Source organism: Chelonia mydas, chromosome 5 (genome assembly GCF_015237465.2).
Source record: "Chelonia mydas isolate rCheMyd1 chromosome 5, rCheMyd1.pri.v2, whole genome shotgun sequence".
Lineage (NCBI taxonomy): Eukaryota > Metazoa > Chordata > Testudines > Cheloniidae > Chelonia > Chelonia mydas.
Window position 1 is genome coordinate 91,384,744 of NC_051245.2, and position 288,358 is coordinate 91,673,101.

Consider the following 288,358-nt stretch of genomic DNA (forward strand, 5'->3'; position numbering starts at 1 on the left):
ACAGACTGGACTTCTACATAGAGTGCTTCCGCCGATGTGCATTGGCTGAAATTGTAGAAAAGCAGCATCACTTGCCCCATAACCTCAGCCGTGCAGAACACAATGCCATCCACAGCCGCAGAAACAACTCTGACATCATAATCAAAAAGGCTGACAAAGGAGGTGCTGTCGTCATCATGAATAGGTCGGAATAGGAACAAGAGGCTGCTAGGCAGCTCTCCAACACCACTTTCTACAAGCCATTACCCTCTGATCCGATTGAGGGTTATCAAAAGAAACTACACCATTTGCTCAAGAAACTCCCTGAAAAAGCACAAGAACAAATCTGCACAGACACACCCCTGGAACCCCGACCTGGGATATTCTATCTACTACCCAAGATCCATAAACCTGGAAATCCTGGACGCCCCATCATCTCAGGCATTGGCACCCTGACAGCAGGATTGTCTGGCTATGTAGACTCCCTCCTCAGGCCCTATGCTACCAGCACTCCCAGCTATCTTCGAGACACCACTGGCTTCCTGAGGAAACTACAATCCAAGATCCAGGTGATCTTCCTGAAAACACCATCCTGGCCACTATGGATGTAGAAGCCCTCTACACCAACATTCCACACAAAGATGGACTACAAGCCGTCAAGAACAGTATCCCCGATAATGTCACAGCAAACCTGGTGGCTGAACTTTGTGACTTTGTCCTCACCCATAACTATTTCACATTTGGGGACAATGTATACCTTCAAATCAGCGGCACTGCTATGGGTACCCGCATCGCCCTACAGTATGCCAACATTTTTATGGCTGACTTAGAACAACGCTTCCTCAACTCTCATTCCCTAATGCCCCCACTCTACTTGCGCTACATTGATGACATCTTCATCATCTGGACCCATGGAAAAGAAGCCCTTGAGGAATTCCACCATGATTTCAACAATTTCCATCCCACCATCAACCTCAGCCTGGACCAGTCCACACAAGAGATCCACTTCCTGGACACTACGGTGCTAATAAGCGATGGTCACATAAACACCACCCTATACCAGAAACCTACGGACTGCTATTCCTACCTACATGCCTCCAGCTTTCATCCAGATCACACCACATGATCCATTGTCTACAGTCTACAAGTGTACAATACAACCGCATTTGCTCCAACCCCTCAGACAGAGACAAACACCTACAAGATCTCTATCAAGCATTCTTACAACTACAAAACCACCTGCTGAAGTGAAGAAACAGATTGACAGAGCCAGAAGAGTACCCAGAAGTTACCTACTACAGGACAGGCCCAACAAAGAAAATAACAGAACGCCACTAGCCATCACCTTCAGCCCCCAACTAAAACCTCTCCAATGCATCATCAAGGATCTACAACCTATCCTGAAGGACGACCCATCACTCTCACAGATCTTGGGAGACAGGCCAGTCCTTGCTTACAGACAGCCTCCCAACCTGAAGTGAATACTCACCAGCAACCACACACCACACAACAGAACCACTAACCCAGGAACCTATCCTTGCAACAAAGCCCATTGCCAACTGTGTCCACATATCTATTCAGGGGACACCATCATAGGGCCTAATCACATCAGTCTCAATATCAGAGGCTCGTTCACCTGCACATCTACCAATGTGATATATGCCATCATGTGCCAGCAATGCCCCTCTGCCATGTGCATTGGTCAAACTGGACAGTCTCTACGTAAAAGAATAAATGGACACAAATCAGACGTCAAGAATTATAACATTAAAAAACCAGTTGGAGAACCCCGCAATCTCTTTGGTCACTTGATTTCAGACCTAAAAGTGGCAATACTTCAACAAAAAAACTTCAAAAACAGACTCCAATGAGAGACTGCTGAATTGGAATTAATTAGCAAACTGGATACAATTAACTTAGGCTTGAATAGAGACTGGGAGTGGATGGGTCATTACACAAAGCAAAACTATTTCCTCATGTTTATCCTCCCCCCCACACACACACTTTTCCTCAGACGTTCTTGTCAACTGCTGGAAATGGCCCACCTTGATTATCACTACAAAAGGTCCCCCCCTCCACCCTGCTCTCCTGCTGGTAATAGCTCACCCATTGTTTCATGTTCTCTATGTATATAAATCTCCCCACTGTATTTTCCACTCAATGCATCCGATGAATTGAGCTATAACTCACAAAAGCTTATGCTCAAATAAATTTGAGTCTCTAAGGTGCCACAAGTACTCCTTTCCTTTCTGTCTGTACAAAGATCCTGTACCCTCTTGAGTGTCTCTGAGAGGAGACATTAGGGCTTTCTGCCTCTTCATGTGAGAGGGTGAAGCTGGGCTCCTGGTCGGTTCTGCCTTGGCAGGGGAGCCTGAGGGAGAGGGTTTACTGCCCTTCTCCATAGGTGGCTGCAGAGCTTCTTGGCTCTTTGCCTGAGAGGGTGAAGCTGGGCTCCCAATTGATTCGGACCTGGTCGGGGAGTGTGAGAGAGGGGGTTTGCCATTGCCCATCTCCAGAGGCAGCTGCAGGGATTTCTGCATGAGAAGCATTTTCAGCTGTCACGACGAGCCCCGGTTTTGAGGCTCGTGCTGTGGACATACTTGGCAGGGACGCGTGTCTTGTCGAGGCACTTCACACAACGCGAGTGTCCATCGGACCTTGGCATAAAGTCCTGATAGGAAGCACATTTCATGAATCCTGAAGCCCCTGGCATTGTTGAAGGAAAAAGTTTGTTTTTTTTTAACTAAGTAACTATTCTAAAGGAAGGGAAACAACTGGGATGTTACTAACTATTTCTATGTTCTTTGTAATTGTTTCCTTCAGAAACCAGGGAAGAGGATCAGCGCTGCCCCAAGTCCTGTCTCCAGCCGAAGATGGTTGAGAAGGAACTGAGGGGAGTGTGGGACATGCACGCTTCGGTAGACCCTAATGCCTCCGCGAGACAGCAGCTGAGCGTGTGCGTCCCGACTAGGCACTGCTACCAAAGATCTCCGATCAACGGTGCCAGGACGCACCGTCACCTAGAGTGGAGCACCCACAGGGACAGCACTCGAAGAAGAACAAGGAGTAATGGTCTCAAGTTGCAGTGGGGGAGGTTTAGGTTGGATATTTTGAAAAACTTTTTCACTAGGAGGGTGGTGAAGCACTGGAATGGGTTACCGAGGGAGGTGGTGGAATAACCTTCCTTAGAGGTTTTTAAGGTCAGACTTGACAAAGCCCTGGCTGGGATGATTTAGTTGGGGATTGGTCCTGCTTTGAGCAGGAGGTTGGACTAGATGACCTCCTGAGGTCCCTTCCAACCCTGATATTCTATGATTCTATGACTAGATAGAGACCCTATACTTGGGGAAAGGATCACCTTGTTCTGGCCCTGTATCTGCCTAATCCTGAGAACTCCCAAGTTATTGGTTTTTCTGAGGTGGAGCACTTGGTTTCCATTGCTATTAGTCATTAGACATCTTAAGTTCATCTACTGCTGCTTATCTACCACCTATCACCACTGCTTACGACATTAGAAACAACTTGCTACGGAAGTTATGAGATCACAGAAAAGGGAAGATTATGGTACGCAAACGTCCTTAGCAAGAAAATGAGGCAAGAAACATAGAACAAGTGGGGCCAAATGGTGCCACCTCTCATCAAAGCTCTAAAATCTGGCTTTGGGTGGAATATTTTGCCTCTTAGCCTGCTGGGTTGGCATGGAATAGCTGCACTGGTGCTCTAGTGGCAGAGAGAAATGGGGTTCCTATACACCTTATACATTGGCTGTCACCTACTGCAGCACAGACCTGTCTAGTGGCTACACCCGCAGCCCTCCATTCTGTTGCAAAGAAAGGCATGAAAAGGGGTATAGAGACTTCCCAGCACACACCCTGCTCTCAGCACAGTACAGCTATTCTGCTTGTATTGTGGTTTGGTATATAAACAGAGGGTAGGGCAGCATGTGTGACTTAATATAGTGGTTGATTCATTTCTAAAATGTTTGGGAGGTTTTCTACTCTAGGAGGTGCCGGCTTTCATTCTTTTACACAGCAAAACTGAGCAAAATTGAAAGACATGTCATCTGATCTTATGAGGTCTTGCCCAAGAAAAGCAAGTACGTCTTAGACCACTTCACCTATTTTCTTGTAGAGACAGTCTCCCTTTGTACAGCTTATAGCCGGTCTAGAGTATCTTATACCCTGAGACGCAGGACTGAAGAAGATAGGCCTGGGAAATGCTTCAGTAACCACAACACATTTTCAGTGTGTAATTTTCCTCACATAATGTGTTTGAACTGTTTTAAGCATTTTGCTCAATTTTACATAACGTGGTTACATGTGTACTAAAGAAAATATGATTTCATAGTCACAATGTAGCATGTACAATATAAAGTGATGCAATGTTATAACAAATACATACATGTGGGACTCAGTCATGGCTCTAAGAGTGGGAGGGGGCGCTGCACTGCCTGAGTGCGGAGGTACAGAACATCACACCATGAAAATGTTACATTTCTTCCGGGAGGATTAGACCCTCAATAGCTGAACACATCTTTATGAAACTGTCGGCCAGAGTCAGCTGAGGCCCTGGCCCAGTGGCCAGAGTTGGCTCCGGCACAATGAAAGTCCATGAAAATGTTAAATTTCTTCTGGGAGGATTAGATCCTCAATAGCTGAACGCATCTTTAGGAAACTTGCGGCCAAGCAAGTCAGTATGTACAGCTTTCCTCTGGGTGTCTTCTTAGGGAAAGGACCCAGAATATCCACAGCTACATGCTGAAATGGAACCTCAATTATGGGGAGTGGCTGGAGAGGGGCCTTGACCCGGTCATATTGCACCTGGGAGACATACAAACTTTCCCTCAAAGTCTAACTTCTTCATTACCCCTATAGTGCAGAAGAGAACCTCCTGACAATCATTCCATCACATTGTTTTTAAACTGTGCTACGTGGAAGAATCTTTTAATCTACTTAAGTGCCATTTGATGTTATCCATTATCTATGACTTTATGTCTTCCTGTGGAAAAGCCAACCACAGGTGGATAAAAAGGGAAGAAAACACCACTAATAGATCCCACTTAAGCTCACCCTTATCATCCCACTAGCAGACAGGAGGAAATAGTTTGCCCGCTTTCACCATAGAAATAGATGACCCAATGGCTTCTGCAGAGAACACAACATACATGGGTGCCTGGTCCAAGCCAGGAGACCCCCACCCTATGCCCAGGGGTGGTGATCTTGAGGGTGTGTGGGTAGCGGGGCGGTCACCCTGCTCTGGCTTAGAAGGGGTTGAAAGCCAGCCCTTGGAAAGGGCTGGGGCTGAGGGAAAAGGCTAGGCTGACTGGGGATGTTAGAGAGCTTATTCCTTCACTCTCCCACTTCCCTGGTCCTTCTCGCATGAACAGAGAGCAACAATACCCGAAGTCCAAAGGTGCAAACAATTTGATGTTTATTGGGGTGAACTTCCAGCAAGCATGATTCCAGTTTCCTTCCTTAGTATCCTCCTTCCCAGCTCTGACACCACAGAGCCTTACACCTGTGTCCCTGTTCCCATTCCTGCCCTTAGCCAAACATTATTCCAATTTCCTTACTCCCATTCCCTGTTCCGATTTCCCCCTTTAGCAAAACATGGTTCCAATTTCCTTACCCCCATTCCCTGTTCCCATCTACCCCACCCCCACCCACTCACTTCCTCATTGACTACAGATTATATAGTAAAACTTGAGTTCTGCTTAGCTATACCTTAACCAATCATTTTCCTGAAATTTAACTAACCAATCCTAACATATTGTAACATGATTATGTAACCAATTATATCCCACCACCTTGATTAGTTTACACCCAGCAAAATTAATTATACAGCAGACAGGAACAATCACAGAACCAGACAGAGATTATACAGACAAACAATAACAAAGTGGGAACTATAATGACAAAACAATACAGAAGTGAGGATTTCACATCCCAGTATTGATAAGTGAGTTCTTGCCAGACAGGATGCTGTTTCCTTTTACATTTTCTAGGCACTTCCCTTTCTCTGGAGGTGATAGGAATACAATCCTGTCCTGATAGTGCCTGACAGCCCAATAGCACCTTATTTCAATGTGACTAGTTTGGAATGTGAGGATGTGACCGGTCGCTTCCTAGCTTATGGCTGCCTCTGCTGCTTAGCCAAAGGCCTTAGCCTAAGCACAGGGCCTCAGACTGTCACAGTAAGAAAAGGCCCTTACACCGGCAGACTGTGATTTTGATTCTCTTTTGTACCTCTATAACTATCCAAGTGATAAGAATACACCTAAATTCTTAGAGTATAGGCCTTTACAGACAGGCCTGAATATCTATATCCTAACAGGGGAATTAGGATTAGGCCACAGCTGGCCCTATAAAAGAGCTGTGAGCCAGGAGCTGAGGCAGGCTCTCTCTAGCTCTTGAGAGAGAAGGACCGGGCTGAGAAGGGTATTTGGGACAGAGCAGTACTGGGGAAAGGGAGGAGGAGCTGGGGAGCTCTAGCCTGGCAAATCCCCAGGCTGTGGGCCTGGTCAAAGGCCAAAATAGGTACTGGGTGTGCAAAGGTGCAGCCTGGGGTTAGGCAGAGGCAGCAGGTCCAACCCCTTGCCAGTGATGAGTGTTTTACAGACTACAGTCTGCTCCAGTGAGCAGGGGTTGGATGATGACTGGCAGTAGCCACTGAGGCAAGGTGGAGATAGAGGGTTGGGGGATCCCTGGGAAGGGAGACCCAGAGTCTGGGGGCACTGCCAAGGGGCAGCACCCCAAGGTAAAGGGACACTGGTGTCTGGGAGGGACATGGGGGGCCAGCGGCAGGTGAGTCACCAGCCTGCAGAGGGTGCTCTGAACTGGAAGAGCTAATTCCCGAGACGACCAGCAGGAGGCACCATGCTGGTGAGTCATCGCATCATTACAATGCCCCCCAAATCACAGACAGTGCTGGACAGCCTGCTCCACACTGGCTGTGATTTCTTCCTGGAGTTCTAGGAGAAAAGCGTTAATAAGACACATGCACCTCTAGATATACTACTGATTATATAAAAAATAACTATTTCCCACATTTCAAGGATGATTTTATCCCATTGATTCTAGGAAACTTTCACGGGAGAGTTCATCAGCCACTGTTAGAAGCTCCTGAAATGTGTTGTATTTCAAAATCTTGGAGAGCTAAACTCCACCAAAGAAGTTTTTTGTTGTCCTTGATGGTATGAAGCCACTTCAGTGCAGCATGGTCAGTTTGCAGGTGGAAACGCTGTCCCCAAATATATGGGTGTAGCTTTAACAGTTAGTCCTGCCTCCCTTATGTACTCGAAGACTTTTTGTAGATGCTCCAGGTGTTCTACCCAGGAATCCGAAAATATGGCCACATCGTCAAGGTAGGCAACTGCAGTTTCTCGCAGTCCTGCTAGGAGACTATCTACAAGTTTCTGGAAGGTGGAGGGTGCATTTCGCAGCCCAAAAGGGAGCATATTAAATTCATACAGCCCTACATGGGTGACAAAGGCTGACCTTTCCTTGGTGGATTCATCTAGTACCCCTTGGTTAAGTCTAAAGTACAGATGAACTGGCTACGTCCTAGTTTCTCCAATAGCTCATCTGTGTGTGGCATTAGATAGTTGTCTGGGCGAGTTACAGCATTTAGCTTACAGTAGTCCATGCAAAAGCGTATCTCCCAATCTGGTTTGGGAACTAGAATCACTGGAGATGCCCATGCACTTTTAGAGGGGCGGATTACCCCCATCTGTAGCATGTCCTGGATCTCCTGTCCTACAGCAGTTTTGGCTTGAGGAGCCACTCAGTAAGGTTGGTCTCTAATTGGGTGAGCATTACCTGTGTCAATGGAGTGGTATGTCCTGGGTGGCTGAGAACATCGGCACAAAGCTAGTGCACAGCTCCTTGATCTGCTGTCGCTGCATACGCCCAAGGGTCATGGAGATGTTCACTTCTTCCATGCCACCATCACTTTCCCTTCATAGTAGACACCTTAGGCCACTCAGCATCATATCCTCCCTGGGCTGTAAACTGACAAACCTTCAATTCTCTGGAATAAAAGGGCTTTAGAGAATTAACATGATACACCTTAGGCTTTATGTCTGAGGTGGGGGATGCTATGAGATAGTTAACAGTTCCCAGGTGCTCTAGGACCGTAAATGGCCCATCCCACGATGCTTCCATCTTATGGGCCTGGAGCGCCTTCAAGAGTATGACCTGGTCTCCTACCTTGAAGGAAGGCTCTCTGGCATGTTTATCGTACCAGGCCTTTTGCTCTTTCTGAGCATCTTTTAGGTTTTCTCTAGAAAAGGCTACAGAGTTTTGGAGGGTGTTTTGTAGGCTGTTTACAAAGTCCAGAATGTTAGGTCCTGGAGAAGGTGTAAACCCCTCCCATTACTGCTTCACCAACTGTAATGGCCCCTTCAGCTCACAGCCATTGTGACGTTATTGACATGAACTGGGACCATATAGATCATTGTTGCAACCAAGGTCCTGTAGTGGCACCAAATTTTGTATAAAGGGGGTCAAACAAGGTGTCTAAGACAAGATTATGGTTTGTTGGTTATGATTATTGTATCTGGGTGCATGTATCATTTTTGTATTTAAAGTTATAAGTATTGGCTCTATACTGTCTGTATTTCAAACTTACGCTGTGCTTCTGGGTGACACCTCAGACAAGTTGATGTCAGCTCTGCCTAGCCTGCTGGATGGTCCATTAAGGACCATCAGCTATACAACTGACCCACTGAGAGAAGGCAGTTACATCTTGTGACTCAGCAAGGTATGTAGGGACATGCCAATGGACAGAACTCTGAGGTTTTTCCATGCCTTCTGATGGACAACTTGTCTTTGGGACAAAGAAAGAAAGACCACATGGCAAGAGAATATAAAAAGCCTACTTAGTGCCTACGAAGGGGCACACCCTCACTCCAGTACAGAGGAGGCTAACAAGCTCTTCTGGGCTCATTCAGCACTCATCAGGTGCACCTGTAATGCTTGTTGGGGATCGGGGGCGGGGGAGGAGAACACTTTGGAAGGAAAAACTGCTGTAGAAAGAAGACTGCTGTACCTCAGAGACACAAATCAGCCAAGAGGGGGAGACTCTCTGGCCTCTGTCCCTGAAACTGCATAGAGCAGCTATAAAGCAATGTGCCCTGTAGGTTGACCAGATAAAATCAGGACTGTCTCTATAAAATCAGGATAGTCCTGATTTTGGGGGCTTTTTTCTTATATAGGCACCTATACCCCCCACCCCCAATTTTTCACACTTGCTGTCTGGTCACCATATGCCCTAAGAAGAGGGGCTGGAGGTAGAGCCCCAACTAAAGATGCTGTACCAGGTGACAAGCCAAGCCCCTACAGACTGTCTAAGACAGATCACCATTGCCTTTCTTTGCTTTTACTCCGACTCCCCTCTCTCTCAAGAGAGGGTGGGGGGAGAGGACTTTTTTCTTTGGAGAGCCCCCTGTGTGTTACAAATAGGGGAAGGACATTATAAAGAACTTGAATCAGGGTCTAGTGAGGACTCAGGGGAGTCCCAACTCCCCACACAGCCACTTCCAGAAGATTCCTTAGCGACTTTTCACTTGAAGGAAAGTACCTTATTTCCCATTTCTAAAGATGACTCATAGCATGTTTCAAGTTCCAGCTAGATAATGTATCAATCTCGCCCATTCAGCTGGACTGAGAATTTAACAGCAAATTTCAGTTTTCAATGTAAAGTGTAATAATTATGTGTGCAGTGGCGGCGGGGGGAGGGAAGGTGAGGGGGTGAAGAGGAGGATATTTTTGAAATGATTGTGCTTTGAGAGAGGAGGAGGAAGTCAGAGAGAGGAAACAGTGCTGTTATTATTAGAAAGTGGATGGAAGGCAATAGCAGCTCATGGAGAGTGTCCCGATAATCGTCTGAGTGCCATTTATCCAAAAGCAACATAAAGGAAAATATAAGAAGTGGATGGAAAGGAGGCAAAGCAACAATCTCTATTTACTTGAGATTGTACCTAAGAGCAAGAGGGGTGTGACAGCTAACAGTAATGAGTTTAGACAGAAGCATCAGAGAAGACTTTATGTGTAGATCTATTTTATTGTGGTTAGATACTATGGGTGAGGGTTATTTTGTTGTTGTTGAAACAAACCTAAGTAATTTATATAAACTTTGATTTTTTCAGTGCTCTGCTTAAGCTTGAAGTTGCAATATTTCTCTTGTCCGTGCTGTGGATGTTATAACTGGCATATGCAAATCCTGGTTTGGTCTGCAATCCCTGATTAGTAATTCAGTGATAACAATGACACTTGGAATAGGTAGAGGTTTGTACTGCATTTCCTCCGAGAACTATTAATAAGCTAAAAATCTTGAATAATGCAACTAAAACCTTCCTTAAAGGACCTTACAGCAGAAGGGCCAGTGAGAAATTCATTCATTTGGGCATTGAAGGCATGTTTCATAGAAACACGTACAGTTGCATAGACACTACTTTTTGGCTAACTAATTCCATAAATAATGAATTTAAATTACATATTAATGAATGAGGCCCCAGGTTTTCAGTATGAAATCAATAACAACCTTTCCTCTGCAATGCTTTAGGTTAAGGTCCCCAAATAAACCATTTAGATATTCATGGGTGTGTGTGTGTGTGTGTGTGTGTGTGTATATATATATACACACACACACACACACACACACACACACACAAAGGAGCATTATGCATTTCTACAGGGCAAGAGATTAACTACAGAAGATAATTAAAATATGTTTAATAGGGGTTTTAATGTCCATTTCCCTGTTTCTAATTCTAATATCCATTAAAAGGTATTAAACTTAACACACAGTAGCTATATTAATGGTTTTTTTGGTATATAATTCTGAATACCTATTTACTGTGTATTTAATAGCAGTGTTATGTGAATAGGGCTCCACTGTGACTTTTACCCACTTACCAGCTTTGGCAGCAGTGCAGAAACAATTTCTCTCCCCCCACCCTGAACTCCCAGAAATACACAGGAAGCCTGCATCCTGCACCATGCCTTACGGATGCAACATACTACCCTCTCGTCCCCGCATACACTAGCTTCACTGAATGGGATAGATGGGGAGCAAGACCATAGATATTCCTCAGTCCTGCCAACTTTAGCCTGTACCACTGGGCTTCCTAAAGGGGAGCAGGAGAACACAGGGATAGCAACTGAGGCTGAGCAGTATATGGGGTTGGAACATGATACTAATTAGGGAAGACTCCTTGTGACTCATCCATTTCCACTGTGTCTGTCCCACCTGCCCCCTATGCACATGCCAGTCATAATATGACTCACACACTGAATTTTTTCACATCCCTCAGAAATAGTGGGCTTGATCTTGCAAGGTATCGAACACCTTCTACAAGACATTGAGTGACCTCAATGTCCAAGCTAATAAAAGGTCAATATCCATCTACCTTAGATAATATACCAATTGAAGTTAAGGGTGCTAAGGACTATGCAAGAGGCATCTAGGATATTTCAGGGTCAGTACTACTGTTTGCAAAGAAAGAATCAGACAGGCAAAACTGGCAACTGTTCCCCATACCATTTAAATCATAACACCATTGTATTACTGTTGTCAGGCCAGTGGAATATAGTATATTAAGTCAGGCTGATGTTAGATGACTTAGCAACTGCAAGAGCTAGGAAATGTCAAAGTATGGAGAAAGGAATGACAAATCAGCTCCCAGACCTCTAATCAGAAAGGTGCTGATGCACTTTAAACAATGCAAGAATCAAGCTACAGATTTCCAGGATACATTTTTGCCTTCTGCTAAAATGATTAATAAAGACACAGAAGCAATTTGCGTCGAACAAAGGCATTTGGACATGGGTCAGGGGTCTGACTGGCCTAGCAAAATGGTTATTTTCATAATTGTTCACTGTGGGAATTTTTGTACTTCCTCTGAAGGATCTGGTCTTGTCATTGTCAGATACAGGATGCTGGGCTAGATGGAGCAAAGATTCTGGGCCGGTGCGCTTATTTAAACAGTTATTTTTCTGGGGTGAAGTCGTAGCTAAAGGACCAAAATCTTCCATTTCTAAGTCAGTGTTGCCTAGTGGTTAGAGCAGGGAGGAATCAGAAATCTATCTAGGTACTTAATAACATGGCTCCCACCACTATAAAGCCCCCTAAGGATTCATGGAATTATCTTCACCACACCACCACCATTTAGTAGAAAAATATTATCCCCATTTTATATATGGGGATTTGAGACCAAGAGTGAAATCCTGGCCCCACAGAAATTAATAGGAATTTTGTCTCTGACTTCAGTAAAGCCAGGATTTCACCAAGAAAAAACACTAAGTCACTTGCCCAAGATGACAGAGTCTGTGGCAAAGCCAGGAACTGGACAAAATTCTACAGCACAGGACTGGGCCTCAACCACAAGGGCATCCTTCCTAACTAGACTGTTCCCAGCTCAGCCACTGACTTGCTCTGTGACTTTCAACAAGGTCCCTGTTCTGCAGTTTCTCACTGGTAAAATGGGTATAGCAAAATGTACCCACCTGCCAGAGGTTAGGTGGATTAATTAATGTTTGTAAAGCACTTCGAGAACATTTAATGAAAGATACTAGAGAAGTGCAACACATTATTATTTCCTGTACGTAATGTAAATGAAAGTGCTTTTGTAGAGGCTGACATTTTCCCATACACACTGAATAGCTGCAAAAATCCTAGCTTCGTTGTGTTAAATATTTAGCTAGGGTTACAGCAATTCAGTACATATGTGAAATGTCAACAGCATTCATTTGTGGCAGAGATTTCTCTCACTGCAGAAGACAATGGGGAGGGCCTACCTGCAGACAAACTCCATTCCTCTGAACTAGATCCTGTGGGGTACTCTCCCCTTTACTAATAGGTGTTCCACTGCTCCGTGTTTCAAAGGTAGACAAAACAAATCACCTCAACCCTCCCCACCACACATGATTCATGCTAATATACAAGGGGGGGAAATTACAGCCTAGACCTAAATTTAGCAATTACCTAAATGAGGAGGAATCACCATTGTCAAGCATCTGTGATATTGGGTGATATACACATGCACTGTTGAACTAAGCAGATAAACAGACGCGTCCTAAAGCATGCATGCAGTTCACTGTTTGAATGTTTACATATACTTTGAAGATTTGGCTGTGGCTGAGAGATGCTGTTTCCCCATTTTTTTTTTTTTTCCTTAAATTCTCTTGAGGTGAATTCTGTCCGTACAGCCCAATGGAAAGAATTACTGAGAAAGAAAATTCCTGCCACTGTATGTTACCTAAACTTAATTCTATTTTTACCAGATGTGCCTATGTGCTTTCCTTTTCCTACTAGGTTCCAACACATCTACACACAAGTCTTTGTGATCTCAGTGTAGGTATGTGCTCCCTTCTCCAAAGGATATAGGCTGAACGTTCTTTGATTGTGTTAAAAAAAAATCTAGCTATTCTGACATCTAAAGTAGTAAAATGCCTGAAACCTGGTGCAGTATTCACCATGTACATCACCATAAAGGGGAGACAGTTCCATTATCTTCTTGCCACAGTAGATTACAGTATAAATACCAAACACTCCTAATAATGATAGGGGAGCACTTTCTGTGTAAAAGATTCTAGGTATTTTAAAATCTGTATGCTTACTTGGATTGTCTTTAATTTTGCTGTGCAACATTCATGGCCCTGACTTGGGATCATTTGATCAAGGGGTTCCTGGGATACAGACACTTTGGATGGTGATGGGGAAGCATTTAACAAAAATCAATACGTTCTTATAACCTCAGAACAGAACACTTCAAAGCATGACCGTTATCACAATTCCACTACAACAAGTTATACAGCCAGGAAGGGGAGGGGGAGAATTCCTAAGGAATCACATATCATTTAGCTAGCCACATCAGTGCCTTAATTGCAAACATGTATGATAACATAACTGCCTAAATAAACACTAACTCCAACAAAAAACAGTTCTCTTTCTGTTTAAAAAAGAAATTGTAAATTCACCTTAAAAAAAAAAAAAGACTTAGCACAGACATAAGAATACTCAGTGGTATCTCATGTATTTTCAGTTCAGCAAAACACAAACCAGGACATACAGAATTAAGGTACATGACAAAATCAACCTTAACTCTGTCCTTTTTGAGCAATACCCCCAGTAGGCTTGTAGTACAAATACTCACACTCTGCCTTTACAGATAGCACAGAACACTCAGGGAACAGGGCACATGACTGCCGTATAAGAGTTTAACACCTTCTTTTTGCTAAAGCAGAACTTGTGTTTAGAGGCGGTGTACTGAACAGGCGCTACTTTCACCTGTCATACAGTCAAACACGAAACCTACTCCACAAAGGCAGCCACCCCCTTACTACACTTCACAACCCCTTCAGCCAGGATTCCATTTAACACAACACTTTTACTTACCCATCATAACAACACTGTGCTCATCTCCCACCGCACTGCTGACAATCTCCAAGGCAAGAAGACCCGTAGGGACCACTACTGACACTCCACACACAATTCAAGCCTGAAAGGAGGTAAACTAAATCTCTCACGGTACGCAACCAGTTGTTTCCATTCATCACACACATGGGTGGAGGAGCAAGCAGAGATTTTTCAGACCCCAAGAGGGCTCCCCAGATCATCTTACATCACTATCACAGCTTTGTCAAGTTTCTTCCACTAATCCCTCCACTATTCAATACAGTTTGTCAGGAATGACAACTTGCAGCTGTGCCTCCCCGGGATCCTGGCAGCCAATGAGCACAGCTGAGCCACAGTAAGGCCACCTGATTGACCGCTCTCCCTGATTGGCCAAGGAAGTCAGCAAGCCTGCTCTTAAGCCCAACCAGTGATCTCAGGCTACCCAGTGTGCATGCTTATAGAGGAAGTCTTATCTATGTCTTCATTACCCAAGTACCAAGCCTGATCCTGCCTTTCTTCTACCCTTACACTTGTCCTCCTAACCTGCTCCAGCTCTGTTTTCCTACTGGCTTTGACGCTTTGGTGCTGGTTACTGGCTTCCTGATTCTAGCTCTGACCCATTGGCTCTAGTTACTGGCTCCTACTCTAACCACTAGGCCTGACTGCCTGTGTCCCCGTTAGTGACACCGCTACACCTAACACAGTGAATGCAGGAAGAGTGCATGCAGATAGTTCCCCGCACTTGCTAGCTGCTGTGGGGCAGAGTTCAAGTACATGTCCATGCAACCTTGATTCCATTTTTGTAGTTTTCAAATGTGAGAGTTTTTGCTGAACTTGACATTCTGGAAAGGTACAAGCTATCACCTGCAACCTTAACTCTGCATTAACAATATTTGGGAAGGGGGTTGTTTGTGAAAGAATATTCTATAAGCCCAAGTATTAACTAATTTAAATGCCAGGAAAGAAAACATAGATTAGCTAGTGTTAGGGTTATAATTTTAGCTCTAACAGTAGTTAAAGCAGTGGCTCAAGGGAGATTGTGGAGCAGCTTCTATTGGAGCTATATTCATGGCTGGACTAGATATTATTCTACCAGTGACATCTTACAAATGATTAATTCAATCTGTCCACAATGTATGTGGATAGACCAAGTGATCCTCCTCATCATCCAAATGATTCGATGGTGCTCTGTTAAATGTAGATGGCAGGGGGCTGGGATTTGAACTTATGCCTAAAAAGGCACGTGGTCAGAATATTTCTAATAACCTCGCCCATTTTTTGTGTTTAAAATTCATTTTTACCTGCTATCACCACTATATGCACGCACAAACAAATCCATGCAGTTCTTGGCACTGAATAGCTGTCTAGAGTCCTACATTATGTTGGACAGCCTGCATTTTGGCAATTGTCTTTGTATCATCCTGCCATGAAATCCTGCACTGAGGTACGCCGCAGCCTCTTGGCCTTTTTCTCACATCAGCCAGAGATGGGCTCTCAACAATAGCAGGTTCAATCCATTTCCTCTGACTGAATCCATTCCCTGTTCAACCTATGGTTTAAAGAAAGAATGGAGAGCAATAGGAGGAACCTGGGAGGAATGGTATAAATAGGCAAGAGGTAAATAACCCAAATTTTAGGGGCCAATGTCCCACATATCTTAGGGATATGTGTATTCATATATATGTTAGATCCCTAAAATATACGGACTATGTCCTTCATTATTGGGGGGAAGCAGAGAGAAATGCTAAAATGACAGGAATTATTATGTGATAGGTCTTAAAAGAATCTGAGAATTTTCTGCTGCATTTTAAAGTGCAGTATTCTTGATGGGCAAAATTCTGAGGTCTTTAACTAAGAAACTCCCACCACAAGGAGTTAAAGCCAGTGAGAGTTAGCCTCAGTCAGGACTGAGTAAAAAGTAAATAAGGAGAATTGTTACAGTTTTATGTGAAAGGGTTACAAACTGGTAGGTATCCTATATCCCTCATAGCTTTCTCCCTCATCAAAACACTTCAACACTCGTCGATCTTTTCTTGCTAAAATAACAACAATAACAATCATCTCCAGTGGCATTTCACACGACCCATCAGTTAAGCAGCCTGAAACAGGAAGCACCATTTTCCAAATTGAAAATGTTTGAATGTGCTGTCAAAAAGCCTCTCAGTAAATGCGTTCCATCCAACAGAAACAAACCCTGTGCAAACAAATCAAGTGGTGCAGAAATCCTTTGCACAAGATGATAGGCGAGTCTTCCATGCTGACACTGTATGCGAGCCAAGTTTTCATGTACTTTGATGGCTGACCTCCAACTCCTGACATATTCATTATATTCCAGCATGTTGGGCGCAGATTGCATGGAAGTGATGACAGCTACAAGACAGCCAACGAGAATATGGGCATTCTGGCAACAGGTGGCCTTTCACTTGTACTGGGAAAGTTAATCTAGTTTATCATCAAAGTGTATTATGTTCAAGGAGTGTCATGTTTTGAGAATTTTAGTGACAGATCAAATAGAGGAAGCATTCTTCCATGGAATGTGACATTTTTTGTAGACCAAACCTTTCAAACTGCTCTATTGCTTATGCTTGATTTAAGTCAGTTAAAAAGTTACTATTTCAGGGTTTACATTACTCATTCCAAATTACAGTTCATATCCTCTGTCAAAGGTGCAGGGAAGTGCACATACCATATAGTATGCAGCTCCAGCATCATCATCTACTAAACACTGGGAAATCAGCTACATCTCATATAAGGGCGTTTTCAACAAGTCCATAGCTCAACTCTCAGTGAAAACTAAAAGGTAAAATACCTCCAAGAAAGTGCATATCTTTGTAGCATGTACCCTACCTGCAAATCCAGTCTTGGAAAATCTTACCTAGCTGCCTCCTTTTTGTTTGTCTGTTTCAACAGACTGAGGGAAATGTTGTGTAAAACAAAATTATGGCAAACTCTTTGTATTTTATGAGTAAGGGATGTGAAGTAGTAGAGGAAGAGAACTCTTGGCCTGCTGTTAGAGTTAGGGCAGAGAAATACTCCACCCTCACTAGATTTGAAGAAATCATTATTGTTATTACAAAAAAGTTGTATTTCCATAGAAATCTTCAGTTTTTCATTGAAAAACTAACACCCCAAAACCAAAATATTTCAGCCCAAAACTGAAATAGCTCAGTTTGGAAATACTGGTGCATTGCAAAAGTAAATGTTAAGGAAGAAACTCCATAGGATACTAGCCTTTGTTTTCACATTAACTGCTCTTGTTAATTGAAAGATTCAAAAATCGATGAATAACCAGATGGGAGAGGATCATTTACCACCAATTTCTAGCTTTCCAAGGAACAATTTTACTGGCATATTTTTGAAACTAAAAGATATTACGGAACTAATTTCTCTACAGCCTTCCTGCTAAACCTAAGGTTGTGAGTTCAATCCTTGAGGGGGCCATTTAGGGATCTGGGGCAAAAATTGGGGATTGGTCCTGCTCTGAGCAGGGGTTTGGACTAGATGACCTCCTCAGGTCCCTTCCAACTCTGTGACTCTGTGAATTACTACTCTGTGAATTACATTTCAACAAACTCAAAAGACAAAGGTACACTTGAATAGGCCATTTCACATGAAGAATGGGAAGCCTGTAGCCTTGTAATCCTAGAACTTGACATTACTTCAGTCAGCCATTTTGTGTGTCCAGCTACTGCTAGCTGAAAACCACATACCAGAGCTAGAAATAATCTTATACTCTCAGGAAAGGCCAAAGAGCTGCATGTTTGCAGTTCTGCTAATCAGAATGGGAGGATGAGACAGAGAGTTAATGTACCATTAGAATGGAAGGAATATTTAGACAGTCAACCTTGGTTTTAAGTGCCCCTGACATATAAGTTTTATTGTTATGACTAGAGATACTAGGAATGCTTTGATGATAAGAGATGAGTAGTTTGCTGAAATTAGGAGAATTGGTGACCCATTAGGGGTTATTGTGGCAACCCTCTAGGAGTCACTATGAGTTATGTGCTTTGTTTAAGTTAGATATAAACAATTAGGCAAAAGGATATACTTTGGAGAAGACGGAGGAAGCTTTTCTTTGGGCAAGGAGCTGGCACCTAAGCCCCACAGAAGCTGGACAGAAGGAGGGCCCCGGAATTACTCAAAACCATTCCAGACTTTGGGTAAATAGAAATGTTTGGGATGCTCTGAACCTACTGCTACCAAATATATATAAGTGTGTGTGCACATGCTTGAGACCTAATAAAAAAGTAGTTTAGGTAAAAGCACTCTTGTTTGTACCAATCATTTATCAGGTGGAGGAGCTGTGTCCCCATTGATTTATTCCTGACACCACCTGGAGAAAAACAGTTAAGTTACTACTGCTTTGAGTTCTGAAAAGCATAGATATCAGCCTGTAGAGGTTGATTGACATTTATGATTTTATTTAGCTACGTTGCTTGTACATTTTCTGTTATCATTCAGGCTTCCCCATTCCTTCTAACTAGCTTTACACACATTTTTGTTAAGGGGAATAAAATACTTTAATTTGAATGTTGGGCACATATTAAGCTCTAATAGTTTGAGAAACAAGGAGACATGTTTCAGGTTTAAGAAAACAAAGAGCCCTAATGATATGAGAAGTGAAGCCAATGAACTACTTAGAAGAAGTACATTCTAAGCACAGATATAAAGTATCAGGTGAAATAAAGTTCATGACTCTCAGACTGGGTAAACAATATGTATGAAGCATGCCAATTTCTAAAGAGGAACACATCCTTATCTACACCCCTGCCTGTTATAAAGCCTACTTGCCCCCCTCAAAAGGGGATTCAGGGTCTGTGTGCTTTAGGGTTGCCAATTTTGGTTAGATGTATTCCTGGAGGTTTCATCACATGACATAATCTTTAAAGATTAATCTTTAATGCCTGGAGACTCTGGGACAATCATGGACAGTTGGCAAGTCTAGAGTGCTTACCTCCCAAAACTCATTCACGTAGGGGGGGTTCTCATTTTTCTTACATAAATCAGAATCTTTATCATGGTTTTCCAACTCTGCCCTCCTCTCACCTGGTGGAGTTAGAGAGCCTGATTCTGATCTCACAGTGTGCAATTTGTGTCACTATAAGGCTGCTTTCTATCTATTGTTCCTTTAAGAGTGAAAAGTGGGCTTCACTAGCCTTTCTGCAGGGGCAATGCCTTACAGGCAGTTTCAAGATGGATGCTGTTTCAGACTGAGTCATATAGGGCCCTACCAAATTCACAGTGCATTTTGGTCAATTTCAGAGTCCTAGGATTTTATAAATTCTAAATTTCATGACTGCAGCTATTTAAATCTCGAAATTTCACAGTGTTGTAATTGTAGGTAGGGGCCCTGACCCCAAAAGGAGTTGGGAGGGAGGTGCAAGGTTATTTTAGCCGGGACTGCAGCACTGCTACTCTTACTTCTGCACTGCTGCAGGCAGCGGTGCTGACTTCAGAGCTGAGCAGCTGGAGAGTAGTGACTGCTGGCTGGGATCCCATTTCTGAAGGCAGAGCCACCACCACCAGCACCGCAGAAGTAAGGATGGCCTAGTATGGTATTGTCACCCTTACTTCTGCACTGCTGCCTGCAGAGCTGGGCCCTCAGTCAGCAACTGCCACCGTCCGGCCACCCAGCTCTGAAGGCAGCAGCGCAGAAGTAAGGGTGGCATGGTATGGTTTTGCCACCCTTACTTCTGCGCTGTTGCTGGTGGGGTGCTGCCTTCAGAGCTGGGCGCCCGGCCAACAGCCACCATTCTTCTGCTGCCCAGCTCTGAAGTCAGCACAGATGTAAGGATAGCAATACCGTGAGCCCCCTAAAATAACCTTGAGATCCCCCTGTAGCTCCCTTTTGGGTCAGGACCCCCACTTTGAGAAATGCTCGTCTCTCCTGTGAAATCTGTATAGTATAGGATAAAAACATACAAATGACCAGATTTCATGGTCAGAGACCACATTTCACAGTCCGTGATGCATTTTTCATGGTCGAGAATGTTGTAGAGCCCTAGTCATACACATGGTAGAGAGCTTATATTTGTTAGTGTTTTCTTTATTTCCTTTAATCTAAAATAAGTCATCCAGACTGAAAATACATTTTCATTCTTGATCAATGCAAGCATATAAGAGAGGTTAACTCCACAGCTGTCAGAGGTGTCAGCTGGTGTTGCCAACTTTTGTAATTGTATCATAGGACTCGTGATATCTGGTGGGGTTTTTTTCTTAAAGACCTAGCTTCTGGAGTCATGTGATAACATAAGACTCTCAGCTTTCAATTAAATAAAAAAGTAATTTGGGAGGGGGGTTGCCTTTAAATTTTATTATTGAGTTCTTCCCTATTGCTATCTGTTACCCTCTTACTAACCACATATGGGCAGCCAGAAGCCAGATGTAACAATGCACTAAGCTACCAGGTAACTTCAGGGAGCAGCTTAACATCAATTAACACCTTGAAGAAACAAGCTATAGAACTACACACAGTTGTATGTGTCATGGCAGAACCAGAAGTCACCTGTAATGAGAATTTGGAACCAGATTTTGTCTAGTGTGACAAGGAGACTTCTGCTCTTGTGACTGGGGAGCTTAGAAGGCATTATATTAGCCTTGGTTTTGGCTTCCATCTCCACATTGATCAGACTAGGCTGGTCACGGAGAAGGCCATCAAGGAAGCCTTACCAGGCTCAGTCAAAGCCCTGAATGCTTTTCTTTAGAAATAAACTACACTGAATTAGGCCAGCACCAAATAAGCCCTATTGCAGTTATACACATTGCTCAGGATAAAGCATGTGTAAGTATGACAAGATTATGGCTATTCAGCCACTAACCACATGGGGATGGTGCAGAACCAAACTATCTCAGATAGAAATATGTAAGACATGGTGCCTTTGACAGACTTCGAAAAGGTACTCGTGCTTATGTGTCAGTTCCCGCAGGGGGCAAAATGAAGAGCTATGGCTCTTCCCTTTCTCCCTCCCCACTTATTCTGAGAGTCTAGGTCCACTGGCAGCACTAGACTTATACAGCCATTGTACTCGCTGAGGGCAAAGACTGTGAATGTGTAAGGTTTGTTCAAAGACAGAAATTCCTGTAGCTGTGCAGAGAGACAAGGTGGGTGAGGTAATATCTTTTATTAGACCTACTTCTGTTGGTGACAGAGACAAGCTTTCAAGCCACACAGAGCTCTTCTTCAGTACTGGGAAAGGTACCTGTCACAGCAAAATGCAAGGTGGAACAAATTGTTTAGCATAAGAAGTTAGCACATATGGTAAGGAACCATTCAAGATAGAGTGGCCCGTTAACTCTCTCACTAACAGAAGTTGGTCCAATAAAAGATATTACCTCACCCACCTTGTCTCTCTAATGTCTATTCACACATTCTACTTGTCCACTTGCATTTGAGTAATAAAGAGAGGTTATCTTATGGGTTACACCATTCATATTAAAGTAGTTCTCCAACTTCATGGAGGTCAGTAGTACTGTATTATCTGTTACCAGTGTTTAGACTACACAGTAGTTATGCAGGACAGATTTAATAGGATGCTATTACAAGCTACGTACAGAGATACACACAAGAAGCCATTTGCAGTGCACAACAACCAGAAGTTCTGTTCATCCCAGTAATAATGCTGCATATTCTTGAACACCATCTATTGGCACCTTAACTATTGACATCCCTCTTTTTAAAGGTTTCAGAGTAGCAGCCGTGTTAGTCTGTATCTGCAAAAAGAACGGGAGTACTTGTGGCACCTTAGAGACTAACAAATTTATTAGAGCATCAGCTTTCATGAGCTACAGCTCACTTCATTGGATGCATAGAATGGAACATAAAGTAAGATATAGATAGATATATATACACAGATAAGTTGGAAGTTACCATACAAACTGTGAGAGGCTAATTAGTTAAGATGACCTATTATCAGCAGGAGAAAAAAAACTTTTGTAATGATAATCAAGATGGCCCATTTAGACAGTTGACAAGAAGGTGTGAGTATACTTAACTTAAGGAAATAGATTCAATATGTGTAATGACCCAGCCACTCCCAGTCTCTATTCAAACCCAAGTTAATGGTATCTCGTTTGTATATTAATTCAAGATCAGCAGTCTGTTTTTGAAGCTTTTCTGTTGCAAAATTGCCACCCTTAAATCTTTTACAACCTATCCTGAAAAATGATCCCTCATTCTCACAGATCTTGGGAGACAGACCAGTCCTCGCTTACAGACAGCCCCCCAACCTGAAGCAAATACTCACCAGCAACCACACACCACACAACAAAAACACTAACCCAGGAACCTATCCTTGCAACAAAGCCCGATGCCAACTCTGTCCACATATTTATTCAAGTTTCAGAGTAGCAGCCGAGTTAGTCTGTATCCGCAAAAAGAAAAGGAGTACTTGTGGCACCTTAGAGACTAACACATTTATTTGAGCATAAGCTTTTGTGAGCTACAGCTCACTTCATCAGATGCATTCAGTGGAAAATACAGTGGGGAGATTTATATACACAGAGAAAATGAAACAATGGGTGTTACCATACACACTGTAACGAGAGTGATCAGGTAAGGTGAGCTATTACTAGCAGGAGAGCAGGGGCGAAAAAAACCTTTTGTAGTGATAATCAAGGTGGGCCATTTCCAGCAGTTGACAAGAATGTCTGAGGAACAGCCGGGGGGAATAAACATGGGGAAATAGTTTTACTTTGTGTAATGACCCATCCACTCCCAGTCTTTATTCAAGCCTAAGTTAATTGTATCCAGTTTGCAAATTAATTCCAATTAAGCAGTCTCTCATTGGAGTCTGTTTTTGAAGTTTTTTTTGTTGAAGTATTGCCACTTTTAGGTCTGTAATCGAGTGACCAAAGAGATTGAAGTGTTCTCCGACTGGTTTTTGAATGTTATAATTCTTGACGTCTGATTTGTGTCCATTTATTCTTTTACATAGAGACTGTCCAGTTTGACCAATGTACATGGCAGAGGGGCATTGCTGGCACATGATGGCATATATCACATAGGTAGATGTGCTAGTGAACAAGCCTCTGATAGTGTGGCTGATGTGATTAGGCCCTATGATGGTGTCCCCTGAGTAGATATGTGGACACAGTTGGCAACGGGCTTCGTTGCAAGGATAGGTTCCTGGGTTAGTGGTTCTGTTGTGTGGTGAGTATTTGCTTCAGGTTGGGGGGCTGTCTGTAAGCAAGGACTGGCCTGTCTCCCAAGATCTGTGAGAGTGATGGGTCATATTTCAGGATAGGTTGTAGATCCTTGATGATGCATTGGAGAGGTTTTAGTTGGGGGCTGAAGGTGATGGCTAGTGGCGTTCTGTTATTTTCTTTGTTGGGCCTGTCCTGTAGTAGGTAACTTCTGGGTACTCTTCTGACTCTGTCAATCTGTTTCTTCACTTCATCAGGTGGGTATTGTAGTTGTAAGAATGCTTGATAGAGATCTTGTAGGTGTTTGTCTCTGTCTGAAGGGTTGGAGCAAATGCGGTTGTATTGTAGAGCTTGGCTGTAGACAATAGATCGTGTGGTGTGGTCTGGATGAAAACTGGAGGCATGTAGGTAGGAATAGCGATCAGTAGGTTTCCGGTATAGGGTGGTGTTTATGTGACCATCGCTTATTAGCACCGTAGTGTCTATGTTGATGGTGGGAAGGAAATTGTTGAAATCATCGTGGAATTCCCCAAGGGTTTCTTTTCCATGGGTCCAGATGATGAAGATGTCATCAATGTAGTGCAAGTAGAGTAGGGACATTAGGGGACGAGAGCTGAGGAAGCGTTGTTCTAAGTCAGCCATAAAAATGTTGGCATGCTATGGGGCCATGCGGGTACCCATGGCAATGCCGCTGATTTGAAGGTATACATTGTCCCCAAACGTGAAATACTTATGGGTGAGGACAAAGTCACAAAGTTCAGGCACCAGGTTTGCTGTGACATTATCAGGGATACTGTTCCTGACGACTTGTAGTCCATCTTTGTGTGGAATGTTGGTGTAGAGAGCTTCTACATCCATAGTGGCCAGGATGGTGTTTTCAGGAAGATCACCGATGGATTGCAGTTTCCTCAGGAAGTCAGTGGTGTCTCGAAGATAGCTGGGAGTGCTGGTAGCGTAGGGCCTGAGGAGGGAGTCTACATAGCCAGACAATCCTGCTGTCAGGGTGCCAATGCCTGAGATGATGGGGCGTCCAGGATTTACAGGTTTATGGATTTTGGTTAGCAGATAGAATACCCCTGGTCGGGTTTCTAGGGGTGTGTCTGTGCGGATTTGTTCTTGTGCTGTTTCAGGGAGTTTCTTGAGCAAATGGTGTAGTTTCTTTTGGTAACCCTCAGTGGGATCAGAGGGTAATGGCTTGTAGAAAGTGGTGTTGGAGAGCTGCCTAGCAGCCTCTTGTTCCTATTCCGACCTAATCATGATAACAACAGCACCTTCTTTGTCAGTGACACCATCATAGGACCTAATCACATTAGCCACGCCATCAGGGGCTCGTTCACCTGCACATCTACCAATGTGATATATGCCATCATGTGCCAGCAATGCCCCTCTGCCATGTACGTTGGCCAAACCAGACAGTCTCTATGCAAAAGAATAAATGGACACAAATCTGACATCAGGAATCGTAACATTCAAAAACCGGTAGGAGAACACTTCAACCTCTCTGGCCACTCAGTAAAAGATTTAAGGGTGGCAATTTTGCAACAGAAAAGCTTCAAAAACAGACTCCAATGAGAAACTGCTGAGCTTGAATTAATATGCAAACTAGATACCATTAACTTGGGTTTGAATAGAGACTGGGAGTAGCTGGGTCGTTACACATATTGAATCTATTTCCTTAAGTTAAGTATCCTCACACCTTCTTGTCAACTGTCTAAATGGGCCATCTTGATTATCACTACAAAAGTTTTTTTTTCCTCCTGCTGATAATAGCTCTTCTTAATTAATTAGCTTTTCACAGTTTGTATGGTAACTTCTAACTTATCTGTAGGTATATATATACTGTATGTTCCATTCTATGCATCTGATGAAGTGGGCTGTAGCCCACGAAAGCTTATGCTCTAATTAATTTGTTAGTCTATCAGGTGCCACAAGTACTCCTGTTCCTCTTTTAAAAATCACTCTAGTAACAGAACTAAGCTGTGCTAAGAAAAGACATATACGATATGAGTACATTACTCAGTCTGTGTTTGTACAGCTTCTGGTACAATGGCAACCTGGTCCCTGATCAGAGCTCCTAGGCTCTAACGCAATATCAAAAAAATATACGGAGCAGAATTAAGCAAAGTCACAAATGGGTTATGCATGTTCATTCATAAAGAGTGAAAATCATTATTTTGATATCAACAGAGGAAACAGTTAGCTAATGAGTAACTATAGGTGTAGTATAACTGTTTGGGTTGTCAGTAGAGCTGTAGAACGGTTATTTATTGATCGTTTTTTTGTTCCTGCTGGTATAGACTAAATGTATACTGACACTGTGGAGGTGGCTTAAAACTTGATAACGGGATTTTCAATGTTACTGGCACACAGCTAATGCTTTGTAAATAAAGATTTCGACAGGATTCGGCAAAATATGCAAGTCTTCCCTGGAGGATTCTGCAGCAATTCTTTTTTTTAAAGCTCTTTTTCACTGTACACACACTAGAGCTGAGGAAATAATTCATAGTTCGTCATTTACTTGAAAATTTTAGCCTCTTTCTCTGCTCAGCTTATGATTTTCTTAAGTTTATTCAGCATTCAAAAGTATTTACTGAATTTACCAATTCTTTGAACAATGCAAACATTTTGGCCAGTAAATTCCTCTGACAGAACATTTGCAGAGGCAAATTCTTGGGCTTTGTCTTCACTGACACAAAGGTGGTATTTTTACAGCAAGATAATTAAAGCGGGATAGTTGTGTCTGCAAAATCCTAGATGCAGACCAGGCACTTGTCATGTTGCCCATGAGGTAGATCAGTAGTATGTCAAAGCACACAACAGAATTTTTAGTGTGTGACAACAGGGTCCACACAGCCAGTTAGCGTGCAACAGACTACTGCACTATAGATTTAACAGCTTGCCGCACATTAAGTCTCTGAGTAGAAAGGCCCTAATATAGGGATAGATCATGATTTTATCATTCACTCTGAGTAAAAGGAAGCATGTTCTCTTTGGAGTAGTCGGGGTGGGGAGGGAGATTGTGACTCAGGCAATTACCCTCCCTGTTTCCCTACTGCTCTGGGAAAGGAGTAAACTGCGACAGATCTGTACCCTGCCCAATGAATAAGCATAACTATATCACCAGGGCCATTGTAGGGGAGCCAAGGCATGGGGAGGGGACATAATGACTGCAAAGTTTGCTTCCTCTCCCATGCGGCTTTCTGTGATGTGGGTAGCTGGCATGGAGGCATAAAGGGACACAGTGCTCCCCCTTATGCCCCTGCACTGTGATGTTGGCTGGGGTGAATTTGGCCCACAGTGGATTTCTATGTTTCTTCCAAAGAGCAACCTTTGAAATATTTACCCTGCTCTAACACACATACACTAAAAAATGTGCCCCACAGCCTTCAACTGATATTGTGGCACACCTCACAGGGTGATCAGGCAGGAAGGAGGTTAACGAATCATGCACAGAAAAGCCAGAATTAATCATCATTTTCTCTTTTTCTCAATGTCACTTTTTATAGTAGAATCATGCCATAAAGTGGATAGAGACTTAATATAAGCTTCATCCCCTAAACAAAATTAAAAGTTATTTTTAAAAATCAATGCAGGTACATGAATGCTTGCTAATGTGTCAAATGACTACAGCAATTTCATGGTCTGAGTTTCCAATGGTTCTGTGACATTGCCACTAATTTTTCTTATTAAGAAAAATTACTTTTCCATTCCAGCACACCTATTTCTGGAGGTATGTGCTGAGGAACTGCTGTACAGTAACTCAGATTAGAGACGGCATGTCCCTGCTTAATTTACTTCATGCTGTTAATTACCCTTCTGGAGAGATTTTAATGAGGCCACATTTAATAATCTAGATCTGTCTCTGTATAGGCATGTATACACACAAACACACACAGACATACACCCCGGTGGAACTCAATGTTTTGGCACCTGACTGACTACAGTAAACTGAGAATTTCAGTTAATAAGCTATTGGTAAATTTATACTACACTTAGCACAAACATTGACTCGTTTTCCAGTCACCGACCGTAGAATATTGCTGAAGAGGTTCCCTGCTCAGTGCGCAGTCACAAATGCTGAGGGAAATACCTCAGGAATTATTTTATTTCAAAGTCAAGATTTTTACTGCTCGTTGCTTTTCCAAAAAAGGGGGCTCAGTCATGCAAAATTACCAAGCATATCCTTACTGTTGTGAGTCCTCTTATTGGCTTCAGTGGGGTTGCTCAGTGTGACCAGCACTTGGACTCTGATTCAGCATGGTACCTAAGTCTGTGAGTAGTTTTAGGTGGGCTTAAAATTACATGCTGAAAATTATATGAATGCTTAAGTACTATGCTGAATCTGGGCCTAGGTTGGTAATAAGTGTTACAGGTTGGGCCCCTAATTGGTATTAGTGTTGATTTCATTAAACCTTTTGGGTTGTTTTACTTATATAGTCTTCTACAGGCAGCCCTCTGGGTGTAATGTGGATTCTCATTCAAACAACTTCTGTAGCAGAAGTCTACATTCTCCACACTCTAGAAGTGGAGAACACTTGTCCTCAGCCATCCAGTCACATCCAATAATGTCTGTTTCCCTCCATATGCATGCTATAGAACAGACACATTGGTTGGGCAATAACTGTTGCTATTTTCTGTCAAAATACAAGACTTTATTCAGTAGGAATGCTGAAAATAATCTTAACAGTATGTATGTAAACACTCTCACATCACACCCTTTATATGGAGGTGATATGCATTCATGCCCTTAAAGACTCCAGTCTTATCAGGATTGGGATGGTTTTGGCCTTTTCTCTTTTAAGCATATTTCATCAATCATAAAGATGAGGAACAGTCTAAAAAACCGTTGCCAACTGTGTCCACATATCTATTCAGGGGACACCATCATAGGACCTAATCACATCAGCCACAATATCAGAGGCTCGTTCACCTGCACATCTACCAATGTGATATATGCCATCATATGCCAGCAATGCCCCTCTGCCATGTACATTGGTCAAACTGGACAGTCTCTATGTAAAAGAATAAATGGACACAAATCAGACGTCAAGAATTAGAACATTCAAAAACCAGTTGGAGAACACTTCAATCTCTCTGGTCACTCAATTACAGACCTAAAAGTGGCAATACTTCAACAAAAAAAACTTCAAAAACAGACTCCAACGAGAGACTGCTGAATTGGAATTAATTTGCAAACCGGATACAATTAACTTAGGCTTGAATAGAGACTGGGAGTGGATGGGTCATTACACAAAGTAAAACTATTTCCCCATGTTTATTCCCCGCCCCCCCCCCCCACTGTTCCTCAGACGTTCTTGTCAACTGCTGGAAATGGCCCACCTTGATTATCACTACAAAAGGTTTCTCCCCCCACCCCCCCCGCTCTCCTGCTGGTAATAGCTCACCTTAAGTGATCACTCTTGTTACAATGTGTATGGTAACACCCACTGTTTCATGTTCTCTGTGTATATAAATCTCCCCACTGTATTTTCCACTGAATGCATCCGATGAAGTGAGCTGTAGCTCACAAAAGCTTATGCTCAAATAAATTTGTTAATCTCTAAGGTGCCACAAGTACTCCTTTTCTTTTTGCGAATACAGACTAACACGGCTGCTACTCTGAAACCAGGCTAAAAAACAGTAGTATTGTAAAGTACTGAAGAGAAAAGTAAAAACTGAAGATGCAAATAGTAAGCAGTAAGGAGGATTGGAATGGATTCCTTTATTTTGCAAATATCACAGAATTCTAGTAGTGTTAGCCCATCTGATTTCCTTCTGAAAACACTCTGTTCCCGAGAGCTCTAACTAGTGTCTTAAATTATACACCGGCTTTAAATTACCTAACAAAAAATAAATGAATATTGCTTAAGTGCCAACAATGTGCCTGGTGCGAGGCAAAATACAGATAACCAGACAGACAGTCTCTTCCCCTGGAGAACTTACATTGTAGCAGTCATTCAATACAAAGTCAATACACCTTCAGAAAAATAAAAGCAATTTATCTAAAGCTTATTGTCAAATTCTAATTAAGAAAACATAATAAATTGATTACAGAATATGACATCAAGAAGAAATCCTAAATATAACCTGGTACAGCGCAGAGAGCTTGAATATCACAATACTTGAGTAAAATCTCAGTAAGTCAAACCACCATTTAATATTATGAGCGATCACATCTGTCTTCTGCTTTATATTATTACTTGCTATGGATTGTAGGAATCTTTAGCATCCTGATCAGAGTTAGCATGAAAAAGAGCTGTTGCTTTTTTATTACTAAATCATATCCAACAGCTTTGATTATTACACTTCTAGTCTGAAAGTTTGGCTTACCACAAATTCCATTTTCTCCCATATGTGGTGTGGCACAGTTCCTTTTTAGTTCCTTTATGATCACAGGTCTCTGGCATACATGAAATGAGATTTTTTTATTCAGATACTTCCTCCTCCTTTAAAGGAATGAGCTTTGGTTCCATTTTTGTTTATCTATATATTGTTTGTAACCTCTGTAGATTAAATTCAGTTCAGTTCCACATTTGATTATGGCCAATTGTACTGTTCTTGACTTTGACTGTTGAAGTGTACTAGCCCTTCTGCCCCTCATCAGCTCAAACAGAGTTTAACTGGTTGATTAGTGTGGTGGTGTTCTGTAGACAATCTGTCCAATATAGCTTTTTTCCCGGGTTTGAATTCAAGGCTAGCTACTTAGAGACTTTCTTTGATTGGTCTATTCACACATTCTACTTGTCCACTTGCGTTTGAGTAATAAGGAGTGGTTCTCTTATGGGCTACACCACTCATAGTCAAGTAGTTCTCCAACTCCATGGTGGTCAGTAGTACTTTATTATCTGTTACCAGTGTTTAGAGAATCCTTCTGACAGCATACACTGTCTATGCAGCACATTTTAAGACAATTTCTATGCTAGCAGAAGAGGAAACCATTGTCATGAGTATCTTAGAATACCAGTCCACCAAAATTAGCACATATCTTTTAGAGACTGACTGACCGATGGCCCCATTATGTCAAAAATCACCTTTTCACTCAAAATGGAAATCCTACCAGGTTAAATGATGCAGGTCCTTTAAAAAAAAAAAAAAGCTTTTATATCTAATGAAGAAGGTCATTTCAAATTGTATTATCTATTTGTTTGTCAATACACTGCCACTAGATTTTCTTTTGTAGGTGCAGCTTGAGGAGAGACATACTGATATGCACAGTGCTTTTGTACAATTTGAATGAAAGAAATTGCAGGGATTTGTGTGTGACATTTCCTCAGTAGTTCCACATACACCAAGGATAAAATCCTGGCCCCACTGAAGCCAAAGGCTAAACTACCTCTAATTACAGAACAGCCATGAGGCCAGAAGGTCCATCTAGCATGTCAAAGAGTGGCTTCAAATCTCTGGAGAAGTTTCCTTTGCAGCTGGGGGATGCTATGTCAGATAACTCAGGTAACTCTAAGATAGCCTACATGTACTCTATGAGCTGGGGATGTAATTCCCCTGCTCACGTACACATACTTGCACTCGCTGTCATTAAGCTAGCGTGAGTATATAGAGCAGCATAGCTATGGCATGGCCCCTACCTACCCTCCATTCCAGGAGCTGGGGACTGTGGCACTGATACTCTGGATGAGAATTCCCCTATGCCAGGGGACTTCTCCACTGGGCATCTGCAGCCACATTGTGGTCTCTGTGTAATAACCCATTTAGATAGCCTGGTTCACTGACTTTACAGCTTTCATACCCATTTCAGAAATGAATAGCCCTCATAAGTAGAAAGATACACTACCTTAACCTCCAAGGTTTATCATGCTTGGCTTTAACAACAGGTGTTTTCTGGAGAGTAAGGTCAAATTGAAAAAAATTCAGCAAACAGTATCTAAAGATTCTAAGCAGAATTGTACAAAACACTCACAAGGGAAACATCTGAAAATCATCTTTACAAATTAGTCACAAAGTTCAAAAAATGTACAAGAAAAGCTGAGCTGATTTATGACTTCATGTTGAAATCAGGCAAATGTGATAGTTTCCCAGGAGCTCAACAGGAAGCCAGGTGACACTCGGCACCAGCAGATCTAACACTCAAGTATGAGTATGAAGTGAAATTCATATGGATGCAAATCAAAGAAAATATTTGCACCAACTTTTCTGAGGTGAAGCTTCTAATTATGCCAACTCAATACTTTCATTTCAACACCATTCACATTTATTTTGCAATTATGGCCTTGATTTTCTATTGCTGTAATGCCCAGGAGTCAGGTGGGTGGAAGGACATCCCAGATCAGTGGTCAGAGTTCCAACAAGGAGTCTGATTGCCAGGAGATTCAATCCAAGGGGAAACAAGACAGCAGGGAAGTATCAGATGATGAAGAAAGGCAGGGTCAAGAGACACAGCTGGGCTCTGTTAGACAAGACAGCAAGGCAGGGTCAAGCATGTCAAAATACCAAGTAGCTGGCAGTGGCTTGTTGCTCAGACAAGGCCAGAAAGGAAGCTGGAAGTTTATATACAGCCACACCAGCCAATCAGGGTCAAGACCATGTGGCTAATCTGGAAGTTGGCCCACTCACATCTATGAATTCCCTAGTAATTCAATGCATCATCTTGGTGCAACAGCTAAGGCTGCTTTCTGAAAACCCGGTGGGCCTAGGTTTCAGACCAGGGCTCAAGACCAGGGTCCTGACAATTACTGTCACAGAGAATATGTAATTCACCTCTTTCCTTTTCAATTAGCCAGATATTGCATATAACAATAGTCTGCAAATACCCTTCTATTCAGGTGACCGTGGAAATAGAGTGTCAAATGATGCCAACAGAAAACCCAGGGCAGAGAGTTTATGGGAGGAAATCTCCAGAGGTGAAAGTAAGGAAGAGTGTTAGCTGTAAAAGAGAGTAGAGGGAGAGCACAGATCTCCCATCTCTCACTGCCTAATCAGCACTCCTTACAGCTCCCCCACTCTTTGGCTGATTCAGTAAGAGCTCCGTCTCCTGTTTCAATCTACTTTGACCACTGAGAATCCCATAAAGGACTTCATCCTTTAATCCTCCCTAAAGGTGCAAAGTCTGTCCCCCCCACACACACATACAGGGAACAGGCCACAGACACCCCAAACCCTGCAAATCCTAGGGAAGCCTCCAGAAGCCAGGGGAATCCCCAGCTGCTCTGGCCTCTGATTGGGCACCACCCTCTGTCCCCCCACAAAAAAATCCTCAGCTTCCTCATAGCATACCTCTAACGAACCCGTGCTACTAAAGACAACCATGGCCACAGCAACTTCAATATCTTTTAGTGTTGGAAGAGGGGGAGGCAGGGGCTACATAGAAAATATAATACAATCCTAGCACACCCACTCTTGTCCCAGCCCATTGTGTTTCCACTCCCTTTCCCCAAGCAGACCTTGGAAATGCAGAGCACCCTCTGGGGGATACAAAGGAAAGGGTATGGTGCCACGAAGGAGTCCCACCCTTTGCACAAATCTAGCCAAGGAGGAAATGACCCCATCCATAAAGAATAAAATACACAAAATATAGGTCTGAGTCAAAATATGATCAAACAACCCCAAATAAGCAATAGAATCATAGAAGTGGAAGGGACCTTGAGAGATCATCTAGTCCAGTCCCTTGCACTCAAGGCAGGACTAAGTACTATCTAGACCATCCCTGACAGGTGTTTGTGCAACCTGCTCTTAAAAATCCCCAATGATGGAGATTCCACAACCTCCCTAAGCAATTTATTCCAGTGCTTACCCACTCTGGCAGGTAGGAAGTTTTTCCTAACGTCCAACCTAAACCATCCTTGCTGCAATTTAAGCCCATTGCTTCTTGTCCTATCCTCAGAGCTTAAGAACAACAATTTTTCTCCCTCCTCCTTGTAACAACCTTTTATGTACATGAAAACTGTTATCATGTTCCCTCTCAGTCTTCTCTTCTCCAGACTAAACAAACCCAATTTTTTCAATCTTCCCTCAGAGGTCATGTTTTCTAGAACTTTAATCATGTTTGTTGCTCTTCTCTGGACTTTCTCCAGTTTGTCCACATCTTTCCTGAAATGTGGAGCCCAGAACTGGACACAATACTCCAGTTGAGGCCTAATCAGTGCAGAGTAGAGCAGAAGAATTACTTCTCGTGTCTTGCTTACAATACTCCTGCTAATACATCCCAGAATGATTTTTGCAACAGTGTTACACTGTTGACTCATATTTAGCCTATGGTCCATTATGACCCCCAGATCCCTTTCTGCAGTACTCCTTCCTAGGCAGTCATTTCCCATTTTGTATGTGTGCAACTGATTGTTCCTTCCTAAGTGGAGTACTTTGCATTTGTCCTTATTGAATTTCATCCTATTTACTTCAGACCATTTCTCCAGTTTGTCCAGATCATTTTGAATTTTAATCCTATCCTCCAAAGCACTTGCAACCCCTCCCAGCTTGGTATCATCAGCAAGCTTTATAAGTGTGCTGTCTGTCATTATCTAAATCATTGATGAAGATATTGAACAGAACCAGACCCAGAACCAATCCTTGTGGGACCCCACTCGTTATGCCCTTCCAGCTGACTGTGAACCACTGATAACTACTCTCTGGGAATGATTTTCCAACCAGTTATGCACCCACCTTATGGTAGCTCCATCTAGGTTGTATTTCCCTAGTTTGTTTATGAGAAGGTCATATGAGAAGTATCAAAAGCCTTACTAAAGTCAAGATATACCACATCTACTTCTTCCCCCCATCCACAAGTCTTGTTTCCCTGTCAAAGAAAGTGATCAGGTTGGTTTGACTCAATTTGTTCTTGACAAATCCATGCTGACTGTTATTTATCACCTTATTATCTTCTAGGTGTTTGCAAATTGATTGCTTAATTATTTGTTTCATTATCTTTCTGGGTACAGAAGTTAAGCTGACTGGTCTGTAATTCCCTGGGTTATCCTTAGTTCACTTTTTATAGATGGGCACTATATTTGCCCTTTTCCAGTCTTCTGGAATGTCTCCCGTCTTCCACGACTTTCAAAGATAATTGCTAATGGCTCAGATATCTCCTCAGTCAGCTCCTTAAGTATTCTAGGATGCATTTCATCAGACCTTGGTGATTTGAAGACATCTACCTTGTCTAAGTAATTTTTGACTTGGTCTTTCACTATTTTAGACTCTGATCCTACCTCATTTTCACTAACATTCACTATGTTAAATGTTCAATTGACACCAACCTTCTTGGTGAAAACTGAAACAAAGAAGTCATTAAGCACCTCTGCCATTTCCACATTTTCTGTTATCGTCTTTCCCCCTCAGTAACGGGCCTACTCTGTCCTTGGTCTTCCTCTTGCTTATAATATATTTGTAGAATGTTTTCTTGTTTCCTTTTATGTCCCTAGCTAGTTTGATCTCGTTTTGTGGCTTTTCTAATTTTGTCCCTACATACTTGTGTTATTTGTTTATATTCATTCTTTGTAATTTGACCGAGTTTCCATTTTTTGTAGTAAACTCAGCAGAACCAACTCCCAAGAACTCTACTCATGCTGAGATAACAGAGATTAATTAATTAATAATTCAGCTAATTTAGGTAAATTTAATTAATGATTAAGGTAGTTGTTTTACAAACTAACTCCCACAAAAAAATAAGGTGCCAAATCCTGCTCACTTGCCTCCTGTAGTGACTCAGATTAGCAAGACCGCCTCTCAATGTCAGGGCTGTCTGAATCCAGGTAACTAGATTGTCTGTTCTTTGGGAGACAAAAATCAATCAACTTATAGAGAAAGTTCTTTCAGTTCAGAGTAAAACTTGCATTGCTAATCATGGGTATCCAATCAACTTGCACCACCTGGGATGATTCTCTCATTCACAGGGATTCCCTTCCATCTGCCAATTAAAACAACAGACTCCATGGCATGACTAGAAAGGCTAATACAAGTGTTTATCAATTTCATTTTGCACAACCAACTAAAATACACAGGGAATGTTTTCTCTATTTGAAGAGGGAGCACTGGTGATGATGTTTTAATAACTGTGTTGAACATTTGGTACAGATGTTGAGAATGGCTTAAAGTATTTGTCTCATTTGTTTACTATCAAGCTGAAATAAAGAGATCTCAATATGTTAGACCCATTAACAGAGCGCAGGTGGTTCTTGTTAATTTACTGGAAGCATATCTTGAGATATGTTAGTAATACTTATATAATAGAATAATGTGCCCATCAGTGTAACATTCCAGTTACAGAGGAACAAAAGGCCAGGATTCCAGCTAAAAAACTATTTTGAATTATATCTAACAGTGAGCAATGACTCACAGATCATAATTTGGCCCTATATGACAGCTGTGAAGTCAACTTGACCTAAAAAACTGACTTAACTGCTTTAAACAGCTGTGCCCACTTTTTGTTAGAGAAATTTAAAATGCATCCTCTGGGATTATAATATTTTAATTTTGCATGCCCGTGTGAGTTTTCTAAGTATTTGGTTTACAGAACGAGACTCCTAAACTAGCTATAACTATTATTTTCAAGGGTTTTGATTTTGTTTGTTTTGTTAGGTTTTTACTGCACAGAAAAAAATATAAGATCACACTGATAGTGTAAAAATAAACTTTAGTTTTACATTAAATAATAATTCATTTGTTCATTTTCATTTAAGAAGCATATGCATTTAAAAATACCTCTTGAATGGGCATAAATGACTATATCAAATGGCATTCATTGAATACAAAAGCCAGCATATTTAGCTTTTTTTATTTCAGGTATTTGCAAACCATTTTCACACATCTGTTTGGTGTCTGAAAATATCAGATGAATAACACAACTGAAAAAATGATAGTTTGTCTATTATTCATGAAGTATCTGATGCTGGTTTTCAAGCCTTGACACTGATCACCCAAATCACCAGTCGGTCAAATACACACATTAGGTAACAGATGTGTGTAGTTAATGAAAGCCTTGCACTATATGAGAACACAAAAAGAAAAGGAGTACTTGTGGCACCTTAGAGACTAACAAATGTATTTGAGAATAAGCTTTCGTGAACTACAGCTCACTCTGATTTAACTAAATCAAAACTGATTCGGTTAAAATAAAAAAGTCTGTAAGGATTTGATTTAAGCTAAAACTGATGTAAGGCACTCAGATTGAATTAACAATGTCCACATAAGGAACCCCCACCATTTAACTAAATCAGTTTCCAAATATGGTTAGTTAAAATCAGTGCAACTTTCTCATGGAGGTAAAGCTTAAGTAAGTAATACAGACCAGACTTCACAAATATAAGACCAACCGGAAGTCCTAGTATTTGCAAAATATTCTCCAATCTTTTTTCCAGTATTCAACCTGCTCTATTCCAGAAAGAATAATAATAGAGGCTTTGTCCTACTCATACTGGATATAGCAAAAAAGGAATTATTAAATTATTCCTTTCTTTTTGGTATTACTCTGGTCTATGCTTGTTTGATTTCCTGAGAAGGGGCTATTTTAGTTGTTTCGTGGTGGAGAGTTGCACTCTACATTTTTTTCCATGCATTTTGGATAGGCAACTTTACAACTGGTATTGACACGACATCTGAAACAAATGTCTTTTGCAATGACGCTTCTATATACGTATAATGGGAAATTTGTCTTTTTTTGGTTTAAATGTATTTCTATTTCACTGTATTGACTCTGTGGTGTTGTCACTGAATTATATAATAGATCATGATTTCACATCCTTAATTTCTTCTCCACTTCTTTTACCTTTCTCAGTAATCTTCTTGAGGGTTAAATATTTCTCTTTTAGAAGCAGTTCTCAATTCTTAGAATTATTTGTCTTTTCCGCTGTTTGATCATGGCTCATTTAATCTGCTATGTTACCAAAATTACAGGTAGAGATTAATCCGCATAACAGGGTTACATACCTGTCAATCAGTTCTCTGGGGCTTTGCGGGCTCTGATGGAGATGGTAATGTTTTGCCACAACATTTATCATCAGATCGATGTATTCATCAAATGCAAAAATTTCTTGGTCTGTAGAATCAGAATCCACTTCTGACAGGTAAGTTATAAATATCTTTCCTCCTTTGGGTCCCAAGCAATGAAGAAGTGTTTTCTTTCATCCTGCAGAAAAATCAGCTCTGTCAATAGCATGGAAGTAATTCAGAAAGCATGATTTTCATTGGTGCAATGGTAGAGTTGGCACACCAGAAACGTAGCAGGAAAAATGACTGATGATAGCTAGGTCATATTTTAGTATAATGACTCCCAAAGTGACAAAGAAAGAGGGGATCCTCATTGCCAAATAAGTTGTATTTAAACTTAAATAAGAAAGTAGTAGGAAGCAGTGGAATGGATTCTTTATTCCAGCACATCCAGAGAATTTTTTTTTTTTTTTAAGTAGAGCTGGGCAAAGTTTTTTCCATGAAAAATGCAGGTTCAGTGATACTGAAACACTGAGCAAATTCATGTCAATTTTGCCAAATTGTTTAATTCAAAAAAACATCTAAATGTTTCACTTCGGCATTTTCTAAATGAAACTTTTCAATTTTTCAGTTGAAAACAACTTTTTGTTTTGAAATTTCCTTTAAATTTTATTTCAAAATTTTCAATGTTAGAAAGCTTGAAATCTAACGAAACATTTAATTCAACACAAAATGAATTTTATTACACTGTTGAATTAACCATACATTTCTAAAAAATTCTTTTTTGGCTCAAGCAGAAGCTAATTTTTGTTTCAGATTTTTTTTTAATTGCCAGTGAATCAAAAAAAACCAGTTATTCATCCAGCTCTAGTTTTCACTCTTCTGTACTCCAGAGCTGTGTCTAACATCCCAAATCTTATAATAATATTTGTTCATCATGCTACTAGATTTACTTGATATGAGATACAACTTCATATTAAATATTTCCATCAATCCTAGGCCCAAAGGGGTGGGCCAAGTTTCAGTCTGGAGAAAGTAATTTTTTTTAATATCAACACTTATACCCATGAAAATAGTAATAAATATAAATGGAAATACTGACCAATCCCTTAACTATGTTGTTGTTAACATGCACTGCTGCAATACAGTACTTAAAATCTCTAGCAATTAGCATTTCACCAGAAAAATTCATAATGGGGGCTTTTTCTAACCCATATTAGATTAACTCTAGTATTGATCTAGTATAAACAAGTATAAGTATAAACTAACTGTTAAAAATACTGCAGGGTATAGGACACGTATTAGAGAAGTACTCACTGGACTCACCCTATGGGTTAGTAAACATTTCTCATCGAAATCTGGTTTCCAGAAATTTATAACTCAGACACAGAAATGTATTTCAAATAGAAACTTAACATGCAAGGACTTAGTTTAATCATGATTTTTCCACACTGCTGAAAATAAAATTACTAGATAGATACCGAGTAAAAGATTAACTTTGTATATACTTCTCTCTCACACACACACACACAGCTTCAAGATTTTGTTTGCACCCATAACTCAAAATAGTTTTGTTGCTTAAACTGATAATTCTTATAGTAATGTTTATGAAATTTAAAACAAAGGATATAAGGGGACACTGTCTAGGCCTTAAATTTAGCTTGTTGAAAAAAAAATACTGTAAGTCCAAATAATTATTTATATGAACAGTAATTGTACGTGCATCTGTTTTAGAATTTTCAACAGCCTGATATTATATTATTGAGTTGTATTAATGTTTGTACTAAACCTATAGGCCAATCTTTTTCTCAACTGTTTATATAATTTCTATTCATATTTGTTAGTCTGGAAGAGACCACATAGTAACTTGCTAACAAAAGGCCTCTTTCAAAGACATGAAAGAACACTAGTGGGAGGTGGTAAGGCTTATTTAAAAGAACTGGATTCAAACAAGTTTTAATATTCTGATCTGGTATTTAACATAGAGCTGACTGAAATAATTGATTTTTTTTCACAACAATTTTAGTATTGGAAAATTTCAAAACTCTAAAATATTTGATCCATTCTGTTCAAAAGGTGGATTTACTGTGTAGCCTGTCACATCAGCTTTGAAGGCTGTGAGAGCTTTATGGATAACAATGGGAGGAGCTCTTTGTCAAAGAAAGAAACAGCACATATTTTCTTGGGGCATGTGATCGAATTATGAGTTAGCAGGCATTTTTAGGCTGTGGGAGAGCAAGGATTTGTCTATACTGGGGATTTTTGCACCAGGGTAGTTACACTGGTGATGCTGAAGTGCAAACCTCTAGTTGAGATGTCCTTCACAGACTTGCAGTAGTGCAACTTACACTAGTATCAAATTGGAGTTAGCCATCTCAGTGCAAATCACTTTTTATATACCAGTGCAGCATAGATACGCATTAACTTCTTTCTATTTTGATGATTTGCCAATGAAAACAGCTTTTATTTGAGCCAGCCTGAAATATTATTGGAAACATGACAACATTGGAAACATTCAGTGAGACCCAGAGAGAGAAAATGAACTCTGACGCTGGGATGGAGTCAGGACAGCAGTCATAAGATAATGGCCTAAGAACAAGGGTTCTCCTTCCCAAAACAATGCCTTAGGTATGAAGGTCAATGTGGTATAGGGACACGCAAAATACCTGAAAGATGTGAGAGGCACGGTTACATAAAGAAAGGGAAAACATATTACACAAGATGAAACATCAACTAAAAATACAAATGTATGTGCAACAGAACTCCAATTCCGCAAAGCATTTAAGCACGTTTAAATTTAAGCATTAACTTCAATGGGACTAAGCACATGCTTAGATGCTTTGCTCAACAGAGACGGGATTATTCTACTGCTTTAAGTTAAGCAATATTTAAAAGTTTTGCCAGTTCATGGCCTGTGCCATTGAAAAACAAGAATAGCTTACTATTGTTTTACCCTGAAATCTACTTCTCTTTCAAATCTCGTGGGTTCACTTCTGCAATTACGAAGAAAACATCCTTAGCGTTAGACAAAACATTGGGAGCTTGTATTTCTAAAAAGTAGCATGACCTACAGTTTAGAAAACTATTGAATGAGGATTGTAATATTAGCACTATAGAGATTGACAATGGTTAGTATGGCTAAACGGATTAACGCTAGTATTTATTTTACTTGGTACACACTGAACTTCTGGAAGTTCACATAGAGAAATCACTTACGCATAAACTGTGGAAAATTTTTGCAAAAGAAAGGTTTCTGCTAATAATATTTGTGATTTCAGAACATATTGCTGGTGACAAGCATTAAAAAATGACATCATCTTTGACCCCAGCAATATGGGTGACAAATGTAAGAGGATTATAAACCATTTTCCATCATGCTTTAATGCTAGTTCCTAGCTTGTTAGAAATGATTGCCTTAAAAGCAAAGTAGTAAATATTAAAAAGTCTTAGTTGTTGGCAGATTTAACTTGTTAACCATGAAGGGCAACATTTGAATAAGTATCTTTAAATAGTAGCGTCTCCTTTCTCTGTCCTTCACACCACCTGGAAGCTACTGGTGTGACAGCCAGCAACTGAATCCTGGAAAAAGCCTTCTTGCTTCTCTCTGACTCATCATCAACTCTGTTTATGCTCCTGTTTCTCTTTCCATTTCTTTCTCTCAGTGCTATTATTTCTCTTTAAAATGTATTTAACTGCATAGAAGATTTTTGTGATACAATTCATATTTGGTTTACGCATAAGGCCTTGATCCTTCATGCACGTGCTCAAATTGACTTCACTGTGGCTTCTCATGTGAGTAAAGTTAAGCACGTGTGTAAGTGTTTTTAGTATCAGATTTCAGAGTAGCAGTCGTGTTAGTCTGTATCCACAAAAAGAAAAGGAGGACTTGTGGCACCTTAGAGACTAACAAATTTATTTGAGCATAAGCTTTTGTGAGCTACAGCTCACTTCATCAGAGGCTCATGTTGTACTGCATCACATACATCACTTCTCTGCACACAGACACAGAGCTGTGCTTGGTGAAGGACTTACTCTGCATTGTAAGGTGCTCTAGGATGTACAGATGAAAACCCATAAATAAGAGCTAAATATCATCATCATCATCATCATCATCTATCTCTGAGCACTTCAAGTTTTTTCCATCCATCCAACATCCCCGACCTTTTTTTCCTCAGAGCTACTGGATGCAAACAGCAGCCTTGTTAAAGGGCTGCAGTTATCCATTGTATTTAGATATAATGGCTTATAGCATTAAAGTCATCCCTTAAACTACTACACCAAACTATCTAGTATATAAAAACATTAAGACCATGAATAAAGAACAGTGCATTTTATGCATTTTAAAATCCCTCTCATTTCCACTTTTATTGGGCGTTAGCAATAAAATCAAATAGATATTTTAAAAATTAAGCCAAAAATTTTTTTACATAAGAAACAGTTTCTCCAAAAGAAAAGCAATGCTAATACATTACTTCATTCCTACCTAACTCCCCCACCCCACCCTCATTCTTGCTTCTTCAGACATGCAAAAATAATCCACTGTCTGGCTGTGTTCCACAGTTGAGGCCTGAAAATATTCAATATATATAATTGTTTCACCAGAATATTTGCTGGTCTGACAATACAGTTGAGAAGATAAAGGGGTAATAGAATTAAATACATTTGTTTATTTCCTAAAGTCACAGTCACTTTGCTAACAAACTGTCACATTAGCTACATGACTAATTTTCAATTAAAAGGGTGCCATGTAGAGTGAATATGACTGAAGGGAAGTTACACCATTTACAAGTTCTACCTATGAGGACAGTCCTAGATATTCAGAGCCATCCCTTGGGTAGAGCAAATCCAGGCGATCACTCCAGGCCCTATGGATTGGGGGCCCCCCGCAGGCCAGTGCGATTGGCTGGCACAGTCGGTCCCTGAAGAGATGAATCCATCACTTCCACCCCGGGCCCTGCACCCCCCGGGACGGCCCTGTAGATACTCGTACTCCTATGAGCAGTTCTTTCACCTTTGAAAGGAATAAGACATCCCATGCATAAGGACCACTCATGAGAGTAAGAGTTTGAAGGATCAGGCCCCAGTACTGGGGCAAGCAAGATACTTAAGTAGGTTTCTAACTTTAAGCATGGGAGTAATCCCATTGAATTCTATGGGACTACTCACATGCTTAACACTAGGCACCTGTGTAAGTATCTTGCTGAATTGGGACCCAAAATATAGGGGCAGATTCTCAGCTAGTTAAGGTAATTTACACACTAAGGATATATCCCACAGTCTGATCCTTTACCCTTACTCATATAGCTAGTTTTAGTAGAGCTCATGAGACCACTCCTTTATTAAGGACAACTTGCGTGAGTAAGAGTTTCAGGGGTAAGCCCATTATAACATTGTTATAAAATTTGCAAAGAATACAAATAGGATAAATATGAAGAGCACAACAAGAAATGCAGAGAGTAGATATGCAACACTCATATTTCTACAGAGCCAGTGGAAACAGAGAATAAAGTGAAATTGGTATGGAACGAGCAAGAACAATGAAGATTCATTTTAAAAAGAAAATGTATTGTTCAGAGTTCAATTTCAGGTGATGGCAATTTGAAAATAATTAATTTTCTCACCGTTCCTGTTTGAAACTGATAAAGTATTGCAGTTTTTCATCTAATTATTTTAAATAATTGATGATTGTTTACCACTGTCAGCTTTCCTTTGATATTTGTCATTTTTTTCCTTTAGAAATCATTTATAGTTTTCTAACGATATTGCTTTGTCATCTAGATCTCAAAAAAGTCAATGGCAAAACTCACATCAACTACAATAGGACCAGAATGAGCAGTTTCAACCTTCTGAGACCTGTCAATCATGAAAGCATAGAGGCACTCAAGAGCACTACTGTGCATACGACCACAGGATAGTCAACACTACCTCATGATTGATGGACTTAGAGACAGCGAATGCATAGGGCTGGCCAGAAAACCAGAATTCAATTGCCTGAAAATTTGAGGTTTCACATTTTGGTTTCCTTCTGCCTTGCACTTAAATGGTTCAGAATTTCTCACAAAAAAACAGGGAGAAGGAACTTCAACCTGGTTCTCCTATGTCCCTGGTGAATGCACAAGCCATTTGACAATCAAGCAGGATGTGGGGGGGAATATTTCATATTATATATAAATGAGAATCATTTTGACCAGAAATTCCTTCCTGGACCTGAGAGCTATCCTGATGAAATTTGCACCAAAGTTTTGGTGCAAATCCTACCTCGACACCTCAATGTGGCACAGCGGTGACCCTGGCTGTTTGACAGGGATGGTAGCGGAGTGTATTGTCCAGCAGGTCTAACCATGCTATCAAGGTGTCGGACTGTCAGCCCAGTGAGGGGGCTGCTTTCTCTGTGAAGGGGCATATAATCCCTCTTTCTTAGGCTATAAACCAGCTAAGTTGAGGAGGTAAATGCACCACTGACAGCCCAGCCAGCAGGTGGCTGAAAACAATGGCTAAAACAACATGGAAAACCAAGTCTCAGTTCTCTGCACGTTCCTTGATCCCCACTCCGGAGGCAGTGAGGCATTCAAACAATGAGAGGCTGCAAAGAATTTCAGATGCCAGGTTGCCAAAAGGAAATCAGACAACTCTCTGTGTGTGCATTTATAACTGCAGAACACTGACGAGGGAGGAATCGATAAACCATCTCATGGAGGAAAAGGCAAGAACAGCCTGCGAGGTGCTGGGTGTTTGCGAAACACGACGAAAGAAGGAGATGAAGGTCAGCTGGAGGGATGGAAGCATAGTCATTCTAGGAAAAGGAGAAGGCTTGAGGACAGTTGGAGGAGTTGGATTCATCATAAACAAGGAATGGTCTTCGAAAATTGTCTCATGCCATTTGAAGTCATCGCGTATCGGGCTGCTTTACCTCCAATTGAACCAAAATAGTACCCTCAAAATCATCCAGATCTTGCTCCCACAAGTGCATGCGAAGATGATGATGTGGAAGGATTCTATCAGGAACTGGAGGAAACCTTCGCCCAGAGTTCCACATATAAGACTGTGATGGGAGATTTTAACGCCAAGGTTGGAAGAGGGAGAGAGGGCAAAAAGTTCATAGGAAGGTACAGTATCAGAGAACGAAAAGCACGAGGAGAACGACTAGCTATATTGGCAGAGATGAGGAGAATGTTCATTGGTAACACCTGGTTCCAAAAGAAGGCCAACAGAAGATTGACCTGGATCACACCAAACACGAAGACAAAAAATGAAATTGATTACTTTCTGATAGATCGATGACACATTGTGCAGGATATTTCAGTAGTGCCATAATTCAATATCAGTAGTGATCATCACCTACTGAGAGCCAGACTCAAGTTCACTGTGAAGGTGGGGGAAAAGGCGCTGTGTATGGCAAACAGAAGGCACCAACCAGTAGATTTTGATGAGGCAATCCTGAAGGAAAACATTTCTAGGGAAGATTGGAGCCTCCTGGACGACTGTGACGACAATTATGAGAACCTCAGTAAGAAACTGAAACGGTGTGTGAAATCAGCTGAGCGTGAAAGATCAAGAAGAGCTAGTGGAAGAATCTTAGAGAATACAAAAGACTTTATTGGAGAAGAGGAGGAAAATGAAAAGAAATGGCAGCAACAGGCTTGAATACTCCCTTCTCTACAAGCTCATACGAATGAAGTTGAAGGAAGACTTCAAGAAATTTTGAACCAAAAAGCTCCTAAAGGCTGCTGAAGATTGTAAAAGTCTCAAAAAATGCAAACGGGAACTGGCGTTGTACAGATCGTCATTATCGGCTTTGAAGAACAGGGATGGAAAATCAGTAACTGACTGAAAAGAGATGGAGGCAATCTGCAGGGATTTCTATACCCAGAAGTTTGCATCCTATATAGACGTCCCAATGCCATCACTTCAGTAAATCGATCAACACATAATCCTGGTTCTCATCAGCAAAGTCCATCCCGCAGTCCATCAAATGGAAGAGGGAAAGGCTCCAGGCAAGGATGATCTGACAGCAGAAGTGCTTAAGGAGGGAGGTCAGGAACTTTGAAAGCTCTCACCCAAAGGTTCAGCCACTACCTAGAAATCCAGAAGATACCATCCAGTTGGAAAGAGTCCAATACCATCTTGCTGCATAAGAAAGTTGATCGGGCGATAGTTCTTTAGATTTTCTTGATCTGCCTGCTGTTGCATATCTATAAGTTGTTCACTAAAATAATAACAAATCAACTGTCACAAAACCTGGATGAATAGCAACCTAGGGGGCAGGCCAGCTTTTGAAGGAATTACAGCATGATAGACCACATCTTCACTCTAAAGCAACTATTAGAACGTTCAAGGGAATACAAGTTCCCTTTGTGCATTGCCTTCATGGACTATGAGAAGGCGTTTGACAGTGTAGAGACTAATGCCATTCTTGAAGCTCTTTCAGAACAGGGCATCAGCATGAAGTATAGCACATTACTAAAGGAAGCGAACTCTGGCTGCAGCACTGTTTGATACTCCCCTCCGAATCCCCATCAAAGGTGTGAAACAAAGAGATACAGTTTCACCAAACTATTCACAGACTGTCTAGAACTGGTTTTTCAATGAGCAGACCTGAAAGGCAGGATTAATATCAATGGCGAATGGCTAAACCATCTCAGGTTCGCAGATGATGTAGTGCTGATAGCCGAAAATACAGCCCAGCTTGAGAGAATGCTTAAAGAACTGAACGCGAAAAGTAGTCAAGTCGGATTAAAAATGAACTGGTCGAAAATGAAATACATGAGATCAGATGTTCTGCCAAGAACCCAAATAACTCTTGGAGGAGAGCAGATCCAAGAGGTTGATAAATACATTTATTTGGGCCAGTAAGTCAACATGCACCATGATCAGAAAGGCAAACTGTCGTGCAGAAAAAAAGCTGGATGGTGCGCATTCAAGGACATCAAGGACATCCTCCAAGGAAAGATCAACAAAACAACTTGTGCAAATCTTTTTAACTCGACCGTGTCTGCAGCAATTTTATATGGCAGCGAAACATGGTCGCTGACAAAGACTGAAGAACATCAACTGTCTGTCACACAGAGAGTGGTGGAACGAATATTTCTGGGCATTTCGCTCCACGATCACATCCCCAATTAAATAATTAGGCTGCAGTCTGGAGTGCGAGACGTTGTTGTTGAAAGCAGGCTCAGCAAAATGCTGTGGGCGGGACATGTTGCCTGACTCAGCGACAACAGATGGACCGCAGCTATATCAGAGTGGTATCCGCGAGAACAGAAACGGCCACACGTTCGGCCTCCAAAGAGGTGGGATGACTTCCTAACGAGGAGATATGGACAAGCATGGCGAAGGATGGCCATAGCGAGAGAAGATTGGAAGACATGTTGTGATTGGCTCAGTCTCAACTGATGAAGGACCAACAATCTACACAGATCTGCATTTTCAGATGAAAACATGTTTACTTGATAAATACTTGACTAGCTCTACTCATAAATCTAATATCAACAAGGACACCTGCTCATTATCCATCATTAGGAAAAGATCATGGACCAAGGTAGCAACTGCCATTTCTATACCATATCCGTATCTGTACAGAGGTCCTAGAGAACTTAAATCGTCAAGATGCTGTGAGAGTTGTTTTGCCACCGTCTCAATTTTCCTATGCAATAGAATATCTAGCGATTTTATCCCAACTTTTGTGATATCTGTTTTCTTATAGCCCCAGCTCCTTCAGCTGTGTGATTTGGTGAGTATCTCAGCTTTCATTAAAATAAAAGTAAATTTCTGGCCTAAGAAAAGCTTGAACATATGACCTAAGTGCACCCTAAGGAAAGGAAAACAGAAGGCAAATACAAAGAACCTAACATCAATCATTTAACTGCAATTGCATGAGTTTTTGGGCCCTGACTCATGTTGTTGGGTTTTTTTGAATGCTTGAGAATACCAATATTGGACTGGTATCTTAAATCTTTATACAACTTTTAAAAAATGAAAAGTATAAAAGTATAAATATTTGTAGAAAGGACAAACACAATCCAGTAGTAAAGGAGTAAGGTGATAACTGTGTTCTTTTTTAGAAGAAATGTGATGAATGACAATGAAAGCCACAAGGAGACTGGTGTCCAGATAATCATTCATAATAGGTAAAATCAGTTTCTGAGTTGGATTTGTCAAATTCTGGCATACTGCACTGAATCCAGCCTCTCAGAAGTATGAAAGAGCAATCTGTTTCATGCTAGTGAAGTAAGTAACTTATTCTTTAAATAATCAGAGTAAGTAATGAAAAAAGAGACAACTCTGATTCATTTTATTTGGTGGGAATGATGTAACATTAATGAAGAAAATGACTTGCATCAGTTCATGGTGTTTTAGATTCTACTGTGAATCTGCATAGTATATGGTCTTCATGATCACTTCAGATGGCACATTAGAAGTAATGTAAGAAGTATGGCTTGGACTGGATCGGTGTTGATGTCTGCCATTCATGTCCTTTTGTGTGGGCACATCTCCATTGATTAGCTGCTGTGAAGTGGAGGTGCAAAATAATCTGGAATCAATTGGAATGAAGGTGAACAGTTAATGGACCTGAAGTTTGCATATGCCAAATCTTGTGAAAGGCTGGACATGTTCTAAAGCATGACAGATGATGTAAAAAATAGTGCAGGGTTGAAGCGCTTGCAAGAAAATGTTACCTCAAAAATAAGAAAAAGAGTGCATGTGCATATGTGCACGCAAATAAAGACGTGGATAATTTCACTTTGCTGGACAGCCAAAAATTGTAAAGGGAATACGTTAAGAATGAGATGACTGTCAAAAAAAGGCCAACAAACAAAATATGCATTGCAACAGGTGTGAAAGACCTGATGCTGCTGCATGATCAACCTAAAAATGAAATTGAAAATTGAACAGCAATGCCTTGTCAACACACACACAGAATATAGAGCAAAATGCATTCAGATAATTAGAGGTTTTTCAACCCCTCTTGCCTGCAGAAGATTCTCAGCTGGCAACATCAAAAAGATTCTACTGTGGCCGACCAAGTTTATGTTTCAAACACCATCTGCAATGCTAAGGCTGCTGGAAACTAGATTGTCTGAAGAAATCTCTAAACAGGTTGTTACATCATGACCTTGCTTGACCTCCCTAGGCACCAAGTGGGACTGTTACTGACCACAACTGTAGTGAACATCAAAGATTGCAGCAGTCTTAAAGAATAAGATTGCATGTAATATCAGCTAGTAAATGAGCTGGGCGGGGAGGGCTGGGAGAGGGAGAGACAAAAACATTGTTCAGATTCTAGATTCATAGATTCCAAGGTCAGAAGGAACTATTTTGTTAATCCAGTCAGACCTCCCATAAAACGTAAGCCATAGAATTTCCCCAAAAAAATTCCTAGAGCAGATCTTTTTAGAAAAAAAAGCCAATCTTTATTTAAAAATTGCCATTGATGGAGAATAAATTATTCCAGTGGTTAGTTACCCCCACCATTATAAATGCATGCCTTATTTCCAATCTCAATTTGTCCAGCTTCAACTTCCAGCCATTGGACAACCTCACTCAAACGAACATGAACTCTTTGTCTCTACTCCACCCTCCACATAAATGAAGTACTTTGCTGATCCAACCCACTCCGCAGTTCAGACTGAAGTTACAACAAAGAATTTAAATGACAATCACATGTAGACCATGAGATGAGCAGATCAGAATAAACGTCCTTTATGCTAACATTTTGTGAACACAGTATTGAAGGTCTTGGTCTTTCCCATGTCACCTTTGTCATTTCCTAACTTTTGAGCACTTAACCATGCCACCTTAAAATGTTCTTAAATCTTTTTTTTTTTTTAATAAAACTGCCTTTACTTTACAAAGAAAGTAGAAAGTTAGTAAGATTAAATTGAAAATGGTTTTTGAGCTAGGAAGTGGGATTTGCTGTTTCACTTCGGAATATAAAATCCTAGCATTTCTCTACATTCATACTGACATGACACTTTTATTTTGATTTGAGTGACAAATAACTTCTTATTACTTTAAAGCAGAAAATTATGTGTACGCTCTTGGATTATAAAATGTTCTGGGTAATCATTCGAGAATAAAAATTGTGCAACTCAGTTTCACGATCTTCTGTCTTCAAATCTAAAACCCACAGGAAAAAAAAAAGCATGCAGGGTAAGGAAAATTCAAACATGTCATAGTTGCAATGAATAAGGTTAAAAGTACCCCACAGGTCAATGTATAGGCCAATAAAGATAAACATTGCTATTTGTTTTTACAGTAGAAACTAGAGGCTTCTGTCAAGCGGAGATGTGCTGTACTGTACCTGCACTTAAAGAAAATCCTTGACCTGAAGAGCTTAGAGCATAAGTAAACAACGTAGACAAAAGGTGGGAGAAAATTAGCTTTATTTTTCCCATTTTACAGATGAGGAACTGTTCCACAAAGAGATTAATGCCTCAGTTCAGCAAAGCTTTTTAGTATGTACTTTGAAGTCAGTGGCACTTAAGCACATGCTTAAGTGCTTTGCTGAATCAGGGCCCAAGGTCACACATGAAGGCTGTGGCGAAGCTAGGAACTGAGCTCAGATTTCTAGTTCCAGTCCAGTGCTTTAACTAAAAGGCTAGTTTTTCTTTGAAGAATACCAGAATACTCTACAAATACCCGAACACATCTGGGGCTGCAAGATTCCTGTAATCACCTTAGTTATCTATATTCAAGTTTTCTTCAGCAACTAGCCATAGAAATTTTATACTTTACCCTCCTTGGAAACGCTTGTAAGCTGATACTTCCTTTGCATTTTTGCACTAAGGGCTTGTCAACATGGGGAAATAAGATATTCTTACTGTGGAATAAGATATTCTAGAATAGCTCCCCCTATGGTCCCGGACAAGGCAGTTTTTATTCCAGAATAAATTGTCCACAAAGGGAGTTAATCTGGATCGCTGTTGTGGAATTAGTCATATGGCATGAAATGACACTTTTGGTAAGGCAAGCAACAACTTTTTCGTTGACAGATGATGTTTTTTTCTAATTTATACATAAATTAATAAACCAAATAATATATAAAAAATACAATACATTCATAAACCATTAATAAAACAAAACACATTCGTTTTCATGCCACTAACTCTGTTCTATCATGGATGATTCAGTTCTACATTGCATGCCTTTTTACAAAAAGAAAAGGAGTACTTATGGCACTTTAGAGACTAACCAATTTATTTGAGCATAAGCTTTCATGAGCTACAGCTCACTTCATTGGATGCATCCGATGAAGTGAGCTGTAGCTCACAAAAGCTTATGCTCAAATAAATTGGTTAGTCTCTAAGGTGCCACAAGTACTCCTTTTCTTGTTGCGAATACAGACTAACACGGCTGTTACTCTGAAGCATGCCTTTTTAGTCCTCCATGCAGAAATGTACTAGATTAACACACCTCAAGAACTCACCAATATTTCCATGTTACTCTAATCTAATTGATCTTATCTTCATGTATGAAGATTTGGTAGATGCATGGTATCAGAATGAAAACCTCAACGAACTGTGCTAAACATCTGTAGTGCACTTAACGTAATCACCTACCAGAAATGGAAAAAGGCATGATGTCTCATTAATATTATTGAAGCTGAGTCGTGCAAAGACAGATATTCCCTCCTTTACTCACATAATGGCAAGTCCACAATAAAAACTTGTGTATTCAATTCTATACATCCATGCCTTTTTAGAGATGTTTCCAAAATGATGTCCTCCAGGCAGCAAGACCTTGCATATGTGGTGCACGAGAGATCACACTGTGCTAATGACACCATTTTGTCCTACAAAATGGCATCCTCCATGCACAGTTGGAGGCCATAGGGAATTGTTTGCCCACCGGCTGTCAGTTGGACCATGCTTTAATTCTGGAGCATGCAATGCATGTGTTGCATACATAGATAGCATGCCCCTGGCTGAATAGATTATTCCTCAATAGTTATTCCAATCAAATTTCCTCATGTGTATACCAGACTCCTAAATAAACTTTTAATCTTTCTTCACAAATTTGGCTCTTTGGTATTACAACTGTGTGGCATCCCACACCAACTCAACTGGTCTGTAATAAAACATGTATACAATTTTGTAGAATTCAAATAGATGAAGACTAAATAATAAAAAGGAAAACCATCTGAAGAAAAAGCTAATCTAAATCTATGTTATGAGTGATAAAAATACACCTATATATGAGAGTACCAAAAAAGCCATTTGTTCTCTTCCTCATAACAGTGTTCACATTCAGAACAGTGCACTATCTGTGGTGTGGTTGGAGTCAACAGCAAATTCTTAGACTGGCAGGAAAAAGTAACATCTGTTTAATGCCCATATTTTTCATTCTGACTTTAACAGTCAAACACTTTCTCAAGATGAAAAAGAACATGGCTGCAATTCAGATAAGTTAAGATCCTTGAACTCTGAAAACTACACTTAGATTTAACACACCAAATTAAAAGAAAAAGGAATGGCACATGCCGTGAGCACTAGACAAGGTGTGGACGGTTCTGCTCATTCACTTTGCTTTTGAGTGTTGTAGGCCTGAGAAGACTAGTTTAAGTGTTATAGGCTGGAATTCTCTACGGAGTGAGGCATCTAACCACCACTGAATATCAATGGCATTTGGGTCTGTAATGGGTTGTACTCACTGTTAGAGTGCCCCTTCCTTGCTGGATGAGGCATTGCAGGGACTCTTCTGCCTTATGTGTCATTCTGATGCAGTGGTCTACAACTTCCATGGCCTGGCTCTCCAGCCAGGTCACCATTCAATTCATTCCTCTTCTGAGGTAAGAGAAAAAGTACAAACATAAAATCTAGAGTCTAGTGGTCTTTATACTTTGGCCCCCCCAACGGGGACTTTTCTGCCTTTGGCTCCTTAAGTCCTGAGGCTTGCACTTCCGCTCTTGCTGGGGGGAGGGCCAGGGAAATCCAAGGCCACTCTTCCCTCTGGGTTGCAGCTCAGGGACCCTGTGTTAGCAGCTAAGGACAGCTCTGTACAATCCCTCACCGCGTCCATGGCTTATCAGTTCCATGCTTCCATGCTTATCAGTTTCTCTCACAGGCCTGCAGACTCCACTCTTCCCATGCTGGAGCTCAGTCTCCTTGTGCTACTTCTTCACAGATGGCTAATGGGGAGCTTCCTCATGGTCACTCCCAGCCTCTTTGGCAGCAGGAGCAGGGTCATACTTGAGACTGGTCATGTCTCTCTCTCTCTTTCCCTTAAGACAGGAGTTCCCCTCCTGGAGCTGAGGTTGTGGTTCAGGCAATTGCTAACTTCGTTCTTCCTCCTCACCCACCTCTCCTCATTGGCTTGGGGTTGTAATTTAAGCCATTTGTAGGGCCTTAGCCAGCTTCTCTCTCAGTTGGCCCCTTTCCCCCAATTAGTCCCAGGCTCAGAAAATTCATCAAGTCAGCCTTCTCCTACTTTGAGGGAGGAGGCAGCATATATGCTGGTCCCTTTCCTAAACTCATCCAACTTGGCTGTGAGAGAGGGAAACCTTGCACTACCCACTCTGCATGACTCCTGATCCAGAGCCCTTAAGGTGCAGTAATGGTTTTTTTCCTTAACAACTACTTATTCACAGGACTGCTCCCTCTACTAATATCTCCTATTTCCTGGGTCCTCGCATACATCAGACTTCCCAAAATCTTAAAAGGCAATGCTATGTGAGGGGTGGACTGACCCAAAGGCCCTACTACACTTAAAAGTACAGACTACCCCATGACAGGGCCCATATTTCTCTTCAGCTCCATTGAAAACCCCATCCATAGTAAATAAGGGAATACAAAACCAAGAAGTAATATCAGCTCTAAAGAATAAATATAGTTTCCATAGAAATATAGAAGTGCATAGAGGAAAAACCTCAAAAAATAAAGATTTTAAAAATTTAGAATATATCATACACAAGAACTGCATCTGTCCTGACCAGAGATGTACCTGCTTCGATAATTTCCTGAACTTGGGCCCTATATACACTGTGATTAAAAAAAAAAAGAAAAGAAAAAAGCTTTCATTCCTAAAAAGAAGTTAAATTCTAGAGCATTGTGGTTTTGTATTTGCCGTAATTAAACATACACAAGAAGCATGTTTACAATAATATTAAAAATGAGACTTCAAAAATGCTTCCACTCCCACAGACTCTCTCCCCTTCCCTTCCTTGACCCATCTCTCCAAACACACCTGCCCAGTAATTTCTAAGTATTTGTGTTGTGCTGGGCTTTTTTTAATAGTAGTAGTAGTCACTTCAGGCCCATCTGCACTTCAAATACAGCCGTGTCAGGGGACTCAATTACAACATTATTGTTCACTGATGTGCATGCTTACAGCAGGTTTCTATATAGCAAGGCACAAGACACCTTTATTAGGTCACACAACCATGCTAAAGCTTTGGACAATCCACATGTTCAGCTTCCACCTAACTTTAAAAAAAAAATGGACCATATTTTCAGTCCAACTCATTTGTAACTGGGTCTGGATGCCCTGATGTGGTTGAAGTTACAGGGATGGGTTAAAAGAAGACAAGAAACCTTAGTTTACTGTAAATGAAGTAATTGGATCACACCTAGTTCAGAAATGTGTTCTGTATTTCTTTCTGACAAATTAGCTTGAAATACTTAGTACATGAGCTCTCAGAAGCCTTACAAAATGGTGTCGGGGGGGCATGACAAACCCACTCCTCCCATATTGCCAAATGGGAGGAGGGTCCTGGTTGGATCCTAGCAAAATGGGAGGGGAATTTAGGTAAGGAAAAGCTTGAGAACCACTGGTACTAAACATAGAAAATCATTAACATAATATGAATCTTTCAAAACGTGACAACCTCTTAATTGCAGAAATGGCCTGGGTGCATGTTTACTAGCGGGTACTGATGAATATTACCAGACAACTGTTAATAACTCTAGTCACTAAGAGGAAGCCAGCTGGGATAGATAGGATGGAGTTCATGACCTCAAGCCTTAAGGTATTATATATCTACATGATGCAAGGAAAGCTGATCAAAGTAGGCTTACTGCCCCCTGGTCATTTCCTCGCAGCATCTGTTTCACTGCTTTCTTAAGAGGTTTTTCCCTCCTCTTATGAAATGTCTAACGTTAGCCTTTTAATTCCTCAATTCAGTACATATATTACAACGTTAATTGTAATGCAGAACAAAATTACTGTATCCCAATTTCTTGTCTCCTGGCTTAATAGTTTAGCCTAGATAGTTTCCCCAGTGAAAGTTGGATGGTCCTAGCCAGCTCCAGATTCACTCCTCAGCATGTCACATGGTCGAGAGTGGCTCACCACTGTGAATGGCAATCTCAAGTCAGACTTCCAGAAAACAGGGGTCAGACTTCCAGAAAACAGGGCACACACCCCAAACTGGTGGTATATTCTATAATTAGATTTCACCAAACCGGTAACAAATGTGCATTCTTGGATCACTATACCAGTTTTACCATGAAGTCAGACAGTCCCCTTAGCCTTTCCAGTCTATCTTGTCACCCAGACAAACTGAACCTTGTGATAAAAGGTTATTAAAAGCAAAAATCACACTACATCAAGTTTCTCCCAGTCCCAAGACACCAGTCACTTACCCCAGATCAATTGATACTACAGATCTCACACTAGTGACAACACGGGCAGCCAATTTTATAATAAACTCACTGTAGGTTTATTAGCTAGGAAAAAAGAATGAGAGTTATTGAGAGTTTGAAGCAGGTAAAATATAAAAACATGTGAGTCAAAGTTTGTAAGTCCAAAATGATAGTTGAGATATAATAATCTGCCCATTTCCCAAGTCTTTTCAGGGCTACCCAGAATAACACTGGGGATCTCCATCTTCTTTTTCAGTTATTCTACCCTGTTGGAATCCAAACAGTCCAGAGATAAAGGATCTTTCTTTGAATCCATATTTATGTATTCTTCTCACACAAGGCAAGCTGACAGTCTCTCTAATCTATGTGCCTTTCCTTTGATGACGGTGGGTGAGGAATGGATGTAGACTTTTGACCTCCGACTATAACATGATGGCCGCTTGCTTGAAATAAGCATTTTCTGTTAAAACCCTTAACTCCTTCATTAGCAATTCACAAGATTTCTTTGACGGGTAATTAAGTTAGAAGGATATACATAACATAACTGCCATTACATTATAATGAGAATAGATAAGTGAAAACAATACAAGTAACAGTGTTAGTTTAGTTGTCATGAAGTTCTAACACCTGAATACACTCTTACATTAACACACACTTTTGATCTAGGGTTTTTAATTACCAGGCACACATAATGTAAATTTAATGTAATAGTAAACAACAGGATATAGATAGGTAACAATACAACATCTCCTTTGATCTCTATTAACACACAAGTGAATTGGCGTGAATATATGCTAAATATATTTAAACTCCTTTGATATTCATACAGAAGCGAAATGACCTCTGACTTTAGCCTGAGCTGGTCCGTCAGCATCACACAAACATGCATTTAATATGTTGGAGGTAGCATTTGTCAGATGAAATAGAAAGAGGGATGGGAGGAAGTGTTTTAATGAAAGAAACCCCCTTCTCCACTTTTTCCATCTTCTTTTGCGGTGGATAAATGCACCAATGAACTTGTGCAACACAAACTAATACAAAAAGCCCAGACAGTTTTCATACGAGTACCTAACCTGTATTCTTAAAATTTTAATGTGTGGGTGCAAATGGCTAACAGAGTGCAAAATATAGTTGCTTGAGAAATTACCCCTTTTGCCTAGATGAGACACACTGTACACACAATTTCTTGTTTGTGACCGTGGAGGTATATTTCATGCATTTGAAAGTTTAAGGGTCAGAATTCACAATGAGCAGCACCGTTACTGTAGCCCCACTGCAGTTCACCTGGTACAGTTCCGATTTTGTGTTTTGTCTACTTTAGCTTTGCTTTTTGCTACTGATGAGGCGGGCATGCACCTGCTTCCTAGTCCACTTGATTGCAGATCCAGGACCAGGCTCAACAGGCTACTCTCGGGCTTATCCAGAGTTTCCATAACTATACACCGGTTTGGGCGGATTTCTTCCCCACACTGTCTGTGAGGCAGTGTTGCAGACCATTACTGACGTGGTGGAAGAGTGCACAACCCAACATCTGGAGGGCAGTTTACAATGCTTAGTTTCCCTTGTTATAGAGGCTAACTTCTGGTTACAGAATCTGGACACTGAGCTCTGACATCTGCATATGCGAGAAGATGCTAATCTGGTATAACGATGACATTTATTTTATTTACTTAGATTTTTACAGAAAAATAAAGGTGATCTGTAAATTACAAAAAAAAAATCAAAAAAGAAAATTAAAGATCCAGCAGAATACAAAAAACTCCTCCCTGCACAAATCTAGCCCCAGCCATATCCCACCCTCCTCAACAATCCCCAGGAATAGAAGCAATTTTGCAGTGTGCCCTGCAGGTCAACAAACCAGGACTATTTCATATTGGTGGGGCAGAATCCTCTACAGCCACCCCCACTTTTAAATCAAAAGGATCCAACTCAAGCACTTCCCCAATCACAACTGTGGCAGTATGGCCTGAGGAAAGGGGGTCTGGGAGGCTCACAAGTAGGAAGGCCCCAAGTCACTTTGGGCTTTATAGGTTAAAACCAACACATTAAATTCATTCCAGAATCCAACCGGTAGCCTGTGTAGATCATGGAACAACAAGAAGTGACATTACCGTAGGATGACATGAAGAGTCCATTCTGTTTTCATATGGCAGATAGAATGCATATCACTGCCACCTGCAAGCCATTCTCGCCACTTCGTTATGTATAGACATTCTGTATTTTTAATATATCTTATCTGACAGCCTACCCACTTACTTTTAACGGAAACGTGGCTCCCAATTGCACATTTGGCCTCAGGCACATGAAGCTCCCCAAAGGCAGGACTGGTGGGAGTACAACAGCATCTTTGGACATCAGGCACATTTATTTATTCTTTTGTCCTTTTTTTTTTTAAACTAAACTACAATAAAAGAGCCCCCATCCAACACTCTGGGTGCCCTTGACAATCTTTTAAAAACATTCTAATAACTAAAGAGACCTGTCAATTGCGTCAAGTAAAATCAATAGCCAAATCTTCACAGGAAAGGTGGAAAAGGCTAGCATTCAGGGCATGCTGCAAGACTCACATACCAGACTGTTACAGACGTCGGAGGAAGCAAGTTCCAAAGGTCCAGAGCTCTGACGGAGGATTCCCTGCCAGCCACCCCCACACCTCTGCCTTACAGTGATATACAGGGAGCTTTTCAAAGGTGCAAATGGGAGTTGGGTGCATACTTCCCATTGACTTACAATGGAAACTGAGCAACTAACTGTCTTGTGTGCCTTTGACAATTCCCCCTAATTGTTTGCTTTTAATTAAAATCCTAAACTGGTGAACATGGGTTATAAAAACTAATAAGAATTGATGTTGATCCATCAGATTGTGTTCTTTAGTTCTACTTTCAGAGTTTGTGAGGGTGTGTATATTTACCCCCGACATACACTCTGCCAAAAACATGACAATATTTCGCTTGGGACCAATGGTAAAATCAGTAGAATAGCATTCATTCACACTGGCAAAGATACATTTTTTTTCACTTGGAAATGTAAATGTAATTAATGCAAATAAAAAAAAGATCAACTATTGAGTTTAATTGGTTTTCCACAAAGCAGGATAGGTTTCCCATGGCAAGTGTTACTCTGTCTTGTGGTAACACAATTTCTTTTGTGGATGCTTTTTCAGAGCAGCCAAGAATGTTTGCCCCCTGGCAAGCAGCCAGCAGAGATATTAGGCCCATTTTAGGAGTTGCTCTCTAATGTGGTTGCCTTCACAGTGAAAGGAAAAATTGAAAGGAGCTTTCAATTTTTACAGCTGTGGTGGCTATTGCTACAGTCGAAACACACTTGAAAAAATGCTCCGGACAGCGATAAAATTAGGGATGGGGGATGCTGTAAGAAATAGCTTGAAACTTCACCCACCCATCTAGGCAAAACTTTTGAAGGTTTGAAAATGCTATTCAGCGACCCGCCCAGTCTGCCATGTGCCTGAAATTAAAGGTCTTCTTGAGGATGGGAGGAAATGGACTATTCACCTGTTTTCCAGCACTAGGTCAACATTTCACTTAATGAGTTTCTTCAAAGGGCACTCTGCTCCCCCAAGCCATCAACCAAGACTTCTTCAGTGCAATGTCTACTCCTTTTCCAAGTCCCAGCTCAGCTGATTCCCAGCTAAAATCTCCCTTGCTCAGCAATATCACCACTGAAAATCAATATGCAGTCAGCACAACATATGCACCCACAGTGGGCTAGTCAGAGGGATAGTAAAAGTAATACAGTAAAAAATAAGAGACAGGAAAGGAAAGAGCAGATGAGAACGCTCCACATTAAATCATTGCAGTTAGAGACAGAAAAACACCTTTTAAGTTTTCTAGTCTACCAGCACTGGATTGTTCCCTGCAGTATATTCTCCAGTGTTTTGTTAGCAGTTGGAGAGACCCTTGTATGCTCACAGCTTTTACTATTTTGATGTGCATTCCAGAGTGTCAGTTCTATGAACACCCCAAAGTGACTTTTAAATCAAGATGAGGAAATAAATTTACTAGAATGATTTAGTCTCTGCTTCTTGTTGTGGAATGCATAAAACCAGATCACAGTTTCCTTATATATATTATATATATTCACATTTACTTGACAAATATTTTTTGTAATATTTTTAAGCCTCTGGACGGATTGTGGACAGTTTGCTTTGGTCACTTCAATCTCTAACGTTTGTGATTCTACAGCACTATTCAAACTTCCAACCTTCTGAGGATTGCTCATCACTTCTCCATAATGCACCAAAGCTGATATCACCAGGTACTAAAGCTAGTCACTAAACGACAGGCTCCCCTCGACCAAGAAAAAGATGGGAATTTCAATTAAATACTTGTCTGTTAACAAGCATAGCTTTAGCCTTGTACTCAAATTCCATATTCCTGAGTACAATCCACTTCCACCACAAGTGTGGTTTTGCATGGCTTTCCTCTTAATCTTCTGCCATTTTAGCGCATCACTTTATTTGACCTAAAATCATTTCACGTTAAGTTTCTTGGTGAGCTTATGCTACAAAACACCAGAATGTAATCAATAAGTAAATGTCTGAATGTTGGAAAAACCTCAAACCAGCCCTCTTTAAGACCTTTGGTGGCACTTAGAATAAGAGCAGATAAGTGGCATTTTATCCTTTGCTTTTCTGCCTAAGAAAAAACACATCTGCTAAACCTGCTATAGAAAAGCTATTCATGGTTGCTTTGTTTCTCCGCTTTCTCCCATCAGCACAAAAAACAAACAAACAAAAGAAACTGTTTACAATACTGCAAGGGGCAAAACCAATTTCATCTGCAAACAATACCAAAGCCGCACTTATATGGGATTGGCTGCAATGTCTTTCTTTTTTTTTCCCCTCTCTTCAAAAAAATAACATTACATTCAAATGGAAACCGTATCCTGTACAGATAGTTTTCTTCAGACTATAAGAAGAGTGGAGAAGATAAAGTAACCATGCTCTATTCTGAGAAGCTCAAATAAGGATATCTGAGATGAAAAGTTGAGTTTCACTTTATATTCTCGAAAAGAAAAGGAGTACTTGTGGCACCTTAGAGACGAACAAATTTATTTGAGCATAAGCTTTCGTGAGCTACAGCTCACTTCATCGGATACATTCAGTGGAAAATACAGTGGGGAGATTTATATACATAGAGAAAATGAAACAATGGATGTTACCATACACACTGTAACGAGAGTGATCACTTAAGGTGAGCTATTACCAGCAGGAGAGTGGGGGGGAGTGAGGTGGGAACCTTTTGTAGTGATAATCAAGGTGGGCCATTTCCAGCAGTTGACAAGAACATCTGACAGGTTTCAGAGTAACAGCCGTGTTAGTCTGTATTCATAAAAAGAAAAGGAGTACTTGTGGCACCTTAGAGACTAACCAGTTTATTTGAGCATGAGCTTTCGTGAGCTACAGCTCACTTCATCGGATGCATACCAGCCTTTGGTATGCAGGTGCAATTTGCACACCAAATCAGTCTATGCGTTTTTGCACCTGTGGAATGAATTGCAGGAAATATCTCCAAAACATTTTTTCACCTGGTTGATATATAAAGTTTGATTCATTTTGGAGCAAATATACCATAGCTCAGTGTCAGTCTTCTAGCTTTTTTTTTTTTATGGGGAGGAGGTGACAATTTTTTGGAGTATTCATATCTGAATCCCAACAGAAAGCTTTTCAAAAGCCATTTATATACCACGTGTATTGATCGCATACTTGAAGCAAAAAAGTTGTTTACAGTTCTACAGTAAAACCTAATTAAATGCCTAATCATTGGGTCAAATCTTGGGACCCATTTTTCCCCCTTCAGGCAAAAATATAATGGAGGTCATTTGAATTTTGCCTGAGCAAGAACTTGGTAACGACCTCAGGATTTGGCCTGTCAAATAAAATAAAAATAAATAAATCAATATAGTTCAGAATGATGGTTTCCCAACACCGTTAACATCTGAAACACATTACTTCCCATAAGAAGTACAAAGTTAAATGGAATGGCACATCACAATATCACAAGAAGCGAATTATGGCATGATGGGTTGACGTGTCTTCTGCAATCTTTCTCAGGATAAATTATACATATAGCTACTATAAAAAGAACATAACTTGAGAGATCCAGTTTGTTGTTAATTTTAAAAAATGCTTTTCTTATAAAGAACATACACCATGACTACTATTCAAATAAGTTCATATGGCAAATTTTTTGAAGGGGCAAAAGTGAAGGAGGGTCAAACAGAGGTGAATACATCACCAATAGTCAGGAAAGCGTGGATGATGGTGTAGAAATAAAAGTATCTTAACACTTCTTTTTTTCCTGCAGAATATGGATATTCTCTGGCAGCACTTATCCAAACCACAAGCACCCAAAATGTGACACATTGAATGGAGGCTCCTCTCTATGTTGGAAAAAGCTTGACTACTGTGGTTCATTCTTGCAGAGGATTGCCTGCCTTGCTGGATATTTCCATTGAATAGGACTGAGTTCCTGTTGAAAAAACAAGAACAACTAAATTTGTCCTTCCAACAGGACAAGAGTAATTTTAAACAGCCAGGACTATATATAAAATGAAGCAGACTGCATCATAAAAGTGAGAAAGATTGCAGCCACAATCAATTTTAACATGGAAGTAATAGCCATGGAGTTTACAGGCCAACCATGGGCTACTTTGCAGAAGGCTCCCTTAAGCTTTAAGGTGCATTGTATAGGATCACCACATTGGATAAGCCTGGCTCATATTGACATGCCAGGATAAGAACAGTTCATACTTCACAGTATATCATGATCACTGGAACTGGAGTCAGAGGGCCCACGTTCCCTGAAAGGACTGTTATTGAGGGAACACCAGGGGAACAGGGAAAGCGGGGCTTTAGGATAGAAGCAACTCAGCCACATGGACAAAGCAGTGCAAAGGGTTTAATAAAGTTCCACTTGTTCAGCTTAATCTTCATTCAGCATATTTCTTTGTGAACTAAACATGGTGGCAGAATGAACCATGGAATCTGGTCTAAAGCCCCCACCGCAGAGCCCTGGATTTTGCAGACACAAACCTAACTCGACTGTCGACCTGGTGGAAGGAGGAGTGTAAGCTGTACACTGACCTGGCTGTGCAGGAGGGCAACAGCATCAGGGAAATAAAACTATTATTATTTTCCCTTATTGGGGAACAAGGCAGAGAGATCTTCACCACCACTCTGAAACTCACCACTGCTGCTAGCCTTACTGCAGTCCTAGGAGCCCTGGGGACCTATTTGCTCCCCCACAGCAAAACAAAACAAAACTCTGATGCACGTTTTTCACTAGAGACCAGTCTGACCCCTGTGATGCTGCCTTAGGCACACTAGCTGCTACGTGCAGTTTGGGGACTTAGACTCCCTGATTCAGGGCAGGATAGGCTGCAGCCCTGGGGATCACCATCTGCAGGAACGGCTGCTCTGGGAAGGTGATGTCACCTTAAATAGATGCTTAGACATGGGTCACGCAATGGAAGCCTCAAGAGAAAGGTGAAAGCCCAAGAAGGCCCAACAGAAGTACATGCAGTGAGACAACAGCAAAGGAGAGCAGGTGGCCAGGGTTCCATATCCATAGAGAGATGCATTTACCGTGGGAAACAGCATGATTGGGTAAAGGAGATGTGCCCCGCACAAGGAGAGCATTGCAAGGAATGTGGAAAGTTGAACTATTTTAGCAGCGCAGAGGAAGGTGTCAAAAATTCCATCTGATTTGTACAAGAGAGGGAGGGTTCATCAGACAGCAAGCGGTGATGATATCGTGACTTTCTCTTTGAGTTGGAGAACATATCCGGGTCCCGCCTTCAGGACAAGAAAGCAACAAGGCATAATACCAAACTCCATGCATGCAAAGTTAATATGGAAACCCCTTTGCAATTTCAGCTGGACTGGGGGGCCTCCTGCATTGCAATTCCTCAGGGTGAATTAGACACAAACACATGCATTACCAAGAACAGGCACCATCTAATAATGTACAATGAGAGTATAATGCAGCCCCTAAGAAAATATACCTCATAATAGTTAACCTGGAAAACAACAGATGGTACTAACTGATGTTTGAGTGGTAGATGGCAAACACCACAGACCCCATGGTGAATACAGCCGTACAAGCCACAGATCTGATCAGGGTGCAACATCAACATTTTATAACTGCAAAAGCAAAAGGGGGAATGGAGATAATTATAAAAGCATATGGGGATGTTTTGAAAGATGACAGATGCCTCCAAGGAAAGTTGTGATTGGAAGTAGACTCCACAGTGGATCCTGGGTGCTTACCATGAAGGAAAATTCCAGTGGCACTACATAATGCAGAACTCAAGGAGCTCAAAATTCTGCAGAGGAGGTGTATCATAGCACACGTACAGGCCAGTACAGCCTGGATAAGCAGTATGTTGGTGGTAAAGAAGCCATCAGGGAAGTAATATATCTGCACAGACTCAAAGCCACTGAACTGGGCATGGAAAAGACGCCACTATCCAATGCCCACAATTGATGACATCTTGCCAGAACTTTCTAAAGGCAGAATTTTTGTGGTCTGTGATGTGAGGAATAGGTTTTGGCACAGAAGCCAGGATAAAGGGTCCAGCATGCTAACAACCTTTGAAACACCATGTAATTGCTACAGATGGCTGCACATACTGATAGGCATAGGCCTAGCACCACAAATGTTCCAGAGAAGACTCACCCAAGCACTGGAAGGACTGTCTGAGTGAAAATTATTGCAGATGATATCTTCATTGTATGTGAAGGGAGCAATGAATGACCCCACAACAGAAAACTAAAAGCTTTTCTACAGTGATGCAGGAACAAAAACATAAAACTCGGCCCAGAAAAACTGTGACTCAAGCAGCATGAGGTGGCACACACTGGACATCTGCTCATAGCAGAGGTACTGAAAGCAGATCCCAACAAGATGGGAAAGGGATACTTCAGATGTGAAAGGGGTACAGCACTTCATGGGAATGATCAATTTTTTGTTCAAGTTCTGTCCACACGTGGCTGCAGTAATGGACCCATACACCAGCTCACGAGGCAGGATGTTGAGGGGGCCTGGGCAGGTCCCCAACAGTAAGCATTTGACTTCCTAAAGCAAATTATAACAGACACCCGTACCCCAAAGCACTACCAACCAGGAGAATCAATAATACTCCTGTGTGATGCATTGGAGAAAGAATTGGATGCAGCTTTTTTGCAGGAGCAGCCAGTCACTTATGCCAGCAGAGCTTTGGCAGAAACTGAACAGGAATACGCCCAAATAGAAAAAGATTTTGGCTGTGGTATTGGAGTGAAACTATTCCATCATTACACATGTGGCCACCCAGTAATAGTACAATCAGACCCCAAACCAGTAGAGAACATCAAGGCAACGTGCAGCACATGTTGATGGGACTCCAGCGCAACCAGGTAAAAATCATATATTGGCCAGGACAACTACTGGTGGTAGCTGACGCCTTGAGCAGGGCATATAAACCCAGTATCAGCAAGTTGGAGGAAGGGGACCAGGACATTGAATCCATTAGCACACTGCACTCACTTTCAGTGTCAACAGTGAAGCTGATGGAAAACAAAGGAGCTATGGAAAAGGACATCCAACTTCAGACATTCAAGAGAGTGATACTAGCAGGGTGATCAGAGGACAAAAACCAAGTACCAGTAGGAACAGAACCATATTGTCAAATTAAATGTGTGCTGAGTGTGCAGGATGGAATCATATTTTGAGGACAGAAAGCTGCTATCCCCACCTCATTACAAAAGAATTTGTGTATTTTTGGCATTGCCTCACACATAGACATTGACAGCTGTCTTTGGCTACATCTACACTATGAGCTAGGGGTGTGATTCTCCTGCTTGGGTATGCATACTTAATCTACTCTGAGTATAAATAGCCAGGTAGCCATGGTAGCACAGGTCACACCAATGGAGGCACGGCTGAGCCATGCCAAGTACAATCCCACCAGTTTCAGGGAGAGTGGCATGGCTCAGCTATCCCTCTGTTGCCACTACCAATGCTACTGTGGTTACACAGCTATTTATATTTGTACTATCTTGAGTATGTGCACACAAGCAGGGGAATCAAATGTCATATGACCACCAGATTTCTGGAACTAACAAAACCTGTTAGCTTGGGTGTTGAACACAGACCTAGTTGTACTCCTAGCTTGAAGTGTAGGCATAGCCCTAGAGGAGCTTGCAAGTGTATTTATTAGCTAGGAATGAATACACAGCTCTGCTGCTTGATGGAAGGGCGTCACACCTGCCATCTGAGTGTGCCACTGAGCCACTAGCAGAAAGGGACTCTTACTACATGATCTAAACATCCAACCACTGAAAATGGTGGAAACAGATTTATTTGCCTTCTGGAAAAAGCAGTATTTGGCTACTGTGGATTACTCTTCAAATATGGGGGTTGGGGTTGGGGAGGGGGACAAAATCAGTTCCCTGCCAGATACAAGAAGCTCGTCAGCGATTGGCAAACTGAAGACACATTTTGAGACATATGGCATTCTGGACACTGTATTCACCAACAATGGACCCCGATTTGCCTTGGAAGAATTCAAGAAATTTGCACTCAAATGGGAGTTTGACCACCAGACCTCATCCCTGGCACCCCCACAAGTAATGGTAAGGTGAAATCAGCTGTGAAAATGGAGAACAGGCTGTTATGGAAGGCTTTTTCTTCTGGTTCAAACCTCTAGGGAGCATTTTTGACATCCAGGAATACCCCATCACGAGGGTGCTAAAACAGTCCAGCACAGACACTGATGGGCAAAGGACCAAAACCCTGTTACAAGTTAGTGGAAATTTGTTGCAGCTACAAGGATGGGAATGCCACTGAGGGGAGATGGCTAACAATTAGAGAGAACATGCACTAGGATGTGACAGGTCGGCCAAGACTGGTCAGCCCTGGAATCGGGCACACCGGTGAGGATTCATCCATTAGAGAGACACTGGAAAGAGTGGACTAAAGAAGTCATGAAGAGTGCGGTGACACCCAGGAGCATGAGGTGATTACACAAGAGGAACAAGTGATCCAAAGGAGTAGGAGGCATGAGCCAGCAGACAGAGACCAACACAGATCAGAGGGACGGAGAACCATTCAGAGGCCAACCCCACAGGGAGGAGGAGATGCCACAGAGATAGTTTGCTATACTCAGACAGGGAGACAGAGAGAGGTCACTCCTGGTGTGGTCACCTGTTGAGCAGACCAAACTATCTCAAAGACTATGTAACCAGCTGAGTCTGTGATAAAGATGAGATGAAGGACTGTTATTGATGGGACACCAGGGAAACAGAGAACATATGGAGTTAGGGTAGAAGCAACTCAGCCACCTGGACAGAGAAATGCACATAGTTTAATAAAGTTCAGCTTGTTCAACTTAACCTGCATTCAGCATCTCTTTGCAAATTAAATACACAAGAAACTTGAAAGTTAATTTATCAGAATAAAGAATCCAACTACAAATACACCTTTGGCAAGGTTTAATGAGGACAGAAGTACTCCAGACAAAAGCTCTAGATTTTTCATTCAACGTCTGGTTTACAAATGCTATTCATTTTCTGTCTGTTTTCATGTGACTGAAGGAACTATTAGATAGGTAAAATCTAAAATATACCAAGGATTTTTATACTGTTGCTAGCAGTGCAAGTTTAACTACTGCAAGAAATATGGCTCTCTTTGGAGAGCCATAATCTAATCTACATGTATATGCACAAAAAAATGTATTTCAAGAAAATTATAAACGTTCCTTTTATTGTACCAATATAAAGAGATTTATTGTAAACATTAATGTACCTACTTGCCATACACAATTTATAGCAGATGAAGAGTTTGAAATGCTTTCATGTAAACAATCAGATTTTCTTGTGGTTGCTAAAAGGCTGTTTGACGCTCTTTGTAAATGGCAGAGAATCTCAGAGTGAGCACCGTTCCTGTTTAATATCAGAGCTTGCTTCCCCACTGGAAAACCTGTTCCATAATACATTGTTTTCATCTTTGAAGCCTTAACTTTTACATAATATTTACTTAATTGACACCACCAAGGATTGACTCAAGTTCTTATGTAAACAAAGTCTGTAATAAATCCTAATGTATTTTAACCAGCCTCATATAAAGCAGGGGTTAGAGTAGGAATGCAGTCCAGAATACCCGTGGATTAGGGTGACCAGATGTCCCAATTTTATAGGGACGGTCCGATTTTTAGGTCTTTCTTATATAGGCTCCTATTACCCCCCACCCCAGTCCTGATTTTTCACACTTGCTGTCTGGTCACCCTACCGTGGATTATATTAAGGGAAGTATCTAACTTCTATACCTCCTATCAGAGCAATAATGCATTTTAATTATCTCCCCCAACCAAAATGCTGCTTTTACATTAATGCACTGAACTGGAATTTTAATGGACTCCAAATGTCATATGACCACCAGATTTCTGGAACTAATGAAACTTATTAGCTTGGGTGTTGAACACAGACCTAGTTGTAGAGGACACAATTATAGATTTGCTTTGCATCCATTACCCATGTATTTATGGCAAATGTGAACTTCATCGAACCAGAGCAAAAATACATCAACAGAAAATCTTTGTAATGCACCAATTTAGTTCAAAACAAATGACAGTCCATCCAGGACTTAAATTTTATATTATCTTTTCAAATCAAAGAGGACCATTTTTACTTTGAAAATATTTTCTTTGACTATATTAACAATGCACCTAGACAAATTAAGTTTCCATTAACCATTTTCCCCTGACTGCGCATTCCAAGAAAGCAAATGATGATAAATAATTTGGGGGTTTGTATTGCTCTGCACTCCAGATCTTGTTCTTTTCCATTCAGTGTACAGATAAGAATTACTACTACAAAAACAATAGGAATACAAAAATATTTTTCTTGGCCATTTTTAACAAATCATGTAATACAAATGAAACTTTTTCTTAACAGAAAGAATCAAGTCACACACAATGAAAAATTCTCATCAAAGATTTATTCCATTGGATTCCAGGACCAGAGAACAGATCAGTAAATTCTGAGCAGGGTAAGATAGATTCCAGATGTAAACAGCTGTTTCTTGGAAGGATTTTTGGAGACCCACAGGCATGTTAGGCATCTTAAAGGTTTGGTCTGCTTGGGAAGCTTACTGCATGCTGCCATAGTGTATGAAGTCATTCCTAAAGTCATTCCTACTTCTGACCATAACATCATGGAGTTGGGCAAATGTCAACTGACAGACATTATGATATCCCTAAGGGAGGTACCTCCGTGTGGGAGGTACCTCCGTGTGGAAGTGATGCTTCATGATGTGACATAACATGCCCAGCATTCTGGCATATTTATAGGTGTATTAGGTTTTCATATTGGTCTGTCTTTTGGTCCGATAAGTTTCCTGAAGCAGAGAGGAGTTTCTGTTAAAAACTGTTTTCCTCATTCTTTACAAGCATCCACAGAAAATCTATTCTCTATTGTTTTGTGAAAGTCCAAATGAACTCTTATTAATAGACAGTAACAACACCTCGCACTTTTCATCCACAGGTCTCAATGCACCTTATAAAGGAGCATATTTATTATCCACATTTTACAGATGGGGAAATGTTAAGGGAAGTACCCAACACTGGAATAAGTCACTAATTTCTTCAGACATCCCTCCTTTCTAGTCCACAAAACTTAGCAAAATTCTCCAGAATAAATCTTCACATACAAGGTCATTAGAAAGCAAGACAGAATCTACAGTATTTCCTTGTGGCACTCAGAGCGTAATGTAAAATTTCTCTCTGTTCATGTTTTTAATTTATTCCACTTTGACCCCCTTTTGCAGCGCTTCCATTCTGCAAACATTTAAACAATCAAGTGTTACTAGCACAAGTGTTCACGGAAAGCTAATTTGAAAGTCACTAGCACAAGTATTGATGAAAATCGAATTTTAAATTCACATATGCTATCATGTGTTCTAGAAATGCTTGCATCCAGTCAGGGAACAGAAACAATCCCTTGTGACTTCTCTGACCAGTCATAACTCTGTAACTGGTATGAACGAAATGTGGAAGTAAGCATCTTGAAGGTCGAGGGCTGAGAACCAGTTTCCTTTTTCTAACACTGGAAGAAATGTTGCCAATGTGACCATCTCAAACTTCTGAGCCTTGACAAATTTGTTGAGTGCTTGGAGGTCTGATATGGGTCTCCAACCTCCCTTTTTCTTGGGTATCAGGAAATAGCAAGAGTAAAAGCCTTTGCCTCTTAGATATATGGGCACTGGGCCTAAGGCTCCTACACTGAGGTGACGTTCTACTCTTGTTGTAGCACACTGTTGTGAGAAGGGTCCCTGAAGAGGAATGGGGAAAGGCATTTGGTCGGGGGTGGGGAGGGAAGGTGAAGTGAATGGAATACCCATCTCGAATAATCTCCAGCACCCATTGGTCAGAGGGTATCCATTCCCAGGTGCTGCGGAACCGGATGAGATGGCACCCATAGGGATGAGAGAGGCTTTCCAGTGTCATATGGCATTGAGGAAAGTGGTCTGCAGGCACCTCGAACAACCCATCAAAACTGTCATTTTGAGGTGGATGTCTGTGAAGAAGTAGGTTGAGAGCCTGACAGTTTCTGTTTGGGGAACCTGGACATCTTTCTCTGGGGTTCATATGATCTTTGAGTTTAATATTGTGACGAATGGGGTCTGAATGAAGGCTGAGGACTATATTTTCTCTTCTGCCCAGGCATGTAGATTCCAAGTGTTTGAAAAGTAGCCCTGGAGTCTATTAAAGTGTGGAGGGAAACACCCGTCTTCCCAGCAAACAGTTTTGTACCTTCAAAAGGAAGGTCCTCCACAGTTTTTGCACCTCTTTGGGGAAACCGGATAAGTACAGCCAAGAGGCTCATCTCATCACAATGGCAATAGATATGAAGCACACCGCTGTGTCAGCTGTTTAGAGTGCCAACTGGAGTGTGTCTTTGCCACCAGTTGGCCTGCATTAACAATGGCTTTAAATTGTTCCTCATGTGAATCTGGGAGCTGCTTAATAAAGGAATAAATAGCTACCTCCTCCACTTCAGCCTCTTGTTCCTCTCTTTAATTGTTCGGGGGCTCGGATGCCCTAGATGCAGCAGCTGAAGGGGGATGCCTCCTTGGCTCTTGATAGGCCACGCTAGAGCTATGAGAGGCATGGTGTCTGTGTGTCTGCCAACAGTCCCAGTACGGCCACTGAGGGGTGGGAAGGGACCCAGTGACTGGTACCGCTGCTGCCCATACCAGGGAGGCTGGGGTCAGAGGGACAGTACGGTTGAGGCTCATACTGGAACTGGGCGCCATAGGGTGTGTGAGAAGAGTGGCAGGAGACCACATCCTCTTGCTCACTATCTGACTCAGTAGATGAAAATAGGGTTCACAGCATTATGTCGCCAGTGAGCCTGGAGCTCTGGGTGAACTCGGTACTGGGGCCTGGTTCTGACTAGAGGGAATCTGGTTCGTCAGACACCAAAAGGTCTGTCACTAGAAGTCTGGTGGTGCCGAAGACTTTGGTACTTGTTCTGGTCATCAGTGCAGAGATGTCTGCACTGAAGGAGTCGGTGCTGTGGACCTGATAGTACAGTCCATCGGTGCTGGCGTGCCAAAGACAGTACTGATGTCAGTTTCCATTCCGAAGGAGCCTTTCCCAGGGCAGAGTCTCTGGATTTCTCACGAATCAGCCAGTACTGATGATTCCTTGTCTGTTACCACTGGGTCCTTAGGCAGCCCAACATGCTCTGCAGGGCGATACTGCACAAGCCCTAAGTATTGGACTTAGACGGCGTTTGTGCTGTTGGTATTGAAGTTACCGAGTGAGCTGGAGATCGTTTTTGGCTTGGTTGGAGCTCGCTGTGGGGACTCACAGGGCTTATCTTAGAGGCCTTTCACAAGTGGCACGTGGACGTCTTCTTGGGCTCATCTCCCTTAGAAGTTGAGGGTTGTGGTGAGGCTTCCTGCTGTCTGGGGTCTTGGTGTGGCTCAGGAGGGTGGTTGAAGGGCTGCCTCCATTAGAAGAAGCTTAAGTCTCAGTTCTCTATCCTTGCTGGTTCTGGGCTTTCGTTGCTGGCATAAAACACACTTCTGTGGTACATGGTTCTCTCCCAGACAGCTGAGGCACTGAGAGTGTCAGTCAGTCACCGGGATAGATTCCTTGCAACTGGCACTTCTTGAAGCCTAGTGAACTGGACACACCTAGGTGTGTGTACTAGTCTAGGTGTACTTTTTTTTTTTTTTATAATAAGAGATAAAGGAGTAAAGAAAAGGGGAGCTCCAAAAAGGTAGCTAAAATTAACAATTCTGAAAAAGTTTATGATCCACTAAAAGTCTGTCTCTAGCCAGGGGTGGCTGAGCAGGAACTGAGGAGGATTTGCCCTGCAATGCTGGTTAGATTTGTGGCAGAGCACAGGGTGGGGGTCACAACGCATGTGCAGGCTGCACGGACACTGCTACTAACGTTCTCCGATCAGCAGCGCAGGGACACAGATACACCTATAGTGGAGCAGGAGACAACTTTGGAAATCACTGGAGAGGCTTCTCAAAGTAAGAATAGAGAAAAGAAGGTGAGCACAGAAAAAAACTCCATCAAGCAACTCTGAAGTGTGCCTGCGGGGATGCAGGATGGGAGGTACTAAAACATGATTATCATGAAGTAAGATTCCCTTGTCCCATGTCCTCCTTCTCCCATCCTACCCAGCAACAGACTTAACAATCCATAGATGTGGGAAACAGAGGAAGACTTACCTGTAGCAGTACTGGTTTGCTGAATGCAGTGTTGATGGCAGACAGAGTTAATAGTAGATGAATGTATGTGGAGGTGACCACTTGGAAGCAGATACCTCAGCCCTCCCATACCACTGGACTAGACATGTTCTGGGAGGAGTTGGAGCTGACAAACTGTGGTTGTGGTTTTCTGGCCAGATCATATGCTGTCAGAACGCAGTTTTAAGCCAACTGTGCTATCACAGCCTTGCAAGCTGCCTTGCCTTCATCACAACCCAAAATTCACAAACAAGTGCTTAGACTTCAGAAATGTTTGACAGAACTTCAGTGCCCATTTCAGCTGGAGGGAACAGAGCTTCCTTTGTGAGGCAGAGGATGGCTCTGAAACAAGATTTGGGAAACAATGGTGTCATTAATAAGAAATTCTGTGTTGACCTTTGGAATAAAGTCTGGCAAGAAGGGGAAGCACTACTCTGTCTGCAAAGATATGGAGAGAGAGAAAAGGGCACACAGAGCTAAACTTGTGACTGGAAAACTACACTGAGAGAAAGCAGCTTCCAGGGAAAGGCTCCTGTAGGTTTAAATGGAGGGGATCTGTAAGATATGTGGTCAGTTCCCACTGTGGAATAAGTGACAACGTTTTGGACATTGTGGAAGAAGAAAGCAGAATACCTGTTTTAGAGAGGGATTCAAATGTCCCTATCCTGACCACAACTGCAAACACACATACCTGAAGAGAGAGCTTACTTTAAGGATTCTTTTAAAACCTGCTAACTAGCATTCAAAGTTCATGCTGGCGTGAACAGCTGTGATACCAATTATCTGATCCTTAATATAATGAAAGATGGTATCTCAGACCCTACAGTATTTATGATGTGCAGATGATCAGTCAACAACACCATAGCTACTCAAACTCCAGATTACCGATGCTAGATGCTCTAGTTAGAGGCCTGAATTGGACCATGGACCAAGAGATCCTATTTGAGGAGCATCAGCCACATTGTTATTTCTTACTTGTTTGCTGGTAGTGCTTAAAGACCCAAAGCAGGGTTAGGACCCTGATGAGTTAAAAACTGTATGTGCAAGAGACAATCCCTGCCCCAAAGAGGTTACAAACAGAGAAAAACAGACAAACACAGAACCACAGTTACAAGACTGACATATTCATGACTTTATAAATTACCTCTGCCTAAGTCTGATTTTCCTCAACAACTGGCAAGTGCCATTATTCTTGCCCTTAGAAAAGAAGCAAGGTGGGTTTTCATTCTGAGGCAAAGGTTTTGACTTGTCCCCTTGTTGCTTACATATACTACCACTACCCAGCTGTTACATTAGCCTAGGGTGTGACTAAGGGCAGTTCTCAGGCAGGCAGGACCAGATACAGCTTGGAAATCAAGCATATTGATGCTGGAGTTCCTAAAATATGAAGAGGTGGGGAGGGGAGGGGACAGGGTTGGGGGAAGATAAGAGCAGAGTATTTGCACTGTTGTCCAGGTGAGAACTTCAGCCCAATAGGTTAGCATAAATGAAGACACAAAAGTTATTAGGGATAGGGCAAAAATTGAGTCCTACTCTGACTAGGGGAAGAATTATTGACTCAGAGTAGGAAAGAAGAGTGACCAGTCCACGGGAAAGCATGCCAGTGGTGGAGTGGCAAAGACGAGAGTGGGATTAAATGAAAGGAGGTTCACAAGATCAAGTCCACACGCACACACTGCAAAGTGGCATAGATGCTGAAAGATGTGTTTGGAATGAGAATTCAGGTCAGAATCTTGGAAAGAAGAGATAAAAGAGCTTGGATGCCTGTCCAGAGAAAACTGGTTACCCATTGCAGGAACTAGGCTAGTCTGGATGGATTATCAGGTGAGAGAATAAGTGGGAATTCTCTCAGTTTATATGGTTGCCATGCACCATAAGATGCTGTTAGGACTCTATCCCTAAATGGAAAATGGCAGTCATTCATGTATATGTGCAAGTGTATCCATCCCAGAGAGTGCTGAGTCCAAGAATGACCTGGATCTTGGTAAAGATAGTAAGTGGAGCGTGCAAAATTTTCCCAGTAAAAAGGGTAGATAACACTGTTGTGATGTATGAATGGTAATGGTAAGGTATGCATCATTCAAGCCCATCAGACAGAGGAAATCATGCTGCAGAATGTCCTGAAGAATATGCTGGGATGTTTCCCTATAAATTTTCTTCTGTGCCAGAAATTTGAGGCACCAAAATCCAGAATTGGTCTAGTGTTCCATATATATACTTGGGAATTAAAAATATTGAATGTAAAATGGCAGCCTTACGAAGGAAATTCTTGATCTGTGATGGCAGGAAGACTAACTGGTCATGCAAGAAATTCAAATGGCATACCTTATGGAGATCACCTCCCTTTCACCCAGATCTCCCAGGAGGTGGTGACCCAGGCATTTTCAAAGAACTGACGACAACTTCTAACTGAAGTAGATGGCAGAAAGAAAAGTGGGGGTAGGCCCATCTGAGAAATTGCCAAGAAGTTTTGAAGGGACATAAAAAAGGAGCCCTGTCTCTGGGAAGATCTGTGTAGGAGGAGCCCGTTGAATCTCTGAATGAAAAAGGATTGTCTGCTGGAGGCAAGGGAGGATGGGCAAAATCTCTCACTGAGAGACACAAAAGGAGGCTGGATTCTAGGAAAGGCCTGATATGGCTGGGGTGGGGGAAGTTGAGAAGGGGACCCCTTAAAAGAACTCAGAATACTCCCTAATCACTCTAAATCCACTGCAAACTAGGCTAGCTAGCTACCTTGCCCTTAGTGCTGACTTCAGTATTCCACCATTTCAGCCATGCACCTCTGGCTCCCATGGGGATAACGGTTTATCTAGCAGCCACTCCAATGTTATCAAAAGGTTGAATCATAGAAGTCAGAAATAATTTGGGGGGGAATAAGCTAAAATTTCCAGGGCTTTGTGACTGGGTCTATGGGAAGTGACGAAAAGGCTTGGACACCCCCCTATGTCTGCCCAGAGAGGAGAGCTTTTCAGTGGAAATGAACGCCACATAGGTGGCGACATGGAAGACCTTGCAGACAAGCCTTCATTTCAGTGAAGAGCTGTGTACATAAGAAAGGCTCCGTGGACTTTAGAGGGGGAAGATGCCCTCTCAATGTCATTAGCACAGTCAGGCCTGGTCAATATTTGAATAGGAGACCCTCAAAGAAAACACAGACGTGCACCCTGAAGTGATACTAGCAATTCAGAACCCTCTGGCGGGCACTCTTCCCTCTGCATCAGTTCGGAAGCAATGCCAAAGTTTGGAGTTAGGGACAGCTAGAGGTGTCATCTACCAAGACGACAAAAAAAGAAATCCCATTTCACAAGAGCAAGATTGCTATGCCTCACCTCACTGCTAAAATTCTCCTGTATTTTCAAATGGATATGATATTCTTTACTTTCCCTCCTGTAGGATTACCAAGTACTGTTAAATGGTTGCTTCCTTCCAACCCAGAGATGGCTGGAATTCAGCAATGAACAAAGTAATACCTGTACTGTGCCTGTAGTTTGTCAAGCTCTCTGGACAAAAGATGACATATAAATGTCAATAGTTATTTTAGGTGGTTCCCTGAGGGGAAGCTGCTGTAGACTAAGTGTTACTACATATCTATCAGTATTCACAGTACCCTTTTAGACATATCTTCAGTGGTCTCAGAAGCCACAACAGCAGAATGATGATTTAGGTTTTATTGCCAATTCTGGCCCTAGGTCAAACAGATATTAAAATGCTGGAAGGCCACTAGCATGCAGACAAAGTTACAAACCACACCTTCCTGAGTCACACAGGCGCTAGTAAGTATGAGCCTGTTTCTCTTGAGCTCACTTACAATGTAATAGAAGACTCAAAGGGAATGTATTTTACTGTACCTGCTGTAATCAGCATTACTCTTCTGCTTCCTCCAGAGGGAAACTGACACATCTGTACCTCCTCTCTGTCCCTCCAAGTGTCCATCAGCATAGTGAAGAATTTTTGACTTCACTTTCCAATCCCCTGAATGTGATCCCTTACCCAGCCATTCTATTTGAATATAAAACCATATGGGGTGCATGACTTGTACTGTCCACAGGAATGGTCTGGAACCATTTGAGATCTAGCAAATGACATTCTCCTGTTTTTTGTGTTTATTTACACATGCAAAATATTCTCTGGGGCGTACTAAGGGTCAACATTTCTCCCGAGAACAGATCAGCAGCTAAAAAACTGCACTATATTGGGAAAGAAGGAAATGTTAGAAATTATGAAACATCCCACAAGGTGAAGCATAAAGCCCATATAGGCAAGTTAATATTTAACCAAATCCAGTGAAAGCCCTGCCCATGACATGTAAATAGATCTGGAAGTGAGTCAGAAATCTTCCTTATACTATGCCTTTGGAAAACTCAGAGCCTAGGAGTGAGGCTGGCAAGACTTAACTTGGTTTAGGACGTAGCCTTTAGTACTGCTTGCCTGTGTTCCACACATAGGGATTTGGCTAGCAATACCATATTCCCCATTTCTCCTGAAACAGTAAGCGAAGAGAACCTCAGCAATCCCTGTCTTCAAGCCAAATCCGACAACAGGGCATGTTAGAAACCAATTCTAACCTCCCAAGGGCTATAACTATCTATCTTCCCCCTCTTCCTTTGCTCTTAGCTGCTTATTATCAGTTGGCAAAACTGTGGTCTGCTGGTACTCCTCTGAAGCCCAGGTTGTACATATATGGCTAATAACAGTCATGGGGTAGAAGAATTTGTGGAATCTCAGGGCACAAAATATCCTTGCAGTATAGCTTATAAAAGCAACCAGGTCACCAGTCTGGACTAATGGCATTTAAATTTAAATGCTAGAACAAGTTATATTAGTGCTTGGATAACACTTAGATCTCTTTTAGCTATAGTTTTTAAATAAGATCTATACATGAAAGTGTTAGATCTAAGCAGCACACCATTCAAGAAATCTCTTAGCTGTACAAGAAAATTTTTGGGGAAGTTTTCTTTCCTACTTCACCACCAACCCCCACCTCCACTTTGCCCCCAAACTTTTCCCCTTCATTTCATCACCATTAAAAAACGTTTTAGTTAAGCATCTCAAACATGTACAACTCAGTAAAGCAGAAGAATCAAATAGAATGAGAGTTGCTCATATCATATTTCTTTATTTAAGACTGCTCAGAGGAAGAAACAAATATAGTCTTGTCTGTAACAGCTGTCGCTACAATTGTTGTAGACATCCTGATCCTGTGAACATCTTCAACTCTGATTTGTGAGCAACTCATGAGATCAGGCCTGCAGTGCTTCAGCACCCCAGAGATGCTACACCTTAACATCTACTTAAATAAGTTCCTCAATAAGGGGCAGCAACACTGTCACAGAAAATCCTTTACATGTTGTAATATGCACAAACAGTTCTGCTCATTTATTAAAGATCTGTGGTAACAGGAAACATGGTCCCCCCCCCCCTTTTTTTTTTTTAATTAAAAGGGACAGTTGAGAGTGAAAGTGCAATTGAGTGTTACTTCAAATATAGCTTTGAAATAACTTTTTTCATTGTTCATCTGAATGTGCAACAAAACAGTGACTTAATATTTTATACCATGCAAGTTTACACAAAGTGTGCATGAACACTTCATTTACAGGGTGCCTGTCAAACTTCTGCACTGATTTCAACTTCACCAACTGCATAGCCACACCATAGTTAAAACTGCAGCAGCATTCCTGTTTGAATTATTACTGGCTTAAAACTAGCATATCATTTGCACCTCACATCCAGATCTAAAAACCACATTTAACACCCAAGGATTGTATTTTGAGACCAAGCTGTGGAAGAGATTTTTTCTATCAGCAGCATGTGGCCGATGGGTAGACCTGCTTTGGTAGTTTATATGGCAGTTTTGAAATGGTTTTATTCATACACTTAGGCTGTTTGATAAGGGGTTAAGATGCTTGATCCTCAAGAGATTTTTCCCCCTAAACACATTTCAATTTAGTTGTGACTAAGGCCTGGCTAAATGAAGAAGACCTGAGATTTGGAGACAACATTTCATCCAGAAGACTATAAGAACACTTTACACTGTCTAAATAAGGATCATTTCATAATCCACTAAATGCAGATGCCTCTGGGGTGGAAACGGGAGATTTTAAAATACCAGTTTGGCCAACAGACCTGTGCCTATGCCCTATACTAATTCTCCAGAAAGAGCCATGGGATCTTTAATAGCTCTATATCAGTGGTCAGATGTTTGAATTTATCCTTCCTCTAAAGGAGGGAAACTCCCCTACAGCATAGTGCCCCCTTCCCAATATCACAATGGTGTACTGATTCCCTATTGACAGACAAATTAATTGTATGACCAACAAGGTGCAAACTTAACGTATATTAAAAGACCATGGCCAGAACTGTACATATCTCTCTGTATTTGGTCACTTTCCTTATCTTGCTGGGTAAAGATCCTCATTTCTGGAACTGAGAATTAATGTAGCAGAGTTTCTAATTTTCATTAGAGGAATATCGAAAAGGATTAAGGCTTAACATCAGAAAATCTCAACTGCAGTTACTCAAGCCTTATGTCAACACCTGTGACTTTTGACTCACATTCATTTTCTCTGAGAATAGGACCCTGTGCTAAGCCCCTATTTTTCTCCACACAAACATAAGCCCTCACTTTTAAAATCATTATAGTCATTTTCTTTAGAAGCCACTGAGCCACAATGTATTGGTTACCAAAAATTCTTCTTGACTGATGATTGTACAATCAAAGCAACTAAGGGCACTCAAAATTCTATTTATTCTTTTTTTAAAAAAAACAAAGATTGTATTTTGATGGAAAGTTCCATTTTAAAAACTTTAAATTCCTCCACCTCTTCCTTTATTTGAATGTGGAAAGTAATATTATTAGTGCTTGGCTTGATCTGTCATTAAGAGACATTTGGGGTTAATATAATAAAGAAAGACTAAAAATCATCATCTATTCTGTATTTTTGTATGTGACTGAATTTACCCTTCACATGCATCTTCAGAAGTTAGGACAACAGGGTAATCCTTAACTACTGATATGCGGAGTAACTGCTAGAAGATTCCTCCTCAGATTTGTATATTATACATTACAATATCATAGGATTACAGAGAAACCAACAAAGCTGTATTTAACCAACATTTTAGAATAGATCCACGTGAATCCAAATGACCCATAGAAGTGCTTCTTGTACTTGATGGCAGGTTTATGGACATGTTGTAAATGTCAGACAACGCTTTTTTAATAATAATAATAATAAAAGACACTCTAATACTGTTTCCTTGTAACCAGGACAGAAAATCATTTGGTAAGAATAAGAACATTTATTGGTTTTGACATAAAAATTTCTTGCTGTAAGGTGGAAACGCTTCACTCCAAATACCGGGAGAAACATGAAATCTCAAGGGTTATGTTCAGTAACTCTTGATTCAAAAGCAGACACTGCAGGTGCATTATTTAAGAGTTTGTCAAAGATGATCTTCTACAGCACACTACTTCAGGCTTCATCTCTTGCCGTGCATGTGAAGGGGCGTCTCTTTTAAAGATGTGGAACTATCAGCTATGTCGCAGGTCAGTCCCCCTCACTCCATTCCAATACCATCTTGGCCACCAGAAACGCTCCTATTAGCAAATTTCTTAATTTTAAATGCAATCCCTTCTCCCATAAATCCTGTGTCAATGCAATTCTATTGCCAAGACTTTCAATGCACACAAATTGGAAAATTCACAGTGACTGTTTTCACAGCCTTCTTATATTTTGTATCATTGCATATAGCGTTAATTTTAATGGCTTAAATATATAATATATTCAATATGGATGAGAAATAGTAGCAGACCAAGCCATTACTTTGAATTTTCTGACTCCTGTGCATGTAAAATCTCAACCATGTTTCATTTCACAGTTTTTTGCATTTCACTTTTTGAAGCATCATAAATACTTGCATATGGGTTAGAAACTGCCATTTAAATAAACACATCAGAATATGTATCTGAATGAGAGATTAAGTCACGTAGTCAAATAAACAGTGGAGGCATGGGGTGGAGGACAGGGTTTGAAGAGGGCCCAGAGCTGCAAAGTGTAGGAGAGACTAGTTGGGTTGTCCGGCTTTTGTTGTGTGACATAGCACAATGTGCTTGATCCTCAGTTGGGATAAATTTGCATAACTTCATACACTTCAACAGCACTATACCATTTACATCAGCTGTGGATCTAGGTTGTGGTTATGTGTGATGCTCAACATATACGTGGCCGCATAGTTGTGGGTGGGCATTTATCTGGAGCATCACACCTTTCAAAATTTGAGAGACGAGGCGGAATCATGTGCTTTTTATGTGCCGTCTGCACTATCACAGTGGAAAAAATGCCTAGTAAAGAAAAAGGAAGTTTTCACCATCTGATTTCTCACTCTTCAATAGCTTAAAAACGGGGGGGGGGGGGGGGGGGGAAAGGGCAAAAAGAGTCACCTTAAGGCTGAGAACAAACAACAGAAATTGAATTTAAAATATAGTCATATTTTTAGAAATGTATAAGCCTTTGAAAGTAGGGGTTTAGACTTAACGTGACTCCTAAACTTCGCTAGCATGTTCATACACTATAATAAATGTTAAAGGCTTGTCTAACGTGTCACCGCATCAAATGACTGACAAGTTTTAGTAGAGGGGGAAATTAATAAGAGGAAACCAAAGGTTATTAATTATGAAAAAACAAAAGCATAAGTTCGTAACCTATGGTGCTACAGACAACTGGCAGCAACAGATTCTTACAGAAGAAAAGAAGCAACCAAGCAGTAACTTAAAGAATTAAAGGATGAAAAAGGAGTGTGAACCTAACGGATGCTTTACCTAAAAAAGTTTGATCCAGGTTACTTTTCATTTGCATTGAACACTGGGGTGGGGGAAGGGGGGGAAATCAGGATGACTGTACATTTAATTGCAATAATCCTGGCATTCAGGCATTTGATTCTGTAAAATATTCAAAGAGCATTAATACAAACAACAATATACAGAGCTATTGCATGCTGTTTTGAAGTATATCACAACACAGTTAAAACTACATTTTGAAATTCAGGAGGGTGCTCTGAAACAGTTATTTATTAAAGAATGAAAGGCTTGTGTTGGGGGTGGGGTGCAAGCAGCCTCTCATGATTCTAATAATATACAAAAATATGCTTTTGGGGTACTCTTGGGAACAGTAAGTCGAAGGTTTCCCTTCCTTAAGTAAAGGTAAAATACACAGCCTTTCAAATTACTGGATGGTTCTGAAAACAACAGGTCTCTCCTATTCCTATTATGTATGTTTAGATTACAGTAATAATAAACAGAAAACTTCTACATCATGTTTATCTCTTTGAAGCCCTGCTGTAATAAGTAGTTGAGAACTTCCTTTCGAAGATGTGATTGTACTTGAGCAACAAATTTACATCAGCTTGGAAGACATTTTGGAAATTCCTCTTCAACGCAGTCCTAAAGAAACAGATTGCTCTGGGGAGTAGGGGAGGGAAAAATGAGGCTGTTACTTACCTATAACCAGAGGTTCTTTGAGATACGTGGTCCCTGTCTGTATTCCACTGAGGGTTTATGCATGCATGGCATGTGTACAGAGCCAGATAATTTGAAAATAGTGGTATCCATTGGTCCATGTATGCACCCTTGCCTTGCCTAATGGTTTCCTCTGAGACGATAAAGGGTGGGGCAGACCCACCGTGTCTCCAGTTCCTTATCCACTGCAAATCAAACAGATCCACAGCAAAGGGAAAGGGGTGGGAAGTGGAATACAGACAGGGACCACACATCTCTAAGAGCCTCCAGCTACAGGTAAGTATCCTCCTCCTCTTCTTCAAGTCATGGTCTATTGTATTCCACTGAGGGTAATTAACAAGTGGTGCGAGGATGAGGATGGAATGGTTGAGTGGAGAACAACCCTGCCGAAGGAGGTATCCATTGCAGAGTTTTGTGATGACTGTGCTGTCTGGGGAGGATGGGAGAAAGGGGATTCCTACACAGACAGGTGTTAGGTCTGTCCCTCCCTGTAAGGAAGAGAGCTTGGGAGGGACTGTCAGCATAAGGTCCATGGCATGCTGTGTGGGTGAGTAAACTCTCTGGAGCCACACCTGTAGTCAACAAAGGTGGAGGTGAGCGAAGGTGGTGACATACATGCAGGCTGCCAGGGAAAAGGCAAGTCCTGGCCTGGACAGATGGTCTACTGATTATTCGGGTGACGAGTTCTTGCAGAGTCTGGAATCGTCCTTTGGTAGGTAAGCTCGTGCTGTGACTGAGTTGATGGAGGCCCCTATGAAACCTAGGGACTGTGTGGGAACCAAAGTTAATTTTTTGACATTGATGTGGACTCCTAGGGAGGAAAGAAGTCTCATCAACATGGAGGTCGAGATCTGAGCTTCGTCTCTGGATCATGCTGCTAGAAGCCAGTTGTCGAGATATGGGAATACATGGATCCCATAAAGCCTGGAGGTGGGCCATTATGACAAAGAAAACTTTGAAGACCCTGGGAGCAGTGGTGAGTCCAAATTGTAGGACACTGTATTGAAAACCCTGAGGGCCTACTGTGAACCAAAGGAATCATGTGTGCATTGGATAGAGGTCTATGTGAAAACAGGCATCCTGCATATTGAGAGCCGTAAACCACACGCCTTTTTCTAGTGACGGTACGATGGCTACTAAAGTGACCATAAAAAATTTGGGTTTGTGGATGAAGCGATTGAGGCAATGGAGATCCAGGTCTTCATTTTGGGTACCAGGAAGTAAGTTGAATAGAACCCTATCCCTTGATAGTTTGGAGGAACCTGCTCTATCGTTCTTCTTTCTAGTAAGGAGTCTACCTCTAGAGCAAGGATGCGGTCATGAGAGTGGTCCCTGAAAAGGGATCAGGGCATGGGTTGTGGATGAGGTAGCATCATGAACTCGATCGTATAGCCATAGAGGATGACATCTAGCACCCACTTGTCCGTTTTTATTGCACTCCAAGCTAGTAGAAAGAGTGCTAGATGACCCCTGAAGGAGGTGGACTGGTTGTAGGGCAGTAGGAATAGTGGTTGATGGCTCTCTAGTGGTACCTGTATCTCTTTTCTTAGAGGCCTGCATGTGTGATGATGAAAGCTGTGAAGGTGGGATTGTTGGGTCTTTTGGTGCTTGCATGGTAATTTGTATGGTCTTCGATTGAAGAACTGGGGATTTCTGAATCGTTGTTCCTGAATCGGTAGAAATTCTGCTTAGATACAGGTGTACAGATACCCAATGATCTAAGTGTGGCCGTAAATCATTTAGGGTGTAGAGGGAATCATTGGTTTTCTAGTTAAAAAGATGGGGTTGATCAAAAGAGGTCCTTGATGGTATTTTGCACCTCCCTGGGAAAATGAAGCCACATGAAGCCAGACAAATGAAGCCACAATTCCCTCCAAATGACAATGCCCATAGCCATCGAGGTATCTGCTGCATCTAGAGCAGATTGAAGCACTGTCCTCACCACCAGTTTCCCAGACTGGAACTGGACTCGATCTTGCTGAGGCAGCTTTTCAGTAAAGTCTTCTGGTTTGCCATAATTGAGGAAGTCAGAATTGGCCAACAAGGCTTGGTAACTCGAAATTAGGAATTGGAGGCTAGCTGACTAGAAGATTGTGTGTCCAAGAAGATTCAATCGTTTGCCCTCTTTATCAGCTGGAGTGGAGCATGAGTTTTGCTGTTTTGACTGTTCAGTTGCTGCTTGCACCACAAAGGAATTAGCTGGGGGAGGTGGGTGAGAAATTAAACTCCGACCTCTTAGCTGGTACTTAGTATAGGTGTGCATGTGACTGGGGAATGCCAAACTGTTCGAGCCGGTTGGAGAAAGGTCTCACTGATCGATAAAGAAACCCTACTTGGTACCAAGGAATGAAGGATGTCCTGGAGCTAATGCTGTTTGCCTTGTACTTCCTCCTATGAAGATGGTTTGCCATCCTTCGCAGGAGACCTTGAAATCGCCAAAAGTCTTCTGAAGGCAAAGGGGAAGCTGAAGTTACCACAGCATTTGGAAAGGATGATGGAAAGTGCTCTTGCTCTGGTGGTCTGAACTGGACTGAGTGATTCTTCCTCCAAACTGATTCGGAGCATCTGCTCAAGGGTGCCCTTGGCGGGGATAGAAGCGAAGCTTCCCTCACGGAATGAGGTGGGTTTCAAGGGGGGGTACTGGGGCCAGAATCTCCAATAGGGCCAGCAGGACGGATCTGGTGGGTGCTGTACAGGGCCCCATACTGGGGGAAACCAGTGAGTGGCTTCTCTGCTGTTGGAGGTACTGCCATGATGTCAGTGGTCTTTTGGGGAAAGTAGCGGTAGGGAATGGGTGGTCCTTGTGCTCCCTCTGAATCCTCTAAGGGCAAAAACTCAGATCCTGTTCCAATGGCAGTACCGTCAGAGCTGGCAGAAGCATGTAAACCATAGGAGGATGTATTGAAGCATGCCTTGACTGTGGTATGTCCTGGGTGGGAGATCTGGCCTCCCTAGATGTGGATGGTAGTGGAAGGCATGGAGAGCTCAGTTCTTCTAGGGCAAATAGTTCATGTGGCTCTGGTGTTTTCTCCAATCTCTCCAGGGTTAATGGTACTCGTTAACGGAACCAGGGCCAAAGAGGAGGACTTCAACGGAAATGATGGATCCCTTCTCTTAAGGGAAGCCAGTGTTGACTGTGTGTGGGGCTCGGTATTGGCAGATCCATCAGTTTGTGCAGGGGTTTTTTTTTTCACGCTTGTGCATCTTGGAGTGCACTGCCTCTCCATGGCTGGAACTCGTGGAAGGTCCATTGTCTGGGACCCAGCACATGATCCATAGAAGTAGTAACGCCAGAACCAATCTGCATCTCCAAAGTCAGAGGTGCACTCCTGCCTGTCTCAGGACGATGTAAGGGGTGGGGGTGGGGGGGGGCAGGGGATCAGGTTTCCTCCTGGGTATAATGGAGGCCTCGAGGTGACTTCCATGAGGTACTTCTTAAGGCAGAGAGCCTGACCTTCTTGGGTACGGCTTGGGAAGGACTGGCAGATACTGTACCAGGATGAAACTTGGGCTTCTCCCAAGCAGTACAGGCAGTGTTGATGTTTGTTGATGATTGAGAAGGAGTGCAAGCAGGAGGCACAGATTTTAAATCCTGGCACCTTCAGAATAGTCCAGCGCCTGCACGTGGGTACTGGGGTGGGGATGAGTAACCAGTAAACCGATTCCCCCAAAGTCTCAGTTCTATTAAAAATATTACTAAAAGCTAAAACTACGTTAAAGCAGTAAAAACAGCAAACGTTACAAGAAAAAATAACTATCTACAATTTGAAACTTTAAAAAGTGCATCAAACACAAGAGGACACTAGTAGCTCTGACTCAGACCATGTGGCAGTGAGAAGGAACTGGAGACGCAGTCAGTCCGCTCTGCTCTTTATCACCTCAGACGAAACCATGAGATGAGGCTAGTGCACATGTGCGGACCAACAGACACTGGTACTTTTAAATTCTCCGGCTCTGGATGCATTGTGCGCATGCGTAAACCCTCAGCAGAATATAATAGGGACCATCACTTGAAGAAGAAGTTAGTATATCACTCTCCATTCCTCCTCACCAATAAATATTACAAAGTCACTCACAATACTAGTAACTGATTTAAAAGAGTAGGTTTTTAAAAAAAAAAAACAAAAAAAAACCTAAAGGAATGGGCTCCCAAATCAGTACCCTTTATATCTGTGCCTGGTGGGCTAGATTTCCTTCCCTAGCTTAGGGCCCACTGAAATCAATGACAGTCTTTCTGTTGATTAAATGAAAATGAAAATGAAATGGTTTGAGATCTTAGGGCTTGATCCAAAGTCCAGTGAAGTCAATGGATTTTGAATCAGTTCCTCTGTAACGGAGCCCATGTGCTAAATTCCAGTGCACCATTCTTCCCACCTCCCATTCAGCTGTGCATGCTTTAGCAAGCTATGGAACATGGGCTGTTCCAAACTTAACTCTCACTGAGGTGTGGAGGAACCCAAACTCCATAACAGATTAGAAAATGCACAAAACAGGAGGTACTATACTCTGAGTCATATGGCTAAGCTCTTAGTATGGTATCAATCTCTAAAAACATTGCAATAGTATAAATAATGTGACAAAGTTCCTCCTCTACCTTGGTGGGTCTTGTGCTTATTGGCGGATCTGCTCGCCTTGGAGCTTCACAGCAGCCCTCAGTTTGGCCGTTTTTGTGAACCCACAGTCCAGGTCAACTCCTCCTGTGTCTGACCAGGAGTTGGGAGGTTTGGGGGGAACCCGGGCCTGACCTCTACTCTGGGTTCCAGCCCAGGGCCCTGTGGAATGCAGCTGTCTAGAGTGCCTCCTGGAACAGCTGTGTGACAGCTACAACTCCCTGGGCTACTTCCCCATGGCCTCCTCCCAACACCTTCTTTATCCTCACCATAGGACCTTCCTTCTGGTGTCTGATAATACTTGTACTCCTCTGTCCTCCAACAGTATGCTTTCTCACTCTCAGCTCCTAGTGCCTCTTGCTCCCAGCTCCTTGCACGCACACCACAAACTGAAGTGAGCTCCTTTTTAAAACCCAGGTGCCCTGATTAGCCTGCCTTAATTGATTCTAGCAGCTTCTTGATTGGCTGTAGGTGTTCTAATCAGCCAGTCTTAATTGTCTCCAGAAGATTCCTGATTGTTCTGGAACCTTCCCTGTTACCTTACCCAGGGGAAAGGGACCTACTTAACTTGAGGCTAATATACTGCCTTCTATTACCCTCCTGTAGCCATCTGGCCCGACCCTGTCACACCAACTATAGAAATTTTCAGTTAAGAAAGTTTGCTGTGAAACTAGACAATTGGCGGGAAGTGTCTTTTACAAAACACATTGTTCTTTTTCAAAAATCTATAGTGGTATGCTGTGCAATTTAGAACTTTTCATTCAGCTGCCTACTCTCCGTTGACCAAACTGAAATCTGCCCACAATACTGAGGTGTCCAAATCCACAAGGGGAAAAAAATTAGAAAAATAATACATCATAGAAGTTACTTATGTTTAATGCTTAAAAGTCTGAATGCACAAACAATAATCTACCATTATAGAAGTACTGGTGGTCAATACAATGCATTAGAACTATGTACAATGACACAGTTTAGTATCAAAATCTTTCTACACTGTAGAGTATTACGAAACTGTTAATGACATCAAACACTAAGCACTTAAGACACTATTTTTTGCTACCACATTTGGAACTTCAATGAACAGTCCATTTCAACTTGCAGCATCAATCCATTTCTAGTATGAAATTAAGTAACTTTCTACTTATACAATAAGATTTATCTACATCGTTCTTTTGATTTTGATCCATAGCAGCAAAGGCACTGTACATCAGCAGATCCACAGACTTAAAGATTTTTTTAAAGCATTCAAAAAAAAAAAAAAAGGTCACAGATCATAGTTTAACAGCAACAACAACATAAAAAGATAACACAATGTCTCTGGCACAATGGCACAGCCTGTGTCCATTTCAGGGACATCCAACTAAGACTTGGATAGAACCGGTGGCAAATAAAGCAAGTCCTTTTCCCAAGAGAGAATCCATTCTTTTCTGAACTTCAGAATGAGTGCTCTTGTAAATCCTACCTCTGAAGTCCTTGATTTTGTAGTCTGTACATTGGTAGGAATCCATTCTCATTTCAGTGCAGTTTCCAATGAATATAGCAAATATTTCTGTAATCTCTTGTAACTGCAAAATTGCTGAAAGACGCACATCTCCCTTCTCAAAGAAATGTGGCAAAAACATCCAGAAGAGATACAGGTGGCTCTTTGAGGCAAGTTACTGTACTTCTCTCTGCAATACAACAAAGAGATGTTATATTAAAAAGCCAGGATCAACAGAGAGGATTTTATCGTCCCCGGAAGCATTGAAAACAAATCTATTTACAAAACACTACATGACAGCAGATTGTTACATACATTAAAAAGAATCTTATTTTTGGCACATGTTTCCTTACAATTTATTTAATTCAGCTCTGAATTTAACTAGCGAAAAATTACAGGCATATATACACAACCTGTTATAGTTCGTAATTACTCTTCTAGATTTCCAAGCTGGTCTAAAATACATCAAATTACATCATCTTCCTCCCACAATAATTATTTATATTACAGTAGCACTGAGGAGGTCTCACCCAAGAGCAAGATAAATAGTCAAAAATTTAATATAAGCTATCATTCTATTTAGTGCACTTGTCACTTGTGACCTCCCACCCTTCCTCCTTTCCACCCACCAGCAAAAAACACAAAATATACAACGCACCTTTCAAACCAAGGCAGGGGCAGACAGCTTTATTTAGTCAGTTCATTGTTAGAAAGCCTTCTTTAAACAAAATAAATACATTACAGCTATAATACATAATTAGAGAATCAGTTCAGTGTTAAGTATGCTTATCCCCTCTTCTTCCAAGTAGATATCTTAAGTTTGGTATCACAAGTTCTTAATGAGCATTCACAATTCAATAGCAAGTTAGATGGGGGAAAAAATGAACTCCACAGCTGTGATGAGCATTGTAAGTCCTCAGTTTGGAAAAGAAAAAAAAAGGAATATACAGCAAAGTGCTAGGAGGAGGAGTCCTGTTTGCATTCAGCTTTGTCTCTAATAAATAACTTCATAGACTGTAGCCTTCTTGTCCCCAGAGCCAGTGACAATGTATTTGTCATCCACAGAGATATCACAGCTAAGCACAGATGAGGACTCTTTGGACTACGAGAAACAAAAGAAAAATACATAAGCATAAAGAAATTAACTATTTTTCTGTTTTAATAAAATCAGGTGAACACAAATGGCACCAGATTAGACGATTAAATCAGTAGAGAGGTTACTAAGGGGGAGTGCACGGGAGAGCTTATCTAAATACCAAAATATATTGACTCAAAGCAGAGAGGAAGGGCTGGCAGATGCAATTACAAAAATAATTCTGCAAACTTCCCTCACATAAAGTATTTAAGACAACACACAGAGCAACATAAAAGGAAAGGGAATGTTTTATTCAATATTACAGAACTGAAGACAACCTATAAAACAAACTAATCCCTCCAATCCTCCGTCCCCCCCCACACTTTACAAACAGTGAGTATTTATTAAACGTTTATATAACTCAATTAGTTTTCGCCTGCTTAAAAACAAGCCAAAAGCCATCTTGAAAAAATACATTCCCCTTATGGAGAAGTCCTATAGAGTTTAACTGGGATAAAACCAACAGGGTTCTAGAGAAATTTGAGAGGTTTCTATAGAAATCACTCTAAAAACCTACAGGATATAATAGAGAATGAGAATCATTACTGTTTTTAGTACCCCCTTCTAAGCACTTTCCAAATGGAAAAGAAAGACCATCCCTGCACCAAGGAACTTACAATCTCAGGAATAAACAAACAAACAGGTGAGAAGACACCAGAGTGACTGGCATAGTAGAAGCACTTCAATGGAACAGAATACAATAGACAAACAGACCACGCAATGGGTACAGCATAAAAATGAGAGAGAGAGAATTAATTTATATCTATATCTACCTAGATATAGTATATGATATATATTTATATTTAGTATCTGGAGCCCAAAAACGAAGCATCCAGGATTTTGGCAAAAGTTGTTGGAGGCTGGTTGGCACTACTTTCTCAATTATATTCTATAGGAATGAGAGTTTGGAGATGGGATTAGAGTGGGAAAGGTTTTCCTAATCAAGTGCTGATTTCTTGTAGATTAGCCAGACTATAAAGAGTTTGAACAGGTTCGCTTTTCTGAAGGAGGCATCGTTAAGTTCCATTAGAAAGGGGCACAGTTAATATTTATAGGATGTTTAAAGAAAAAAAACGTATAGAAAGGTTATCATTTCCTATTGCATTCCACAAGAACCTTCCATAAGTATCGGCTCTTAAGTTCAAGAGTTTTCCTGCTTAATGTAATGACTTTTAAATCTCAATACACATTATGACATCTTAATGGTGCTTATCTAGACCAAACCTGTTCAGCTATTTCATGAAATAAAGAGGAACATTTTTAAAAAATGCTACGTCACAGTTATAAATTAGGGGGAAAAGTGCTCACGAGGCTTTATTTCTCTTGTCTGCGAACTGAAAAAAATACACAAGTGTTGAGTCTGGTTTTCACTATTTTCAGCAGGATTCTGGATATTCAATGAATGGTAAATTAGCCACGTGGCACCTGCGCTATATTCCACTGCCCACAGCATGATATACAAAGGAGAGGAAATAGGCATAAGAAACTCGAGACAAAGAGGATTAAAAATGGGCATTAAAGCCCAACTTCAAGATAAGGGTCCATTTTATTGTAATGTTAAAATTATTAAAATATTATTGAGGACAAAATCTTGTACATCTCATTATAACAGACAAAGTCTTAAAAGAAACATAATTAGCCAAGAAAACCCATTTAAAAACTCCTTAAGCTAACGATGGACCCTGAAAAGTGCACCTCTATTGTACTATAATGTGGAAAACAGCTTTTAGGAGATTATTACCTGGAATATGCTGGCTCCATAAGGTGTTCTCCAGGCATTAAGAAGATTATCTTTTCCAGTGCTTACAAACCATTTTCCTGAAATCAGATTTTTAATTTTTTTTATAATTATGTTACATTTTCAATGAACTCATGCACAAAAACCCTAGATTACGAAGAAAAATGATCAATTTACACTTAATGAAAAAATTATCCAGAGAACGGTCAAAGTTACATGTGGCTAGATCAGTAGTTCTCAAACTTTTTTACTTGTGACCCTTTTCACGCAGCAAGCCTCTGACTGCGACCCCGCCCCCCCCCCTTATAAATTAAAAGCACTTTTTTATATATTTAACACCAATATAAATGCTGGAGGCAAAGCAGGGTTTGGGGTGGAGGTTGACAGCTCGTGACCCCCCCATGTAATAACCTCATGACCCCCTGAGGGGTCCTGACCCCCAGTTTGAGAACCTCTGGGCTAGATTAAGGTATTTCACTGTAAGTATTTTGTATTAAAAAGAATCATCCAGAAAAAAGTTTAATTTTAGTATTACATTGAACATCTGGTTTTACATTTCCTTGTTTTTATTCAAAAGAGATTTGTGAGGAGAGAAAATACTGGCATAGATGTTGTAGCTTACCACAGTGAGCAAATTTGAGTGACAACACACAGCTCTCGTGAAGATGCAGTTGATACTTGTCTGGTTTAGTAACATGCAACACCTCAACATTACTGTTCTCCATTCCTACTGCCAACCATTCACCAGTTGGACAATAACCCAGTGAGAAGATCTGGAATTAACAGAGCACATGCTTCAGTCAGTAAAGGAGGAGCTTGAAATAGTCAGAGCTAATTCCTGCTTCATTGTTATCACTGTTCACAAAATGTGAGCTACATTTTGGGCTGCTACACAGGTTATAAAAGATGCTAATCGTTTACTATAGTAATCAAGACAATTAGTTAATGTAAATGCAACTCATTTTGAGCTGCAATAGTAAAGCATTGAAACAAACTAACTATAAAAGTTACTTTCCTAGCCCATCCAACAGCATTAGAAATATTTCTGTAATATATCTTTTGAACTAAGATCTACAGAACTGAAAACTGGTTACATAGGAACACTTTAATCTGGCAATTCCCCTTTATAAATAGGGCTCTCTGCTGTTCTTGTGGGAAAAATACTGATCTGTCAAACTGAGAGCCATAATCTAGAAAAAATGTTTAGCTGCCATATTAAAAACAGTGCCAGAGACTAAGTGAAAAAATTCTAGGAGCTCTTCAAGTTCGCTTTTTTAAAAAGGTGCTAATTTTATAAAATCACTATGGATTTCTCTAACATGTCAAAGCTTCTGAGAGTGAACCTGTGATGTGAAATCATGTTGTTGTAGCTGTCTTCCTTCTCTGAGGTCCCAGGATCTGACTGTATTGTCCAAACCTCCCGTCCAGAGCTTGGTGCCATCATTAGAAATGTCAATACAGCTGGCTCCATCTGTGTGGCCCTGGAATTGTCTGAAAATTTCAAAAAGAAAACACATGCACACGCTAATGGTAAAAAGATTCGGTTTTGATCCGTGTTCATTTTTCCATGCAGATCATGCTAGTTCTGGTTTACTTCCTTTAATAACTCTAGCTATTAAAATGTAGCAAAAGCATATTTTAGTAGAGTGACTTGAATTCCGAATTTGTAGATCACCAAATGAACTGTGTGTGGAATGCCTCAAATAATCAGCCTAGCACATTTTTTTTGGAAGCACCCTATATACTTGTTCATAAGCCAAATTTTTTTGACTGTAAAAAATGTGAAGTATCGAAGAGCGGGGGTCAGCTTATCAATGGGTCTATACCAAAAGTTGACCATTTTAAGCTCTATTGAACTATTGAATATCTAATACATTGTCGTCGTAGATCGGGGTCGGCAAACTTTGGCTCCCGGCCCATCAGGGTAAAGCGGGCTAGGACGTTTTGTTTACCTGGAGCGTTTGCAGGCACGGAGCCCCTCAGCTCCCAGTGACCGTGGTTTGCCGTTCCCAGCCAATGGAAGCTGCGGGAAGTGGTGGCCAGCACGTTCCTCAGCCTGCACTGCTTCCTGCAGCTCCCATTGGCTGGGAATGACAAACCATGGCTACTTGGAGCTGAGGGGCTCCGTGCTTGCGGACGCTCCCGGTAAACAAAATGTTCTGGCCTGCCAGCAGCTTAGCCTGACGGGCTGGAAGCCAAAGTTTGCCAACCCCTGAAATATAGGGTCGGCTTAAGAAAGGGTCATATAGTTTTTGCCATGTTTACCTATCCATCTTGGGGGGGTCAGCTTATAAATGAATGGGCTGATGAATGTGTATACACGGTATGTTTTAAGGTTCAGACTGAGACTGTGACATCACATCAGGTACTGGGAATGTCACATCTTCCTGGGAGGAATTCAGCGTAACATTCTAAATTTACTGGCTCAAAAAAGCATCTGCAATCACTTACTTACACAGGCTTTAATACAGAATAGTCTTAATGGAATCATGAGATCAACTGATAAAAGCCCATCTTTTACATGTATTACTACAATACTGTATAATGTAGAGCTGTATTATTGGGTCCCACTTAAAATGCTTTACACTGGGGATGAGAAATACCCAAACATGTGCATCTGAAACCCCCCAAACTTTGTGCTTTCCAAAACCAGATCTGAATGTGGTGATTCAGGCCCATCCTTACTTAGAATACAAACACTAAGCACAGATCAAAGAGGTGTGGTTGTGTGCAACGTATTACACAAGACCAAACTACTCCATGTTTTAAAGGGATCTAGAAGAATCTTAGCAACATCAACACCAGCTGATTTTACTCTAAGCAGCCATCAGACCCCAATCTAGCAGAATTAGAACAAAACTTTAAAGTCTGCCATTATAAAACCCTCTAATCCTATAAATAAGGATGTAATTTTTATCAAGCTTTTATTATTCTTTCTCCTTAACAACAAAATACTGAAACAGTTATGCTGAAAATTAAGATAAGAGCACATAAAAAAAAAATAAGGGAGAAAGTAAATGCTATTGTTAATTCATTCTTCACAACCTGACAATCCAGTTCTGTTGACCTACCTGACTAATGTCTGGTTGTGCAGATCCCAAACGGCAATGTTCCCATCGCTACAGCAGGAGAAGCAGACCTTGGAATCGGGGCTGATAGCTAGAGCATAGCAAGCTGGAGCAGAAGATGTCAGCTCTGCTTTTATACGTGGGGTAGGAGCTGCCAGGTCCCAAATGGATAACGTGCTGGCTTCCCCACCGACAATCAGGGTGCGGCCGTCTGGAAGCAATCTGCAGGAACGGATGTAGTTATCTCTGTTCTGTGGAGACAGAAGCCATCACGAGATTACTCATGAGGAAAGGAAAACAGCATTAACATGAGAGCAGAAATCCATAAAAGTATTGTATTCCCTCCTGGTTTTAATGAGCCAGTTACACTTATGACAATGATAAAGTGTATTAATGCCAGAAAATTACACGACATCAGGGAAGTACTTAAACTTGATCTACAAAATTCAGTAGTGAGAGCTATTTAATCTTAATTAGCATCAAAATGCAAAGACCTGCACCCAACTCCAAACACTTCAATGTTCCTGCATTTGACAGCTTTTATACAAGGTTTCATTTTTATACTCTGCTCATTTCAGTACATTAACCCCTTGATAACTGGGTGTACCAATTTCTGACATACCTCCGCCTCCCATTTTAATGAGCCCTGCTGCCCCCACCAAGGAGATACTAGGGTCACACGTTCTGCACAGTTCTGATGAAGCAGCAATTACAACAAGAGGCAACATCTCATCAAGAACAGTAAATGACAAGAGAAAAGTTGCCAATAATGGTGCATCTTGTTAGCACATGCCAATAATTTGTTGTTCCCAGTAATAATTTAGGGAGATTTTTAAACTGTCAGAATACACACATACACGCACATGCATGGACCATATATTAGAATACGAGTCTACAAGTAATTTTTAGCACATGAGAGGATATAGGGCTTAAACACACACCCATAATGTCAAAAGTTTATAGACAGCATCTACAGCACTATTTCTGATCTTGCCTCTTGCCTATACAGTTTATGGGGATTTTGGTTTGTCAGGGGAAAAAGCATGTGTATTATAACACACACACATACCAGAAACTGAACAACTCAGCAATACACGGAATAATAAAAAGAACCTGAATTAAGCTCACCAATCAGCACCAGCTGAGGAGCTGGTTCTCAATGCTGATGGTACTAATTGATCATCATAACCCATACCTTAACACTATCATATCACTCTTCCACAATCTGAATATTTTCTAAACTGCTTTCTTCTATCCCCTCCCCATCTGATCAAGCTTCACTTTCATTCCTAGATGTTCACTTACCAGGCAGTCTAGCTGAGAGACAGGGCTCTTGTTCCCAGGGTGGCTGATGTCCCAGACTTTGACACATCCCTTTCCACCAGTATACACGTGTCTTGTGGGGTTGCTTATGGTAACTGCACACACTACTTCCCCGTGATTCAGAGTGTTGATCTGACGAGCATGGCGAGGGATTCCTGGTCCAATGAGGGCATCAGGAGGAAAAGGTACAGGTTGCATCTGACCATCTGCACTTACATGAAATGAATAAGCTCTGAGGAAAGGATAAGGGGAAAGTGATTTAATGAATTACCCCTTGCATCTATTTAAGAAAAGAGAACAAGATACATAAACCATTTTCAAACTTGGCTGCTTACATTTTGGCATCTAACAACATAGTAAGGTACCAAATGCAATGGCCAGATTTTCAGAGGTACTGCACACCCTCAACTTCCATTTACTTTAACAGTAGCCAGGGGAACTCAGTACTTCTGAAGACTTGAAGTTACTAGCTGTCTACATATGGATTTTGTCACCTATCTTTAGGCATCCAGTTTTGAAAATGTTGGCCTTAGTGGTCTCCACAAGGCAAGTTATCCAGACACAGACTAAATAGCTTTTTAGGACTCAAGCCATGTGCTTCTGATTTCTGGAGTGTGTAGGGATATGTGAAGCTATAGTTTCCAACCTTAAGTTTGCCCGTGACTGGATCCGAGATTTGATATGTGATTTGATATACATACATAGCAGAAGCAGGGAAGCCCACATCAGAGCCTCCCTGAAGACAGAAATAGTAGGGAGCATCTCTTCAAGCTTTAAGGAATGGTTGGGTCCAAGGGGATAGATAGGTGACTATTTCCCTTAGAGGCTTTCATTTATGAACATGAACGTTCAAGAGAGTATGAAGGGGATTATTTCATTGCCTGGCTTTCACTGAACGGAACAGTGGGGTGCACATATCTTAAGCTTATATTGTATTTTACAGCACTCTGTCAATAGAAGGATTGAAATCAATGACACCATGGAGTTAAGGTTTTTAGGCACAATTCCTGAAATGGCAGTCCAGCAAAAATGTGCAAGTAATTTGTTGTTGTTGCACTGATATGACAAGCACAAATCCCAATTCTTTTTGCTGGAATCAGGACTCTCACTGAGAAAGAATGTGTTGTGTGACTGCCAGTTATGCCACCTGTGAATAAGCTATCAACAACTTCATCTCCAAATATTTTCTAGGGAGAACAGTTAGGTTGTGAAATTGTTTTGTTTTAAGATGTGACATATTAAAGAGTATATATTACTGAACACAAACTTTATTAGACGACTCCTCTGTACACATAAATATATGGTTAATAGAGGGTTCTTAATTTCCACAGACTAGCTAATTCATGGTAGTACTGATGAAAAAACACACACGGTTGTAATAGTAGAGATATGAAAATAGCTCACAGAAACATCATTTTGGAGGAGACTACTGCTTTAATTGTTGCACTGAAATTGAGAGTTTAAAAAGGCAGCCTTTAAAAACCCAACCATCTTATTTGTTATTTAAGTTACACAATGTGCTAATAGAAAAGGAGTACTTGTGGCACTTTAGAGACTAACCAATTTATTTGAGCATAAGCTTTCGTGAGCTACAGCATCCGATGAAGTGAGCTGTAGCTCACGAAAGCTTATGCTCAAATAAACTGGTTAGTCTCTAAGGTGCCACAAGTACTCCTTTTCTTTTTGCAAATACAGACTAACACGGCTGCTACTCTGAAATGTGCTAATATTACAGCGTTTTTTTCAGCAGTATAAAAATGCAACTATATTTACATAATCTCCAGTTTCCCCCTTTTTTTATACTCATAGCCGCAGAAATTTCACTATTTCTGCACCCTATTTTCGCTCTTTTCTCGTTCCGGCAGGCCCGAGTGGCAAGTTGACACTTTGCTTTATGACACGAAACACATTCAAGCCAGGCTCAGGCAATTTTTTTTGGTTGTTGCAGTTAAAAGATACAAACTTCCTAATTTAAGTGGATTTGGTGTCCACTAGCAGATTTCTATAGGCACTAGCTAGAAGATCTTATTATTCATCATTTGTTGCATGCCAACAGTGTGTTTGCTGCTGCACAGTACCAAGAGGCAAGCACCTGCCCTGCTCTGAGAATTTACATTGATACCAAAAGTGAATCTTTATTATAGCTTTTTTTTCTTTTTTCTTTTTTTAAAGCAACATTTTAGTCAAAATGGCTTTGACGCTGTAGCTCAAGATGTTGTCAATGGAGCTATGCTGATTTACACCAGCTGAGAATCTGGCTCTTAAAGCAAATAGTAAGTGCTATGTATAATTATTCAAATACATTTAATCTTGAAAAAGATCGGGTGTCATATTACTTTTCCCCCCTCTCTCCATGTACCATTTATTACCAGTCCCCTTGTACCACTGTGCAGGTCATCAGTAATAGGAATATTTACCACTAACGTAGAATTTCGCATGTTTAAAGCACTATAAATATATTGCAAAACTCCTCAATTATAAAGATCTGTACAGATATTTTTAATGCAGCTCTTATTTTTGAGTCAGATGGTATTGTTCCCTAGGAAAATCAGGCAGTAGTTAAAAAACCAAAGGAGAAGTACAGGTAACAAGATAGCCAATGCAGCACATTCCATTTCAGAGAACGCTCAGTGAAAATAGTTGAATACAACTTAGGTCTCCATCTTTGCAGTCTTCAAATCTAGCTAATAATAATTAGCTATTATTGACCTTGTAAATAGTGACTATTATGCCAATGCATTAACAAACATTTGAGATGCAACAAAACCTTTCACCTTTTTAGTTATTATATTACAGTAGTGACTGTAAAGGAACTTGCTGGATGCTCTCCACACAGACAGGAAGAAGGTTCCTGCTCCACAGAGCTTACAGTCTAAGGCTCTGATCCTGTAAACTGCTTAGTGCCAACTCCTGAGCCTGCATAGATCCTCAATGAAGTTATCCTGGCTCTATGTAGGTGCAGGTTCATCAACACAGAGCAGCTGACAGAAGACAGCCTAAGATGACAAGTAACACTGGGGGAGAGGGATACAATCATAGTATGTACAACGTTTATATATTTAAAATCAAGTTACATCAACTATACCCAAATATCCCTCAACCTCTCCATTATTAGCTAGTCTATTTTTCTTTTAAGTGTTACAAAGGAAGTGGAACTTAAGGCCCTTCAAATAAAACCCAGATCAATATGATTTGCATTACTATTTTTTCCCCTCCCTCTAACTCAAGGGGGATCTGAGTGGAGAGTTTGTGAGCCTGGAAAAAGAATTACACAGCAAACAAAGCCTGTTAGAGTAGGTCACCTTTTCTGAAGAGTTCCATCAAGGATGAATTTGAACATTATGAAACCATAATTCTTCTCAGTATTTTCAATCAAACAAAACATTTCAGAGTTTCTTTCTCTGCACACTGCTATTTATAGCATCTAATAAGCTTGCAAGTGATTGCAAGGCTTTTATGCCCAATGGAATTATTTTTAAGCTGAGACACACAGTACAGCAGACATGTATACCAGAGATCCCTTTACAGTTTGTATTTCTATACAGAGATGGGTCCCCTACTTCACATTTAGAAAAGGAGATCTCTCTGCCCACCACAGACTCTCATTGCTCTATGCCATTTGATACCTCCTGGCTGGTAGTAGATTTTAAAAGAAATCTCCAAACAAGCTTTTAAAATAAAAACAAGGATTAAACCACCCTCCCTATCCCTTCAACCCTAAACTTACTTCTAGTCATGCAATAGTATTCAGTAGCCCAGGGGAAATCTAGCCAGCAAGGGAACACTACTTCAGTAAATGATTAACTTCATAAATTTAGTGTTTAAAACTCACGGTTTTCCTCCTGGGATGCCTGTCAGATTGGGAGGGATGCCTGGGACTCGCATGTGATGATGTGGATCAAAACCAACCTGCAGTTTTCCCCAAGCAGAACAAAAAGATGTATTAAGTGGGGAATTAAGCGAACATGAGCTTCATTTACCTCTTCCACAACATATTCTCCAAATTAGAGATAGGTTGAACTAGATTTAACCCTGAATGTCTTTAATTTAACAGACCCCCCCCCACCCCCAACTCCAAACATGTTCACATCCCCTGGGGCAAACACTTACCACTGGAGACCTCCCATAAGCTGCTGCAGCCGCTGCCGCTGCAGCAGCTGCACTCATTTGGGGGGAAATATTATGCAGCCCCGCATACGCAGCTCCTGGACTGGTCAGCTCTCCATTCATTCCAGCATGTGGCACAATTCCAAATGGAGCAGGATAGGGACATGGTACCGCCATCGGGGTCCTTAGACCGGAAGCTGTTGGGGGAATAGTGCTCAATTTAAACAGGTATAAGGGATGCTCAGCACTTCAAAGAAGAGAACAACAAACAGAAGACAGAGACACAGAATGCAGTGTTGTAAAGGACTGAAAAGTTAGATGTTTTTCTAGAGGCCTAATTGTTACTAACCTAAAGGGTCGACTCCTGGTGGCTTGCCAGGCACGGGCCTCAAACCAGGAGTAGAATTGCTGCCTGGAGTTGGAGCGTCAGTCCGTGGAGTTGGAGTATTTGATTTAGACACAGGAGTGGTAGATTTCTCATTCTAATATCAAGAGAGGCAATGAAAGACAGTTATTTTACTTTTTGGCTTCATATATAAGATATTGTAGATGACATTAAAATGTGGTTTGATTAGTGAAACCTAGTTTTCAATTTTTAATGCTCAGCACTGGCAATGGAAAGAAGCATGCAGAGTGACTTAAAAGGGAAGGGTGACCGTAGGAATTAACTCTAGGATTCACAGCTTTTTCTCCTTTAGGTCACTGATGTGATTCAGGATACAGTCAATGACTGAAAATCATTACCATCTGACAATCGTATTAGCAGTGTATGTGAAACCTGTTGGTGGTCTCAATCTGCTCCTGGTGGACATGTGTCCACATCACGATTAGCACCTTTGTTGGCAGTGTGAGGCCCAAAATCGGACAGACAAGCAGACTGAAATAATGGACTCACCCCTAGCCGTGATCCCTATAAAACAGGGTTGAGGCACAGTGATGGGGGTAGTGTGAGGAATCTTGCACTGGCACTGTTGTGGTATGCCTGTTTGGTGGACAAACAGCAAACTTCTGTGTTTAACCCTGTCACTCCAGCACCTCTCCTGAGCACTACATTCACTACAGAACTGATTTATAAAACAATGTGAGAAGTGAAAGTGTACTGAAATGTTGAGAATTGCAGGAAGAGTTACAGTGCAGCTTAGCAATGTGATGCATTGGCATCTACCGTCACCAAAAGGAAGGGAAAGAAGACCCCCCCCCCACACACTTGCAAGCAGCCTTTTTTTGCATTGTGATCTGTGATGCAAGTCAAGGAAGACTCTTGTAAATGACAGACAGAAAATTAAAACTACCTGGTCATTTAAACAAAACTAACAATCAAATCACATCCAAGTTGGAAGCTGAATTTACTATAGAACCATAGCACAAAAAATGTATCAAGGAACCTAGGTGTACTGCTTTTTTTTTTTTTTTTTTTTTATCCTCAGAAGGACATGATTCTCTCCTCCCCCACATGAAAAATTACCACAACACAGGCACATCCATCATCTTTTTACATTGGTAGTTTAATAAACGCTTCTCATCCCAAAAAGGCCTCTGGGCTTTTTAACCACCACTTTGCTGTATGTCTTTAAAGTAGAAATTAAGGGAACTTTATATTCAACGTGAAGTTGTATCATGTCTCGTAGCGTTTTACAGATCCCATTAGAAATTCAGATATGATCTGGTGGATGTGCACATCTGTGTACTCTCTCAGGTCAGGAATGTTCAAAATCACTTACAAGGCTAAGTTCTTTGGATTTTGAGGAAGGAGTACTGCTAGAAGATGCAATAGAGGCCGGGCTAATCGGTGCATCTTTCTTAAGCAGTCGGGTCTTGTCCAAGCCATTCTCTCTTGGAGAATGTGCTGGGCTCCCTCGAGGGGAAGAAGGATCCTATAAAAGAACAACATGCGTTAGTATAACATCTTCCTAGCAGCATAAACACCTATCTCCAGTAATTCAGACTTTTGGGGAAGATCTCTAAATAAAACATGAAGCATCACTTGACTTTATAACTGATTTGGTTAATATGATTTGGTTTAAAATCTAGATGTATAACAAAACAAACATAAGTATTAGTTAATATTGTATGTTGTTAACTAAGTGCCACATAAAAATAACGATAATGCTTAGAACAACAAAGTAAATAAGAATTACATTTCTCATGTTACAGGTGGGGAAACTGAAGGCACATAAAAGGCTAATTGTCTTGTGCAAGGTCACACAGAAAATCAGTGGCAGAGCAGGAACAGAACATAGGTACCATAAATATCAGTGCCCTATTTGCTTTAAGATGGGTGAGGTAAGATTTTATTTGTTTAACTATATAAACAGCTGAGAAAAGCTCTTCTGAAGAAGTGTTACTGCTATAAATAATATTTTAGAACTGAAAAGATAAAAAGATGAAGCTGGATTTCTTTAGCAATTACAAGCCCCTTTGTGAAGGCATACATCTGACCTACACTGAGATTTGAGAGACACCTTCAATTACTGTATGGTATAGGAAGCAGTATAACACATACCTCATTGGAAACATCAACCACCAAGTTATCATCACTCTTTTCACCATCACTATCCTGCAATGACAAATCAAATTCTTAAAAAATATCCAAAGATCTATTGTCTCTTTAAAAAGCAAAAATATCTATTACTATAAAGCATCACACTATTCTTCAATATTTCCTATTTCTTTGGTCTCATTTAAGCTGTTAATAATAAATACTACGTAGGTCTTACTTTATATATAAGAAGTGCTTTACATTTCATTATCCATGTTTTACAGATGGGGAAATTGAAGCATAGAGAGATGAAGTGACTTGCCCAAAGTCACCCAGAAGGAACCCAGATAGAGCTCAGGTCTTCTGATTCCCAGTCAATAGGCTACATTGCCTTGCAGATGCTCTGTATTTTTACAGGCCCAGATATTGTTAGGTGCTGGACTCCTACAACTCACATTTATGCTCAGGACCTGTTCCTATTTAGCCCACAGTTTAAAAAAAAAAAATTACTCATGATATAGTTGCTGCAACTGCAGAAAAAAACTCTTAGGTTGGCAATACACCATGTAAATGTTTCACTCACATAACGAGTTGCTATTTCTTTCTCTTCTGTTTTCTGCTTTTTGCTATCTGAAGAGTAATCCGTCGAGTTCCTATGCTTCTCTGCTGTTCTGAAACTAGCTGATGGAGACACAGAAGAGCTCTGAAATTAGAGGGGAGAGAGGGAAATGTGACCACACATTTGCACAATCTCATTTCTGATTACTTTCAACAGACAACCTGAAGGTGGTAGAGGAGGTGGTTTTGAGGTCTTCTAGTGGATAACAGCGCTTTAATTAATGATAGCTAACTAATAAGATTTATATTGACACTTTGAATGAAATAATTGGTAGATACTTCTGTACAAATATCAATTACTGGAGCACCAAATAGTTGAGGTCCAAAATGCCACAGAACTGCTATGTATTAATTTAAGAATACTATTTTTTACCATGGTTATTGGGATGTTTACTTTACAAATATACAGAAGGCTACCAGGAAAAACGAGGAAGGAAAAGAATGGTTCAAGATAAGCCACCCCTCAGCAAATATTTGAGAGTTAAGGAACAATGCAGAGCTATATTGACTTTGATGATTTTACCTCTAGCTCTAGCCAACATACAGGACTGGTTTTGACCAGAAGAGTCAAAACTCAGAAACACAGAAGAACAAAGGAACTATTGCAAAGTTTAAAAGGGACTCTTTCTCAAGAGAGAGGGGATAGTTGTTTGGGGAAACCAAGCTGAGACAGGTATCAGAGGGGTAGCTGTGTTAGTCTGGATCTGTAAAAGCAGCAAAGAGTCCTGTGGCACCTTATAGACTAACAGGGAAAGACTAGACGCGACAAATCATTCCCCACTGGATCGACTGCTGCCAGCTGTAGTCATTGTTAAAAGGGTTAAGTCTTCTTGCCATGCTTGACCAAAATCCCCCGTATTAGAGTTGGCCATAAATTTTCTGTCAGAATGGTTTTTCAATGGAAAATGCAAATTTGAAATTTTCCATGGAAAAATGTCTATGAAATATTTAATTTCAGGTTGGTCTGACCCAAATCTGAAAAAAATCATGTTGTTCAACTAACCCAAAATGTTTAGTGTTAAATCAGTTTAATAAAACATTAATAAGCTGCATTCCACCAGTCAGTGCATTGCCTTATTATTTCTTTTCTGCAGAGGTCCCTACAGGACTGCATTTTCCATAACACAACGTGGCTATCCCTGACCAACCTCTCAGTGGTGCATCACAGGAGTCATATGACTCTGGGTGCATCATGAAATATGTAGTCCAACCAGGGAGCTAACTTCATAAGGGAGAACAGGGGCATCAGGCTCCTGAACTAAGCTCCCATAAACCAATCCGCTGCTATGGAAAAACACAGTTTAATTTTTAACTGCCTCAAAGTGATGCGTTTCAGGTCATTTCAATAAACCAAAACGTAACACTTTGATTTCAGGAGTGTCAAAATGTTTCAATTCATTCTGCCTTTGAATTTTTCGTAATTTCTGTAGCATGCAAAGTTCTGAAATTTTGACATTTTGTCCCAATCTGAGAATAAAACAAATGCGGAAATGTCAAAATTTCTCATGGGATGGAATTTACAATATTTTGTTCAGCTCTTCCCCATACACTTCAGTAAGGGTTTTGAATGTACGAGTGAAGCAACATCAGGACAAACACATGTCCAGTGTAGACTTCAATGCATTCTGACACCACTGGCATGTTTCATATTTCAGTGTTCTTATTAAAACATTGAGGCTCTGATTCTGAACAGCACTTAAGCATGTGCTAAAGTTTCTCCCTACTCAGGAAAGCACGTTAGCAAATGCTGAAATCCCACTGACTTCAGTGGGACTTAAATCTATGCTAAAAGTTAAGCATGTGCTTAATTAAGTTATTTCCGGAATAAGAATGCCTTTTTGAATTGGAGCCTTAATTAGCAAATTATGTATAGACTGGTTGAAATTTTGCAAGTTTTTTTTTATGGGGTGTTAGCAAAAATTTTCCCTTTATTTTTGACCGATTCTAGTTATTTACACATTCACAATACTGGATGAAAATGGAAATTTGAAAACAAAGCTAGCATTGCTCATGACTACTGGTTTGAAACATTTAGGGAACGTTTAGTGAGCACCAGTAGGGTCTACATGGACCAAGTCACGCGCAAAATGTTAGTGCGCTTTAGAAATCACACCGCCGTAGTGTGCATTACTCCACTGTGTAGATAAATCTTAGTATTATTTACTACAGAGGATGCCCTTTGCAAAAGATTTTATATGAGCATTAAGAGTACTCCTTTACATTCATATTCATTTCACAAATTGGGAGGAGGCAGTTTATAATTTGAGTTCAATTCATTATAACTTAACTTCACTGTATAGAAAGCAATTTGTTTTAAAAGGAGACAATCATCATCCCTAAGCTGCAATTAGAATTATGTCTAAAGAATCAGAGTAAACTACTGCACTTATTTAAACAGAAATATTTATTTTCATGAATTAGAAACCACGTGGTTTCATTTTTCTCAGTATAGTTAACCTTGGCACTGCAGATATCATTTTAATCCTTGATTTTGCTGCTCAATAAAATTATAATTCAGAGCTCCCTATTAGAATGATAAAGTAGTTAATTATCACCAGCACTTAAAGGATGATCACCATATTGGGCACTGGGGCAATGCATACTGTTTAATGGCGTAATTGCTTTAAAGTCCAATCAGACTTGGTAATAAAGTGGAAAAATCCTAGGCAGCCCCATGCAATGGAACTTTTTTGGCTGGCAGCACGCAGAGAAGCACTAACAAGATGTAAGCAATAGTACTGATCGACACAAACTTATATGGTCAACAAGAGAAGGTTTAGTTTTGTTTCTTCGTGAAAAATCCAGCTGTATATCTAGATACTACTAGAGATCATACCATGCAAGTTTCATTATTGGATTATATGCTTAAAAATGTGAACACACATCCTCCCCCAGCCCACACACTTTCTTCACAAACCTGGTGATCAAAATTCTGTGAACAGGAATGCCTGTGCAGTTAGTGAATTTTCTGAATTAGTATAAGGCGACTTGTCTACAAACAGCAATTATTGTCCTTATGTTTTTATCCTAATTCAGGCTTTTCTGCATATTAAAACAAGATTATGAGTAGCCTATATGCCTTTTAAGCATTACAATACCCTTAGGTACCCTTGGTCTACACTTAAAAGTTATATCAGCATAGCTACTTCAATAGGGGCGTGGAAAAAAAAAAACCCTCAACTGTGACCGATGTAGCTATGCTGACAAACCCCCACATGTAGACAACTATGTCAGTGGAAGAGTGCTTCTGTCGAAGTAGCTTATGTCATCTGGGGATGTGGCACTCCTACAGAAGAACATCTTCTGTCAGCTTAGGCTGCATCTACACTAGGGAGCTATGCTGGCACAGGGTCCACAGTATAGACATAGCCTTACGTCTTAAAACTGCCACAAACATTTTCCAGCCAAGACACAGAGAGTTTCATCTGCCCTTCACATCACGACAAGAGAAGGGAAACAAGAAATTGAATATTTTACTTTCCCGTCAATCCCAAACAAAATCCCTGTAATTTGCCTGTGTGACTGGGTGAGTATAATTTTGTAAGGCTGCTTTAAGGCTAATTAACTGTTCCAGCTTTGGGTGTTGGGCTGAAGCTCAGGAGTATGAAGTTACAAGTTAAGGTTTCAATCACATTCTTGGGTCTAGCATGTAGCTTGACACTTTTTAGGAGAGAAAATGAAGAACTTTCCAACTGAAACTAAGAGGGACGAAAGGGATTAGGTAGGCAGAATGCAATTTCACAACTAGAATACACTGGGGCTAATATTACTTCTGCAGAAAGAGTAACTGGATCTTCAGTTACAACAAGCTGTTAGGACCTGGGCTGGATTTGAACTGACAACCTAGAGATAAAAAAGCTTCTGAGCTGGTACAGTTCACTTCCCCCCATCCCCCTAAACCTTCATTTTAATTCCTGCCCCTCAGGTTTTTGAGAGGAATGAAGGCTTGGCTTTGGGCCAGTTGCTGAGAGGACTACAAGGCTGGACTTCAAGAGTGAGATGCAAGAAATAGCAGCCTAACTCTGGTCTCCTGCATGAAGCCTCAGTTCAGATTTTTAAGCAGAGATTTTGTAATGGTCACATCTGGTCTATCCATTACAAACTGTATCTGCTATATAAAAAACTGCAATTCTGCAGGAACTCCATGACTGGTGTTGACAGACCTAAAATTGCCCCTTATACAAAATAGCACAACTGCCGTGGCCTGTTTAGCCAAAGCACTAAGTGACAACTATCTACATGTAACTGTGGTTGTGTATCAGATGCCTACAAGTGACACTGGCATCTGTACAAACCTTTTCCCTGAGTCTACACCTAGGGATCTGTGGGAGAACCCATGACTAAAGGGCTGAACACAAAAAACCTCCATCAAAGCACAGTTTAGCTGTCAGACTTTGCTCTGTTTTTCGATTAAAACATCAAGGCTCTTCTAACAGCTTCCTTTAAAGAAGATGGAACAGGGTTGCTGCTTAGAGAAATTAAGTGATTTAGCATTATGTCTTGGCAGGCTGTAACTTAATGGGCCAGAATCCTCCTTCTAATAACTATTAAAATTTATAGAGAAAGAAAATCTTTTCACACTGCAGTTTTCTTCAATAAACTTTTAATCTACTAGAAAACCAAGCATTTCCCTGCTAAGCAGTATTGAGTCTGTTCACATCTAATAATTGAACAAGACATGGGGAAATACATTCTTTGGTGATAGTGGCTGTTTTAATTTCTCTTTTAGCAAAAAGGCACTGTATTTTCATTTTCTGTTTGTGTAGAAAAGGTTAATTCCTGGTAAATACATGCAAAATGGTGACCCAAACTGACTGAACAGATATAAGAACAGCAAGGCTCAGCACTTTGACATGTACATTTAGTTCATTTAAGAAGCACTACATCAAATACAGCATTGGATCTTCAGTACAAGACTGTAAAATACTAGACACTACATATCCCACTATGTTTTGTACAGTGCTGAGCAACACTACACAACAAACGAGACCAACACTCTCCAAGAATTTCATGAGGTGGCATATTCCCTCTCTGATATTTATATGGTGACCGTCACAGTGGAATGCAGGTGCCAGACACAGCCTGAAATATCTCCCCTGACCATGCACAAATTAATTGATCATAAAGAATGCTATATAAACCTCTTATAAAGCCATAAATATCACACAAGTAGCAGTGCAAACATCAATGTGCTGTCTACTTGTAATAATTAATACTTCAAATTACTTGAAAAATCCAAGAATTACTATAACCTTTTAAACCTCAACTTCCACTGAAAATTACGTGCATTACCATAAATGGCTCACATAGCACAAAGGAAGAAAAACAATATAGTAAAATCAAGCACACGGGCTATACATCCTTTCTCAAGCCCTATAGCTTGGACTACCATCAGCTAGCTCTCTTGGACTGCTAATCTTGCTTGGATAAAAATTAAGTGATAATTAAATGAAACCAGTGTTAGAAATAATGACGAGATGATAAGACCCAAAAACACTCCCACACAAAGCTGGTAACTCTTGAAGCATTTGTGACTGTAACCATTACCTGGTGTAACTCTATAACACTAAAAAAAGGATGTATTTTAAGTGAAATAATTAAAACAATAATTCCAACAAAGTGGGAATTATGAGATAATTGATCATCCTGAAGTATTACACAAACTGCAGTAAAAGCCAAGGATGTTCATTGCTAAGGTCAATTATGATATAATTATCTGAATGACATTATTGCTGTTATAAAGTCCATTCAAAGTATACGAGAAACAATAAAAATGGATACAACACACATCACAGGAAAATGACTTCACAGGAATGCTCACTCATTGACTGACACTCACATTTAGGGCGGTGAAATACAAAAGCCAACGTTAGCATTCTGACTCACTCCAGCGTTTGGTATGGTCCTTTTAATTATTTAAGGGAGATGTGAAATCAGCAACATGGAGCAACTGAAGTATTATAACTCCTACATAAGTCTGAGTTAAGACTGTCCATACCTAGACTTGGCTGGTTACTGACTTGGGCCAAAAGGTGGACCAGCTTCCAGTCCACTTTACGGGTACGAAATGCAGTACAGCGCTGCACTAGTTCTAACCTTATGCCAGACAGAATGGAGTAACAATCACAAGAATATTCTCTCTACCTGAAAACTTAGCAGCTAAGCCTTTGAGCTCCTGGGCTTAACTTTCCTCAGAAGTCCCAAGGCCAAACTCTCTAACACCCCTCCTTGCCAATGAGAGGGATAGAAAAAAACAGTATTGTCCAACATGGCCCTTCACCTATTTTGCGTGGGGGGGGGGGGAGGAGGGGAAATAGCACACTATTTTGATCTATTTTTAGCACACTGACTTGATCAGAGTTAAGATGGGTATGTCTCCTAGGGCTGGAAATTTACACTTTCCAGCTCGAGTGCAGACATACCCAAAGATGTCTCATTTCACCCAAACTGCAGTGTCATATTCATCCCCTCCCCTCGGTTTCCTGTCTCAGTTATTAGCATAGAGCCACAACAATGTAAAGGAAAGAAATAGGGAATAAAACTGGGAGAAAAACAGCCACTGATAAAGATGTATATAAAGAAACACCAAGATACACAGCAGAAAAAGGAAAACAAAATTGAGGAAGGTAAAGAAGAAAAAACAGAAACAAAACGAATAGTCAGTTATCCTGATTATTAAGGAAAATTTCATCAAAATATTATTAGAGTTCTCCCACACAATACAGCTTCTGAGTGGTTCACAAAATTCCACAAGAATTCCTTTCAATTTACCAGAATGCATACGTATTCTCTCTCTCTCTCATACACACACACTTACACTTTTAGTAAACTGAGAGCAGTGGTTGTGAAATTTTGTGGGCTGCTCCAAGATACCGTGTAGCATGTTTACATCTACCAGTCACATCACCAAAGTAATCCACAGCTCAATCAAAACTCGCACCATATTGCCAAATGGTCTAACTAGTGGAAAGTCCAACCTTTTTCAGTTTATTCTTGATTCTTATATTGTGACATTCCCTGCTGTGGCACCTGAAAGGCAGCATTACACTTTGTTCTCTTTATCTAAGACAGATGCTTGGGGCCAGGTTCTGAACTATCAAGCTATCAGTCAAGATTACTTGCCTTTCTCTCTCCCTTTCAGAGCTCACATTTTGACCTCCCACGATCATTTCTCCATTGAGCCTTTTCAGGCCCGGTCTACACTACAAAGTTCAGTCAGCATAAGCTTGCATCAACCTAGTTGCACATGCTCTGCACTTAAATGTGTCTCCCACCTATGTAAATGCCCCATTACAGTGACACAGCAACACCACTGCCCTGAGCGGCGTTGAGCTATGGTCGATGTGCTGAGGGTGACGCAGCACAAGTGCAGACACTGAGTTACTTATGTTGACGCTAACAGTCCTCCAGCAGCTGTCCCACAATGCCCTACACTGACCGATGTAGTCACAATTGTGAACACCATTGCCCAGGGTTCCCGGAGAACAAGCCAGCTACACACTCCAGACGTGTTCCAGCTAGAAGTAGACTGGAGATTTTGGATCTCCTAGGCCTGTGAGAAGAGGCTGTGCAAGCACAGCTATGGACCAGCCATAGAGACATGGACATCTACAAGCAGGTTACACAGGAAATGCAGGAGAAGGTATTACAGGGACCAGCAGCAGTGCAACATGAAAGCAAAGGAACTGTGTCAGGCATACCAGAAGGCCAAGGTGATGAGCTGCAGACTTACTGCTTTTACAAAAAGAGCTGCATGCCATACTTGGTGGAAACCCCACCACCGACCTACAGACAACCATGACTACCTCCGAGGAGCCCAAGCCAAAGACTCCTGGCATGAACAGCCATGACGAGGAGGAGGATGGGGGACATGCAAGTGGTGGGGTCTTGCTATGCCACAAGCCAGGACCTGTCTGAGACTCCACCACAGTCCAGTCAGTCCCAGCAGTTGAGCACAGGTGAGTCTGATGCAGGGGAAGGAACTTTGGGTAGTTTATTTTTCCCATTACAGTGATGTACTGATGGCACTCCCAAGTTAACAGGATACAGCTATCGACTGTTTCATTAATTTAATTGTACTACAAGAGGTAGTGGTACCAAAAAAGAGAGAGATAGGGTTCTCTTTTTTTCATTCCCCTGTGGCAAGGGAGGGGCATGAGGAGCAGTTTATGTATACAAGGGCATCGCTTGAACCCTCCTGAGAAATCTCCATGAAACTTTCATGGAAGTACTCTGTAATCCTCTCCCAGAGTTTCTAGGAATGGCCGCCTTATTTCTTCTTCACGGTAGGACACCTTCCCACACGACTTGGTGATAACTCCAGTAGGCACTATTGGAGTAAACAGGCTAGCAGCATACGGGCTGGGCGGCTTTCGAAGGCCAGCAGCAGCTGTGCTCTCTGTGCCTCTGTTACCCTCAGGAGGAGATATCAGTTAAAATCACCCCGCCTGTGGAAAATGGTGCCAGTATTCAGTTCCATTGCCCTATCCTCAGTTTCATGCAACCAAGAAATTCCCTCACCATTTCCTTCATCTCTGGCAGGCCATACACCCCACGGCTGGTGCTGTGAATGGCACCATGCACTCTGCAGCAGAAGTGTCAAGAGGCACGTCTTGTTTAAAACCTCAGCGGAGCACAGGAAGAGAGTTTTGAGTCTTTACTTTCACTTTCTGTTGTGACTATACGGCCAATGATGCCTTTGTGTGTTTTACCTGCAGCTGCTGTTGTTATGGCCTTGTGGGGTTTCCGCTCTACATCTGTGGAATGCCCGACCAAGATAAGGAAGAGAAAGATGAGGACTCAGAATGACATGTTCAAGGAGATCCTGCAAGCCAGTGCTGCATCAGACTGTGAGCAAAGGGCCTGAAGGGTGAGCACTGCAGACAGCCTGGAGAAGGAAAGAATGGACAGGACGCAGGCCCAGGAGTCCCAGCAGAAAGAGGAGAGGGAGGTTCACTAAGACATAATGGGGCTTCTCTGGCAGCAAAAACAGATACTGCAGACTCTTGTGGACCTACTGGTTTAACAAACACAGTCTTGCCTTTCTTTTCAGTCTATGGAGAACTCTATTATAGCACCTCCCTACACTCTGTGGAACATTCCACGGGGCATCAGAGGCCGCATCCCTACCCCTGCCTCTCCACCCCGGGGGACATTAAGGACAATCACAGTTTCGCATATACTGACCTGAGAGAGCCACGGTTGTTGTATGTGTAGGTAAAATGGATATGAATGTAGCCCTTGCAGTTGATGTACTCTGTGGCAAGGTGCTCTGTTGCCAAAAAAGGGGTATGCGTGCTGTCTAAAACCCCACCCCAGTTCAGGAACCTCACTGCGGCAAATCCTTCCACTTTGTGCTGCACATTGCCAAGAGTCACAATCCTGCGTAAGAGGAGACAATTAATGGCCCTGCACACTTGCATGACAACAGCCCCCACAGTGGATTTACCAACTCCAAAATGATTTCCCATTGACCAGTAGCATTCCTGTGTTTGCAAGTTTCCACAGTGATATTACCACTCACTTCCCCACTGTCAGTGCAGCTCATATTTTGGTGAGTCTGCGCTGGAGGGCTGGGGCAAGCTTGACAGACAGATCCACGAATGTGGCCTTGTGCATCACAAGTTCTGCAGCCACGGCTCATCATCCCAAACATTACAGTGCAATCCCACCAGTCAATGCTTCATTCCTCGGCCCAGAAACAGTGCTCCACCATCTGCAGTTGCTTCATCAATGCCATCAACAACCATAAACTGGTTCTTGCTATGCTCCATTACTGTTGTATTCCTGCTGATTCAGTTCCTCTCACGGCTCTGCACATACTGGAGGATCGTGGATCCTGTGTTTGCAATGCCTAGGACAATAGTGCAAAGCTGTGCAGGCTCCAGGTTTCTGTCAGAGATGGCAGACCGTGAGGAGGGCTATGGGGGTTTGTGGTATGTATTAAAAAAAGGAATGAAAATTATGGGATAAAGATGACATTATGGGATGGATATATTTGCATGCTGGGAACTTGACTCCTTGCTCCCAGTCACCCCTGAGCAACTCATTTCTGCCCCACTGTGCATTGCCAAAACATACCAAAAGTGTGCTGAACAGTGGCAGGTAGCATGCTGGCTGGGATACCTACCGTGGTGCACCACACTTTGCATCGACACAAGCACTCCTGGTGAGTGCACACAGTGCTGATGCAAGGAGCAAAGTATGCACTCGCACAAGCAACATACCGTGGCAGTTTTATGCCACCGTAACTTGCATTGACCAAAGTTTGCTGTGTAGACATGGATGGAGTCTTGTTAAAAAGAGAGATCCCTTCAGTAGTATCTGAACATTTTTTCCTTCTGCCTTCCTGTTACTTCCAGTTCCCTCTGATGTAAAATTCTTTTATCCTCTCCACCATTAATACACCCCAGGTCTCAGTCCAGTGCATTTTCTACTCATTCTATTGAATCTTGCTTCAATGATTTCCCTCAAGGATTCAGTCTGATGTTTGATTTGAGTTGAGCCCTCCTACCTTCTTCAAAATTCAAACCAACCTGCCTTTCATGTATATGTTATCCTTATAGACTTTAGGCAGAACTGTTCCACATCAAACTGCCTTTATATTTTCAGTGGCCATTCTATAGTTTAGCTTGTGCTTCTTATATGAAAGAGGTCTCTTAATTCATCGAGGTCTATGGCCTTGTCTACACAAGAAAGTGTTTGCCAGTATAGCTATACCTGTATTCCTCCTAATTTAGACAGAGCTTATACCGCAGGAGAATTCTTTTGACAGGGTAGTTTATACTAGTTCCCTGAACGAATTAAGCCATACTGGCAAAGGACTGCGTTTGCTGGTATAACGGTATCTACACCAGGCTTTCACTAGCATAGTATGTTGGGTAGGAGTGGGGGGAAATCAAAATGTGTCTACACGAAGAGGATTTGCTGGAATTGCTATATCTATCCAGGTACTTTCTTTCTAGCACAGACAAGGCTTAAGTAAACTTATTGAGTATTTTCACCTTCCATTTCCCACAACTCTAGTCACTCGCTCTGTTTACACAGTCAGCACCTTAACTCCCACTCAGTCCCACCTGGACTGAATCAGCGTTTGCTGCCTTTTCGCTATGGCTAGATTCTCCGAACTCAGATGGACAGTCTCAGTAGTTTTTAGTGTAAAAAGCTAGGAAAGCCACAATACAAAGCTATTTCATATCACATGGCCTGTCTGAGCTACTTGGATTGGGTTAAGTAAGCCAAGATTGTGATGATTATTTTTTATACCATCTATAATTAAAAATGCAAACTTTGATGTTTTATATGGCATTTTTACCCACTAATTTACTTCACTAATTGCAAAATTAATGAAGTTAATTAGTGGATAAGACTGTCACATAAAACATCAAAGTCTAGATGTTTAGTGTCTCTGCCAGAACAACTAATCAGTCAAAGAAATCTGGAATAAAAAGAAAATGTGTACATGCAGCAGTTAACTTTCCAAACTCAAATAGTTTCAAAATTAAAAATATACAAAAGATGCTTTTTACATTGACGATCTAGTTGCTCTGGCAGCGCCACTATAACATTTCACGTAATCTAATTAAATGAGAAGGAATGATCTGAAGGCATCGAAGTCTAGATCTTTAATCATAGTTACAATAATGGTGATAAATTCAAAATTAACATATTAACTCCAGAGTCTGAATGCTGCATTCATAAACTGGCTGCGTGCTAACTCCAGTCAAATATTTGAAGACCTGTATCATCTCAGTTTTGCTATGAAACTAGGCTACACAGTGGAGGTTAGAGATACCAGGCAATTTTGAAGCATACTTCTATCAGCATGGGCTGTTGCTTCTCTGGCCTCTCCTGGTATGGAAGTGCAGAATGGCAAGGAAAACAGGTGTTTAAAGCAATAGCAGTGGCTGATAGCTAGGCTTCCACAGGTGGATCTTTAAAATAAATCCTTTAAAATACAGCTTCCTCTGTAATCACTGACTGAGAGATACTACACGGGTAAGGCCTAATCCCTTACTTACACTTTGAGGGTCAAAAGATAGACAGAAAGAACCAATGCACATAACTACAAGCAGTGAAGTAGTTAAGGAGCACAGCTGTGAAGCAAAGACAAAAGACAGGTTGGGGGAAAGGATATCTAAGCACAGATACAAGAAGGACTGTAGCAAGGATAACAGGCATCTTTTGGTAAACAAGGCAGTTTGAATAAAGAAACGGATGGGAGGCAGAATATTAGAAAAAAAGTTGTGGAAAATAAAAACCTCTTCTGATCAGTTTATAGGAGCTGCAAGGTTCAGCGATTACAGCTCAATAACGTATATTTTAAAATTGGTACAACACAGAAACTACAATGGCCCCTGTGCAAGGATGGCACACAAATTTGTGCAGCATTTCCATCAAGTCTGCTCTTGTCCACATCTGCCAGCTTGTAAAGATTGAAGTTAACTGATGGCAACAGCCAAGCCCTAGTCAAACAGCTTCCATTCTAATCCATAAAGCAATCCACAGGGTCCTTTCTATATCACCCAACCCGTTTCAATTCCTTCCATTTTTAAGAAAGCTTCAACACACCCTAGACTAGACCACATACTCCAAAATAAATCTGAATAGAATGAAGAGTTTCAAGGACACACAATTATAGGTAATATGTGCAACAGAGAACATGACACAGTGAGAGAGAGCCCAAGGGTGTACACGAGCTGCAAAGGATTTCTAGCCCTAACGATGTCTGAAACAATAAGCATTCTAGAGTAATAAAGGTGTGTGAGAGCAAAGGAAGACAGACAGAACTCAACCACAAATCACATTTTTCTGGTGTTTTAGAAAGAAAAAAAAAACAAAAACAAAAAACACATTCCAATATCAAGAATTAGTCTGTATGAGAGTAGCCCCAACATATAAAATATCAGCAGTTACTCTGACCTAAAACAGACAGGCCAAAGGTCACAAAGTTATATAGATTCAAAAAATTGAGGGTAAACATAACCATCTCTGGGAATCCGAAGAACAACACAAAAGCCAAGGAAACATCAGATCCTCTGTTCTGTTCTCAAACGTTTAGGGTTCCAGTTAATGAACTTTTAGGCAATTTCCTAAGGCAGAGTCCTGAGACATGTAGAGCAGCACCACCAAAATGAAAACTAAGAAAGGGGAGTAAGCTAGTAAGAGGGAGAGCAACCACAGGATAAGAGAAGCAGCTGAACTAGCCAGAGCATTCAATACAGCAATTTAATTGTGGACTCACCACCATGAAAGACAGAAAGAATGATAGCCATCAGCTTGTCTTACTGGCTCTGAATTCTGCAACTCAGGAGCAAAGCACTTACTATCTTTAGGCAGTCTTCAAAAAAAGTGAAGACTGACAAAATAATTCCAAAGCCCAGGATGGTTCAAGGACTCTAGTGATAAATGCATTTTTATGGCAACTGAATTTGGACAAAATAATACTTTTAGAATAGTAGGAAAATGCTAAAAAGAGTGTTTTATACTATCAAAAAGAATATAAGTAGTACTGAGGAATCCATTTGAAAAATAAATAATCTTTTGGTTATACCGCTCTTTAAAAAAAACCCTAAGCACAGTAAAATACTTACAATTTAATTTTGGATTGTATGTTATACAGCAAAAAAATAAGCGGAATGTGAATACTTTCCTGCATATAAGGTCTCAAACAACTATGGGTTGCAGAAATCACATCAGAACTAGGAATAGAGATTATTTGACAAAAAACAAAGTCTGTGCCAACGGTTTCAAAACAAAAATGACCAAGCTGTACACTCTCTCGGGGACAGTTAAGTGGATTCTCTTTTTCCTGTAGATTGGTATTAGCAATATCCTCCAGGGATGAGAACTCCCTATTTGACTCCTGGCTTTGATCAGGAGATAACCAAGTACTAATTAGCTTTCTTTTATTTCAAAACCACACAGCTCATTTCCGAAGGCAGACTCACGAGGCATTGCTTTTGATTTCTTTCAGCATGCATTCTGAACAATAAAACTTTGCTCCCCTCCCCTTTTCAGTTCCCTAATACTGACTTTTTCTTTTTAACTCAGGTTACATTCATGGGGGTGGGGGTGGGAAGGCATCTGGTCTCAGGTTTCAAATTTGTGGCTCTCATCCCTTACACCCCTGGTGCAGCTAAGCTGCTTGGGGGCAAAAACCTTGATTTTCTGTCTGTAAAGCATCTTTACTGTGACAGTAATAATAAAAAACAATAATTAATGTGACCTGCTGAAGAAATGATTTGGGACAATCAAAATTATATTAATAGTTTTACCAGCGCAGTTGTGCTGATGCAAATTTGTAGTACAGACCTGTCGTTACACTATTTGGGCAGCCATCTTCTAAAGCTGAACACTCAATGAATTCATTAACTAATTATTGCATTAACTGGGTGCTAAAAATATGAACATGGGGTACTGAGCAAGGCTGAAATCATAACATTCAAAAACCGATAGGAGAACACTTCAACCTCTCTGGCTACTCAGTAAAAGACTTAAGGGTGGCAATTTTGCAACAGAAAAACTTCAAAAACAGACTCCAGTGAGAAACTGCTGAGCTTGAATTAATATGCAAACTAGATACCATGAACTTGGGTTTGAATAGAGACGAAGTGGCAGGGTCATTACACATATTGAATCTATTTCCCCATGTTAAGTATCCTCACACCTTCTTGTCAACTGTCTAAACGGCCATCTTGATTATCACTACAAAAGTTTTTTTCTCCTGCTGATAATAGCTCACCTTAATTAATTAGCCTCTCACAGTGTGTATGGTAACTTCCAACTTATCTGTGTATATATACATATATCTTACTATATGTTCCATTCTATGCATCCGATGAAGTGGGCTGTAGCCCACGAAAGCTTATGCTCTAATACATTTGTTAGTCTCTAAGGTGCCACAAGTACTCCTGTTCTTTTTGCTGAAATTCATGTCTCTGTTATTTGTATGCAACATACTATATGAAATTCCAATGAAATATTGCCAAGAAACTAAAGCTTTGATCACTACTGCTCTGCTTTCCAGCCCAAACAACATTCAAGCACATTACCAGTGCCTGACTTCATCTATTTTGCATTTGCTTAGGAATATAAAACAGCTGTGTCAGAAGAGGCCCTAGTTCAAGAAACTATCCTTACTCAGTGAAGCCCTCAAGCATGTGTTAAACTTTAGGCATGTGTTTAACTTCACTTAAGTCAAAAAATAGCTAAAAAGTCTGTGGGATTTAAGCATGTGCTTAAGTGCTTTCCTGAATTGGGGCCTGAAAGCCCAACTTGTCACACAAAGACTTTTCCCAACAATAGCTCTTTAAGCCAAGGATTCTTGCAGATAGAGTTATGGGAGAAGAGCTCTTCCATCCGTCTTGAAGCATTACCATGCGAGTCAGAACCCAAAGTGAATCTACTATACATACCACACCTACTTCAAAACAGCAGGTAAATAATATATAAAACAGTGCTTGTGCCAACTTTTTGATGTGCAACAGACTCTTTAACATCTAAGACTTATGCAAGAGGCAGCAGTAGCTTATTTTGCTGTGCCTTTCATTTTTTATATTAGACAGGTCACTCAATTTTTTAAATGTTAAAAGCATGATCAATTACTCACTTTAGTCTAGCTAAAAATGTTCTGATGTCAGCAATGAGCAGCCAATAAAATTTTAATTTAGACTAGAACAACTGAAAAACAGAACTCCATGTCTCGTACTCCCCTGTACCCTGCCAAGTAGTTAAGTGTGATAACTGGCATTCATACACATGCCCTTCTGTTCTACTCAAATGAGTTATCTTTAGATGCTTTGAGAAGACTATTCTCTTATTTAAGTACTTCATAATATGATCCATCTTTCCTTTTGCTTTTGTTAAGAAAAAGACTGCCGTACTCTGCCTAAAACAGTGTTCTGGCAAACACTCCTAAATTATGTAAGTCACCAGGTTCAACTCTGCTGTTACAATCACTTGAAGGAAGACGGGTATAATATATTATCATTATAGTTATACAATTCTGAGTTGAATTTTCCTTGGCTGAATTTCTAACATTTTAATGCTGAAATTGATCTGTTTTAAAAACACCATGTGAAAGATTTTTTAAATACCATTCATACTCAAACTCTTTATTTTAAACGGTTTAGAAACAAGCTTGTATAAACAAAACAAAATAAAAAAAGCTTCTGTACTCTAATCTAGCATTAAGTACATTTTAAACAACAACAGGCATGTTTCCAAACAAACTATTGCAGTGTACAAATTACCCAGCAGGGATAAAGATAACAATGCCTCTGGTGTGGGTTTAGCTCCTATAGCAAAGCCAGATATTTCATCTGGGTTGTCTTGGAAACCATAATGTTTCATTTATTTATAAAAATGAAAGGTATTCATTCCAGTTTGGGATGAACCCTGAGAAGCTGGCTCTAATAAATTTACTTAAATGACAATTTCAGTGCGTTTCCTATTTACGAGGTAATACTGTACACTGGATTAAACAAACAGGTGGAGGTCAAAGGCCCAAGAAATATAATCAACCCAAGATACATTGATTACTGACTTACGAGAAAGCACCCAAAAGGTACCTTTATATTGCAATGTGCTCTCCATCTTCTCAACCCACCACTCTGACCAGCTAATTGGAAAGTCTATGGCCAACATGCTCAAAATTGGCTGCCTAAAGTTAGGTGTCTAAGCCCATATGCAGACATTTATGTAAGCGACTTGATTTTAAGAAATCCTGAGTGCCCAATAATTTAGGTGACCAAATATGCATTTTATTGTTTAACTTTAGGGTTTGGCTATGAGGGTTCAATCCAGACAAGACTGACATCGTGCTGCTAGTTGGGGTAAACAGGCAGAAGAACTGGTGAAGGTTATAATGGCTACAATGACAGTAAGGGAGAATGGCTATAATTTGTAACACAGGTTGACAGGTAAGGGGTCTTCTTAGATCATGTGCTGCTTTGGTAGCCGTTCATGTCAAATGCACTTTTTCCTCCTATGATTGGTAAGAGGAGTGTGCCCTTTACTTTTCAGAGATCTTGCTACAATTACCCATGTTTTTGTCACTTCCAGCCAAGACTGGTATATGTTCTCCACATATACCAACAGGACAGTGAAGTTAAGCAGGTAGCAACATTCTCTGCTATTAAGAGGGACTTTTATACTGAAAATACAAAACACTGCTGGGGGTTTCTAGGTGGAATTTCAGTGCTTGGTTTAAAGTTATAAAACCTTACAGCAATTTGGGACCTATTTACTTTAGAGACTGTCTCATGTCCCATGAAATATCACCTTGGTTATTCTCAGGGGTAGTTATCAAGCTACTGCCCAACGATATCAACAAGATGAGTCCTTCTTCTGTACAGGGGTCCTTAACTATAGAGTTTGATTCCTACTTGGTCTGCTAGTGCCCAGATATGTTATCTTCTGGCCATGCTACAAACCTACAGGTTAGTACCTTTGGCCCATGTTTTAGTTTGCCTACATTTAAATTAAGTAGAGAGTCTTGTGAACTGTAAAAGACCAAATATTTTTGCAATGGACACAAAGTTATCTTCAGCTGGACTTAAAGTAGCTGAAGCCACAATTCATCTAAAATTTGACTGCCATATAAGACTCCAAACAAAGTTTCATGAAAGAAACGTCCAGATTTTCTAGAAGTGGCAACTGAGTGCCAGACAGTCAGTTACGCAAGGCGGCGGTGGTTATTTATGCAAATCTCTTTGGAAATACTTATTTTTTAAACAAACCCTTCCTATCAGGCATGTGAACAAAACAAAACCCTGCAGTTGCCTAATAAATTCAAACCTGTATTCCATAATGCATGTGGCCACCTCAAAGATAGAACCAGATGTACAAATACGCTGATTTCACAGATACAGGGCTAGTCTTCCCACTGACATTCTTTTTACTACAGCCTTTAAAGTATATGTTGTTTTTCACTGTGTTTTGTGTAAAGCCCTGTTTGCACTTATAGCACTCTCTATATAAAAACAAATGTAGCATGTGCATTTTTCTGATTAAAATCCAATGTAAATCATATGCAAATTCGGAGCAGCCCACAGGCTCATGGCAAATTGCCAATGAGGGCCTTTTTTGCTATAAGGTTGTGTGCCAACCCTAATCACATTACTTTACACTTTTCCATGTTAAATTACTTAGAACACTTTCACACGTATGCTCTCATTTTTACTTGGTCACTTTAGGATTCTATTCCCCACCTAACTGACACCAGGACATCTTACACCTTGATGCATCCCTTTATGATGTGAAGGAGGCCAAGACCAAACTACATCTAAGCAGCATACCGCGTCTCTCTGTCTCTCCTGCTTGGTCCTGTGACCATTCACCAGTACTCCCACACAAACAAACACAACTTCCCCCTTGTTTCAGTTTCAGACTTTCCAAGCCTATTGTTCTTCCTAGTAGATGACTGCTTTGGGCGCAACCTACAGGTCTTTGGGGGAAAGCTGATTAATCTAAAAGTTTTTTCTAGTGCCACTCCCTTGACTCCGTGCAGCAGCCACAGGAGGAATGGATTTCATATGAAATAAGAGACTGATCCATCTGTGTTAAGAAACAGACACAGCCCTAGAATATTTACAAATTGTTTCCCTACCTTCTCTCATTACCTAGTTTATCCAAAAATGGATTTCCCAAATGCTCTCAAGAAAGAATTCTGGGTATGATATTTATTTTTGTTTGGTTTGAGTGTTCACCTTTCACAGATTTCTCCTCACTTTTTCCTCATTCAAGTTTTAAATTTGCTACGAGAACTTCTTAGGGCCACCTAGGACTTGTTCAGGATATTCCCTGGAGACCCAGACAAAATACTTTTGCAGAACAAGCTCTACTGGGATGCACTGTGCATAATCTATTTACAGTAACATCACCACCAATTCTTCTAAACCCTGAAGCACAGGAAATGGCTTGATATTTCTTCACTTTCTTTTTATATTAGTAGGATTAATCAGCAATTCAGCCCCTGATCCCGCAGTGTTTAGCTAGTGGGGCAGACTGCTGCACCCCTTGAAGTTAGAGAGGCTCTGTGGGGATGCAGCAGTCCCCAGGCATACTACATGTAGCAGAGCTGGAGTCTCAGCTGTGGCAGTTGTAAAAGGCAATTTTATTCCCATCCTCCCATATCTTCTCTTCCTTTGTAGCCACAAAAATATGGGCAGGAATAACATTACTATGGTGGCAATGAAAAAAAAGTGACTATCAAACAATCCAGGTGCCCTATAAGTGCATGCAATTTTCTCCCCACACTGGGATTTCGATACAGTTGTGTGAAGGCAGGAGACAAAAATACTTTTGACAGAAAACCTTGCAACGTTCAGCTCATGCTGGAACATCAGCTCACACTGGACATAGAGCAGTGGCAAGGAATGCCTTCAACCATCTTCAGACAGCCAGGAGACCCTGCTGCCCTTTCAACTCAGGTGATGCCCCTGCCACTGTGATGTACATCTTTGACACTCCCATGTTGAACTGTCTCTCACTCTGCGTGGGGTTGAGTCCTATGTGAAAGCTTCAGCTCAAGCAATATGTAGCAGCTCTCCGGCTTAGTGACAAAAGACCTTCAAGCTCATATACTATCAGTGCTGCAGCACATGCATGCCACTTAGGGTGACCAGATGTCCCAATTTTATAGGGACAGTTCTGATTTTTGGGTCTTTTTCTTATATAGGCTCCTATTACCCCCCACTCCGTCCCGATTTTTCACGCTTGCTGTCTGGTCTCCCTAATGCCACTGGCTCCCTGCATGTTTCAGGATCAAATTCGAAAGTCCCAGTCCTTCAAGACAGCTTCCTTCCGCCCATGACTTTCAAGACAGGGGGACAATGCATTAAGAGTCTCAGGTACAAGACAAAGTATGCTCAGACATGCTCCTAAACAAAGGAGATCAGAAAAACTGAGCCTGAGGCCGTGCCTAGGAGTGCAAGACATAGCTCTCTCTTCAGTAAAGTCTTCCCAAAGGACACTATCTTCCCCCACAGCGAGCTACAAGATAGAATTAACATGACAGAAAGAAGAGCAGGGACTGCTACACTGGTGGGGAAGGGATGAAATGGGCACAGCCAAGGCCACCCTCTCCCCAGCATCCCTGGTCCCAGAATTATGCAGGGAAACTCCCCATATACCCAAACTCTGGGGGTACCAGAAACCAGTGGGGTCTCCCATATGGCCCTTGTGGGAAAACTGCAGAGGAGCCAGCCAGAGACTCCAGCCAGGAGGGGGAAAAAAATCAGCCAAAGCCAGGACCCTTGGCAATAGAATGTTCTCCGACTTGCTCTGTCCTGCCACTGACTGGCTATTTGCTCCAGCCCCCTTCACCCCACTCCCGCCCCTCTTACATACCTTCTACCCCCCCCCCCCGACCTCCTTCCATTCCCATTTAGCGTATACTCTCCTAACTAATCGCCTCCTTCCCCCTCAAAAAAATTTGTGACACTTACATACTATTTTCTGCCATCACATTGCTTACTCTGCTTGTGTGTTATAACCATTCCCTCCACCCCGTGGCCTGATCTACACCTAAAACTGAGGTTGACCTAGCTTTGTTGCTCATGGGTGGGAAAAACCTCACACCCCCAGAGACAGACTTAAGCCATTTAAGCCCTGGCATAGACACCACTAGGTGGATAGAAGAATTCTTCTCTTGACCTAGCTACCACCTCCAGAGGGGGAAGATTTATTACAGCAACAGAAAACCCCTTCTGTCGCTGTAGCAAGTGTCTACATGACAGCCAGGGAACTGCAACATTGCAGCTGCGCCCCTGTAGCACTCGTGTAGGCACAGCCTGTGTCTGTCTTGTCTATTTAGATTCCAGGCAGGGAATGACTACTACTCTGTGCCAGTATAGTACCTACCACAATGGAGTCCCATTCTTGGTTGGTCCTTCGCCACTGTCAAAATAAAAATAATGAATGTCAAATGAGAGAGAGAGGGAAAAGAAGTAGTAGTAGTGAAAGTTCTGGGACAGGGAGAGGTAGAAAGATAAGACACCCCTTCTCCCCCCCCCTCCCCCCGCCATCAGGTACCACAATAGGCATCTTCAATGTTTAAAAATGCTTCCTTTCTGTCTCCTTGCTCCCTTCCTGAACGACTAAATGCAAAATGAAATCATCTTACAGAAGGACAGCCACTTCCCCCTGTGCTCAATCATTCTCAGTCACACCATGTTGTCCAGTAACCTGCATTGATAATTCCCCATGAATAAAATGCCCACATTATCATCCAAAGCTATGTTGTTGACATGCTTTTGGTATTTCTCTAAAAATACCACTAATTTCCTGGCTTCACAACAGCTGAGCTACTCTGTATTTGAATATACAAAAGAGTATTTTGTTTAAACCAAATTAAAAGCGTTCCAGTAAATGACTTCAATTTTGCTGGCTATACTATTTCAGTGTATACTGTTCTATTTATCTTCCAACCTCCCCAATTTCCCCCCCCCCCCATCCCCTTTTTACATTTAATCCTTTCATGCAAGGAACTGGATTTGCCCAGTAGAGCAACTCCAGCCAGAAATAGATGCTACAAAAATTACCTACTGCCAAAGAGTTAAGGCACTGGTGATAGTGCCTCCACTACGCTTTATTCACCTTTATTTGCCAAAACATGTCTGACAGAAATTGAAATTGGAATGGGGTGGGGGGGCCCACAAACACTAAATACACCTTCCATTTCCTATTCAGATAAGTGTCCACATTCCCCATTTAAGTCAGCATGAAAACCAACATTACTGCCAAGCCCTCCTGGCATCTCACCACTTTATTTGTTCCCATTTGTATCAAATGCTTTTGTCAACAGTTCAACAAAAGTCAAAGCAAACAACCCACTACAAACACTGAAGGTAACAGCAACAAGCATGAATCCTTCACAATTATCCAACCCAGCTGCTCAGTGCCTGTCCAGGCTGCTTTCATTTACAACAATGTCAACAAAAGGCTGAAACCCAATAAACTAGGTGGGTCAATACTACCACTGTAAACCCTCTGGAGAAGGAAATGCTGTTCTCCTGCTTTACTGCTTCAGCAAACATGCAGAATAATTCAGTCAGATAGACAAGTACTTGTCTAATCATTTGTTGTGTGAATTATTCAAGGCTTTCCCCATAAACTACTAAATGAGGTCTCTTCAAATATTTCTGAGGAACTACTGGCTGTCTCATTGTGGAGGAGGAAACAGATAAGCTCTGACATAGCAGAAGACATTGGTAACCTATGACCTTAAAAAGCTTAATGTTCAGTAGATTTTGGTGCTTCTGTGCCCAGTGCTCCTGGCACAATTACTGTACAGAGGGTGAGGGGCTTTGCACTGTGTAAAACAGAGTTCTGACTACTCATGCCTGTGAATTTATTAATCCCAATGTATTATTCATTTACACACAAACACACACATAATATTGAAGTTGTAACACAAGTGCAAATTGTAGACACTGATCTCCAGGGATTATTTAAAACTAGGTACAAGTCATTAAGAACATAAGCACAAAGCAGGCATACATGAGTTTACTCCCAGCTCTGCCTCTGACTTAGTGCGTTTTCTCTGGCAAGTCACCTGTGTGTTTCAGTTTCCTCATCTGTAAGATAGGTATTAATGTACTTGTCTCACGGGGTTTTAATGAAGATTAATGTTTGTACAGCTTTTTGAACATGTAAACCCTAGTCAAAAACTAGGTGATAGGTAAGTGCTAAATATTACATTTTCCATCACACTTCTCTCTCCACTTTGTGCACAGGAAGCAGCAGCCAGCTTCAAATGTTATTTTCCTTGTTTTCGTTGGCCGTGGCCACAACTTCACTATTATGTCAATACAATATTTTTTAAAAATACATTATTTTTTTGAACAGGATCAGGTACTTAACAAAAGTTTGTGCTTGTTTTGCTTTAATCACATTATTGGTAGGAGTAATACTATGCATATACAACAGTGTTTTTTTCTAAGAACAGTTTACACAGACATCTCAGTTTAGAGTTGGAAAGAGACATATTTTGAGCCAGAGCACAGTATCAAAAACACTTCTGAATATTTTATTTTTGACATCTACAGTAGTAGTGGTGCAAGCTAAGTAGCTAGTTTTCCCAAAGAGACTATCCGGTTGTTTGAAATTTTAGCAAAATGATAACAGCAATTCTGACCATATTTCACATAAAACTGCACATTTTTGTCTTTATAATTAAGGATCACATCACAATTTGCTTAGTGAGGTATTAATCTCACTGAATTGGCCAAATTCTAACGAACATATTTCTGTTCATAGATATATCATAGATTTTAAGACCCTACTGTGATCCAATCTGATCTTCTGTATAACACAGGCCATAGAATTGCCACACGCTAATTCCCAGAGCAGATCATTTAGAAAAACATCCAATCTTGATTTAAAAATTGTCTGTGGTGGAGAATCCACCACACCCCTTGGTAAACTTCCAGCCTGAATTTGTCTAGCTTCAACTTCCAGCCACCAAATCATGTTATACCTTTGTCTGCTTAGAAATGCCCATTATTAGATCTCTGTTTCCCACGTAGATACTTACAGACTGTAATCAAGTCACCACTTAACTTTCTCTTTTTAAGCTAACTAGATTGAGCTCTGAGTCTACCACTATAAGGCATGTTTTGTAATCCTTTAATCATTCTTGTGCTTCTTTTCTGAACCTTCTCCAATTTGTGAACATCCTTCTTCAATTGTGGGGACCAGAACAGAACACAGTATTTCAGCAGAAGTCACGCTTGTGCCAAATAACAGAGAGATAAAATAACCTCTCTACTGCTACTCGAGATTCACCTGTTTATGCATTCCCTTTTGGCTACAGTGTCACATTGGGATGACCCCCAATTTTTTTCAAAGTCACTGCTTCCCAGGATAAAGTCCCCCATTCTGTAGGTATGGCCTACATTCTTTGTTCCCAGATGTATACATTTACATTTAGCCCTATTAAAAAGTACATTATTTGCTTGCGTCCTATTCACAAAGAGATCCAGATTGCTCTGAATCAGTGACCTGTCCTCTTCACTATTTACCACGCCCCCCCAATTTTTGTGTCATCTGCAAATTTTATCAGTGATGATTTTATATTTTCTTCCAGAACATTGATACAAATGTTAAATAGCACAGGGCCGAGACAAATCTGTTGGGACCCCGCTGGAAACACATCCACTTGATGATGATTTCCCATTTACAATTACATTTTGACACCTGACAGTTATCAAATGGATTAAAAGCTGGCTATGTGTCATGTTAATTTTATATTGTTCTACGTTTTTTTTAAAAATCAAAATGTAGTGAAGTCTAAATATATTATGTCAACACTACTACCATTATCAACCAAACTTGTAATCTTTTTTTTTTTAAAAATATATATCAAATTAGTTTGACAAAATTTATTTTCTATAAACCTATGTTGATTTGCATTAATTACATTACGTTCCTTTAATTTTTATTAAATCAAGTTCCATATCAGCCGCTTCATTATCTTACCTGGGATCAATGTCAGACTGCCAGGTGTATATTACCTGGGTCATCCCATTTACTCTTTTCTGCCTATCTCGGTTACCCGGTAGCAGGTAGGGAAACTTCCTGCAATATCCTTGAGAGATAATATTTTATTAAGTGTATGAATGGTTTATATATCATTGTGGGCCAGGGACTGTATGTACTTCACTGGGGGGGAGGGTTACCACAGCTCCTTCTGGAAATGAAAACACTACAGAATGCTTAAGACAAATCACTCAGATTATAACACCTCCAGAGAGGTACCACCTCCCAGGAAGGCTCACAAATTCTGGTTCAAACTGGATTCTCCAGAGATCAAACAGACAAAGAAATAACTTTTGGATAAACAGACCAAGCTTAAACAGATTTTCAGCCTTCATTCTGTTTCCTGAGCCAAAGGCTGATATGAACGTGTAACTACAGGGAAAACCCAGTTGTGGGATTTAAAGGACTGGCACGTACCAGAGGCCTGTGCTGGAGTTGGGGGTGACCTCTGGTAAGTTTTGTAAGCTGTGTTTAAGTTCTTTTATTGTTTTTATACGCTTTCTCTGTAATGCTTTTACCTTACGAATAAATGTGCTTGCTTGGAAGAACCTGTGTGGTAAATTGTAACTGCCAGCAATATGCTGGCTTAGCGCTCAGGGAGAAAGCAAAACGCAAGCGCTGGCCTTTTAGGCAGACTGGCTTGCTGGGGATATTGAAGGGTTGATCAGGGAGCTGCGTAACCTTAAAAACTCCACCCAGAAGAGTGTAAGATGCGGGTCTCTGCCCAGAACTGGGGAGGGCTGGGAGCTGGAAACCTTTAAGTGGGTGCCTTTGAGGGAAAATACAGGTGCAATTACTTTGAATCTGTAACAACCCTTTCAATTCCAGCTGGCTAAAGTACATAGGTCTGTTCAGCAGCTTCAGCATTCTAGCCTAGAGGTGGCTACAACAATTCCTAGATATTTAGGCCCTGATCCTTCAAAGTGAGCTGCTTGGGTGGACTCTCACCCCACCTTTGGAGCCTTACTGAAGTCAATGGGAATCCAGATGTTCACAAAGTTAAATACATACCTTGGTGTTTGCAGGATCGGTGCTTTAGTTTGTGCAGTCTGTCAGTAATATTTGTAGAATGTTTCAGGGGCCATTTGAATGAAAGGCAGTTTATAGATACAAGGTTATCATTTCATAGCCTGAAAATAATGTGAAATCAAGCAATGTTGAGAGGGGAAACGCAAAGATGTTTGTAAGCTGAATAAACTGCAAATATTGGTGCTAAATGCCCCGAATAGAACAGGGAAGAAGAGTATGCTTTTTTAAAACTTACATTTTCTCCCCACTGCTGGTCCCATCAACTGATGGGCTAACAGGTTGAACACCTGAGTGCTACATTCAGCATACACCATTGCTGGGGATAGCACAGCTACCACAGAACCTTTGATGGAGCAGAGAGCTGTCCTACAGAAAGCCCATTGAAAAGTTTTTTCCCCCTCTTTCCAACACTCTATGGTGGGATAGAAAGCTTTGAAATTACCTCTATGATAAGGCTTATACCAGAGAATGCTTCTCACAAAGTCACTGAGCTGACCTTGTATAGGCTGCCTTCATGCTGGTACCAATGCAGCTTATGTATACTGCTGGGATATTTGAAATGGTTCCTTACTTCATGGGAAAGGCAGCCCAAAAGTTTTCTTTCTTCTAAAGGGCTGATTGATAATTAAGAGTGCTGAATGCCTCTCTTACCTTGCTACACAAAGCCCACAAGCTGATAAATAGCTCACACACTTTAAAAAAAATATATTTGCAGGTTATTTTATTAAAAAAAAATTTTTTTTCAGATCAGGAGAGGAAAAAGACATCTAAACCAGACACTTACTTGAAGCAAAAAATAACTCTGGTTTGATATTTTAAATAAATAAACCCTGAAAAATAGTGAGGGAGGCAGTTAATAGAAATACAGCATCTACAGGTAAGGATTCAACATACCTCCTGCAAGCATAGGCAAAAAAATTACACATGATATTTTTATTGCAATCCATCCATAATGATTTCGAAAACACTGGGATTGGAGCATCACAAGACATAGCTACATGCTGTTTAGGTTAAAATTTGCTTAGTTAGCTGAAATTTTGCAACGATTAGTGTAAAAAGACTGGTCAACCTCTACACAGTCCGGCCATTTGGTTTTGCAATAAAAAGAGCAGAGAACTAAACAGGATGTGGCTGCAATGACAAAAATTTGCATTACGTGCAGTCTATGCTAAACACACAGCCACACTTACACAGACACCCCTTTCTGACTGAAAAGATTGGAATCAAGAGTGACCCCTCCGCACCCGTCCTTCACACACCTGTGCTATTGTGATAAATGAACAGATTCCATCTTAGCCCCAGAAGCAGAGCTTATGAAATAGGGAAATTTCAAAAGGTAGTTTCCTGTACTATTTATATTCAAAGATTAATATAGCAAAGGCAATATTATCTTTTGAAATAAAAAGGTCTTGACGTACTTCCGCTTCATTGCGCTGTTTACCTTTAAGTTCACCTACGACAGGCAGCTATGTAGTAAAGTGAACAAAGCTTGCTGAAATTGCTTTCCCCCTCTTTTGCTCATAAGTATATATTAACAAACCCCCCACAGCTGCATTCATTGCCTCTCAAGAGACAGAAAACCCAAGGTACAGCTGTGCTTGTTAATATTCGTATGCAAACATATAGAGTCCAAATGGCTGTAATGCCTCACTTAAAAGCACCTCAGTGTTCTTTGAAAGCTTGTAGCTACAAAGGAAAGAGCGATACAGAACAATCTGTTGTCCTCTTAATGCAATTAGCAGATTAAAGCAGCATTTCACTTTCAATACTTCATTAAAATACTGATTGTATCCAGCATTAGCTGATTATATGACGTACACAGTGTTCCCCCTACAGTCCTCTCAGAGACACAGTGGAAAACGACAAGGGTAAGCCAAGCAGTTTACAAGTGAGCATCTGGTATTGACATTAGGAGCTGAACACAAAATTTGCAGTGTAGTGTGCCCAAGGGGTGGTGGAGAGGAGGAGGAGGAGGAGGAAGTGAAAGAGGAACTCATAAGACTTCTAGACGCTAACTACCTTGATGCTATTGTGTTAAGTAATTTCTGTATACTGCATCTGAAAACCTCCGCTCACCCCACCCCCAAAAATCCCTTACTCGCCTAGATTTGAATCCTTAACATGAAGTCATGAGAAACCTCCTCTCCATTCTGTTATCAACACAAATTTTTGTTTTATGTTTCCGTTCCATGGTTTCCTTCAAACCAGCCCAATATTTATTTATTTTTTTGCTATAATCCAATAAGAACAAAACAGAAGAATGGTAAGGTCCAGTAAATTGTGATATAAACACAAGTGATTATTTCAATTTTCTTGTCAGATTATTTTTTCACGGCAGACCAATAAACCCAATAATGCCTAGATTTACTAGAAAATTTTTTATTCATTTCCCCGCGCAGCAGAAAGTAAGCTAATAATGTCCCACCGAGAGTGCTGTCAGGCTAAATCCCTCAACTACTGAAAGCACTGCCTGGATAAATCTCACTTCACTTTCCATTCTGCCAACCACTTAGGGCAGGGCCCAGGGGAACTCTTCAGCTTATCCCTCCTCACGCAATGTCACAAGCACAAGCCAGAGTGGCCCAATCAGTGCCAAGAAAAGAACAAACTAAAAAAGATTAATTCACAGATGTTCATGCATTTCACATACACTGTGCCCTATGGTCCGTTGCTAGGGCAACTGGAGACCACCAGTGTGCACTTTATTGGCTTTATGAAGTGTGTCTCGGGGACTATAGTCCAAGAAATGCTGCATGATAATAGTGAGGCTTTTCAGAAGCCTTGTTTTGTGTTTATCCACATTTAACCCTCTGAGTATTATTAAGAACAACGCTATGCACATCTTATGCACCAAAAAAAGAAAGGAAAAAAAAAGGAGGAGAAGAGGTGGGAAAAATTGTCTCAGTTTTCAAACTAGAAAGGCTCAAAAGCACTTCCTGAGCTTCAGGTTCAGAAAGGCCCAGGTTAAAATTCTGACCTATGGGCTGCAAGTAAATGAACTCTTGTCTTTGTACAGTGTCTAACATGATGGTGCCCCATCCATGACTGCGGCTTCATGGTCCTACTGCATTATAAATAAAGTAAATAATAAAACCTATAGACGGACACTGGATATCACACACTTTCTTGGCAATTTTAGATGGCAAAAAGCACATAGTTTTTCAACTCCATCTCTCTCACTCACACACACACAAGTGTACTGTTGACTGCCACCATGTACCATCAATAATCAAACAAAGGCAGAACCTTTGACAAAACCCCTCAAAACTTTGTGGCCCTTGTAAAAAGAAAAAAGAATCCTTTGTTCATGCAATGTTCAGTGTTACAGTGTCAGGGACTACAACATAATCTATACAGTCACAGAAAATCTAGAGCAATAAGCTATCTATGATTTGGCTACTCTGCCTCCCCTATACCTTATTTTCAATCCTTGGCTTAATCTGAGTTTATTTGCCCTGAAGAGGCCTGCAATCTGTTTTTTGTTTGGTTGGTTGGTTGTTTTATGGGGGGGGAGGGGGCACGAGGGAAATAGGGAGATGGTGTATGTGTGTGGAGGGTTGGGGGTTAAAATCATAAATGTCACAACTCTTAGAGCAGCAGCACATATCAAGTGTTAATCCAAAAAAGAGAGGGGAAAGAGAATGCTGGCAGAATAGATCAATAGAAGAAATTGCTTACATTCAGATTCACTGAAGGAACACGCAGAGACAATCATTTCCTGGGAAAAGCTAAAGCCTAATGAGAATTTACTCTGTCTCTTTTATTCAGACAACCAGCCCTTTTGTGGCAGGGGCTTCCTGAGTGACAGGAACCCAGGGCCCCTTAATAGGATTTCCATATTATTTCCAACACCTGCCTAGAAGTTATTTGTTTACATTGAAGGAGGCAAGATTCTCAAATCAGACATCTGCTTCTAGTTCAGGCATATCTTAGGACGCCATCTAGAAAGCAGCTTTGTTGCCATGGTGACATTTTTATTTTCTGCCCTTAGTTGGCTGAAAAACATTAGCATTTCCAATTTTATTTTGTTCTTCAAAAGGCCAAATGTCACTCAAGAAAACACAGAACTTTTAAAATTGCTATATAAAATAAGTCACACAAACTTTAATTATTTAGCTTAATTAGAACAGTATTGGGAAGAGAAGATGGGGACAGGTGGTGTAACCTTCTTGGAAATTCCTCTCATTGGCTGGTACTTACTGACTGGGATACTTATTTCCCCCCCTTCTTTGCCCCTTCCATCCTCCCCAAAAATTAACACTTTGTAATTCATGATGTACTTATGAATTCTTCATAATGGCTCATAAAAATACTTAGACCATTTCTTCTAATGTCTTCCGAAGTCAATCTAAGAAGCCGACAACAGAAGACAGGAGTTCTACTGGGAACATACTTCTGCTTCACTGTGGGAGACAATGCAGTAAGTATAATTTAATGCAAATATTAACCTGCTATTAGTGCTCAGTGACTTATGGTCAGATGAAAAGTTAGGAAGTTTTGATTTTTCTTCTACCACTTACTTAGTAGCAGAAGGTGATTTCTCTCCCCTTCCTTCTTTTTATTTTTTCCTTTCCTTTTAAGAAGTGTTTAGAGTTTCTGATGGATCAATTAATTTGCATTAAAATAAAGGACATTTCAAAATAACTGAGATTCATGGAGTATTTTAAAAGAATTTAAAATTAAACACTAACTGCTCAATGTAGAAAAAAAAATCATGAAGCTGAGGGAAATCTCTAAAATAGAAAGCAATTGACCCGTATTGCTTTGATAAAGTTTGATCAAACTACCTACTTTCCCCCTTCACTTAGATTAAAAGCCATTTAAACATGAAGAAAAAAAGTATGCCCTTCATTCTGGTTTTGTTCACTATGAATAAATTGTGGCAAATCTTGAATGCCAACATCTAAACACTAATTATGACTGTACATTTATATTTCAACTTCAAGGAATACAGTACAGAAAAACGTTCCCTCTCTTCTCCAAAATAGTGCATTATTGAAGATACTGTGTTCAAGAAGACCTCTCCAGCTACCTCAACACCTCTTCATTCCAGAAAACTTCCTTTTCCTACTCTATCATGTGAGGTCATAATTTTATATTACTAACGTCACAGTCTGTTGCCATGGAAATAATTAGACATGACTGCTCAGGTTAGAAATTACAACCCATGTACATGTTTGCTTCCTGGGTGATGTGAGCATCTGGAGAGAGAATATTTGAGAGTTACTTTAAATCACCAAGTGGCAAAATAAAGTTTGATAAGTGATAAGCATTGTAGGAGTTCACCCAATACATGCACACTGCAGCCACCAGAAATTGTCACTGCAGGCAATTCTTCTGATAGAATATGATGGGGTAAAAGGGTGGTGTATAGTTTGTATACAGTCTAGGGAAAAGGAGTTCAAGCAATGTATGTATGATATACAGGAGATAAAATAATCAAAAATAGCCTGAGAAGCTAACTTTTTTGAAACCAGATTGCATGCTGTTACTCTTAAATGAATGCTCCACACTGAACAAATATACTCCAATGCCTTCATTTAAAAAGGCAAGTTATAGGACACCAAATGAAAGAAAAATGCAAAAGTGAACTTTTAAAAAAATCTGTAAGGGAGCTATTGACCTGGAGATAAAGTTTTCTGTTTTAAATAATTTGTTTAAAAATTACAAAATGTAGTGACGTGTTACTAATCAAACAATAGAAATTTTATTTTTTTTAAAAAGCAGTGCCAAAAATCAGCTATGTAAGATAGACCAAGAAAACAAACAGGGCCCTGCTAATTAATATTTGTTCTGCTTCAGCAGACAGTTACTGGACGAGACTGCAAAACACAAGCATGTCTCACCCAATCACATCATTAATCCGTTTATGTTCACCACCTGAGGACCAGCTATGCCCCAAAGATATTTATTCATCTGTTCCACAAACAAACAATTACAACACATTTTCAGGAATTAGGGCACCTGTTACATTCTGCACTGTCTCCATGTCCAGAGGCAGATATCAATTAATACTGAACAAATTACTTGATCACAAGCCAACAGAACAAAAAATTACTAATTACACTTTGATATGTATACTCAAAAATATCAGTGTGCCTAGTGAAAATTCAACTAGTGTTTTGTGGAGAGAAGTGTAGCTCAAATATGCTCAACATAAAATAAGCACATCACTAATGTAAAAAAAAAAAAAACAACACACATGCGGATCATTGCATTTTTTGATAAAAATGAACATTTTGTGTATGACACACACGAAGAAACAGTGATGAGGAGACAAGTGAAAAACACTTCTACATCAGCTCAAATGGGGATATTTTAAATTTAACCCATATCTGCAGTACTTTTCAAGTGAGTGGAGTTTGTGTGATAAAAAGAAAATATAACAGAGAAAATAAATGCTCTAAGTTTCTTAAGACATATTTTGGGGTACCTTTAAATTATTTATACTCAATAAATGTTTACATATCCACATATCTTTTTCATAGGTTGACATATTGGCACCACTCATCTGAGCCTCACATTAAAGTCACTAATCTAGACAAAAAGACTATTTGTGTATCCCCACTAGATCATCTACCAGCATAAAAATGAGGAAGCAGATAAACATAATGAAGTTAGATAAATATACAAGAATACAACAATATGCATAGGAATTTTTTCATTCTAATGATGCCTGTTTATAGTTAACTCCTCTGCTCCTTACAGGATCACTAAATTCACACAAAAATGTTTTAAAAGACCTAATTAGAATTGTGGGGAGCAACATGCTTACTTTTACTTATATACTATAATGAAGAGAGGCCTATATATTCAGAAGTAATTGGTGATTTGTTTGGATCAAGGCCTTCATACAGACTGTGGCCTCAAAATGGTAACAAAAGCAACCTTATCACATGGAAAACTCAATTATCCATCCCACTCGAGTTTGTACTGATTTCTACTAGTTTACCACCAAACTGGGCAAAATGTAGCCAAAACATGCATGAAGCCTTAATACATCACATCAAAAACTGACAGTCATATTACACAAAGTGTATTCTATTGAACTCAAACAGACTTTTATTCCAACAATACGATTGCAACTTTTAATTTATTATTATTGCTTATTTCTAATTGCAGCAGTGTCCACAAGCCCCAGGCAGAATTGGGATCCCATTGTACTAGACATTGTATGAATACAGACATGGGCTCTGTTCCAAAAAGCTTACAATCCAATTTGAAACAAGCGAATGTAATGAGTATGAGGCTAACAGTAGCAGGACCGCACAGTTACATAGTTTAGCTATATGCCCAAAATGATGGTTCAAAATGCTTTTATAAAAACTTACGAAGACAACAAATACAATCAGCTATCTCTGACTGTCCCGCAAAATAGCTGACATTAGTTGGCCCATTTCTTGTAGGTGTCATAGCACAGAGAAAGCTACACAGGAGGGAGAGACAATTAAAACTTACATCGTTTGCTCTCAGATGGTGCTTTTCTCCACAAATACTTCCTCAGTTTCCTTACAGGATAATTTTTCCACAAGGAACTTTGTTAGGGAACAAGGCGAACCTGCTACCTCTTGTTAGGGGAAAATCTGGCTGGATGGTGGCGGGAAATTAGGAGAAGAGCCAGGTCTCCTATTTGAGCAATTTTTATAGACATGGAAAAATCCTGGAACAATTTGCCAGCAAGAATTAAGTTTTTCCATTGCAAAGTGCCTAGGAATAGCCTTTAAAAATAACCCCCATTGAGTTGCAATGCTTGCTAGAAGGAGACAGAAAGAATACTTTGTAAAAGGTAAATTTAAATTTTAAAAGAAAGGTCTATGCTCCATCACAGCCATTGAGACATCAGCACTTCTAGAAGTGCCCTTGTGATTCACCTCTCCCTTTTGTTTGCCCTGCTGGCTTTGTATCTGTACACAGAGTTCCCATGACCCATTTTACTGGGTACTGAGTTTTTCCATACTTTAACTTTTTATTGTAAAAGATTCTGAAGACTAAATCCAACAAAAAAATCAAAATGCTCCAAAAGCTTTCTTCCTCCCTGGACCCTATTGTGTTGATGCTGGACAATCTCATGTTTTCTAGAAGGTTCTTAATTAGTTTCAGCAGTCATCTGCTTACTCCAGAAATGAGTCTGGAAGGATCCAAGTCTGGTTTCGTTTATCAGGCAGAAAATGTTCCATTTAGAAGGGTGATATAAAGTGGAATATGATTGTGCCTTTCTTGTTTGCACCACTGCCTCAAGAACTGGCTTTTGAAGTCAGCTTGCCTTACTTCATGGTTCCAACCATTGATTTTGTCTTTAATGTTCAGCAAGGACATAAATGCGGGTTTTTTTATCACGTTCCCTGAAGATTCTGTAAAATCTTGTGTATAAGAAGTATTACCTATCCCTTCTCTTCCCCTCCCGTGACCCACACCCTCCCTCTTGCCTGTAAGGAGTAATTTCATACAGTGGATCCCTCTGTATGGATTCAAGTTTAAACTCTCCAGTGTTAGTGAATCAACTGTTACATTTAATTCTGACTGGGGACGAAGGTATGGTAAAGGCCAGTGTAATTATGGAGGGCAAGTTCAATGAAGACAACTGGCTGACAGGTCAAGAGCCCTGGAATTGGTGGCAACAGAATTTTTTTTTTTTTTTTCTTTTTTTTTTTTGAAGGGGAGAGAAGCATACGACCAAATTCCTTTCTTCTTTTTTTATACCAATAGGTAAAGTACCCTAATTACCTGAATCTTACAGTAAAGCCTAAATTTATATTTTATGAGCTATTCTAAAATCTGCCCTGCTTAATAATCTATATCGTCAAGAAAACACTTTAAAGTGTCTCTCACAATTAAACCCAGCCACACAACCTTGTATAAATCAAAATTTTGCTACCATATCAAAACGTTACACTGGGGCTGTATAATGTTGCCCATATCCTCATTACATGCTACACTAATTACTACCAGCAGATTCAGGATTTTCTGCACATTAGAAGCTTTTAGAGGAGCTATAAAAAATTTCAGGCACCATTAATTTAAATTTGTATTGAAATTTCCTTTTGACAGATGGCCAAAAATTACTTATTATTTAGAGTATCAGAACTGACTGTTTGCACATTAGAAGAGGAAAGGGAAAAATTAAAAGCAAGAAGGAAATTTATGTCACGTTCATTACCTGTTAAATGTTAAGGAGCATTATCCTGCATGAATAAATTATTTCATACAAGCACACAGTCTCCAGCTGCTGGCAACTGGCATGTTCTGGCTGATAAAAACCATCTCAAGTCACACAGCAGACAATCATAAAAGCCTCTCTTAACCAGGAGCCACTTAAGGGAGGACAGATCAATAGAACAAGCGACTAACTGCTACTCTGGGCATCACTGAAAACATTTAAGGAAATTAGCAAACTATTTCACCTTGCAAAGCTGGCAGCAAGCCCTAAAAGCTGACACAGTACAACTCATAATTTGAACACTATACAAGACAAACATCTATTTATAGCTATCATTCCATAATAAATCAGTACAAAATAGTCACACCTTTCTCTCAGTCTCTCTAGCAGTATGTATGATCATTCATTGAATCCACATAATTGCAAAACAAAAGGAACAAAATCTACCTTTCCAGCATGAAAACAAAATATATAGTGTATAGCTCTATAGCCCCCACCTCTTTTGGGTGGGGGGGGGCAGGCTGGATGAGGGGGGAGAATAATCCTGTACTATTAGCACTATGCTATTTTAGTTTAGTTATTAGTGTATTATATATGTTAATAGAATTTCATTCAGTTTTGTGTATGTATGTGCATTTTGCAAATGTGCACACAGAACTCATAATGAGAAAACAGTGAAGTTTCATTATGGCTTCAGATTAATTAGATGATACAGATGGAGGAGAATACCTGGTTAATTTTAGTCTAATGTGTACAGATTTACTTATAGATTTTTAATGAGAGCTTGAAAAATTCACTGAACTATTTGTCCAGGGTGAGTAGGAGATGAAGCGTCATTAACTCCTGTACCACCTAAGCTTTCGTTTAATAACAAAAATCCCGTTTCTAACCCTTGTGGTAGAGAATTTAATTAGACAGCAAAACTAAAGCAGTGTTGTCTTTGTAAGTCTGCAGACAGACAGCTGCAGTGCCTCTGCTGCTCACACTGAAAACTGACAGTTCGTGGCTAATATTCAGACCCCTTTGCGGCCAACAATAAAACTGACAATCAGATCAATTTCACTGTGCTGTGACTTGGCGAAGTTGACAGTGGCAGTTAAGGCAGGCTGGAGAAGAGTAGAGCAGAGGACACACCCGATCTGCAGCAGCAAGACCAAAGAAACACCCCCTTTCATCGTCGCATCCAAGGGACTTGGGAGGTGAGAAGGGGGAATCGAGAGTTGCCAGGGAAGAGCTTGGGGAGGAAGGATTAAAATTTATCAGAGACCTACTAGCCAGAAGGTAACAGGACAGACAAAACCCCAAGCAGAGAACTCAGGTAAGAATCCTGACACTTTCCCCTTCCCCGGAAGCTTTTTCTCAAGTGAGTAAGAGGTGATGACAGTGAGTTATCACCTGTGTCATCCCTCTGGACAACCGATATTTTGTAACTACCTGGGCAGTAAATATGGTCATCTGGCTATTAGGCTTGGCAATATTATCACACACCTATGTCAGATTTATTCAATTAATATTTTTCTGCTATTTAACCAGCCCTAGTAGTAAATTACATATTTTTTATAAAAATTATTAGAAAGTTGACTCACAATTTGTTACAACTGTTATATGTACACAAATGTTTATTCCTTTGGGAGGCATGGCCAGAAATACATCCCCCTCCCACCCCCATTTCATACTTGATAGTGCCTGTTTAGGCTTATTCTTATGCTAGTAGAAGATGGGTACATTTTTTAAGCCCTGATTTGAAAATTCAGGAAATTCACACACACAATTTGATTGTGTTCCAGGTCTGGATAAGCATCCTGGTATATTTGCTTATACAAACAAAAAATAGACTAGTACATTCTTAACTATGAAAGTCATTCTGTACATGTGTCCCTTTATAAATATTGGGATTTATATGGCCATGCAAACACTCATGCTATCTACCTATAGAGATTAATTCAAGAAATTATTCAGGGGATGTGGAGAAAGGGGGAGGAGCGTGGGGGGGTTAATGTGATGGTCATCTTCCATGGGCTTGGAAAAAAAAACAACAGGTCTCCTATACCACTTCAGATAAGGCTAAAGAATAAACAGGGATAGCCCGAGTGGTTAGGAGGTAAAAACAAAATTTTATTTCCACATCTTGTTCAACTTCTTTCTTTCCACATTTGCAGACAAGTTCATATTTTGAATATATTCAGAGTATAGGTCGGCAGTCTCCACTGGCTAGTTAATACCACCTGCTAGCCCATTTTCCCAACCCTTTGCTCTCAAGTGGGACATAAGAACTGCTCTGCTCTTCCAAATGTAGGAACAGGAGGCAATTCTGAAGACTCAGCCAATGAGAAAAGATGGGATAATTAAACTCATTGGCTAATAGATTATCCTGCAATCCTCGACGTGTACATTATTAGACACTTTCTTAATGAAATACTGTAGATGCTTTCTTAATGAAACATTATATCTACGTGAGACTCTGCTCATCAGTACAAACATCACAATCCAGTCTCAATTCATGACATTTTGTACATTTCTAGTTCAAACTGCAATAAAATGTACCACACACTTCTTTTAAGTTGCTCCTTCCACCTACGAAATAGAGTCCTACCTTTATGGAGTCTCTATCTGCATACAGAACAGCAGCAACACAAGCAGGAAGAGGAGGCGGTGGCATGGGGAAAATACAAAGAGAAAACTACTAGTTAGTTTACATTAAATTACACATTTATCATACTTGGACGAAAAAAATCATGATGTCTTAAAGAATAAACTGCACAGATGTTAACTTTTCTGTACAGTTAATTATTAATATTGTACAGCCAGATTTATAAACCCTGATTTCCACCATTTGAACACATTTTCTTACGGTCTACAATTAGGTAATAAATACTGGAGCAATTATATAGGAGTTCTTGTGAAAACTGTTTTCTTAGAGAAGAGACAAAGCAAAAAGCACCAACAAACTAAGCCTTGTGGTCATCTAGCAGCTCCTACCTCTTTGATGATCATTTTCATGATGCTTCTTTTCATCTTTAATTGGTAGGTGGGACTGTCCGCCCAGCGCGCTGGATAGGGCTAGGAGGCCAGCACTACTGCCAATTGGTGGGATGGCTGGAGGCTGCAAGCCTGAGGGGTGCGGAGTGAGAGGCACTGGGAGACCATGTCCATGTGATAAATGCTGGGCCTGGAGTTGTTGCTGCTGTGAGAAATTAAACACAGATATTGAACTTGTTCTGAGAAAGGGGGGTTAACCTAGTGATACGTATAGATATATGTGTCGATAAACACACACATTTTGTGTTTTCAAAGATGACCACATATTAGGGCATAATACTGACTTTAAATTTCATTTAGATTGGAGTTTGAATTAACCAAGAAAAAAAAATTATTGAGAATCAAGTAAACAGATTCGCCAGTTCTGGTCAAACTCGATTTACTCTGAAAAAAGTCATGGATTTTTTTCTTACAGGGAGAGACACACCACATACATGTCTAATCAAAACATATGTGAATAACTATACCAGCAGTTATAGCAGGGGAAAAAAGCTGAAAATTGAGAAAATTAGTGTTAAACAGTTCTCCCAGCGCTACTGCACAGCATGCAGTGAGAGTTAATTTGAAAGAGAAAACCTGAATTAACAATCCAGAAAAGGAAACTGGTTGCAGCCACCGTTTTAAGCCCTTTAAGTGTCCTCAGCGGTACTTCAGCAAATTACTAAAGAAAATCTAATGTAGCAAGGCTTGGGTCCTCCTGTAGGCTTGCTCAATAATGCTGAAATAATTGGGCACTCTGTGCACGTTTAGTGATGCTCGAATGAAAAGCTAGAGGCCTGCCCTTGTACTCTTCTCTAGCTGCTGACTCTGTGTTGTGACAGGTTTATTTGAGTGGGACTGTGATGCATGCACCAGTAACTGCGCTGACAAGAGTTTAAAGTCATTTTTACCAGTACACTGGCAACACAGAGAAAACCCTTGAGAGGTTAGAATTGGAGTGCTTGACCTCAGCCAAGGCTGCATCAAGCTCTGTGCTTTACTAACCATTGTGGGGTAGATGGTTTGTTGTAGCTATTGAATGGGAAGAGAAAAAAAAAGTGTCTGTGTGTGTGTGTTGGGGGGGGGGGGGGGGCGCGGAATGTTACGTTAAATATATCCCATCAGGGATCTGCTCAGCTCAAGACTTACCCAATAATAGGCAGTCAACCAAATTTTTGTTCTTACAGTTACTAGATTAAAAGTAAAAGCAAATTTTAAAGCTAGAGCTGCCGCTTCTCAGGACTAATGGTAAATCACATCAAATTTCTAATTGTGAGGCATCTGGTCCTGCTTTTTTTAAAATCTTTGATTTAATAGAAAATTTACCCCCACAACCCACCACTCGGTCTCCTGACTTGAATAGTCCATAAGAACCTTGATCCATTAATTAGTTCTCCCTCCCTCCCTGGCTTTAAACCTGAATCAAGAGTGGGTTTGGTTTAAAATAGCATAAATATAAAAAATGATGAATAGTTTGTCTGAAACATTACCTGTAAGTGTTTGCATTTTCTAAAGACACTACTCTTAAAACAGAGACACCTTTCATAGTTTTTGAAATGTAACACTGGTTTTAGAATCAAGATGGGTAGAGCCAATCCTACCCTACCCCACCTTTATCAATAAAACAAAAAACGTAGAATTCTCCCAGGAAGAGGGAAGGAGTAGCCAGCCCTCTATCCCTGCTCTTCAGCCAATACCATTCTCGTAAGGTTCCACTACTTGTGGAAAGCATCAAATGTGTGTGTTTGTTTAATGCTCTTATAGAAGGATGCTTTATTGCTCAGAATTTAAGAAGATAACGATGCATTGTTTAGCTGCAGGGGTTGAGTGTGGCTGCTTTGTAGCTACTCAGCAAGATGGAATTATTTATTTAGGAGAATGACACCTAGTACTCCAGCATCTAAGTATTTTTGTTTTGTTTTTTAAATAAGAGTGTTGGGGAGAAAGCCGCCAAACAGAGAACTGCGCATAAACTGATGCAGCACTGTCTGCCTGGGTCTGCAGAGAGCCTCAAATGATAATTCAGAGGAGTCAGAAGCCTCTGTCCTTCTCAGTGGGGTGTTAACACTGACAGAAAATAATGTCAACATTAACTATTCCCCTGAGGACCAAATTACACAAGAAAAAAGGACACTCATGAAGAACAGTACTACAAAAATTAACAATGCACCATGTGTCTGGTGGATGTACCTTGATTTGTAGACAAAGCTTGGAGACTATCATTTTCCCCCCACCCCCAATTTCCATCCATTTTTCCACTGACATTTCTAAAGTAAGCATCTGCTTTCATCAGTATTATAGTGGTAACATGCTCTGTATCACTGATGCAGCAAACAGCATTAGCATTTTCTATAAATAAATTAGATGTTATAAGCAATATGCATAATGACACCTCTGGTAGATGTTGCCTACATATTTCCTTTACAAAGGCTCATCCTCAGTGGCTTCTAACTTTCTCGAAGCTGTACCTTCTCAGATGAAATTTGGCTCACTTGCTCTTGGTCAAGAAGTGATCTGTTTTCTCTGCCAGTTTAATTAAAAACATTTGAGCTGTTTTCAAGCATGAAAGGAGCGGGAGGACAAAATGGCAGCTTCTCGGCTAGGGGAAAAAAAATAACCCATCTGCAACCGTTCTTTGAACGGCTCATGCACCTCAGCAGAAGGGGCTAGAAACTTGAAATTCGCCATAGCCCAAAGATGCCTTCCACTGGCCAAGGGAAAGTGAGATTTGATTTGGCCGAGTTGCAATGGTTTGAAGAAAACAGTTTGAGTACATACACTGGGTCGTATTAAATGATTCAAACTATAGAACTCCCAACATTTCATGGATACCGAATATGTGTACTTTATAAACTGAGTGGAAATTTTCATGGAACAATAATATCTCAGGATCCCACTGGATGTGCACATCTGCTTTTATTGGAGTGGAACTGCAGGTTTAAGAGGTTATGAATTGTGGTTATGATTTGTACTCATGCACACAGAAGGAGGAAGGGCTCTGAGAAGTCCTGCACCCTGCCATATTATAGGGAGGGTTAACCAATCAGACATTGGTCCAAAAGCTAAAATGATAAAAATGAAATGCCGCTCAGCTACCTCATTCACAGAACACCATTAATCCTGGGTACAAAGGAGGCAGGAAAAGTAGTATGATCATAAAATTAAAAGGCTGTGTGGTAAAGCATTTGCACAAGGGGTGAGAGCTAGAAGTTCTCTGTGCATCTTTAACTGCCATTTTGTGATCTTTGGAATGAATAACTATACTCAAGACAATAATACACATACTGACACCAATTCTCCGCTGTGTCCTACTGGTCTCAAGCCTCTTGACCACAGTGGAAGTTAGAGCAGCACAGGGCCTACTCTAGCCTCTGCCCCTGGTGCAAGCACTGTAAGTCAGCAGGGGATCAGGTGTAATGGATGCCCTTCCCACCCAACGCTCCCCCTCCTCTCACTCACGCTGGGGTTGGGTTGTGCAGGGCAGGGCAGCTGGTACACGACTGCTGGACATTCTTCTGTGCAGAGAGAATTCTCCAAGGGGAACCTCCAGCCAGTTTAAAATTTACTTTTTGTCACACAACTGAACACAGAAGACCAGAAAATGTGGCTCTACCCTTTTCCCCCTTTTATTTGTTACCCCCTAATTATATAACTTCGAAACACTTGTACATGTGGTTTGCTTTACACACACCTAGTCCTGTGGACTACAATTGGACTATCCACATACATAAAGTTAAGCATGTGCTTAAGTGTCTGCAGGATTAGGGCATAAGAGTGTAAACTCTAAGGCAGGACATACGTCTTTCTATTTGTACTGTAAACTGCTCAGAATAATTTTGGGTGCTTAATCATGACAACAGTTAACTCAATTGAAGAAGCTTTTATCATCTAAAACTGGCTGAGAAGTACAGTATAGAATAGTGCTGCATGTATCTGTTACTTCATCAAGTGCTGTTACAAAGGTGGAGAGGAATCAAATAACTGAGAGGTAACCCAAAAACGTAAATAATATTTTTAAAAGTACATTAAGCAAAATGTTTGTTGAAACAACCTACGTATTTGAAATTGAGATCAAACATTCAAAAACATATCAAATAAAAGATAACATCTGTTTATTATTAATCAGTATTTTAAGAGATTCTCTCAGTAGGATTTTTCTTACAGATACTCTACAGTGACATCCTTGTTTACAATTGTGAAACTACTCTTGTCCCTTCTAAATGGAAAGCTTAAAGTAATTTACAAAAAGTTTCTCTATCTGGAGACTGAATATCACTGATTTCTACCAAGGAGATTCTAAACATTGATGCTAAGTTAACTCTCTTTCCTCCCCCTCTCCCCATCTTAAAAAAAAAAAAGAAATCAAATGTATAGTAAAATGCAATAATAAACCCACTAACAAATTAGCTTCTAATGTTCTCGTTATAGTCAGCACAATCAAAGCCTATTTTCCTGGAAAGGATTCAAGTGTCTACTGGATACTTTCCAAGCAGCTCTGTGTCAGAGTAATCTACCGCTTTTCCCTTTATAGACCCTGAAAACTCACTGCCATTATCCAAACATCCTCCTCTAACCTGGAGACATTTTTGATGTGAACAAATGAATCTCTCAAAGACCTACTTTATAGTCTCTGCTTGTGAAAACACACACACACACACACACACCTTGCAACAGAGCAGGGGAGGGGGAAAACACCAAGGAAGTATCCAGAAAAAATATTCTTATTAGATTTCATAGATTAAATGATTGCTCAGGTGAAATCATAATTAAGACAGCATCACATACAAAACAGCTACAAAAAACTGAAGCAGGTGAAAGGGAAAGGAAGGAAAAAGAAAAAAAGACAAAAACCATGGAGGGGGAAGTGGTTAATGTCAATATCTGGTTCAAAGATTAGCAAGTAAAGCAATTAAATATAAGAGATTAGAGTACTTTGGCACCCATGACTCTGAATTAGAAAGACACTGTCTTGGAAGTCTTGTGTTTAACGTGATATGCACAGACCTCTTAATATCACCTGCCACAATTATCACTAGTTGTATATTTCCTCCAACAGTCACACAGGTCTCCCTTCTGAGGTAATGCCACACAACTCCCCCGCCCCCAGATTTTTCTGATTACCTAATGAATCATCTAACAGTGAGAAAAAACACGGTAAAATCAGCTGCAAAAAAAAAATCCATGCAACAGCCCCTCCATTAAGATGAAAAATATTGCCAAATGCATGCAATATATAAGATTGGTTTGCTGTAACTGAAGTAGCAGCATGCATGTAACACAGAAGATGGCCTGATTTCTTCAAAGTCTCACTACACAGAGAGCCATCACTTTGAAAATTGGAATGCTTGGCTTGGGGAGTGGAAGGAAGGGTATCAGACACAGGTGAGCTCTCAGAACAGTTCCTTCTCACACACAGAGCTAATTTACTGGAAAAAGCTGATGGATTTCATTTCTGACCACAAAGAGGAACAAGAGTGCTTTCAATGAATGCTTGTAGTAGGGAAAGACTGGGAAGAGAAAGTAAAAGAGGCAAAAAGGGGACAGAGGGAATAAAGTCCACAGAAAAAAAACAAGTGGCAAATTTCTCATTAATTCACAGTCATGGATTTAAATCCTAGAACACTGGACAACGTGAAGGAAGGAAAGGGAGGCAGACTTGGACAACTATGAGGGTAGGGGGTGATCGTAACTGTCATAATATAATAATAAAGGCTATTTAAAACAACTATATATATACAAAATACTGAAGAAACTCTTGGAAGCACATATTACCCAAGTGCCTCCAGGATTCTTTGCATGGTCTAGAAAGAAAATAAACTCAGAAATACCAAGTGGGATGAAAGACAAAATAGGAGTACATTTCCAGTCTTGATCTTGAATGCAGACACTATGTATTACCATTAATCCATTTTGTACAGCGATTTCTTAATCAACAAAATCGCTTAGGGTTATAAAAGGAAAACAAACAACAAAAAGGAAGATTCAGCCAAAGAAATGCAGCAAACACTTTATAAAAGAACACGTTTAGTCACTTGCAAAACTCGGCGTGCACATTTTTGCAGAGCATCTGGAATCGGGATCTTATGTAAAATTACAGGAGTTCCCACCCACACATTTTTGAATTATAACTAAGGGCATGTCTATATTTTAGATGCTGCACCGGACGGAAGGCATTCTCCCATTGGCATGGGTAATCCCACCTCCCCCAGAGGCTGTAGCTAGGTTGATGGAAGAATTCTCTCAACAACCTGGTGCTGACTACATGGGGATGTAGATCAGCTTAACCACACCACTCAGGGATGTGGATTTTTCGTACCCCTATGCGACGTCATTATGCTGACCAGAGCCACCGACTCCAGCCCTGGAGCACCCATGGAAAAAAATCAGCGGGTGCTTAGCACCCACTGGCAGCCAAGCTGACCTCCCCCCCCGGCAGTGCCTCCCGCCCACCAGTGGCCCCGCCAATCAACTCCTCCCCCTCCCTCCTGTGGATCAGCTGTTCTGTGGCATGCAGGAGGTGCTGGGAGGAAGGGGGAGGATCGGGGGATGGGGTATGCTTGGGGGAGGGGCGGAACTGAGTGGGAAGAGGCGGGGTGGGGGTGGGGTCTTGGGGGAAGGGGTGGAGCGGAGCAGGGGAGGGGGTTTGCGGGCCAAGAAGGGGTTGAGCACCCCTGGGGAAAGTTGGAAGCCAACACCTGTGATGCCGACCTAATTTTCTAGTGTAGACTAGGGCCTGAATGGCAGGGAAGAGAAGAGAACAACACTATTTGGAATCAGCTTCTTGATAAAGGGCAGAAATTCCTGAAAAATTATTCCACTTAAGCCTTTTTAAAAAAAAAATGTCACCACTGTCAACTGTTAACTAATGAAAGGGAACTTTCATTCTTCATGGATGAAATTCACCTATTGCAACAGAAAAGGCAGAAGTCTCCAAATGCAGAAGAACCTCCAAGCTTCCACTGTGCAGGGTATTGGCAGGGGCGCTGGGACCAACAACAACTAAGCACAGATCAGCATGGAGAACAGAAGGATGAGGGTGGTCTGGCGAGGGCTAGGAATGGCGACAATGGGACTATAATGACACACATTCACTGCCCACACATGGGGTGCATAGAAGTAGCAACACCTATTTCAGCTAGATGCTCTATCCACACCTTATCCACCCATTGAGGGAAATGGATTTAATCTCCATACCTCCTCTGTGTGTGTTTCCTTGCACAATGCCTGTCGCCTAAGAGACTGTGGAGGGTCTGTGTCATGCACTTGTAACTTAGAGGCTGCAGAAAGGTCTGGTGTGGAGAAGGGGAGGGAAGTCTGCAACCCCTTTCTTTATAGGTGGATTGGAGGGGATTCATAAACTACAAAATAGGCGGTCCTAAAACTTCTGTTGTAAAATGGGTTCCTGGTATGAAAAAAGTATGGAACCACTGATCTATGGAAAATTGAAGGAATGCCACATGAGATTCATGAGTCACATACTACAGAACCTTTAGGGGGTAGAAGAAGAGTTTAGCAACGCCCTTCATGATGTACAAGTTTGAACTTACGGCCTTTGGATCTAAAAAGCGAGCCTGTATTGCTTGAGCCATTAGCATGGAGTCAGCAATATACTCAAACCTCTATGAGGTCTAGCCACTAGAGGAGGGCAAAGAGCCACACTGAGTTAGCCTGAGTTACATAAAAACACAAGGCTCGACATTAAAAACACATAGGTTTGTATTTGTTTATCGTGTTTTACATCTAAAATGATTCTTCATCCTCCTGTTTTTAACTGCTAGGCGTAGAACTGCTTGATGGCTATTTCTAATATCCACAGTGACTAATTCTTATACTGTGCAACATTTTTAAGTATTTAAATGTTTATATTATATGCCTATTTTTAGACAGACAGACACACACACACACTCTACCTTCAACTTCAGCACATCTTTTACTTGGGACAGAAATTTGTTAGTAGGCAACTTCTTGGCATCAATCCATTCTTTTCAATATATTCTGTTCCTCAGGAGATCTCCACCTGTGTTACACTTCTGCTCATATTTAGGCCAATTAAAAAATTCCCATTGATCTCAGGGAGAGAAGGGTTGAACCCACAGACCACAATTCAGTACTGACGTAAGTGGATGCACTGCCAGCTCTTCACATAGGGCTGTAATTAGGACCTATGTCCTTTTATTTCTAAAATTTCAGCACTCCAGTCTCTCTACTCTCGTCTCCATTATTCAAATAACCGAAATCCAGAATAATTTTTGTTGCCCTCTAGGGCAGTTTCCGCATACAGCAACTTGGGTAAAGAAAGCTCCTGTTGCTAAAGCACTTGACTTGGACTACGAAGAGATGGGTTAAATTTACAGATCTGTCAGACTGTGTGAGAGATCCTGGGTGACCCACTTAATCTCCGTGCCTCAGTTTCCACATCTTTAAAATGGAGAAAGTAGTACTTTCTTACTTCACAATGGGGTTTTTAGGATAAATTAATTAACATTAGTGAGGTGTTTAAACATGTTAGTGATGTGGGCTGCACAGGTACATGGTAAATAAGACCCTGCAAAATTGTAAACAGTATGCAAGGAATGGTCTTAGCTAATGCATCACCCCTAACAAAATAATTACAAACAATCTGAACTTCAAATAATGTCTGTTTTATTCCTTCTGCCACACACTAATGCCCCTAAATATTTTCTTTTTCTATATTATTCTTTCTCCAATAATTTAGACCCCAGGCTAGCCCACGCTTAACTTTAGGCACATGACCAGTCCATCAAAGTCAACAGACCTATTTGTGCTTAAAGATAAATATGTGCTTAAGTGCTCTGTTGGATCAGGGCCCTGTTAATTCTTGAGTGCTCCAGCCTACAAAATGCGACTGAAAAAAAAGTTTATATCATGGGTGTACAGTGTACTTAGAGATTATTTTAGAACACTAGTTTTAAAGAAACCATGACTCTCTTGATAATGACTTCACATTATTCCCCAGGCAGGCTCATGTAAAGACAACTGCATTTCCCCCTGGTATCTTTGCATCCTTATGTTTCCAGCTGAGTATTATCCAGGATGTGATCATTAGGAAATCTCCACCCACACCATACTGCACAATCACATAGGTGTATTACAGAATACATTTTCCCTCTGATGCATCAGTGTAGGCCACTGCTGAAGGCAACATACTGTGCTTGATGGACCTGTGGTCTGATGTGGAATGACAAATCCTAGGTTTGGTATGTCAGCAACTTGTGTGTGTTAGATTACAGACCTCCTAAGCAATTTTTTTCTCCCTCTTTTCTCCTTTGCATGAAGTGCTAGTTTATAAAAAACAGTTAGAGGGAAAATATTGCACGTGGTTGTCTGCAACAACACACGCTGTTGCCACAGAACTTGAAGCAAATTCTCCACAGGGCTTCACACACCTGCAGAGACTACAATTCAAAAAGATATGGCGGTCACACAACTTAGTTGTAAGGATTTTGAAGACCTTGAGAAATGTGGAGTCAGAAGCCATACCTTCCCCTGATCAAATATGACATTGATCATGCCATATGCACTTATTTAAATCGCAATGAGTAAGACCTCGGACTTCACTCATTGGTGAGTGGGCGGTAATAAGTGATTTGCAACCTGTACTGCAGCATGTCACGGGGTACTCTGGTGAAGACAGTTCAATATAATTCAACAATTAGGACACCCAGCATGAGCAGAGAAATGGCAAGGTTCTGTTCCAAACATAACAAGACTCTTTTAAAATATATACACTAAGAACAGTTGTCAAGGAAACATAGGTGCTGGAACTAGGGGTGCTGCTGCACCCCCTGGCTTCAAGTGGTTTCCACCATACACAAGGTTTACAGTTTGGTTCAATGGCTCTCAGCACCCCCACTATACAAATTGTTTGCGCACCGCTGCAAGGAAATACTAAACAATCAATATCTGCATTAAAATTAACTGCCTAAAAAACCCTAAAGAGGACTCAGGTTCTCTTATTTTTTCAGCCCTTCTGAATTACAGCAAGTGCTGAGGAGAGCAGGAGACTTGTTTATATCAAGCTTCAACTGCTATAAGGTTCTGTAGCTGGCACCTGGACGTGGGGGGAAACCCAACCACCCCAAGAACAGCATCAACCGAGACTAGGGTTGCCGATTTTGGATGTATTCCTGGAGACTTCATCACATGACAATCTTTAATTAAAGGATTAATCTTTAATTCCTGGAGACTCCAGGCCAATCCTTGAGGATTGGCAACCCTGCCTGCGACCTATCCAGATTTTAGATGAATAATTCAAAAGTTACCAATGTTACAGCCTTCTGCACCAGGTTAAATCATCAAAACTCAAAGGATAAAGAATACACTTGAAAGCACTAGATACCGTCACAAATTGCAAGCCATTTGATCCAAGGCATCTTGCACTTTCAATACACAAACACTGAATACAGTAATTAAATACGACACAGTGCATTCCAATATTTCCTTGGGCACACGATGCAAATAAATACAACACAAAACAGATACACCATTGAGCCAACCTCCTCTTCTGCCTTCCCACCATAACAATCTGTGTACAGTATACAGCAGGTGGCCAATTTGTTTTTACAGCCTTTAAACTCCAAGCACTGCATAATATGGGCAGAGCCTTTGATCAAACAACAAAAAAGACAGAGAGAGAAATCATTGTTGCACACAGGTCACAGTGCATTTACTAATTCATACTGCACCCTCCTTCCTCTCAGAAGTTCCCATCTTCGAATGTACACAATTGGCAAGAATGACTTTATTGAACAAACTGAAATTAAAACATCCACAATCTACAGAGAAAAAGCTTTGCTTGCCCCTCCCACAAATACATACAATGTCTAGATGTTTAGATCTGGAGGAAAAGCTAGCTCCTCTTCCCTTCTAAAGATCCAGGGCCAGACTCTCAGTGCATCTTCAACAAAACTACACCAGATTACATCATCTGAGGATCTGGTTGAGACCAGAGGCCCTTACTCTTACCTACACTGTAATCTCGTTTGAAAGGCAGAGAGAAGACTCTTTGCACAAGCAGTCAGAAATTGCTCTATATGTTAAGCACCAGTGCAAAAATGCATTAGCATTTAGCAGCAGGAGCTCTGGACCACTGGCGCCAAGGGAATAATAGCATGCATTGATGCTAAGTTTTTATTAGAACTTGTGTGCACTTATCTACACCACACCGCTTTCTAAGATCCTCATATCTGTGAATGTATAAAAGATGACATATTGTTTTCTTAAGAGTCATTGTTCCACACTTCTGCTGTGAAAGTATGAGAGGTTTGGCTGATGGACTACTCATATAAAAAAGAAAAAAAAAACCACGCAGCTTCCGAGCTCAAGCAAACAAGTGTTTCAGTCTAAAACACGGAATGGAAATTTTGATAACTGGTGTATTGAAGAGGGAACTTGATAGCTTGATAATTATATGTCACAATATAAAAAGGGTCCTTTTTTTCAGCAACTGCCAGTAACTTTAAAAACAGAATCTTATTTTTAAAGAAGGTAATAAAACTGACATAGTAAAACAAAATGCTTACAAATTAAACCAAAGCTTTTTTTTTTTTAAAACTCAAACATATAGATTGGTAAAGGTAAAATCATTTAAATCATATCCTTAGTAATACAAGTAATATTTAAATAGATTTAATAGTGCTGCTCCAAGCCAATGAATTATGAGTTTAAAACCTATTAAAATGTAATGTTTTTTTCCTGAGCTGAGGGGAGAGAGATTTAAATCCACTGAATTTTAATATTTCAGCTTGAGCTGCAGGAGGTAGAGAAAGTCCAAATGAACTATTCCATCAGCACCATTCAAGCATGAACATTTTAATCAGTTTTACTTCCTTGGAGTTCTCTAACACAGTTTACGCTGTCATTCTGAAAGCACTTAACACAGAGAGTGTGAAAAACCACCAAGGCTTGTTATTGCCTTCACAATTGATGGCAAATAATTTTGCAGACTTCCTATCATTAAAATGTCACTGCTAAAAATGGAGGTTCAGCATATCTTGTGCTAAACTGCTTTTTCTTTGAACACCATCACATACCTGTTCTTTTTTGGATTTTAGTACATTTCTCTCTCTCTCTGTGATAAACACGCATATGAACGGTAGCCTCCATTTCGGTCTTACTACCTAAGTGCAGTTGAACATATATACAGTTTTAAATATGCATACTAAAGAAACACAATCAGAAAAAAAATAATTACTCTGATTACACATTAGCGCCTTTTCCCTTTATTAAAACGCAACCACATTCACACAGCATGTTCTGATTATACAGAATAATGGATTAAAAAATATTTTAAAGAAGTTAGATGACTGTTTAATAATGCAGGAAATTAAAACATCATTCCTAATTAGATCATATTACTGATTTAAGACTACAATGTGTGTTGCTCCAACAGTATGATCTTGCTGTTTCTAATTTAAAAACAAACACAGTGGCACATGACAAGATCAACTGAAACATAAGATTCCTTATCCCAACAGCGTGAACTTGGAAGGGTTCAAATTGTTCAAGAGAACTGACTCAAAATAAGATCTCTAATCAACAATATAGACTTCTGCAAACATCAGTTAAAAAGTCTGCATTCATTTAAGTTTAAAATACTTCTCTGGTATATTTAGGATATCTAGGTACTTTGTCCTCCCCCCACACTTCACCATTTCTTAAAAAAAAAAATTTAACTTGTTTCAATCTGTCAACAGTTTTAAACTGAACATGACCTGTGAAAGAAGTCATTATAATCATGTTTCATTCCATTAAACACAACTAGCTTATTGTCAAGAGAACAAGCAGTCTCTCCAGGTTCCAGGCTCACTTCAGTATTTTGCATTTAAACTGCATGGATCAGTGATTTGGTTCATTTACCAATGAAGATAGAATAATACTGCAAAGTTAAAAAGAAGATGCTTCATCAGATTTCATTAAATCCGAGTACATTCGTGTAAAATATATACATGAGGCTCAAAGAGAAAAACTCATAATTCGTGCACATTCATTTTTTTCTTGTGCCATCTTTAACTCCCATGGAATCCAATTCTGAAATCCTAAGCCACAGTCCACCATTCAAACCAAAAAGGGCTTTTGCCCTGGGATCTCAGTATACTTTAAGCATTATACAGGGCCCTCAGTATACAGAAACTTGTTATCCACAATTATATTTTAAAAACTCTAAGTCCAGTACAACTCCAGCTCAGAACTAAATGGTTATTATAAAGACTATTTTTTAAAAAAAATTGTAAACAGCCACTGAGTAGTGGATCCTTTTAAAAACACCACAATGTTACAACAGCAGGAACTCTGGCAGATATAGCAAACTGCAAACTAACACAAGACAGAGCATAATCAGAGTTTTTTAAAAAGAAGTTGTATGTTCTAATTATGTTCTTTGCTTTTTATTGGTATGCATTTTAAGTGTGTCAGAGTTTTTCTAGTGCTAGTGCTACAGTCATAATTTTGCTTCTATTTTCTGTGCAGGTATACCCATATAGATTTATTCATGGGTATCCATACAACTAAAACGTATGCTGATTTGATAACTTGCTATCCTATTCAATCCGTTTTCCTAATAAATCTCCTAAAGATTCTATCAGATTACTCCTTTTATATAATAATTTAAATCACAAAACAAGAATTTTTCGGTCAGGAATATTGCAGTTCTATCAAAAACTACGAGAGATCCACATAAAATATCCCCACCTTTCCAAATCAAAAGAGTGTACAAAAGAAATACAGTAAGTACAAATTATTTTTTGTGGGGAAGGTAAAAGGGGAGTTATCTTCTTCAAGCCACAAATTACAGCCTTTAGGAAATCTGGGCCAGGTAGAATTTCAATCAATCTGAAAAAGTAGGCTCAGACAGTCTTGGACAAAATAGGAAGTTTAGTTCTGTCCTTTAGAAAAGAAGATGATCACCAAACTCTTGAATAAGCATCCACTCTATTTGTTTATATTTAGAGTGTGTGTGTGTGTGTGTGTGTGTGTGTGTGTGTGTGTGTGTGTGTGTGTGTGTGTGTGTGTGTGTGTGTGTGTGTGTTTTAGTGGTTCATGGAAAGCAGGATAAAACTTTAAACCAACAAGTGAAATCTGCAACATTTGTAATAATGCCACACATTTTACATTAATACCTGATTCTCTAGTTGGTAGAAAGTAAACATATTATAGACTCTTCAAGAAATGTAATGTTGAGTCACACACACACACACCTTTATATATACAAATTTTATAAAGTATGCGTTATACATGCAGGCACACACACAATGCAATGTACAGAGACATGCAGCACATACACATATACCTTTAAAAAAAAAATCCAATCTTTCGCAACTTACTTTATGCAAAGAATGTTAATAGTAGGCAGTATTTTGGTTAGGTAATGAAAACTAATTGGGAAATTATTCATCTCCCACTCTCCCCACTGAAGCGTAAAAGACATACAACAAATGTTATTCATGATTCTACATGACTCGCTCTGATTCATCCCCTTCTTTCCAAGGGGCACTTCACAGGAAATAAAGGTTACTCTTTTCCATTTATATCTTCTAATTGACTACCAGTATATTCTTGTGGTCAGAGGGATACAAAATAGAGTTAGAAACAGACTATTAAAAACAAGCTACAATCAGACAACTGCTCTACAACACCGTCAGCAATGATCAGAGAGTCCTGATTTCCTTGTTAAAAGACAGAGGCATAATTGAAGCAATATCTTCACTTCAGATTGATTATTTGGCGACCCTTATCCACATCTTCACTCAGCAATTTGAATTTTAATGAAAGTAAATGGAATAATTAGCATTTCAAAGTGTGTTTGATACACTGAATAAAAAAAGGAAAGATTTTTGTATAATCTATACACAAAAGAAAAAGCATTTTGGAGGGGATAGAATAAGGAAAGTACAGTTGTAGTATCTTCATTAGAATAGCTTAAACAACTGCTTGCACCAGCTGCATAATTATAGATGTGAATAATGTGCTATTAAGCTATGATTTCTCACCTTTATTATATGCAATGTGAACAGCCAATATTTAATTGTTTTTCCTTTCCTCTTGAGTCATAAGACGTAAACATTATGGCTGCCCAGACCCCTAAAACCTTGCAGGACTTCTACACTATGCTATACTGTTGCCAGAAATGTTTTCAGACGAGGGGCCCTGTATTTTTCAGACAATTGGGAGCATGGCACCTATCACTTCCTTTGAGATCTGTCATTTAATTGTAGATTGGGGGGGAGGGGATTTTTTATTTTAAAAAAGTGAGCTACAAAGTGGATACTCGCTATTTTTGACAATCACGCACATGGACCGGAGAGGGGAGGGAGGTAAAAACCCTCGTTCAGTAGCAGTGCAAATCTAATGCTACCTATAAGGTAGTTACAGAGGCAGACTGAACAGCACTAAGCAAATGAAAAAAGTTTTCCTTAAAAAAAAAAATAAAAAATAAATAAAAAGAAGAAAACTACGAAAAAAAAAGGTGATTCCCAGAGGGATGGATAAAACAGTTACACTAGTCACCTTATGGCCACGGTTCAATAAAAGTTTTTATGTTGCAATCAGTTTTTATGCAGATTAAGTCAGACTACTTAACTTCACTGCCGTCCACAACTTTTGCTCAGTTGATGGAACAAATTTTTAATTTTTATTTTTTAAATAAAGAAAAAGAGCTAATTACAAACACTTAGAGCTAAAATGGAAAGACCACATACCCCAATGATTGCGTTCAGTTCTGCCATGGTCACTTGCTTGGCACGTTCCACAGCCTGCACCACTTGTTGCTGGTGCTATAAATGAAGATCAGAAACAAAATAAAATTATTTGTTTTCTAGTCAATTAAGCACAGATTTTTTTTTTCCCCCTTTCTTTTTTCTAACCCTTCAACCACATGCAGGGCTTGAAATAATGTATCTCTGAGTAGACAGTAAACTGCTGTGTGGATGTGTGAAAGGAGGTAGAGGGGAGCATTTTATCTAAGTAACTACCTTCCTAGATGCATACCATAGTCCCTCCTTCCCCAAAGTGAACTGCTCCAAGACCTGCCTTTCTTTTATTCATCAGGGCAGCGTGTTCTTCTGTTGAAAATATGCTCCATCCTAAAACCCAGAACCTTTTCCTTACAACAGAATCTTGTTAAATAAAAGATATGTACTGAAAAGGAAAGGAATGCATTTCAGTAGTCACACTGCTTCCTCATCACAGGAAACGCAGATTCCCCTTCTTGATACATTTCAGAGCAATTCAACCATGGGAAGGAAATTCAAAATTCCATTCTCACGTCTGTCAAAAATGTGAAAGTTAATTATTTCAATCCCTAAAAATGTAAATTTTAATAGTTTAAACAGTTCCATCAAACACAGTTTACAAGCTTCAGCCGTTATATTATCTTGCTTTGAGTGATGCTTTACTTCTGTTATCAGTTAGGATGGCTACATCCTGAAAGTTAAGGGATATTTATTTGAAAACATTGATTTAAAACAGAATCAGTCCCAATCCTACAATCAGATCCATATTTGAGTAGCTGAGCCTAGCTGGAGCTGCACTGTGCTGATGAGACTACAGAAATGAATGCCATACTAGAAAAAAAAAAAACACGCACACACTTTGGAGATTATGGTTTCCACAATATAGGCTAATTGTTGACATCACTGCATTTGTGCAGAAGAGGGTTCAGCCAGATCTGAGGCCTTTATGGGTAGTGTATTGTTCTCTGATCTATAGCCAGAAGCTGAATTGAGTATAGTATAGGCAAGACCTCACATCACAAGGATGCACCAGGTATAATGGTGTCTTTATGCTGTAGTGGAACAGGAGACTTTGAGAGGTCAGCTCTGAACTATATTTCAAAACTAAGATCCAGATTTTCTGCTGTGCAGTTTGGCTCAGCTGTTTGGCTCAGCACAGTGCAGGAGATGGGGTGTGTCAAGATCCTATTAGTTGTCATGATTTTTAGGACCAATTTGCACACCAAGCGTATGCAGGCTGCAGATAGCCAGATACTCCAGCTACTTCCCACCATACCTCTCCCCCTCCAAACAACAACAACATGTTCCTGTATTGGGAGAAACATTTGGTTCAGGAACCAAATATACTGGTTTTAGACCAGCTAAGAGTGCCCCATTATCAGCGGCAAGTCTCAGCTGACCCAATCCAGATGTTTTCCTACCCCTTTGTGCCACAACAGCTGTACACAGAGGCTGGAATGCAAGAAAATCTGGCCCTAGGACTCTAGGCACAGCTGTCTGAAATTCTGAAAAATTTCAATGAATTTAAGTTAAAAAATTAAATGTGTATATATTATATATAAAGGAAAAATATTTCTATTTTTTTTTTTCAAATTCACCTCTCCCCCATCCCAACCAGCTCTCACCCAGATATAGTTTCTAGCAGAGTCACATGTCAATCCCAAATGCAACTGTTAATGAAGAGTTTTGTAGGAAGAAATAGAGTTTCATCTGTTTTGAGAGAGAATACCATGGACAGTGGTAGAAAGGATGTTTACGTTACAGTAGGGATGCGGTGAAGAATTAAGATTGATGTAGGAATCTTGGGGTAGATCCTGTGCAAGTCCCCTTTAAACAGCTTTGGTGACATAAAGGGACTTAAATGGGGCAGAAAAAGAGCCCCCCCGAGAGCTCCCTCCACACAGGGGTAGCAAAATGGCAGCATAAGCAACATTATGCTATCCCACCATGTAGGAGAAAGAGAGCGAGAGCTACAAGGGGGAGCTCTGGCAATTGTGGGAAGACACTGTTAGTTACAGCAGCCCTTAGTGGCTTCCCTAACTTGTGCTAGGGGCCATGTTGCTAGGGTGACTGGGTGTCCAGTTTTCGAACGCAACACCCAGTCGAAAAGGGACCCTGGTGGCTCCGATGAGCACCACCAACTGGGCCATTAAAAGTTCGGTCGGCGGTGCTGCAGAGCTAAGGCAGGCTAGTCCCTACCTGTCCTGGCTCTACGCTCCGCCCTGGAAGCGGCCAGAAGGTCGGGCTCCTAGGTGGAGGGGCCACTGGCTCCGCACTCCCATTGGCCAGGAACTGCAGCCAATGGAAGCTGCGAGGGCGGTGCGTGTGGGCAAGAGCAGCGTGCAGAGCCTTTTGCACGCCTCCACCTAGGAGACGGATCTGCTAGCCGCTTCCAGGTCACAGTGCGGAGTCAGGACAGGCAGGAAACCTGCCTTAGCCCCACCACTGTGCAGCTGACCAGGAGCCACCAGAGGTAAGCTCGCGCCCCAACCCCCTGCCTCAACCCACAGCCCCCTCCCGCACCCTGAACCCCTCATCCCCAGCCCCACCCCAAAGCCTGCACCCCCAGATGGAGCCTTCCCCCCCCACTCCTACACCCCAACCCCTTGCCCCAGCCCAGTGAAACAAAGGTGGAGGAGAGCGAGCCACCAAGGGAGGGGGAATGTAGTGAGTGGGGGCAGGGCCTCAGAGCAGGGGCGGGGCTAGGGTGTTCAGTTTTGTGCTACTAGAAAGCTGGCAACCCACAGGTTGCCCTGCAGAGGAGCCCAGAATTTGAAAGGCACAAAGGGGGTTTAATGCCATTTTGGCTTCCTTTTTCCTCCCCTAGGCTGTTCTTTCCACACTGAGGCAGAGAACAGACTCTGACCCTTGGATTTTAAATTTTTTACTTTTGAGCATTTTGGTTTTTTGAAGTATAATGTTCATTTTAACCCTAACTTAAAGGTTTTTGGTATGTGAATATTCTCTTGCTCAAAGTGGTGCTGTATTTCTTTTCATTAGAGTCCAATAATTGAGGTAACAATTATTTCTAAAGCATTGAAAAAATATGAAAAAACCCACAAGATTTCCAAACAACTCTGGCAAGAGGCTAGCAGAGCAAAATCCTCCTCACCAATACTACAGTAAAGGACATTTAAGTACTAGTTTTAGGGCGGGGAAAACTTAACAGTTAAAAAGAGGCTTTTTAAATAGCTATCAAGAGTTGCTAAGAGGCACTGAAGTTGCTAGAATAAGAGCTCCAGTTTTCAGCTAAATTTTGCAAAAACAAGTCAATCCTACAATTTATGGTAAAAATGATCTCCCGCACCATGCATAAGAACTACGTCTCCATGAAGGACTGGGGACAAATACTGCTCTGTTCCCTGGGACAAATCTCAAATAACAAGAGCAAAGACGAGAAAAATCTCTTGTTTTGTCCACTCTCCAAAATCTTACGAAAACTAAAGAAAATTTAAAGTAAGTATATTCTGTATGGATTTAACGAAGGAGTAAATTTCCAGAACCGCTACATGGTAATTCTACTCTATTAGGACCTGACCCAAATCCCATTTGAGTCCATGGGCGTCTTTCCACTGACTTCACTGGGTTTTTGATCAGGCCCATAGAGAGGACAGAAGACGTGAGCCTAGTAAACCGGAGCCCTTCATTAGATATAGGAAGGACAATCACAATTATCCTATTGCTAGCTTCTTAGATATTTATTTAAATTTCACTGACATACTATGCAAACAAACCAAAATGCACAATGGACTCAGCCACTAATGCCCCAATTCTACAACTGGATCTGGACAGAGACCCCTGCACAGAGTCTCACTAAGAGTTTCCCTGCGCTGGCACTTCTTTCAGGATTCAGACCGAAAGGAGCCACTTCTCCACCAAAACATCCACATCCACACACACCCACCCACCACTAAAATCACAGGATTTGGAGAAAATAAAGACCTCCAAGTGAGTTCATTGTACACACATACCTTTTGCCTTGAGTGTAGCAGCTTGCTTGTTTTACTCTATTTTAAAACATAATGCCCATATACAGAGGCTCTGCTTTATTTGGTCGCTATTGTGAAGAAACATGGATGCCATGCATAGCATCCAAGAAAAAAAGAAGGAACAGGAATGAACACCAAATATCCAGTGCAATCTGAAGATAACACTAATACAAGGAAAGGCACACGCTGAATAGGATGGCAGCTGGCTAACCTGAACTTCATATGTATTTCAGGATTGATTTATTCAATTTCCCATTGTTTGGCAGTTGTGTTTAAATGAGTTATCCTACGTATGCTATAATAGCAAGCAGCATGATGCCAAAACCAAACCACATACAATATCCTGCCCACCAACTAATGAGGACAGGGCTTATATCTAACAGAAGGGTAGGAGAGAACAAGGAAGTAAGAGTGCACAGAGCAGGAGGTGTAACTCCCAATATACTTCTTTAAACCAACATTCCTTCTTGTACACAAGCAAATAAAGAACGGATTTTCTTCCAATTATAATAACCAGTTCTTTTCTTCAAAAAGAGTTCTCTCTACCCTATCCTGTGTGTGTTTCATATTGGATTAACAGGCCAGGCCAAGGAATCCATTCTCCTACCGTGCCTGTAACTCAGACAAGTATCATTTTTCCTTTTTCTATTTATCCCTGTGTCTTCTCATCACCCCGTCTTGTTGCTTCTACTGAGCTGTGTCTACACTACACACCATCACCAGTAGTAACAACAGAGACCATACCACAAAAAGGGTACAGGCATTTCTACCACCATGTTAATTAACCCTGAACAGAGAGAGTCCAACATGGGGTAGTGGTAAAAATGCCTGTGCTCTATCACTATGTCTCACTCCCGTCACCAGGGGAGCTACACTAGTGGTAAAGAAAGAGAGAGAGATCCTCCAGAAAAGACTAGTGTGTACAAGGCCTAATTCCATTCCATCCTCCACTTCAGCACTGGTAAACAGATGCATTTAATGAATCTAGAGCAAAACTCGCTGAACTCTTCACTCTGCAGAACCCAGCTGGTCTGTTCTGTTCTTGTGCGCTATGTGTTCAAAGGAGTTGCAGACCAGAATGTCAGAATTAAGGTAGTTTCACTATCCATGTCAGCTGTACAAAATGTATAATGGAAGAGAACAGTGCAAGAGATAGTAATCCTGAGCCAAAGGGCAGAGACGGATTTACAAGGAAGGTACAGCACACACTCTACAGAACGGGTAGACAAACTACTAGCAATCCATGCAGAATTTGCTAATATAAACGCCTAATACCAATGTGGCAGAAGCAGGAGTGAAGCCCAGAGCCTATATTTGAAAAAAAAAATTTATTTATTTTATATATATATATATATATATATATATATATATATATATATATATATATATATATATATATATATATATATATATATATAGAGAGAGAGAGAGAGAGAGAGAGAGAGAGAGAGAGAGAGAGAGAGAGAGAGAGAAATCTAATATTGTTTAACAGTGTGATTAAAACTGTGATTACTAACAATAAATTTTTAATCGTTTGACAGCCCTAGTTAAAATTAAGTCATATTATAACCTATTAATTTAAATTAAGTAGAAAAAAATATTAAGCAATACAGGTTTGTTGCCAAGTTTTAAAGAAAGTTAGCCAGTGACTTCCACCAGTTCAGTGGTCTAAGCACCTCACACCAGAATTTGTTGATTTGCTAAACCAGCTTTTGACAGCAGTGCGCTCTTTTGCAAGTACAGAGAGAATATTTTCTTCAGTTCAGTTCAATGGCTAGTATATTCAAAGTTAAGAAACCAATTGGGAGCTGAAAAAGCAGGGAAGCTTGTTTTCCTCTTCCAATCTATGAATAAAATCTAGGTGTGAGAGGATGAGATCTACTAGTTCTAAAATATTATAGGCATGGGGACCAGAAACAATCTGTTCAATTCACTAACTATAGATAATACAGCTTTGTTAATCAGTTTTAAATGCAAAACAGGTTTTGATAAACCTTTTGATAAACTTATTTCCTTATGCATGCAGTAGTTTGAAAGTAGTTTTATTTAACAAAAATAAATTTAAAATACTGTTGTTGTGCATTTGTCATTGAATCTAAATTTCCATCCAAATAGAGCTTGAAAAAAAATCACAAGTAAAAAAAAAGAGAGTCATCTCTTTAAATAAGTAATAAATAGTATTAGTAATAAGTAATAAATCTAGTAAATAAGAAATGCAACATTCACCATTTTCTAACACACAAAACGTAAAAATTAAAATTAAATAAATATAAATTAAGCTACATAAGTCCTTAAATAAATAAGTATAGATACAGCATAGCCTCCTGGTCAGGAAAAGCATATCAAATTTAGTTTAAAGACTATATTTAGTTTCAAACCAATATTTTTAAATCAACCATTAAATTAACCATTTAACAACAATTTTAATTAACAAAAATCAACCTCTCTTTAGGGGGAAAAAAAAATCACTAAAAAGTACAAATGCAAAGCAATTAAAATTGATTCTTTAAATCAAGGCTTCCTGCTTGCTCATTTAAATCATAATTAAAATCAATGATTTAAGTCGCTTTGATTTAAAATCATTCTATACTTCTACCATGCATCCTTATCAAGAAATCTGGCGATTTTTGCCAGAATCTCTTGCATCAAACTGAGTTACTGAAAACCACTGATTCCTTATGAAGCTTGCAAGAAATAAGGTAAATTAACCTGGTGCTATTATGAGGCAATAATGTTGTCATCAGTGCACATAACCACTGTATTTTGTTAATTTCCTCCCACAGGCACAACACTAAAGTGACTGGTCACATTTTTAAGCTACTATTCCACAATTATACTGTAAGCAAAATGCATAAACAGCATAAGCACAATGTATTTCAATTCTATATTAATCTAGACCAGCGGTTCTCAAACTGTGGGTTGGGACCCCAAAGTGGGTCGCAACCCTATTTTAACAGGGTCGCCAGGGCTGGCTTAGACTTGCTGGGGCCCAGGGCCAAAGCCCAAACCCGAGGGCTTCAGCCCTGGGCAGTGGGGCTAAGGTTACAGGCCCCTGTCTGGGGCTGAAGCCCTTGGGCTTTGGCCTTGGCCCCCCAGCCTGGGGAAGTGGGGCTTTGGCTTTGCACCCCCCTCCCCTGGGGTGGCAGGGCTTGGGCAGGCTCAGGCTTCAGTCCTCCCTCCTGGGATCCTATAGTAATTGTTGTTGTCAGAAGGGGGTCATGGTGCAATGAAGTTTGAGAACCCTTGATCTAGATCATGAAAAACAGGATTTCATTAAAACACTTTAAATAAAAAAAGACTGAGATTATAAACCAAATTAGTAAAACACTCAAAACCACTACATCTATGTGTGCCAATATAACATGATTTTAAGAGATATTAGTATTAGGTAGGGGCTATGCAGTTACTAGAATTTCACCACTTCAGCATAAAGACCTTATTTTGTTCAATCAGTGGCACTTTTAAGACAGGTTTCAGAGTAGCAGCCGTGTTAGTCCGTATTTGCAAAAAGAAAAGGAGTACTTGTGGCACCTTAGAGACTAACAAATGTATTTGAGCATAAGCTTTCGTGAGCTACAGCTATGCTCAAATACGTTTGTTAGTCTTTAAGGTGTCACAAGTACTCCTGTTCTTTTTGCGAATATAGACTAACACGGCTGCTACTCTGAAACCTGTCATTATGCAAGGCACTGAACTTAGCTGTATGGAGTCAAAATCTATCAACTTCATGAAAAAACTCGTACAGAAAAGGAATGCATCCAATGAAGTGAGCTGTAGCTCACGAAAGCTTATGCTCAAAATAAATTTGTTAGTCTCTAAGGTGCCACAAGTACTCCTTTACTTTTACGGCAGATTTTTACACTCCTATTAGAAGCATTAAAATTACATATGCTTACACCTGCCCTCAAGCAAGACAAATTGGCACAGAGATTTTTTGGAAATGTTCCCTTTGCTCTTTGTAAATGCATGTAAAAAGGTGAAGTTCTGAATTTTTTTTGAACCTCTTAATTTCCTTTTAAGCCCGTAGAGCTTTGACACTATGGAACATGCACGCATAAGAAGGTATACCACTTGATAAATGTGAGAGGATGAGACGTGCACAGGTGAAGAAATCATTATGGGCCAAGATTTTATAAAGCAGAGGCAATTAGCACAGACAAATATAGAAACCATAAAAGATTCTATTTGCAGACCTGAAAATGCTTAATTTTAGGGCCCAATCCGAAGCCCAATGAAGTCTTTCCATTGATGTCAATGGGCTTAGGTACTTAGTAGATAATATTGTATCCATAAAAGAAGTGGGGCAATGTTCTTTTGTAACTATATCCTTTGGATCAATTCAGCTGACTATCATCGAAGTTCCTTGTAATGAGCATGATTGTGGGCTAGTGCAGTTCAAGAGTGTGATTATTTCTCTAAAGGCGTGTCTACACTTAAAAGGTGCAGTGGCAGTGCTTCAGTAAAGATGCTAACTACACCGATGGACAATCCACCATAGCAAGAATCCTTCCCGTCAACACTGGTAATCAGGTCAGTATAACTGCCTAGTTCAGAGTTGTGAATTTTCCACATCCCCAAGTGACAGAGTTATATCGATATAAGTTGCTTGTGAAGACAGCCTTCATCATGCATTGAAAAACTGTTCCCCACACCCAGGGCCTGGTCTACACTACAAAGTTAGGTCCATGTTAGCCACTGGGCATACATCTAGTTACAACGCGTCTACACTTCATTGGTTTGCCATTGATATAAGCACCCTGTTTACAGCGACACAGTAACACCATATCCCCACACAGTGCTGAGCCATGGTCGACATACTGAGGTCAGTGCAGCATGGATGTAGATGCTGTGTTACGAACATGGACACTCACAGTCCTCCAGCTGCTGTCGGACAGTGCCCTATACTGACTGCTTTGGTCACAACTGTGACCTCCATGGGCCAGGAGTCATGGAGACCAGAAGGTCTCCCTGCCCTTCAAAACCCCACAAATTTTTTGCTTGCCTTTTCCTGGTTGTCCAGCTTGGTAAGCAAACCTAGTAGCTCTCCCTTGTTGTGTGCAACTGCCCAGCTGACCATGTAAGCAACATGCTCCAGAAGAGCTCTGACTTGGAGTAAACAGGAGATATTGGATCTCCTGGGCCGAAGAGAAGAGGCTGTGCAAGCACAGCTATGGACCAGCCATAGAGACATGGACATCTATGAGAAGATTGCACACAGGGGAAGCTGGAGAAGGGGTATGACAGGGACCATCAACAGTGCCACATGAAAGCAAAGGAACTGTATCAGGCATATCAGAAGTCCATGGAGACCAACAATCAATCAGGTGTTGAGGTGCAGACCTTACAAAGAGCTGCATACCATACATGACAGATGCCATCACCACTTCACAGACAACCACAAGTTCCTCTGAGGAATCTAAGCCCCAGTCCCGTGGCATGAACAGTGAGACTCAGGAAGAGACGGAGGAGGAAGATGGGGGAATATGCGACCAGAGGGTCCAGCTATGCTGCGAGCCAGGACCTGTTTGAGACTCCACCACAGTCCAGTCAGTCCTGGCAGTCGAGCGTGATACAAGGAAAGAAACTCAGGTAAGTATACAATTATATTTCCCATTACAATGATGTACTGATGGCACCCCCCACTCAACAGGATGCAGGTATTAACTTTTCATTAAATTTACTTGTACTTCAAGGGGTAGCGGTACAAAAAAGGTGAAATAGCATTATCTCATCTCCTTTTCATTCCCCTGCAGCAAGGGGAGCCACGGGGAGCAGTTTGTTTATGTACACAGAAACATCCTTTGACTCCTCCTCAGAGATCTCCACGAAACTTTAATGGAGGTACTCTGCAATCCTCTCCTAAAGGTTTCTAGGAATGGCAGACTTATTTCTTCCTCCAAAGTAGGATGCTTTCCCACACGATTCGGCAATAATTCTGGCAGGCACCTCTACAGAACTCAAGCTAGCACGTTCAGGCCCGGCTGGCTTTGGGACACCAGCAGCAGTTATGCACTGTGCCTTTGGTCACGCTCAAGAGTGAGATATCAGCTAAGATCGCCACCACCTGAGGAAAACGGTGCTAGTATTCAGAGCCATTGCCCTATACTCAGTTTCGTGCAAGAAACTCCCTCCCTATTTCCTTCATCTCTGGCAGGCCATACTCCCCACAGCTGTGAATGGCACCGTGAATGGCACCGTGCACAAGCACTCTGAAGCAGAAGTATCAAGAGGCATGTCTTGTTTCAAACCTCAGGGGACCAAGGGAAGGGAGTTCCGAGTCTTAACTTTCCACTTTCTGTTGTGACTATACAGACAATGGTACCTCTGTGTGGTTTACCTGCAGCTGCTGCCATTATGACCTTGAGGGGTTCCCTCTCTACACCCTTGGAATGTCTGAGCCAGATAAGGAGAAGAAAGAAGAAGAGGACTTAGAATGACATGTTCAGTGAGATCCTGAAAGCCAGTGCTGCATCAGACTATGAGCAAAGGGGCTGGACGGTGAACACTGCAGACAGCCTGGAGAAGGAAAGAGCAGACAAGAGGCAGGCCGAGGAGTCCCAGCAGGAAGAGAAGGAGATGCACCAGGACATAATGGAGCTTTTCTGGCAGCAAAGACAGATGCTACAGACTCTTATGGACCTACAGGTTCAACAATCTTGGGCTTGCCTCCATTTGCAGTCCATGGAGAACTTCATTACAGCACCTCCCCATGCTCCCCCGAACATTTCACATGGCATCAAGGGCCACACCCCACCCCGGCCGCTCTACCCTGGGAGATATTAAGAACAATCACAGCTTCACATAGAGCGACCATGGCTTCCACAGGCCAATGTATGTGTAGGTAAAATGGACATGAATGTTCCTTCCCTTTGTTAAGTTCTAGTCCATTAATTTATTACATTTTTAATGTATTTGCTTTTAAATTGCATATACTTTTCTTTGCACTGATTTTGTTACAGAATAAAATTCTATTTGAAAAATAATTCATCTTTATTGCTTCACAACATTAGCTGCAGAGTGCTTAACAGTTTTGAAAGCACCCACTGTTACAGTGTGACAACTCATAGGATCAATGACAGTGTAAAGGACAGGGTAAAGCAAGCACTGCAAAATTAATAGGTGAATTGATAGAGTTATATTCATAAATATATACCAAGCACAATTCCTAACAGGCCCCAAAACACCAGGGCCAACTAAAGCACAGTATTCCATAATGCATTACTTGGCTCACTGTTGAAGTGCTTTTTCAAAGCTGCCCTGAGCCATACAACTTCACGATGACAGCTTCTAATACCGCTCGTGGCTGACTGTTCGAACGCAGCAGACAGCCACTCCACCTCTGCCTTCCACCCCGGTGGCAACTTCCCCCGCTTTGCTTCACTGATATTATGCAGGATGCAGCAGACAGCTATATAACCATTGGAATGTTTTTTTCACTCAGATCCAATCTTGTTACCAAACAGCGCCAGCCCCCTTCAATCTACCAAAAGTGCATTCCACTGTCATTCTGCATTGGCTGAGCCAGCAGCTGAATCTTTCTTTGGTACTGTCAAGGTGGCCAGTGAAAGCTTCATGAGCCAGGGGAGCAAGAGATAGGCTGGATACTTGTGATGGGGTGCATGAACCCAACACTGGGGAAGTAAAGGTTAAGGAGCAGCTCTAGGCCCAGAAAATCCTGCCCAGCTGCCCCTGCTGGGCATGCTCACAGCAGAGACTGAGCTCAAAAGAGAGCAGTTTAGTTTGGTCTGAGTAATTGGAGCAGGAGGGAAGTTCTGTGTTGCAAGTTCCTGTCAAGAAGCCACCGAGGCCTCACATGGTTGGGCCTGGTTCTCAATGCTAAGCTGCCACAGACCTTTCAATAATGGAAATTGGCAACAATGAGCCATGGCTGTGAGAGGGAAGACTCTTCGGAGCAGAGCAGAATGGACCCAGAGGTGAACCAGTGACACCAACAGAGTAACAGAGTAGAAAGTGGCCCAGGGAGCAGGCGTAGGGGCACCCACCCCCGTTAGATTGCACGTTTCTGAATTACTGCCTCAATAGGCTCTGGGGTGGAATCTGGTGGAGCAGGGAGGGCCCAAGTTCCCCTAGTCCCAGATGCTTGATGTTCACCGCAAGGCAGTGCAGCCAGGACTGGCCCTGAACCCCACCCACCAACAGTCCCCCAGAATCACTATTGGAATTTCAACATCACCAATGATAACCCGCTGCTCGGGGGAAAATAGTCCTTGCTTGGCGCTCTCTCAACAGTCCTGTATTTTTAAAGATGTGAGCGTCATGCACGTTCCTGACCAGCCAACATCAAAGTCGGTGAAGTGTCCCCAATGATGCACCAATGCTTTCATCACCATAAAAAAGCCCTTTCTGGTCATGTAGTCTGTGGCAAGGTGCTCTGGTGCCAACATAGAATATGTGAGCCATCTCTTACCCCATCACAATTTGGGAACCCCATTGCTGCAAATCCATCCATTATGCCCTGCACATTACCAAGAGTCACATTCCTGCATACATGATTAATGCCCTGCACACTTGTATGACAAAGGTCTCCACAGTCGATTTTCCAACTCCAAAATTATTTCCCAGCGACTGGTAGCATTCTAGCAATGCAAATTTCCAAAGCTCAATCACCACTTGATTCTCCACTGTCAATGAAGCTCTCATTTTGGTGTCCCTGCGCTGGAGGAATGTGGTGAGTTCGGCCCACAGATCCAAGAACGTGGCCTTGTGCATCTGAAAATTCTTCGGCCATGGCTCATATATCTCATGCCTGTATTACAAATCCCTCCAGTCAGTGCTTATTTCTCAGTGCCCAAAGCGGTGCTCCACCATCTGCAGCTGCTCTGTGAATTCCATTAACAACCTTGAATTGGTTCTCTCTATGTCCCACAGCAATCTGTCCTCCAAGAAATCATGTTCCTTGCTGATTTGGTTCCTCTTATGGCTCTGCAAACACCAGAGTATTGTGTGTCCTGTGCTTGCAACACTTATGACAGTCATGCAGTCTTGTGCATGCTCCATGCTTCTGTCAGAGATGGTGAACAGCAAGGAGGGCTGTGTGGGTTTGTGGGATTTTTTAAAAAAGGCACAAAAGACAACATTATGGGATCGAGACAGTTGCACGCTGGGAAGTTGACCCCTTGCTCCGAGTCACTCCTGCAGGACTCATTTCTCCCTCACCATGCTCTGCCAAAGTTTCCACAGCGCACTGGAGGGTGGTGGGTTGCACACTGGGATATCTACCTATGGTACACCACACTATGCACTCTTGGTGAGCAACCTCAGCATCAACAGAAAGAACCAGGTATGCATGAGCACAACTAACTTTGGTGGCTTTGTGCTGACTTAATTTGTGTTGACCAAAGTTTGTGGTGCAGACATGGCCTAGAAAGTTGGTAGATAGTGTAGAGGACTGTGGTTAAAGGTAAAAGTCATAGCACAACTCCCCAATTTCTTCTTATGCATCCCACACAGATTATTCTCCCTTCCTACAGAAAGAGGCAACAATGCATCCTTCATGATTCCTCCTCCCTCCAGTGCATCACTTAAAATGCATCAGTGCAAGCTTTCAGCAGATTGACTGTGGAGTAAGGTGAGCATGATATATGTGGAGCAGTGGGAGAGAAGAAATCTGTGTTGAACTGACTGGGTCACCACCACTTACACACAAACCCCAAAACCTTACCCCTTTTTTCACATGAACACATAGAAAGGACCAAGCCTAAGATGAACAAAAGGATGGCAAAAACTCAAATATCACCAACAAACCACATATTTTTTCTAATTAATAAGTCCATTGTCCAAGTTTTCATTTTCTGTGTGTGGAAAGGGAGAACAGAAAAAGGTACAGCTGAACAATTCGGCTAACTTATGTATTAAAACAAGGATTTCTTTAGGACTTCAGTGGAAAGTTCTAAAACTGCAGCCATAGAAAATAAAGTAATAAAATAATAAATAATAAAAAATCAAGATCTCTGAATGTAGGACCACACTATTCCTACCTAAGGCAAAATGTCACCTCTGCATTTGGACCTGATTTTTTGCCCAGACCACAGCTATGCTTGCCAAATACTCTCCCCCATATGTCTTTTAAACTCTTTGTCAATTTAGTATTCATACAGCAAAGGGACCAATAGCACTGGCTTGAATCAGGAATAGGTACAGTGACAGCTTTCCAAAATAAAAACCAATACACCTTAATCCTATCTCACTACTGCAACCCTGTGTAACTCCTGAACAGAGCAATTTCCAAATGTGCAGTGTTTCTGTAGCATTAACAAATGAGTACAAGGATTAAACCAATTTTCATTTGTGACTCAAGGCAGGACTTGAATTCTGGCCCCCAGTGGCAGCAGAGAAAGGTTTGTGCACTAACTCACTACAACATTTAGTCCTCAAACACAACTTTATAGGCCGAAGGAGATAGTGGCAGCTTTTGGTCTATTATCTCTCTCTCTCTCTCTCTCACACACACACACACACACACACACACACACGGCTGCATGAATCAAACGCACGACCTCCAGCAAGCAGAAGAATGAACAGCTCTCTTGAAAAGCAATGACACTTTGTGGAACAATTGAAAGGGTGGGAGAAAGAATCGTAGTACATTCTCAGACTGCAATACAATGCTTTGCAGCTGCACTACAAAGAAACACTGCTGTAAGCTTTGACTTCCAACCACTGATTTTACTGAAATGAATCCCTAAATTATACAGCATCAAGCCAGCCTACTTCCAACAGCCCCCCACGTCCAAATCCTGCCCCTGCACACACACACAAAAACAAACAACAAAAAACGTTTGTTTTTTTTTTAAAACCTCTGTACACTTGAATTCTCCTTTCATGAACCACACTTTCATTTTATCCCACACAAGCCAGTGGTAGCAAGGTTCCCCCAGCCAGCACCAGACCCTTCCCTCAAGTTCCCTGTGTCTCTCAAAAGGCATCCACAATGCACTCAAGCTCATGAAAATGAATCATAGTTTTGAGATCAGTGCTTACAGAGAGTTAATCTTCTGTGTATTTTCCTCAAACACACAGAAGACATAAGAGGAAGAATACGACAGACAAAAGCTTCATTAGTATGTTTACTATCTAGAGCATCATCATTTGATAGACCTACATACATTTCTGCCTACTTTTAATGCCCATTGTCAAGAATGTAGCATAAATCATGTATTTCTAGCAATTTTTCAATCTATCCTATTAGATGCCAGTTTGACAAAGTCATTATTCTGAGCAACACTGCATTGTACATGACAGCAAAATATTTTAAGCAACTAAATTTTGCTTAGCACATTAAACGTGATCTATTACATTAATGCACTTAAATTATATTCTACTGAAGACATTGATGTTGGAACAGCACCTTGGAAAATGAAATACAGACACCATGAGTTTTACAAAACCAGAAAGGTCAATACAAAGCTCCACTTTTGTAACAACAACAACAACTGCAGAGCATCTTTTTAGGCCAGTACCTGCAAACAACTACCTTACCTCTTGGGATAAGAAGGGGATGACTTGCGCACATATAGCATTCAGCCTCTTGACAATTTCTGCCTGCACATAAGAAGAAGAAAGTTAGTGTATTCTATATTTCTCAAATGTTAATGTTATCACATGAACAGCTAACACATCAAACAGCATCTATCAATGGTTTTGTCTAACCATGTTCTAACTGGACAAGTCAATAAGAATAAAAAAATAATTCAGTGACGCAATGCAACAACAGGTAATGGCTACTGTTAGTCATTTACAGCTCACATTTTTAAGAGTTTCCTCACAAAACAAGCTTTTGAGCTTCCATATGGTCCAAAGAGAATTTTCATTTCCATTATAAAATTGGAGGGTGTTTCATGAAGTCTCCAGGAGGAGCAGCACACAAAACCAACCATACTTTTTTCCAGCACTATTTTCAAACCTTAAAAAAAACTTCAAAATTATTGAATATTGACGATACATTTCATTCCCTCACAGAAAAAAGGACAATTTTATTCAAACAATATGACAATAACTCAGTTGTAAGATGGGGGTAAATACATATAAAGAAAGAATTTCTGAACCAAAAACATACTGTCAGAGCATTACAAACATCATATGCAACTTCACTGAAGATCATGTTAAGATACAGCTTAGACATTGCAATTTGAGATTCTGAAGTTAGAAAAGTAATTAAGTAATACTTAGATCTTTGAGAGCACTTTTCCTGGATTAAAACTAGAGTCATTTCACTGAAGTCAACTGATTCACTGGAATTACTCTGGATTTAGACCAGTGTAACTGTGATCAGAATCTGATTCTATATGATAGTTCCATAGAGATGGATTATTATATATATTTAACCCGCACATCTTAACGTAGGTAGGGGAGATACCACAGCAGTTACAATTACAGGGACTCTCTTAAAATAAATTCTACACTGGGTTAGTTCCTCATTACATAGGAGGGCAAAATGCTCTTTTTCTTGCAAAGTCATTACCAGAATGACAGAAACACTCATACTTGTGCAATTTTGGTTTCCTTCTTTCATCAGCAACCCTTTCAACCTTCTCACTATGTAATCTTTTAAATGACAAAAACCTTAAAAAAAATTATCTAACCAACAGATGATCATTACTAGTAAAGTATCTAGCATTCCATATAAAAATCTGTGTTAATGAAACATTATGGTTATAAAGCTAGGTCATCAGAAGTCATGATATGCTACAGTCACGGGTTCATGTGAAATTTTAACTTTGGCCCCTTGTGCATATGATGACACTTTTCAACACTCACATACAACACATTTTCTGGTTATCTAGCAATACAGCCTTCCTTAAATGCAGTTGAGGAGCGTATACAGTTAACTACAAAGCTAATTTACCTCCAAATTTAACTGACCTATATACGCCTGCAATTTTTCACAATAGTCTACAGTACATCTCTTAAGAAAATATAGTAGACTATGTACTTTTCATCTAGGAACAAGGAGATTGAGTTGTAGTTGCTAAAATTAACGTTGCTGGAGCATTTCCTAACTTGAAGGTTTAGCAACAATGCAACTATTTTTATACAGAATTTTCTAGGTTTATTAAAAAAGCAACAAGAAAAAGCTATCGGCACTGATCCTTCTGTTCTGCATTAGGCAGACCCCTGCATCCACAAGGGGCCCTACTGACTTCAACAAGGCTCCCCGGGTCCCTCACAAAGCAACTTGCAGAACTCAGACCTTAATCTGCACTATTTCATAAATTCTCCCAACTTGTAAAATATCAGTAATTGTAACAGTTGAAAAAAATCCATGCATTTTAGGTCATCCACTGAATAAACGCAGAATATACCTTCCTCAGCTGCAAAGCTTCCTCTGGTGCACCTGAAATGTATGCAGTAGCCTTACCCAACTAACTCCTTTACAACTTGAGATTTACAGGTTATGAGGACAAAGACTCAGGCGTAGGGTTGCCAGGCATCTGGTTTTCAACCGGAACACCCGGTCAAAACGGGACTCTAGCAGCTCTGGTCAGCACCGCTGACCAGGCCATTAAAAGTCCAGTCGGCAGCACAGCATGGCTAAGGCAAGCTCCCTGCCTGCCCTGGCTCCACACAGCTCCCAGAAGTAGCCGGCATGTCCAGCTCCTAGGTGCACGGGCAGCCATGGGGGCTCCGTGCGCTGCCTCCACCCCAAGCGCCGGCTCTGCAGCTCCCACTGGCTAGGAACTGTGGCCAATGGGATTGGGAGGGGCGGCGCCTGCAGGCGCAGGCAGCACGCAGAGGCATCTGGCGCCCCTGCGCCTAGGAGCCGGACATGCTGGCCGCTTCCGGGAGCCACCTGAGGTAAGTGCCACCCAGTCATAGCCTGCATCCCTCACCCCCTCCTGCACCCCAACCTCCTGCCCCAGCCGAGCCCCCTCCTGCACCCCAAACCCCACCCCGGAGCCCACACCCCCAGCTGGAGACCCCATCCTGTCCCCTAGCTCTGAGCCCCTCCTGCACCCTGAACCCCTCATCCCTAGCCCCACCCCAGAGCCCACACCCCCAACCAGAGCCCTCACCCGAGTGAGGGTTGGGGAGAGCAAATGATGGCGGGAGAATGGATGGAGTGAGTGGGGGGCAGGGCCTCGTAGAAGGGGCAGGGCAGGGACGGGGCCTCAAGGAAGGGATGGGGCAAGGAGCATGGCAAGGGTGTTTGGTTTTGTGCAGTTAGGAAGTTGGCAACCCTACTCAGCCCATATATGCTTTCAGTCCCCTTTGTACCCCGCAGATAAGTTAGTCAGTAGGGCTACCAGGTATCTGGTTTTCGACCAGAAAACCCAGTCGAAAGGGGACCCTGGTGGCTCCGGTCAGCACTGTTGACCGGGCCAATAAAAGTCTGGTTGGCAGCATAGGCAGGCTCCTAACCTGGCTCCCGGAAGCGGTGACATGTCCCTCTGGCTCCTAAGGGGTGGGGCAACCAATAGGGGCTCCACACACTGCCCCAGCCCCAAGTGCTGGCTCCGCAGCTCCCACTGGCCAGGAACCATAACCAATGTGAGCTGCGGGGTGGAGCCTGTGGACGGGGGCAGCACGCAGAGCCCCCGTGGCTGCCCCTTGCCCTCGGAGCCTGAGGGACATGTTGCCACTTCTGGGACCTGCCTGAGGTAAGCGCCGCCCAGAACCTGCACCCCTCAACCTCCTGCCCCAGCCCTGAGCCCCCTCCTGCACCCAAACCCCTCATCCCCATCTCCACCTCAGAGCCCACACCTGGAGCCCCTCAACCCCCTGCCCCAGCCCAAGCCCCCTCCTGCACGCCACACCCCCTCCCACATCCCAACCCTCTTCCCAGACTGGTAAAATGAGCAAGTAACGGAGCAAGGGGGATGGAGTGAGCAGGGCACCTCAGAGAGGGTGCAGGGCAGCAGGTGGGGTAAGGGTGTTTGGTTTTCTGAAAATTGGCAACCCTAATAGTCACATGTGCATTGAATATTCTTCCTTAACTGCACTCTTTAAGAGTGAGCATAAACGTACATAAACTGCAGCGGAAAGGCTCACAGTCACAGATTTTTAAGCCGAGAAATGATCACTATGATCACTGAGTCTGACCTACCTAACATAGGCCATAGAATTTCACCAAGTGATTCCTGCATCGTGTCTCGAACTTCTTGCTGAACTGCAGCATAAATTTAGCCACATCAAAGACCATTTTACCTAGCATACATAAAGGCACTTCTCCCCAGTTACAGTTATGTCCATGCTAAATTTCAACATTGAAGAACAGCTGTTTCAGCTATGGAAGTGTTTAAAAACAGTTGCAAGAGGTTTTCCCCACATGAGAAAAAGAATTTACACACACACACACACACACACACACCCACCCCTGACAAGCAGAGTCTGAGCTTGAGAAGCATCAGCCAGAAAAGTGTTTCTGGAAGGTCTGAGCAATTGTAAACAGGAGGTTAGAAGGTAAACCATTATGCAGGCCTGAAATATTAGTGGTCCCAGAATACTACGAAACTGCAGCACTTTAACGGTTGCTTCATACAGAAAAGTCAGGCTACCTGGACCTGTGGAGACAGCAGTCTGCTCCTGGATAAAGTATGAAAGAGTTGTATGGGAGAAGAGAAGAATTTTTAATGGTGGCAAGACATCTCAACAGTATTCAACTCTTGGGAGGGATCAACAAGACGGTGGAAGAGAATGAAAGAAAAAGCCCGCACTTAAGATTCAGATTTCTAGCCACAGGCTAACACTATTTTCTATTTTTGTAGTTTATTTACATGAACAACATATGAGTTCCTTGTTAATATACATGATGCATACGCACTTTTAGGTCTAGTCAACACCATCAGTACTGTTCTTCATTGAAAAGTTCCAATGACATTAGGAATTATGGTCATCTTAGGGAGGCACATCGTAGAGTATAAGTAGAACATAAGCAGTAATAAATACTACAAAGCTTTCCAAGACATTGGTGTGTGAAGAGGTGAGAGGATCCTCTGATAAAGAACAAAGCAGAAGTACTGGTGCTTTGAGTATGGCGTTCCAGTAGGCAGGTTACTAGATGGGTCCTTCTCTCTGAAGTTATGTTGCTTAGAACTTTTAGCTGCCTCCAACAAATGATCTGCAACAAGACAGGCTTGCTTAATGATAGTATTCTTCATTCATGAAGGCCTGACAGTGGAGGCAAGATGTGACTGAAACATGGTCTGCGTTATTGCTGAAGGCTACAAGCCAGGAAGGAAGTGGGCACAGTTACAAAGCATTGTGGAGCTGCAGCAAAGCCAAAAAGGACATTCAAATTTCTGCATTCTGGATCCACCAGGTATTCAATCTGTGTCTCTCTTTCAGAGAGAAAAAAATATACTGAACCATTACTTTCCATGGATTAATCCACAATACTTCTGTGTGGCCTTGCAATGATGCCAGGCAGCCATGCTGAACCAATCTTCAGAAAGTTATTTAAGGTGGCCCTTGATGTTCCCTGGATACATTCTGAAAGCCTCTGTCAAGTCACTGAGCTACCATGGGCAAAGGTACATAGTGGTGATAAGCACTGTTTCCATTTTGGACTTGAAGGGTGTGGAAGAGAAGAGAAAGACATATCAAGTTTGTTACCTGAACTAGGACGGACATCTTTGCATTAACGGATGCTTATATATTTGAGTTTTGGGCTGTCACATATGTTTTCAAAGAAAAGGCTTTAGTTTCATGGTTTGGAATAAGAGTAAATATCAAAACGATTAGGAAAAAATTACAGCTAATACATCCTTGGTTAACAAAAATCAGGCTGCTCATTGCTGTTTGGTTATTACTTAGCACCTATAAAAATATATCTATAGTGTATACTGATAAATATCCACAGTTTATCCACTACTTTCTTATACCTAGACTATTGTGAACTTCTTAACTTAAAGACCCTGATCCCAGGGATATTCCACACAGGATTGGACCATTGGCATTAATACTCAAGTGCCACCAAATTATTTTGGCAAGATCTTTACTCCTCTTAGACCAAGAAAGGCAAAGAAAGGCTCATTTTACAAATGGATGAACAGCATGGTTTTGGATCCTGACTAGAGCTAGTTTAAGGCCTGGGTTTTAGATTAGACAACAGCAAATTCTCATGAGCGGTTATCATAAATATCAGTAATCTTGCAAGGTGAGCCAGTCTCATGGTTTTTAACCACACCAAAACTTAAAAGAAATTTTGGATCTGCTCCAAAAATAAGACAGTGGAGGCCAGTTTGTCTCAAATGCTCGGTCCACTACTGTCTTCAGAGTTTGAAGGGGCTCACATTCGAGGTTCTAGTCTTAGACTGTTTTTTTTTGGTATCAAAACCAAAAAGAGAGAAGCTATCTAAATCATCATCTCAGAGTAAGAGATTTTCACCTTTAACATCAACTAAGAATTTACAGTAAATAAGTTGCTCTATGTGTTCACCCAAAACATGCATCAAATTGCCACCTACTAGACCAGGTAATTACAAGAGGAAGAGACTAGCTCAGTTTGAGAATCAAAATTTCTTTCTTCCCTGCAGGGGGGGCAAAATGGGGGGGGAGGGCGAAAGGAAGGAGGAATCTTATCCAAAAATAAAGCCTTGAAACTGAAGCACCTTGACATATTCTTTATTAGTCAAATACTTAGGTGAAATTGAAAAATTTTATTATTTTAGGCATTCTTGTAGATTAGAAAAAGTCTTCAGGGGCAGGGACTGTCTTTGTATTGAGTACACTGCCTATACTAAAATTATTAGTAGTACACAAGTTAGTCTTAGGTTTGTTCAAACCATTATTCTTCCACTTCCTTCTTTCCCATTTAACCAAAGCAAAATGTACGTTCACAGTAAGCACATCTACAGCCTGTGTTGCCACATGTCCTGTTATGAAGGATAATGTAAAATGCCCCAAAAAAACACCCCCAAAACCAAACATTTTTGTGTATCTTTTGCAGGAATAAAGCAAATGAAGAAATGCATCAAAATCTAAAGAACTGACATGGATTCATGGAATACAAGTACGAGGAATATGCAAAAAGAAAAAGGAGTACTTGTGGCACCTTAGCGACTTACAAATTTATTTGAGCATAAGCTTTCGTGAGCTACAGCTCACTTCATCAGAGGCATGCATCTGATGAAGTGAGCTGTAGCTCACGAAAGCTTATGCACAAATAAATGTGTTAGTCTCTAAGGTGCCACAAGTACTCCTGTTCCTTTTGCGGATACAGACTAACACGGCTGCTACTCTGAAACCTAGGAATATGCAGTCTTTCACACACTGAAGTCTGCAGAGTAGTATGACAGCAGGTTTAGTTTTTAGTGTGCTTCACTATTTATTACCAAACATAATAAAGAGAGTTAACCCCTGGAAGCCAGATAGTCTGATTTCTTGCTGTGCCGTTCCATTATCTGCAGAGAGAGGCACCAATAACGTGGGTTAGTATCTCAGTGGGCCTGAAGTGGTTATGAAGCCCATACAATACCTCCTACACCAGTCTTTGCTGCCTAACAGGCAAAAAGAGAGAGAAAGAAAAAAAAAAAGAAAAGTTTTAAATATAGAGATACATCGATAAACGTTTTTAAAAACCTCCTTCATTTTAAAATTAGCCGCTTTGTCTACGAGTATCTTTTTGTTTTGAGATGCTTTGCCACTGGATTTTTCATGACCATCCTAATTGGCAGGAGGGGGGAAAAGTATGATTTCATAAACGTAAGCAGCCATTTCCTCACTTTGAAACTAAAGTTGCCTCGGAAACACTGCTGCTTCCACGGCCATCTAATTTTGCCTCTTTTGTCTCACAGGACCAAGCTTTAGAGAGGCATCATTTATTTACAGGCCTTTCCACTGGGCTTCAGTTATCGGCCAATAATACTGTGGACACACACTTCTAATGGCCTATGTTTTGAAACCAAGTCTAATCTAATGGCGCAGAGCCCAAACTCCTTTTCCAGCATAGCCATTAAAGGATGTAGGTTATTGCTGTTGTCACCATTGATATTTGTCATTGTAATGTAATTAGGGCCCTAAAATGATGCATTACAGCCCTTGGCACAGCTTCTATTAAAATCTTTTCTTCTGCTCACTGAACTGCGACCTGCTTTCTGATGAATAACAGACAGACAGCTTTAGGGTGAGGAGCAAATTCATCAAAGTGGTATTTTTCAGCTTTGGAAATAAAAAAAGGGGGGGGGGGGGGAGAGGAGGGAACCGAAGAAGAAAAGCACAAGAAAAACCCACACAGCACATTTGAATTTCATCTGACCACTTGACATTCTGATTGCATCTGATGAATCTTGCTTAGGACAATATATTCCCAGCCTGCGAATCACATGGTTAATCAGGGTTCTAATCTGCTATCCATCAGCCTATGCCAGCACTGTAACTTCCAATCAAATTTATAGGTTATGTGGGTCATGCATCCCTGAACAACTACATTTACAGATATCCCATTTAAACAGGCACAGATTCTGAAATGCTGTTGTTAAGGTTACTGAATGCTGGAATACTATTCAATGCTTTATGAAAGCTCCTGATAAACAGCTGCTAAATTATTGTCTGTGGATGCTCCGAAATAGCATTAATGGCCCAATAAAAGGGCAATTGTTCATGCCAAAATATAAAAAAGGATAGTTTTTGCTGCCATAGTTTGTCAAATATGTTAACACACACTGACACGTCTATTACTTCTTTCCGGAGACAAAAAGATGTTTGTTTTTGCCTAAAAACACACCAACATTGAAACTGAAAAAAGGGGTAGTGGTGGTGGCCGTGGTGTTTTTGTTTATGGGTTTTTTGTAACTAGTCTGGTGTTAGATTATTTTGTTGATATAACTACAAAAAACCCCCAAAAAACCCCACCTGTTTAAAATACCTTAATGTTTCCACATCTGTGCCCTTTATTAACATTTTTTTTAAACGGCAAATAGCGAAACAAACATTTACAAACTATAATACAATTTTCTGTAATGTTTAGTCACTTATTTGAAGGCACTATAACTGACCAGGCCAAATTATGACCCAAGGAAAAGAACCAACACTTAGGTCAGTCAATATTTCCTCATCATTATAAGATACAAGTGTAACTGCTTAAGGCCCTGAGTTGGCAAACCATCCCTTCAATCTGCACTTGGGGCAGATTTTTAAAAGTATTTAGGCACCTAAAGATGCAGATAGGAGCTTAGTGGAAGTTTCAAAAGCACCTACCAGCATCTTTAGATGCTCTAATACCTTTAAAATTGGGCCCGTAGGGTAAAATTTCCAAAAGCACCAGAGGGACTTATGAGCCTAAAGGGACTTTGGAGGCAATCAGGAGTCTATAGGGTATGTTTACACTGTAATTAGACACCCACAGCTGGCCCACGTCAGCTGGACTCATGGGGCTAACTGCAATGTAGACGTGCGGGCTTTGGCTGGAGCCCAAGCTCTGGGACCCTCTAATTGCAGTGTAGACTTACCCACAGGCTCCTTGAAAGTCAATGGAACTTGGGATTCTGGGAGACGTAGGCTCCTCAGCGCTTCCTAAGTCCCTTTTGAAAATGGGACTTCGGTGCTATTGAAAGTTTTACCCTTAAACGCTAGACCGGGGTCTCAAACTGGCGGCCCGCAAACCTTCCCAATGTGGCCCGCAGTGCGCCAGCAGTTTTGGCGCCGACTCTCTCCCTTGGCCCCACCTGCCGCCCCCGGGCACTCCCTTCCGCCAGGTGATTTAAAATGGCCCAGGGCCCCAAGCGGAGCTGAGCTGAGCGGCGTCTGCCTGCTCGTTCCACGTGTCTGCCGGCCCCTTCCTGTGGCCCCGGAAGCTGCAGGGGCAGTGTCTGAGTGAGGGAGCACGTGGAGGCCTCCCAGTCTGCCCTGCCTTGGAGCCCCAGGTAAGCACCGCACCCCCCAAGCCCCTCCCAGAGCCTGCACTCCCTCCCCACCCTCTCACCCCCCAAACTCCCTCCCAGAGCCTGAACCCCCACCCCCTGCCCCAGCCCAGAGCCTGCACCCAGCACCAAAACTCCATCCCAGAGCCTGCACCCCAGACCTCCTCCCCCACCCAAACTCCCTACCAGAGCCTTAGGCAGGTGGGGGGTGGAGTTTTGTTTGGTTTTTTTTTTTTTTTTTGGGGGGGGGGATGACAGAGTTTTGGAGGGCGGGATCTGGGCGGCATGAGTGACATTATTTGCCCGCTGGGAGGATTTGAGGACTGGCACTGGCACTAAGGTAAACTGAATTTGAGACCCTTGCACTATACATTAATAGGGCTTAAGCACATGATTAAACTTAGGAACATGCTTAAGTGCTTTGCTAAACAGGGATGAATTTAACCATGTGCTTAAATGTTTTGCTGAAGTGGGGCCTAAAACAGAAACAAACAGCTCTATAAAGTTTAGATATTAAAATACCTAACCTACCTAATATATAGGAAATTCAGAATTAATTTGTTGTTTAAAATATTGGCATTTGTATTCCTTTAGCGGGGAAAAACAAAATTGGGATTTTATTTATAGTACACAAGGGAAATATTTTTCCTAAAGTTTATGTTTCATAGTTATTACAGTTACAAACAACAGTTGGTAAAGAATTACTACTGAAGGCTATAGGTCTGTCATTGGAATGAGAACAAAAACTACTACATATATATTGTTGAAATAAAACAGAATAAAACAAAACACTATTGGGAAACCCATTTTAGCAATCAGTAGAAAATGATCAAGACCAGTTATTTCAGATTTAATTTGTTTTACACAGTGCAGCCTTTGCCAAAAAGATCAATCTAGTTTATTGAGTGCTTACCATATTATGGGGGCTATATGCATATGCCCCCATAATATCTAAACAAGCATTTCATGAATTAGTGGCAAAAAACAAAAGTTTATTACATTATGAGACATACTACATGATTCTGAATAAAACACACACAAAAGCTAATCTTAGTATTTCACACAAAATTAACTCTTCTTTCATAGAGAGGAGCACATTTTGTTTTAATCAAAGACTGAACTATCTTGTAACACTTATTCCAGAGATCGACAGAACTGTAGAAAATATTGAAATCTTGAATATCAAGTTTATCCTCAGCCATAGATTCATGCTGTTTGGAAACTAAGCCACAGAGAATCTAGACTTAAGAGTCAAACACCACAGAAAAAAAAAAGTTCTCCAGTGGGGAAGATATTATACAAGCAACTGCTTCTTCACTGTGACAATTGCTTAAGTTTAGGGGGCTTAGTTTTTGTGTCTCTACAATCTACAATGCCCGCATGGGTTGAATATAAGTGTGACCCATCAGATTCTGCCAAACGAACATGGGTATAATATCCATCTCGCTTTCTTATCAGCTTTCTTTACAAACATCTCAACTAAGCTCATAAGATGCTTGTAAACTGGATACTTACACTTTATAAGTTAGCTTAGATGCTTATTTTGCACAAAATACTGCATACAGTGACATACGCAATGAATTGAAGTGCCAGAATTTTCAGAATCAATTTACTAATGTACCTACAGCTCTCTGGGCTGCTGAAGCAAACTGAAAGACAAGGCTTTTATATATTTAATGTCTCAAACTATGTGGAATGCAATTTAGTATTAAAAATATACATGGACTCTCTCATAATTAAGAGATAAAAAACAAATCAACGGAGTGGACATCAGGACTTTTCAGGCCTGTCACTTGAAGAAAGTCAACTTTTGGGGGGGGGGGGGGGTTTGTTAATATCTACATCTAATAGAGTATGTGGACAAAGAAAGGCATAGACAAGGAATCAGTATGGCCATTCAATTCACTCAGGCCCAAACCAGACAATAAGATAGTATAAATCCAAGGTGGATTTATACTGTTGTTATTGACTGACAGAAAAAAGGCTGCAGCTGGAGGTCATGATGGCAGAAAATGGCTGCAATTTTCCTTTCACTATGGTGGAAGGAGAAGCTTAGAAGACGGTAGCCCAGACCAAAAAAGTATGCAAGTGAGAAGGAAGCACAGCAATCAGCAGAGTTCTTGCAAGCTCTGAAGAGTTTCCCCTCTTTCTTCCCCAGGGGAAATTCTGAGTGCATTCATCACCTGCCCTTGGACCAAATTCTCCCTTCGGTGCAATGTGGTTTACTGGTGTAGGGATTTCCACTTCCCTCAGCCAGCTTCTGGGAATCTGCCTTGATGTTTTTAAAATTAGTCCCTTTTAAGCATATGTAGTTACAGTACCAAACTGGGTCAGCTTTTTTATCAAACTCAGATTTCTGACTGACTTAGTGCCACAATTATATTTATACCTGCATTTCCTCTTTTTAATCCTACCTTATAAAACTGTGCCACAGAGCTGAACACACACACACACACACACGAGTCATGATCTTAAGCTTTGATTCTCTTTCACCCTCTTCCTGCTGAGTAAGATTTTGACGTGCAACCACGCACACACGTTTCATGAGACACATCACTGGGGCAGGGAAAATACGCAATGTGAGGTCATAAACATGGCCAAATATTGTGCAAATCTTTGTTCAACTCTGCTACAAATCTTAAGGCTGATCCTGAAATTGGCTCCATGTAAGCAGACCCCTGAGGCTGTACAGAACCCGACTGAAGTCAATGGAATGCTATGCTGGGGTTCCCTCATGTCGAGCCAGTTTAAGGCCCCTTTCTATTTTTGCAGGGTGAGTGGAAGAAAGCCCCAGCTTTTGGAGACAAGTGATTATGTGAGAATCTGAGCTTCCACGTAAAAAAAGTTTCTAGCCCTCATAGTTGTAGCTTTCAAATACAATCCCTGCACGCTTTAAAAAAAAAAAAAAAAAAAATCAAAATAACCCAATTTTTTTGAAAATCACAATTTTGTAGGGCACAACCCATGATTTCTGAATGCTTGGAGCTGGCAATACTGCATCTCTGAGGAACTGGATCCTAATCTACTGTTACAGCAAGAAAGGCCGAGGGTGGGGGAAGCTCTAATAGGCCACATCACTCTAAAATACTAGGATTCCATTATATGATGTACAATAATAGATTCTATCATATTCCATAGATTTCTTCCCCTCTAATTCAGATTACTATCCGGAGTAATTCGGAAGATATCCTAGGGCCTAGGTGTTGAACAGATTTACACAGGAATAAAATACTGAAAGTTCCAGCATCTAAAAATATCCTCATCCTGTTGAAATGGGCCACGAAAATGAAACTGATTAAAGGCTTGTCTAAACTTAAAACAATACAGCAGCGCTTCAGTGTAGCACCTCCTATGCTTAGAGGAGGGGTTCTCCCATCGGCATAGGTAATCCTCCTCCCTGATAAACGATAGCTAAGTCGATGGATGAATTCTTCTGTCAACCTTGCACTGTCTAGGTCATTTTAACAAAGTGGCTCGGGGTGAGGATTTTTCACACCTCTGACTGAAAAATGACATAATTTTCTAGTGAAGACCAGGCCTGACTCTCATTTTCCAGCTAAAATGCAAACATAATAATGTGTCCTGAGACTATTAGCTCATAGTAGAATGCTGCATTTCTGAGGTTTTTTTTTTTTTTTTTTTTTTTTTTTTTTTTTAAGTGTTTAAAAATCCAGTATAAGCACCGGCTCAAAATCTTGCCCCTCAAAGTGGTCATGGTTCAAAATATCATAATCACCATAGATCAGAACTACTTCTGTTGAATTGTTTCTGCTTTGGATTTCAACATTTGTGTGGTTGCAGCTTTCTATAATTTTCACTATTTTTGCCTAAATTGGGGAGAGGGAAAAGCCAGGAATTTTTACTTTCAATCAGTTTATCAAAGTGTGAAGCATAACCTGTTTCGTAGATAACAGATTTTTAACCTTCTGAAAAAGGCAAGCTTGCAAAAAGAAAATTGAAGACAGTTGTATGTGATGAATGTTGAAATACATTCGGGAAACGTACTGTCCAGCACACTTGGCTACATCCAGTACATCTTGATGTTCAATTCCTCTGAATGGCCCTTCCCAGTAAAACTCCTGCCAAAACACACTCAGAGTCCAGCAACACTAAATGACCTTTTCTTTAAATGATATGATTGCAGTTTTCAGACAGATTTCAACTTAAATTAAAAATAAAATAAATAAACCTACACTGAAAAGAAAATGCTTTAAAACAAACAGAGCAGAAGTAGGAGGCAGATGGAGTTGTCCATGTAAAAAGTGGATAAACTGTATCTTGTACAATCCATTAAAGTTTTATAGAGCCATGACCTACTCACTACTGGATCACAACTTGTTTCAAGCAACATCATGAGCTATACTACACTTCAGATTAATATTTCTGTCTCAGAAAATGAGACCCATACTACATATACTCTTCACTAAACCCCCTGCAGGTAGACTATAGCAAACATGTCCAGAACAGGAAGAGTAAGGCCAAGTGTAAACAGCTGCTAATGGTTAATAAATCAATTTTATGCAAATTGGTTAAATATCTCAGAATAGAATTGGTTTAAAAAACAAGATACTTGGCCTATGGACAGTGAAGTGGGTGGTCTCAGCTTAAGGCCCAATGGATGCGTGTCACTGTCACAAAAGCAATGACTGTAAAAAGGGATTCTCAAAACAGTCTCCGTCTAATTCAGCCTTTACGGCTCTCTCTCTCTGGCTCTACCACCACTCCAGTGGCCTCTTTAGTTCAGAACTGAGAAACACTGATGGTGGGTACTTGCACTCCCACTAATTATACTATATCAGTTCTGTGGCTAGAGTGCTGCAGTGCCCACATCTGCTGAACTGAGACCTTTCGTGAACAGTGAAATAACCCTCACTCCCTTTCCTCATTTTAAGATAAAGAGTAAAACAAAGCACAGTTAAAAGAGAAAACCACACAATACTACTCTCTGCAAACTGCACATCTTGTGACACATACCGATACTTCTCTCAGGCTACGAAGGCACTCTGTTTCACTTCTTGCACCACACTGTAACCAATGTGTACTGCTATCAATCACATAATAAACTTTTCACCTCTCAAGTTAGCATCAAGATCTGTATTAGTTGTAAGTTTCTGAGTAATACTTTCAGCCAAAGACAGTTTGATAAACTATGATATGCTGTTACTCCATAATAAACTTAAAGTAACTTAAAAAAATAAACTCAGTCTGCCAAAAATTAACTGTGGCTATACTGCCAGGGGAAAAGAAGGGAGAGGGCGAGAGAAGAGAAGAGGAGGATGAAGAAAACTGAATACTGTGGTCAGACTTTGAAAACACACCATAAGACAACATATGTTTTGTCAGTTACAGCAGACTGCGTGACAGACAGCAAAACCACATTTCCGCACTTTTTTTTTTTTTAAATGCTTCTGTGGCTTTTTGCCACTGAGCAATACTATGGTTTACCAAAATGTAGCCTATGGTCTTGTTAATTTCATCTTTATTTAGCTAGGTCTATAATCTTGCCACCCTCTTAGTCACAAACTGAAAAAGTTTCAGTCAAGTGTTTATAGGAAAACTACACCTCATCATTAATATATTTTATTCACACACAAATCCATGAAGGTTATGTCTATTGTTTTTCAGATTGTTTTGTACATCTATAATTATTCCTTTTCATAAATGCCACCTTCCTACTACAACTAGAGACTTAGTCCGATTATGTTTAAAAAGGTGGACCATATGATGTGGAAATGTGAAACCACTGAACTACCTACAAATTGTTTGCAGACCTATTTATGAACATTCACTACCTGTTACTCAAAGAAAAAAAGGGAAGAGTGATGTGAAGGAAAGTGGGTTTGATAACTTGTAGATAGTTCAGAGTATGTTTTCTTTGTGTGTGTTTCAGTAAGGGATATGAAAATAAGGTGGAAAATATTAACCTTAAATATAAAATAATCCAATTTAAAAATTATAGAATGCTTTTGCAGGAAGTCAGTTTTCACTATTCTAACTGCACAAAGTTCCATATGTAGAGGCAGAGGAAACAAATAAAAAGATGCCCACTTTTACACACACACACACACACACACACACACACACACACACACACACACACAGAGCCAGGTAAGGTAGAAGCTCTAAACTCACCATCTAGACATAGGCCCTGTTTACGCTGACAAAAAGGTGTGATTCTCAACTGAGTCACCCAACTCTATTGAAAACCCCCTTTAACATCTTTAAGAACATCTGGTCATAGATTAAGCTTTTTTTTGTGACCACATAGACAGGGCCATAATGTAAATTAGCAGATACTAGGGAGAGGACAGTACCAAACGCATAACTGTTTCACATCCTAATTTAGCACCCTTCACAGCAGAGTAGCCAAGTGATGACCAGATACAAAGACTGATCTTCTTATGCCTAGAAGTAGGCCCCTGACAACTTTAAGACACAGTATCACCAGTGTGGGAAAGCTCACAGTGGTGGTTAAAGAGAGAGCTTCAGATCTATCAAGCCAACATCTTTCACTACCTGTTAATTTCAAAAGCAAAAATGCATCATCAGTGCTTATCTATGAAGACATCATAGTATAACACTCACGCAATACACAATGAAATCACTATAATATCAAATCTCTCTCCTCCCACACCACAGGCAAAGCAGTCCCAAGACTAACTTTTTAAGTATAACTCTTTGCAGTACCACGTTGAAATTTTTTATGCATTTTGGTATCATGAAATACTTCTGAAAGACTAAAACTGAAGTCACACGTATTCGACTAAGATTTGTGGTCTTCCCTGTTGCCCTACAACAAAGGAGATTTATTTACAGTTTTAATTATTCTCCACATTAACCCCTGCAAAGATAAGAAATAGGGCAAGAGTCAGTTACAGCTCCATGTTTTTAAATGAATGAGAGGAATGTTAACAATCGGTTAAAGCAAGGAACTGGGAATCTGGACACCGGCAACATACACTATAAACTGCCATGGGCTAACTGTGGCTAAATATACGGAGGCACAGAAAAAAAGTTAAATGAAAAGCCTACTTTTCCCATCCCAATTATTTGTACTGCACTACCATCTACCAGTCACAAATCAAGGCCCCATTGTGCAATGCACTGTGTAGACATTCACCAACAAGCCCCTACCTTAATTAACTTACAATCTACATATAAATATATCACTACTCAGTGGTGTTGAGAGGCTTGATTCTACATACGGCACTTATATGGCTCCCACTACAGTAATATCTATCTCCTTCATGTATCAGTCCTGAAAACCCCACTGAGGTACGGAAATGCTATTATCCCCATTTTACAGATGGGGAAATGAGGCACAGAAGCCCCGATTTGAAAAGGTGTTTAGGTGCCTAAAAATGCAGGTAGGTGCTTTTGAAAATTTGTATGCCTAAGCAAGTAAGTGCCTAACTCTTGTTGAAATCAATGGGAGTTAGGTGCCTGATCCGCTTTGGTGCTTCTGAAAATCCCACCAGGTACCTATCTGCAAGTGTAGGCACCTACATACCTTTCAAACCTGATACAGAGAAACCAAGTGATTTGCCCAAGGTCACATAAGAAGTCTGTGGTGGTGCAAGGAATTGAATCTGGTTCTCCCAAGTTCCCGGTCCACAATGATCCAGCAGTTGGCAAACATTAACATTACAGACGCACGATGCATCAAGATCTTTAGAGGAAAGACATAAGCACTATTTCATAATGAAAGTTACTCATTTGTGCCACAAAACTAGAACTTGCAATGATAAGCAAGTTACAGTACTCCGTTTTCCTAAGAAAACCACAGAAGCTTTCTCACGTACCCCACACTAATTTCAAGAGTCATTTCTTGCATCTATAGCTTTAAGTCACCAGCCTTCCACCACAGATTTAGATCAACCTTATGATGCCCAATATAATGTACACTTTAGGGCAGAGGTGGGCCACATCCAGCCCGTGGGACCATTCTGCCCAGCCCTTGAGCTCCCGGCCGGGGAGGCTAGCCCCCGGCCCCTCCCCCGCAGTGACGCTGCCATGCCACCAGCACTCTGGCCTGCCACTCCTGCCGGGCTGCGAGCTCCTGCCACTTTGAGAAGCATGGTAAAGCGGGCGGGGGGCAGTCAGGGGACAATTGGATGGGGCGGAGGTTCTGGGGAGGGCAGTCAGGGGACAAGGAGCAGGTGTGGTTGGATGGGTCGGGAGTTCTGAGGTGGGCAGTCGGGGGGGGGGGGGGGAATGGGAGGGGGCAGATAGGGAGCTGGGGCCAGGCTGTTAGGGGAGGCACAGACTTCCCTACCCGGCCCTCCATACAGTTTCGCAACCCTGATGCGGACCTCGGGCCAAAAAGTTTGCCCATCCCTGCTTTAGGGGTTATTTTCCTTTACAAGTATGTAGGCTAGGAGTATCCCAGGAGTCTTCTCACTAGTCCACAATGATCTATCAGAATCAATGTAGAGAGAAAACCCCCCACAAAAAAATAGCAACTGAATTGCAGACATAAAACAGAGCTGGGTCGATTGCACCTATACTAGGAGTATACTATTTTGTTTGTAGGCAGGGCACACAAATCCATTCCATTGTAGATTTGCTTTTGAAAAGTCCTTCTTAAAGACAGGGAGAATTCAAACATTTGTATTTTGCAAATGAAAGACCTTTAAAGTAACTAACTAAGGCTTGCTCTACTCTACCGACTTATGATGGTATAACTACATCACTCAAGGATATGGATTTTCCACACCCTGACATAGTTATATTGACCTACCTCCACCCCTTTTGTAGGCAGCGCTATGTGGATGGGAGGGCTTCTCCCATCGACACAGCTACTAAAGCTCTCCCGATGGCGTAGGTAGCGTCTTCACTAAGCTCTACAGCTGCAGTGCTGTAAGTGCAGACATGTCCTAGAGTTGGCGAAGAGTAGGGGAGAGGGCACAGTGAGGTTGCTAATGCCTGTTTGAAAAAACATATTGATATATTCAAACGTAGCTCCTTCTCTTCCAGTACAACAGAGACACACAACCTCAGAAAATCCCACCTCCTAGATATTCTCATTTGGACTCCATTCACATTCCAGAGAATGAGCTAGAACAGGGGTAGGCAACATGTGGCTCCGGAGCCACATGCGGCTCCTTGTATATGCGCCAACTTTCCAATGTGCTGGAGGGTGCTCACTGCTCAACCCCTGACTCTGCCATGGGCCCTGCCCCCACTCCACCCCTTCCCTGAGCCTGCCATGCCCTCGCTCCCCCCCCCCCCCCCCAAAGCCTGCTGCACGCCACAAAACAGCTGATCGGGAGGTGGGGGGAGGGAGGGGAAAGCGCCAATTGGCAGGGCTGCCGGTGGGCAGGAGGCGCTGGGAGCAAGGGAAGAGCTGACGTATTACTGTGGCTCTTTGGCAATGTACATTGGTAAATTCAGGCTCCTTCTCAGACTCAGGTTGGCCACACTGAGATAGAAGCTTGCAGTGCTAGCATCCTCTGTATCTACATTCAGTGTGAGAAAACTTAAGCAAAAATGCAACTGCAATTTTCGGTTACAATAGGGTTTTAGACAAAAATGACAAGCAGAATGGTCTCAGAGATTTTAAGGATGTGGCAGACAGGACAACTGCAGGTAACAAGAGGTCTCTTATGCTGCCACTCTTGCAGTTGAAACCACAATCCTATGCCACAGCGATGAGGGTGATATAGGTTAGTCAGACAAAGAACTGTTAAAATTTACTCTAGAAATGTGTGAAGAATTCCCATTTCCACATGCTGTCTGGTTTATAGATTCATCAGCAGCATTACTTCCCTTGTATAACCATTAACCACTGGGTGGAACTGACGAAGAGAGGAAGCAGACTAAACCAGACAGACAATCTCCTAATGCACTGATTGAAACATATGCAGTGTATGGTGCACATAAAGCCTATCCAGCCTTTTGGTAAACGTTGTGGACTGATATCTTAAAAGTAGGTGTATTTTGTACCATGTCACATACTTTTTGAAATTAAATAAACCAGGCAGTAGTGCTGTCGTGGTGGACTCTCGTCCTAGTTCCCTTTACATTCAGTTGTATCACACAGTGATACAGTGCCCTCTTTCAAAGCTGGAGAATTGTCAGAGGGAATGGTACTGCAGGAACATGAGAGACCTGAGGTGAAAACTTATCAGTAATTCCCTCCAGTTGTTCCTTGTTATGTGTCTTCTCCTCAGACCAAGAATCTAGCATGGACTTTTTGATCAACTTACACCTTAGTCTGTTTTTACATTTGGACAGGGAATGAATCTTCAAATTAGCGTCTCCCATTTCCCCACACTCTCCTCTCCCCACAAAATCCACTTGGTAGAAGACAGAAGAGTAAGTGTTTTTAGTGTTACACATCACTAATATAAAGTATAGGGTGACATTGTTGGCCATGACACTAAATACAACTTGATAGCAGTATACGTGCTCAAGGACTGTGTTTTAAAGTGAACACTAATTTAAGCCATTTTAAAATATGTCCTCCCTTCCCCCTATAAAAATATATATTCAATTCATATTTTTCACTTCTAGAGCACCTTCCATTGGAGGACTTCAAAGCAGTTTTAAATGTTAACCAGCTAAGCCTCACATGCCTCCTGTCATATAAATATTATTACTCCCCCTTTCTGAAACAGATGCACAAAGAAGTTAAGTGATTTGCCAAGGTCACACACCGAGAGTTCACAACAAGACACAGGTAAGGATTCCAGATTTCCCCAGTCCCAGAACTGTGCTTTCAATTACAAGATTTTTTTAACTTGATTCAAAAGAGGTTGGGGGAGGGGGGTGGAAGGAGGTTAAATACCAATAGAATTAAGGTTAACAGTTCCAAAATGTATAACCCATAGTCTCTCATAAACGAGGGGGGGACCCACATCTTTGGACATCTGGCCTAAAGGACAGTGCCATCACAAAGATCCTTCAGAACCCACGTTGCCACAGATCCGTTGGCTGCAGGGCAGCAGTACTAGAGTGGCTTTCCTGAGATTTCACCATCAGAAATCCACCCAGAATCTCCAGGTTCACCAAGGAAGCATGCCATGGAGGAGGAATTCAGTGTTTCCACTCTGTCCAGGCTCCGGCTCCAAATCTTGGCAGAGGTCTGAAACTGAAGCTCTGATGGAGTGGTTTCCATTGAGATCTCTGGGAAATAAGCATAGAACAAACCAGGTATTCCCCACCCCATAGCCGTGCTGCAATGATTTTGGCCCCCCTGCTTGCATGAGTGGAAAGGAAACTATGACTATCCTTGCTTTAAAAGCGAAGCTAAACATGAAGGACTACTGAAAAAAAATCCATGCCAGTATGTAGGAAAGGACATGAATAGGGGATGGGTGATTAACATGAGTACCTTGATTAATCTTTGCTCACTGGCTGAGATTTGAGAATTGCTTTGGTTCCTCCCCTTTCTCAGAGGAAGGTAAAATGGAAAGCAATTGTTAAACAGGATGCAGGAGCAATTCCTCAAGCACTAAACTAAGATGAATGAGATAGACGGGCTAATCACCAGGAATTATAAGTCTAAATTCCACTCCCAAGCTACCTGTTTTTCAGAACTTGAGCAATATTTTAAAAAGTAAAATCTTTATTGCAGTGAATCAAAGAGGCCCTGGGACATGAAAGATCAAAATTCTTCTCCCCCTCATTTCCAAGCTATGCAGACATTCCAACAATAGTTATGATTAATTTTAAACACAATTATATTAATACAACAATCATGTTTACAACCAGTAAGTAGCTGTGGGGAAAAAGAGCATTCAGAATGGCTCAGACCTGCTGAGTAGAGAAATTAATACACCACGATCTCCCTTATCTTACAATTTATCTATGCAAAAGAGCACACTGCTATGGAGGCTTTGTGGCCCTGGAATTCAGTCCCTATTTCCCCTTCTCTGCTGTCACACACCCAGCCACACCACAAATTACTTTTCAGGAAGCCTTCTGTCTCAATTACACAGCAGATATAGACTAGAGCTGCTTCCCTCCCCCCACCACTCCGCCTTTCCAGCCCTCTCCAGTATTAAATTCTAAATAGCTTTGGCTGTCACTGACTACAAGTGCCAAAATGTTTTATTAAGTCTTTGCAGAGAGCATATGTTGGCCCTCTTGTATTTTGATTTGTTGATTCTGGGTTCAAATCTGAGAAGGGGAAAGGGGTCCCTCTGCTTTCAAAAGTGCCTTTCCAAGACAGTAAATCTGCATCACTAGCTATGGATGCAGCTGAAAAAACAGGTGATGGATTAACAGCAGCATTACCATATTCCTTATATGCTATTCTGGTGATTCCAGGGAGTACTAGAGTGCTATTGACTACTTATTGCTCCCAGGTTTTATGCTGTTGGTGGAGGTGCCGGTCTGGGTTTTTTTGGCATTTTCAAATTCTTCCATAAACAGACAGTGGGCAAGAGGCAATATAGACACTAGGGGAATCCGGTCACAGAGGTACATGGTAAGTAAGTTAGAGGTTTGTGTTTGTTTTAAGAGGGATGAAAGGAATTTTAAAAAAATGCTTTCAGAGAATAAACACTACACCGTGCAAGCCAAAAACTGAATCTGGTGGCAGGACATTAGTATGCAAATGGTACACTGTGCATAGGCTGAATGAGATACTCAGACTTCTACTCAAGTGTGAGATACTCTGTGGAGGTTTTAAGCAAATACAAGAAAACAGAAACACAAATTTTCATTGCCAATGTTCCACATCCCAAAACACAAGAGTAACAGGTTTTTCTCCTTTGAAGAAGTTGAATACAGTCCAGCAAATGTCAAAAATCTTTGGCTGGATGAAATCCTGCCGAGAGCCCATTTAGGCAAGGCAACAGGAAGAAGCTAAGATCGAGTACCTTACCATGCATGCTATGCATGCTTCTTTCTACCACTGAAAGCAGAACTGCAGAGAATGTCATGGCAGCACAAGATATAAAACCACTTACAATACAGGAGTGAACAAGAAATGATAGAAAAAATATTTTTTAAGTTTTTTTTTCTTAAATGACTAAAGCCTCACATGTTTTCAAAGTGCAAGAAATAATGACAAGACAGCAATTTACTTACATTTTAACAGCACATACCCAGTGTTGCCAACTCTCATGATTTTATTGTGAATCTTACAAAATTTGATGTTTTAATTAAAACCTCTGCCTGCTAAACACAAGCGGACTACATGAGATTCTTGGAGAAAAGCTTGAAATGTGAGCTGAGTGCAACCTGAAGACTCAAAAACCAGGAGGCAAATAAAACGAAGTCAAACTTGATTGGCTTTAAAATCACTAGATTTTTAAAAGACAGTATCTTGATTTTTTGGGACCTGACTCATGATTCTTTAACATTGGTCAATAGTGTATACCATACAAATGCATAGCCTCAAAAAGGAGCAATTCAAATTTACTGTGGGGACTGTAATTTTGACTTGCCTGACATATTTGTGTATTTAAACCTCTCAGCAATAACACCCCATTAGTCTTCCAAGATAAAAAATTACACATCTTTCCTCAGCCTGGAAAGAAGACTCCACGAAGTCTAAATCTCACACCCAGAACAAACAAAAGCTATGTAAAGCTCTGCTTACCATTTGTGACATAGTCAATCAACTACATACACGTTTTAAATAAAACTATTAATAAAAGTTATAGACAGCTGCTCCTATTTTACTGGAATCCTTCACACAATATTGAAGAACACACAGTGTGTATGCCTCAACTAATTTTAAATAATTTGTATTTCAAGTTCAAGAAAATAGGGTTACCATGAAAGTGGCTTTGAATCAGTGCAAAAACAAAAAATTATCCTTCAAAATGCTTTATTCTTTCAAAATTTAAGTTGTGATGTTTACTTTTTAGTTCATTATAGATCAGTCAGCCTAATTTCGATAACTGTTTAATAATGTGTTCCATTATTTTTCCAATCAATAGGGTTATAAGGAATAGCCAGCATTGATTTGTCAACAAAAAATCATGCCAAACCAATCTAATGGGGTTATTGGCTGAGTGGATATGGGAAAGCAGAAAACGCGATGTATCTTGCTTTAGTAAGGCTTTTGACACAGTCCCACATGATATTCTCATATGCAAACTAGGGAAACGTGGTCTAGATTAAATTACTATAAGGAAGGAAGACCATACTCAAAAAACAGTCAATGGTTCACTGCCAAAAGGGGAGGAGGGGTCCCACAGTGGTCAGTCCAGGGTACTGTACTATTCAATATTTCATTAACGACTTGGATAATGGAGTGAACAGTATGCTTATAAAATCTGCAGATAACACCAAGATGGGAGGGGTTGCAAACATTTTGGAAGCAGGATTAGAATTAAACATGACCCTAACAAATTGGAGAAATGGTCTGAAATCCATAATATGAAATTCAATAAAGACAAGTGCAAAGTACTACACTTACAAAGGAAAAATCAAACGAACAACTACAAAATAGAGAATAACTAGCTTGGTGCTAATACTGCTGAAAACGAACTTGGGGTTATAATGGGTTACACAGGGAATGAGTCAACAACATGATGCAGTTGCAAAAAAAAAAAAAGGCTAATATTCTGGGCTGTATTAATAGAAATGTCATATACAAGACATAGTAAGTAATTGTACTGCTTCTCTTGCACTGTAACACCTCAGCCGGAGTACTCTCTCCAATTTGTCCACATCCTTTGTAAACCAGGATGGTGGCACCCAGAATTGGATAGAGTCCAAAGGAGAGCAACAAAAATGATAAAAGGTTTAGAAAACCTGACCTCTGAGGAAAGGTTTAAAAGACTGGTCGTGTTTAGTCCTTAGAAAGACGACTGATGGGGGTGCGAAATGATAATAGTCTTCAAATACATTAAGGGCTGTTAAAAAACAGACAGGGAATTAACTGTTGTCCATGTCCACTGGTGGTAGGACATGAAATAATGGGCTTAATCTGCAGCAAGGGGAATTTAGGTTAGATATTAGGAAATTTTTTCTAACTATAAAGGTAGTTAAGCTCTGAATTAGGCTTCCAAAAGAGGCTGTAGAATCCCCATTATTGGAGGATTTAAGAACAGGGGCTAGACTTGATGACTTCTTTAGGTCCCTTCCAACCCTACATTCCTATGATTCGATCTCTAAAATTAAATAGAGCCTCAACTAAGTTTTTCAGTCACACAAAAAAAGGTAATTATGCTAGTTAACACAAGTATCAGTTATCTTTCTCCTAATCCCTTCACATCCATCACCTCATGGATGAGAGGACTTTCTGGGACCCAATGACAATAGATGTGCTCAAATTGTGGATAGTAAAGAAATGATTTCTGTAATGATCACAATCAGATCATTCACAAACTGGCTCAGAATGGCGATCTATGTGATTCTCAATTATTTTACACAATATTTAAGTATATCCCGCCAGCAAGTGACATGCCTAAAACATAAAATAAAACTAAATCAAGTCTGTGTCCTCTGTATCCAGAAACAGAGCATTGTATATGCTTTGGTATTTGAGTGAAGAAAAGTCACTTGTTTGTTTGTTTTACTTAACCTAGTCAACTGGCACATGAATATACTGAGCAATAAACGCGTGCTCCTCTTTATACAAAACAAAGGAAAACAAAAATCCCTGCCCTGAGGGGCTTACAATATATATAAAATCTCCAATTTTATTTAGAACTACACAAACACAACACAAAGCATCACATACCAGGAAAGTTTAGCTCAAGTATACAACAAGTTTTAAAATGTCAGATTTAAAGTTGCTTGTGCAACCTTAATTATGCCCCCTTGTATATCTACTCTGTGCACTGAATGAGGATCTGAAGAGGGACGTTCTTGCCCAGAGCGGTGCCCCCATGGGAAGTGAACAGCCTGGCCCAACCCAGCTCACACTCATCTTCACTATTACACCTGCTCTGGAAGCTCCCAGGTGTTCCCTGTAGAGCAGTGATTTTCAACCTGCAGTGGCAGCAGTAAAATGGATCTGGCTGTTTAGAATGTTCATGTTCAGTTCTTAGTTTGGATGCCAACATTTTCCCAGAGAATACAAGCAATACAAGTGAAAGGGCAATCTTTAACAGTTTATAACTCAAATAAAGCTGAATGGAATTGCATATAGCAAAGAAAGCCCTTGGGTAAAACAGGGCCTCTTCTCCCTGACAGGTTCCTAGTGCCAGCTGCAAACAATGGAGGTGTTAGAGCTTCTCAAAGAAAGATTGTAAGAATCTTTCTAATATAAAAGTGCTGGACGACCTAATGATAGGACTCACTACCAATTTCCTTCCCCCCCCTCCCCCCCCCCCCCCCACAAAAAATGAGACAGCATTAAAGCAAATCAGCATCTTTCCAAGAGAAAAGAATGCTTTTATGTTTAAGCGCTACAGAGTAATGCCTTGCTGACAGTAAAAACAAAACGTATGTCTTAATTTAAAAGTTTGCTCAGCATGTTTTATGCTGTTTCCTGTGTCTTAAGCATCTGTCTGAACAGCCAAGATACTTAAAAATTTGCTGTTTTTTTCTTTCCTCGTCAATGAAAAGACCATGATGAAACACAAGCGCTTGCCTTAAAACACACATTCTTCTGGCGTGGCAAGGGGCAAACTTTTTGCTAGGTTCCCACCAGAGGAGGGTAGTGTAACATCTATTTGGTCAAAGGACATGGGGCCCACCCACCCCATGACTTGGCAGTCAGGGTGAGGGATGTTTTTTGTTTTAATTCCAAGGTATTACATATTTCTAAACTTCTTATCCAAATAGATGGGTGAGCCATTTAACTGCACTGGCTTCACTGAGTAGGCTGAATAAACTTAAAACTAGGACAGGTAAAGTTTGGTTGTCAAACTGATTGGTCAATCCACTTTTTATATTTTGAAACTTTAATGGAAAAGCCACAAGTAGGCTATTCTCCCTTAACAGCATTGTGCAATGCTGCAATCTTCAACATTTCACTTCTAAATCTCTCTTATTTTGAAGTTTTCCAGCTCAATTCTGACTACCCACTGCTTGTATCTCTATTAAATCTTTCCTACTGTTTACAATGGAGAGCAAATTTAGCCAGTGTAATTTTAGTTGGTTCTCCAGCTATTCTTCGAATGAAAGACAGTATACATTCAACCACAGGCTAACTTCTTCCTAAGATTTTATATTATAAAGAGTCCAATCCCCTGCCTTAAAAACCAAACGCTTTCCTGTTATATATGTAGCATATATACACGAAACAATTTTCAGTGATATATGCATTTTATGGCCATAAAGATGAAAAATAGCCACAACTTAGCCCTAAATTAAAGAAATTGATTCCCATCTTTACCCTTTTACCAAAATAATTTACTAAGGTGCAAGAAGCAAGCACACTCAAGGCTGGGATGTCATACAAGCCATATATTAGCTCAGTTGGCAATAAATCTCCTCTTACTCTCCAAGCTCTATAAAACTTTCTTAAATAGCTCACTATAAAGCCCCAACCTAATTAAAAACAGCTTTCTCTGCAACAGTGGCCTTGATTTCACTTATTTACACATTAACTGCAGCCTCCGTTTGGCCAATCCAGTCTATTCCCTGTACCACACAGGGCCTTTTATCTGCCCTGGACAGCATTTTCTCCAGCAGATGAAGTAGATGCCGATTGATTTGCTGTCAAGCATGGTAAATTAATAGCAACAAATTGCTGAGGGCCCCATCTCGCTGCTCCACCATGCTTCGGCAGTTTTGCTTTATTTGCTCCATGATGGGCAGCAGTCAGGCCTCTTCAAGTCAATTTCTTCTTAACAACCTGCAATACTTTTCAATGGTGAAAATAGAGCTGTTCCTTGTAAGTCAGAAATCAATATCCTATTGCCCTTAGAAAATGCTAAACAAGCAGTATTGGCAATCCACTTGGTACTAGAGGGTATCAGATATAATGCAAATCCATACTGCTTCCCTTCTCGTAGTTATTACAGTTTGCTAAAAGGTTCCTAATGTCATTTATCATCATTTACCATCGACTACTGCAGCTATGATTATGATATCCCATCAGCTAGTAGAGCCCTTTCATTTCTATTCAATTAATATTTTAGCAGCACTCAAACAGTTGTTGCCCAAGTCTTATAATAAAATTTACATGGATTGGAGTGAAATTGGGGCTCAGGGGGTACGGGGGGGACAGGGGAGATGACTTACGGTGATTTTAAAAAAATAATATTTCATTTATATTTTAATATCCAGCTTCTTGAGAGCTGAACTTTCTTTTAAAAAAAAGTGATATCACAATTTTTTCCCTGAGAATTCCTTTTAAACAGCAGAAATGTAACTGAAAGAAGGCACCGCCTTTTACATTTACTATCTCTAAAAACATACTCAAAATGAGATGAGATATTTTTACCCTAGTTAATTTTCCCCACCAATCCCACTCAAACATTTGCTGTCTATAGCTAAATACCGATACTTATTTTAAATGATAATCACTAATATTGGATTACAGCTGTCAGAATTCATGTCTGATCACAGAAATTTAAATGAACTCGACCACGTGATTAAAAACCCCTAATTCTAAATATTAGATGACCAGCAAAAACCAGCACAAAATTAAGAGTCAGGAACAGCACATCAATGGATACCCACAACCACCTCCTTAACTTTTTTAAAGAATCCATGATAAGACAGTTTAGCAAGAAACAGCCATTTTCAAGTTATACTCCATTTTCCCCCTTTATTACTAGGCCTTAAGGGTGTAGGGAAGCATTGTTTCACATTACAATCCAAAACCGCGTTTAACTTTTCTGCTATTTCTTCTAAATTTGTCTGCTCAGCTCTATTGATCCTAGCCGAGATTTCCAGAAATTAGGCTACTATTTTAAGCTTGAATGCCACATGTCATAACCTACCCCACACTTCTCTTAAAATTATATATATTGGAAATTCTACCAGTCTAATGCTATTTACTCAGTTACCAAAATTTAAATTAATTATGTTCTCAAACATAATTGTTAAAAATTGGCAACATTATGCAGGCTTAATTAAGATTAAATCCAATTTACTAAATGTACTTTAATTGGTACTAATTACATTAGCTTTCCTTTCAGAATGACAAATTCCCCATAGGTTTCACTTTAATAGTCTTCTATCAAAATCAACACAGGATGACTGATGATGAGCATCACAGGAGGGGCGGGAGGAGAATCTATCACTCCCCCCTCCCCATCACACATGCACCCACACTGTCACTGCTGTGTGTGTTTATCCTCCTATCAATTTGCTAAGTCAGAGTCATGACTCCATCACAGCCATCATTTTCTGTTCCAATGAAAAATTTCTCTAAAAATAAATACACTGTGGCTGGGAGCAGCCAAGAAGAACAGAAGCTTTAACAGAAAAATACACAAAGGTTTCAAATATCAGGGCCACCAATTACTAGGGTACTTCCAAGGACTCCAGGGAGTCCTACTCTTGAACCCTCTGAGACGCAAATCTAATAAGTGAATAAGCCTAACCTGATCTTGAGAACTAGGCCCAATTACGCCACAGGGCAACTTCACTGCATTATTGCCTGCTTTCCATTACAAGGGCATCCAGTGAGTACATCTGGAAAAGAAGCTAAGAGGAATCAAGGCTGTCTGCCTAGGAAAACAAATAAAGACAGATATGCCTCTGTGCTGGGGGGGAATATAATAAGTAGGTGGTTTGCAAAGCTGTCTGTATTTCATAATGTGATAAACTGCCCTCAGGATTTTTGATATGATTGAATTTAGGAAGCAAAAAAAAAAAAAGGGGGGGGGGCGAATAGAGGGAAATTGCTCTATTTCAACTATGTAGAATTTGAAGATTGGGGGAGGAGGAAATGAAAGGAAAATTTAAGGTGGAAGCCTGAAAGTACTTCTCTCTCTCTCACTCTCACACACACACACACACGCTATAGGAAAGACTATCAGGGATTACTATGAGACACTGGGTCTTACTATTACAGTTATAGGAACAGACAGGAAATATTTTGTGGTTGCTACACCAGCAAGAGAAAAGGAGAGAAACGCTGTGACATTAGTTATAAGATTTCATGTTGGAGGACACACAACAAAAAAGCCAGCACAACGACAGAACAGGAGCCATGTAAGACACAGAGATAAGATTTCAGCGCGATAGCGAGTAAGTTTCTTAGCTGTAATTCATTTGAGTCACCAGCATTTGATAAAGTATTAAAGTGTTTTGGGTGCAGCGTTTACAGCCCAGATCCATAGACGTATTTATGCTCCTAGCTTCCTTTGGAGGAGCCTAAATACCTTTATGAATCTGGGCCTCCATTACTAATCTGAATAAAAACAATAGAAAAACTGTATTTTAATTAAATTCAGCTCTTATTAAGCCCCATGTTAAATGTATAATTTCTTCAGAATACTGTGAAAGTTCCCAGCACTATAACAGTATCTCGTTTCTGAAATGGAATACTTAAAAAAAATCAAATTTTTGTTTTTAATTCTAAGCAATGTAATTACTGACTTTAGATCTTGGCTGTTTTTGCTAAGTGTATATAGGTTTAAGTGCACACACATTTAAATCCTTTGTATTTCTAGATACTTCACTGATTTCTTAACGTTTGGCTGCAATGGTTATCTTGGAATGCCTATGGCCAAGTGCTAGATAGGAATCCAAAAATCTCTGTAGGTCACCTATTGTGTTTATTGTTTTTATATCTAACAATTTACTTTTTAAAAATTTTACTCAAAACCACCTAGCTGTGCATTGAGGAGCAGATCCAAAACCTGAGGAAGTCAATGGGAGTCTTTCCACTGATTCAAATGAACTTTGGATAAGGCCCATATAAACTTATCACTGTTACTCTGGTGGTCCATATACCCCCCTATTCCTTTCAAGTGTTTGTTGCACCCACTTGTTGAATCTTAAATTAAAGTAGGTCCTGATCCTGCAGAATTACACATGTGCTTAACGTCACTCACTGACTAGTACCACCAAATTTAACAGGACTACTCACATGTGTACACCCACGTGTCTTTGAAGGACTGAAGTCTTGGACTAAGAACCCCTTGAGTCAAGGACTCTCTTTCTTTGTGTTTGTGATGTACAGTGCCTACTGTGGTGTTACTATGGTGTGGCCCTAATCATAACTGGTGCCTCGGGATGCTAATGTAAAACAAAAATAAACAGTATTTGACTACTTCACCAGTATTTGACAGCTTTCAACAAGATAAAAAAAAATCTAATTTCCACAACTCAAAATAAAGTTTAAAATCTCACACTTTGAACATTTTTAAACTGGTTTGTACAAATTTCTGTTTCTTCTCCCATCCATTCAATTCTGTTTACATTATCCAGCAACACTTGCAAATTAATAGCAGCAATTCATTTTAGAAAACTTGTGAGTAAACACCAAGTAAGCAGTTTTCACTCTACAAAATGGAAGTCATATCTTTGTTTCATTCTCTTCCATACATGGTTGAAGCCCAAACTTAAATGAATTTTAAAAATCTGATTTACACCATGATCCTAATCCTGGCCTAGTTGCTAGATTTCAAGGCACAGAATTGACCTCTTATAACATCCTCATAGCAAGCTCGTTTACCCTGTAGAGTTTTGAGAACTAATGGACACAATTTCTGTATAAAGGTCCAAGTAAGTAGTCTCAAGGGACCAGTACGTGGTTTTGCATCCATTTCTTTTGTCGACCCTTTTTAATTTCCTCCCGTTCCAGTTTCACTGTTTAAAGATAACAGTCCCTTTTCCATACACAGACTATACTGCCTTTTGCCTTGATGCCTAATGTTCAGAAGGTAAATTTGGCTCCAAAAAGTATAAACTGCCTAAAATCAAAGCTCAGAATTTAGATAGCTCTGATCCTACAAACCTTACTTACAAATCCTTACTCATGCACATAATCCCAGCTCACAAAAGTAGTCCCATTTACTACAATGAGACTATGTGAGTAAGTGTAACAGAATCAGGCTTCTTATTCATGTGGAAATAATGCACGATTAGGTACAGACACAATAACCTCTTTAAATTCTTATACTGAACCCATCAGTGAGGTACCAGAGCGCCACAGTGCACAAAAAATATTCAGCCACTTAAATGTGTAATTGAACAAAGTCACAGAACATAGATTCCTACTTTAAAATTAGACTGATATGTAACTTTCTCACACAGTGAAATGTTTGCATACCTGTTTATGCATCTCTATATTCAACCCATAGGACATCTCGTAATACTAAGAAAAAAGGAAAGATTGATTCTGTTAGACCCTGTAATCATACAAGTGCTTCTAATATTCAGTTTGAATGGCAGCTATAACAGCATATTATATACAAAAAAAAAAATTACCAATATTTGTAACCTCCCAAAATTAGAATGGGAATTTCCCAACATCTTATTTTTCCCTCTGCTTTTAGCTCTGCATTGCTCCATGTTAAATTTATAAGTAACAGACACAAACAACACAACACTAAAAACACCTGACAATTGGAGTCAAAGATGAGAAATGGTGAAAATATATGGGAAATGCTCTAAATTTTGCACCCTAGTACACATTAAAGATGCCAAAAAAAAAAAAAAAAAATGCCCGAAGTGCTAGGAACCAGACATGTACATAAATCAGCAACATCATGCAGACAGTTTATTCAATATTTTAAATTAAAAACACAAAACGCTAAAATGTAATAAAAGGGTTGCAAAAAAAATAAAATAAAAAGGAAATTCAGAGTTAAAGCAGACATTCCATTTTTAATATCTCCTGTTGTGTCTCAGTATCGCTGGGAGCTCAGTTCAGCATGTAATGTCAGTAACGTATGTGCTCCAGTACCTAGGCACATCAGGCATGGGAAGGACAAAATGTGAGACTTAACTAAATACTTATGCTTTTGGTAAATGTAGGGTTTAAGGTTATTTACCTTTGTTGTAAATATTTGTGTTATAGGTCATGTACACATGGAAAACAACTATTCCCTCAGACTTACAAGAGAGCAGTCAGAAACAGCTCCTTTGCTGTAGTCATGATCCATCCTGCAATTATGTATTTAAAGCCTTCTTTATATGCAAGTTATTTACCATACAAACCACAACTATGGGGGAAATCCTTTTTTTACAGCTCAGATCACTGACAGTATGAACCAACAGCTCACAAGCAATATTTTTTCAAAGATCTAAGGCTTCTAAAATTCTTGGTTCTGTCCCTTCATAAAAAGATAAATAAAGTAAATAAATAAAAAGGATTGACCTAAAATCACATTATGGACAAATGACAGGAGTGGGAAGTAACAAAACAAAAAAAAGCAGCAAAAGCTATGCCTATTAATTCGGGTATGTCTTTAACAGACTAACAGGCTTCCTGTTAGTATTCCCATATACTTAAACACTGAAAGGCAAATCTGAAGGAGAAACAAATTCTAAAAGCAGGTTATAAAACCCCCTGAAAGTAAGGGCTTATAATGGAAACACTGATGTAAATTCATCTGTAGCAGTGCTATCATCATAATCTATCTGAATGTACTTTTGTTTTGGTCCACAAAACTAAGACACATTTTGAATTTGTTATGCAGCTTGCTTACCATAACATAATGTCGCTGCATCTCTGTCTTCTCACTGGCCAGCTTCTCACATTCTAGCTTTAAACTGTTCAAGACAATAAATAAAATACATGAGTACAGTACTACATAATGCTAGTTTTACATCCTTTTGAACACACATTTACTTCCCTTTCGAGTCATCTTCTGCAAAATATAAATAAAAATGTAAGTCCAAGCTATTGTTTGTGGGTGGAGTCTTGTTAGTTTCCCCTTTCAACAAGTATTGTGCAAAATCCTCCTCTCATGAGCCAAATGTATATGGTACAGTATACATCAAAAATGTATCTTACTCTGAAAAAAGTAGATTGGTTCATAGAAAAATGCTTCTTATGAAGGTCAGTATCTATAATATTAAAAATGTAAAAAAAAAATCACCTACAGACAAACACATAATTTAGTTACTTTGACCACCATCATTTTTGTAGGGAATGATGTCTTTTCAAGGGAAAAGCACCGTTTGTTTTTCTGTTCATGAAATTGTAAAGAAAATTTTGCATATCGTCCCATTGACATCAAAACCGTCTTTGGCTGTTTTGTTTTCAAAAGTGCACAAAACAATCTTGTGATAAGTCGTTCCTCACTTGAAGGATAAAATGCTCTTCTACCCTAAAGCTAATTGACTAGCTCACCAGCTATGCTTCCAGGTTATCAGCACTCAACATTTCAGGGGAAGGCATGAAGGAGCTAGGTCAAGAGAAGAATACCAGAAGCAACCAAATCGCTTCCCTTGGCTTGATCCACCCCAAAAATAGAGAAAGGGGGAAAAAAAACGAAAACGAAAAACACAATATTTCCAATATTTGACATTTGATTCTTCTAAGTCTCCAGCTTCAAAGCATTTTCTTAGTCGCTTCATCCTCCCAACTGCAGATCTTTTATTTATGTCTGGGCGTCCAACAGGACAAGTTTCATTCACTTGGAGGGAGACTCCCACATTTTAGATTAATTCTTCATCAGTTCTTAAGAGTCTCTGACAAAGTATTTTAACAACATGTTTCAATGAGACATTTGAAATCACAGTCACAATATTTTGAAATCCCCCTCATCCAAACAGTCACAGCTCCAGACTATTGGAGAGGGTGAAATGTTTGCTTCCTGACACAGGTCTAGCAGGGCTGGGAACCTGTCTTTCCGCTTGGGAGGAGGCAAAAAAACAAAAACAACAAAAAACAACCCCCAAGACACCAAAAGCAATCCACACACGTTCACACCTTTGCAAACAAAACAAAAAAAAGTGACAAGAGCTAAGCAAACACGAGGATCAGGGAAAGTAAACATCATTACCTGTGGTACTGAGCCTGTAAAAACTGAAACTCCTCCTTAATCCGATCGCAGGATTCGGAAATTGTGAATTTAAAGGGTTGAGCAGGCTGGTGCGGTGCCTAAAAATAATGATCATTATGAAAGGTTTTAATTATGCCTCATCTAAGCCAGTCCCAGAGACGCACGCACACACACATGCCCAGCCCGGTGCGTTTAAGGGAGCTGGGTCACTCACACAGCAGTAAGGACGAAGGGTATTAAAACTCACCGACTTTACATACACACGCACACACCAGTGTTTCCTCTTTGAAACATAAAAGTCCCTCGCCCTTTACGCACACACACAAGCCCGCTCCAGCCTTGTCCGCACCTTCACGGACCTCTAATAGAGGGGGCAGTCATGTCTGTATCATCTGTCCCCATCCCCACCCACCAACCCTGTAATCAAACTGTCAGGCTTGTGGAGCGGGTGCGGGGGTCTGTGACCCTACTGCTAAACTGGGGTGAATGTGGAGGGAGGGCGAAGAGATGAGGCAGAGGAGAGGAAATCGCAGGTCCCTCCGCGGGAGCTGATGGAGAAGGAATACACTTTGGGGATAATAAGAATCAGATTAAGAGCTGGAACCCTCAGTCCCTCCTTCTCGCTTTAGTTTGCCTTTGACTCTGTAAAAGACCGGAGTGATCGTAACTACAAGCGGCAAAATCGTTACACTGGAGAGCCTGAAAAGCCAAAGACAACAATAAGAAAATGGCTACAACTCAATTGTTTCTCCCCCCCTTCCCCCCCTTTTTTCGTTTGCTTTCTCCAAGCAGGAGGCAAGCGGACAGCGGGAGAAAGGCTGGCGTGGTGTATTGTGCTGATTGTTCCCAGTTGCAGCCCTCCCCCCTCCCCTTTGGGGACCAAGGCTCAGGGCAGGGGGGGAAACAAACCAGGAGCCACATACAAGTGTCACCCCCCGCCTCGTGTCTACTCACCGGGTGTCTGGTTTGAGGATACATCTTGCTCAGATCGCGAATCATCCAAACCGATTTAGTTGGTGCTTTTGGCCAGAGCAGCTTGGTTCATTGGTTTTAATGGCAACAATGCAAAGGAGGAGGAGGAGGAAAGGGCTGCCCGGCGCTAGCGCTCTGAGGAGCGTCTCCGGCTGTCCCCGAACTCCCCCGCCCGCGGGACTCGCGTGAACACACAAGAGGAGGGACGCGCGGCGGCGGCGGCGGCTCTGTCCCCGGCCGAAGGGGACCGCTGCCACATTCCACAGGGGCTGTCACTCGCGGGCAGGCATGGTGGCGGCTGGAACGGCAGCTCCGGCGGCCCCTGTCCGATCGGCAGAGCCCCGTGTCCTGGAGCTTCCTCACCCGCTACCCCAGCGTCCGGCAGGTCCCTCTCCCAAGGTCTCCGCGCTCGGCGGGTCCCCCTCCTAGCGCCCCACCGCTCCAAGGGGGTTTCTCCTCCCCCGCGAGCCGAGCCAGCCCCGTTAGACGGGGAGGAACGGAAGAAGACAAACTCCACTCGCCCCGGCTTCCGAATTCCGCCCCCCAAAACACCCCTCTCGCAGCGTCTCCCGGCTGCAAACTTTTATGGGTCTCAATCGTTATCCCGTCCAAAAAAAGGAAGAAAAAAACCCTCCTTTCCTTTGTCGGAAGAGAAAAACTCCTGGTTGGAAAAAACTGTTGTCTGTTTTGCTCCTGGCTTTTTCTCCGCCTTGCACAGAGTCGCTGCTTTTCAAAGGTTCAAGTGCAGGAACCTTTTGTTGTGATGTTTCTCCTCTTTCCCATTCACCAGCTCGCCGCCCGCCCTCCCTCCCGCTTTTCCCAGCACGGCCGGGGGGAAGAAACGCGCTCTTCTTCGCTGGTCTTTGCTGTTTCCCTCCTCGCCCCGCAAACTCTTGCAAGTCGCAGCCCCAGAACAGGATCGCCAACGCCAGCAGCCACCGCCGCCTCCCCAACGCCGCTCCGAGCAGCTCTAACAACGCGCTCTGGCGAGGTGACTTCTTTGACCAAATTTAGCAGCAGCAAATCATTAACATTCTGATACATATTCACAACCATCGGAAGACAAGGGGGCCGCGGGGCATCCTGGGAGTTGTCGTTTCAGCTGGGGGCTTCCCCCCCCCGCCTAGCTTGCAAAGTGCAGTCAAAAAGACTGCAACGACCATCAGGCAAAGCGAGCCCTCCTTCCCCGCCCCCTCCCCGGAGCTACCCCCTCCTCCTGCTCCTCCCATGAAGGGCGTCGCCGGCGACCAATCAGCAGCGGCTACACATTAATCGCCGTTCTGTATTAATGCCCATCATTTCGCGGCTGACAAATGGGCGTGCGGGTCTGAGGAGGGGGTGCGGCTCGGGGCCGAGTCCCCACGTGGGGACCAGACGTCTCTCCGCGTGACAGCCAATCATGCTGCTTTATCCGATGGGCCACACCTCCATTTCCTCGCTCCTTCCCCCTGCCCGAGGTGGAGCTTTGAGATCGCTGACGTTTCATAGCGCCGGCGTTCGAACAGGGGAAACATTTGTTCAGCTGTCAATCAAAGTAACGTGGGGTGGCTGGGGCTGCTGCTGCTGTATCTTGTGCGCTGGGTGGTGGCAGGAGAGAAGGTTTGGAGGGGGAAAGGGATGTGGTCGCCCTCTGTGCTCCCCCCTCCGTGCCACTCACTGCTGCTATATCACTCGCACCAGGAGGAATGCGGACTAATTAGGGGCCAGTGTCTCCTTAAAGAGACAAGCTCGGCCTTGTGTAACGTGCAGGGACCCCTGGTGAGACAAGAGAGGGAGGATCGCGCTGAGCCCACTTCTTTCAGCTCACATCAATTTTACGCGCCACTGGAGCTGGCGTAATTTTCATGTGAACGGGACTGACTCGCTGCCCTGTTCGGAGCGAGAGAGGCGAGCGCTCGGGGAGCGGGGACAGCGAGGCGATCTGTTAATGTCAGGGTTCCAGGGGGTATCCCCCCTTCCGAGGGATCGAGCAAGATTCCCTCCCCCGAATGACTCGCCTCTAAATGGTTCGAATAGGCAGCCCCCGCTATCGTGAAGGCTGGTTTGAAATGATGCCTCTGGCAAATAGACTGTGGAGGGGGGACTTTTTCCTGCCTCGGCCATCGGAGAGAAGCAATGTTAAAACTATTCGGGTTTTCTTAAGTTTCTTTGTGCAGAGGAAATAGGAGAGAGTTGATAGCAGATTTTTTTGGCTTTAGCTGCTACAGTCCACGTCGCTATTAGGGACACTGACCCTGCAGTGATTACTCATCCAGTGGAAAAAATGGCAGAGGCCTCCAAATCCACTATCACCCTGTGCAAAAAGAAGCATCTCCCATCGGCTGTACAGAGTTCTACAGTACTTCACAGCTGGATTCCAGTTACATCTGTGCTTCTCTGTTGCTCCTCTGTCCAGCGCAATAACCTAACACTGTTCAGCCCATGTGGAGACTGAAGTAGGCACTAGCTTCACGCAACACAACATTGCAGCAGAGAGGATAATAGGAGGGTGGCAGGAACTGCATAGATAGATACCATGTGTGCAGTGACAGGTTTCAGAGTAGCAGCCGTGTTAGTCTGTATTTGCAAAAAGAAAAGGAGTACTTGTGGCACCTTAGAGACTAACAAATTTATTTGAGTATAAGCTTTCGTGAGCTACAGCTCACTTCATCGGATGCATCATGTGTGCAGTGTTGTCCTTCTAGCCGTGTGAGTCCCAGGATATTAGAGAGACCAGGTAGGTGACATAATATCTTTTATTATAGTAAGAGAGAGGAACTTTTGAGCTACACAGAGCTCTTTTTCAGCTCCCACCACCAGAAGTTGGTCCAATAAAAGATACTACCTCACCCTTCTTGTCTCTCTAGATAAGTACTAGCCATACACACACTGTACAGCTCATGGGGGGCCCTATTCGTCATCAGTCGTACACTCCACAGCTTCATAGTTATAGATTTACGCTCTCATTACAAGGAAATTCAATCACTTTTCTTCAGCTATTAGAAGGATCTTGCTACCAAAAATGTACTAAGCTGTAAAATAAACTGTTGCAACATCTTTTATCCTGGGAAAAATAAATACACATGTGTTCTGACCATGTGTTACTTCTATGAGGCCTCATTTGCGTCTATGTTTTATTTTCAAAATTAAAGTTTATTTGATGTTGCTTGTACGGATGCAGACATTGTTCTGGCTCAGTACTGTAGAATGCCTGTTGCATTTGACCGGAAAAGTGATGTGATGGTACAGAGAGACCCATGGATGTAGACGACTAACATATGATGGAAGATTCCAGATGTTCATAATAGGGTGTCAGGAGTCCACTGGGAAGCTGATTCTTTCCATTAGCAACCATAACCATATGCATTTGAGTCTGATTTTTTTTTTTTACAAGTATTGTAAAGAAACAATCCAAAACACTACATCGTAGGAAAGTGCTATTACAGCATTTTGCACCATAACAATGGCAAACATTTGTATTTTTATATGGGTTGGTTTAGCTCACTCTTTCTTTAGTATTGAAGTAATGTGTCAATTGTTCAAAGTTCTCTTTGAGAAGCCTCATTTTACACTCTCGTCCTATACTTTTATTGCTGTAAATTATTTACATCAGGAATGCTCTGCCACTGAAACAGGTTATAAAACTTATTTATGTCAAAGAAGGCAATCCCGCATCATTTAAAGTTTCCGACACTTACTTTTCTTCTGTACCTAATTATATGGTGTCCCATAATTGGGCTTTAGCAGGCTGAGACGTATATGTTAGTCTCGTATATGTGCAACATTATTAAGGATTTCTTTCTGCAAGACTTCCTGATGTGAGTAATCCTTATTCATAAAAATAGTTCCATTGAAAGGAGGTTATTTTGGGCTACTCACATGAGTAAGGGGTACAGGTTCAGATTGTTAAACTGCCTACTCTAAGGACCCATTAACAATAATTTGTCAGGAATTTTTACATTGTCGTCAAATGGGAGCAGGACTACAACTTACTGAAGGCCCGATTTGTAAAGGTATTTAAGTGTCCAAAGATGCCGATAAGCACCTAGTGGCCCCTAGGTGCTTTTAAAAATCCTAATAGGTGCCAATATACCCTCAGAAATCTGGCCCTGAGTGCCTCCTGCTAGTTGCTCAGCACCTTCAGTTCCCATTTAAATTAGGAGGCAATCCTCATGTAGCAGGATCAAATACTCTAAAACAAGGATACATGGATGTCAATCCCACAAAAACTTACACATGTGCTTATCTTTAATCACATGAGACATTACATATGCACGTAAGTATTGCTGAGACAGACCACAGAGAGATTTATGGGCCTGATTGAGCAAAATTCTGAAACTGGTAGGTGATGAGTGTCCTCATCCTCCAATTTCTAGGATTAGACACTAAATCTGGAGCGGGGCTACGACAAATGTTATAAAGTGAACACCAAATAGAAGACATTAAAATCTGAAAAGAACACCAGTTTTGTTTTGTTTTTTAAAAAATCCTCCATTTAGTTTGATGTCAGGTGTAGTGCTGTGATTTGAAACATTAAACTCCTTAGAAGGGCAGATGCACAGGTCCCTGTGATGGAAACAGGCCACTATATCTTTTTGTCAGAGTCGTTCACCAAAAATGATAATGATGATTGGCCAGCTTCTGCTCACATAACCTATTCACCATTAGTTTTCATGGGGGTTGTATGAATGGAAATAGGGCAGAATTTAGTTTGTTGTGTTTAAATTGTACTAGGCCCTGATTCTACAAAAGCTCATGTGCATGCTTAATTTAATGGGACCACTGACAATGTATAAAGTAAAGCATGTGCATAAGTTTTTGCAGGATCAGGGCCTAATTTTTCAACACATTGACAAAAATCTATGAAACTCGAAGCTGATACTGCATCATAACTTGCCATTTTAAAATGATGTAAATTATGATCAGAATGGCAGCGTCTCTTTGATTTTTCCAGCTTTTGTCAATTCTGACAACCCTGATATAGATTTTTTTTTAAATTTATAATTCCTTGTTTTTTCTTCTTTTATGAAAAATCTTTTATGGTACGTGGTATAACTTGCATTATTTTCCAGAGAGTAGAGAAGGTAGTTTTTAAATGTATTATATATATTGCTAGAGAAAGATTTTTCAAAAGATTGCAAAAACTATTTAGGTAGTTTTATAGGTACCGGGAGTTTTGATTGCCAGTGCAAAATCCTTATGAATTGCCATGCATGAACCAGCATTTGTTGTTTAATATCCCAGCCATTTGCATTGTTTTGTTTAAAATTCCAAGAGTAGTTGGATCATATTATGAACTGATCGTTTGATTTCAGTCACTGGAGAGTCCTATGAGTTCTGAACTAGTCAACCTTTATTTACACTTACGTTTTAAAATGAACAAAACAATTTGTATATTTTTTAAATTATAGCTAAAATGAAAAATCACTTTTAGGCTAGGATTTTGTAGCCTAGTTTTAGCCTTTGTTGAACTTTTCTAGCTGAGTTATAAATTTAACAATATGGGTTTATCAGTGCCAAAGGACTCTTAAGTATGGGCCCAATCCTGAAGCTATTTTATAAGTAAACCCATGGACTTCATGTGAGTAATGGCTGCAGCTCAGATCTTGTGGCATCATGTTCCATACTGCTTTAATACCATTTATTTTGGGATCAAGTTACCAGATTAACATGGCTTCTTGGCTATGTAGCTCAGAAACACACACACACATACACACTTGCTAAATTGTTTGATAAATCAATTAGTGCCAAAGGCCTTGTGGTAAATCTTGTATTAGTCTACACATTTAAATACACAGTGTAACAATGTTATAAAAAATAAATTCAATGAGGTTTACAATTGAATTGGCACCAGGTCCACAGTGTTAAAAACTTTAAATTATGGTAAGTGAGGGGTTTTCTTCCTGATAGAATTTAGCAGCATGACACCCCAGTTCTTGTTTTTTTTACAGGTACTATGAAATGACCCTGTGTCAACAAGTTTTTAAAAGCTTCATGCCTATAGCATGAAATTAATTGTCAGTGGTTGTGAAGATACACTGTAGTTAGTTAGCAAGTCAAGGGAATTTACAATACTTGATATTGTTGTGAATAATGTGATGATTCATGTGTTAACGATTTATAGGATTACTAGTCCAGAAAACACAAATCTTTGCAAGGGAGTCTAAATGTTATAAAACTCATTCTAAATAAGTTTTCAAACTCTCCTTTAGTTTTAACCTTGCTACATTCCTATTTTTGTTTGAGCCTCTCATATGTGTAAACATTTTAGATCAATTGTCTTATTCTGTTGAATTCTCCAGATGCACTGGCACTTCATTCTGTATGATGTAAAGCTTCAGTCTTTGCAAACAATACACTTCTGCATTTAAAGTATATCTACAAGTCATTTGCTTGCATGGTCTTGAAATTTCCCTACTTAAGTAGGAAAACTCCCATTGAAGTCAATGGGAATTTTGCTTGCAGAGGGAATCCTGTATAGGGCCAGTTTTGCATTAGTATAACTAGACAGATTTTGCAAAAACATACTTTGTTGAATACCTTTGACAAATATTTGAAATTATTAAAGTGATTTTTTCCCCACAAACATGATGCCTTCTTTACTTCAGATGTATGCACTACAGTAAGGCTGCAGCTACTGTATATTTTTGGAGGGCAAAGCTCTCTTAGGCTGAAATTTACTCCTCTGCAGAGGGCAAGCACAAGGCCTGTGCATCACTTAAATCCCACTTGAGGCTTCAAAACAGGGCTTAAGATATGAAAGATGCATAGGCCTTGCCATGGCCTTCCATGGGCCGGGGGATGAAGAGGGGAATCTCACCGTTAGGTCCCTCCTACAGTATTACAAAAAGAAAAGGAGTACTAGTAGCACCTTAGAGGCTAACCAATTTATTTGAGCATAAGCTTTCGTGAGCTACAGCTCACTTCATCGGATGCATTCAGTGGATGAATGTGAATGAATGAAATGAGTTTATGCTTAAATAAATTGGTTAATACAGACTAACACAGCTTCTACTCTGAAACCTACAGTATTACAATTGTACTGGGGACCCAGTTATCATGCTGTTGCTCACTGACTTGGTTTATAGAATGGTTTCAATCTGTAGTGTAAATGGGACTTTGACCCCATTACATGACCAGGCAAGGCAGGACATGACCAAAGGCTGTAGCCTAGTTAAACTATTGTTAGGATCAATCTACACTACGTATTACAACTATGATGTAAGCAGATTAAGGAACAATTCAACCTCAGTAGCTTATGTCTATCAATTCAGTTGAAGTGCTGGAGACAAATCTATTTTCATTGTCTAAGAAACTGATCACGCAGGAATATGACTGTTTTACAAGAACTAGATTTAGAGCATAGTTAAGGCTCTGAAAGCCAGAGTCACACTGAGATGGAATAAATGCCCCATTCACATGGTCCTGTTTCCAACGAATTCTGCCTGAGCGTAAGAGGGGGAAGGACAATGCATCTAAGAGAAATGATGTAGAAAATATGTAACTTGGACTCTTACCCAGCGCTGGCATCCTGGTACTTGCCACAGCTTTGTTTTTTACCCAATATCTAGGTGTTCAATACTATTGACAATGCTAGTGAGTGCTTGCTGTAGCATCATAGGATAAAGGAAAAGAGCTGTCTGTGCCCTCTTGCTATATAAGGCCCAATCCAACTCCCCCTGAAGTCAATGAATGCCTTTCCAGGCCCTACTGTACCCATAAGAAAACAATCATTACTTAGCCCTTGATATTGATCAGTTACTGTCTCAACCTAACAGATGTAACTAGGAATATAATACTTTGAGAATGAAATTTTGATTTAATCACATGCTTACACAGATTCTGTGGACAGTTCCCACCATTTTCCTAAATGTTTTGGGGACATAAAAAAAAAAAGTCAGTGAAGGAGAGGTTCAGATAATCTATGGTGTGATTGGCTGTAAGCATTTCATAACCCATATTGAGATAAAAGAAAATATTGATTAAACAGATTTTTGTTAAATATGATTTAGATAATTCATACCATCAAAATTATTTAAATTAAAACCATTTATTTTGTCATATGAGAGGTCACTGAAGTTTATAAATTCAAGATACTTTAAGTGTGCAGAAGGAAAGCTATGCCAAAGGTAAGAGGTGTAAATTAAAAAAAATAATTCAATATAAATATAATACTTCATCAGTTTAATATTGGCTCTTTACATTGGCACCAGTGGATAAAATGAGGAAAAACAACAAGTATTATCTAGGACAACAAATTAAAAAACATGGAAATCGTTTTGGGAGCATGAATAAAAGTTTGAACTTCTCTTTCACACGGTGCATGCTGAAAATGTCCGGGTTTCTCTTAAAAGGTAAAGGCATCAATTTTCTTTAATCTTCAATTACATATTAAAGTTGACCTGCATGCTATAATTGTACTGCAGAGTCAGCAAATATAGTAGTTAGAGGAATAAGAAGTTCAGATACTGTATATAGTTGCAATGTGGAATAGCTTTATTTTACTTATTCTTGCCTTACGAATGAGAATCATGAACAAGAAAATATACATGCCTCTTTTTTATGGAGAGAAATATATTCTTTAAAAGAGTTTATATACAAAGCAGAGACTCATTGTTGAATACATATTTACTCTAGTAAGCAGGGGGGGATTCTAATTCTTTGACGTTGTTTTTGTCTGATGAACAACCAAACATCTTATTCTGTAAACACACTTTTAATTCCCCAACAATAGGAAGAATAATCACTATCTAGTTATTATTTATCAATACATTAAAACAGGGGGAAAGCTTTCTAGACAAATATCTCAGCTATCTTATTAACTTTCTGCTGTCTTTATAGCTTCAGGACAGATTTTAGTTATTAGTATATTTTAACACTAAAAAGCCCCCCAAAGTCTTAGAACAGTAACCATTGTTTGGGGACTACCAAATTTCATTAAAATATGTCTTACGCTACAGCTTGCTGTACATCTGAAGGTGGTAAAATGGGTCCACGTACAGCAGTTAGTGACTCCGCCTACATATTAATATCTGTGGTAGATGACAATCAGACCTTCAGAAAATGTTAAACTTGAAGCAGTTGTATACACATATTCCACTGAGGTGTAACAAATAGTGCTAGATCCCCAGTTATGCCAAAGCAGTGCCTGGCGTATGTGGGGAGATTGTGAGGGCACTGGTGGCTTTATGCCACCTTTCTGTCCTCCCTGTTCCCATGATTCTGGAGGCTGATGAAGATTGAACCAGTCCTTGGCACAAGTTAGAATGTTGTTCTCCAAACCTGCCCTTTCTTTTTCTGACACATTCTCTTACTCTCACTCCAGAATAGCTCTTGTGCTGAAGAGGGGGCCAGAAGTTAGAGCGCTATAAAATGTAAGTGTAGCCAAGCCCTTAGACTATGCCAGCGGTATGCTATCTGTAGATTCTGTGAATTCTCAGGTACTGCCTAAAGGACATTTTTAGTTCCCTTTGCACCAGAGCTGCGCAAAGGGGACTCATGAAAGGCTGGGGATTGGGCCCAAATTCTAGATATGATTTACAGAGAGGGATAAATCCTGATCCCACAGAAATCAATGGTAAGCTGTACTATTGACTTCTGTGGGATTGGAGCATGGAAATTTACAAACAACTAAATTTAAAGAGAGGGAAGAAGAGGAATACATTGTTATCTGAAAAGATCCTTGACACTTAGGTTGTATAGTATGCAATGATCCCTAGTCTACATACTTTTATCAACAGCTCTCTCTGACACACACCCTTCTCCAAGGTAAACAATGTAGTGTTGCTACTGATAACTAATCCTTTTGGTGACATAACTGCATAAGTATCTGAAAGGTTTATTTAAGAAAAAGAAATCAAAGTTTACATGAAGTCAAGATGATTTTGCTCTCAATTTACTCCCAGTGTAAATCTGAAGTAACTCCACTGACTTTAGTAGTGTTACTTTGGAATTATACTAGTGTAAATAAAGAGCAGAATGTGGCCCAAACTGTCTGGGTAGTTGGGAAATAAACCTGAGGAAATCTAAGTGTTTGTTTTCAAAACCCTTGACAAAGGGATTGGATTGGATGTGAGAGGGCTGAAAACAAAACAAGGGGTAGTTTACTAAACAAACCTTCCTTCTGCTGGTAACAACTGAAAGAGTGCCTGCCCTATCAGAGTCCCTATCAGGAAGGGGAGTGCTAGAGGAAAACATAAGATCATCAATGAAATAGAATCCTTTAACAACAGTCACTTCCTGCAGTCAAAACCAGGCTAGCATTTGGCTTCTTCCACTGAAAATTACTGGTCTGGAGCCAAACAAGGAAAAAGTAATTGATAATCTAGTTTTTCAGGACCCACGCATCCATCAAATGTGTCACTCCTCCATAATACTTTATTTCCCTTTTGAACAAAGATCTTTAAAATTCATTGTGTGCACTTAAAAACAAAGTGTCCTTGTGCTGGTTTATAATGATTCTCTTTTAGTTTGGGTTTGTTTTGTTATTTAATTACATTCCCTTCTATCTTGCATTTTTGTCCAGATAGATGCTGGAAATTTCTGCTGTTCTTAAACAAAGAATCTTTGTGCTGTATCAGCTTGCATTTTCCTTGGATTGTGTTGTGCTGGTGTCTTTTCACTGACTTCAGCACTGGAGTATTGTAGCCATAGCTTCACTAAGTAGACTGTAACAAACAGATTCATTGGCCCGTTCTCTATTCTGCATCTTATTAACCGATCTGTGGGAAAAGCTCTTTAGGTTGGTAAGGCATATGAGCTATTACAAACAATAAATTAACCTTAACTGGAGAAAGCTTTAAGACTCCTAATACAGTAAACCAGTTGAGAAAGCAGTTTCTAAAAAGCTCTTTACCTACCAAGACATCTACATTTCAGATGGCATTTTGTTAAAGTTCATCATACTGATCTTTGACATCAGCCTTACATTTATGTCTTTACTGACTAAAGATTTGAGGAATATTCTATATTTTCTTGATACCAAATAGCAAAGTGGAAGCTAACATACTGAAAACCATTCAATAAACCTGTCAAGTTATAAGATTGTTATTTAATTTGTGATACTTTTCCTTTGCTCAATTAGATTTTTTAAAAAAGCAAAGCAAAATGAGATCTATATTAATCTGAATTAGAGGACCTTGTTCACAATTTTTTGACCAATTTTACAGGGGCTGCTAATGATAACCCTCAAATTACAGACTACTCTTGTTAAGAAAGCAAATTCTGTGCAGCTAATTAATCCACAAAGAAGTGGTTGGGACTTTAATGGGTTTATACTGTATTTTATAGTATTAAATATTAGGTCTTACTACTGTGTGCAGAGAAAATCCTACATACCACTAGTGACCCAGAATGATCACTACATCCTGAACTGAAAGTAAAGTGAGTGCACAAATGCTGCTCTTGCAATGGGAGGGTTCTGGGAGAGCTATGGGGCTTCTGTGTGGCCTAGAGACATCCAGGCTCCCGCTGCATGTGGTGTTTCATCACTCACTAATTCAAGATCTGGAAAGAGTAAGGCTGTTTCACCACTCACTAATTCAAGATCTGGAAAGAGTAAGGCTGTGTATGTGGTATTCTAACCCATTGTTTTACATGTGTGGTGATTCTGTAGTTATACGTATTTAATTTGATAGGTTTCATTCAAATTTAGTTAGGTTTCAGAGTAGCAGCCGTGTTAGTCTCTATTCGCAAAAAGAAAAGGAGTACTTGTGGCACCTTAGAGACTAACCAATTTATTTGAGCATAAGCTTTCGTGAGCTACAGCTCACTTCATCGGATGCACTTCATCCGATGAAGTGAGCTGTAGCTCACGAAAGCTTATGCTCAAATAAATTGGTTAGTCTCTAAGGAGCCACAAGTACTCCTTTTCAAATTTAGTTAGTTATCAGGTGAAAATTACATTAACAGCCCCAGCCCCTCTCCAAGAAAGATTTTTAGCCTTTTAAAATCCTCCACTGAATGCATCCGATGAAGTGAGCTGTAGCTCACGAAAGCTTATGCTCATATAAATTGGTTAGTCTCTAAGGTGCCACAAGTACTCCTTTTCTTTTTGCGAATACAGACTAACACGGCTGTTACTCTGAAACCTCCCCTAACTTTGTGAATTAATATTTGAAACTATTAATCATAATTATTTAATCTTTATTTCTTACATCTTATAAAGAAGATTAGCACATACAAATCCAGGAATTGCTGCAAATAACTTAGATTGGTCAGCCTGATAGCTTTTACAAAATTGCTTGAGATTCCCCTTAAGTGAGCTGTAGCTCACGAAAGCTCATGCTCAAATAAATTGGTTAGTCTCTAAGGTGCCACAAGTACTCCTTTTCTCTTTGCGAATACAGACTAACACGGCTGTTACTCTGAAACCTTAAGCTGAAATCCTCAAACAGCTACCACTCTAAGACCAGGTTTGGCAGTCTCTGTGAAGCTAGAAGGTCCCAACCTAATAATTGTATAATTGTAAAAAGTAGGCCTTGATTCAGCAAAGTAATTACTCATGCGTAGTCCCATTGACTTCAACAGACTTGCTCACAAATCTGTGCTTAAATGCTTTACCGGCCTGCAAAGCCTGTCTTTTAAAACCTTGATTTTGGTATTTATGTCTTAATCCCGTTTACATCATCAGCTGATTTAGGAATTTTTGCTCCCACTGAAGTCATTGACATTAATTTCACAGATTTCAATGGAAGTGGGATTTGGACTATTACATATCTGAATATTTACATATTATTTTATTTTGTTATCTAAACATTCCAAATACCTACATGTACCATACAGATTATTAGAGATCATATTTAACATTTGACTTTCCCAAAGATGAGGGCCAAATCCTAAATTGATGTAAATTGTCATGGTTCAATTGACTTCAGTGGATCAATGCTGATTTACACCATCTGGTCCATAATCTATAACCACTTTTAATGTAATAGTCAGCAATTGTAATGTTCATATGAGGGCTGTCAAGTGACTAAAAAAATTAATCACGATTAATTGCACTGTTAAAAATTAATAGAATACAGAGTTTTAAATATTTTTGGATGTTTTCTACATTTTCAAATATATTGATTTCAATTAAAACACAGAATACAAAGTGCACAGTGCTCACTTTATATTTATTTTTAATTACAAGTATTTACACCGTAAAAAACAAAAGAAATAGTATTTTTCAATTCACCTAATACAAGTACTGTAGTGCAATCACTTTTTCATGAAAGTTGAACTTACAAATGTAGAATTATGTACAAAAAACTGCATTCAAAAATAAAACAATGTAAAATTTTAGAGGCTGCAAATCCTCTCAGTCCTACTTCTTGTTCAGCCAATCACTCAGATGAACAAGTTTGTTTACGTTTGCAGGGAGATAATGCTGCCTGCTTTTTGTTTACAATGTCACCTGAAAGTGAGAACAGGCATTCACATGGCACTGTTTTAGCCGGCATTGCAAGATATTTACGTTCCGGATGCACTAAAGATTCATATGTTCCTTCATGCTTCAAACACCATTCCAGGGGACATGGGTCCATGCTGATGATGGGTTCTGCTCGATAACAATCCAAAGAAGTACGGACCCATGCATGTTCGTTTTCATTATCTGAGTCAGATGGTGGTTTGGATTCTGTAGTTTCCGCATCAGAGTGTTGCTTTTTAAAGACTTCTGTTTAGCATATCTGGCACATAAATAACTTGTAATGCCATCTACAAAAGAGCCAAGGAAATGCCTGTTCTCACTTACTAGTGACATTATAAATAAAAAGAGGACAGCATTATCTCCTGTAAATGTAAAGAAACTTGTTAATCTCTTAGTGATTGGCTGAAAAAGAAGTAGGACTGAGTGGACTGGTAGGGTCTGAAGTTTTACATTATTTTGTTTTTGAGTTCAGTTATGTAACAAAAAATATCTGCATTTGTAAGTTGCATTTGTTTATCATTTTTACAGTGCAAATATTTATAATCAAAAATATACACTTTGATTTCAATTACAACACATAATACAATATGTATGAAAATGTAGAAAAACATCCAAAATATTTTATAAATTTCAATTGGTATTCTATTGTCTAGCAGTGTGATTAAGACTGCAATTAATAGCGATTAATTCTTGTAATAGCGATTAAATTTTTTGTGTTAATCATGTGAGTTAACTGCAATTAATCAACAGCCCTAGTTCATATATATTATATAAGAAGTGTACATAGAAATATACAAGATCATCACATCTCCCAGTTGCAGACAGGATTCAGATTAACCACGTCAAATGAATTGCAAGACTACTACTTTAGGTAAAAGGCACTATTGTCTTGCAGTGTCAGGCTCAATCTGTACTTTAGGATTGAAAAAAGGGCTATGTTATTAAAACAGTGTTTCCATACAGGTAATCAAAAAATCTTTGAACACTCATAAAATTCCTAAGGTATAGTTAAGAACAGGTTAGGATAATGTGTAGCAATGACGCCGTATTTTAAGTACCTAAAAGTATGTGATATACACTCATCTAACGTTTTATCCTGCACCATTCCACACAAGTACACAGATAGTGGTCTGAAATTGACTATGAAAGTTTGACATTCTAAATAATGTGATATATTTATGATATGGTTGGCTTTACTTGCATCTTGTGGAATGGGAAAAGAAAGGCAGAGTAATGAACATCTGTTATACAGAAGTATATGTATCTGAAAGATGCCACACCTTTAAATAACCACATTAAAATATTGATAGCTCAGTTTGCTGTAGGCAATTTTTACATCTTTTGGATTAGCTCTGAGGAATGTTGTATTTACACTTTATATGACAATTTAGTTTGTTAGAAAATATGTTCACTATGGCAGCAAGGAATAAGAATTTGTTTTAGCCTTTTGGGAAACCAGTTTTTATTACTATTATCCTTAAACACAGAACTTCACTTAAAAACAGAATAATTTTTTTTCCAATAGCAAGTTCATTTGAATGTTTTGATTTATCAAAACATTTTATGTTTACTTAAAAAACACATTTTCTGCTCCCTGGAGAAGTCCATAATGTGCTCTGTGAAAATTGAGCATCAGAAAAAAAATGTAGTCAAATGACAGAGTAAAATTCAGAAGAAACTGCTCAAGCTTTCCTTTTGAAGAGATGCATGTTGCTGAACTTTAGGGTGTATGTATCTATACATGTATGTTATAAGAGGGGATCTGAGTAGGATATACAATAATTCACATATATAGAATCTTTCATGCAAAGATCAAAGTCTTATCTTAAAATAGTAATATCTTAGAGATCTTAAATTAAAGATCACACTGAATAACTGACTCCTTGATCAGATCAACTGATTTCAATGAAACTCTGAGGAGTAACGAACTACTAAACTTGAACAAAGGTGTCACAATCTGTCTTTTAATTATTTATTCTCATAATACCCTAACAAGTTAGGTCTGCTAAATAATCTGTTCCACCTTGTACTTAGCTGTGACACTCTGATTATGTTTCCCAGACCGGAAGAAGAGCTCTGTTAAGCTTGAAAGCTTGTGTCTCTAACTAACAGAAGTTAGTCCAATAAACAATACATCACCCACCTTGTATCTCATACACACAGACACTCTGAGTCAGGAATCAGGGCCTGAGTCAGAGGCAGTCTCTGGGAAACCTAACGAGTTCAGCTGACCTGTAGCAGACTGCCTGACTTGCTACACTGCCTAATTGGTGGGAAGAATCAGCAGGCCAGCTCTCAAGTCCACCAGAAGCAGAAGTTTGGTGGCTGGTTAAAGCATTTGCCCATGGTTGTGATAGCTCCTGCTGGTTCTCAGCTTTGTCCCTGCCTTGCCTCACGTCAAGTAATCCCAGCTCTGACTCTTGGCTCCGATTCCTGGCTGACTGACTCTGGCTTCAACCACTAGGCCTAACTGCCTGCATCCCAGTCTCTGACACACATATGAATGACTTAACCCATCACTGGGGAAGCAGTTGTTTACTAATGCACAGTAAATCCACCCAAACAGATTTGGGCAGGAAGTGAAGAATAATTGAAATTGTACAGGGAATTTAGAGAGGCACAATGCAATTATTCTTACTGAAATATGGCCAGGAAACTGGCCTCCTCTTATTAAAAATGTCTGATGGAGTTTATTCCTTGTCTACACAGGCAGTACTATTGTTTTAGAATGCTTTAAAGATATCTTTCGCTCTCAGATTAAACAGGCTGCCTGCTAGTGTGGGCCAAACATAAATGTTTTAAAAACAGGCATGCCTAGTCTGCCGTGGTCTTTCATCTTGTATTTAAACTGGGATACTCGTTTAAACTCAGCTCCACTGAAAGATTTTCAGTGCCACTGTAGACAGGCTTAAAGGAAGACACGTGGTCAGGACTGCAGTTTTGTCTTCCTTCTGAAGGTGGATGGGCTATACACACCATGGAAGATATCTTTACTGCACCAAACATTGATCAAGCCAGTTGAACTCCTCCCAGTGTAAAGTCCTCCATGTGGGAGGCTGCAATGGGAAAGGTGGCCCATTGCAACCATTTTCTCTTTGAGGGACCTGTAGGCAGGCAGCGCAGCCCAACATGTGGATGGTGCTGAACAGAATAGGGGCATGGCCAGAAAATGCACATTCTCAGGGCAGTTTCTCGTATTGGGGTTCATATGAAAAAATAAAAAAAATCCACCATCTTGGGTGCAGCGATATTCCAATAACACCTACATACATCAACAGAACCGAATCTAGCTCACAATGGTGTTCAGTTAAACTCTACTGACAACCGCTTCTTCAGACTTACTCGTCACACAATCAATGCTGATGTAGAACAAGGAAGGTGACAGAATAAAGCATTGCCAAACTTCTGTGGAATTAGAAAGCCATACCATATATCTGCCATTGACTTGAGTACAGCTTTCCATTCTATGGACTAGAATACAGAAATTATTTAATGGCTGTCCCTTGCTCGGTTCACCAAGCCAAAAGCAGTTTCCTCAATCTAATCCAGATTTTTGTCTAGGAATTTGTCCTGCATTTATCAATGTAATACAGAATCTGAGTGCCTCTGTGATATCTACATGCACCTCTATGGAGTGCAATCAGACTTCTACCATTGATGTGCATATACAAAAGGTTATAAAGTCTTTTGGCTTTCCTACAGTAGATGGCTCATTTTTAAATGATAGAAATTTTAATCACAAACATTCAGTTATTTTTGTTTAGCGACTAGACCAAGACAGACTGAAGTCTAAAGAAAAATATAAGCACAGATTTCTTTTATACCTTATTTGAGTGAATATGTTTGTCTGTTTGTTTGATCATCTCAAAAGAAAACTGTTGACCACATTTGCTGAAATATAAAACAACATATGGCTGAAAGCATATCTTCATGGTAGTTTATGTTTTTATACCAATTTGCACTGAATTTTCCTGAAAACAATGTGTTAATATTTTACAAAATAGATTTTGGCACTGACTCTTTTTAAATCACACATGCTGGTTGTCCATTTTATCAATCAACTGCCATTATGCCAACATGAGAAAGAACAAATTTGTATAATTAAAAATATCATTGTGTTTCTACAGTACTTGATTTTCATTTCTGACTGTGAACTACTTTCTGCATTTTTGCTTTTTTGCATTAACTCCAAAATTATATGCACAAATATGTATAGTAGATTTTTAAAATTAGATAACACATTGAATAAATCTACACCAAAAGCATTTTTAAACAGAGTGGATAAATTACTGCATCACCACAGCAATTTAGACATGGTGATGTTCTTCTTTTGTCTACTCAACAAATAAATGGACACCAAGTAACTATATGGAATAAAGTATTTCTGAGACACTGAATAAGAACCTGATTATGTGAGTTGAGCTTCTCACTGAAGTCAATGGGCCCATTCTCACAAGGTTCTCAGGGAAGTCAATGGGAGCTGAGAGTGCTCAGCAGTTTGATGGAAGCACTCAGATTCTAACCTGCTCCCCTGATTGTATGTCTACATTTGGAGCTGGAGATATAATTTCCAGTTCTGGCAGACATACGTTCACTAGCTCTGACTGAGCCAGGGTGCTAAAGCAGAAATGTAGTTATGGTGGTGCAAGTGGCGAGATGGGCTAGCCACCCAGCTAAATACAATGGGTCCTATGTGGGATTGTATTCTGGGTTGCTAGTCTGTCACACCACCTGCACAGCAGTGGTTACACTGTCTGCTCCATCAAAGCTAGCATGTGTACATCTACTGGAACTGGAAATTACACCTCCAGCTCCAAGTGTGGACATACTCTAAATGGTGCAGCGCAGAATTTGCAGCCCTGGGAAGAGGGCTAAGGTGGTTTTAGCCCCCCTTTACACATTCCTAATCCTGAGCTGCTGTGGGGCCTCTGGTGTAGCATAGGCAGACTTTGAACCACCTCTGTGCCCTCCCAGTCCTGAGCTATCCTGGGGCTCCTGATGTAGTGTAGACAAGCCTAGAGTCCTCCCCAGAATGCCACATTGGCTGCAGTGCTGCCTGGAATCATTACAATGCTGCATGCTGAGCCCCACCCTCAGCACAGCCTCTATGCTGGGGTCTGCAAGGGGGTGCTGGGGAGGCAGTCTAAGTGCTGTCTCTCAGACTCCCAGAACTGGGGGAATTCTCCCTTACTGAAACCATGGCTTGTAGGACCCTTGTATGTGGCGTAAAGGGGTCAAAACAGGAACAAGGCTCTTATGTTTGGTACCTTTCAGGATCAAGTCCCACCTTCCTAAGGAAACAAGGGCATGATTCTGCCAGCTATGCATCATTAATGGGCAATCAATGGCACTTGAGGGTGCCCTCAATGCCTGAATGGATAATGAAGGGACTCTGCACTTTGTACGGGATCGGACCTCATCCTGTGGGGCTGATCCTGCCCTGAAGTCATTTAAAATTTTGTCATTGATTTCAATAAGAGCAGGATTGTCCTTGTACGAACATTTGTACTTTACAATTTTACAGCAGTCTGTCTTATTTTCTCCATACTTAAAATAAAACTACTTAATCACTGCTATTATGACTTCCAGACCTTTGATTAATTTCAGAATAAACTAATGTAGCGTTTTTGGAACCCCAAAACATAAGAGTTGAAGCTTGCAGTTGAGAAACAAATGATTGGTATAAGAAAGAGATTTATTATATCCGCCAGTTTTTAAAAATTAGGTGCTGAAATTATACCTGCAAACCAGACGCACACATGCACAAAGAGTAAATGTGCATTTTGCATTACCTGTATGCACTCTCCATATACACATATGAGGGTGTACATTCTGCAGCTATTTTTGAACATTTTCCCCTGAGTTTTCTAGAACGTTGTTTTTGGAGAAAACAATTAATATGTATTGAATGAAACCCCAGGTGTTAATTAAGTTACCCATCCATGTGTGAAAGAAAGAAATTATATTTCCACGTCTATATAATATATCTAGTTCTCACAAAAACTGGAGACATCTAAGCCCCACCTTAGTGTTAGTCTGTAAAATGACAATAATTCTTCTCTCTGTGTGTCTAAATTATCTAACTAAATCTCTAGTCTATCTGCCTATAGGCAAAGAAAAAATAAGATACTAACGTGTAACATATAGCTATACTTCTATTGAGATATTCTGACAACAAATATAAACCATGAAAGTAGTTAAGGACATTGAAGTCAATGGTAAATGGGACAAAATACAACATGGTTTTACAAAAGGTAGATCGTGCCAAACCAACCTGATCTCCTTCTTTGAGAAAGTAACAGATTTTTTAGACAAAGGAAATGCAGTGGATCTAATTCACCTAGATTTCAGTAAGGCGTTTGATACCGTGCCACATGGGGAATTATTAGTTAAATTGGAAAAGATGGGGACCAATATGAATATTGAAAGGTGGATAAGGCATTGGTTAAAGGGGAGACTACAACAGGTCCTACTGAAAGGTGAACTGTCAGGCTGGAGGGAGGTTACCAGTGGAGTTCCTCAAGGATCAGTTTTGGGACCAATCTTATTTAATCTTTTTATTACTGACCTCGGCACAAAAAGTGGGAGTGTGCTAATAAAGTTTGCGGATGATACAAAGCTGGGAGGTGTTGCCAATTTAGAGAAGGACCGGGATATCATACAGGAGGATCTGGATGACCTAGTAAACTGGAGTAATAGTAATAGGATGAAATTTAATAGTGAGAAGTGTAAGGTCATGCATTTAGGGATTAATAACAAGAATTTTAGTTATAAGCTGGGGATGCATCAATTAGAAGTAACGGAGGAGGAGAAGGACCTTGGAGTACTGGTTAATCATAGGATGAGTATGAGCCGCCAATATGATATGGCTGTGAAAAAAGCTAATGCGGTCTTGGGATGCAGCAGGAGAGGTATTTCCAGTAGGGATAAGGAGGTGTTAGTACCATTATACAAGGCACTGGTGAGACCTCACCTGGAATACTGTGTGCAGTTCTGGTCTCCCATGTTTAAGAAGGATGAATTCAAACTGGAACAGGTACAGAGAAGAGTTACTAGGATGATCCGAGGAATGGAAAACTTGTCTTATGAAAGGAGACTCAAGGAGCTTGGCTTGTTTAGCCTAACTAAAAGAAAGTTGAGGGGAGATATGATTGCTCTCTATAAATATATCAGAGGGATAAATACCGGAGAGGGAGAGGAATTATTTAAGCTCAGTACCAATGTGGACACAAGAACAAATGGATATAAACTGGCCACCAGGAAGTTTAGACTTGAAATTAGATGAAGGTTTCTAACCATCAGAGGAGTGAAGTTTTGGAATAGCCTTCCAAGGGAGCTGTGGGGCAAAAGATCTATCTGGCTTTAAGATTAAACTCGATAAATTTATGGTGGGGATGGTATGATGGGATAACATGATTTTGGTAATTAATTGATCTTTAAATATTCATGGTAAATAGGCCCAATGGCCTGTGATGGGATGTTAGATGGGGTGGGATCTGAGTTACCCAGGAAAGAATTTTCTATAGTATCTGGCTGGTGAATCTTGCCCATATGCTCAGGGTTTAGCTGATCGCCATATTTGGGGTCGGGAAGGAATTTTCCTCCAGGGCAGATTGGAAGAGGCCCTGGACGTTTTTCGCCTTCCTCTGTAGCATGGGGCACGGGTCACTTGCTGGAGGATTCTCTGCTCCTTGAAGTCTTTAAACCACAATTTGAGGACTTCAATAGCTCAGACATAGGTGAGGTTTTTCGCAGGAGGGGGGGGTGAGATTCTGTGGCCTGCGTTGTGCAGGAGGTCAGACTAGATGATCATAATGGTCCCTTCTGACCTTAGTAGCTATGAATCTATGAAAATGAAGCTCAAGTAATGTGTATGTGTCGCCAGAGTCTTGAGATATATTGTTTGAGTGTATTTTTAATATTAGTTGTGTGTGAACAAAAAACAAAGTAAAGCCCAAACCCAGCAAACATGTATGCCCATCCTTACCTTTACTTGTATGAGTAGTCCACTTGCATTCAGTGGGACTACTCTTATTATTAAAGTTAAGGACATGTGTTAGCATTTGTGGGATCAGAGCCTAAACTTTAAAGGTTTTATTCCACATTTTCCTTTAGTCTTTCTGCATATAGAATTCTCACTGAAGTAAGAGACAGTTTGATATGTAAAATGACTTCAGAATCTGAAACTGTTTTTCTTAAAATACTTGGATTTGTTCCTTTACATGTTTTGGTCAGTGTTCTATAAATAGTAGTAGGCATTCTCCAGTCTTGAAAGACCATGGGTATGTGAGGTAAAGAATTTACCTGAGAGGTAAAGAATTTACTCAGTTGGTTTTATGGCAGCAATGGCTGTGGCTGGAGACTCATTCGAGAGTTGGTTCATAACAGGCAGTCTTTTGATGGGGTTGATGGCTGCGTCTGTAACAATATTTTCATTAGAGTAAAGCTCAGAGTAGCGTTCTACCCAGCGATCCATTTGCTTGCTGTGCTCGTTGATTGTTTCCCCTGTTGTTGGCTTCAGTGGAGCTGTCTTTGAAGTTGGACCCAAGGCTTTCTTGATCCTGTCATACATGTTTCTGATGTTGCCTGCTTTGGCTGCTACTTGGATGCTTTCACATAAGTACAGCCAATAGTCCCTGGCGCAATATTGAGCAGTTTGTTGTACTTTGGTTCTTGCTGCTTTCAATACTTGTAAGGTTTTTTCATTTGGGTCTCTCTTGTAGTTGTTTTGGGCTGTGAGTTTGGCCTCTATGACTGGTATCATCTCACTGGAATATGCGTCAAACCAGTCGTTAGTCTTGTTTTCCTTCTTCCCAAAGACTGACAGAGCTGCGTCATAGATTGTGTTCTTCAGTTGCTCTTCAGCTGGGCACTCGTGGCACAATCACTGGAGTTGAGGGCTTGTTGTAGTATGTTCTTATACTGCTGTGACTTTTCTTGGTCTGCTATGGTACTGATGTTAATACGAGGATGTCCTTTTGCTTCAGATCTGTGTATTTTCTGTGGTTTAAATCTAACCTTGCTGAATACCAGAGAGTGGTCTGTGTCTCAATCAGCACTTTGATAACTGTGGGTAATGAGGAGGCTATTAAGGTTGGTACGCCTTGTGATGATAAGACTCACTTGGTGCCAGTGGCCAGATCTGGGATGTTTCCAAGACACTGTGTTGTGGCTTTGTCTGGAAGATGAATTTGTTACACAGAGGTCATAGTAGGAAAAAAATTCTAGCAGTCTCTGACCATTTCCATTCATCTTACCAGTTCTGTGTTGACCAAGACAGATGGTCCATGCTTCATGAATAGTTCCCACCGTTGCGTTGAAGTCCCCTACCCAGAAAACGGTCATGCTTCGGAATCCTACTGATGGTGGTGTTCAACTGGTCGTAGAATTGGTCCTTGCTGTCAGAAGACGAGGAGAGTGTTGGGGCATATACACTCACAAGTTTGTCTGGGCCCTCAGATGTGAGCAAGCATAGTGCCAAAATTCTCTCTGTAGGTGGCTCAATCATCCCCAGAAGTGAGTTCTTAATGGCAAATCCCTATGCTTTGGCATTTCTTCAGTGCTTTACTCTTGCCAGAAAAATGTGTAATCTTTTTCCCTGAAAGATCTTCTTGATGCTAGCCTTGTTTCTTGGAGGGATGCGATATCCACACTGAGTTGTTTCAGTTCATCATTGATCATGGCAGTTTTATGTGCATCGTTGATTTGTTGAAGGTCCTCAGATAATCTGGTTGTCACTGTGTGAATGTTATATCACCCTATCTTTAAGGATGTTTCCTTTCTTTTGCTTGATTCGCTAGTTACAGTCCACCTGTCAAGTTACAAAACTCTAAACTCCAAGCACCCATTGAAGCAGGTAGTCTGTGGCCGGACAACACCCTCTTGTCTGGGGGCTGCCCAGTGAGATACGATGATCTCTCCCACAGTCGGAGACAGCCTCTGGTGCTCAATTCTACAGCAATTGAGTAAGAGCTTAGAACTGGTGACTGCTGCCTCCCGGGTTGTGTCGACACTTGAGGAAAAGCTGGAGTAGCTCTCCAGGGCGCAAGCCTGGGCAGATGATATGGAGGCCCCAAGTTGCCCATGCATCAGGACCCCCCCTCTCAGCATAAAATCCGAGGAGAGGAAAAGCCAATACATCTGGTACCCAATCTGCTGCAAGAGTTGCCAGAAAGATACTAAAATGTTAGTACCTGACTGCCTTAGGGGCTCCACTCTGGATTTTCTGAGTTTATTGTCATAGCCTTACATTCTCCTGAATTCACCCACAAGGCAGTGGGGCTTTTCTGACAGGGGTTGCTCCCTTAGCTGTATGCCCTCCCAGGCTACCCACAAGGCAGGGGGTTTGATGAGCTGCAGTTAGTACTGTCTACTCTCATTATGGTAACAGGCATAGTCTGACCTGACCAATAATATATTATATGAAACACAAGCAAACAAAAAACTACCCTACATTAAAACAACAATAAGGCTGGCACTCAAAAGTTAGGTAATAACAAAATTAAGATTGCCTCTGCAACCTTAATTCAACCCCCTTGTGTGTATGCATTATGATTCAGTCTTTAATTAGATGATCACATACTATTTTTTCCACAGGATCCCTGTTTTATTCAGTGCACATGATGGATGGTGCTCATTGAGTAGTTAGCTATTCAATATTTCTTTTTATCCTCATCATTCAGTGTGTGTCCCAATACCTTATTTACTACACACTATTCAAATCCTGCTTTGAATACAGAGCTACTAGTTTCTCACGGGCTTTTCTATGTCACTCATCACCTTTGTATGTGAGTGCTTCACAAACATTAATTAATTTATTTGCACAATACCTCTGAGAGGTACAATGCTATTATGACCCCATTTTACAAATGGATTATTGAGTCAAAGAGAGAGATTAAGGTAAAAGGTTGGGTGCCCAATTAAAGATGTTTAGGGCCTGAGATTTCAGAGCATGTAGCGCCATATAGCACTTTATATGTTGCAAGCACAGCTACCTTTGACTTCAGTTGCAGCTGTGAATGCACAGCACTTCTGCAAATGAGGCCTCAAGTTGGTCACCAAAAAAAATGAGGAACACACAATTAGTGACCACCTGTAGACTACCTAGTTCAGTGACTTGCCAAGCATCATATAGGCCCCTCCTTTACTTGAACTTGCAATAACTCAAGGAAGGCTCAAGCTAGCCTTTTGGGTGTGGTCACTGTTGCACAGGTCAGGCTACCACGAGTGTACTATCTCCAGTTATTAATGCAGTGAAGACCTACCCATAAAAACCCCATGGCAGAGGCAGGCATACAATCCAATTCTCCAAGATGATGTTCAACTGACATAACCATGAGACAATCCATTCTCTTCCTGCAATCCTCTGCCTCATTCACTACATATCTTTCATTCACACACTTGTGACAAAGGAGGTTGGGTCCTACAGACAAAAGCCTTCCTCACTGCACAACACTGATTTCAAAGAGTTTTCAAAAGCCCTTTAAGAAAAAAAAAATTCCTTGTCTACACAAACTGTCACCTGAACAGGTATGGGAGCTTTTGTAGTGCTGATAGGGGCCGCATGTGCACTACAGCAACCACTATTATTTTTACATGTGTAAAGATCTATTATCACCTTGATATATGCATAGTACTAATGGAGACCTGACCTCCAAAATGGGTCTACAGCATTGTTATTGGAAAATGGGTATTTATTTTCTTTGGGCCTAATCCAAAGCCCAAGTCCTTCCATGGACTTCAAAGGGCTTTGGGTCATGCCCCTTGGACAGACAAGGTCTTAGGTCTTTAAGTATCCTTTTATGGATATTACATTAACTTAAATTACAAAGTCATTAATGCCAGTAATTTATAAGGCGGTATTAATTATACGTGTGTTATATAAATACTCTTTATACATATAACAGAGTTGATGAGTTAAACCCCTCAGAATGTGGAATTTAGGTTATAGCCATGAACCAACCTGATGTGAAGAGGTGCTAAGCTCCAGCAATTCCTACTGAAATGATGGCATCTGAGGTACCCAGCAACTCTCAAGATCAGGCCCAGAATGTCCAACATTACAGCTAACCCGCCTGCTCCCTCCCCCGTGAATTTTGGTAGAAATAGCAATCCCCTCTAGATTTTAGGATGTGGCACTGGAATATGTATAATACAGTGGTGGGCAACCTGTGGCCCAACAGGGTAATCCGTTGGCAGGCCACGAGACAGTTTGTTTACATTGACCATCCACAGGCACGGCCATGCAGCTGCCAGTGTTCGCCGTTCCTGGCCAATGAGAGCTGTGGGAAGCGTCGGCCAGCACGTCCCTGAGGTTTGTGGCATATTAAAGCATCCTTTAGGTAAAAGCGATGAGGGGGTTTATAGTTATTAATAAAGCCCTAATATATAGAAAGAGTAACTATTTTATATCCTTAATATTTAAAAGCCACTCTACAATAAAAGCCTGTACCTTTGTAATGTGCAAGAAAAGTAATCATTGAAAACCTCTGAAGGGCTCATATCATGTTTTTAATCTATTCCCATTCAATGCTCCGAGCAGAAGTTTGCTGTTGTGACAGGTAGGGAACATATTGAATTGATTACATACTGTGTTATAAATGAGTTAATCTTATTCCTTGAGAAATGATTCTCCCATTTGTAACAGGAAAATAAAAACAAACAAGGGAAAAGGGGCAGATTTAAGGCTAATGTTGAACCTTAACTATTTCCATACTTTATGACCCTTATGGGTTTGAAGTATAATGTTGTAAGACTCAACCATTGCTTTATAATTGTTAAATTCAAATTTAATATCTAAACATTTAAAAAAGTTACCTTTACTAGGTAATCGTTACCTCAGCCTGCAGCTATACATATTATTGACATATCTCTGTTCCAATCAAACTGCACTTGGTACAGAATTGGGGGTGGGGCCAAATTTGACTTTAAACCATATTTACCTCCCTCTGACCCTGGGGCTGGCCAGGGACCAGGTTGATCCCTGGCATAAATCAGAGTAGCCTGAGAACTGTTCTATTTTCTACCCAGCTGCCCAGGGCCTTAAGGGACCATTCATACCTGGGGGGGGGGGGAATCAGCTACATTCACCTTATGCTACCTAGGGATTCCCTGACAAAAGGGGAATTCTGAGGCAGCCAATTAGGTTGGCTCTTCAGCTGTTATGTACTACAGGAGTGGGGCCAGAAATATCATACTCAGAGTCATCTTTTCAACCCATGAGGCAATAGAGTTCACGTCTGACCCTCAGTACCACTCAGTACAGATATTGTACTGTGTATCAAGTGCCAGCTTTTTATTTTATCAAGACCATTCCTGTCACTTTGATTGAAACAAGTAATTGATTTTATCATCCATGCAGCCACCAGAATGCATATTGCAGCTTGCACAATGCATGGTAATGCCTATAATGTCAGTTACAATGTGTGAAATTCCTACTCTTAACTCTTAGCTGTAGTCATCACTAACTCTTCTAGGGCTTTCTTGGACTCTTCCTCCTTCTCAGTCGGAGCTTTGGCCTTGCTTACTGGGCAAGTGGCAACTTTCTATTGTCAATAAAAAAAATAAGAAGTTGAATTGATATAGCAACCTTTCACCCCAGGATTTTGAAGTGCTTTGCAAAGTGTACAACACCTCTGAGAAAGACCTAAGGATGTTAGTAATAATTTCATTTACCACAGAAGTTCAGCCACCTCTGGTGGAACACAGAATGTGACAACTGTTAGGCAATACACAACTGCACTAAACAATTGGTGAGCACAGGATGTGAATAGGAAAATTGCATCAGATTGAAACTGCATGGGGACATTTACACAGGCCACAGTATCATTATCTGAGTTGAAATTTAGCCTTGTCACTGGAGTTTAACACTCCAACTCTTATGAAAAGTGCTGTTATTTCTTTAATGACCACAAGTGTTTAGGGTGTTGATTTTGCCTGAGGCAAAAGACAAACAATTTAATAAGGACTCAGAGAGAAAAGAGCACTCTACAGGATCACTCATATGACTTCTTGCAGCATTTAGGCATGCAAGTTTCTACTGATACCTGCTTAAAGCAAACAACAAAAACAAAAGGATGGAAGTTATATTTTTTTTTAATACAAATAGTGAGCTCCTGAGCATTGGATCAAATTAACCCATTATTAGATTAAGAGAGAGAGACACACAATGTATATTCTATATTATATGCTTATTCACTATATATCTTATGACTACTGTACAAATACAACTCCTGTGCATAAGAGATACAGAAAGACTGTGCTTGCTCTGCCCACAAACACATGGGATTTTTTATGATGTTTTTCCCAATCGGAGCCTTTTTAATGCCTTTCACTCCCAGTTGATTATGTATGGCACAAACGTGACGTGTTCTCTGCCTATGTCTTTTTTCTCTTTTGCTTGTATTTTCATATGTGCGCTGGCAAAATTATCTATTTCTAATGCAGGATCATACTTTCTTTCCTCACTTGCCCATTTGTCCACTTAAACATCCGTTAAAGACAATCATTTTTAATCTTGTCAGGGGTATGTGCGTTGTGGGGATGAAAATTAGTTATTAGCTTAACTTTTCATCCATGCATAATAGGATGCTAAAATCAGAGATGTTTGCTTTGGGCCATGGGAAGCATCGTACTCTGAGCCTACAAGTTCTGAATTTATAAAATGTAATATATTTAAAAAAAACAAACAAACAGAAGGCAAGTGCCTGCTTAAAATAATGAAAGGAAAAAGACTGCTTCTTATATATTGTCTGTTATAGTGTCTGCAAGGTGGTGAAAGCACCTTTGTACCTGCGATAATAGGAAGAACATACTGTAGTTTCTGCGATTTGTTAAAATATTATTGTGGCTAACAAAGCAAAAAAGCTATAGTAGGATCATCCTCTAGTCAGGATTTCCCTCCAAAACAGGAATCAGTCTTGTGAGGTACTGAACACCCTCCATTCCCACTGATGCCCAGCAGCACTTTGCATCATTAAACCCTGTAAACAGAGTAACTATAAACAGGAGAAGGCATATCTGGCAAAAAACAAAAACTCCTACTCTTAAAGCAATACCAGGGACTCTCATCACCCTCAGTATTTAAAGGGGAACTGGCATCTCTTGAGTAAGATGTCATATGAAAGGTCAGATCTTCGCTCCCCACTGGGAACAGCTGCAGCAGGACTAGGAGCCAGGGATTTCTCCTTGCTACTTCCTACACAGAGCAGTGGCAATGTTGCTTTTCCTCCCCCTCTTCTTCTGCTTTTGTTAAATCAGCCAGAGCTGGGGGTGGGGAGTTGATAGAAGTTAATTGCTACATTCCATGGGGACTATCTTGGGATCTCTATAATTGGCATTGAAAGGAATCAGTAGGTTCAGAAACTTTCAAGAATACCTTTTGGTGTCCCAGTCCTCTCCCCTGTGTGCAGGTGCATGGCATATGGCATCTTCTAAAACTGGCTACTTAACAAATACACGTAAGCATAATGGCTGGTTTTATAAGCGAGGCAGTGTTGCGCACCAGTGTGCTGGATGACAGGATCGAGCATTTGGACTGCCTACCAAGTGTTGATGAAAAGCCACACAGATTCTCAATTCAGAAATTCCAGTTTTTCCTCTGTTCCTGTGTTCATTTTCTTTATCAGCAGGGGATGACTTAGACTTTCAAAACGGATTAACATTTTTAAACTGTGGGAGCACTTTGTGTGGCATGTCAAATGATTTTAACCCTTCACTTGCCATTCCTTGCTGCAGCTCCTCTGTGTTTTTGGAATATAGGTTCAGCCAGAATATCAGCACTTCGGAAGTGATGTACTTTATCTTCAGGATGTCCTTGGAGTTGTGTTTCTGACCAACTTGCACGGTCCAGGAGGCATCAGCTAAATCAATTAGCACTTTTGAAAGTACAAGAATAATATAATTAACTGTTATGCCTAACTGAAGTAAAACGAAAAACATACGTTATTTCAACTTTTTCCTCTCTCCTCCTTGTCCCCCTCACGATCCGCCTCCAAATACAGGAGAACTCAAGCAAAAGCAAAGGGAATGATTTCTTGCCTCTTGGGGAAGCATATTTTAACTGTTCTCTGCACAGTACACATTTTAGAACCAGCATGAGTGAGGAACCACAGCACTTAAAAGTTGGACAGCACATGATGGCTTTTTTCCATCCCAATAAAGAAATGGTTACTTACTGTAACTGTGATTCTTCAAGACGTGATGCAGATGAGTATTCCACTTAGGTGTGTGCACTCCCAGCATCCTGGAGCCAGAGAATTTTGCCTAGCAGTGGCCACAGTGGGGCAATGCTTGAGCCTTTTGCCCATATCCCCTCTCCTGGCTATATGAGGTGGTGCCTCCCCAACCCACTCAGTTCCTTCACATTGAACGCCCAGAGACTAGCCTCTGATGCAGAGGGAATGGAAAGTGGGTCATGGAATACTCATCTGCATCACAGCGCCATATGGAGTTGAAGGTCCAGAGCAGCAAACCAGTTGTTCTGAGTCAATGCGGGGAGGAGAGTCGATAGGATGACTATATGGAACTGCATGTATCTGATATATTTGTTGAGGGTGCGGAGGTCAAGAATAGGTCTTATCCCTCCCTTGGCTTTGGAAACCAGAAGGTTCTGGGAATAGAAGCCTTGATGCTGGTGTTCCAGAGGAACTTTGTCTTCCAGTCCCAAGGCCAGCAAAGAGTGGACCTGCTTGAGGAGCAGTATCTCGTGAGAGGAGTCCCTGAAGAGAGACGGGGAGGGATGGTTGGGGGGAGGAGTGGAGAGGAACTGGATGACATAGCTCAATCTGATGGTGCTTAGGATCCAGTTGTCAGTTGTAATCAAGCCCAAACATAGTAAAAGCGAGCTAGCCTGTCCCCAAATGGAGGAGGAGTAAAGGAAGCAATGACCGGACCACTAATCTAGACCAAGGAGTCAAAATGAGCACTTGTGGAGTACCAGGGGAGGGCATGTCAACTGGTTGAACCCTGCACCCAATTGCCTCTTCCTCTGGGATCTATGCCTTTTTCTGGGGTAATCCTGCTGTCCTGAGGGAGGAAAATGTTGCTCAAAGGTGCATTGAGGATGGTACTGTTGCTGCTGTTGGCCACTGAAGTGATGCCTTTGCACTGCTGGTGTATACACTCGCAAGGAACATAAGGTAGCTTTAGAATCCTTGAAGGAGTGCAGGGTCTTGTCTGTCTTGTCCAAAACCAAAACCTAGCCATTGAAAGGCAAATCCTGTATTGCCTGCTGCACATCAGGAGCAATGCCTGAATTCTGCAGCCAGGACACCCTTCTCATGATCACCATAGAGGCGATAACTCTGGCTGAAGTGTCCGCGACATATAACGCATACTATAATGAAATCTTGGCCACTAAACAGCCTTTGTTGCTAAATGCCCGAAATTCCTCTTTGGAGGTTTCAGGCAGTAGATCCATAAATTTAGACATAGCTATCCAAATTACAAAGTCATACTTGGACAACAATGCCTACTGGTTCAGAATCCACTTTTGCAGGGAAGAGGAGGTGTAAATCTTCCTGCTCATTATATCAATCCTTTTCGTGTCCTTGTCCTTAGGAATGGACTTAAACTTGTCCTGGCAGGCTCCATCATTCACTGTGGTTATGACTAGGGAGTCTGGGGCCAGATGGGAGTAAAAGCCCTCAAATCCCTGCACCAGGATGGAATAACTTTTCTCCATGTGCTTTGCAGTAGATGGTACTGAAGCCGGAATGCTCCAGAGAACCTTTGCAGGCTCTAGGAATGCATTGTTCATAGGAAGGGCTACTCTCCCAGGGGCAGATGGCTGCAGGATATCCACTAAGTTATGGGTGTTCTCTTGCAGGAACTCTGACTGAATGTCCAGGGAAGCAGCCATGCATCGCAAAATGTCCTAATAGTCCTTGAAATCCTCTGGTATTGCAAGAGAGGAAGAGCCAGGCACTGCTGAATAGTCCAGGGATGAAGAGGAGGCAGTTAACTGTGCCAAGACTGGCTCCCATTCCTTGGCTGCTGGAGCTGGAAGGAGCAGCTCCATGGGCTCCACATGGGGAAGGCTCACTGATGCCTGAACCTGCCATGAGTCCACAGTTCCCGCCACCAATCTGCCTGGCAATCTCACTTTACAGCGAGCTGAGGAGTGCGACCTCTGTGACTGAGGACTGTCCCACAGATTCCACTGGTGGCCAGTAGGTGCTAGGCCAGAGACCCCTGTCCCTACTGCAAAATGAGTGCCCATCCTGATGCCCGCAGTGCTCCATGAACAGTCCCCGATGTGGGTTGGGTGATGGAGAGCAGAGGAGGAAGATCCTGACCTTGATGCAGAGAAGCGTTGGGTTCCTGGGGATAAAGATAGAGCCACTCCCGAAGGAGCGAGTAACCAGTCAGACTCACCTGTCACCCAGCATGGGGCAGGGACCTGTGCCAGTGCTGGAAGTAGTGTCAACCCTGAAGTCAGTGGCAGTACCAAAGCAGCTGACGGTGCCGAAGTGGAGGATGGTGAGAGCTGCCATGGTAACATTGGCAGTACCAGGGAGTTTCCCAGTGCCAAGGAGGTCCCTTGCACTGAGCCCAGTGCTGGCCCTGCTTCCACAGACCGTGGAAGGGGCACATTGGGCTGTGGTGCAAGGGTTCAGTTGTCTGTCCAGCTAACAGGGCTACAAATGATGAAGCCCTGGCAAAGTTCTGGACCAAAGGAGAGGTCAGGACAGAAAGGCAGAGGAAGTCTGTAGCTGCCTGGTACGCCGCTGATGTGGAAGCAGTCAGTGCCGGCATCACCCTCATCAGTACTGGACTCAATGGATGCCCAGAGGCCAGAATCAGAGTTGATGATACAGGGTCTCTAAACTCCCTAGCTAGTACTGGGGAATGGTTAGAGGCAACCATGCCATCCCATGCACCTGCACTAACCCCGTGCTGCTCCCCACTTGACAGAAGTGTCCCTACAAGAATCAGAGTAGTCTTGATTGGTCTTATGCAACCTTTTCCTTGGCACACTCAATGGGGAACAGCTCCTCCATCTCTTTGGAGGTGCTGGAAGTAGTGTCAACCCTGAAGTCAGTGGCAGTACCAAAGCAGCTGACGGTGCCGAAGTGGAGGATGGTGAGAGCTGCCACGGTAACATTGGCAGGACCAGGGAGTTTCCCGGTGCCAAGGAGGCACCGGGAAACTCCAGAGCATGAAACAGTAGCAGTCTCAGAACATGAGGGCAACCTCTGATCCAATGAGGGCCTCAGTTCCGAAGTAAGCCACATGGCCTGGTTGAGCAGGTTCCGCTTTAGGCAAAGATCCCTATCCACCTGAGTCTGTTTCATGAACGATCTACAGATTGAATGTTTCTCCTTGATGTGGGCCTCACACAACACAGCAAGCTCTGCATTTGGGGATCATTGTGGGGAATCACTCCCCCACAGGGCACAATGTTTAAAAACCAGTGAGGGCACGTGACAGGTTGCTCTACTCACCGGTGGATGATGACACCTCCTGGAGGTTCTGGGATCAGCTCAGTCAGGCCAATGCTTCTTCCAGTGGTTACACCCTGTCAGCGTCTCCTCTTCAGCCCCTCTCTCGCTCCAGGAACCACAGCATCCTCTTCATAGCTCAACCCCTCGGCTAGGTCACTATCGCGGTTTCCCCTTCTGGGGTAGGAAAGTCTCTTCTCCCAAACAAGCTCAGGCAATCCTCCTACTCAGTGCTCCACCGGTGCCTGGTTGGTGAATCCAGGCCCACCCTCTACTCTGAGTGCCAGCTTAGGGACCCTCTAGCCAGCAGTCAAGGCCTGTTCCAACCTGTACCTTGCTGCATTTTGCCAAGCCCTTTCCTAACTTTCTGGCTCTCCCTTCTTTCTCTGGGTCTGCCAGCCTCACCACTCCCTCCTCTCAGGGACCAACAGCAGGCTTCATGACTCTGCAGCCTCCAAAACACTCCTCCCTTTTCCCAGGGAGTGACTGTAGCCTTTCCCAGCTGCCCCCTCCTGCCTTTTTTAGAAGCCCTACCTGTCCCTCACAGGTGAGCTTCTCCCTAATTAGCTGCCTACAGCCTAAAGCTCCCCTGCATTTGCAGCCTAATTAGCTGATTGGGCCCACCTGGCCTAATTCAATTCTTGCAGAGCCAGTGTGGGAAGTACACCCCATGATAGGGGAATACTAAATAAGCACAACTAACAATCTAACTAACACTCAGGGTACTACTAACGATATACAACTAGGAAAAAAAGACACTGGAAATAGTGAGAGGTTGTGCGGTTAAGACGGCACAGAACTCCGACTCTTGTCATGGGCGTGGGCGGAAAGAATGAACAGACAGGAGTTGGGGCAGCAGCACCTCATATAACCAGGGGAGGAGCTATGGCCACAGGTTGCAAGCTTTGCTCCTCTATGTGTACTCCTAGGCAAAATTCTCGAGCTCCAGGGGGCTGGATGTGCACACACCGAAGTGGAATACACTGTTGCATCTACTCAAAGAAAAATTATGTGTATGAGATGCACATAGGATCTGCTTCCAGCTGAGAAAACTTTTGAACAATGGCTACTGGCTTCCCTTTCGTCTGCTGTCGCCTGTGGATTACAAGGATCATTCTCTGGTCAAGTATCAAACGTGGTGGTCAGAATGCTAAAGACATGCAGAGTGGAGCAAACTGTATGTTCAGGTAAATGAGGAGCAGAGCTCCCATTGACTTCAGAGGGAGTTGCATTCTTATCTCAAGGACAGAATTTGACCCATAAATAAAGACATAGGGTAGGCTACTAACTGGCTATTGCTTCTTTTAGATCTGTTCATTTCAGTGATGCCAAACACCACAGTGTACATTCCTTGTTTGATTAGTACCACATTTTTTGTTCAAATAATAGTCAGACATAATAAGTGTACGAAGGGGCCACTAACAAAACAAAACTACCTTTTATTCTCTTTCCCAAAAATGTTGTGATAGGCCTCTGAGCACAAGTCTAACAAAATAGCACATCCTAACAATAAGTTACACACACACACACACCTGTTATGTATAGAGTATTTCTTCACCTCAACATCCTTATTTTATGTACCGACCTTAGCTTATGTCTCTCTTAAGATGCACATACTCACAGTTCCTTCTTTGGTTTCTTTTCCCTTAGCATGGCAGTTTGCACAAACACTCCCACGCCCCCTCAGGGCCCCTCCCTCAGCATTCCACCAACTCCCTTTTATGACCCTGCTTTAGAGAGCTCCTAGTTCATCCCATCTGTGCTCACATTAGTGTGGGGTATTGCAAGCTGTTTTTATTATATATTTTTGTAAATTTCACCATTAATGGCCCTGGCCCTTAAGGCTTTCCCCTCCAAAAAAGGCAAACCCTCCCTCCATGTATCCTTCAAAAAGGACAACAGAGCAATGCAACTGGGACTCTCTATGACACGTCATTTTGCAGATATTATGAGCCAAAAAAGAGAGAGAAATTTTCAAATGTGAATTTCAAGTAACTTCTCAAAACGCTATGACTGACTTTTTTCAACATTTACTAAACTTTCCAGAAAAACTCTACCCTGGAATAAGATGCAACACATGAGATTTCAGGAAAACCATTTTTTGGAAGAGAAGGGGATTGTTATTGGTTTTTCTGTTTTTGTTTGTTTGTTTATGCAAGGTGCAGGGAAGAGGACAGGTTGAAACTACAGTTTAAATTGGGAAATTGGCTTAAGACTTAATTGAATGACTTCCTCTGCTCCATATTACATTCTTAGCAAAAAACCAAAAACAATCCCTCCCCCAAGATACAGATATTAGAAATGTGTTAGATAAACTGGCTATTTATTGTATAATCAGTGCGTTAGTAATCTGAAATAATCATTATGATGTTTATATATCTCTTTATGACCAAAAAGAAGCCATAATACTGTGGCAATTGATTTATAGTTAGGATTGGCAATGAAATGGATTTTTTTCTGTAGATTTTTTAAAGTATTCATATAATTGGGATCTTTGGGGTTTTTTCCCCCTAACCTTAACCCTCCCCCACTATTTTAAATATGATGTACGAAGATCATTCGTATTGGGGCATGCTTTTCCTTTTCTATTATTCTTATATTAATAAGTCAAGTGTCAATTCACCCTATTTTGGTAAAACTTGATTGCCTGTGTAAAACATTGTTAATTTGTAAATAAAAAGTAAAAAAGTATCCATGGAATATTCACAGACATCCCAGCAGTTTTGCTAATGTGTTTTGCTTGTTTCCTTTGATCATGCTTCTGTTCTTTCCTCCTAAAGGAACTTAGATCACTTTTTTTTTTTTACTTCTGTGGTGAAAAGTGTTCTTCATCAGAGAGGACAGCTGCATCCCATCATAGGTAGCTGAGGTCTGCAGATTCACAACAACAATCTTCTTTCATTCCATGTAAAGCAGATCCACAATGCAGCTCCCACTGCTGTTGAAGAGTATGCCTGCCTGCCTACACAAGCACTGATGTTAAGAGTCAAGTCACCATTCTGCCTTCCTGTTTTCTTACATTATGTGGGTCTCTCTGCCTCTCCACTCAAAAGGCTGACAAATGAGATGACAAAAGAAAACACCTGTTTGGCTCAACATTGGCAGCATTGTTAGAGGGTGGAAAGGACCAGGAAGGGTTGGTGATAAGTAGATTCAGTTCATAATGAAAACAGACTCTCATCTGGTACTCGTCACAATTTGTACAGCCCCTCCGCCCACGCGCGCGCGCATACACACATACACAGAGATGACTATTTAAAATGCTACAGTTCCTATTTGGAATTTTGCCCTTTTGAGTACACAAGAACAGACTCTGAATATAGAAGTTCATTTTTGTGGCTATCAAAGAAAAATTATTCTCTCATCCCCAAGCTTTGCTGATGCTCTAAGTATTATCATGTCCATAGCACGTAATAACCTTCTGGACACCCAGAGCAATGCCAACCACGTGTGACAACAGAAAATTCATTACAACACAAGAGTTAATGAGAAAATGTTAGTGTAAATTCTCAATGTTCAGATGATTTCTTTTTCAGTCTAACTTCTCTGAAAAGAACTGTACTAAATTAGTTATCATATCAGAAAGATAGTCACACTCTATCTGTTTCTAGAAGGTTTTATTCCCTTTCCATTTTGCTTGAACTGTCATGATCAGAAACAGAAAATCCTACAAACTTCCTACTCTACAGTTTTCAGACAATTATAATTCATATGACGGGGACAATGAACGTTGTTTTCTCATATTCATATTCTTGTTTTGAAGGCTAATTTTTTTAAATGCTTCCCCCCCGCAAATTAAAATACATTTTCCCCAGATGTACCAATTATTTTGTAACTGAACACTTAACCCCCCCCCCCCGAAGTCAATTGTCAAAAAGTAACATTTAAATATACTTTTTAAAAGAAGAAGCCACAATAAGTATTTAATAAACATATGGCTGAATTTATAATTATTGAAATTATGCATCATAGCACAAAGGGTCAAATGAGAACCTGAAACAAGAAAACAGATGAATTCCATTCCGAAAACACTCACTGTGAGTTTGCATAAATCCTCCTTTATTTCGTTGTGAAGTTTTTTTAAGGTTTTTTTTTTTCTTCCCCTTGCTAGGAGTCTTATGAAACTGAAATGTCAAGTGAGGGCTGCTTCATATCATGTTCTGTCAATCAAAGTAAGGGAGGCTTTATGCATCTGTTGCTAGTATATTGACACTTTTTGAAGAGTGTTTCAGGGGGAGTGAGAATAAATAAAGATCCTTCAGGCACTTTCTCATTTATGGATGAGGAATCAAAGCAGTCTGAAACTTCATTTTCAGCCTGATACCCTGAAGATTGTTGGCTGATAATTCTGGATGGAACAGCTTATCTGGGAGGATTAGGGAGAACATGGGCTTCCTATTACTGCTGGCTTCAGCCTATTCAGCTGGGCAGACTTTGTCACACAGTATCTGTGCCTTTACATATGTCACTAATCTTATCTATATCTTTTCAGCTTCTTCTGTTGGAGCTGTGGTTTCCCCTGCCTAAACCTCCCATTTCTTCATTACACCAGCTGTATATAGGCATTAGCCTTCTCTAACAGCCTTTCTGCACCATGTCATTCAGTAATGGCTAGTAATGCAAAGGTTGCAGCCTCCAGGAGAAGGTAATGGTAGTGCTTTATCTCAGATCCAGCAGGTCTCAAACCAGCATATTAAATGTATATCACCCGTCCTACCCACCCCCTCAAAAAATCCTCACATTTTTGACCAAATCCGCTTAAAAAAATGAAATCATCTCAACAATAGGATATATTTGTGCGCATTAAAAATAATGAAAACATACAATTTTGGGCAGTGCTTTTGCCTCGTACCACAGGAGTGTAATATAAAAGTCACAATTGTTATGAGGTTACAGAACAACATTATCAGTAGTGATGTTCACTTCATGATGCTACCACTGTTTCCCAATGTCCCTAAAACACAGGCTTCACAAGCTAAAATTAGGTTTAATTAGTTAATGGATCAAATCCTGCTTGCCTTACTCATGCAAGGCATCCAATTCCCAATTAACTCAATGTAGACTAGTGTCCTCCTTCCCTCCATAGAACCTAGCATAGGAGACCCTTTTCCCAGTGTACCCTGGTCCAGGGGCTGCAGGGCACAGTGTCGTCACCCTTCCCCTCACCCCCGCCCCAGCCAAATGGGCTGGAAAAAGTTGAACAGGTAGAGCTAAGCCCATAGAAGCAACAGTAACTTCCTGTTGCTCAGGAAGAATCCTAGCCAGGGTCCTCTGCCTGCTCAGCCGTGGACTCAAGCAGAAGGACTCCAGGGCACCAGGTCCCATCTCCAACTCCAATTCTCCAAGCCATGTGTGCTGGAGGAATCCACCATGGAGAGCAGCAAGATTTTCTCCAGCAGTGGTTAGGAGGAAAAACAGCAACAAAGCAACTATGAGGCCTCCCAAGACCTTCTCAGCCCTGGGAAGCCAGTATATTGCTTTTTACTCTTTTAACTCTGGATAATATTTACTGCCTACTGATTTGTGGTTTACCCCAATCTGCTCCCAACTACTTCCCTTACCATCCCTCCAGCACCAACTTCCTCTCTCTCTCTCCTCCATGCTATTCTCTGGCCTTTCCTTTCCACCTTTTTCCGCTCCTCATTTCTCCTTCTCTCTTCCCCCCCCACTTTGATGTTCCTATTCACTCACCACCTATTGCCATTCCCCCATCCCCTATTCCTGCCTCCATTAATATAAATAAATTAAAAAACAACAAATGAATTTAAGAAAAGAAATGGAACTAACAACATATGACCCCAATCACTTTGCCTGTCTGTGGTGCCCGTTTTTTAGGCCTTTTCTTAGGCCTCTTTGCCTTTTTTGACTGTAAACTCTTCAGGGCAGCACACGTTTCTTCCTACGTGTTTTCATAGTGCCTCGCATAATGGATCCTTCTCTCTCTTCATCTTGTTTGGGCCCTTTGGGTGCTACCCCCATACAAATAATAACTACAAAAATCATAACTGAATTCTGATTAATAACTGAATGGTACAATTTGGCCTATTATCTACAATGGGTAAGTCAACCAGCTCCGTATGTGATTAATTTTAAATACCATACATGGAAGAAAAAAACCCTCCTGCTTTTACTGCCCTAGCTTTTGTTTTACTTTAAACTGCTGAGTTATTAGGGATCTGTATCATGTCTGTGTCCTCAAGGCTGAAACAATAAGCTTTATCTGAAAGTGACAAAAATAATCTCTCTTCATAAATGACTGCCTTGAATGTCACGCTTTCCCCACCCCGCAATTGCCAGCCCAGTCAGGGCCATGTCACTGAGCAGAGGCCCATTTTTTATTCTGTGACCAGCAGGAGCAACAAGTAGTATAACCTATATCCCAAAGCTGTACAAATGCTGCTGAATTATACAGCGGGGCGGGGGCGGGGGGGGCACAGCCAAAGAACGCCATGTTTTCTCCAGAAGCCTAAGGGAACTCAATGCTGGAAACTGAAGGACACAACGTGTTACAGGAATGGAAGGTTTCCTTGACTCCTTACAGGATTTCAGAGACTCTGAAAGCCACTTGAGGCAGATCCTGCAGGGATTTGTTCATTTCCTTTGGACATTCATGGTCACTCATGGATTTAAAGAAGATACATTTCAGGTAGTCCTAGGGAAATTATTTTCACTTTACTAATCCAGTTGATTTGCTCATTCCTAGGCTCTTGCACATGGAAATGTTCAAAACACATCGGGCTAAATTGAGCTCAGGGTTGAGTGAGTGATGGTGTGCAAAAGCTCCACCCCAGGAGCCACCTGCAGAGGAACTAATTTGGAAAATCACAGTTCATCTCTTCTTTCCCTCTACCTCCAGGAAGGAAGGAAGTGTCTGATATAGGGCCCACTGAAGTCAGTGGGAGGCTTTCTGTTGACTTGAGTGGGATCTGGATCAGGCCATAAAACTTACTGCAGTCCTTGAAAGGGTGGAATTTACTTCCCCCTCTCTCACTTTGCAGGTGAGTAGAGAGTGTAGAGCCAAGGATTCACACCCAACCTCTTCCTGCTCATAAGCATGAATGTCCGGAGAGCAGGGGCTCTACCCCAGACCTAAGATTCAGGTGTGCCATGCAAGGGGATGGGGATGCAGGCCTTATTCCCATGCCTGGCCAAGGAAAACACAGGCACAGTTTATTCAGAAGTGACTTTTATGGCATGTGCAACTGGGACATTATAAATATAACAAGACAGCAGAAGAAGAAACATATTCAAATAAATTAAAAAGTTTAATGAAATTGTTGGAGAATCAGATCTGCTCTGAGAAAAGTCTCACTTATGAAAGCATAACATGGCAAGGGATGCATGTGAGCTAATGATAAGAGCAGGGAACTGAGAGTTATGATTTCTGGTTTCTGTACCTAACTCTACTACTGGCTTGCTACGTGACCTTGCACAAATAATTTAACCTCTCTCTGACTTATTTTATCCACCTATGAAATGGGTATAACTACTTTTTTGCCCAACTCACAGCAAGGTGATAAGAATTAATTAATGCTGAAAAACTCCTTGAGATCCTCAAATGAAAGACATGTCCTACTGTGGGCTTGATTCTCCATACTTGCATGTTGTGCAGTCATTCACACCTGAACAAAGTGGGTGTAAAGTGATACAATTCTGACGTGATAATGTTATTTAACCCCGCTTTGCACAGGTGTAAAAGATTACACCAACAGGCAGTGGAGAGTCAGACCCAGAAAGTGAAAATTAATTATTAATAAAAGTTGCATACCATCCTGCACAAAATACAGTCACCAAAGCTTGTAGTTTTTATTGACTTTTATTAATGTCCAAAATTTAAAAATGGGAAGCGTTGTAATAATTTGGCCTACAGATTTACCCTAATTGGAATCTCCATGGTAAAAAGTATAGAAATTTTATAAAATGTTACAATAACCTATTACAACAAAAGCTGATGGAAAGTAGGTCAAGTTGCTGGTCGTAATGAATACAAACAGGTGCAAGAGAACCAGACAGACTAAATTAGTCCAAATAAAAAAAGGCCACCTTGCTATAATTCAAGGACTATGCTGAAATCATGCTTGGTAAAAACAGAAAATGTGGAAACTGAAATTAATGAACCAAAATCGGTGTTTCGTAAATTGGCCCTAATTGGTGGACAAATTAATAAGCGGATGGGCTATTCCACCCGCCATTCCCTTTATGTATCCTTAAAGAAGGAGATGGGGAGGGGGGGGAAGAAATAGAAACAGACACCAGCTACTGGAAAGAGCTTCACCATCATGGCTTCCACTCCCACCATTTCCTGGGACCCAGGGTCTTCGTCATCCTGATCCTGAGAAATGTCCTGATCAAATCAGGCCAGAGGGATCCCAATGACAAAGCCATCCCTACCAGCTCCAGCTGAATCCCAAACCCAACCTGAGATGAAATGGGATCGTACTTCAGCAGCAGCAACAACAGCTCCAGCCCATCTCATTTCTCTTTTCCCCAAAAGGACAGTTATTATCCTCTTTGATACCATCAAAGAGACTGTCAAACAAATGTGCTGGGGGAGGGGGGAGTGGGGAGCTCCTTTTAAAAACTCTCTTCAGCTAAAGGGAAGGGGAACAAGAAATGATGTTAAAATGAAAGCCTTGCTTAATACTTTCCATTACAAGCGCCTTAACTGTTTCTCCTTCTTCTCCATGTCATTAATTAAAAAGTTAAAAGTATTTTAATGGTGTGTTGCCATGGTACTAAGCAGAGAGGTCTCTATATACGAAGCCCCAGACTTTGTGTAACACTGTTTAAAGTTGGACAGTGACTGGGGTATGTTAATACCTTTGGCCTATTTATTCCATCTAAATTAATACAACAGAGGCCCAGGTTCTGTGTGTAAATATACATGTGCAATTTTCAACCTAAATTTGTGTGTGCAGTTACTGCAATTGCTAAGGCAAACTTGGTGACTGTATTCACAAATAGCTTTACTGAGTAGCTATATGCAAGCTCAATCACCTGACTTGCCACAATTGTGTGGCACACATGCAGAGGTGCAATTGCATGCACATTGTTTGCATGCATTGCTTAGTCCTCCAGTTCTTAAGCAGTAGTAGTTAATCTGGATTTTAAAGAGTTTTGCTAAAGTAAGAGCAATATAATTTCCATTAAAAGCTTGAGTTTGAAGTGTAACATGTCATTTAATAAACTATTGTAAGTTTATAAGACATGACTTCATTCTGTATTGGATAAAACATACAATCTGTAAGGCTGTGTAATAGATAGATCTAGGAGTAGGAGTAGGGAAGGAGAAGAAGGCTGTTCTAAGGGTTAGGGAATTAGACTAGTACTTGAGAGACATAGGTTTAATTTTCTGATCTGCCACAGATGTCCTATGTGACCACAGGCAAGTCACTTAGCCTCTCTGTGCCTAAGTTTCCCATCTGTAAAATAGGGATAATAGTACTTTGTTCCCACACAGGTGTGTTGTGAGGCTAAATATATTAAAGATTGTGAAGCAATTTGAGATCTACTAATGCAATACAATAATAATGATGATTATCATTATTATGGGGAAGTGAGAGTCAACAGATTGACATTCTCTTCCTCACTCTTCCACTAATGTGCTCTACTGACTTTGGGCACATCTCTTAGGGCCTAATCTAATTCATGTTGAATACATATATATAGCCAAAGAGATTCTTAAATGATATATTATATCTTGTTTTCAAAGAGTATGCTCACTTGAGTTGTATCCACTGTATGCCTGGAAAAGAATAAATTTATATTCAGAATGGGCATTTGAACAAGCAGAAGTACAAGTGTCTATTTGCATATGCAAATGAGGGTGTTTGTATGTGCAAGAGGTGTACATAGATCCTATTTGAGAATATATTACAGGAGTCTCTGAAAATGTGAACCAGGGGGATAAGAATTCATTGGGTAATAATTAAATAGCATTATGAAGAAATGACCTATTGAGTTAGCTTCTGAGATGATCAAAGAACATGAACATCTCAAATATTATACAATTTTTTTTTTTAAAAGACACCCTCAGTAAGCATAATCACAATTTCCCTGTGAGACACTTTATTCTAGTCTGGCATCTTAAGCAGTTCCACTTGCCTGCACCTGATGAACTCCAACCATCAGATTAAACTGTTCCAGTGATTATGGCACTGCTATGTAATCAAGAGCGTCAACCTTGTCTGTATGTCCTAGTCATATTAAGGGCCTCACCCTTTCCCAGTGGCAAAGCTCCCATTGAGCTGAATGGCTCAAGATCAGGCCTCGTATGTTTTCCAGTACTATGTGGCAGCTCCCAGCACCAGCCTCCCTTTTAAAGGGACTTCAGAGGTTTTTCATGATAAGGAAGAATCAAGGTCATTTCTTTATATGAGGGAAGTGATTAAACTGTGAACATTCAAAGACAATTCATATTTTGTGCTGGGGACTTTCCTCTTTTTAAGATGCTTTAAAACTATGATGAATTAGAAAGAAAAACAGAACAAGTACTTATTTCTGTTTCTTTGTTTTGCAAACCAGTCCAGCACATTTTGCAGTAATAATGTTTTTGCTTCTAAATGATCAAAGGACCATGTGATCCAATCAGGTCAGCATCTGCAACAAGCCAGAACAACACAAACATCCTTAAATTTCCTATTTACTAATGATGTTCACTGCAGATAATGATGTGCAAGTAGCAGGACATTTTAAGACAAATAAATAAATAGAAAGGAAACCAGCTTGATGATATCTATAATAAGAACTAAGTAAAATCTTTTTTTCTTCTCGCTCTTTTTGTGTTTTATAAGGATTGAGGCATTTAATGGGTCTGCAATTTCTTATTCTCTGTTCTAATGGCCCAGCTTACCATTGTGAAAGTCAAACCAGGTTTCTTTGCCATTGTAGAAACCTTTAACACCTTTCCAGGAAACTTTTTTTTATGCTATTAAAATCCTTTTGTTACTTACACATTCATATTAATGTTAGCATAAATAAATAAAATAGCAAAGCAGTAGACATGGTAGAAAGGACAAGACAATTGTCAAAACAGCTTAGATCTGAGCGTATTATCCCTTGGGTGAGACAAAATAAATTTGTTGTTCCTTGAAAATAAAATGTATTATTAATTAATTAATTAATTATTATTAAGAAGAAAGCACTGAGTATTTCTATATGGATCAAATAAAGCTGCCATATCCAGAATTAAATGTAAATATGTTCAGCATATATGTCCTGATAAAATAACCAAGTAATTTCATTGATTTGATCTTTTTGTCTCACTTCCCCATTTAATTTGTTTTCTGGAATCTTATATTCCCATATGTCCAGCCTCCTCCCCCAACTATGGCCCCAATTCAGCAAACCTTTAACTACATATTTATCCTTATGCATGTGAATGCTCCTGTCAACTTAAAATTAAACATATATTTAAGTGTTTTGCTGAATCATCTATATGCCCCACTTTCCTTCAGATTAAATGAGGGTTCTGATACAGACCGTCTGAAACTTTTAATTGCATTTTACTGCTCATCCAGGCTCCTAACCATTACATATAGTGAGGAGTTTGTCCTGCTCTGAAATATGACTCTCACTCTGTAATGATAAAAGAAAATGGTGTTTGTAATATTATAAAATAAATAATCCCATACAAGTGTTCATATTCACATCAGCCTATACACATTTCACATGTTGAAAGATAACCTTTCTTATAGACAGAAAAGGAAACTTTATCTGCTTAGCCATGGAGTCTTTTAAAAATAGTGCAGAGCCCCCCATAAGCTATCAGTCATACAATACACATCTTCCATATGTGACAAATGTAATCGTTTGCTCTTTCAGTGCTCAAACAGCAAGGTGCTGAATTCTAAGGCATTCTGCTTCTTTCAAGATCAGGCACTTAGTGCAGTTGGTGCTAAATATGCCATACAGTTTAAATTAAAGTAACATTTTTTTTTCAAATTCTGCTAGTACAGGTCAGCCTCAGTGATCCGAACCTCAATTGTCCATGTTTTGGCTATGTTCCTGGAATCCATAATTCATAAATAAAATTCATGTATATATGAAAAATTCCGGGTAACCACACATTTCCAATGTTCCCTAAGATATCTAGATAATTAGGATTTAATTTTTATTATAGTCAGGCAAGTAAGAGAACCTTAGAAGATGGAATAGGGACAATGAGTTATGTAGTGAACTTCCAAAATGCTGATCAGTATTTGTTTGTTTATTTTGGATAGCCGTAAGTGAATTTCATTAAATGTTAGTTCCAGAAAAAGTGAGAGACCAATAACCATTCTAGAGTATAATGGGATGCTGATTAAGGTGAAACATACCCTTGTTTAGGGTGTAAAGAGGTTATTTTACCTCTGTATTTGGCACTGGTGCAACAGTTGCTAGAATACTGTGTCCAGTTCTGGTGTCCACAATTCAAGGAAGATGTTGATAAGTTGGAGAGGGTTCAGAGAAGAGCCATGAGAACGATTAAAGGATTAGAGAACATGCCTTACAGTGATAGACTCAAGGAGCTCAGTCTATTTAGCTTAATGAAGAGAAGGTTAAGGGGTGACTTGATTACAGTCTATAAGTACCTACAAGGGGAACAAATATTTGTTGATTAATAATTGTCTCTTCAGTTTAGCAAAGAAAAGTATAATACGATCCAATGGCTGGTAGCTGAAGCTAGACAAATTCAGATTGGAATAAGGCATACATTTTTAACAGTGTAGGTAATTCGCTATTGGAATAATATAGTGCGGGTTGTGGTGGATTCTCCATTACTGGCAAATTTTAAATCAGGATTGGATATTTTTCTAAAAGATCTGCTCTAGGAATTATTTTCGAGGAGTTCTATGGCCTGTGTTATACAGGAGGTCAAACTAGATTAGATGATCACAATAGTTTCTTCAGGCCTTGGAATCTATAAATATTGGATAGAAGAAACTGTCCAACCTGCACAAGTGTATGTGACCCCAGTGTTGCCTCTGAGTATATGACTACTATAGCTGAGAGATTCTTCTTCAGAGACTCTGGCTGTAATTAGGGCATTCACGGTCTTCTCCAGCTTCCACTGAAGTCAATGACAAAACATTTATTGACTTCAGTGCGGTAAGATCAAGCCCCATTTGCACCCACTGAGGTTGGGTATACCCAGCTATTGATACCTGTTAGTTTTCTTTAGCTTTTCCTCACACACTATCAACACACTTCCAAAGTTGTCTGGGTCAGGGTGGATTTTTTTCCCCCATTTGTGTGTGTGTCTGGCATAGCCATTACATTCCTGAAAAATCTGTCTTTTGTTTAAAATTGTGTGTATAAAATTATTAAGTGGTTGAAAAAATTCTGAATATTTCCAAAAGCGGCAAAGAGTCCTGCGGCACCTTATAGACTAACAGATGTATTGGAGCATAAGCTTTCGTGGGTGAATATTCCAGTTTCTGTAGCACACATATCTTCTGGCCACCAGCATTTGAAGACAAACAGAATGAAAATATTTGCAGGGGTTTTTTTTCCACCAAAGTGATCACAATTCAGTTGCATCCATGCCAAATTTGTCATTAATATTTCATCAGATTGCATAATTCGTTTTTCTTTTGGAAAAACTCCCTTTTTTGTGCATTTGCCATATAATTCTTCAATGACAACTATGGCAAAATCCTCACATACAATTCTCTGGCCTATCATAAAAAGCACTGACTTACTGTCGGAGTTTCAAAAAATCACTTAAACTGTTTTTTTGTAGAGGAACTTTTGCTGTAGGAAAAAATATATATACTTGGATGCTATTTTATATCTAAAACTTCAATGTTTCTGTATTCTAATTTACTGGATAGTTTTAAACTGGAGTCTGATACTGCAAACCTTTACTCACGTAAGTAAGTTTATTGTTCTGTCTCAATGCTATTGTGAGTGAGGACTACTTGGGTAATTAAGGTTTTACATGATTAGAGAGCTGTTCCCAGATATTTTTATGCATTTAAGTCTCAGCACCTTTTGGATAAAATTCTTCTCTCTGCAAAGGGCCAACATAAATACTTTGCTTCCTTTAAGTACCATTTAACCTCTCAAAATAGGGATTAATTGTGACTTAAGTGGTGCATATGCCCTGGGGTAGCCCTTTGCAAAAGGATGAATTTAACGCCCAAAACTAATAAAACACATTTTAAATAAACATTAATAACTCAGTATTGTTTGTCTTGTCCTTGGCTATTGTTTATTCAATCTTAGCAAAGGCTAGAAACTCCACACACATTTTTTCTGAGCCACTGAGTGCAAGTAAATCTGTGAAGGACCTTGGGTATATAGGTATGTGAAATGCTAGTGTGTCTTATCAGTTTAACAATAAAAACTAAAGGATCAGATCTACTGGTAACGTAGCAGAGGTCTAGTTTTAAGTTGTCTCCTGAAACATTTCTTAATTTATAGATACGGTGACCAGATAGCAAGTGTGAAAAATCGGGACGGGGGTGGGATCAGTGATGAGCTGCCAAAATCTTAACAATGGGTTCCCTCCTCACCCCACGAGGGGGTCGTTGCCCACCCCCGCCCCCCGGGACTCCTGCCCCGCGTTCCTTGACGCCCCCCTCCCGCCTTGTCCCCTGACTGCCCCCAGAACCGGGCAGGAAGGTCTCGTGGGCCACTGTAGTGGGTGCCCACCCCATCTCTAAGAGCCAGAGGCACCTGCCAGGGGGTGAGGTGGGGAGTCCCGGAGGTGCTTAGCTGGGGCAGCTCCCAGGAAGCATCCAGCAGGTCCTTCTGGCTCCTAGGGGTGGGGGAGCGTAGCTAGGGGGGAGCAGGAGGAATGGCCGCTTCCCCACTGATCACATCAAAAGTGGCGCCTTAGGCACCAACTCCCTGGTGCTCCGGGGCTGGAGCACCCACGGGGAAAATTTGGTGGTGCAGAGCACCCACCGGCAGCTCCCCGCCCCGCACCCGGCCCCAGCTCACCTCTGCTGCTCCTCCTCCCCTGAATGCACTGCCCCGCTCTGCTTCTCCGCCCACTCCCCCGGCTTCCCGCGAATCAGCTGTTCGGCGGGAAACTGGGGAGGCAGCGAAGCAGGCGGCGGCTTCACGCTCAGGCCGAGGTGAGCTGGGGAGGGTAACCTGCTGCGGCGCGGGAGGCCCTCCTCGCACCCCCCCTGCCCCAGATCACCTTGGCCTCCCTGGGCCTGAGCGGGAAGCCGCGGCCTGCGTCTCAGCCCGCCCTGGCTTCCCGTGCGAACAGTTGATTCCTGGGAAACCTGGGGGGGACAGAGAAGCAGGGCGGGGTGGGGCAGCGCGTTCAGGGGAGGAGGCAGAGGCGGAGCTGGGGTGGGCCGGGGAGCTGCCGGTGGGTGCTCTGCACCCACCAAATTTTCCCCTTGGGTGCTCCAGGACTGGAGCACCCGTGGAGTTGGCGCCTAAGGCGCCACTTTTGGCCGGTTAAATTAAGAAGCCATTTTAGAACCGGTTGTCCCTCGCGGAACAACCAGTTCTAAAAGGGCTTCTAAATTTAACAACCGGTTCTAGCGAACTGGTGCGAACCGGCTCCAGCTCACCACTGAGTGGGATGTAATAGGAGCCTATACAAGAAAAAGACCCAAAAATCCAGACTGTCCCTATAAAATCGGGAGATATGGTCACCCTATTTATAGAACAAATGTAAAATATCTGGGTCTTGCAAAATCATTAATATCTTTTCATGGTGAGAAATGCCATACTGAAAAAAATACGTAGCAGGCTTGGCAAATTTTGTTGAATGCTTCACAAGTTTACGAATCCTTATCTTAATACCTGTTACCATTTGAAACAAATGAACAATTCACAATTAATATTTCCTCACACAAATGTTACCTCTTTTCTGCAAGCAATATAACTTATATACTTAATATATCTGTGAAAGGATTATGGTTTCCTCAGATTCATTTGTTATTTGAAATTATTTTTAAAATTTAACATTATAGGTTAATCATGAACAGTTATCTGCAAGTATATGATATTTGGGTTGGGTTGATTAGTTGTGATGAGCCAAATAAATCACATCACATTTTTTCTCTTTCCTCTTTGGAACAGCAGGCAAACACTATTGGCAGAAATATTGGCACATGATTTCAGTGAATACTCATGCACTGAAGTTTGCTTTCTGTGATCATTAGTACGAGTAAAACACAATCACTCAACATTTGCAGAAAGCAAATACAAAAGGAGATTGTGATTGTCATGTAGCCATAACAAAAGATACTCACATTTTTAAACAGTGGAATGATTTAAGCATATGCTACTTGTAGGGTGGGAGGTGAGGTCACAGATGCAAGCTGAAGTGGTGGATGATATTTGATGACATGCTATTTTATTTTTCTATTTTTTGTTATCTTTTGGTTATCCTTTTACTTGTGTTGAAAATAGTCCTTATGAAGTTACAAAATAGACCAACCACAGTATTAACAAATAAACAGATATCTAACGAAGATTACATGTTTTGCTCCCAAACTCCCACGGGACGGAACTGGAGTTGACTGGGCATGTTTTGGTCCCCCCCCCCCCCCCGCCCCGTTTCACTACACTGCATTATATACATTTAAATGATCACAGCACAGATGAGGAATTTAAGCAGTTATTAATTTTAAAAATGGACTAAATTTTGGCTGCAGTGGAAGAAGTGTTAAATCTTTGGCTTAAGAGGCAAAATATTACCATGGGATAAGAGATGATGATCAATAGACATGATATTATTTTAGACATGAGATTACTAAAGATGAAGAAGTGTTGAGAAATCAAACTGATGACCTGAGACCATTCCATCCCCTCCAGTGTGTAGCTTGGAGGGAATAAAAATTGCAAAAATACTGCCAAAAATGGAGTGATGTCCACATAAAAGGGAAAGGTAGCAACCTCTAACCCTGTTATGTAGCCACTCACACAATGTGCAACTTTGTATCAGTGCAAACAGGGATATGGCCAAATAGAACAGGAGGAAGAGGACAAAGTAAGGAAACAGTGGCATGTACATCTTTCTGAATAACTTAAATTTCTTTACAAAGAGATATATTACCACTGCACAAGAATAACATCCTCTCCTTGTATGTCTCATGCACATGCAACTGCTACCCACCGAGTCACCAGCAGTGAGAAAGGAGCTAGCTGTGCTGCCAGTCACTGGTAATGGGGAGGAAACCTAGAAGCCATGTAGAAGAGCATAGGATATACATGGATTTCCTAAAATCCACAGGGTTTGGACTGGACTTCCCAGGGATGCTGTGGGTAAATCCATTTTGTGTGAGGAAATCGGTTTTCTGCAAGTCATGACCCTAATGGCTCCAGATCCCTACCAGCTCCGCATCTAAGAAGAGCCGTGACAGATTTTTCTATTCATCCAAATCTCTGATTCTCCTGCAAGTGTGATTGTAAAACTATGATTCTCCACTAACTACTTCCCTTCAAAGCTTTTTATACAAGGATGGATATAGTTCCTGGAACATATAGTCTGATCAATATATAAAAGCTACTAAGATTGAACTGGGGCTCATTTAAGAGTTTGGGTCTGAATGCTCATGTTCTGTGGGGGGACCAGAATGTGAATTTGTATCTAGATCCAGACTTTGTGATTGGATCTATTTCTACAAGATCCAGGCTCTGAACATTTCTGAACTTTAGGGCAGGTTTTTCCAAATCCAGATCGCTATTTGAATTTTGCAGTTTGGCCCCATCTCTACGATGAACTGTACAGTTCCATTGGACAAATTGAAACCATGCAACAAAACAGCAGCAACTCTTACAGGGCCAAATCCTAGGCTGCGTCTTAACTGTGCTTGGCTCAGCTCAGAAGGGCATTTGAGAATTTAAGCTATTCTTATGCCCTCCACCTTAATCTTGGGCACCCTGGCTGCTGTCTTAGTCACTCATGGAAATTAAAGCAGACTCAGAACTGCTCCACTTTGTACTGGCTACCAGTGACCTTGAGGTTTGTTCCAGTGAGAGGGAATCACCAAGGCAAAGGAATGCCCTGTCCACGTTCCCTATAAGGGGTGTGGGTAAGAGACGGATTCCCTTACACAAAGAAATCCTTCAATGGTTGGCTCCAGCAGATTTACAACCCCTCTGAGTGACAGACTGGTGCAAAATGGCTGCATTACAGCTCCGAATCTGGCCCATATTCTCCTACAATAGTACGGTATGCAAAAACGGGCACCACTTATGAAATTAGATATTTCACCTAGCGTTATTTATTCCTTCCTAAAATATGCTCTGAAGACAATCCCCAATTAATCTGGGAGCATGTGTGATTCCATGGGCAAATTAATAATAGAAAGGTAAGGAAGGTGTCATTTGATTTATAAATTCTACAGGCGCATAATTTCAATGGTATCCCCCTTTGCGGCAGAGGGGACTTGCTGCTGCTGCCCCAGCTCCCAGCTGGCGGAAGTGTTGATAATACAATGTAATTGGAAATGCGTTAAGTTGGGTATCAATCGAAAGCCTTATCTCCAACAAATGCAATGTTACCAAACATGACAAACCTAGAATAATTATGCAGATACATATTTTTGAAAATGTTTAAAAATCAACTTTTTTTTTAAATTATACTTTAACATGGGCATCTCAATTATGCAGCCCTCACAGACTCAAACTGTGGCCCTCAACTGAAAGTACTGTGTTTGTTATCAGTTAATGCTCAGAACATGACAGCTGATTAATTATTTTATGTAACAGATTGCTATCAATGGAAGGAGTGCTTCAAAGTGATTTGCCATCATCGGCAAAAAATGCAGATCAATGGTATTGATTATCAGCTTTGTTTATTATGCTAAAAGAGTTGCAATGAGGCACTGGTTAAGACATCAGCATCCAGCCAGAAATTATGGGGCTCTATCTGAAAACAGTATGCCCATATTCACACATTACATTAATTACAATCCTAAAATAATTTATTACAAAATACTTGCTTTTACTTTGGTCTTGATCATTTGTAGGCATCAATGGGGAGATGATTAGTACCGACTAGAAGCTGAATCTTTGGAGAATACCACCATTAAGGACCTGGTTAAACACAATGCTTGTTGGCACCTTACATGCTATTCAAAGCATATCCACAAACTGAATTTGGCAAGGTTGGAGAAGAAATACATCGAGCATCAGGAAAAAGTTGAAGACACCAGGATATGTGCAAGCTATGGTGAAGATGTGCCTTATACTAGGTCCCATAGCATGTGTTTCGAGAAGAACACATGCTTCTTCTGTGGTAAGCTGGAAGCCTGAAGGCATCCATTAAGAACAGTGTCAGTACACGAGATAGATGAGAAACTATATGAAGCAGTCCATCTTAGCAAGAAATAAGAACTTGCATGGGAAGTAAAGTGGGTGCACTGGTTCAAAAGATTCCCTATCACACTGAGTGCTACCCCAAAGATGTATGTAATGCGTTGCATCAAAAGGGAAAAGCAACAGAAACAAATACTGATTTTACTACTGCAAACTATGCCACTCAGCTGGAGTTCAAAATTGTGTCACAGAGGCTCTAATGGATGGGAAAGTGGTGGTGACAGCCAACACAGAGGCTAAATACAGATGATCTATGTGAGACTTTGGGAAAGTACTAGTTCTCCATGGTTCCGCAATTGATTTTCGAATGGGATATTTGCCAGGTGAAAAGCAAACTAATGCACATCTTGTATGGTCTTACTAAGCCAGCACCTACTGACAACATGCCTGGAACTTTATGCCAGCAGAGGCCTTTCAGCATAGCGATCATAGATGGTATATCTGAACTGTCAAAAACCAGAAATTGCTAATATCTGCTGAGGTTTGGCTGAATGCTTCATTAGAAGGCTACAGAGAAAATACCTTACCATGAAGTCTTACCACGAAGTCTACCTCACGTTTGACACATATTCAGAGCAATCAATTAAAAATATTATCAGAACGAAGAGACTCCATGGTACTGCACCTGTTCAATACAAAATCACTGACTCCATGAACATCTCCAATGTCACAATGAAGAAGTCATCACTATCTCATCCTTACATGAAGGACAAGTTAACCACATACTCTGTGGGGAAAACACTTCAGCACGCAAAGAATTGCTCAAAATTTTTCATCACATGGCATAATAAAGCTGCTGCCTTGCACTGTTCAGTGAAGTTTCTATATAGTTCTCATGAGGAAACTGACACTAAAATTATCAATGCCGCACAGAGAGGAGCTACTAAACTCCGGACTTTGGCACAAGACACAGATGTTCTAATGCTCTTTGTGAGATGCTACCCAAGACTTCTGAAGATTCTGTTTTTGTGCCTGGGAAACAGAATCTGTGGGAACAAACTATCTGTATATACCTCAGAGATGTGTTCTTATCACTTGCACCATTAAAAGCTGCCTCACTACCATGTTTCCATCTGATGTGACACTATTGGAAGGTTGGCTGGGAAGACCAGATTATCTTTCTGGAAGGCATTTGATTCAACCTCAAAGATTTTCTCCTTCCTCTAAAGGTTTTCGGAACAGCTGAGACAGTAGATGATGAGCTCAGAAGTGCACTGGAGGTGTTCATATGCCAGGTTTACCACTTTAAGACCAACATTACAACATTTGCAGATATTTTCCAAGAAGCAGACAAATGGAGAAAAATTTCCACCTATATGGGGGGCATTTAGATCTGCTATCAAGAGGGCAAATTATCAAGCAATGCAGTAGCTCCAGGATGATAGAGTGCATCCAAAACTACCCTACCCTTTTGGGCGTGATGGGTCTCGGAGGATAGACTGATTACACCAGTTACGTATGAAATATCATGCACTCCCAAATCGATCTTTCAGCTAATCAAATGCTCATGTGCAAAGACCAGATGCTCACCACCCTGAAGATGTTTGGCTAGCAGCCTGTCTTGTACTGAGTTGTGCAAGTGCAGTGCAGACAAGAATCAATGTGACAATGTGTCTAGCAATGGTGCCCTAGACAAAGATGATGCTGATGAGGACTTTGATGAATTAATGCTTTCAGTCCTACATGTCAAGGCCAACTTCCCTAGGATTACCAAAGATCAATATATATTTTTATATAAGCAATGCATTCCTGTGTTAAAGTATAAATGAAAATTTTTAAAAAAATATTTTCTCAAATATATATCTACATAATTGTTCTAGGTTTGTCATGTTTGGTACCATTATGTTAATGGGAGAGAGGGCTTTTCAATGATACCCAAGAACCCATTTCTGATGACACTCTAGTATCACAATTTCCATCAACTGGAGGACCTGGAACTGGGTGCGGTGCGTAGTGAATCTGCCTTGCCATACTCCAGAGGGTGACACCAATTTTTTCTGTAGATTATTATTCTGTAGATTTTCACAAATAATGACACCTCCCTTTCCCTTACCTTTCTGTCAATAACTTGTCCATGAAATGTTATTTTATTACATTATGGTCCCAGTCTAAATTGTGTTTTGGGCTCCTCGCTCTCTTTATATGCAATGACTTCCCATGAAATATTCTGTTGCCATAGAACAACAGTGAACATCTAGTTCTGTTTTTTCAGTGGTTCAAATGGATTGCCTCTTCTGAGCATGCTTAAATCAAAGAATACCCCCACCTGAGAGTATGCAGAGACAGCAAATCAACATCAGAGATTAGGAAGGCAGCTGTACCTTAGATATCAGCAGTATCACTAAGCCAATAAGCAGCAAGTTTTACTGATGCAGTTTTCCTAAACACTATGCTAGAAACACAACCTGTTTCTGTCTTTGTCTAGACTAGGATTTAAGGTGTGATGTTGGCACATTTTACATAACACATGCTAATCTATGTTAAAAGTCCAGTGCAGACAAAGCATACAGGGACAGATTTACAAAGGTATTTACAAAGGCTTTCATTTGACTTCAATGGATGTTACGTACCTAACCTGCTTATGTGCTTATGCAAATCCGACTAGGCACCTTTCTGCATCTCTAGGCACCTAAATATCTTTGTAAATCTGTCCCACAGCCCTTAAGATGTGCTAAACTGGTTAAGTTAAAGCCCAGTGGGGAGTCCAGGCTTTAACTCCACCCGTTTAGCATGTGTTGAAGACATTGTGACTTGTCTCCCACTCTGAAACTTGTCTACACCAGACTTTCCAAACAGGTTAGTCAGTTCTTGTTAGCTAACATCACACCTTAAATCCTAGTTTACACAAGGCCTTAGAAGTTAATGGAATTTGCGACTTCATTAATAGTACCACATGCTCAATTAGGTTGTCCAGAAAAAAAAAAAAAATCAAAAGCCAACAAACCTTTCCCCAACCACACCAAAAATAGTGATTTTCTCTGCCCATAATTGAAATCCACTCTCAAGAGTTCAGAGTAACAGCCGTGTTAGTCTGTATTCGCAAAAAGAAAAGGAAAAAGAAAAGGAGTACTTGTGGCACCTTAGAGACTAACCAGTTTATTTGAGCATGAGCTTTGCATCCGATGAAGTGAGCTGTAGCTCACGAAAGCTCATGCTCAAATAAACTGGTTAGTCTCTAAGGTGCCACAAGTACTCCTTTTCTTTTTTCTTTTTACGAATACAGACTAACACGGCTGTTACTCTGAAAAAAGAAAAGGAGTACTTGTGGCACCTTAGAGACTAACCAATTTATTTGAGCATAAGCTTTCGTGAGCTACAGCTCACTTCATCGGATACATACTGTGGAAAGTATAGAAGATCTTTTTATACACACAAAGCATGAAAAAATGGGTGTTTACCACTACAAAAGGTTTTCTCTCCCCCCAACCCCACTCTCCTGCTGCTAATAGCTTATCTAAAGTGATCGCTCTCCTTACAATGTGTATGATAATCAAGTTGGGCCATTTCCAGCACAAATCCAGGTTTTCTCCCCCTCCACCCCCCCCACACACAAACCCACTCTCCTATTGGTAATAGCTTATCTAAAGTGATCACTCTCCTTACAATGTATATGATAAGCAAGGTGGGCCATTTCCACCAAAAATCCTGGGTTTAACAAGAACGTCTGGGGGGGGGGGGGGGGGGGGGGGGGGGAGGGTAGGAAAAAACAAGGGGAAATAGGTTACCTATGCAAGGTAACCTATTTCCCCTTGTTTTTTCCTACCCCCTGTCCCCCCAGATGTTCTTGTTAAACCCTGGATTTGTGGTGGAAATGGCCCAACTTGATTATCATACACATTGTAAGGAGAGTGATCACTTTAGATAAGCTATTACCAGCAGGAGAGTGGGGTGGGGGGAAAGAAAACCTTTTGTAGTGGTAAACACCCATTTTTTCATGCTTTGTGTGTATAAAAAGATCTTCTATACTTTCCACAGTATGCATCCGATGAAGTGAGCTGTAGCTCACGAAAGCTTATGCTCAAATAAATTGGTTAGTCTCTACGGTGCCACAAGTACTCCTTTTCTTTTTACTCTCAAGAGTGCAGTTGCATGAACCTCACCCAGACATGAATCTATAATGCTTATTTTGGGATTTCTTGTTAATGATTACTGTGCAGGCCACCCAACCTGTACAGACAACGCGCATAAAACTGAAATACTCCCCTTTACAGTGAACTAGTAATCAGTAGAACTACAAGGGCATACCACTTCTGTTCTGAATCCACCCATGATTCCTCCTCTCCCTGACGTGAATGCTAAAGGGATGACTCTCAAAACTCCCCCAAACCCTGGCATCAGCAGTTTACTAGGGCATTATAGTACTGTGTCATGCAGGCTGTTAAAGAAAATCTGGTACTCTGGTGATAATGTGTATATTCATTCAGTGTAAATGACTAAGTTCAAAAACCATACAATGAATCATGGTTGCAAGGCCAGACTTGCTTTGATTAACTACACTGATATAATGAAATCCAACAGAGCAATCACTGAAACATTTAGCTCCAAATGTAAATCTTGAACTCTAAAAAGAAAAAAGGAAAGAAAAGAAAAGCACGTTAGGCAAGGAGAGGTAGTGTATAATACAGCCATATTTCATATAATGAAACTGGAGGCAGTTGTAAAGAAAAGCGAATGTTAAAAAGTTGTTATGCTGTGTTTGGCAAGAATGAGTCATTTTAAATGTGTCAATCATGATAATCCAATGTATTTTTAATCTAAAGGTCAATAGAAGCAGTTTCTATAGTGGTACAATAGTTATGCCAAGTATGAAAGCATGCATTTATAAGATTATTTGAAGTATTAACATGCCACCATAATGTGTTTTAGAGAATTAATCTCAGCTCTAAATTGAAGGACATAAGATTGATCAAGGTAAGAGAATTTTATTAAAAATGTACTGATATAACTTGTGACACTTTCATTTCAGCAAGCCTGCTGTGTTGAATTCCCACATCTCAGGCATGTCTTATGATATAGGTGGAGAGTATTCATTTCTACCAAGATATAGTAGTTGATTTGTCTTGGGAAAATCTAGGAACTATGTAGCTCAAAGCTTAGAGCATGAAGGTGTCTTCATAGGCAATTGACCATGAATCTGAAAAGGAAGGTATCTGTGTGTTCTGAGAGACATGTGCCTAACTTCCATTAATGTTAATGAAGGATTACATGCACTGAGGGGAGTCTAGTCCCTGAGGTGTTCCCTTCAACACATACATTTAAACAGGGAGTATTTTTGTCTCATTTCTTTACTATTTTGTCTCCCTTGGCCCTTCTAAGTACTAATAAACAACTGTTTCTTTTAATAGTAGAATTACGATTGGAGAATTTTCAGCACAGTCAAAAATTTGAAAATATTTGACTTTGGGTTTTGTCTGTGCCAAAGATTTCAGAAATGTTATATTGGGACGTAGCAACACTGCTATAAGGCAAATCCAGCAGTCTAGCAGTACAAGGGGAAACCAACATTAGTAGTGATTGGACATCTAACATAGTGAATGCCAGTGAAAATGAGGTAGGATCAGAGGCTAAAATAAACCAATAAAATAAATAATAAAACGTCTTGGGGGGGGGTTTGTAGGAAAAAAACAAGGGGAGATAGGCTACCTTGCATAATGACTTAGCCACTCCCAGTCTCTATTCAAGCCCAAATTAATAGTATCCAATTTGCAAATGAATTCCAATTCAGCAGTTTCTCGCTGGAGTCTGGATTTGAAGTTTTTTTGCTTTAAGATAGCGACCCTCATGTCCGTGATTGCGTGACCAGAGAGATTGAAGTGTTCTCCGACTGGTTTATGAATGTTATAATTCTTAACATCTGATTTGTGTCCATTTATTCTTTTACGTAGAGACTGTCCAGTTTGACCAATGTACATGGCAGAGGGGCATTGCTGGCACATGATGGCATATATCACATTGGTGGATGTGCAGGTGAACGAGCCTCTGATAGTGTGGCTGATGTTGTTAGGCCCTGTGATGGTGTCCCCTGAATAGATATGTGGGCACAGTTGGCAACGGGCTTTGTTGCAAGGATAGGTTCCTGGGTTAGTGGTTCTGTTGTGTGGTATGTGGTTGTTGGTGAGTATTCGCTTCAGGTTGGGGGGCTGTCTGTAGGCAAGGACTGGCCTTTCTCCCAAGATTTGTGAGAGTGTTGGGTCATCCTTCAGGATAGGTTGTAGATCCTTAATAATGCGTTGGAGGGGTTTTAGTTGGGGGCTGAAGGTGACGGCTAGTGGCGTTCTGTTATTTTCTTTGTTAGGCCTGTCCTGTAGTAGGTGACTTCTGGGAACTCTTCTGGCTCTATCAATCTGTTTCTTCACTTCCGCAGGTGGGTATTGTAGTTGTAAGAATGCTTGATAGAGATCTTGTAGGTGTTTGTCTCTGTCTGAGGGGTTGGAGCAAATGCGGTTGTATCGCAGAGCTTGGCTGTAGACGATGGATCGTGTGGTGTGGTCAGGGTGAAAGCTGGAGGCATGTAGGTAGGAATAGCGGTCAGTAGGTTTCCGGTATAGGGTGGTGTTGATGTGACCATCGTTTATTAGCACTGTAGTGTCCAGGAAGTGGATCTCTTGTGTGGACTGGACCAGGCTGAGGTTGATGGTGGGATGGAAATTGTTGAAATCATGGTGGAATTCCTCAAGGGCTTCTTTTCCATGGGTCCAGATGATGAAGATGTCATCAATATAGCGCAAGTAAAGTAGGGGCGTTAGGGGACGAGAGCTGAGGAAGCGTTGTTCTAAATCAGCCATAAAAATGTTGGCATACTGTGGGGCCATGCGGGTACCCATAGCAGTGCCGCTGATCTGAAGGTATACATTGTCCCCAAATGTAAAATAGTTATGGGTAAGGACTTTGTCCTTTAACTATTTAACAAAGTCCTTACCCATAACTATTTTACATTTGGGGACAATGTATACCTTCAGATCAGCGGCACTGCTATGGGTACCCGCATGGCCCCACAGTATGCCAACATTTTTATGGCTGATTTAGAACAACGCTTCCTCAGCTCTCGTCCCCTAACGCCCCTACTTTACTTGCGCTATATTGATGACATCTTCATCATCTGGACCCATGGAAAAGAAGCCCTTGAGGAATTCCACCATGATTTCAACAATTTCCATCCCACCATCAACCTCAGCCTGGTCCAGTCCACACAAGAGATCCACTTCCTGGACACTACAGTGCTAATAAACGATGGTCACATCAACACCACCCTATACCGGAAACCTACTGACCGCTATTCCTACCTACATGCCTCCAGCTTTCACCCTGACCACACCACACGATCCATCGTCTACAGCCAAGCTCTGCGATACAACCGCATTTGCTCCAACCCCTCAGACAGAGACAAACACCTACAAGATCTCTATCAAGCATTCTTACAACTACAATACCCACCTGCGGAAGTGAAGAAACAGATTGATAGAGCCAGAAGAGTTCCCAGAAGTCACCTACTACAGGACAGGCCTAACAAAGAAAATAACAGAACGCCACTAGCCGTCACCTTCAGCCCCCAACTAAAACCCCTCCAACGCATTATTAAGGATCTACAACCTATCCTGAAGGATGACCCAACACTCTCACAAATCTTGGGAGAAAGGCCAGTCCTTGCCTACAGACAGCCCCCCAACCTGAAGCGAATACTCACCAACAACCACATACCACACAACAGAACCACTAACCCAGGAACCTATCCTTGCAACAAAGCCCGTTGCCAACTGTGCCCACATATCTATTCAGGGGACACCATCACAGGGCCTAACAACATCAGCCACACTATCAGAGGCTCGTTCACCTGCACATCCACCAATGTGATATATGCCATCATGTGCCAGCAATGCCCCTCTGCCATGTACATTGGTCAAACTGGACAGTCTCTACGTAAAAGAATAAATGGACACAAATCAGATGTTAAGAATTATAACATTCATAAACCAGTCGGAGAACACTTCAATCTCTCTGGTCACGCAATCACGGACATGAGGGTCGCTATCTTAAAGCAAAAAAACTTCAAATCCAGACTCCAGCGAGAAACTGCTGAATTGGAATTCATTTGCAAATTGGATACTATTAATTTGGGCTTGAATAGAGACTGGGAGTGGCTAAGTCATTATGCAAGGTAGCCTATCTCCCCTTGTTTTTTTCCTACAAACCCCCCCCCAAGACGTTCTGGTTAAACTTGGATTTATGCTGGAAATGGCCCACCTTGATTGCTGTGCACATTGTAAGGAGAGTGGTCAGTGTGGATGAGCTATTGCCAGCAGGAGAGTGAGTTTGTGTGTGTGGTTTTTGGAGGGGTGTGTGTGTGGGGGGGGGGGGTGAGAAAACCTGGATTAGTGCTGGAAATGACCCACCTTGATTATCATGCGCATTATAAGGAGAGGTTTCAAAGAGGGATGGGCTATTACCAGCAGGTGAGTGAGTTTGTATGTGTGTGTGTGGGGGGGGGAGAAGGGTGAGAAAACTTGGATTTGTGCTGGAAATGGCCCTACTTGATGATCACTTTAGATAAGCTGTTACCAGCAGGAGAGTGGGGTGGGAGGAAGTTTTGTTTCATGGTCTCTGTGTGTATATAATGTCTTCTGCAGTTTCCACGATATGCTATGCATCCGATGAAGTGAGCTGTAGCTCACGAAAGCTCATGCTCAAATAAACTGGTTAGTCTCTAAGGTGCCACAAGTACTCCTTTTCTTTTTACGAATACAGACTAACACGGCTGTTACTCTGAAACCTATAATACTTAGTCATGCCATGAGTGCAGGGGAGTCCCACTCAGTGTGCCAGAGGTTGGTACTGGCAGAAGTCACCAGAGTCGGAGACCTCCTGGACTACAACCGGGGAGACTGGCTGGATCCCCTGATGCTCACTCGGCACATGGGGCTCTCCAGATCTTGTACTCCCCAGCGCGTACTTCAGGAGGTGAGGGCCACTTTACCGCCTGCTGCTCGGGCCTACCTCGACTGGGTCCTGAGAGAGGGCACGCCCTGCTCACCCTCTACCCCAGACCCTCCGGATCTTTTCATTGGGCTCCTGCCCCGTGGACCCAACCGGCCCTCCCGCCCCTTCACCGTGAGCCGGCTGTATGACTTGCAGCCAGTTCGTTTCCAGACCGCGCCAAGGAAACATCTATACACGCTCATGCTCCACACCCCTCACTTTCTCACCCTCACGTCCTGCCTTGACACAAAGTGGCGGGATCTCCTGCCACCTTTAGAGGGTGAGGAACCCTGGTGGGCCAGCCTATACTCTACCCTGGTCCCGAGGCCCACCGGGGATATCAGTTGGTGGCTCCTTCACGGAGCCGTGAGCACGGGTGTGTATTTGGCGCGGTTTACCCCTGTCATGGACACCTGCCCCTTCTGCGGCGTGAGGGAGATGCTGGCTCACATTTACTTGGAGTGTGCCAGGTTGCAGCCCCTATTCCGGCTCCTCACAAATATTTTGTTACGTTTCTGGCTACACTTTTCCCCTCACTTCCTTATCTATGCACTCCCTATCTGTGGCCCCACAAAACCACATGACCTCCTGGTCAACCTCCTCTTGGCCCTGGCTAAAATGGCCATCTATAAAACCAGGGAGAGGAGGTTGGCCGATGGAGACTCCTATGACTGTGGGGCCTATTTTCGATCCCCTGTCCATTCACGCATCCAGGCAGAGTTCCTCTGGGCGGCGTCCACTGACTCCCTTGACCACTGTTCCCTCTAAGCTGTGCATGTGTGCGCGCACACACAGATCCTAAACCTCGAAACACAGTGCGCACAAAAATTTGCAAAGAAGGACAACAATTTGCACAGAAGAAATTTTTTGCTCACACGGCCTGTCAAAAATTAGAGGGAACATTGCCCTTGACGCCTTCGAGGAGCATTGGGCACTGGCCAGGGTTCTCTGCTCAGTGTCCCTGTCAGGTTCCCTTTGTTTGACCCTTTGACCACACTCCTGTTCCTGTTATTTTATTAGTTGTCCCCCAAAATCACTTGGCTTCTAGGTCCTGTGGATCCCCCACCTTACGCTGGGGAAGGACCCTTTAGCAGTGGGCGGGCTTCTGCCCACCCACTTCCTGGATCCCAATAGGATGAGTGCAGGGGACTGGACTAGATGACCTCTTGAGGTCCCTTCCAGTCCTATGATTCTAAGACTGAGGGCAGTGCTGCAGGGGCAGGGACAGGTGCACACTGTGTGGTATGCAGTCCATCTCCAGAAAGGCTCTCTGCAGTCAGGTACCAGAAGAACTTGGCAGGAAACAGTAGAGGTGCAGGACTAGAGGAAATGCCTCTACTCAAATCCTGTGGTTCTTTCCCTCAGTTCAGATGGGGAATCCTAAGGCCATGTAGAGTGCTCCACTGCTGTACCCCAGACGGCTACAGAGAATTCTTCCTGCCCTCCCCATCAATATCTCCAAAATCCATGTAAGTTATTCAGAGTTACAAAATTGGATCCAGAGATAAAGACTTGCTGCTGTTACCACTGTTGGGCCAAATTCAGACTTGGAGGATGCAGGAGCAACTCCAGTTAAGCCAATAAAATTATATCCACCTGTCCTTAGATCTGCATATGGTCCTATGCCCCCTGCAGTTCATCACTCACATATTTAAAATGATGTTGGTCTTGCCGGACTGAAAACCCTTACATAAAAGATGCTACAGTATATTCAAACAATCATTGCAGTATCTCTGTTGTAAGCTGTAGTGTTTTGGACCACTGTTATAATATACTGTAGCATTTGATTTAAAATGCGGTTCACAACCTCCACACAAATTCTTTCAAAAGTGGTTGTTTTAAGAACTGGATATGGGAGAAAAATATATTAGCATCCTGTGAATTAAAACCTTCCCTGCTACATACCATATTAATTATGTATGGTGTGAATGTTATGCACAAATCAACTGACTTCAGAGGGAGTGTGCATACTAATTTTACACTGTAATGATTCTATATTCACTGTATTGGGTTCAAGGCACTTGAGACATCAACAGAAGAGCCTTACATACAGTGCTGTGTCTCCATGAGTGGTGGTCTTGACGCAGTGTCAATATAAAGGATGGGGAATTTTTAGAATGAACATTTCTCTGAGTTAGTCATTTCATCATTAACTCTCCTTGTTATGTTGAAGCATTATACCAGACTGTTTCGGTGTCTTTCTTCGTACAAAATATATTATTGTGATGGAAAACAAGTGAATTCTGAAGTGTGTTTACCAAGGAATGCTGCTACACAGTCAGCAATCACATGGGCACCAAAAACTTAAGTGACACAATAAGATCCCCAGTGATGGACACAGGTTGAACATCTAGTCAGTCCACTGTAAGGACCTAGCCAGAGATCCCTCTGGGTCAGGGGTGGGCAAACTTTTTGGCCTGAGGGCCACATCAGGGTTCTAAAACTGTATGGAGGGCCAGGTAGGGAAGGCTGTGCCTCCCCAGACAGCCTGGCCCCACCCCATATCTGCCCCCTCCCACTTCCCGCCTCCTGACTGCCCCCCTCAGAACTCCCAACCCATCCAACCCCTTCTGCTCCTTGTCCCTTGACCACCCCCTCCCAGGACCCCACGCCCCTAACGGCCCCCCTGGGACCCTACCCCTATCCAACCCCCCCTGCTCCCTGTCCTCTGACTGCCCCGACCCCTATCCACACCCCCACCCCCTGACAGGTCCCCCGGGACTCCCACACCTAACCAACCACCCATCCCCCATCCCCTGACTTCTCCCCCCCCGAATCTTCGCCCCATCCCATCTCCCCCTGCTGCTCCCTGTCCCCTGACTGCCCGCCAGGATCCCCTGACCCAACTCTCCCGCTCCCCGCCCCCTTACTATGCTGCTCAGAGCAGCAGGACTGGCGGCCGGAGCCGGCCATGCTGCCGCACTGCCTGGCAGGATCTCGCAGCCCCACTGCCCAGAGCGCTGGCGGCACGGTGAGCTGAGGCTGCGGGGGAGGGAGGACAGCAAGGGAGAGGGAGGGGGGCTAGCCTCCCTGACCAGGAGCTCAGGGGCTGGGTAGGACAGTCCCGCAGGCTGGATTTGGCCCGCGGGCCGTAGTTTGCCCACCTCTGCTCTGGGTGGTGCTCAATCTACAAGGAGGCTACATCCCTTTAAGATTTGTCATGATGATTATAACAGACTCAAAACAGGATAATTTTTACTTATTTGTTTTACAAATTTTTCAAACTTTGGTGCCTAAAGATAGGCTCCTACATTCAGAATTAGGCACTTAAATAAGTAGCATGATTTTCAGAGGTTCTCTGCACCTGGATTCCATTGATTTCCCTGTAAGCTCTGGGTATTCAAAACCTTCAAAAAACAGGCCTCTTATTTAGGTTTCTAAATATCAATGTGAGTACCTAATTCTGGGTATCCAGATTTTAAAATTTTGGCCCCTATATACTGTATAGCTTGTTTTTAGAATTTTCTCCATTTGTGTGTGCAACCTTCCTCTTAGGTTTCCCTCCCATCATTTACAGTAAGTCCTGCCACTCAAATGCAGACTGAGACTAAAGCAACCTAAGTTGACCTTTGATTTGAATGTCCCTTCTCCCAAACCTCAGGGTTGCACAGCTTTCTATTTTAATGAGGAAAAAACAGGTTTGATTTGAGATTTTACAAAATGGCCTGATGAGGCACAAGGTGATCTGAGGATATCTGCAGAATTGATGAAAAGACACATTCCACTACTGTGTCTAGGTACAAAGGATTATTGAAATCAAATGTTTATTGAACACTTTGAAGATCAACTATTCAATATTATAAGGAACTCATTGCTTTCTAGTTTATATTTCAAAGGAAAATCTTTTCCCTATGGACACAAATGAGTGAGTTCTGCACATGCAAACCCCAATGCCTCATGGAACCTCACTGAGCAGTCCCACAGGGTTCACATACTTAATCTGAATTCATTGTGGTTATTCAAATGCATAAGTGATTGCAGGATCAGGGTTTAAGGTTTCTAGTAGAGGTGACTGAATGTCTTCAGTGGGGCTCTGTATGGGTACAGGAGTCTACTTTCACAGAGCTTATTGCAGGATCAGGGTGGCCACAGAGGACTAAAGCTCCAATTCAGCAAGACATTTAAGTACATGTTGAAGTCCATCCCTATTCAGCTAAGCACTTGCTTAAAATAAAACATGTGCTTAAGTCTAATTAAAGTCAATGATACTTAAGTGTATGGTTAAGTACTTTGCAGAATAGGGGGCATACTGAGGTAAGTGTCTTTTGTTTCACTAAATAATTGCTTTAGACTTTTTAAAATTATTAAAAATCAAACAAACAAAACCAGCCAGTCCTTGTTTAGTCTCTTTCTGAACACTCAAGGATGTCCTTGCTTGTCTCTAGTTTGTATAAATGGTAGCATGTGATGAAACTGAGCAGCCTGTAAGCAATAAATACAGTTCATTTGAAACATTTATCATCAGCATGCAACAGATGACTAGCATAACACAGAGGGAAAAGCTGGGACCACACAGAAGGGGTGTAGGATGCACCCCTCACAGTAGTGAGTGTAACAGAGACCTCTACTGGCTGATCTTGGAAAGCCATGCTCCTGCGACTTCGAGTCTGGCATCTTCTGGCCTGCTGTGAACTCCTTATGACTAGCTCTTCTGGTGTCTAATAGATATCTAACTTCTTTTATGGCTGGGAGCCTTTTTTTCCTTGTCTCGGTATGAGGCTATTTTTTCAAAATCATGATGGTTACTTCAGTTATGACTGAAATTGTTGATAATGGACTCCACTAGAATGCAAGTTTTCATAAATCACACCCTGTTACGTGGAGCTGGTTGATTACAGCTATTACACATTTTTGACATGCAGCTTGACCAGGAAATGGTGAAAATGTGTCAACATTCTAAAATTAAAAGCAATCTATGAAGAAGTTTAGATCAGAAGATAGCAGCAGTCGGGCACAGTAAAATGAATTAGTACTTTCCTATCTTTTAGTGACAGCAGATTAGAGCAGTGGGGGGGAAAAAATCTCAGCAGACTAACATAACTATGATAAACCTCCAAGAGCCCCAATGGTAGAATAATCTCAGATCAGTCACCACTTTTATCGGCTAAATTTAAGAAGAATTGAAATCTGTAGTTGGGAAAAAAAATCAGCATAGCTAAGCAGGTAACACTGTCTTCTGCCAGTTGCGCTGATGTGGGTATGTCCCTCAGGTCCCTTGTATGATTCAGCCAATATCTGCAGCATTAGGACTGGACACCTATTAATCAGAATGAACAACGCTTCAGATCTTTACTGTGAAGAATCATGAACTGGGGGACTAAATATAGGCAAACAAATCCAATAATTTTATCCTTACGGCAGAGTGACATAAGCAAATATAAATCCCACTTGTGTTATTATAATGCCTGCCAAGCTAATTGAGAACACATTCATTTCTTTAACTAAATAAATTACTGTTACAATTATATGACCCCAAGGTCATCTCCTTTAGGAGATGCCCAACACTTGAATTAACTATTCAACTCTTCACAGTAAGTGGCCTCAGCCAATCAATGCCAGATAAATACTGTTGAAATATGCATTTAATTACCCTAGTACTTTAGCTTTTAAATATCTTTTCTTTGCCAGCAATTGTTATTTGCTAATTTATTCTGGTGGGTGAGGGATTTCTTAGTCTCGTTAGAGTGTATTCTAAGATGACAAGGCCAACTGTTGCAGTCAAAACCAGTTACAAACAGACCATTCCCCTGGTGTGAGAGGCAACAATCTGAAAAGCACATTTTAACCCACATCCTTTGTTTTCTCAACTACAGAATGCAAACAGTGATAGATAATTTAAAGCAGCTCAGAAAGTGTCACACTCCATTTTGCTTCAAGGTTTGGCTACTCACAAAACTCCTGCTCCAATGAAGAATTCACATTTTTCTAACCTGTGAGATACTATTCCAGGGTCAAATGAGACACACAGTGTCTGTAAGGTGATGAGTCATCCCTGAAGCAGTCTGTTTTAAGCCACACGCTGTGATGAGTCATTCCTGTGCTAGGCGCCAGCCAATCCACAAAGCAGGAGCTGGTCTGGTGACTCTCATGGCAGATGTATAAGCCGCACAGGAGAAACAGCAGATCAGTCTGCTCAATGTCAGTTCGTAGTTTGGAACCCTTCTCTGATGGACAGTGGTAATATTCTCAACAGGTCTTAGCCTGCTCCAGCCTTGCTCTTGCTCCAGTGTGTTCCTAGTCCTGCTCCTGCCTTATTCTAACCCCTCTCTGGATGCCTGATTCTGGCTCCAAGCACTAGGCCTGCCCTTCCCTGTCATGGTTTCGCACAGTGAGTGGACTGGTCAGGCCTAGTGGTTGGAGTGAAATCACCATCAAGTGTTTTTATAAGCTGCTTTATTATAGAAGTGAGGAGAGTGTTAATTTACCTATATCCAGATCCTGCTACCACAAAAAGAGAAACAAACAAATCCTTTCAAAAACCAAGGCAAGAATCTGTCATCCTCTACTCATTTGAGGGGGAAATTAACTAGTGCAGAAGTCAGCTACTATCAGGCCTGTGCACCATATATGCCCAATTTAAGTCCTATTCATAGGCCTTGTGCTAGCCCTCTGCACTGGGGTGAATTTCATCCTTTGAGTAGTACTAAGGCCTGCTCTAAACTTAAAATTTGGGTCAACATAGCTACAGTGATCAGGGGTGTGAAAAATCCATACCCGTGAGCAACATAGCTATGCCAACTTAAAACCTGGTGTAGACACAGCTAGGTCAATGGAAGAATGGTTCTGTTAAGATACCTATCATTGGCCGGGGCGAAGGTGTTCCTACAGTGATGGAAACCCCCTTCCTTAGGAGCAGACTGTGGGGTTATGCCGGCATACCTACGGCACTGTAGCTATGCCACTGTAGTCTCTATAGTTTAGATATAGCCTCAGTGAGTTCTTAGTTTCATTGAGGCTACTCACAGAGTATGATACTACTCATAATGAGTAAGAGTGGAAGAATCTGGCTCTTAGGCATACTGGTTTGAATGCGGAGTAAAGTTAAACTCATCAGTGATTTACACCAGTGTAAATAAGAGCACAATTGCGCCCTAAATTCAAAATAATTCCAGCACAACTGCAAATTACATTCATTTATCAGGGTCCTCCTTTTGATTTTTATGTTGTTTTCCATGTAAGTAAACAAATAGATACATAAATTGTAATATAAAAAGATCTTCATTCTTCAATTATTTGGATTCTAATTTGCATGAATATTAATTCTTTTAAAAAAGAGAATAAAAATGATGACACCCTGCAGACTAGTAGGCTTCATACCTTCAGAAAAAAAAATGGTTCATTAATTTTTAAGTAAGAGCCATTCATTATTATGCTTTCTGTAACAAGACTTTGATTTTTGGGGTAAATGATGACCATAATTAAGCCTCTCATAATGAACACTGCTATTACTAAACAGTATAATTTATATAATATCTCCACTCTAGAAGACTTAGTTTTCTTATTTAAGAGAATAATCAGATAAATGGCTGAGCTTACAGGATAATACTATTATATTATATAGAAGGATATGACACATAAATATATGGGCCATACTTGTCTTTAGCCAAACCTTATCCAGTGGTTGTTTTGCCTGAATAAGAACTGCAGGATTTGTCCCTAAATTAAGTCAGTGTTGATGCTGCACGGAAAGAACATCATGGTCTAAAAATGCAAAAATTAAGGCCCCTGACTGGGGAAATGGGCTGAGCCACCAGAGTAGCTGGAGCAGGCATCAGGGAAAGTACTCTGCAGCAGGTATAGGCCTGGCACAGAATACTTTCCCGTTGGAGTAAAGCGGAAACCAAGAGGCATATTGAGTTGCTCCTTTCTTAGGGCTTATGGCAAAGCCATGATTTATCCCTTTCTTAGAGCTTTGTGCAAGTTGATGCTCAATCATCATTCTGCCTGGCAACCCTAAGAGGGGGCCATTTAAAAAGGCAGTATGAATTAAATGAAAGCATGGATGAGCTGCTTGGAAGCAGACAAAGAGAAACCTGACCACTTAGCAATGTTTTTTGGATGGTGGAAGCGAGTCTTTGTGATTCGTGGAACATGATGTTCAAGAGACAATTCAGGGTGAAAAAAGGACACAATGTTAAATTTTGCTTCATTAATGAAAAATTACTTCAAAAACTGAGGTAGCTGCAAGTGGATGGCAGGAGCACATAAGTATCTTCACTGTATTCAACCAGAGGAAAATGGTGCTCAGAAACATCTTTATACTTGCCTTTGAGGACTGTCAACATGGTAATAATTTTAGTAAAGTACTTTTGATTAACTAACAGACAGGCACAACTCTGCTTTTAGATGCTCATTATGGATAGTACAGTCATTAGCAGCGTCAAAGACCATGCTAGGATTCACTCAAACAAGAATGGCTTCAAAACCACAATATAAAAGATCATTTTAGACCACTGTGCTGTCACCCTCCTTTAATAAAACAGAGCCCTGCCTGAAAGTTCTTGGGTATAGAACATTTTGTTAAATACTCTTGTGACTCTTGCCACCACTCATTTGACAGCATTAGCTGTATTGGAAAAATGGATCTAGGTCGCTTTCCATGAACTTTTGGGTACAAGATACACTTCTTTAGCCATAGAATTACAATCACCATTTTAATTGCAGGCAAAACTGAGCCAGTGGTCTGAAAGCAATTTAAAATAAAAACAACTGCTCATGCACTAATATCACAGAGAGGCAGAGTGTTTGTTGGAATTGGATCAGTAATAAATATACAAGAAATTGAGTTTAATAATAACAAAAGAGTTAGGCTTGAAATTGTTGGGATGAAAAGTTTAAATGAAGAGATATCACAAAACACTGGTGGCCAAGAAGATGCAAGAGTTGTTTGTCATAACAGATTATCTTACTTGAGTGATGTTATTTTTGAAAAACATCAGGAAGTCAATTACATTTTTCAGCTGATAACGTTGACATTGTTGTGACAGACCATGCTGAATGGAACAACAAATCAGTAAAAGAGAACACGTTTAATTCTAGCAGGGCATGCAGAATTATAATGATCATACTAGTTTGTAGTAGGGGTAAAATACAACCCTTTTACACAAAATCACCTGAGTAACTTAGCTTTGTGTGGGGACCTAAGCAGGAGGCGGGGATTGAATTGCAACTACACTCATGTGCAAGGCAGCCCCTCCTCAGCTGCTGTTCCAGTCATATGCTCAAATGGTTCCCAATACCCGCAGAATGTTAGAGCTACTGAATGTGTCCAGTGACAGATACTATTGCCTATTATCATATGCTCAAATGGTTCCCAATACCCGCAGAATGTTAGAGCTACTGAATGTGTGCTGTGACAGATACTATTGCCTTCAATGGCTTGTGTGGCCAATCCTCTTGTAGACATGCAGACCCACCATATGTCTTAAACTGTGTGGAGGGCTCTGTGTAGGCACCAGAGCTAAGTTTCACTAAGAGAAATAATAAGAGCACTCTACTAAAGCTTTGTCTTCAGTTGTAAAAAATAATAATAATTAAAAAAATGTGTTTTTACCTGGGGATAACTAATGCATGGGAGCTATCCTGAGGTGGAAACACAGTGAAGACAAGATACTTTAGTTTTACTGCAAGGTAAACTAAGCGTGGTCAGCACTATACCTCCGTCTGAGGTTGACCTCACCTAGTTTCAGCATCAAAGTCTTCCTTGAGCCACAGATGACTCCACAGACTGACATGGTTTAAGGTTTCCATAGCCAGCAGTACACTAGGGAGCAGAGGTGGGCAAATTACAGCCCGCGGGCCACATCCAGCCTGCGGGACTGTCCTGCTTGGCCCCTGAGCTCCCAGCCCGGGAGGCTAGCCCCCTGCCTGGGAGGCTAGCCCCCGGCCCCTCCCCCGCTGCTCCTCCTTCCCCGCAGCCTCAGTGCGCTGCACCGCCAGCGCTCTGGCCCACTGCTCCTGCCGGGCAGCGCCATAACTGGCTCCGGTATGGTAAGGGGGTGGGAAGCGGGGGACAGTCAGGGGACAGGGAGCAGTTGGATGGGGCGGAGGTTTTGGGGGGCAGTCAGGGGACGGGGAGCAGTGGGAGTTGGATGGGGGTGGGGTGCCAGGGGGTGGTTGGGGCTGTGGTGTGGATAGGGGCTGTGGCAGTCAGGGGACAGGGAGTGGGGGGGGGTTGGATGGGGATGGGGTCCCGGGAGCAGTTAGGGGTGGGGGGTCCTGGGAGGGGGCGGTCAGGGGTCAAGGAGCAGGGGGGGTTGGATGAGTTGGGGGCTCTAATGGGGGTGGGACGTGGGAGGGGGTGGATGGGGAGGGGGGGCAGGCTGTCTGGGGAGGCACAGTCTTCCCTACCCGGCCCTCCATACAGTTGCGCAACCCCGATGTGGCCCTTGCACCAAAAAGTTTGCCCACCCTTACTAGGGAGTAATGTGGCTATGGAATTTAACCACCACTGAAAAAAGAAAAGGAGTACTTGTGGCACCTTAGAGACTAACAACGCTCAAATAACTTTGTTAGTCTCTAAGGTGCCGCAAGTACTCCTTTTCTTTTTGCGGATACAGACTAACATGGCTGCTACTCTGAAACCAACCACCATTGAGTTTCCTAACTATATGGGTCCGGGTACCCATTTTGCAGCTGGGTGAACTTAAGTCAGCCTTCCAGCCTGAGATCCAGCCACACTCAAATTCACAATCTCCAGGATTACGGTGGAGCACCTTAACTACTCAGCCACCACATTTCATCTCACCTTGTTTACCTCAGGATAAAACTCAAATGCTTTGTCTTCAATGTCCTTGCACCTTGGGATAGCTCACATGCATTAGTCACTCCGAGGTAAAAAAAAAACAATCCTTTTCTAGCAGTAAAGAGAAGGCCTGAAACTAAAAGTGAAAGGATCAGAAAAAGTCACATCAGTAACCTTCTATTAGAAATAGCCAGACCACTAGATAAAAATAATTCCAAGATATGCCCTTTTACATGACTGGAGATAAAACACACTGATATGGACAAGCCTCACTCCTTTATTTCTGCCCAGGAAAAAGTAAAATGCCAAGAGACTCAAAATATATACTGTCCAAATCTATTGAATTCTCTGGACACAAAGAGAGGTATAGCAGCTTTTAAAACCCATGCTTTTCAAACAATGGGCTTTCATTTTAGCAACACAAGTATCTGTTCAGGCCACAAAATGCACTTTGTTGAACAACAGGATTATTATCTTGTGCCAGGATTGGGCGGTCGTTCACACAGAACACAGAAAACATTTCTATTTTAGCCTCACCACGTAAGGCTCCAAATACCAACTAACATCCAAGACCAAATGGAAACCTACTAAACCACTCTTCAACTGGTCACGGGCTAGCTGCTGAGAAATGAGAATTACAGTCTCCCAGGCCTGAATGCCTTACTTGCACAGCACTTCCAGCATCTTCTGGCCAGGAGACTGAGTGATTGATTGGTAGGAGAATAATTGCCCCAAAAGCTGAGGAGATGGGACTGGGAAGAACACAGACAATCACACGGTTGCAAGCCTACACAAGGGCCCAATAGAGCACCGCAAATCCGCGTATATCCGCAGACCATTTTTGCAGATGGTGGATTGGATGCAGATAAAAATTTTGTATCCGCAAAGGGCTCTACCAATGGTATAAGTACTCTCCTTCGTGCCTCACACTGAAAGCCAGCCCTCTCCACCTTCAAAATACAATTTCTCTTCTCTGTCTCCCATTGGCTCCCCACCCCTCATCTTCCTTTCCCGGCCCAGAGACCTTCCCGGAGTCTGTTATCCCACCAAATCCTGTGTCTCCTCTCTCAATTTCCTCAACCCCACCCCACCCTGCCTCCTCCCAAGCTCCAATCCAGTCCCTTCCTCATACCTGAAGTTCTTCCATGGGGGATGGGAAGGGAAAGGGGGAGAAAAGGAAGCTGCTGTTCTTGGGCAGAGGTTGATCTCAGTCTCCAGCTCAGCCTGTCTGCCTGGCTGAACTTCCCCCTCACTGCACTCGCAGCCAGAAAGGGCAGTCAGAGAGAAAGAAGAAAAGGAGGACTTGTGGCACCTTAGAGACTAACAAATTTATTTGAGCATAAGCTTTCATGAGCTACAGTGGCTCCAGAGCAGCAACCTCCCCACCTACCAGGGAAACAAAGAGGCTTCTAGTGTCGAGAGGCTGAAACTGCAGCTGCTTTCCCCTTCCCTCCTTATCTGCTCAACAGCCTGGAGAAAGCAGTCAGCTGCACTATGCATCCTTGCTCCCTCCCTCTCCTCCAAGTGGGGGCTAAAAGCTCAGGAGGGAAGAACAGAGTGTTGCCTCACTGCTCCATTTTTGGGAGGAAGACATCCCTATAATTACACCCAGGCTGACCCATACCTCTCAACATGCCAAGGCCAGAATGTGAGATACAAGGTCTGACACAGAACCAAGATGAGGGACATTTGTGGAGCACAATGCTATTGTTATGGAAGGATGTGGCTGCAGAGACCAGAGGTCATTCTCCATCTTGGAAGTCAGGGCTCTGGGCTTTGTATTGTAATCAGTTGAACTGGAGTCAGAGGGGCCACAAAGGGACTATTATTGAGGGGATACCAGGAGAACAGAGAACTCTGGGGAGTTAGGCTGGAAGCAGCTCATCTACATGAGCAGAGCAGAGCACAGAGTTTAATAAAGTTCCAATTTTTCAATGTAACTTGCATTTAATATCTCACTTTGAGAATGAAACAGGCTGCGGACTGCAGGCAGCACCAAGCTCTGGTGTTAAGAGTTATGTAATGTTTGAATAAAAATAATGTAAATGTTAAATACAAGCTTACTGTGCCATCACCAAAATATCATTCATGCAGCAAACTTCAAATGCTGAGGAATCATGCCTTTACTGTAAACAGCTACCTATAACCTTAGCTTTCTTATTCTTCATTTCCAATACATCAGTAAAAGTGAGGGGCCATGAAATTTGGATGGAATGCGGGATAAAATGAATATTGTCCTTTAAAATTAAGGACAGTTGACAGGTTTGATTGAGATGAGAGTACAGATTTCACAAAGGGCAATGAAAAGAATTACTATTAGCTTAGTCCAATGAAATGCTAAGTAATACGTTCCTGCTTTGGTAAAGCACGTAAGCATATGCTTAACTGTAAGTAATCTCATCCATATGCAGCAAAGCAGATACGTACAAGTTGCTGATTATGAGGATTACTCACATGCTTAAAGTTAAGCATGAGCTTCACGGCATTGCTGAATCAAGGCCTAAGATTTTTGCCTTTTATAGTGTTGCCTTCTTGTCAGACATTTAAGTGGTCCTTCACTATGGAGAAAACAGGGAGACTCTTCAGAGATTGCTACTGAAGACAAGTAAAATCAAAAACTGCTTTGAAAAAGTTCCAGGTTTCCGACCATGTGAATTTTGTACAAAATATAAAGGAAATAAATAAATAAAACACACCTGCAGGTTTTGCAAAACTTCAGTTTGCAAAAAGAAAAACATGTTTTGCTCTTGAAATGAGTCTTCCCTTTAATTAATGCATCTATTCACTCCTCTCCAGAGGAGCCATGTAAGGCTTATGCACTCAGCCCACAAAATAGGGCACAAAAAGGACTTCAGTGGTATATAGGGACAGTCCTGATTTTTGGGTCTTTTTCTTATATAGGCACCTATTATTCCCCACCTCCTGTCCCGATTTTTCACGCTTGCTGTCTGGTCATCGTAGTGATATATGAGACTTGTATGGATCCTCTTCACAGTGGTAAATTACATCCCCAAAGTATAATGCCATGTATTATTGTTACTGATTTATAAAATAGCTGTGGCCTAATTTTACTAGACCCTGGCCTGTTTGCATTTTCCAATATGTATCATGTCTTGAAAAACACTGCCTGGGTGTCCCAGTCAAGCCCGTAAATGTACATCCTTCAGCAATACACTCAGCCTTTCCAAGAGAAAAGTACACTATGAAGAGAAACCAATGCGGTAGCTAGATTAAGGTTCAATCCACCAAGCATTCAATTATAAAGTAAATATATACTATGCATATGCTTTGAATATTGAAGCAGTAAATTGCTACCTAACCTAAGCTCCTTCTGTGCTTTTATATTAGCATATTGTTGTTTGGTTTTGTATATTCTGCTCTTTCAAGCTCTTTTTCTAAGAATGTTATAAAAAGCGCAAAAGACTAGCTCGTACATAAAATCTTTTAATGAAGAAATACCTTTAAACTTCCCTGAATGTGGTTTCAGGAAATACTTTTGAAAAAATCCTTTCAGAGAAGATATTCTAAAATGACTATTTAAAACTGGGGAAACATCAATGGATTAAAAAACTAGCTCACAGACTCCATAATTTCCAATGTACAGCACAGACCATTATAAAATACAGGCCTGCAAGCATTGCCATGCAGACAAAACCCAACACAGTAATATGGAACTCCATGGGCCCAATCCTCCAGTCTTTTACTTCAGCAAAATTCCCAGTGCTTGAATAAAGGAGGACTATAGGATTGGGCCCATATTGAGATGTGTTTGACCTTGTTTGGAGAACAGTTTTGCTGTCACTCTAATTATCACAATTGTGCTTTTTAAAAGACACATATGCATTCAGGACGGGTTTAACCAGAACTGAATATTAATAGATTCTGACAGGAAGGGGAGGTAAATAGCAAAAAGGCTAACTAGCACCAAAAATGTATTTCTTCATGAGATGAAAAAGTATGTTTGGCTAGCTGTACTTTCTTCACTGGAAGGAAGAGGCTTTGTTTTTTGTCCACCCGCCTCCCAACCCCCTTCTCTGTAAACTTCTAACTGGAAGATTCCATTATATGTTAATATTTAATGTATCTGTGATAATAATGAACACTTTGTTTCTATAGATCTTTTGCATTATTTGAAAATTCGGCTTTGTGATATCTGTATTGTTTTAAGTCGTTCTTTGTGTTACTTTTTTTGTTCACTTAAAGCATGGTTCTTATCTTTACCCAGGAGGAACGGTGTATGTGTGAATTGCGGGGTAATTAAGGCTAAACCACCTACTCCTGCACTGAGAAAAGAAAGTACTCTATTGATTAGACACTTTAGTGTATCAGTAGTATTCAGTCTATGGATTGTCAGTGATCTGCAGAAAGAAATATTTTGAGAACAAAGCAGTAGAGTACTGACCGTTGGGAAGGGAGGTAGTCCAGAGAGTATCTCCTATGAAGGGTTCTTTACAACAAAAAAAGTTGGAGAATCAACCGATTAGACAGATAATTTGACCTCAATATTGAATTTGATCATAAAGCAAACAGGGAGCCAGTGGAGTCTGCACAGCAGCAATGTGCTATATTCATGCTGGTCTTTGTCAGTTTTGTGGTGCACTGTTGCATTCTGAACAAGTTACAGCTTTCATGTGGCAATCTGAAACAATGGGGAGTCCACCTCAGTGAGGCTTTGCAACACTGTGATGATCTGTAGTTGGATGCCCTCAGTCAAAATCTTGGTCCTAATTTTTAAGGCTTTTAATCAATTCTCCATGATATCTGTGCTCCACAGCAGAGATGTAGGTGGAAAAATCAAGAATTTATTTTAAATAAAAATACCTTACATTTTCTGAAATGCAGAGAAAGTAGATAGAAAAATATATCTACAGGCTTTCTCCAGAGCTGTGGCTTGGCATGTAGAGACAAAGATAATAGGTGCCTTCAACAGACAAATGCAGCTGGATTTCATTTGAAAATATGACCGTGTACAGGACTGTGCTGTTGACGCTTGTGGACGTGATTTGGCTCGCATTTACATCAGTGTTGTTCTCTCTTACACTAACATAAATCACGAGTAACGCCATTGAAATCAATGGAGTAACAGCAGTGTAAACTACTGTAAATGAGAATTAGGCCACTGTCTTTCCATTCTCTTAATACAGCAAAATAGACAATTCTTTTAATGTTAGCTTCCCTGCCTGTTCCAACACACCAGATTCTGCCATCAGTTTATATCCATTCAACCCCACTGATATCAGCACACATGTACCCCCTCCCCCCAAAACATTCATTCTAAATTGTAGGAGTAGCTATTCATTCACTTCCCTCATTCTGTTCTTGAACTAAATTGTTAAATTAATCCTGTCTTCATTTATTTTATAGAGTCTTCATGTTTTAAATGCTGAATTTGTGAACATCTGTTTCAATCACAGTTGCAAACCCATTCCTTTTATGAGCTGTACACATTTTGGATAGATTTACTGTTGACCTTTCTTGGGAAATTGAATGTTTTCATTGTTACTAACATTTCTATAATTGATACTGTTGTTACTGCCACCAGGGTACTTCTTTTTAAATGAAATACTGTGTCTTGGCTGATCTTCTTGCTTAAACATATTAAATGAGATAAATAATACTTAACTTTTCCAGGCTTTGAAACAAAAAGTGTGATTAAACCCTTCTGCAGTAAACAAATATAAATTGCCACTCAAATCAAATCCACTGCCAACAGTTTTAAATCTCTTATTTTCTTAAATGATGTTGTTTCACCACTTTACTTGTCATTAAATAATACAAATCAGAGAATTATACCTTATAAGTAACTGCCACATGACTATTCAGAAATGCAATAATCAAACTAAGATGAATGAGCAAGCAGCTTTCCATCCCGCTCACAAAAAAAGTTGTTTTCCAGACACAGGAAAACAACCCAGAAGAATTTGACCTCCAGCCTGCAGAGAAATTATTTGAAACCCTCTTGGCATGTCAAGTATCTAGTAAAAAGTGAAGATTTTGTTTCTTGGCAGAGTCTGACAAAAGTGGCAGAATGTTCAAAATGCTTTCCAATTTAATGAGCGTGTTGGACGAAGTGCTCTCTCATCTTGAAGCAGTTTCAGGACTTGAGGGGACCTGGTGAAGTTGCCACATACATGAAGTTGACAAGTTTCTCTCTAACTAGCCTGTCTTAGAGACAGATTTCCACGTGAATATACATATGTATATGTGGTGTTGGTAGTGCCTCCTATCATCAAGCTTTTCTGACACTTCCAATTGCAAAATTCCACTTTCAGTTGCTTAGAACTTTGCCAACACTTAATCATTTGGGCTGAAATTTTACATGCCAGTAGTCTTCCTCAGGCTGTATTGTTTTGGCAAATTTAGGAAAAAATGGTTCTGCCATTTCCAAGAATGAGAGCAGGGAAAAATATGTTGTTTTGCCAGGGGCTCTGCAAGGAGATCTGCCCCCTCAGTGGCCACCATGGACCCAGTCACTGAGAACAGTTTCCAGGTCTGGAGGAGGTCCTGGTAGAAGACCGGCAGCCTGGAGAGGTCTCACGGAAGACCTCTCGGATGGAGATAAAGGAGCTGCCAGTCATATCAGAGCTCTCAGAAGCGGTGCAGGAAGGCATGCACCAGTACTTTCCACGCTGCACTACCTGCACCATAAAGGAGCCTCTGCAGGGCCTGGAGGTGGAAGACTTGGACCTGAGTGCGCAAGCACTTCAGGCCCTGCCCTGCCCTGCCTCCTCCAGGAGCAGGTGGAGGACCCCTGCAGAGACCCAGTGCACTCCTGGCCAAAAGAACTCCAGAATCGCCATCGGGAGGTTGGCCAGTAAGCCCGGGGCTGGGACTAGGGTGTTGAGCCGGTACCAGAGCATGGACAGGACTAGTTGATTGAGCACCAGTGTCCTCCCTCGAAGGGAGAGGCACCGGAGTAGTCCTGTTCATTTCCGGAGCCGCTCTGTCAGCCTGACCTCTAAACCATGCCAGTTCTCCGGCGGAGACAGATGTGTGGCAGAAAGGTAAGTGTCCAGATAGAGCAGTGGACCTGCACTCCACTGGATGGCCTGAAGCGCAGGTGGGAGGGAGCTCGCCTGCCACCCATCCTCGACCACCAGGCCAGAACTCTTGACCCAGTTGACCTGGGTGGAGGAGGCTGCCAAGTAGACTGCCTGGCAAGCCTCCACCTGTGCCAAGTCACCTGAGTCCTGGACCACGAGGAGCACATAGTTGGCGTACGCCGACAAGACCAGCCACAGCTCCAGCTCTCACAGCACCAACCCCGTCAACCTCCGATGGAGGAGACAGAGGAAGGGCTCGATCGCCAGAGCGTATAGCTGGCCTGAGAGGGAGCACCCCTGCCGTACTCCCCGCCCGAAGCTGACTGGCTCAGTCAGGGTCCAGTTGAGCCTGACCAGGCACACTGCAGAGGCGTACAGCGTGTGGAGAAAGCCCACAAACTGGGGTCTGAAGCCTAATGCTTACAGAGTGCCCAGGAGGTACCCGTGGTCCACCCTGTCGAACACCTTCTCCTGATGCAGGGACAGGAGGGCGAATGACAGACCATTCCTACACCCAAGCTCCAAGAGATCCTGGACCAGATACAGGTTCTCAAAGATGGTATGGCCCGGGACAGTGTAGGTCTGGTCTGGGTGGACCACGTCTGCCAGCCTGGACCCCACCTGCAGCGAGATGGCCTTCGCTACGACTTTGTAGTCCGTGCTGAGGAGCGAGGTCCCCCTTCTTTGGCAATAAGGTGAGCACGGCATGCCTGCATGAGAGAGGGAGGACCCCGCTCTCCAAAGACTCGGCCCAGACAGTGACTAGGTCTGGGCTGAGGACGTCCCAGAACACGCGGTAGAACTCCACGGTCAGTCTGTCTATACCCGGAGATTTATTGGTGGGCATGCGGTGGAGGACTTCCGAGAACTCAGCCAGAGTGAGAGGCAGCTCTAGCAGGTCTCGGTCGCCCATGCTGACCATCAGGAGTCCTTCCCAGAGCACTCTGCAAGCGTTAGGATTGGTCGGATCCGGGGAGAAAAGGCCTGCGTAGAAGGTCCTGGCCCTCCCACAAATCTCCACTGGATCCATGACGGGGGTGCCGTCCTCTGCCAGAAGGCAGGTGATGTGCTTCTTTTCCCCCCTCCTTTTCTCCAGGGATGCTCATGGCCCCCAGTGGGCCCCGCAGCAAACCGTGACCTACCCCGTAGGTGAGCAAGGAGTCAGGAAGCCGCGGACCCGCTGGTAGGCTGTGGCAACCTGATTCCCAGTCCTTTTATTCTCCCCCATGAGGGCCCTCATGGCATGGAGGATTTGATGAAAATCCCCCCATCGCTGGAGAGCAAGCTGCACCTTGTTGCTGGAGCCACGGACGTCTTCCAGAAACTCTCGCAGTGTATGGGGGGCAGGGTCACTGGGAGGTAGCCCCTCTCAGTCTGGCTCTGGGGTCTGGAGGGTTGGAAGGGGGTCCCCAGTGATGCCGGCTCAGGCTCTATGGTGGGTGTGACAGCTATGGCATCAGGGGTGGATGATCTTCAGTGGGGCCCCCACCCGGGAAGGAAGTCGGTTGCCCCACACCAACGAGGGATGCCTCTGGTGACTCAGGTCCCAGCCGCGAGTCACTGGCCATCACCTCAGTAGGCTCGGTGGCTGTCAGCGGGGTGCCACCTGCAACCAGGCAGATGGAAGAATCCAGGGGACCCTTGGAGGCGGGAGCGGAAGCAGCAGTTAGGGGGAGGGAGCATGGGGAAAGGGGGGCCAGGGTGAGGTCGCACAGATCAAGGCCTGCTGGCAAAGGGTCGTCCTCCCCCTGGGTGACTGGGATCAGACCCAGGGCCTCGATCTCCCATAGATAGAAGGGAGATCACTTTCCACCACCCCAGGGTTCTCCCCACCAGCGTCCGAAGTGACGCTCGCTTCAGGGCTCGCAGGGGCTTCAGATGTTAAGGGGGCAGGAGGGGCTCCATCGGGGACCTCCATGGGAAGGGACTCCAGTGGAGGAGGGGCGCTTCTCTCCGGTGCTGCCACGTCTTCCCCAGTCAGTGGATGGAAGTCACTGGTGGATGGAATACACCAATGGGCAAGGTGGAAGGCTCAGCATCAGTGCTCCCTTCTTGGTCTTCTGGGGGGCCTCTGCATCAGATGGAAGGAGTCGAGCTCGAGCCTTCCGCTTGCCCAGCTTCCCCGTACTAGGGTCCAGCCCTCCATGGCATCATCTGGGGGCTGTCTGACAGGGGTTGGGTCGAGGGGCAGGGGCAATGGCTCAGGGACTCAGGGAGGTAGCGGTGGGGCAGCACAAGGGAGGCAAAATTCCCCCTGGGGCGGGCCCTCTCCTATGCCCAGCAGTATCTCCGCTGCACTCTCCTCCACAGGCCCTGCCAGATTGCAGGAAGCAGAGGTGGGGCTCTCCGGCTTGTCTGGGTGTACTGGGGGAGGTACCCCTTGGGCTCGAGCCAGAGCAGTGGTGGGCTGGAAAGGAGGACGGGCGGCTCTGGGCACCAGGCAGCCAGGGGCACTGGTGATGACGGGAACGGCGCCCTGCCAGGGCTTGGGGGTCCTGGATGCTCCTCCATGCTGGGCCAAGGGGCAGTCCCTCCAGACAAGCCCCATCACCCAGCAGAGGTAGCACTGGGCCTCCCCCATAGAATAACGCACCCGGTAGCGAGCCCCCTGGTAAGGGACCAGGAAGGACCTCTCGAGCGCCTCTCCATCACGTGCTGCCAGTGGCAGTTGAAGCTGCACATGCCGTCAGAATGAGAGGACGTGACGGAGGGCGGGGTCTTTGTAGCCCAGTGGGAGAGGGTGGGTAACAGGGCGGAATTGGGAAAGAAGGGAGGGATGGAGGTCAGGACCATTCGGACGCTTAGGTCCTCCAGCGGCTCCAGGGGGATGAACATGCCCCCCACCGCCAGGCCCTTCTCCACCGCCTCCTGGATGGCTGCCTCCAGTGCTTGGAAGAACATGACCTTTCCGTACATCTTGGAGGCCGCTATGATGGCTGTGGGCCCCACCTCGCCAACACCCACACATAGGTCTCCACATGGGGTGAGGTGGGCACCAGGAGGCAATGGACGCCATGCTTCCTGATCAAGGTGGGGAAGGGGCCCTGGCCGCTAGAGATGGTAACAGAGGCAGTGGCCGGAAGAGATGACGTGGCGGCAAGCGGGGGGGCCGCCACCACCTCGGCATACACCCTGGGGGCCAGGGGAGGGACACCCGCAGAGCTGGTGGAGGGAGCAGTGGGGAGGGATGCCACAACCGGTGGCAGGGCTGCAGCAGTGGGGGCAGCCACTGCCATGGAGGGCCTGATCTTTTTGGTGGGGCCCTTACCCTTCTTCTTGCCCTGGCCCTTCCCACTGGCTGGGGAGGGGGCCTCCCCCAGAACTGGAGTGGGCAAGGGACATGGCAGCAGCAGAGGTCACCCCATTGCCCGCCACTGCCAGTGCCCCAGCAGAGGCAATAGCAGGTGGTTTGGCAGCGGTGGTTGAGGTAGAGGCTAGGGGGGTTGACGGGGGGGGCAGGTGGAGGAGGGGCAGTGGGGGCTGCCGAAGGGGTCCCACCCGCCTCGTCCCCTGCCATAATAAGAGGGGGGGACAAACACCAGAGGAAGGGGGGAGAAGGGGAACAGGTTGACCATTCCTCCCTGCTAGGCTGCAGGCAGGGGAGGAGGGTGCCAAAAAGCGGGGGGTCTGGATGGG

General features: G+C 41.3%; 1 protein-coding gene and 1 long non-coding RNA gene across 12 annotated transcripts; both read right to left on the minus strand.

The window, feature by feature from the left end:
* Positions 1–86,713: 86,713 nt before the first annotated feature.
* On the minus strand, positions 86,714–206,910 carry TLE4 (TLE family member 4, transcriptional corepressor). Of its 11 annotated transcripts, none has more exons than XM_037901797.2 (23): positions 205,832–206,910; positions 204,878–204,975; positions 203,576–203,639; positions 202,195–202,239; positions 170,788–170,850; positions 155,267–155,341; positions 139,512–139,716; positions 139,126–139,142; positions 122,669–122,704; positions 110,990–111,184; positions 101,769–101,888; positions 101,210–101,263; positions 100,428–100,580; positions 99,056–99,188; positions 98,710–98,903; positions 98,432–98,508; positions 94,582–94,831; positions 93,280–93,527; positions 91,552–91,699; positions 90,831–90,981; positions 90,212–90,288; positions 87,994–88,437; positions 86,714–87,525 (listed from the first exon to the last, which is right to left on the minus strand). In XM_037901797.2, the coding sequence occupies exons 1-22, from the start codon at positions 205,874–205,876 to the stop codon at positions 88,330–88,332; spliced, it is 2,556 nt and encodes an 851-aa protein (XP_037757725.1). In that variant the 5' UTR covers positions 205,877–206,910; the 3' UTR covers positions 86,714–87,525; positions 87,994–88,329. The 11 variants fall into 11 exon arrangements, with proteins under 11 accessions (XP_037757725.1, XP_037757726.1, XP_037757727.1 ...); XM_037901798.2 differs by having other exon boundaries at positions 139,512–139,713; positions 205,832–206,869; XM_037901799.2 differs by lacking the exon at positions 122,669–122,704.
* Positions 206,911–233,546: 26,636 nt separating this feature from the next.
* LOC122466066 lies at positions 233,547–240,367 on the minus strand. The gene is made up of 2 exons (XR_006291286.1): positions 240,306–240,367; positions 233,547–235,117 (listed from the first exon to the last, which is right to left on the minus strand). It is a non-coding gene; the product is annotated as an uncharacterized LOC122466066 (long non-coding RNA).
* Positions 240,368–288,358: the final 47,991 nt, after the last annotated feature.

Bases quoted from the DNA above. Each gene is read 5' to 3' on its own strand.
- TLE4 (XM_037901797.2), bottom strand. From the start codon at position 205,876: ATGATTCGCGATCTGAGCAAGATGTATCCTCAAACCAGACACCCG. The intron at 101,264-101,768 runs GTGAGTGAAACA...TTGTCATTGCAG, and splicing joins AAGAAATAGCAACTCGTTAT to GATAGTGATGGTGAAAAGAG. The intron at 91,700-93,279 runs GTAGGTCAACAG...TGAAATTTTCAG, and splicing joins CACAACCAGACATTAGTCAG to ACAATTCCAGGGCCACACAG.